Source organism: Neofelis nebulosa, chromosome 10 (genome assembly GCF_028018385.1).
Source record: "Neofelis nebulosa isolate mNeoNeb1 chromosome 10, mNeoNeb1.pri, whole genome shotgun sequence".
Lineage (NCBI taxonomy): Eukaryota > Metazoa > Chordata > Mammalia > Carnivora > Felidae > Neofelis > Neofelis nebulosa.
Window position 1 is genome coordinate 107,475,669 of NC_080791.1, and position 267,508 is coordinate 107,743,176.

Consider the following 267,508-nt stretch of genomic DNA (forward strand, 5'->3'; position numbering starts at 1 on the left):
CTCAAGGGGCTGCTTTCCCCACTGGACATGTGACCCCGGGCACAATCTGAGTAACAGGTCAAGGGCTCCCACATAAATGCTCCTTTCTTTGTGTGTTGGGGGGAGGGTGTTGGTATTTGGAAAAGAGCTGAAGTGCTTCTCCAAGGCTTGGCTGTCCTCTTCTGGAAAGCAGGGGGCGGCGGGAGGGGGGGGTTCCAGAAATCTCTCCCTCCTGTTCTAAAGAAAAGCAGAACAGGCCTAGTCGGGTACATAGCAAAGCACTCAGCTGCTGGCGGACAGAACCACTGAGCCAAGGACAGACTGTGGAGCAAAGGCCAGGCTCCATCCAGGCTCTGCCGCGGCCTGATAGTCTCAATGCAGAGCAGTTAGTTAATAAATATTTACTGAGCACCCACCATGCACCAAGCCCCGCGGGTGGGAGGCAGGGGGAGCTTTGGGGCCTGACCAAGCAGAGGGGAGGCGGGGACAGATTCCTGGAGGAGGTACCTCTGACTCCTCCGGTCTGCCCCAGAGGCTGCAGAATTGCTAGAGAAAATCCCGTGGCGAAACAGAAGGCTCCCTCTAAATTCCTGATCGCCTCCCCTGGAGGCCCAGCTGCTCCCCCTCGCCCTTCTCCCCTTTCCCAAGGACCCTCCCCCCACATCCAGAAGATGCTGCCTCCTCCCGCTGGCTGGGAACTGGGCCACCGCCCCTGCCTGGCCCTCCCTCCCTCAGCCCAGGCTGCCTGCTCACCTCCCAGAGGCTCCTGTGGTTCCTCCTCCCCTGGACTGTCCTGTCTCTGCCCTCAGACACCCCCTCGTGGCCTCTCGTGTCTCAAGGTCATAAACCCTCCCTCAACCGTGCACCCTGCACCCTGCAGCCGAGGCCTCCTTTCTGTCTCCCGCCTCCACTGTCTCCACTTCCTCCCTCTCCTGCTCCCCTGAGCCCTCACCGGTCTCACCAAGGCCAAGGTCAGAGACACCACGCAGGTCACATGGCCCCATGCAGGGGCCCTCTTGTCCTCCCGTATGCACTCAGCATCCCCCCTTCCCCTCAGGATCCCTCCTCTCCTGGCTCCCACCCCACTCACCCCTAAGGTCTCCTTGCTGCCTCCCCTCCTCCTTAATCTACACCCTCTCCCTGGTGTTCACATCCATCCCCGTGCATTCAAAACCCTCCTTCGGCTAATGGTCCCGGGGCTACACCTCCAGCCCCTCATCTCTCCGCCCAGAGTCCTATCCTCCTTCCCCCCAAAAGTGGTTTGTTCTCTCTTTCACTCTTCTCCCTTCTCAATGAACAACCCCCAACTCCGCTAGGACCCCCAAACCAGGGCTCCTTCCTTTCCCCCAGTCCCCTGGTTCCATCAAGCTGAGGGCTGTTAGATCTATCCCCACAATACCCCCCAAAACCAGGCCTTCTGCTCACCCCCAGCAGGGGCCAAGGCGCTCTCATTGCTCCCTAGAACCACCTGGAAGCTGTCTACTGCCCGTGCACTCCCCACGTCCACCCGATTGCCTGTTCCTCACACAGCAGCCCAGGGACCTTGGGAACAGAATTCTCTCCACTTAAAGCTCAGTTCAAACTGCAAGTCCCCACCAAGGCCCACATGACAGCCACGCCTCTCCCCCAACCTCCTCCACGGCCTCCCTCCCCATAACACTCCACTCTCCCTCCTACACCTCTGCAGTCCACGCAGATCAGTCTCCTTTCAGTTCCTCCCACAGTCAGACTGTTTCTTGCCTCAGGGCCTTTGTACCTGCTGTGCCCCCTGCCTGACCTCCCTTTACAGGCCCCTCCCAGCTGCCTCCCCCACCCCCAGAGTAGCCACTCCCCTACTGGCTATGCTTTATTCCTCTCCTGACCTTGGCCGCTTGGGGATCTGTGGTGTTTACTTTGGATTCCCACCATCTGGCACAGGGCATGGCATGTGTGAGCGCCGATGGGCATCTGTGGGATGAACCGATGAATGAACGAGCTGAGGCCTGAATGTTGAGGGCGGGTTTGCTGAGACAACAGAGTCTTCCCGGTGGAGGAGACAACACAGGCAAACGCCCTGAGGTAGGAGACAGCATTCGGGTGGGGAAATGGAGGGAGATCTAGAACAGCTGGACCAGAGAGCAAAGGCAAGGCAAGGCCGCCGTCTCGGCTCATCTCCCATCTGAAGAACAGAGACAGTGGAAGGAACATGCTGGTCCAAGCCGCTCCTTGGGTTTGAGTTCACGACCTCCCGACATCACGTTCACGGGCAGGTCACTCGCCCTCTCTGAGCCTCAGTTTTCTCATCTCTGGGATAGGGAGCGGGCAGGCTGGCCGTGAATGAGAAGGGGCTGTCAGGGCGTCTGGAAGCTGCAAAATGCCAAGACGCAGAGCGGATACACGGCCCTTCCTGCGAGCGGAGACTCGAAGAGCGCAAAGCGAGACAGGACGAAATTGGGGGGGGGGGGGTGAGGGCTTTTCTTTTCCAACGTGGAGGCGAAGAGGAACTTTGTGAATTATTTGGGTGCCCACATTTGTCATCTTGCACGCTTGAGACCAAAGATATCCCTGTTCAGAGGCTTTGGCACGCCCAAGCGTGGGGTTCTCCCAGCCTGCCGAGACACTGGAGGGACTGGCCAGCCAGGACCGGGGCCAACCCTGCAGGACTCCCGTGTGCTGAGTCCCTCTGGCTGGGCAAGCCAGGACGGGACCCAGGCCAAGGCTCTCGCGACACCGTCCTCCCCGGTATCTGGGGCCCGGTCTGAGGGGCCCACAACCCGCGCAGCCCGCACGGCCCCCTCTAGCAAAATCCAAAAGATGGCTCCACCTCCCAGCCTGTCTCTTCCAGTTCACGGTCCCCAGGCACACACCTAGCGTGGGAGGCATGACGTCCTCACCTCCAGAGCGAGGCTGTGGCCTGACGGACCCCTGAGGAACCACACACGGTGCTGGTCTCTGATTTACGGGGAAGGAGAAGCCAATGGTGACTCCCCCCGGGCTCCAAGGGACCAAGGGTCATCCTCACTGCCTTGGCTTCCGCTGTCAGAGAAGCCCCACACATTTATAACATTTTCTTCCTCCTTTTGCCAGAAGGACGGATGCAGACTGAAGGCACAAGCGAGTTTTATTTTCCTTATAAAAGATGTATAACACACGTTTTAATTTTCTTTTTCGGAGAGGCGAGAGTATTTCACAGCTCAGTGAGACAGGTGTTGCAAAAAGATGTTTGCAGTAAATTTTGATGGGGAGGCCTGACCCCGGACGGAGCGCTCAGCGGCTCTCGGGCACGAAAGCCGGGCTGGAGGAAGCAGCCTGTGCCAGAGCCATAAAGTGCAGCCGGCGAACGGGAATTCAATGATGTGTTTTAAGAAGTGTCTTTATGGCACTTTGCTAGACGGTGTTCAGAAAGGTGAGGGCCGGCTGGCGCAGAGGGAGATTCCTCTTCTGGAGAAGGCCGGGTGGATGGGGCTGATAACGGCGGGGCTCGGGGAACACAGCGGCAGGGGCATTAATCACCCGGGCCCAATGTCCCCCAAGAGCAGGGCCTCGTCAAAATCACAGGCAACGGGCAGACGGGGCATGAGGCACCTCGGAGCTTTATTGCCCTCCCTAGGCCCCCGCGCCTTCGCCCGTGCTGGGATATGCCAAGGCCGCTTCCCCAGAAGACAGGTGGGGGAAGACACCCCCCACCCCCCAACCCCCCAGTTCCCAGACGTGCCTGTGGATTTCCCCAGTTCGGTCATCAAATCAGAGAAACCATCCACTCTGCGTGAAAACCCACGGGGGGTTGAAATTAGTCCTTGTCCCCTTCCCAGTGAAAAGCGGGGTCAGAACAGGCGAGCGCTAGCTTGCGGAGAGGAAATGAGGCTCAGGATACACAGGTTGGGGCTCCAATACTTGAGACCACGAGGGAGACAAGTTTACACAGGCCCAGTGTTGCCGTGGCCAAAACAGAGCAGAGAGGGGAGATGGGCCTGAGGGGTGGCAAGAAAGGGGGCCGCTGGGGACCCTTGGGACACCGTGGGGGCCACCATATTCAAAATGGTTTCTGATGCGAGCCCAGCACGACCCACGGAATCAGGTGCTGTTGGCCCCGTTTGGCAGATGGGGAAACCGAGGCACGGGGAGCGTGGAGGCAGGGGTGATGGGGCTTGCCCATGTCTGGTGACACCAATGCCCACCCTCTTTTTAGCAGTTCGCTCTGCCCCCACTGCAGGTCAGAAGGAGGACCTGTGGCCCTTCTCCCAAAGGCTGCACCCCACCCTGTGGGGACACAGCCCCTAGATGCCCCCAGTGCTCAACCTTAAGTCCCCTCGTGCCCAACTCCCTTCACAGTACAACAATCTTCTGATAAAAAGGCACTGTCTGGGGGGGTGATGAGGCCCCCCCATCACTGAGGGAATTAAATTAGGGAAATTATCCTCTGGCCAGTAAAATCAGATACAACGGAGAGCTCCCCCCAAAGACTGTCTCCTAGCCAGGGAGATCCAGCCTGGTGGTTTTTACTTACCCCGAGGGAGAATGGGTCTACAGAAGCGGCCAGTCAGCTTAAGAGGGAGGAAGAGAATACCTAGAGGGAGGCAGAATTCGGCCATGTGTCCAGGGGACTCACGGGGCCAGGAGCTGAGACATCCTCCACCCAGGGCCCGGGGCAGGCGCTCGGCACTACAAAGAGACTGAAACGCTGAGCGAGTGACCGACCACCCAAGGAAGGGGCTCCTCGGTGGGCAGGCCCACCCCTTGCAGGGAAGCCCTGCCCAGCCTGCCCAGGACGGTGGGAGCAGCTTCCGCAATCGTTCACCCAGCTCCGCAGCTAAGAGCACAGGCTCTCAGTGAGTGAACTCAGACTATGCTTTGGCTTCCGCGTGGCTGTTCCACGGGGAGAGGAGGCCCCGCCCAGGCACACGCGAGTTTCCAGACCCAGTGTGATCATATCTCCCTCCGAGAGCGCCGCGTCAACCTTCTGACGCTCCATCAGGCTCCCGTGAGCTTGGTTACTGTGTGCCAGTCTTCGAGAGAGGATCGTCTCAGGCACAGACAGGCCTTTGGGGGCCTATGTCCGTATATCCCCGAGAGAAAGGAGAGCATGTGTCCATCAAAGACACGTACGGGAATGATCAGAGCAGCGTTAGTCCCAACAGCCCCAAACTGGAAAACGAAACGCCCACCCACAGAACGGGCACCCGAAGTGGGGTAGGTCCACGCCATGGCATACTACACAGCAATAAAGAAAAAAGAGCAGAATGAAGGAAAGGTGTGGGGGCCTCCCCAGGAGGACCAAGGCTTGGACCCCAATCAGAGGCAGAGTCCAGCTAAAGCGGCTCCCCGGGGGGGGGGTGGTTTTAAAAAGATACCTCGGATTCTTTGAGCCTCCTCCCTTCCAAAGGTAGAGACTAATTTCCCTCCCCTTGAATCTGGGCCAGACTCCATGACTCCATTCTAAGCCCCAGAATAAAACAGATGGGTCGGCGTGGGACTTTGCAAACTAGGTCACAGAAAGGCACCGTGGCTTCTGGCTTGGTCGCCTCACACTCCCTGTCTTGGGTTACGTGCTCCGGGGGAAGCCAGCTGCCATGTCGTGAGGACACCCAAACAGCCTCGCAGAGAGACCCCCCCTCTCCCCACCCCCACCCCCGGCCCGCGGTGAACTCAGGCCTTCAGCCGACGGCCACTTTATGTGAGTGAGCCGCCTCACTCACTTGGCCGTAACCAAGTCCCAGCGGGCCTCCTGGAAACCCTCACACAGAACCACCCCGCTAAGCGACCCCTAGGTTCCTGACCCTCAGACACTTGAGATAATAACCGTCGTTTGCCGTTTTAAAGCGCCTGAATTTGGGGATAACCTGTGCCTCGAAAATATTTCACTAAAACACACAGATCACCCCGACAAGCCTGCTGGGGGGTCTTTGCACCCGGGGCCGCGGCTCCTGGGGCAAGGCTGCCCCCCTCACACTGTCCCCCTGACTGGACTTCTTCCCAGCAGTGACCTCTGTCTGGCACCGCCCCATTGGCTTGCCCACATTTTCAACTGTTTCCTTCCCCTAGGGAAGAAGCTTCGCGAGGGCAGGGACCTCGCCTATGTCACTCATGACTGAATCCCAGCAGCAGAACAGTGCTGGCCGCATAGAAGGCGCTCAGTAAAAATGGATGAATGAGGGGCGCCTGGCTGGCTCAGTCAGAAGAGCATGAGACTCTTGACCTCGGGGTCGTGAGTTCAAGCCCCACGTCGGGTACACGGGGTACTTAAAAATAACTAACTATACTTAAAAAAAAAAAAAAAAAAAAAAAAAAGGATGAATGAATGGAAATCCCAGCTCCAAGCAGAGACACCACAGTAGTCTGGGAATCCCTGGCCTGTCAGCTTCACAAGGTCTGGAAGTTTTCAAGGGGCACCAGGGAACGGGAGGGGGCGGGGAGCTGGATCCTAGAAATAGTGGCAGATCCAGGAGCAGGTGGCTGGGCCCCTTGCCTCCCTCGCTTTCTTTCCCACCAAGCTGGCTTGCTGCTCTCTGACAGGGAAGGGGAAGCAGGCTCCCCCGTGGGGACAGTCCCTGTGCCAGGAGTCTCTGCCAGTTCCCCCAACCCCCCGCCCTAACCAGTGTTCTAGGGCCAGGGCTGAGGGCACGACGGACACTGTGTGCATGGAGCAAAGTCAAGTGTTCTGCCCGAGCTTTAAGATCCCGGTGAAGGAACACTATTCATGACAGGGGGAAGTCATCTTGAACTCTACCTTAATTCTGAGAGGTGCCTTCCCTTTACCTCCACCCCCCACCCCAGGCCAGCCCCAGGCCTGCCTCGCCAGACCCCGCCAGACCAGGTGGCCGCACCCACTCCACCACAGGGGCCCAGCCAATGAGCCACCTCCCCTGTGCTTTTGAAAGGGGATCCAGCCAGGAATGGTTACAGGAGCTCTCCGAGCAGGCTGTGAAGGGCAGGGGCAGCTGGGCGGCCTATTTGGGGCTCTGCAGGCCGGGTTCCCTCCCTTCGCTGTTCTGTGCGGGGGCCCAGAGTCCAGCCCTGGGACTCATGCCCGACCAGGACTCACGACCCATCCCGGAGCGGTAGGAAATGGCTTGATTCCTGGGGGTGCAGGGCGGGGGGGGGGGGGGGGTCGCTGTTCTCACAGACATAATGCCCCATCCCTGTCCTGCCTCTCCCCAACCCCTCAGCCCTCTGTCCCCCAGGAATGGGGCAGAAACTGTTCACAAGTGGCCAGAGGCCAGGGATGAGGGCAAAAGGGCACTACATCATGTGCCCAGAGAGACAGGCCTGCAGGGTAGGGGCGGGGTGGAGGTTGGACTGGCCTGCCCAGGGAGGCCACTCTGTGGGGGCCATCTGATCCTACCAGGTGGGACCCCAGACCCAGAGCTGTCCCCCTCGGCCCACTTCCTGCCACTCTGCCTACAATGCCACCACTTGAGAAACCATGCTACACAAAGCATGGGGAATTCAGGAGCCCAACGTCAGCTCTGCCACCAACTCCCAGTGACCTTGGGCTTAGCAGCTCAGTTTCCCTCCTGCACAACGGAGTCAGGCGGTAGGTCCTGGATGATCTCTGGGGGTGCCCTGGGACCCATGCGGGCGGGGTAAGGCCGTCCTCCTCACACTACCCCCGATAGGGGGCCCGGACCTCCTACGGAGTGAAGTGGTTTGCAGGGTGGGGGCCGGGCGCACGGGGGGGGGGGGGGGGGGCGTGGCTGTGAGTGGAGGGGTCCATACTGGGGCATACGAGGCCTTAACTTCCCCGGGCCTCCCGGGTGGAAGAGGCGGCGGGCGGGGTGCTGTCCAGCCGGGGAAGGCCCACGTGGGGCCGCCCTCGCCCCTCGCACCCCCCTCCTGCTGACACTTACATTTTGCCTCCTTCCAGTCGGTGGAGGTGCTCAGGTCCACCTTCGCCGCCATGGCCAGGGGGGCCCAGGTGCGCACCCCGGCTCTCCTCTCCGCCCCACCGCCGCCGCCCCCCAAGCCCCAACTCCCGCTGGGGTCCGCGCGCCGGGGCCGCAGGCGCCCAGGGACGCCGGGGGGACCGCACGCGCTGCTGCGGGTCCGCGTGGCACCCGCCGAGGGGCCGGGCCAGGGGCGCGGGACGCAGAGCAGCTGCCCCGCCGCGCGCAGCTGTGCCAGGCGGCCGGACACTTGGCTCCGCAGAGACATGAGCGGGCGGCGCGGGGCGGCTCCCCGCCCACTTGGACTCTATTTACGGTGCTGGGAGAGTCTCTCCCTGAGCCGCTCGGGACCCGGTGGTGTGTGCACGCCCGCGGCGACCGGCTCCGAGCCGGCGGGCCGCGCGGCCAGAAACCCCGAGCGCGCCGCTGGGCACCCTGGAACTTGTAGTCCCGGCCGCCCGACGGGCCCCCGCACTCGTATACACACGTGCGCGCCCCGCCCGGACCCCGCGGGCTCCAGGCGCCCGGGATCGCGCCGCGCGGGAGGCTCCTGCTTCTCAGGGGGTCGCGCGGCGGCCTGGCGCCCCCTCGGGGCTCGCCGCCAACTTCCCGGCCTGTGGGGCCGCCCGCCACCCCCAGCGCGGCCCGGGCCCGCCTCTGCCCTCGGCCCCCGCCCCGGACCCTGGGCGCGGCCGCACCCCATCCCGCCCCCCATTCCGCCGGAGCCGCGGTCCCGGCCCGCCCGGGGGAGGTGACAAGCAGCGCCAACGGGTAGGTCCGGTTCGGCGACTTTCCCCAGGCAGCTGGGCGGGGACGCGGCTGGAGCCAAATCGAGAGCAGCCTGGGAGGCAAGGGGTGGACACAGTGGAATTGGAAGGCAGAAAATTAGATTTCCAGGAGGCGTTCTCGGTGGAAGAATTGGAGGGCCGTTTTCTTTGTATTTTTTTCTCTCGTTTTTTACCAAGACGATGACGATAGATTTTTTAAAATATAAATATGCTTGTTTTTCTGTGCTATTAAGATTATTTGATAAATATAACAGGTATTTTTACAACCTGAGGAAGAGCCAGGGTCCCAGAGAAGGTCCCAGGACCAGCTCGCCACACTGGGGTCCACAGGCCTCTCGAGACTCGCTTCTTGAGCTGTAATTTTTTTTAAGTAGGCTCCCCGCCCAATGTGGGGTTTGAACTCAGGTCCCTGAGATTAAGCGTGGCATGCTTTACTGGCTGAGCCAAAAGCAGGCGCCCCAGGGCTATAAATTAAGGAGAAGACAGGGCTCAGGGCTTAGGTCTGGCTGGTTGCAGACCTGCCCCTGTGCTCCAGGCCTCTCTGGTGCGGGACATGGCAAGAACCCTGGGACAGGGCTGTGGGGAGGATCACACAGTGAGCTGCGTGGTTACAGCTGGCACCACCGGGAGGACCAGCACAGACCTGCCTGCAGGGAGGAGGCGGTGATCAGCCTGGGACGAGGGCGGAGAGGGCAGATCAGAAGCCAGGGGCCAGGAACGAAGGGCCAAGGGTCCCCAACTCTCCAGGACCACTAGTGAGGCCTGCACGCTCTCTGGAAAAGGCCCCCAGAATGGAGGTCACGTCACCACTTATCACTTCTCCTATAAGTCAGCAAAGCAAGAAGGGCCCTGCCAACTACCAACTACAACCCGGACAGCAACCATTTACCGGACGCAAGGTCCCAGCTGGCACTGAACTAAGAGCCCTGCTTCCATTTGCTGTACCTCCATGAACTTGTGATGTGCTCCCAACGGCCAGGTGAGGCAGCCCTGCCCCAGGGCACGGATGAACACTGGCTGGCGGTCCACGTGGCCGATGAGGGTAGGAGCCCAGACTTGGACCTGGTTGGTTGGTTCTCATCTGTGGTCCGGAAAACAATTACGCAGATGTCACCGATTCAAAAAATGAAGCATGTGGATGACTCCGTGTATTTTTATTATTATTATTATTATTTTTAATGTTTATTTCTGAGAGAGAGAGAGACAGAGCATGAGCAGGGGAGGGGCAGAGAGAGAGGGAGACACAGAATCAGAAGCAGGCTCCAGGCTCTCAACTGTCAGCACAGACGCGGGACTCGAACCCACAGGCCACAAGATCATGACTTGAGCCAGTCAGACACTTAACCGACTGAGCCACCCACGCCTGCCCCGATGTATTTTTTTTATCACTGGTGTAACAAGTTTCAGCAACTGTAGTGCCTTAAACTATACACAATGTATTATCTTTTTTTTTTTTTTTTTTTTTTTTATGTTTACTTATTTTTGAGAGAGAGACAGAGTGTGAGCGGGAGAGGAGGAGCAGAGAGGGAAACACAGAATCCAAAGTAGGCTCCAGGCTCTGAGCTGTCAGCACAGAGCCCGACGCAGGGCGCAAACTCATGAACCTCGAGATCATGACCTGAAGTGAAGTGGGCGCTCAACCGACTGAACCACCCAGGTGCCCCACAAATGTATTGTCTTAACATTCTGTAGGACAGCAGTCTGACAGGGGTCTCACTGGGCTAAAAATCAAGGTGTTAGCAAGGCTCTGTTCCCTTCTGGAGGCTTTTTTTTTTTTTTTGGTCTTTTCCAGCTTAGGATGAGGCACCCGCATGCCATGGCTCACAGCACCTTTCTTTCATCTTCAAAGCGCACGATTTTGCCTGTCCCCACCATGCTTCCATAGTGGCCCTTGCCTGTGACTCTCTTCCACTTCCCCATTTTCAAGGACCTTGTGATTATTACCGGCCCCACCAGGATAATCCATGACAAGCTCCCTCCTTAAAGTCTTCTGATTAGTAACATTAATTCCATCTGTAACCTTGATTCCTCTTTGCCATGTAAAAGGCTCCAGGGAGGAGGATGTGGACGTCTTTGGGGAGCCATTAGTCTGCCTACTGTACCCTTCCTGGCGTGGTCTGGGGAAGAGGATACAGGGAGAGACAGGGGCCTCAGCCATAGAAAATCTTGGTGCCCAATCACGAGGCTGCCTTTCTGCACGGAGCATGAAATCTACATCCCCCACAGCTAGGCCTCTGAAGTGCCCAGCACACCCTGGGCATCTGTACCAGTCCTTCTGTTTCTTTTGCTGGGATTCAGCTCTGTTCTCACATGGCAGCCAGGATAGAGAAGGTTTCAGCTCACAGCCCCCCAAGTCTGGTCTAAGAGAGGCCTGGGCCCCACACCCCTGGGTGGATGTGGCCAGGGAAGCATGGTTCTGCCCCGGCAAGGCAGGACCTCCTTGTGGAGTTTGAGCTGGATCTTTTGAAAAAGGTAAAATGATGCCAGCTATCAAAGATGTGTATGTGTCCGAGGTATTCCAGGCAGAGGGATGCACAGGAGGAAAGGCATGGAAGTCCACGGAATGCCGAATCTTCCAGCAGGGCTTTAGTGTCGGATTTCATCAGCTGAGGATCTCTAATGTTGGAGAGGGGCTCTCGTGCAGAGAAAAGCTAGCAACTGCTGCTTGTGTTTAAATTAATACTGTATTTATTAAACTTATAAATTAAAAAAAGAACTCGTTTTTCTTAAACAGCCAAGTGCAACTTGCAAATCTAGTTTTCTATTTATAAATCTACTAATTTTTGTATAAAAATAAGAACAATTACTTTCACTTATTCTTTGATGAATATTTAATTAACTCATAGGTTCAACAGATTAATTTCTAAAAATGCACACCAATTACAAACTTAGGTAATTAAATTCCCTAATAGATTTTCAACTACATTTTACAGAGATAAAACAGCTGATCTTCTCAAACTCAACAGAGGAGACCTACCCATCTAACAGGGATATATATAAGTATTTCAAACAAGGATGCTTTCTTTCTTTTTTGTTCTTTTTTCTTTAATGTTTATGTGTCTATTTTGAGAGAGAGAGAGACAGAGAGAGAATCCCAAGCAGGCTCTGTGTTGTCAGCAAAGAGCTGGTCTCGGGGCTCAATCTCAGGAACCCTGGGATCATGAGCTGAGCTGAAATCAAGTGTCAGACACTTAACCAACTGAGCCACCCAGGCGCCCCTTTTGTTCTTTTTTCTTGGCACTCTGTCCCTCCCCGCACCTTACTCTGCCCTCCCCAGCCAAACATATTTTTTTCTAATCAGTTACACAGTTCCTATATACTAATAGATTACGCTTGTAAATATCATAAATCAATTATCTTAAATGTTCAAATGCTGTTTATAAACTTAGATCCTTTTGTACGGTGTCAGTTATCCATTGCTGCATAATAAACTACTGAAAACTTACTGGCTTAAAATGATCGCCAGGGCGGGGTGCCTGGGTAGCTCAGTGGGTTGAGCGTCCGACTTCAGCTCAGGTCATGATCTCACAGTCCCGTGAGTTCAAACCCCGTGTGAAGCTCTGTGCTGACAGCTCAGAGCCTGGAGCCTGCTTCGGATTCTGTGTCTCCCTCTGTCTCTGCCCCTCCCCCACTTGTGCTCCCTCTCAAAAATAAATAAGCATTAAAAAAATAAATAAATGTAAGCCGATTTGACAACAAATTATATTCATAAAAAAATAAAACGAATAAATAACCTTAAAAAAATATGGAAATCCCCCCCACCAAATACATAAATTAATTAATAATAATAATAATAATAATAATAACAACAACAACCAGGGCATAGAGTCAGCAGTTTGGTCTGGGATAAGCTGGAGGGTTCATCTGCTGGACTTGCCTGGGTCACTCTTGTGGCTTCAGGCCTGTGACAACCTAACTGGGGCGGGGGGTCCCAGGATGGCCTCACTCCCATGCTGGCAGTTGGTGCTGGCTATCAGCCAGGCCCTTTGGTTCTGCCCCACAGGCCTCTTATCCTCCAATAGGCTAGACAGGGGCAGCTTCACGGCATGCTGGTCTCAAGGACATGCTCCAAGAGGGTGACCACAGACGCTGCAATGCCTCTTAAGGCCTGACCGGGAAATCACACTACATCACTTCCACCACGTTCTCTTGTTTGATGTGGGTCACAAGGCCAGCCGAGATTTGAAGACATGAAAAAAGAGACAAAATCTCTCTTTTTTTCATATTTATTTATTTTCGAGAGAGAGAGAGACAGACAGAGCACAAATGGGGGAGGGGCAGAGAGAGAGGGAGACCCAGAATCCAAAGCAGGCTCCAGGCTCTGAGCTGTCAGCACAGCACCCGATGCAGGGCTCGAACCCACAGGCCACAAGATCATGACCTGAGCCAAAGTCAGATGCTTAACCGACCGAGCCACCCAGGAGCCCCGAGGCATGACAGCTTAATTGGGAGGAACAGCTGAATCTCCTTGCAAAAGCAGGCGTATACGGGGATGGGAGGAATTATTACAGCCATTTGATCTAATTAAAACCACAAATCAGGGGCACCTGGCTGGCTCAGTCGGTAGAGTATTCGACGCTCCATCTTGGGGTCATGAGTTCGAGCCCCACGTTGGGTGCAGAGAGTACTTAAAAAAAAAAAAAACACCTCACAAATCAAATGGGACCGATTGACTTAAGTGTCTCAAAACCTTAAATAAACACTCCGATATTGGCACGATGTAACCAAACGTATTCCTAAACTTATCCCTTGGTATTCCTGAATACCAAGATTCTGGGTTTGCTTTGCCGGCTTCCAGCATCTCAGGGTTTGCTGAGCCACCAGAAGAACAGATTCCCCATGACAGCAGGGCTGAAGGCACAGGGGAATCCGGGACCGCAATATAGTGAGGGTTTCCTGCTACCAGTCTGAAATTTACGAGCGGAGCAGGACCCGAGTCTAAAGGGATCCCTAAGCCCATTCCTCTCTCCAGGAGCTTACCTGGACAGCCCAGTGCATCCCTCTTTCCTGACAGTCCCTCAGGTTTCAACTTGACCCCACTTTTACCAGGTTGCCTTCCTTCTTTTTACCGCTTCAACGCAGGTGGGGGAGCCCCTGTGCCTCCCAGGTCCCCCTAATATCTTCACTGTGTGATCCCAGTTTTGTGCCTCCCTCCATCCAGGTTGTAATGCTGTCTTCGTATTTTACTTTATCACCTATGTTCCATTTTACTGCCTGTGTCATTGGCCAGTATTGCACAGTCATTATAAGGGGAGGCGTCAAAGGGAAGACTGGATTATGAGGTTCCAAGTGTCCAGCTTGGGTAACGATAAATCACGGGCCTGGACGGCAGAGGGCGCCCCTCCCCGATTCCTCTGGGGCGGGTCTGTCATCTGGAGAGGGTTGCAGGCTTTAGCTGTCCCCCACCCCCTCAGACTTCAGAGAAGGCCTGGGAAGAATGTGGATGCCGAGGGGACCCTTAGCTTGAAGTGTACAAAAACCTCGACTAGTAATGTGGGGCTCAAACCCACAACCTGGAGAGTCGCAGGCTCCACCATGGACTGAGTCGGCCAGGCGCCCCAACTGTAACAAATTTAAACAACACAATGGAAAGCAAAGGCCCCATGGGGCGCCTGGGTGGCTCAGTCGGTTAAGTGGCTGACTTCGGCTCAGGGGTTCACAAGTTTGAGCCCAGCATCAGGCTCTGTGCTGACAGCTCAGAGTCTGGAGCCTGCTTCAGATTCTGTGTCTCTCACTCTCTCTCAAAAATAAATTTAAAAATGTTAAAACATTTTTATTTAAATTTTTTTAATGTTTATTTTTGAGAGAGAGAGAGGAGAGAGAGAGAGAGAGAGAGAGAGAGAGAGAGAATGAGCGGGGGAGGGGCAGAGAGCGAGGGAGACCCAGAATCAGAAGCGGGTTCCAGGCTCCGAGCTGTCAGCACAGAGCCCGACGCGGGGCTCGAACTCACAGACCGTGAGATCGTGACCTGAGCCGAAGCCGGACGCTCAACCGTCTGAGCCACCCAGGCGCCCCAAAACGTTTTTAGAAACAAAAATGAGGCTGTTAGGGTGAGCCGTAACCCAATCTGAGTAGTGTCCTTGTAAGAAGGGGGAAGTTGGACACATGGAGACACACGGAGGAAAGACCATGTGAGGTCACAGTGAGAAGGCAGCCATCTGCAAGCCAAGGAGAGAGGCCTCAAAGGAAACCAGATCTGCCAACACCTTGATCTCAGACTTCCAGAACTGTGAGAAAATAAATTTCTGTTGTTGAAGCCCCCAAAAGCTGTGGTATTTATTTACGACAGCCCTGGCCGACTAAATACAGCCCCCTCTCCCCATCCCAATCCACAGAGGTATGTATCAATTTTGGTAGCTAGGTAACCTTCTAGCCTCTTTCCACACATTTATAATCGCATGGGAAGATATATACGTACAAATTTCTTTCTTTCCTACTTCTTTTCTTTCTTTCTTTTTTTTACAAAAATAGGATTTGGCCATACACACTGTTCCACAACTAACTTTCTTCATTCCACAGTACACCATGGGCATGTTTCCATATCAGTAGCTCCGCAAGCATTCTCTTTTAAAATGTTTATTTATGTTTTGAGAGAGAGAGAGAGACACAGAGCACAAGTGGGGTAGGTGCAGAGGGAGAGGGGGACACAGAATCCGAAGCAGGCTCCAGGCTCTGAGCTGTCAGCACAGAGGCCGACGCGGGGCTCAAACTCACAGACTGCAAGATCAGGCCCTGAGCTGAAGTCACATGCTTAACGGACTGAGCCATCTAGGCGCCCCCGAGCATTCTTTTTAATGCTCACAAATATTCCATTCTCTGGGGCAGCATCTTGTTTTCTTTCTTTTTCTTTCTTCTTTCTTTCTCTTTCTCTCTTTCTTCCTTTTCTTTCTCTTCCTTCTTTCCTTCCTTTCCTTTCCTTTTCTTTCCTTCTCCCTCTCCCTCTCCCTCTCCCGTTCCTTCTCCTTCTCTTTCTCCTTAGCTCAAACAACAGAGGTTTCTTTTCTCACGGTCGTGGAGGCTGAGAATCCTCGAGTAGGGTGCCAGCATGGCTCAGGTTCTGGTGAGGACACTCCACATGGCTTACAGATGGCGGCCTTCTTGCTTGGCCTGCTGGCTTGTCCTTACATGGCAGAGAGACAGAAAAGAAGCCCTCCAGGGTTTCGTGTTATGAAGGCACGAATCCCATCACGAGGGCCACCTTCCAAAGCCTCTGCCTCCAGGATCATGACAGTGAGGGGTGAGGGTTTCCGCATAGGAATCTGGGGCACACGATTCCGTCCCGAGCAAGAGGCAGCATCCCAGCATCCTCCACGGATGCACATGGGTTTCCATCCCTTTGGCTGTCACAAACGGGGCTGTGATATACACCCTTGTGCCACCAGGCTGGGCTTACCTGTGGGATAAATTCCTAAGGGTGGAATTGCCTTTTTATTTTGAACTGATGTTGCCAAGTGTACCTTCCCACCGGCCGGATACGAGCGGGCCCGTTTCCCCACACTGGCTATCTCCACCACTTGGTAGCTCTCGAGAAACTGGTGGTGGAAAGGAGACAGTGAGCTTGTGACATCTGGTTCTGCGGGGAACCAACCATTTGGTCCAGAGGATAAGCGGAATCGGGAGTGAAGAAGTCCAGGGGAAAAAAAAAAAACCAAAACATCAGAGAGCCCCTCTCGGAAAGGCCAAGGGACCCACAGTGGGAGCCAAAGGGTGACAGGTTTCGTTCGCTCATTTGCCACATGCTTACCAGTGTGCACAACGTCCCAGGCCCCAGCTTCGCCCAGCAGCGAACAGATCACCTCACCGGCCCTGCCCTCCTGGAAGCAACGTCTAGTGCAGGAGACACAAAGTAACCGAGTCAGCTGGTACAAGTCATTTCAGGCAGCGCTTGGAGCTGCCGAGAGAGAAACAGAGAGAGAGAGAGAGAGAGAGAGAGAGAGAGAGAGAGAGAGAGAGAGTTCAAAGAGCGGAAAAGGGCCAGAGAGGCCGGAGCCTGTGGAGGTGAGGGGAAAGGGGGAGGACCGAGTGCCACGTGGGGTGTAGATTCCACACACTGGGACACCTCTGGAGGGTGTATTGGTCAAGGTTGAGGACCAGCTGACTTTTTTTTAATTAAAAACATTTTTTTTAATGTTTATTTTTGAGAGACAGAGAGACAGAGCATGAGCTGGGGAGGAGGAGAGAGGGAGAGGGAGACACAGAATCCGAGGCAGGCTCCAGGCTCTGAGCTGTCAGCACACAGCCCGATGCGGGGCTCGAACTCACTGACCGTGAGATCATGACCTGAGCCGAAGTCGGACGCCCAACCGACTGAGCCACTCAGCGTCCCCAGGACCAGCTGCTTTTTAAGGGTGCCCCTCGGCAGCCTGAGAGACAATGGCACTGGGACAAGGAGTTGGGACAGAGCTGGAGAGAAGTGCACGGAACAGGCACAGCTCTGTATCAGCAGGATTTCTAGCATCAGCAGAAAAGAAGGAAGCAGAGAAACAGCCCTTGGGGGGCGGGGGGGACCCTTCTGGTTATGTATTGTTGTGTGACAAACTACCTTAAGCTACTCTGGTTTGACGGCGGGAAACAACAGCCATTTGATTGAATCTCGTGATCTGTGGGTTAGGGCTCAGCTAGGGGATTCTTCTGTTCCAAGCGGCCTCGCTGGGGACACTGTGTGGTACTCAGCAGGAGATGCCGCCGGGCTGGAGGGTCCCATATGGCTTCCCTCTCATACCTGGGCTGGGATGGCTGAACAGCTGGGGCCTTCCGTGTGGCTAGCTTGGGGTCCCTTAGCCAATCAACCATGGCAGCCTTGGGGCAGTCAGACTTCTGACATGGGCAGCACAGGGGCTCCAAGAGGGAGTGTCCCAAAAGACAGGAGGAGGAAGCTGGCAGTTTTATAAGGCTTGGAACCTGGTGCAGTGACACTTCCGGTGTATTCTATCGGTCAAAGTGATTGCAGAGGCCACCGAATTCAAGGGACATGGACCCCCTTTCAACGGAGGGAGGTATCCGTGAACTTGCACTGTCCTTATGTCCCAGGATGCTCCTTCACAGCCTTCTCTTAGTGTTGCCTGTCATATTATGTGCCCTGATCAATTTATTATTAATTAATTTTTTGAGAGACAGAGAGCAAACAGAGGAGGGGCAGAGAGGGAGAGAGAGAGACAGACAGAGAGACAGAGAATCCAAAGCAGGCTCTGCACCATCACCACGGAGCCCGACGTGGGGCCTGAACTCATGAACCGCGAGATCATGACCTGAGTTGAAATCAAGAGTCAGATGCTTAACCCCCTGAGCCACCCAGGCGCCCCACACCCTGATCAATTTACATCTGCTTGCCGTGTAGCAGGCTTCACTCTCAAGTTTCAACCAAGCTCGGTCGTGCAAGAAATATGTCTTGTGTTTCCTTGGGTAAGACTTTCTCAGCCTCAGTTCACTCGGGACCACGTAGTTGCAGGGAGCCGGCCTGTGCACGGTAGGATGTTCGGCAGCATCCCTGGCTGCCACGTTGCGACGATCACAAATGTCTCCAGGGATACCTGGGTGGCTCAGTGGGTTAAGCATCTGACTGTTAACTTTGGTTCAGGTCACGATCGCGGGGTTTGTGAGTTCGAGCCCCGTGCTGGGCTCTGTGCTGACAGCATGGAACCTGCTTAGGATTCTCTCTCTCTCCCTCTCTCTCTGCCCCTCCCCTGCTTGCACGCGCTTTCTCTCAAAATAAATAAATAAACTTTAAAAAAAATTTTTTTTTTTTTTTTAAATGTCTCCAGACATTGCCAAATGTCCTCTGGGGGCAAAAATCGGCCAGGTTGAGAACCTGAACCTTGGGACCAACCCATTCTGACTCCAGCTCCCTACCCAGCCCCCTCCCTACCCAGCTTGTGAGGAAACATTACCCCAGTTACGACAAGGATTCTTGTCCGGGGGATCTCGGGTTGCGGGGGGAGAGTGTGTGGCACCTTAACCCTTAGGAAGAGCTCCAGTCCACTACCACGGCTGTTGTCAGTGTCCTCATTGGGCTCACCTCCGTGGTTCCCTGAATCCAAAGAAGCTCTCCTCCCACCCCCCAACCCAACCCTGTACCTCGCAGAGGATACGGCCTGTGAGCACAGGCTCTCTCACATGACGTCCTGCAAAGTTGTCCCCTCTGACTCTGGTCACCCGCCGGCTCAAAGTTCCCCAATCAAAGCTAGAAGATGGCTGGAGAGTCTGTGGGTCTATGCCCAGCTGACGGAGTTTGCTGACAGACCGGACGTGGTTGTGGAAGACAGGGGTGAAGGACACCTCCAGAGTTTTCAGCGTGAACCAGTCCAAGAATAAGGAGGACATTGATGGGAAGGAAGTCAAGGGAGGAACGATCTGGGGGGAGAATATTGGGAGCTCCGATTTGAACACATCGGGAAGTCCATTAGCCACCAAGTGGAGACATTAAGGAGACAGCGGGGTGGACAAGCCTAGAACTTGGGAGCAAGATCTGGGCTGAAGATAGACTTGTGGGAGCCATCTGAGATGGGATTTATAGCTACAAGACTGACTGAGATTACCCTGGGAGGGAACATCAGTGGTGAGGTCCCAGGCTCGGCTCTGGGGCTCTCATACGAATAATTATCAGATAATAATTACCATCATTTTATTCTTTGAAGCATCTGGCACGCTGCCTGGCTCCGTAGACAAGTTCACTGAATGGAACAGAATGCTGTGGCACGTTACTTCCCCCACCACACTTTCCCTGCTCCTCAGGATTTAGATTCTACCTCAGCGGGAGAGCAGGGAGTTAGAATCGCTCGGTTAAGTGCGCATGAAAATATTCTTTAGGCACTTTTCAGAATCCGGAATGGAACTCTGCTCTCGCTTGCTTGCAGAAGGAAAATCAGGCTGTCTTAAATTCCCACTCCAAAGTGGAAGTTCTTACCAAAACAAAATTCCACGTTCCACAGACCCCGAGAGTTCTGAGCTGCAACGATTCCCTAACCCACATGCTCTGGGGTTTGCTGGGCTCCAGCTCGTTTTCCTTCTTCTGATAGAGGGAGAATTTTTAATTTGGGGGGGGGGGTGCTGTTCTGCAGAGAATTTGGTCACGCACGTTTACTCCTTCGGTCTCTCATTCGCTCCAGGATCTACGACCTCAGAATCGACTCCAAAGACAGGCTTCGGCATCTTGCTCCCCACCCTGGAGAGCAGAAAGCACCAAAATAGCAGCATGAATCACTCGGAAACTGTCATGTAATGCACGGGCCAGGACACCTTCTGCGGCACAGCTTCTGCTTGTGTGCCAGGAATCTGGGGAAGGGGACCCTGGCGGGCTGCATCGCCACCTCCCCGTCCCACTCGAGAGCACTCTGAATCTACAAAGAGATTTGAAGAAGCCCAGGTCGGTAAAAAATGTTAAGAGCTGACATTTTTTAACATTCAGGAGTGACTCTACCGTGACCTGGGATCAACTTAAGCTTTAGGGTCCTCTCTTCACAGCCCTTCTGATCTGTATTTTTGTCTTCTCAAAGGCGGCTTTCAAAATTTTGTTTTGGGTCTGACAAGACTTGAGTGTGGATTATTTTGTCCTGTCCTCGGAGTAACCTTGGGAAGTCCTCGGAACTTCATCATCTCCATTTACAGGCAAGGACACTAGAGCATAGAAAAAGCCTTCTTTGGGTCCCTTGAAAATTTCAAACTTGTTTTAACCTCAGGGCCTTTGCACCTGCTGTTGTCCTGTCTGGAACTCTGTTCCTGGCTGGCTTCTCATCACTCCAGGTCCAAGGGGCCTTCACTACTAACCACCTGCCTCTAGGAGCTCCTTCCTTCCCTGCTTCCCTGGTTACTCTCTATCCCTTATCTTTTGCTATTTTTATAGCACTCATCACTCTTCAGTTATCTTCATTTCTACATTTGTTCTTAACAAATGCATATAATGCTTGCTCTTTAGGCAGGCAACGTTCTAAGTGCTTTACAAATATCAAACAATTTGGGCGCCTGGGTAGCTCAGTGGGTTGGGCATCGGGCTCTTGATTTCGGCTGACGTCACGATTCCCTGGTTCGTGGGTTCAAGCCCTGCATCAGGCTCCACCGCTCCCACCGTCAGATTCTCTCTCTGCGCCTACCCCACTTGCACGCGCAGGTTCTCTCTCAAAATAAACATTAAAAAAAAAAATCAAACAACTTGATCTTCACAACTCTGACGTTAAAACTTTTTCGGGGCTTCCAGGCGTGCATTCGACTCTTGATTTTGGCTAAGGTCATGATCCCAGAATCATGGGACCAAGCCCCGTGTCGGGCTCCGCACTGAGCGTGGAGCCTTAAGATTCTCTCTCTCTCCCTCTCTCTCAAAAACAAAACACTTTTTCATCCGTATTTTAAAATAGAAGCAACGGAAACACAGGGAGGCTAAGCAGGATGCTTGAAGTCACGCAGATGAGTTGACTGGCATCTCTCTCTCCGGCTAGAAGACACCACCCACCCCAACAGAAGCCGCGTCTGTGAGCCCCTGCCTCCGGAGTAGCGTGCCGCCCGTAACAGGACCATGGAGACGTCAGTGGTGACGAGACCGGGTTATGCAGAGAGAGGAGGAATGGGAAAGAAGCCTGGAGAACAGCTGTGGGGGGAGACAGCAGTGGGATCAGCAAGAGTGCGGTGGTCTGCAGACATTGCCAAGGACCAATGAAAGATCTTGTGGAAGGGGGTATTTAGCAGATGAGTTAAGAGAGGCCCAAATCCTCGGAATCACCTGCCTCCTTCATGCCCCACGTCCGAGGCACGAACAGATCCTGTTGGCTCCTCCAGAAGTTGGATTCCCAACTTTTCCCACCCCTCCTCCACTCCCACTGTGGCCCACGGCACCGTCGCCGCTCCCCTGGGATACCGCAATGGTTTCCTAAGAGGTCACCTACACTGCAGCCAGAGTCCCGATCCGTCAGATCACGTCACTTTTCTGTTGAAAACGTGCTGGCATGAACACAATGGCCTCTCACCCTGGCAGGACCCGGCCCTTGCTTCCTCTTGCCCCAGCTCTCCCACTTCCTCCCTGCTCCCACCATTCTGGCCACCTCAGTACAGCTTCCACCCCAGGGCCTTTGCATGTGTTGTTGCCTCGGACTGCAAGGTTCTTCTTCAGATTTTCCATTAGACTCACTCCCTTACTTCCTCAGGCCTTTTCTCAAATATGACCTTCTCACTGAGGCTTGTGTCCTGGCCAGGTTATTAAGAATGTAACACCGTCACCCTCACCTAACACTCCTTAACCCATTCCCTGCTCCGTTTTTCTCCACTACACTTAAGCAGATATGCCCTAGAAACTTTTTAGGTGCGTCTCCCTCACCAGAATGAGTGCCACAGGGGGTGCCTGGGTGGCTCAGTGGGCTAAGCGTCTGACCGGCTCCGGGCACGATCTCACAGCTTGTGGGTTTGAGCCCCGCGTCGGGCTCTGTGCTGACAGCTCAGACAGAGCTTGGAGGCTTCTTTGGATTCTGTCTCTCTCTCCACCCCTCTCCTGCTCTCTCTCAAAAAGAAATGAAGACATTAAAAACAATTCTGGAAGGAGTGCCACAAGAACAGCGATTTTTGTCAGCTTTCTTTACCGCATTTTCTCCAGCGGACCATCGCACCTGACACATTCAATGATATTCGATGGGTTGATGAACACCTACTATGTACCAGACTCTGCAAAAACGGACACACGTATGGTCCACAGTGAAAGCCAGTGAGAGTGGGCAGAAATTAGTCTACTTGTTGGAGGCGGACTGTTAAGGAACCTTGACAGCCCATCTCGGCCCTGCAGGGCGCGGGAATCAACCCGGCAGAGTTGGTGGAAGGGGGAACCCAACAGAGGGAACAGTTTGCAGGCAGGCTCGGAGTGAAGGAGCCCACCTAGTCTAACCAACGGAGATGTCAGGGGGCCGGAGTCTGGTGCTGAAAATGGGAGGGCAGGGAAGGAGGCGGCCAAAGCAGGCCTGCCAGATCACACAGGCCCTGAGCCCCAGTCTAACGCCTCCAAGAGTTTCAAGCAAGGGGTGTGGATCTGCAGTGACCTTGGCTGCAAGGTTAAGAAGGGACCAGAGACAGCTGGGATAAAAGAGGAAGCTGTGGAGACAAGCCATTGCCATAGAGGGGACACTTGAAACCCTGGCAGGGACGGCGCTGGAGACGGAAGGGGGGATACAAGGACACAGCAGGCCCCCAAGACCCTCATCCAAGCCTTCTGCAGACCTGTCGTGCGGCTTCTTTGTTCCGTGAAGCACACACCGGCCCAGGAGGAAAAACCAGCTTCTCTCCTCCACGCTCTAAACCCTTTGGCTGCCCCGGGTGCTCTCGCACGCACGTTGCCCTGCCTCTCGGCTGCAAAAGGCCCTCCCGGGCCGCCACTGCCCGCCAGTAGGTGACCGAGCGCGTCACTGACGTCATTGTTCCCTCCCCGCCCCCCTCCCATCCTCAAATAATGGCTCCCTTCACCGAGCGGTAAAGAAATTACTGCATGAACGGGACACCTCCCACGGCCCCGCCACATGTCCGACCCGTTAACACGAGGGGATCCAGCGAGTCCCCCCGGCCTCCCCAGGGTGAGACCCCGGGTCCGTCCCACCCAAGTCCCAGCTCCTTCGGTGTTTTCGACCCTTCGGCTACTAACGGCGGGATCTGGGCACGGCCCGGGAGCTCTCCCGAGGTCGACCCAGACGTCGCCCCCCACCGGCCGGGACCCGGGGGCTCTGCGTCGCCGGGAGCAGCGGGTCGCCTGGGCCGGACTCGCAGTCCACGGAGCCGGGAAGCGGCGCGGAGACCACCCCCCCCCCTCCCCCCAGGCCGCCAGAGCCACCGCGGCAGAGAACCGCGGGGTCCTGAGATTCCCATAAACCCCTGCAGAGGTGAAACCCCGCCTTTTGAAGGGTAGCCGTTTAAGCCTATCACCGCAGGAGTGTCGGCAACTCTCCGCCCAATCGACTTTTTTTTTTTTAACCTGAAGGAGGTTCCCTCACGGAGTCCGTCAGCCCAATGGGAGAGGTGGAAATTTCCAGAAAGAACAGGACCAATGGGCGCGGCCAGCGCGGCCACGATTGGCGGGCCGAGCGACCAATCCCCGTCGCAGAAGGGCGCCCCTCCCTCCAATCGTGGAGCCTGGGGTGGGCGGGGCTTGTCGGGAAGAGTCCAATCCGGAGGCGCGGGGGAGGCAGGGCTGAGGGCTTACTCTCAGGCGTCCAATGATAGAGAAGCAAAGATGATGGGCCAGACTTCAAGCCAATAGTAGGGAAGGATAGAAAGCCCCCTCGGGGAGCGCGACCAGTGAGCAGGCGAGGAAGGGGCGGGATCCGGGGGTCCCGGCAGCTTCTAGTAGGTTCCAGAGGCGGCGCGTGCGGTTGGGAACGCGGAGCGGACGGGAGTCGATTCAACGGGGTTCCGGGCCGGGCTATGGAGCAGGTGAAGGGGGAGGGGCGGGCCGAGGCCCCGGGGCCACTCGGGGACAGACCGAGGCCGGGCCGCGAGTGGAGGAGCGGCGGCGGGGCGGGCGCTAATCGAGGCGGTCGGGGCGGCGGCCTGGGGCCGGGCGAGCAGTTGGGGAGGCGAGGCGTGAGGGCCGCGGCCCACCGGGCGGGAGGTGAGCAGTGTAGCCAGGCCCGGGCGCGGGGGGCGCGGGGTCCACTCAGCGCCCGTCGCCTGCCGGCTCGGCGAGGAGGACCGGGGGACGGCGACAGTCCGGCTCTAAGTCGGGCCCGCGGCGGGAAGAGAGGCCGTGGCTGGGCCCCGGAGGCCTCCCGGGAGGTGGCCCTGGACTGAGCCGGCGGCGGCGGGGGGGTGGGGGGGGGTGGGGGGTAGGGCGGCGCTGGGAGAGATGGAGGTGAGCGGGGGGCTTCGGAACCGGCGGGAGGGACCGGGTCCACGCCAGGGAATGCGCCACCCGGGAGAGCGGGGATTGCCGACGGAGAAGCCACACGGACTTGGTCACAGTTAACTTGGAGGGATGCAGGGAGCGGGACGGAAATACACTGGAAGTAGCCAGATAGCACATCCTACTTTCCTGCATCTGGAAAGGCCGGATGGAAGAGCGTTGATGGAAGGTTTGAGAGTAAGCGGGCCGATTTATCTGCCCGGTGCAGGAAAGGGACGGTGCGGCGAAAGTCCGTAGAACCAGTCCAGGTCTAGCAGCGTCTTGCAGAGAGATGTGAGGCTCCTCCCGTTCTTTTTTTCTGTTTTGGGGTGTGTGTGTGATTCGAGAGTAGCTGAAGGCTGATCTTTCTGGAGAGTTGGTTTCTGGTTACCCAAGGAGGAATTGGTCGCTGTAGAAAATGTCGTGTAGTAGGCTGTGTAGATTAAGCAGCCAGAAGTAAGTCATGTGTCTCGGCTCATTTTTAGGGGACCGAGTTTGCAACCGCTGCTGGTTGCTTTTCGGTGGCTTAATTGTATCCTCCGCAGCCCGCAGGTTGTGAAAAGCCTGGAGAGATTTTATTCAGTCGGAAACTTTGTCAGTGGAAGCGTAACGATGAACCAGATCTGGAGCCTGTTTGGTAAATTAAGAAAGAGTGGAAGTGGAGGGGTTAAAAAAGTTTTTGCTCAGTTGGGATAGTAAAGTTGCATCTGGGATTAAACAGACTGAGGTACGGACAAGAAAATGAGTTCTGGAATGAGAAGCACATCGCTCTTCAATTGAAGGGGTTTGTCCCTCAGTTATCAAAATAGGAAAAAAAAAAAAACTTTTTAAAATCGCACCACCCCTTGTAGATAGAGTAGATAGAGCTAAAACACATACGTGGGGGCAGACAGTGAATGAACGAGTGAAGTCAGGACGGCAACTTTGTGATTGTGGTGCAGGCAGCCTGGCGGTTTACCTCTGTGTGTCAGAGGACCTGCTCTCCTGGGCCGGTTGGACATGCGACGCCTCTGCCTTTGGTTTTCATCTCCAGCTTGGAGATCTGGATTTCAGTTTTAGGAAATAATCCAAGGTGGAGGGATTGGAGTGTCCAGTTTTTCATGTTTTGATGTTTTCAACTTCGCGCTTTTCAGATAAATCCCAGGGTAGTTAATACACCTTTTACCCGAGACCCAGTGTGGACCTGCAACCGTGTAGCGCGTTTATTTAGCATGATGGCATTTGCCATCGTGTGCCTGGTGTGCTGGTATTTTCTATCCTACTTGATCTTTTAAAGTGCTGGTCGCCACCTGCAGGCTTGATTTCCTGACCTACTGCTGGTCAGCACTCCGTGTGGAAACGGGGGTTTTGTGGGAGAGACAAGAAGTCCACGGCGCCGTTCTCAGCTGCCGCTTGATACTAGTTTTTTAAGTTTTTGCTTTCTGGTCTCCTTCCCGGGTTCGAAGGTTTTTATCCCTTGCTAGAGTTGCCCTGTTTGCGGGGCTTTTTCTTTTTCAAGGCCGTCTCTCCCACATCTCTGGTTGATGGAGGGAAGTTCCCAACTGGTTTGCCCCGAGGCTCCAGAAGTGTTTCCCTTAACACTTCTTTCTTGCATCAGCCCGTGCCGGCTCACGGCTGGCTGGATGATCGATCTGGAGAGAGAATGGTGTTAGGAGAAGCCCTATAATCAGGACCACGTTCTGAACGTTGGAGAGGGTAGGGGATTAAACCACAAGTAGGTTGTTATTATCTTGTGTATCTTTTATAGTAATAATTACGCGCGGCAAAGGCTGATCTGGGGAGTTAGCTCTATCACGTTGTGATGGGTGACCCCACCTGGGCACGGAAATAGATTCTTCCTGATTGCGGGTAAGCATCTTTAGGCTCCCAGGAAGCCATCGCGAAGCCTTCAGGTCGCTCGCTGGGGCGCCTGTGTCCCTGCCCACTCCTGCTCCTCCCTTCGCCATGGTCTCTTCCGCGAGGAGTGACCGACTAGGCCACTAGGCCTGTGTTCGGTTTACCGTTTGGGCTCCTTGGCGTTCCCGTGGCCAGTGAATTTCTTTTTCCACGAAAGGAGCTCATGAGTGTGTTCTAGAGAGTGGCTTCGTCAGCCCCAGGTGGAGGCTTGGAGAAAACGGTGGCTGCCGCGCGTTCCTCCGAACTGGAGCCAGCGGAGAGCGAGGCGTCAGCCTGCTTTTCCTGGTTACTTACTTTTCTTGTTGGCCCCACCCGAAGGCGTGGGAGATGGCAAATGAATTCACTCACGCTTTCTTTCTCTCGGTGTGTAAAGTAACTTTTTTGTTGACAACCGAAGTATGAGTGTCGCTTAAAAAATTGGGACCGGGGGGCGCCTGGGTGGCGCAGTCGGTTAAGCGTCCGACTTCAGCCAGGTCACGATCTCACGGTCCGTGAGTTCGAGCCCCGCGTCAGGCTCTGGGCTGATGGCTCGGAGCCTGGAGCCTGTTTCCGATTCTGTGTCTCCCTCTCTCTCTGCCCCTCCCCCGTTCATGCTCTGTCTCTCTCTGTCCCAAAAATAAATTAAAAAAAAAAAAAAAACGTTGAAAAAAAAAATTGGGACCGGATGGGGCGCCTGGGTGGCTCAGTCGGTTGAGCGTCTGACTTCGGCTCAGGTCACGATCTCGCGGTCCGTGAGTTTGAGCCCCGCGTCGGGCTCTGGGCTGATGGCTCGGAGCCTGGAGCCTGCTTCCGGTTCTGTGTCTCCCTCTCTCTCTGCCCCTCCCCCGTTCATGCTGTGTCTGTCTCAAAAATAAACAAACATTAAAAAAATTAAAAAAAAAAAATTGGGACTGGCGCACCTGGGTGGCTCAGTCGGTTGAGGGTCCGACTTGGGCTCAAGTCATGATCTTGCAGTCTGTGAGTTCAAGCCCCACATCGGGCTCACTGCTGTCAGCATGGACCCCGCTTCGGGTCCTCTGCCCCTCTCCCGCTTGCGCACGCACGTTGTCTCAAGAACTAGGAAAAACGTGAAAAAACAGCGTGTTACGGAAGAGACTACATTGGTTCCTTTTTTTCCTCAGGTGAACGAGCTGAAAGAGAAGGGCAATAAGGCCCTGAGTGCCGGCAACATCGATGATGCGTTACAGTGCTACTCTGAGGCCATCAAGTTGGATCCCCAGAACCACGTGCTCTACAGCAATCGCTCAGCGGCCTACGCCAAGAAAGGTGACTACCAGAAGGCTTATGAGGATGGCTGCAGAACCGTGGACCTGAAGCCCGACTGGGGCAAGGTAAGCCGTGGGTGGACTGGGGCTCTTGACGCTTCACAGAAATGCCTCCTTGGTGTGCCGTTTTCGAATACTGGGCCCTCCCGACCCGGCTGGCTGCCCATCCCAGTAGGCTGCATGGCGTATCGCCCCTCCGCTGTCCTCCCGGTCGGAGGATGCTCCTCGGAGTCGTGGCACTTGTCGCGTCCGAGGTGCCGTCGGTTGTGAAGGCAGGTCTGATCTCTGGCGCTGCTGAGAAAGAAAATGCCACCAGAGGAGCGGACGACCCCGGGTCGGAAGATGAATCGAGGTGGGGCGGGTGAGCGTCTTTGAGATGTGGCCGGATCCTTACGGTTTTCAGTCTTGGCGTCACGTGCTTCTCCTCCTGTTTTCCTTTGGCCTTCACGTGAATATCCATTTTGTCCCAGGGAGCGTAAAATAGCTTCTTTGGAGTTCGTCTTCTGGACTTCTAGGTGTTCTTTATTTTGTCATGTTCTTTCTTTTTGGTTTAAGGGCTATTCGCGAAAAGCAGCAGCTCTTGAGTTCTTAAACCGATTTGAAGAAGCCAAGAGAACCTATGAAGAGGGTTTAAAACATGAAGCAAATAATCCTCAGCTCAAAGAGGGCTTACAGAATATGGAGGCCCGGTTGGCAGGTAGGCCCCAGTACACTGTTGGTTTCTTTCTTTCTTTCTTTTTTTAAATGGGACTAACTTCGGGGCACCTGGGCGGCCCAGTTAAACGTCCGACTCTCAGGGGCACCTGGGTGGCCCAGTTGAGTTGTCCGACTTCGGCTCGGGTCATGATCTTGCAGTTTGTGGGTTCAAGCCCCGTGGCGGGCCCTGTGCTGACAGCTCGGAGCCTGGAGCCTGCTTTGGATTCTGTGTCTCCTCCTCTGTCTCTCTCTCTCCCGTGTTCATGCTCTCTCTCTGTCTCAATTATAAGTAAACGCTTAAAAAAAAAAAAAAAGTCCAACTCTTGATCTCCGCTCAGGTCGTGGTCTCACGGTTTGTAGGTTTGAGCCCGGTGTTGGGTTTCTGCATGGCCAGCATGGAGCCTGCTGGGGATTCTCCCTCTCTCCCTCTCTCCCTCTCTCCCTCTCTCTCCCTCTCTCTCCCTCTCTCCCTCTCTCCCTCTCTCTCTCTCTCTCTCTCTCCCTCTCTCCCTCTCTCTCCCTCTCTCCCTCTCTCTCCCTCTCTCCCTCTCTCTCCCTCTCTCCCTCTCTCTCCCTCTCTCCCTCTCTCCCTCTCTCCCTCTCTCCCTCTCTCTCCCTCTCTCCCTCTCTCCCTCTCTCCCTCTCTCCCTCTCTCCCTCTCCCTCCCTCCCTCCCTCCCCCTCCCTCCCTCCCTCCCTCCCTCCCTCCCCCCCTCTCCCTCTCTCCCCCCTCTCTCCCCCTCTCTCTCCCCCCTCTCTCTCCCCCCTCTCTCTCCCCCCTCTCTCCCCCCCTCCCCCTCTCTCCCTCTCTCCCTCTCCCCCTCCCTCCCTTCCTCCCCCTCCCTCTCTCTGCCCCTCCCCCAGCTCGCTCTCTGTCTCAGAAACAAAACACACTTTTTTTTTTTCCCCTTAATGTTTACTTTTTGAGAGAGAGGGAGACACAGAATCCGAAGCAGGCTCCAGGTTCTGAGCTGTCAGCACAGAGCCCAGTGTGGGGCTCAAACCCACGAACCGTGGGATCACAACCTGAACCGAAGTTGGATGCTTAACCGACTGAGCCACCCAGGCGCCCCAAAACACACCTTGAAATTTTTTTAATGGGATTAACTTTGAGGGTCCCTCCAAATGTCTGGTGGGCTAGGGGGCATAAAACTCAAGCGAACTGACTTCTCATCATGTGCTTTCCTTTGTTCGGAACAGAGAGGAAGTTCATGAACCCTTTCAACATGCCCAATCTGTACCAGAAGTTGGAGAGCGACCCCAGAACGAGGACACTGCTCGCTGATCCTACCTACCGGGAACTGATAGAACAACTGAGAAGCAAACCGTCCGACCTGGGCACGTAAGTTGAGGCAGCACCGTTGTCTCTGGAAATGGGTGTGAACGTGGTACTTCTTTTCTGGGATCCTGTGTGTGTGTGTGTGTGTGTGTGTGTGTGTGTAGAGGTGTTCCTCAGACAGCAGGGTTTCTGCCTTTGTTTTTCTCCTGTGAGCGGTAGGTATTTGTTGGTTTGTCTTTCTGGAAAGGGTTAAAGAGGACACGTGTCGGAATAATTTGGAATCTTCATTCCTAACCTTCAAGTGCCTCTCTGCTGCTCTCCCATAATTCTGATCTGGCACCAGGTCTATCCTTTGCATACATATCAGACGCTGTCTCCTGGGATGTTGCAGTGAAGGTCATGGTGGAAGAGAGTGTCAGGTGTACAGACGCGTCTCTTAGTCATATCGGTATTCGTGACTCTGAATCTCTGACTCCTGAGATCCCGTCCCTCTTTGTGTCTCCTGGCCTCGAGAAGTAAATTTGACATCTGTTAGCTCGTCGGGAATGGATTTTTGAAGGGTTGAGTGTTCCCCGGTGGTACCTCATGGCTGGTGCAGAATCTTGCAGTTTTTTCTGTGGGTGAGCAGCTCTCTGACACGGTAATCTGAGGTTTAGTGGCAAATGTGGGTTTAAGCTCCGTTGTGGACAGGGCTGCCTGGGTGACTCAGTCAGGCGTCTGACTTGACTTCAGCTCAGGTACGTGATCCCGGCATTGTGCGTTCGAGCCCCGCCTCGGGCTCTGTGCTGACAGGCACGGAGCCTGCTTGGGTTTTTCTCTCCCTGTGTGTCTCTCCCCTGCACACACCTGTGCGCCTTCTGTCTCTCTCTTTCGAATAAACTTAAAAAGAAAAAAGTCACTTTCCAAAGGAGTGATGAGAGTTAGTCCACCGAATTCTTATTTGAAAACCTAATACTAAAATCAGTTGTGAGGAGAAATAACAAATCATTGTGCTTTTCTTTTCTTTTCTCTTCTCTTTTTTTTTAAACCACTGCTAGGAAACTGCAGGATCCCCGGATCATGACGACGCTCAGCGTCCTGCTGGGGGTCGACCTGGGCAGCATGGATGAGGACGAGGAAGTGGCCGCGCCGCCTCCGCCGCCGCCTCCCAAGAAGGACACCAAGCCAGAGCCGATGGAAGAAGATCTTCCAGAGAATAAGAAGCAGGTCTCGTTTTTCCTCCTTCCTCTCGCACGTTTCGGACAGCGTTGTCCGCAGGACGTCCGGGACGCGGGGGCGGCTGTCGTCGTTGAGCGCTGGGTCACTGTTTTCCATCGGAGCGGTCGGCATGTGAAACGCTTCCCTTTCCGAGCGATTTCACAAGAACGGCGCGCGTGGGACCTGTGGCTGCACGAGCTGCCCTTCCGAGGTCCCTGGAGTTGCGCCCTTGCCACCAGCGTGGGTGTGGGTCAGGGCAAGCCGGGCAGGTTCTGGGTGACCCTTGTCCTTGCTGTGACCCAGAAGGATGTCGTCTGCGCGCGTCCTCAGGCGTCTGCTTTCTGGTTGGACGTGGCGTGTAGTTGAAAGTTGTCCACTTAGCGACACTGGCTTCCAGAGCGGGAGGCGTGTGCTTTGGTGATTTTATTTCCTTTCTTATCAGGAACAACAGATTGTTGCCAAATTAAGCACTTTCACATGAGTAAGCATCGGTTCGGGGTGTCTTGAAGTTGGAAGCTGGCCCTGTGGTGTGGGCGGTGAAGCGCTGTGCTGAGACTCATGCCCTGGGGACAGACCCTTGTCAGCATCCCCGACCCCTCCCTCTGCCGCTCTGGCCACAGAGCCCCCGAGGTGGCCGCCTCACGGAAACCGGACTTGCCACGGCCTCCCGTGGTCAAACCGGGTAGAAAACTGCTGTTCTCTCCCAACTTGCTTCAGGTCGGAGGGATTTTCTCTCCCCTGAGAAAGCCCTTTATTTTCTGACCAAGTCCAGGAGAGTAGATAGAAAAGGGGGAGTTTTTGAGGAGGCAGAGGTGAGACCTTAGCATCCCATTCTTTTTCTTTTTTTTTTTTTTTTTAACGTTTATTATTGAGAGACAGGGAGACACAGAATCCGAAGCAGGCTCCAGGCTCTGAGCTGTCAGCACAGAGCCCCACGCGGGGCTCAAACTCACAAACTGCGAGATCATGACCTGAGCCACCCAAGCACCCCATTAGCGTCCCGTTCTAACAGCCCTCTGCCTTTAATCCTGCAGCTGGCTGAGAAGTGGCCGCAGCGCGGGGACCGTGCTCCCGCACGCAAGGCTAGTCGTGCGCGCTGCTCGGCCCGTGACGGGTCGCAAGCTCTTTGCCGCCTCCGTTCGGTTTGCTCAGTGCTCCTTCCACACCTCATCTAGGCGCTGAAAGAAAAAGAGTTGGGGAACGAGGCCTACAAGAAAAAAGACTTCGACACGGCCTTGAAGCACTACGACAGAGCCAAGGACCTGGACCCCACCAACATGACTTACATGACCAATCAAGCAGGTGAGGCCCAGGCCGAGGGGTGACTTCGTTGTCGTCGGGCGGTCCCGGGGAGGGACACGGGTTGACTCTTCGTTAACCATCCTGCCCGGCAGCCGTGTACTTCGAGAAGGGCGACTACAGTAAATGCCGGGAGCTCTGTGAGAAGGCCATCGAAGTGGGGCGAGAAAACCGAGAAGACTATCGACAGATTGCCAAGTACGCGCGACCTTTGGCGGTACCTCGAGTGGGGTGGAGGGGTCGATGTCCAAGACCTAAGTTTTCCTGCGTGGGGAGGAGGGTGGCTGGCCACACAGCCTGCTCTGTAAGCCGTGGGCTGGACAGGAGGCCACGGGCGTCCAGACAAGAGGTGTTTGGAGGGTGTGGTGTCCGAGCGGGAGGGATGGGGGCGGGGGGCGCTTCTCTCCAGGAGCTGCCCTTGTCTCTGCTTTGCTCTCAGCACATTCCTTTTCTGCTTGTTTCGTTAGAGCTTATGCTCGAATTGGCAACTCGTACTTCAAAGAGGAAAAGTATAAGGACGCCATCCATTTCTACAACAAGTCTTTGGCAGAGCACCGAACCCCAGATGTGCTCAAGAAATGCCAACAGGTGGGTAGGGAAAGAATACGGGTCCTGGTATTTCTTAACTTATCCACTGTAGCATTACGTTTAATAATGAACCGTTAAGATTTTTTTTTAAGTCGCGTCTTTGGTCATTTTATACCTCGTCCTTGTCGCTTGACAACGTGTAAGGAATAACCGCGATTTTTTTGCTGTCCTTTTTGTCGGCCAAGATCGTAACCTTTTACTGAAGGTCAGTGCCGTTAGGGTTATTATTGTGACTTAAGATTTATTTTTTATTTTACACAACCAAAGCGTCGTGTTATCATGCCAGTTGTCCTAAATTATGGAGTGGGGTCGATTTTTATTCACAGAAAGACGGGTCAGAAAGTGAATTGTGCTGTTAACACATGCCTCATATTCACATCCTCGTATTCACGCTTAATCTTGTACCAAGCGTATGTCAGTACTGCTCATCGTTTCACTGTGTGTTTTCATGATGAGGAAGGTGTAATTCTTTTGTTTTTAAGTAAGCTCTTCACCTAACCTGGGCTCGGACTCCCAGCCCCAAGATGATGAAGAGTTGCATGCTCTGAACAAAAACTAAAATGTTGCTGACAGTACTTTCTGAAAATCAAAATCTGAATCAGACCTTTATTTTAGTCCAATGTTTAGGTTTACGACAGTGTAAATGATTACTCCAAGGATTATTTTTTCTTAGGCGGAGAAAATTCTGAAGGAGCAAGAGCGGCTGGCCTATATAAACCCCGACCTGGCCTTGGAGGAAAAGAACAAAGGCAACGAATGTTTTCAGAAAGGTATGTTACAGGGGCGCCTGAGTGACTCAGTCGGTTAAGCGTCCCACTTTGGCTTAGGTCACGATCTCACAGTCCATGAGTTCAAGCCCCGCGTCAGGCTCTCTGCCCCTTCCTACTTGCACTCTGTCACTGTGCAAAAATAAACAATAAAGGTACATTCCAGCTCAGGTGACAGAGCTTCTGGATGAGTGATGAGTGATGCAGACGTGTTCTCTGCGCCTTGGCGGACTGCAAGCTAAATGCCCTCGGTGGGGGGGGGGGGGGGGAGGGTGGCTTTTTGCTTTCTAAAAAAGTTTCTTCTTTCCTTACCCAGGGGATTATCCCCAGGCCATGAAGCATTACACAGAAGCCATCAAACGGAACCCAAAAGATGCCAAATTGTACAGCAATCGAGCCGCCTGCTACACCAAACTCCTGGAGTTTCAGCTGGCGCTCAAGGTGGGCACATCGGGGAGTGTGCAGTGCCTGTTACGGCAGCGAATCTGTGCGTGAGGAACGTTGTTTTTTCTCTTTTCACGTCGTCAACGTCTTTTTGATGTTCTTACTTTGACTTAGAGGGATGGTGCCGTGCGTGTGAGGTTTGTAAAATGCAGGACGTATGCTGGCTCACTCCTGGCCCATCAGTTGTTAGTGTGGTTGGGAATATTTGGAAACGTGGATCCGTTTCCGTCTTCGCCGATGATGGATTCTTTTTCTTCCCCATCGCTTCCCCTCCCCCCTCTCCCTTTTTTTTTTTTTTTTTTTAATTTTTTTTTTAACGTTTTATTTATTTTTGAGACAGAGAGAGACACAGCGTGAACGGGGGAGGGGCAGAGAGAGAGGGAGACACAGAATGGGAAGCAGGCTCCAGGCTCTGAGCCATCACCCAGAGCCCGACGCGGGGCTCGAACTCACGGACCGTGAGATCGTGACCTGAGCCGAAGTCGGATGCCCAACCGACTGAGCCACCCAGGCGCCCCCCCTTTTTTTTTTTTTTTTTTTAACACTTTACATGTTCAGTTCATTGGGGTCAAGTTCAAGTTCATTCCCATTGTTGTGCACCCATCACCGCCTTCCTCATCGAGAACCTTTCCATCTTCCCAAACTGAAAGTGCACCCTTTGAACACTAACTCCCACTCCCCTGACCCCTGGCGGCTACCATTCCACTCTCTGGCTCTCTGAATATGACCCCTCTAGGGACCTCCTGTAAGTAGAACCATCCAGTATTTGTTCTTTCGTGTGTGGCTCATTTCCCTGAGCATCGTGCTGTAGCAGGTGTCCGTGTTTCCTTCCTCCTGAAGGCTGAGTACTGTTACCTCGCATAGGTACCCCGCTTTCTGATCTTCTAGGCATCCTCTCCCAGCGGTGGTGCTGCATCCTGGGGCAGCACAGTGTTTGTCTGCCTGTAATTATGCGTGCGTTTATACTGAAGAACCGTGGCATCGTTTCCCGCAGAAGCTTCGCCATCTTTGGTCCTTTTTTGATTAGCTCCCTTAGCAGCTCTGCTGTTCTCGGGCATATTGAGTATGGTCTCGCGTGATCATGTCGACGCTGGGAAGGAAATCTTCATGGCTCTCTTGAACATGACCTGCTCTGTGCCTCTGTTAGCGATTTCTAAACTGTTCTCTAGGTGACTTTGAATGTTTTATGTTTATTTTTGCAAGAGACGGCGCGCGAGCAGGGGAGGGGCAGAGAGAAAAGAGACACAGAATCCGAAGTGGGCCCCAAGCTCCGAGCTGTGAGCACAGAGCCCGACGTGGGGCTTGAACTCACAGACCGCGAGATCATGACCTCTGAGCCAACTAAGGAGGCCCAACCAACGGAGCCACCCAGGCCCCCTCCTCCTTTTTTTTTAAGTGTCTATTTTTGAGAGAGACGAGTGTGAGTGGGGGAGGGGCAGAGAGAGGGAGGCTAGACGATTTTTAAAGTGTGGTCCATCCCCGGACCATCTTCTGGGAAGGTGACAAAACGTGACCCATCTAGAGACACACACAGGTTTTGTTTTTTGAGGCCACTAACTTCTGGGCCTGTGCCTGGCTTCGAAAGGTCACCCCATATGGGTACAAGGGCAACGTCAAAAACAGGTTGGTTTGCGAAGTGCAGAACCTCGGCGGTTGCCTGTGAGGAAGAGCACGTCCTCCCCCAGCTACACAAAGGGGAACAGTGAACGGAACCATTTCTGATCTAGCTTTTGGCTGGAATAGTTGCAAGCGGGCCGGGGTGTTGAAACTCTACCGCATTGCATTCTTTTCGCTGGGATTTTCCACCTTGTAGGTACTTCAAACAGAAATAGCCAGAACGTCTGTGTGCCCTCCACCTCTTTTGGCAAGCAGTAGGGATGCGTTTTTGTGGAACCATCTGCGAAAAGAAGTAGGCTAGGTTTTGGCACTCTGCGCTCCTGAGTGCTTTTCCTGAAAGGATTCTTCCCTTCCAGTCACAGTGTCAGTCGCACCGCCTGGTCGTGGAATGGAGGCCCGAGGGCCATCTGCTGCGGTCCTCTGCTCAGATTTCCCCCCAAATCCCCTTGAAAGCTGCCCGTGTCCAGGTTGTGTGTTTCCTCTGGTTGTCATGTCCTTTTCAGTTCCTCAAACGAGAACTTTGCCCACTTTTTGCATTTTTTTCCATAACCTCAGCCTTTTGAAGAGTCTAGGCCACTCGCCTTAGGTGGGGTCGGCGGTCCATAGTCTGGAATGGCCGTCCCTCGTGGTTCTGCTTGACTTGCTCTCCCAGCCGCCTCGGCTGGGCCGTCTGTGAGACGGCCCAGATGCCCGGGTTAACAGAAGTGCCGGATGCGAAAGAACACTGTCGTGGGGCCAGGCGAAGAGTTCTGTTGATCGTTCTGCTTTCGAGGAGTTTATCTGAAGGAGTGAGCCTAATTGTCTCCTTTCCTCTCCTGCCCAGGACTGTGAGGAATGCATCCAGCTAGAGCCGACCTTCAGTAAGTGCTTTCCCGCTCCCTCTCCGTCCCTGGACGTGGCCCAGAGAGCGAGAGGGGCCTGCGGCAGGAGCTAGCGGCGCCAACGGGGTGGGGGGAAGGATGTTGGTGTTCGCATGACAGGGTGGGAGTGGTGCCCCTTGGAGCCGCGTTCTGGAAAACGCCTCACCGCTCCCGTCTCTGTCCGCAGTCAAGGGGTACACGCGGAAAGCGGCTGCCCTGGAAGCGATGAAGGACTACACGAAAGCCATGGACGTCTACCAGAAGGCCTTAGATCTGGACTCCAACTGTAAGGTGAGGCTGCTTCTGGCCTCCGGGGCTGGGGGGGAGTCTCTCCCCTGCCTCCGGTCCTCCTCCGGGTCGTCTCGATGTTTCTTCGCCGACTCTTTTCCTCTTGCCCGCTTCGCTCTGACTTCCCACTTCTCCGTTCCCTGTGTTTGGGCCGAAACGGTGACCCGGTTAGTGCTAACGCCCTCCCCTGTTGGCTTTGCTGGGATGCAGGAGGCGGCAGACGGGTACCAGCGCTGTATGATGGCCCAGTACAACCGGCACGACAGCCCCGAGGATGTGAAGCGACGGGCCATGGCCGACCCCGAGGTGCAGCAGATCATGAGTGACCCGGCCATGCGGCTCATCCTGGAACAGATGCAGAAGGATCCCCAGGCGCTCAGCGAGTAAGTAGAGGGGGGCGGAGGTGGCCCCAGGGGACGAGGTGGAGAGAGGTGCGGCCGCGCAAGGTGGGTAGGGATGTGATCGGTCCGGGCGAGCGGCCGCCGTGTGTTCTCTTCCCGGCGAAAAGGCGGCGGGGCCGTTGGCGGGGAGCCCAAAGGGCCTCCTTGCTGCGTCGGCCACGGTAGCTGGAGCCGCCTGGCGGGAAGACGGAGCGGCCTCGGCTGAAAGCTGTGTCCGTGGGCTCCTGCCCGGCAGGGCCCGGGCCTTCACAGAACGGTCCTCTCCGGAGACCCTTCAGCCGCCTCCTGTTGGCGCCTTTTGAGGGGGTCGCATGGGGGTGGCCTCGAGAGCAGAGAGCCCTTTTCAGGTCAAGTCTCATTTCACCTAACTTGGCTTTTTTTTCCCCATCAGACACTTAAAGAATCCTGTAATAGCACAGAAGATCCAGAAGCTGATGGATGTGGGTCTGATCGCAATTCGGTGATGACTTCCTCATCATCCCCTTCCCTCCGCCCTCGTGTGGAAAGAGGAGCCGGGACCGCGGCCAGCCGCGCCGAGCAGAGGGGAGAGCAGGGGAAAGCGAACGACTTCTGTCTCTATATTTATATAGACCCACGTGCAAGACACGGAGACTCGTACTCAAGTTACTCGCACCGCCGCTGCCTCTGGGCCCTCCCAGCACACGCATGGTCTCTCTGCCGCCCTCAGTCGCTGTCTCGGCTGCTCTCCCATAGTTGGTTATTTTTTATTTGGGGCAGTGGGCACGTACGGGGAGGGGAGGGTGTTCTTCCCGACCTCAGCTCCCAACTGTCTTCACGTTGTTAACTCCACGTGCCCTTCTCCAATAAAACAAGCCAGTCGGGCGTGGTTATACGTTGTTATGTCCTTGTAATTTTGTTTTGCTAAATGACCTTGAGGCCGAGGTCCCGCAGGGTTCCCACCTGGAGTGCGGGAGAGGTGGGAGTGTGAGTTGACTGGGAACCAGAGCCTCTTTGTAATGGGGCTGCCCTGGGTGACCTCCGTGCTTCGGTCACTAGGTGGCGCTGTCGCCCCACGCCAGCTGAAAGGGTTGGGGGGTGGGGTGCTTCCCTATCCAGAAGGGCACCAGACTCCAGAGGTTCGGGTAATTTCCTGTGCTGTTTCGCTCTTCACCCTCTAATCTCCGCCAGAAACCAGCTGGATGGAGAGAACACCGGCTCCCGGGCAAGAGCAAAAAATGTTTCCCGGTATGAGAGTCTTTGGACCACCTTCTTGGGAGACCCAGTCTGTCAGCTGCTCTGTGTTTGCGTTTTGAGAGAACTCCCCGCTCTCACTTCTGGCTCTTTGCTCAGAGGAGGCCCCCGTGCACCTTTCTCCAGATCGGGTTTCATCCCGCACCAGCCACTTCCGCCATGCAGCCTCAAGTTCAACCCCAGTGAGATCAAAATCCTCCCGATGTGCCCGCCGGGGATACCACATCCACCCCGGCCTGCTGTCAGTTGGCCCCGCTGTCACGAAAAACAGTGATGACGTTGCTGAGGCAGCCAGTGATTGGAAGGGCCTGAGGAGGACAGTAAAACTGTTGGGGACAGGCCCCTGATCCAGGGCGTACCTTCTGCCGCTGCCCTGATCAGAGCCCCCAGGGAACTGCCAGGAGACCGGGAAGACCTGAAGCATAGTCAGAATACTCACTTTTAATGAGCTTGTCAACAGTGCCCAGCATACGGCACCAGCCTTTACTTAGAGAACTCAGTGGAACCATTGAGATCCTGGAGACTGCCCCGTGGGAGTGGCCATGTCGAGGGCCTCGTGACACCATAGATGACATCAGCAGGGGTGGGATGCCCAGTTAGTTGAGAACTACGAAGGAAGATCCTTCAATAAAGGATCATTTGGCAACCACACACACAAAAAAGACCTCACTGCTCTCAACCAAACTTCGAGTAGGCTTTTCATTCCACTTGAACGTGATTGCAGCAAACTCTAAAACCTTGGACTAGGGTGGGAGTGAAACTTCCTCATTTGCTCCAACGGAGCAGCTTTCTGAGCTAGGAAGCTGCTGAGGCCAGCAGCCGGCTGCACTTCCTGCTGCCTTGACTTTGCATACACTGGCCTTCCCCTGGGAATCTCCGGCAGGCCCCCTCCTCTATCTGGGTGGCAAGTTCAGAAGGGCCTCGTCTCTGCGGGCGCCCTGCTGCACTCCGGCGCTACTGACCAGAGGCTCTGTTCCCTCCGGCCCCAAACCCATTCTCTCTAGAAACGCTCCATTCCTGCCAGGAGCCAGCAGTGAGCACAAGGCCTAAAGCTTACATCCCGTGTCCGACTTTGGCTCAGGTCGTGATCTCGCGGTTCGTGGGTTCGAGCCCCGCGTCGGGCTGTGTGCTGACAGCTCAGCCTGGAGCCTGCTTCGGATTCTGTGTCTCCTCTCTCTCTTCCTCCCCTACTCACGCTCTGTCTCTCAAAAATAAAGATTAAAAAAGAAAAAAAAGCTTACATCCCAGTGCAGATGATGGGACCCTCCAAGGTCACATCTGAGTAGGGGCCTGACAGGAGGGACCCTTGGGGGTTACTGATCAAGCGTGTCACATGTGGAGGGACAGAGTGGAGGTGGGGTGGGGAGGAGGTGGTGCATGACTAGGGACCAGTTTCTCTTCAGCCATTCCCCTGCACAGCTCTGAGGTTTACATGTTTAAAAACAGGCTCTTGTGGGGGGCCCAGAAAAGAAAGTTGTTTCCCCCTCGGGGTCTTCTTCAAGGGTCTGTGGTGATAGGGGACCTCTAGGGCTTGAACTTGCTTGACCTCCCAGGTTCCTAAATAACCCGGATCCGATCCTTTCAATGGCATGACTTTCTCTCTTGACAGCCCGGTGGTGTTTCATGGCCCAAAGGCCGCCACTTTGTGACAGGCTGGAGATGGGAGATGGCTTCCTACAGGGGACGGTTCGTGCAGGAAGCAGGAGTTGGTGGCTTTTCTGGTTTGAACCGAGCTTCCCTCCAGATGAGGGACACTTTGCGGTGGGGGGGGGGGGGGGGGCAGGGGGCACGGGCCCATTCCTTCCTTGCTTCCTGTGCTCACTGGGAACAAAGGTGGGGCCCCAACTGGAACCCTCCGCATGTTGGCAACTCGCTTCCTGCACCCAGCGCCAGCCCGCCCTGGGGAGGGGCTGAGCCCGCCCCACTCCTGATAAGGAGGTGCAAGGGGCTGCCCTCTGAAGGAAGCTCCAGAGAGAGAGAAGAGGGGGAAGGAAGCACTCACTGATCTGCAGGTGTTTAGACTGAGGCCGGGAGTGGGCGGTACTCCAGCCCCCACACCTGCAGCCCCCAAACCCTAACAGGCAAGGTAAGTGGGGCGGCGGCTGAAGGCCCAGGGACCCTTTCCTTCACCCTCCTATGGCCCCTCTGCCCACATGCCTCTCTCCACGGGGCACTCTGGACTTTCCACCACCCTAAAGAGGCCGTGGCTGGTTTGGGTTGTTTGGATCTGAGCTTTGGGCCAGGATTGGACGTATCTCCTGAACTGGGTCCACAACTCTCTCCAGGGTGGGCAGCTGCCACCCCTCCGGGGTGGGCTTGGGGGCAAAATGGGAGCTGGGGAAGCAGAGAGGGGTTGTGCCGGGCGCTGGCTTCAAGCTGAGTGATCTTGGGTGAGCCCCCTTCTTACTTTTACCCGGACTCAGTCTTCCTATCTGGAAGGTGGGAGCGGGTCGGACAACACCAATTCACCTAAACCACCGGTAATGGCGAGGGGGCCTGAGGCTTGCCTGCAACAAATTGGCACCCGTGTCTTGGACCCGTGATGCTGCCATGACATACTGGCCGCCTGTCCAGGTCACCACGGGGCCCCCTGGACTTGAACACGGGCAGCCTAGCAGGCCCCGGCACCCTGCCCACGTTGCCTCCTTCCCACCCTCTGTAGAGTCGCCGCAGCCATGGCGGGAATGAAGACGGCCACCGGCGACTACATCGACTCATCCTGGGAGCTGCGGGTGTTTGTGGGAGAGGAGGACCCGGAGGCCGAGTCAGTCACCCTCCGGGTCACGGGGGAGTCGCACATCGGCGGGGTGCTCCTGAAGATCGTGGAGGAGATTAGTGAGTGAACCGCTGCCCCCGCTGCTGACCTCAGCACCATGGGGCGGCTATAACTGGGTCCCTGGGCACTTCCGGGCCATCTGACTGTGCAGCTCTCGATAACCCTGCCGCAGTGACTCAGGCACCACCTTAATCATCTGGTTCCAAAAAAGACATTTCCCCAACTTCCCCTCCCTCCCGCAGTCTCCCTCCCTTCCTCCCACCCTAGCTGGTTCTGCTAAGTCCCCAGGGAGCAGACCTGGCCCCAGTCCGTTCGCCCACTCCTAGGGGCAAGAGGGGCCTTGCCCGGGCCGAGGCAGAGGTGCCATTCAGGGTCTGAGGGGAGACCAGGCCCGCTCCCATACCCTCTCTGCAGGGCGGAAGCCCTCAGCAGGCTGGTGACAGGCCTGGCCTGGGTGGGAAGGCCCTGCCCCCACAGGAAGTTACAGCACAGCAGCCTGTGGTACCAGGCAGGCGTGGAGAGGAGCGGGGCTAGTGACACGGGGGCTTCTCGTCCCCTTCCCCTGTTGGGGAGAGGGGCTGCCCCTTCCTGGGCGGGCAGCAGGCACACCCCCAAAAGGCAGAGCGGGAAGGCAGGCCCATGATCGTTTCAGCCAGGAGACCTCTGGGGCCTGGGCCACCTGCGGGTAGTAGGGGGGGAGCGGGCAGGCTTCCTCAGACCCAGCCACCCCATCACGTGCAGCCTGGGAGGCAGATTAGTTGGCTTGTGGACGGACGGGCCCCCCGCCCCGGGGACAGCCTGGCCACAAGGCTGAGGTAGCGGGGGGCTTCCAACAGGCAGCGCCCAGGAGGCTGTGAAAGCAGAAGTGGGGGACAGAGGGTCCCTCAGGAGACTGGGTGTCAGACCAAGAGGCCGACGGGCCCAGGCTGAGCCAAAGCAGAGGGGGCGAAGAGACGGGGCCCCAAGGGAAGACCCGGTCGGCTTCCTGGCGGGGCACGCGAGCATTGCAAGAGGCCTAAACGAGTCAGTCAGACAGACGGACAGGCAGACCTGATCCCTCCACCCACTGCTGGGCCCACCGGGGAAAATCCCTTCGGCTCCTGTCCCCCGCAACGGGGACATTGTCCCCAGCCCTCCTAATCCCGCTCATTCCTTAGTGTATCAATGTCTTACTGGGGCTCAGTTCAGCCAAACCCCGTGCCACCTGGAGTGTGGCCCGGCAGGTGAGACTGACCCCACAGCCGCCAGGACAGGGGGAGAGACAGACGGCACAGGGGCTGGAGCCAGGACAGGGAGACTGACTCCCCAGGAGAGTCCCGACAGGGGGCCCATCACCGGGAGGGCAAGGAGTGATGTTGGAGCATGGGGGTGTTCCGAACTGGGGCCTCCAGGCCAGGGAGGACGCCCGGAGCGTGACCAGAAGAGACTGGGGTGGTCGCCGGTAGGAGCTTGGACTACCCCGGAGGTGGAAAGTGGCCACCGAAGGGCCTTTCAGTGGCTAAGGCTCACAGGTGGACAGGCCCCTCAGGTAGGGGGTGGGCTGGAGGCAGGGAGACAAGGCCTCTTACCGTGGGCAGTGAGCCTGGGCAGGAGGGTGAGATTGGCATCGATTAAGTGCGGAGGCTAAAAGTGAAAGAGACAGAGCTGAGGCCTGGCAGGGAGGTCCTGTCACCCGTGCTGAGAAGTCAGCAAGCGGGGAGAAGAGCCTCTGTCCAGCTTCAGGCAGAGTGAGTTTCACCCACCACGAGTGCTTCGGAGTCGCCGCATTTCTGCCCCAGAGGCAGGCGCATGGCCTGGTGAACAAGTTTCTGGAGTGGCCGAAGCCGGTGGGCGTGTGGGTTTCTGGCCTGGGGCACAGGGCAGGGCCTGACCCTGAGGTGCCGTGACTTTGGGGATCGGAGCAGGAAGACGAAGCTGTGGACTAGACGAGCCCCGGGAAGAGGCCGTGGTTAGGGAAGGACGGGGACCTGGAGCAGGGAAGGACGGGGGGCAGGCCGGGATAAAAGGGCCAAGGAGGACAAAACACGAACCAAAGGCAAGAGGAGATGGGGGAGTGGGTGCCACAAAGCCAAGAACAGAGCGAGAGCAGAGGCTCAAGCGTCTTGAGAGGTGGGCCAGATGGAGCCAGAGAATCTCTTGCATTTAAGCAGCTCTGTGACACTAAGGAGGGAACTGGAGGGAGGGCAGGGGCCAGTGCGGGTGGAGAGGGAGACCTGCGCCGCTGGTGAGGAAGGACTGGGCACGTTCTAGAGGGCTGGGCCCATCCCCTGTGCTCACCACACCTCAGCTCGCCGTCCTGGAGGGAGACGCGTCCCCTGTCACCAGCTGCAGCACGAGAGAAGTCTTCACATTTCTGACCGTATCCTCCCTCGTTGGCATTCACGTGCCTGCGTCAAACGTCACAGACGCCGCGCAGGCGTCGTTCGGTGCCCACGGGCTCGGAGTGATGACTGCCCACATCTCACGAACTAGAAAACTGCGGCCCAGAGAGGTTAAGGCCTCGGCCAAGGTCACAGAGCTCGTAACCAAGAAATGTTTCCGGAGTGCCCGCTGCCGCGTGCCGGGCGCGGTCCCAGGCTCCAACAGGGCCTCTGCCTCCTGGGTTCCCAGGAAGGCCGGGGAGGTGCTGGATGGGGGGTGGGGGAGCCCAGTGGGCTGGAGGCACTAAGATCGGGGCACCTGGATCTGGGTTGGGGGGCTTCCCCTGGGAAGTGAGGTCGCGACTGAGCCCAGAGAAATGAGCAGGGTCAGCCAGCAAAGAGCTATTCTGCTGTGACCTCAGTCCTAGGCCCGCCCTTGCCTTGGGCCGGGGAGGGACCGCGCTTGTGCTCAGCGCCGGGCGCCTCCGTGGCTGATGCACGTCCCCTTCCCCCGTGCCCCCACAGAGCGCAAGCAGGACTGGTCAGACCACGCCATTTGGTGGGAACAGAAAAGACAGTGGCTGCTGCAGACCCACTGGACGCTGGACAAGTACGGTATCCTGGCTGATGCCCGCCTCTTCTTCGGACCCCAGCACCGGCCCATCATCCTGCGGCTGCCCAATCGCTGCGCCGTGCGCCTCCGGGCCAGCTTCTCCCAGCCCCTCTTCCAGGCGGTGGCTGCCATCTGTCGCCTCCTCAGTGAGTCCCCTGCTGCTTCCCCACCCCCCACCCCCATCCTCCACCCTGCAAGGTCCTGCGAGGGGCCAGGTCTCCCTGCTTTACAAGGCCCGGTCACTGTCACCTTGTCCTTACGGTCCTGTTCCCTATCCCGCCTGCAGGGCTGTGACCTGCCCCAAAGTACCCAGGAGTGGAGCGGGAGGTCACGGGGCAGGTCCCGGGCCCCTGCTGAGGTCCCAGCTCCCCTCAGGTATCCGGCATCCTGAGGAACTGTCTCTGCTCCGGGCTCCTGAGAAGAAGGAGAAGAAGAAGAAGGAGAAGGAGCCGGAAGAGGAGTTGTATGACCTGACCAAGGTCGTCCTGGCTGGGGGTGAGCACAGACAGGCGGGGCAGGCGGGGGGCTGGGCACCGGCGCCGGGGCCCCTGAGGCCTGTTTGACCCCGACCTGCCCTCCAGGCGTGGCACCTGCGTTGTTCCGGGGGATGCCAGCCCACTTCTCAGACAGTGCGCAGACCGAGGCCTGCTATCACATGCTGAGCCGGCCGCAGCCACCGCCGGACCCCCTCGTGCTGCAGCGCCTGCCTCGGCCCAGCTCCCTGTTGGACAAGACCCAGCTCCACAGCAGGTGCACGGCTGGCCGGGTCTGCGCCCCGGAGCCATGTCCCCTTGTGTCCGGGCTCCCACCTCCAGGTCCATGCCCTCCCCTGTATCCTTACCCCAAATCCATACCTCCTGTCTCCGGGCCTTTCTTATATGCGTGCTTGCCCCCAAGCCCCCTGCCCAGCCCCCACCACGCCCCGGAACCTTTCCTGTCTCAGCCCTGACCTCTGCCCTGTGCTGTGGGCCAGGTGGCTGGACTCGTCGCGGTGCCTCATGCAGCAGGGTGTCAAGGCGGGGGACATGCTCTGGCTTCGCTTTAAGTACTACAGCTTTTTCGACCTGGATCCCAAGGTGAGCTGGGTCTGGGGCGGGGGGGGGGTGGGGGGGGGCTGGGTCGATGAGACATGCGGATTTAGGGTCGGGGGTCTGGGCTCGGGGAACGCGAGAGACTCCGAGGGCGTCTGCCGATCCACACTCCTGTTTATTAGTTCCGCCAACAAGGTGCTGAGCCGGGACCGACGTCAGGCCTGTCTCTCAGGGGGCTGTCAGGCAGGTAGTGACCGCAGAGCAGTGTAGACAGCGGCGAGTGCCCCCAGCAGCCTGCTCCGGTGGCAGATACCTGGCACCTGGACTCAGAGAAGGCTTCCTGGCAGCGGTGACGCTGTAGGTTTGGGTGGGCAGGGGCGAGGCTTGGCGGGCAGGGGCTGCGTGTGTCTCCCCTTCCTTGCCTGCCGTCCCCACTGGCGATCGACGGGCTCCATGCGTCCCTCTCAGAAACTGTCAGGCCCCCACACGTGCTCCCTTACCTGGGACCCCTTCTCTTGCCCCCCCGCCCTTTACTGCAGAAATTCTAAATGCTGTTTTCAGTGTCCTTGCTCCCCGGACTCCTGCCTCCTGGTTCCAAGTCTTTCCTATGGGTGCTCCTGGACTCCCTCTCTCTCCTCAGCCAAATCTGTCCTAGCGTCTTCTGTCCCCATCCACACAGTGGAAGCACACCTGCTGTTTGTCCGCTGCTCACTGGGAGCTGGGGTGAGGCGAGCGGGGGGGAGGGGGGGGGGTGTCTCCAGATGTCCTGTCCGGGTTCCCCCGGTCTCCTCCTGTCCCCGCAGCCTCTGGGGGTCAGCAAGCCCAGAAACTCACTCCTCAGCTATCCTTATCCCCCTTTGCCCATTACAGCTCACAAGTGCGTCATGTCCAGCATAGACATTGTCCCCTGAGCTCTAGACTCAAGTGTCCAGGTGGCCCCACTCTGCTCACAGACCTGCCTGAACAAAGTCCTGATTCCCAGCCTGCCCGGGACATCCTCCCACCTTTCATGGAGTCGTTACGAAAGGCCGCACTTACACCATTCTGGATCCTTCCCTTTCCCTCCCTCCCACCTCATCCATCTTTGCATCCGGTTCATCAGTCCCTTGAATGAAAATCCCAAACCACCTGCTTTTCGTCTGTGTCACGTGGGTTGGCGCACTCCCCACCCTCCACACCGCACCTAGAATGAGCATACCCTAGGGGTCAACTCACTCCTATGGCCGCTTACGCCCCACCCCCTGCCCAGCCCCCAGGCCATTGCCTGATCTGGTCCCTGCGCACCTATCTGTCCCCCTTCCTCCCCTCTACACTCAGCCCCTCCCTCTCCTGGGGATTTGTTGTTTCCTTCTGTTTCTCCTGCCTTCCTTTCCTTGAGCGGTTTCCATAATTCCATCTCCTTTATATTAGTTTATTTAGCTATACTTAAAAACTTTTTTTTTTTGAAGTTTACTTATTTATTTTGAGAGACAGATAGAGAGTGAGCAGGAAAGGGCAGGGAGAGAGAAAGAGAGAGAATCCCAAGGAGGCTCCATGCTGCCAGCGTGGAGCCTGACCCTGGGCTCGAACTCACAAACCGTGAGATCATGACCTGAGCCAAAACCGAGTCGGACGCTTAACTGACTGAGCCACGCAGGCGCTGCCCCACCCCCGCCAAAAATTTTTTGAGTGGTTGCTTTAGGGGTTATAGTACACATACACTATTCCATCCAATAATATTCTACCACTTCTGCACGAGAACCTGACAACAGGACGGTTGTATGTCCCCTCCCAGCCTCTATATTCTCGTTATCACATTCTTGGATTCTGCTTGTGTCAAAGCCTGCAAGACATTGCCATTCTTGTCGTTGCTGTCATTATGACGGCTGTGTCGAGAAATAATCCACATACCATACCATTGGTCCATTCAGAGTGTATAACCCAATGGTTTCTGGTACATTCACAGAGCTGGGCAGCCATCAGCACATTCTGTAACATTTTCATCACCTCCTCCAAAATCATCCCCATCAGCAGTCCCTCCCGTTTATTCCTGACCCTCAAGCCCCAGGCAACTCCTAGTCTCCCTTCTGTGTCTCTAGATTTGCCCTTTGCAGAAGTTTCATATACATAAGATCTCACAGTGTGTGGCTTTTTGTGACTGGCTTCTTTCCGTTGGCATCATGGTTTCATGTTTTAGCGTGTTTCGCTGTTTTATTCCTTTTTATTGCAAAATGGTATTTAAAAAAAAAACAACTGTAATGTTTATTTTAGAGAGAGAGAGAGAGAGCGCACACATGAGCAGGGAGGGGCAGAGAGAGAGGGAGACACAGAATCCGGAGCAGGCTCCAGGCTCCGAGCTGTCAGCACAGAGCCCGACGCGGGGCTCAGACTCACGAGCTGTGAGATCGTGACCTGCGCTGAGGTCAGAGGCTTAAGCGACAGAGCCACCCAGGCGCCCCGCAAAATGGCATTTCGTTGCGTGGGTATGCCACATTTCATTTATCCATTCAGCAATCACAAGATGTTTCATTTCCCCCCGCCCACATGTTGGCTATTAACGAATGATGCTTCCGTGAATATCCACGTACAGGTTTTTTTGAGCGGTCGTATCTTTTCATTTCTCTTGGGTGTACATCTAGGAGTAGAACGGTTGAGTGGCCATCACTATTATTTTTTACTTTAACCAGTCAGTCCTTTTTTGTGAAACTTTGTGTTTTGTGATAGCTGGAGATTCCCCCCAGGCAGGTTGGGAGAAATGATACACAGAGGGGCGCCTGCCTGGCTCAGCTGGTGGGGCGTGTGATTCGTGATCTCGGGGTTGTGAGTTCGCACCCCCCCGGTTGGATGTAGAGGTTACTGAAAAATAAAATATTAGGGGTGCCTGGGTGGCTCAGTTGGTTGGGCATCCAACTCTTGATATCGGCTCTCTCAAAAGAGATACACTTTTGAACATAAATAAATAAAATAAAATCTTAAAAAAAAGAATCCCCGAGATCCTAGATACCTGGGTACCCTTTCCCCAGTGTCTACGGACAGTATCAAAACCAGGATGTTGACATCAGAATAATCAAGATTCAGTTCCATCAGCCAGCCGTCCTGTAAAGACATTTTTAAAAATATAGCAGTCTTTTATTTCTGCCCACACATTCACCGTTCCCTGTCTCTTTATGCCTGTGCATAGATACAGATTTCCAGCTGGTATCATTTTCCGTCCGCCCGAAGGACTTCCTTGAACATTTCTTGTGGTGCTTGATCCAGTGCTGACGATTCTTTCTCAGCTTCTGTATGTCTGAATAACTCGTTATTTTGCCTTTGATTGTGAGAGCTCGGTGTAGAGTCCTTGCTTGACAGTTTTGTTACTTAACGGCACTCTGAAGAAATGTCCCCACACCGTCCTGCGGCTTGCGTGGCTCCCAGCAGGGTCCCCTGTCATTCTTTATTCATGTGTATGTAATGTGTCTTTTTTCCTGACTACTTTTAGGATTTTTGAATCACTGCCTTAAAACAACGGGACTATCATGTGCCTTGGTTCCCTTCAGGTTTCTCATGCGTGGGGCTCAGTGAGCTTCTTGTATCTGTGAGTTGATAGTTTGTGTCAAATTTGAAAAATTTTATATATATATATATATATATATATATATATATATACATATACATATATATATTTTTTAAACATTTATTCATCTTTGAGAGACAGAGAGAGAGCATCAGCAGGGGAGGGGCAGAGAGAGGGAGACATAGAATCGGAAGCAGGCTCCAGGCTCCGAGCTGTCAGCACAGAGCCCGACGCGGGGCTCGAACTCACAAACCGCGAGATCGTGACCTCAGCCGAAGTCGGACACTCAACTGACTGAGCCACCCAGGCGCCCCAAATTTGAAAAATTTCGCAGAGATTTCTTCCTGCCCCCTCTCTTGATGAGATTCTAACTATATAAACTATTGGACTACTTAGGATTGTCCCACAGCCCACTGATGCCCTGTTCGTTTTTTTTTTAGATGTCTCTTCAAGTCTTATTTTAAAAAAAAAAAATTTAATGTTTCTTTATTTTTGAGAGAGAGAGACAGAGAGAGACAGACAGAGCACAAGCAGGGGAGGGGCAGAGAGAGAGGGAGACACAGAATCCGAAGCAGGCTCCAGGCTCCGAGCTGTCAGCACAGAGCCCGATGTGGGGCTCGAACTCATGAACTGTGAGATCATGACCTGAGCAGAAATCAAGAGTTGGCCACTTAACCAACTGAGACACTCAAGCGCCCTCTTGCTATATCTTCAAGTTTACTGATCTTTTCTTCTGCCACATCTAATCTGCCGTGGATTTCATGCCTAGAAGTTTAATTGTGACCTTTTTAATAGTTTCCATGTCTCTCCTTAACATGCTCCTGGTTTTCTCTACCTCCTTCAACACACGTGATATATTTATAATAACTTTTCCTGATTGTTACCTACTCATTCTATCATCTGTCTCATTTCTGGATCTGTTTCTATGGACTCCTCATTATGAGTTGTATTTTTCTGCTTGTTTTCATCCCTGGTCATTTTTTTTTTTTTTTAATGTTTATTTATTTTGGAGAGAGAGAGAGAGTGAGGAGAGGAGGGGCAGAGAGAGAGAGAGAGAGAGACCCAGAATCCTTAGCAGGCTCCAGGCTCTGAACTGTCAGCACAGAGCCCCGATGCAGGGCTTGAACTCACAACCCCGAGATCAAGAGTCATATGCTTTGCCAATGAGCCAGCCAGGCGCCCCTGTTCTCGTTTGTTTTTAAAACAAAAGTTTAAAAACAACGTTTTCTTATAGTGCACAATTGTTATATTTTATTTTCTTATTTTTCTATTAATTGTGCACAGTTAGAAGAGAGACCCCCTCCCCACATGGCTCTCTGGATATTCTCTACGTGGCTGTGGCTTCTCCTTTGGGGTGGATCACGTTAGGTAATCAGTCAGCGTCATTGTTCCCTTGGAACCGTAGAGTGGGATCCCTGCACAGCTGCTGTCCTTGGACTGCCCTTGTCTATTTCCTGGGAATTCCTCTACTGGACTTCTTGGTTCCTGAATCTTCTGTGTTCCTCTGTTGACTCGTTCCTTCATTTTTTTTTTAATGTTTTATTTATTTTTGAGAGAGACAGAGACACAGAATCCAAAGCAGGCTCCAGGCTCTGAACTGTCAGCACAGAGCCCGACGTGGGGCTCGAACTTATGAACCACGAGATCACGACCTGAGCTGAGGTCGGATGCTTAACTGACGGAGCCACCCAGGCGCCCCTCACTCATCATTCTGAATGAAACATATATTTCGGCAGCTTCCCCTAACCTGATAAAGGCGTTGAAATCCTGCATGTCTGAAAAGTTCACTACTCTGCCCTCACGTGTGTGATAGTTTGGCCAGGTGTAGAATTCTAGGTTTGGAAACATTCTTCTGCCACATCTGAAGCCACCTTCCCCTCATCCTTCTGGTTCTCGGTGTTACTATTGCGGAGTCTAGTGCCATTTTTATTTTAGTCCTTTCGTATGAGACCTTTTTATTTTTTCTTGGACGGGGAGGGGAGGTACCAGAAGCTTTTAGATCTTCTCTTTATCTCATGATGCTTTGACATCTCTTAATACTATGTCCTAGTAAGGATCTATCTTTGTTGACTGACGTGCACACTTGCGGAGCCCTTTCAAGTCAGAAACCTGAGTCTTTCAGTTCTGGAGAAATACCCTAAATAATCTCAATCATTTCCTCCCCGCGAGTTTTCTGTTCCTTTCTGCTGGAACTCAGTCGATATTAGACCCCCTGGATTGATAATTCAAAGAAAACAACGTAGACATTTATCGTGTCTTTCTCATTTTTTAAGGTTCTTTCTTTCTTTCTTTCTTTCTTTCTTTCTTTCTTTCTTTCTTTCTTTCTTTCTTAAATGTTTATTTTTGAGAGAGAAAGAGACAAAGCATGAGCGGGGGAGAGACAGAGAGAGAGAGAGAGAGGGAGTCATAGAATCTGAAGCAGGTTCCAGGCTCTGAGCTGTCAGCACAGAGCCCAACACGGGGCTCGAACCCACGAACCGTGAGATCCTGACCCAAGCCAAAGTCAAATGCTTAACCGACCGAGCCACCCAGGTGCCCCTAAGATTTTTTATTTTTAAGTAATCTCTACACCCACTGTGGGGCTCAAGCTCACAATCCCGAGATCAAGAGTCGCACACTCTACCAACTGAGCCAGTCAGGCGCCCCTTGTTCTTTTTTTTTTTTTTTTTTTTCAACGTTTATTTATTTTTGGGACAGAGAGAGACAGAGCATGAACGGGGGAGGGGCAGAGAGAGAGGGAGACACAGAATCGGAAACAGGCTCCAGGCTCTGAGCCATCAGCCCAGAGCCCGACGCGGGGCTCGAACTCACGGACCGCGAGATCGTGACCTGAGCCGAAGTCGGACGCTTAACCGACTGCGCCACCCAGGCGCCCCAGTTGTTCTTTGTCATTTCTAAGTTTGTTGCCTTTTTGTTTTACTTTCTGGACAGTGCTTTGACTTATCTTTCAAATGATGTGTTGAATTTTTAATTTCTGCAACTACCCTTTTACGTTCTAAGAGCTCTTGTCTTCTGAGTGTTCCTTTGTAAAGTTTTTTGGTTTTTGTTTTAGTATAACATACTTTTAGAGCAATGTACAAATGTATCCAACACATCAAGCAACAGGACTTTACCAGCCCCCAGAAGCCTCCTTCCTACCACTTCCAGGCAGTATCTCCCATGGTTGGGGCGGCACTAAGATTAATCCTAACACGATAGATGGTTTTGACTGTGTTGAAATCTACATCAATGAAATCACGCAGTTGTCTGGCTGTTGCCACTCAGCATTATGTTTGTATGATTCACATGCTTGTATGTTACACATAGTTGTAGCCTATTCTCTCTCATTGGTGTGCGACGTTCCTTTATGTCAATATACCCCAATTCACTGTCCGTTCTACTGCTGATGGGCATTGCACAATCTCCAGATTGAGACGATTATGAATAAGGATGCTATGAACATTCCTGTAATGTCTTCCGGTGAACATGGGCACACATGTCTGCACACATTTCTCAGCAGGTGCATGAGAATGTCCCTTGTTCCACAACTTTACTGGCACTTGGTATTTCCTCTCTTTTTTTTGTGGTAACCATTCTGGTAGGTGTGTAATGGTCCCTCGTATGGTTTTTTTGCTTCTCTGTTGTTGTTTTTTTAACAGCTTTACTTAGCTGTAACTTACATGCCAACAAAATCACTCAGTGTAAGCATGCAGTTCGATTATCTTTAGCAAATTTACACAGTTGTGCAGCCATCACCACAATCAAGTTTTGAGGGAGGTATTTCATCACCCCAGAAATTTCTCTAGTGCTATTTGTAGTAACTGCCCCTCCCACACCCAACCCCAGACAACCACTATGTGCTTCCTATGTGACTTTAATTCACATTTCCCTGATGACTAATCAGGTGGAGCCCTTTTTCATATGGCTACTAGCCATTTGGATATCCTCTTTTGTCAAGTTTCTGTTCAACTTTTCTTTTTTTTTTTTTTTTTTGACAACTTAAGAAAAATTTTTTTTTATGTTTATTTATTTTTGAGACAGAGAGAAACAGAGCATGAATGGGGGAGGGTCAGAGAGAGAGGGAGACACAGAATCGGAAGCAGGCTCCAGGCTCCGAGCTGTCAGCACAGAGCCCGACATGGGGCTTGAACTCACAAACCGTGAGATCATAACCTGAGCCGAGGTCGGATGCTTAACAGACTGAGCCACCCAGGCGCCCTTTTTTTGACAACTTTTAATGTTGAATTGCTTATCTTTCCTATTGCTTTATAGGAGGTCTTTATATATTCTGTACATGAGTAATACTTTGTCAGATAAGTATATTGTGACTGTGTCTTCCCACCCCGTGCTTTGCCTTTTCATTCTCTTGATGGTTTATTTTGATAAAAAGACCTTCCTAATTTTAATATAATCTGCCTTCTATTTTCAAATATTTTTTTTTTCTTTTATGATTGATATCTTTTGTGTCCTGTTTAAGAAATCTTTTTTTTGGGGGGGGGGGTGCGCCTGGGTGGCTCAGTCGGTTGAGCGACCGACTTCAGCTCAGGTCATGATCTCACAGTTTGTGAGATCTCTCTCTCTGCCCCTCCCCTACTCATGCTCTGTCTCTTTCTGTCTCAAAAATAAATAAACATTAAAAAAAAAGAATATATATATTTTTAATTCCAAGATCACAAAGATGTAGTCCTATTTTTCTCTAAAAGCTTTATTGTTTTTTTTTTTTAATGTTTATTTATTTTTGAGACAGAGAGAGACAGAGCATGAACGGGGGAGGGGCAGAGAGAGAGGGAAACACAGAATCGGAAGCAGGCTCCAGGCTCTGAGCCATCAGCCCAGAGCCCGACGCGGGGCTCGAACCCACGGACCGCGAGATCGTGACCTGAGCTGAAGTCGGACGCTCAACTGACTGAGCCACCCAGGCGCCCCAAAGCTTTATTGTTTTAACTTTTAGTATTTAGATATGCAGTCCAGCTGGAGAGACAAGTTGACCAATGGAACCACAGAGAGTCAGAGAGAGACCCATACGTTTATATTCCCCTGACTTAGAACAAAGGGGACCCCAGGGTCACTGGGAACGGATAAATGAATCAATAAATGATACTGGGTCCATTGGATACCTATATATGTATTTTTAATGTTTATTTATTTTAAGAGGGAGTGAGGGAGTGAGCATGAGCAGGGATGGGGCAGAGAGAGAGAGAAAGAGAATCTCAAGCAGGCTCCACATCCAATGCTGAGCCCAACACAGGTCTCGATCTCATGACCACTAGATCACGACCTGAGCTGAAATCAAGAGTCAGATGCTTAACCGACTGAGTCACCCAGGCGCCCCAGGGTACCCATGTTAAAACAAACAAACAAACAAACAAATATCCACATACAAATACCAATTCCAGCTGGATTGCAGTCTTAATTACTAAACCTTTATAATTATGCTCCTTTTAAACACAGCATTCTGTCCTTGTTTTAGGAGCGCAGCATTTTGTCTTTCTAAGGATTTTGACCGTTGAAGTTTTCTTCTGCTCCCTACTGATTTCATTTCCTCTAAGCTCTTTCTCTGCTGTTCATCTTGGTCCCTGTGGTTGACGTCAGCAGCTTCCCTTACACGCGGGTGATCCCTGCCTGCCCTTTCGTGGTGAGAGGCAAGGCTCCGGGAAGCCCCTGAAAACCCTGAACCGGTGAATAGAGCTTGGCACTCGGGGGGCTTCCTGGGGGCGCTGGGGTAAGGATGCCGTTTTTTGTAAGGGGTTTCTCTTTGGCTCGTCAGTTTCTCAGCTGTGAACCCTCTGATCTCCCGACTGGGAACAGAAGGCTCACTGCCAATGTCTTAGGCGACCGTGGGACTTGGGGGAGTCTCACCTTTCAGAACGTCAACTTTCTTCATCTGTTTCGAGCACAGTGCCGTCCCTCGCCCAGCTGTGCCTAGACTGTCTCTGGCTCACCATCGCCAGAGCGTAAATCTCTCCTCTGCCAGGTGCCTGGCTGTCACTGGGCTGCAGGGAGTGGGGGCACCGGCTCCTTTCAGACCCCTTCTGCCGTCCTCACGGCAGCCCACCCTCACCTCTCGGCCGGAGGATCCCGGTGGGGAGCCTGCCAGGGGCCGCCACGTGCCCTGGATGCCTCTGTCCGGATCTGTGTTCTTTTTGCTGTTTGTTTTCTGCCTATTTTCAGAACTCATTAGTGCCTCTACCGCAGAACAGGAGAGGGGAGACGGGTAAGCAATCCCGGCTCTCTCTCTCCCCGTAACTCAGTTCCCGTTCCCATTTCTGCTTTCCATCTTCCAAAACGTCGTCCGCGTGCCTCACCTGCAAGGATTCCCGCTCCCTTCGTCCCTTTGGGTTGACCCTTTTTACGCCTTTGCTGTCAGTTGTGGCGGGTTGCAGGGGGACCATGGGCTTGGTCTTCTGACCCGTGAGTTTTGCAGTCCCTGTTCCTTCTTTCTGGAAGGTTCTTCCTATCACTCTTCCCGTCAGTGGCCCGTGGCCATCCTTCAGGCCGCAGGGCAGTCCGACATCTCCTCAAGGACAACTCCCCTGAATGCTTCCTCACGAGGAGCTCCATGCATCCCAGTTCCATCCTCTGTCATCGCCATCGTCCTCGTGGTGCCCTTGTCCAAGGGCACGAGTGAAAGGCCCCACGGAAGCTACTTCCTTGATTGCTTTTATCGAAGTCTTGAATCACCTTACTCATTCATTGATTGGTTTACTCGGTCCCCCTTCTGCCCCCACAGGCACGCAGTAGACACGCAGTCGACGTTGGTCCGGGAAGCTTTTTTTTTTTTTTTTTTAATTTTTTTTAATGTTTATTTATTTTTGAGACAGAGAGAGACAGAGCATGAATGGGGGAGGGTCAGAGAGAGAGGGAGACACAGAATCTGAAGCAGGCCCCAGGCTCCGAGCTGTCAGCACAGAGCCCGACGCGAGGCTCGAACTCACGGACCGTGAGATCATGACCTGAGCCGAAGTCGGACGCTTAACCGACTGAGCCACCCAGGCGCCCCTGGTCCAGGAAGCTTTACAGAGAGATCGGTGCCACTTGCCCGGGCAGGCCATACGGCTGGAGTTGGGGGTCTGCTGCCCGTGTGGGGCCGCTAGGCGAACTTGGCACTGTGCAGGGGGCAGGGCTGGAGGCTGAGGCTCAAGGGGTCGGGGCGCACAGGATGCCGGGGGCACTTGGCACCTGACCAACCCAGCCTCCCCCACCCCTGCCGCAGACGGACCCGGTGCGGCTGACCCAGCTGTACGAGCAGGCGCGGTGGGACCTGCTGTTGGAGGAGACCGACTGCACCGAGGAGGAGATGATGGTGTTTGCAGCCCTGCAGGTGCCCGGCGGGCCAGGGGACCTGGGGGGCCGGGGCGCGGGCCAGACCCAGGGCAGGGAGGGTCTTCCGGGGTGGGGCCCCGTCTTCGGGACGCCCCGCTTAGGGCCCTGTGGGCTCCTGGGCTGCCCACCCAGCCCTCCCTGGCCATGTGCCCCACCCAGTACCACATCAACAAGCTGTCCCAGAGTGGGGAGGCAGGCGAACCCGCCGCCGCAGACCCCGGGCTGGACGACCTGGACGCGGCCCTGAACAACCTGGAGGTGAAGCTGGAGGGGTCGGCGCCCACAGACGTGCTGGTGAGGAGGAGCCCGGGTCGGGCTGGCGTCGGGGTCAGGGTCGCGTGCGGAGACCTGGCCCTCCTCTGACTCCTCTTCCCCCCCAGGACAACCTCACCACCATCCCAGAGCTCAAGGACCATCTCCGGATCTTCCGGTGAGTTCGGGCCCAGGGTCGGCAGCGCCGCTGGAGGGGGCCCAGTGTGGAGACGGAGCACACAGCCTGTCACACACCTGCCTCACCCTCAGGCCCCGGAAGCTGACCCTAAAAGGGTACCGCCAGCACTGGGTGGTGTTCAAGGAGACCACGCTGTCCTACTACAAGAGCCAGGAGGAGGCCCCGGGGGACCCCATTCAGCAGCTCAACCTCAAGGGTGAGTGAGGGCCGCCGGGCCAGGACGGGGACAAGGGCAGGAGCTGGCTGGGGGCCCACCTGGCCCACCTCAGTTTCCCCCTCGGGGTAGAGGGAAGATACCTCTGTCCTGAGGCACTGTGCTGGGCCGGCATTCTCCCAGGGACCTCTCAGGCAGGCCCCCCCTCCCCCAGCCTCCTACCCACCCTTTCGTCTCCCTCTAGGCTGTGAGGTAGTCCCCGATGTCAATGTCTCCGGCCAGAAGTTCTGCATCAAACTCCTAGTACCCTCCCCCGAGGGCATGAGTGAGATCCACGTGAGGTGCCAGGATGTAAGTGAGGGCCGGGCAGGGGTCAGCGCCGGGCCGAAGCCGGAGTGGGGCTGGGGACAGGGCCGGGGGGGGGGGGGGGGCCGAACCAGAGCCCGGCGAGCCCCTCACCACCCTCCCCTGTTCCTCGCACCCCAGGAGAAGCAGTACGCCCACTGGATGGCCGGCTGCCGACTGGCCTCTAAGGGTCGCACCATGGCAGACAGCAGCTACGCCAGCGAGGTGCAGGCCATTCTGGCCTTCCTCAGCCTGCAGCGGACGGGTGGCGGGGGCTCAGGCAACCACCCCCAGGGCCCTGACGCCTCTGCCGAGGGCCTCAACCCCTACGGCCTTGTTGCCCCACGCTTCCAGCGGAAGTTCAAGGCCAAGCAGGTGCCAAAGGAAGTGGGTGGGGGGAATGACCACGGCTTTTACCTGGCTACCCTTGGCCCCTGGATCTCCACACAGCCTTCCTCTAGAAAGCCACGTGCTCACTCGTTCCTTCTCCTACCCTTGTCCTTGAGACGGAGCATGCTGGTCCCCACCCCCTGGGAGGGGTCACGGCCCGGCTGCCCGAGTCCACCTCAGGGCCTCAGCAACTGTCTGCTGAGTGGTGCGAGGGCGCCCAGTGGAGGCCCCGCACTGGGCCCCGCCCCCGCTCCAGGCTCAGCATCCGGTCTCCCTGATGGGGACAGGTGGGGGGTCTCAGGGACTTCGGGGCCGCCCCTCACCAATGTGGTCCCGCAGCTCACCCCACGGATCCTGGAAGCCCACCAGAACGTGGCCCAACTTTCGCTGTCCGAGGCCCAGCTGCGTTTCATCCAGGCCTGGCAGTCCCTGCCTGACTTTGGCATCTCCTATGTCGTGGTCAGGTACGGGCCCCGCCCCAGCCCCCCTCTGCCCTCCCCTCCTGCCTGGAGAGGGGCACCCCCAAAGCCTCCCTTCCTGCTCTGTGCGGGCGCCCCCGCAGCAGACACCAGAGCAAGAGACCAGGCCAGGAGGGCAGGAGTCCCAGCTCCTGTCCCAGCTCTGCCGCAGCCCGGTCCCTCTTGAGGCCGCGGTCCGCTGCTATGACACGGAGTGCCCTCTGCCCGCTTTCCCAGCCTGCAGAGACAGCCAGGCAACAGATGACGACGGTACCCACAAAAGTCGTTACCGAAAGGCCTGGACACTTTGCCTGAGGCCGCCAAGAATGCTAGTATAACGATTAGATCAGTTAACCCTCGTCTTCCAGAAGAGGAACTCGAGGCTCAGAGAACCTAAATGACAGGAGCACAGCGTGCTCCGGAGCACAGCACCGGGCTATCTGGGGGGGCTCTGGGGCCCGTGCAGGGCAGGGCTCTTGCTCACACTCTGTCCTCCCCGGGGAACTAGGTTCAAGGGCAGCAGGAAGGATGAGATCCTGGGCATCGCCAACAACAGACTGATCCGCATTGACTTGGCCGTGGGCGACGTGGTCAAGACCTGGCGCTTCAGCAACATGCGCCAGTGGAACGTCAACTGGGACATCCGGCAGGTGGGCCAGGAGTGAGGACCGGGCGGAGGCAGGGCGTGGCCAGGGGTGGGGCCAGACCGCAGCGGCCAGGCCAGACCAGACCCAGCCAGGGCAGGACCGGGGCTGCTCTCTTATCCCACCCCCACCAGCCCCTCTGACCGCTCACTCTGCAGGTCGCCATCGAGTTTGATGAGCACATCAACGTGGCTTTCAGCTGCGTGTCTGCCAGCTGCCGCATTGTGCACGAGTACATCGGGGGCTACATTTTCCTGTCGACAAGGGAGCGGGCCCGCGGGGAAGAACTGGACGAGGACCTCTTCCTGCAGCTCACAGGAGGCCACGAGGCCTTCTGAGGCGTGTCTTATTGTCCCCACTTTGCTCACTACCTGCTCTGGCCACTCCTAAGCCCACACCCTCTCCAGACAGGCACTGAGCTGGGCACGCTCCCCTGCTGTCAGCTGGCTTCGTGCAGACCGGGGACCTAACTGGACCAGACTCTGCCATCCCCCGGGGGGCTAGAGAGGGTGGGCTATGAGCTCGTACGATGCCCACCCTCTCCTTGTCCGAGTGGCCGAGACCGACACCCCCGACCTAGCTGTAGTCCTGAGCACATCAAGAAGCCCGGCTGTAGCTACAGGATAATTCATGGTTTCCAACTGGAATTTCTGTTTTGTCATCTTTCTACATTCCTTTTTTTTTTTTTTTTTTTTTTTAAATAAATATTTTATTGTTGGGTCATCCTTTTTCCTCTGGCGCTGTGCTTGGGGCCACGCTGACGCTCGGTCTCTTCATCACCAGCCAAGGACAGGGACTTTCCTGAGACAGACAAGAGTTGGTGAGGGAAAGGGAGACCTCAGTCAGCCTGGGGCTGGAAGCTGGCAAAGAGGAGAGGGCAGAGGGCACAGGAGGGCGTAGGGTGGTGGTTCTCACGGGTAGGGCGTAGCTGCAGGGCCTCCTTGAAGTACTTGGGAAGCAGGAAGCCATCGGCGTTCCCCGGAGTCAGGATCACTCCGTTGGCAGAGCGGAAGAAGGGGACCCCGTCTGCAGACAAGGCCGGAGATGTGACTCATGCCTTCTCTGAAGCCCTAGGGCAGTCCCTGCTGTGTCAAGACTCACCTGCCAGGGCCAGGGGCCCATCGATGAACACGGCCACTTCGCAATTTGGCCGAATGCCTGTGGAGACAACTGGAGCTGGGACCTGGGGCGCTCGGGGTGGCAGTCTCCAAACTTGGGCAGGCTCAGTGGGAGGTCCCGGGCTCGGTACGGGGAAGGGGTTACTGCCCCATGCAGAGTACATAGTGGCCTCGGACAAGAGGAGCTATGCCTGGAGGTAGCTTGATCCTTGGGAGAGGGACCTGATGGGAGAAAGTGGGTGGGAGTAGCTGGGGAGGGGCACTGACCACTGATGACACCGGGGTCCCCAGGCAGTCCTGGGGCCAGGTGGATATGTGTCCTTCCCCGGCAGGACAGGCCCTTGAGCAGGATGGAAGGCCAGTGCCGCCAGAATGTGCCATGGACGAGCGTCAGGGGCAGGGCCTGGGGGGTCTCCAGGGGCATCAGCTCCAACTCAGGTACCTGGGACGAGTGGGGGAATAGACAGCAGTGAGACCCCCTCACAGGCAGGGGTCCCACCTGGCTCTCCCACGTGTCCCCTTAGCCCCCACCTGCAGGGAGTGACCCTGATTGGCCCGGATGAGAGGGCCAGTGCTGGGGTCCCCTGGCTGCAGGGCGAACCGCTGCTTCTGGTTGGTGTCCACCACGCGCCGAACATCCTCAGCTGAGAAGCCGCAGAACTGGGGCAGCTGGAGGAGGGCATCCAGGGGCACGAAGCCATCTGCAGACAGGCAGGGTGCTCAGGCCTGGGTCAAAGTTAAGAGGGGGAACTCCAGGCAACCAGAACAGAGCCTGGGCCTGGGGGAGGGGGGTCCACAGGGGCTCATCCGTGTGACCTTCTGGCGCAGATAGGGAAACTGAGGCCCGGCAAGCAAGATTTGCCCAAGGTCACAGCGTGTCCGCCACGGCTCCCGGGGGGAAAAGGAGTCGCCGCGCTCCAGGCTCGCGGGTCTGCCCCGCAAAGCGGGCCTGAGGAGGGGGCCGGGCGGGCGTTCAGGCTAACGGGGCAGAAGCTTCTGAGCAGGCCAAGACAGAGCTGGGAGGAGGAAGACAGAGACTGGCAGGCTCACCAACTCCGGTGGTGGCCCAGCAGCCGACCCTGAGGGCCCCGGAGCAGGGAGCGGCCAATGAGAAGCCGAGGAAGAAGGGGGCAGGCGCTTCTGCTTCAGGCGAAGGGGCGGCCCTTTCTGGGCCTCAGTTTCCTCCACTTACATGGGAATGGGATCTGCCTCATGGAGGGTCACAAAGATAAAGTGACCCTTTTTAGCACAGTACCCTTCCCAGAGTGGGTACTCAATAAACACCAGTTACTTCAATACCCCCTAGTGCCCACTCCTGGGGTAAGTGTTTATTGGGCCACTGCACCACAGGTATCACCAGGCATGGCCTGGACAGAGGGTCCTCTCCCAGTTTGCTCCAGACATGATATTGGGCTCTGGGCCTCGGGGTTCCCTGAAAATGGAGAGGATGTGCCCTCTGTACTGTCCCCATAGGGCCATGGGGTAGGACAGCCACAGATAGGCTCATACTGCTCCCTCCCTCCAACCACTCCTCACCCCAGTCTTTAAGACTCTCACTTACCAGCCCTCATGGGAAGCCCCAGCTTCAGGGCCCCGTGACGCAGAGCATAGGACAAAGCCTTGGACAGTTGCACATCTCGGTCCTGTAAGAGCCCAGAGGTGGCCCCTGGTCCCTGTAGTGCTCCTGCCCTGCTGCCCACCCTGAACTCTGAGTGACCCGCTGCAGAGGGAGACCAGAGGGAGAGGAATCCCTGTGCTCTCTGGGAAGAGTATGACCCATCAGCGCTCACTCCCATCCCCCCAGCATATTCCAAGGAGCCAGGGCTGAGTCCTCCTCCTTTACCCTCCCACCAAGAAAGGGGGCGGGGTGGGGTGGTGAGGGTGGAGGGGGCGCACCTGTTCCCGGGGTCTGTGAGCCCTTCTACCCCTGGGTCCTGCAGCTTCCTGCCTCCTTCCTCCAGGGGAGTTCATGGCTAAGACCTGCTGGGTACAGTGATAATGTGGGGACTGTGTTAAGGACCCTTTCATGTCCCCACCCTGCCCAGCAAGTCACAAAGCCTCAGGATGTGAGAGCTGGGACGGGGCCATTCAGCTCATTAAATTCACTTCCCACCCCCAACTCCCTCCTGCAAGTAGGGAAACTGAGGCCCGGCAAGCAAGATTTGCCCAAGGTCACACTGTGTCCGCCACGGATCCCGGGGGAAAAGGAGCCGCCGCGCTCCAGGCTCGCGGGTCTGCCCCGCAAAGCGGGCCTGAGGAGGGGGCCGGGCGTTTAGGCTAACGGGGCGGAAGCTTCTGAGCAGGCCAAGACAGAGCTGGGAGGAGGAAGACAGAAGAGACTAGCAGGCTCACCAACTCCGGTGGTGGCCGAGCTCCCGACCCCGAGGGCCCCGGGCGCAGGGAGCGGCCAATGAGAAGCCGAGGAAGAAGGGGGCGGGCACTTCCGCTTCAGGCGAAGGGGAGGAGCCTGCGGGCCGCGTCGGCCGGTGAGTGCCGGCTGGACGTTTGAGCTTCCGGACCCCGGAAGGGGTCCCGGCGCATCAGAGGTTGAAGGCAGGATCCTGGGTTTGGGAGAAATGGGCATAAAGGGGTGGCTGGACCCAGGACCTCGGGGTGGTTGTGATGCGCGTGAGTCCCAGGGATGTCTGGCTGCAGGGACCTCCGGGCTCTTAGGATAAGACACTTTACTGCCCAGGGAGTGGTCAAGGGGGTACAGAAGGGCTGGGGGTACACCTCGGGAGGACTGTGGCAGAGGGGGCCAGCTGCCGGGGCCAAGGGTCTCTGTGGGGCTCTCAGGGTGACAAGCCCGGCTGTGTCCTCCCCCCAGAGCTGCCCCGTCCAGACTATGGACCCTGAAGTGTCCCTGCTGCTGCAGTGCCCCCCAGGCGGGCTGCCGGAGAAGCAGGTGCAGGCTGAGCTGAGCCCAGACTATGACCGTCGCCCACTACCAGGAGGGGACAAGGCCATCGCTGCCATCTGGGAGAGCCGGCTGCAGGCTCAGCCCTGGCTCTTTGACGCCCCCAAGTTCCGCCTGCACTCAGCCATCCTGGCACCCACTGGCTCACAGGGACCACAGCTGCTCCTGCGCCTGGGCCTTACTTCCTACCGAGACTTCCTGGGCACCAACTGGGCCAGCTCAGCTGCCTGGCTGCGACAGCAGGGGGCCACTGACTGGGGCGACAAGCAGGCCTACCTGGCAGACCCGCTGGGGGTTGGCGCCACACTGGCCACTGCAGATAACTTCCTGGTCTTCCTGCGTCGCTCTCGGCAGGTGGCCGAGGCACCTGGACTGGTGGACGTGCCCGGTGGGCACGCTGAGCCTCAGGTGAGATGCCAGCCTGGGAGCAAAGGCACAAAGACTCAGTTCAGCTTTGTTTTCTTCATCCCTCAAAGGGGGGATTGGCCTAGTGCTTCTCTGAAAGTCTGCTCAGGGCAGCACCTCAGCCTCCCCACTGACCCTTATCCCAGGCCTGTGGGAAGCTAGGGAATGATGGGGAGGGGTGGGGGCTGGGGGGCAGAGGACCTAGCTGGATTTCTGGTTTTCCATCTGCAAAAGGTGGGCCCGAGTCGGGGGGTCACCAAGACTCAACTCTGTGCCCAACCAGGCCCTCAGGGCCAGCAAATATGTGGGGAGGCAGGCTGGGAAGAGACGGGGATAGGGGCTGAGCCTGACCTCTCCCAGGCCCTGTGCCCTGGTGACAGCCCCCTGCACAAAGACCTCCCGGGGGAGCTGGTGGTGCACGAACTCTTCTCCAGTGTTCTCCAGGAGATCTGTGACGAGGTGAGTGAGGAGGGGTGGCCCCGGCAGGTGGGCAAGAAGGGAGGGGGTAGAACATACCAGAATTCCACAGGTGTGGGCTGGCGGGAGGGTCTGCAGGCATCTGGCATTGAGGAAAGAGCTTGGCTTTGCAGCTAGACACAAGTGGAGTGGAATTCTAGCCCTCGTTTCTGCGTGCCTCGAGCTCTTCCCCTTTACAAGGAGAACAACGATAAATGTCTTGCCTATTTCCACCCACCACCCCGTTTGTTGAAGAGAGGAGTAAACGAGAGTCCCGGTCACAATGAACTTGCCTTGGGTGGCCTTGAGCGGTTGGTTGTTCGATATCTCAGGTTCTGCTTTCCCATCTGTAACATGAACATGCCCGGCCTCTGACATTCTGTGATTCTGGGCACTTGAACTGCAAGCTGTAAAATGCTGTGCAAGGGTAACGTTCTCCCTTGAGAGGGGCAGGGATGGGGACACTGGGCACTGACTGGTGGACCCCCTGCCCCAGGTGAATGTGCCGCTGCACACCCTGAGCCAGCCACGGCTATTGGGCATTGCCCGCAATGAGACCAGTGCCGGCCGTGCCAGTGCCGAGTTCTACGTCCAGTGAGTGAGCTCTGGGGTGCAGGGTCCTGGGTCCTGGGGTAGGTGGGTGGCTGAGGGGAATGGCTGAGGCAGCTGGGGTTCCACAAGGACCCGCCAGGGTCTGGGCACTCCCCAAGCCACTCTCATGTCCTTGTGCAGGTGCAGCCTGACTTCTGAGCAGGTGAGGAAACACTACGTAAGTGGGGGAGCTGAGGCCCACGAATCTACAGGAATCATCTTTGTGGAAACACAGGTGTGAAGGAGCAAGATGTATCTTGCTTGGACGAGCTGCTGGTGTTGGGGCTTGTGTAGGCCTGGTGATCCATGGCTGTCTCCCCCGGGGGCTGGGTCAGATGAAGCCGCCAAATCTTAGAGCTTTCCTCCAGGGCCACAAGACTTCACTGGGGATGCCCTCAGCGCAAGAGAGGTCCAGGAACGTCTTCAGCCTCCTTAACGTGTCTCCCTAGGGACGGTGAAGTGCAGAGGGTTCTGAGGCTCAGGAACACTGGGCACGGCCCCTGCAAGAGACCCGAGGGCTGGAAGTAAGGGGGTTTACTTTCTCCCCACAGAGCGTGCGGAGGTTGCAGGAGACCGAAATGTGGGCTGAGCTCTGCCCCTCGGCCAAAGGCGCTATTTTCCTCTACAACCAGGTCCAGGAAGTCCCACCTGAGTCGCCCTAGTCCCCAGCCCTATCACAACTTGAAAGACAATAAAGGACTTTATTCTTGGATCCCATCGGCATCTGCTGTTTTCATGAGACAGAGAAGGGGCGCTGGGAGAGATCTGGGTGTGCGAGAGAGACGGGGCGAGTGTCCTGGGGAGGAAAACAAAAACAAAGAAACCCAGCCTCAGTTTTTGCCGTCTGCAAACTGCGATGAGGGCCGTGCCTCCTTGCCCAGGCTGTGGTGAGGGTCCGGGTCTCCTATAGCTGCTTTATAAAGGACACCTCGGTGCAGAGCAGAGTAACAGGTATGTTCCCGGGACGAAGCCACAAAAGCGGGGCGGACAGCCTCACTGAGGACGGCAACGCCGGGGTCTTTCCGCGGGTCCGCGGGCCTCGACCTCGTTGGGTGGGCCCGAGGCGCCAAAGGCCAATGGGCGTGCGGGGGTGGGGCCTTCCGAAGCAGTCCCGGCCTTCCGGCTTGGTGGGCGTGGCCCGGGTGTCTAGGCCAATGAGAACGTGGGGGTGGAGCCTGACTAGGCGCAGAGACGGCCGTGGCCGCGAAATCCGTGAGCGTAGCGGAGGCGGGGCTTGGCGTGGCCCCTCCTTCACCTCCTCCCGCCAGGGTGGTGGGGAGAGGGTCTCCGCGTCCGGGACTGCTTGTCCCGGACGCCGAGACCAGTGTGGGGGAGGGCCCAGGACGCGCGGGTCAGAAGCAGGGACAGATTCAGGACACTGGGGTCTGGTCCTGAGTAAAGGAGGCCCCACTGCCCCTGGGTCTCCCAAGCCTGCTTCAGTTTGCCTTCGCAAGTAAACGGGGCTGGACCCTCCACTTTGGCCCCGGAGTACTTGACGTCTGGTTCCCATCCTGGTCTCAATGCACTGCTCTTTGTGGTCTCGTTTCACCAGCCGTCTGCCTGTCGCCATGCTGTCCCTGTGCCTGTGCCGGTTATGGCCCCGCAGCCCTCCCACCCGGCTCTTCTCAGCGGCCACCGGGCAGCGGTGAGTCGGGGGCCGGGGGGCATGGCCCCCGTCACCCAGTGGGTTGAGGAAGGCCTGCCCAGTTCTAGGCTTGGACCTGGGTACTACGATAGTTGTGATTTCTCTACTTGCTGTCAGGTGCTGTACGGGCTTGTTTCAGGTAACTTTCACCTTCACTACTGAGGACACAAGATCAAAGATTAAGGGACAATCCCTCAGATCATACAGCGAGTTAAGTGGCAAAAAGTGGAATTTGAGTACAAGCCAGGCTCAGTGCTCTTTTCACAACTCTAGTGGTCAAGCATCACTGGGCATAACTCACTTGGGGGCTTGGGGGCGGGGATGGGGGGGTGTACAAAAATACAGGTTTCTGGGCCCTGTTCTGGGGATTCTGATCTGCAGGAATTAAGTGGAGGCTGAGGGATCTGTTTTTGTTTTTGTTTTTTTTAATATATTGTTTTTAACAGTTTATTCCCCTTTTGAGAGTCAGAGTGCAAGCAGAGCAGGGGCAGAGAGAGAGGGAGACACAGAATCCGAAACAGGCTCCAGGCTCTGAGCTGTCAGCACAGACCCCGACGCGGGGCTCGAACTCACGAACCATGAGATCATGACCTGAGCCGAAGTCGGACGCTCAACTGACGAAGCCATCCAGGCGCCCCTGGACTCTGTTTTTTTTAAACAGGCTTTCTGGGTGGTTCTGAGCCAAGGGATCTGAGGGCTGCCCTATGAGATGTTCTGATCTGCACCATGCCTGAAGTGTTCAAAAAGGGAGGGATGATTTGGAGATAGATCTCCCTTGGCAGCAGCCTCAGCCTTCTCACCTCCTGGTTACTGACTTGAAGAGTGTGGCCCAGAAGGGCTGAGAGGCGGAGGAGAGGAATATTCTCTGTGTTTCCATAGCCCCTGCAGTTTTTGGCCTATCTCCACAGGTCTGGCCCCAGGAACTACTATGAACTGTTAGGGGTGCATCCTAGTGCCAGCACTGAAGAAGTTAAACGAGCTTTCTTCTCCAAGTCCAAAGAGGTACCAGTGGCCCTAGGTGGGGAGGAGGGGGTGTAAGTCTGAGCCAGATAGGGTACACTTCACATTCCCAGGAATGGTGCTGAGCGGCTCACTCTGGATGGTGCCACATTCCCTTGGCATGTATAGAGAGCGAGAGATGCCCCAAGGGCAGAGGTTAGGCCCGTTGGGAGGAAAGGTTGGGGGTAGGAGCCAGGGGTTGTGTGTGATGGGCTGGGCTTGTTTCTTTTGACCTGCCTGCTCTAGAGAAAGCTTGGACCAGGGCATATTGCTAGAGCCAGGCAGCTGGGGGGGGTGGGGAGGGCTTGAACAAGGGGAGGGGGCAGGAGTCTGTGCTTCCTGACTCTCTGGCCTTCTGGACGGGTGGGCAGCCCTGAGAGTGAGGGTTACTGTCCAGGCAGGGCCTCTGGGAATGATCTGAGCCTTTGTGAGTGGACATGGTGGGGACGGGTTCTGTGAACGGACGTGGAAAAAGACCTGAAGGGAGTCCTGCCCCACCCCAGCTGCACCCTGACCGGGACCCCGGGAACCCGGCCCTGCATAGCCGCTTTGTGGAGCTGAGCGAAGCATACCGAGTGCTCAGCCGGGAGGAGAGCCGCCTCAGCTATGATCGCCAGCTCTGCTCAGCCACTTCTCCAAAGTCTCCAGGAAGAACAGCCCGTCCTGGGTCTGCTCAAGCACACAGGTACAGTCGTCCTGCCCCTGGCCTCGTCCCCCCCTCCCCCTGCCCCCCCCCCAGCCTCCCAGGGAGCCTCATCCCCACCTTGTCCTTTCTTCTCCCTCCCAGCAGCTCCTGGGAATCCCCCAATGCCCAATACTGGGCCCAGTTTCACAGTGTGAGGCCTCAGCGACCGGAGTCGAGGCAGCAGCAGCACAAACACAACCAGCGGGTGCTGGGGTACTGCCTCCTGATCATGTTGGCGGGCATGGGCCTGCACTATGCTGCTTTCAGGTGCATCCCTGCCTTCTCCCTGGGGTGATGGGCAGAGGGCGGAGGGCCGGGGAAGCCCAGTGTGGTCAGCCACGCAAGCCCCCCACCCCCGTGGCCTGCACTTCTGTGCCTCTCCAGCTAAGAATTGCCCGAGACAGGTCTCCGGGGCCTCTCCTTACTTGGCAAAGGCAGCTCTACGCTCGCTGAAGGCGAACGTTGTCATTTTCAGAGTTTTGTGATTTGAATGTAAATCTTTGATGCCGGCTGCCAGGGTGTGCTGGGGCCAACCAAAATCGTGCACCCGAAGGAAATGCATTGGAACTGGGCCTCACCAGCCACTGTCCTCCCTTGTGTGGCAATCGGCTGTCTCCCTGCCACTTTTATGCATGGCACAGACACTGAGGTTCTACGACCAACATACCTAAAGGCTGGTGCCCACTGCCTAGTTCAGTGATGGGAGTTAAGTGTAACGCTCTTTCTAGTCTCCTGTGAGGAACACCCTGGTGTTTGGAGCTGCTGTCACCACCTTCAACAGGACAGCCAGGGACCTGGGTCACCAGTGGTCCCTGGATTAGCCCCGGCCCTTCGGTGCCCCTCTCCCCGCCTAGCACAGGCAGTTAGGCAGAGGTCCTCACAGATGGAAAACTTTGAGACCCTAGAGTGGCGTGGCGGGTGTGGGGGTGGGGTGGATCTCGGGGACAGCAGGGATTGGGAAACCCAGGGTTAACTGCAACCCCCTTGCAGGAAGCTGGAGCAGATCCACCGCAGCTTCATGGATGAAAAGGATCGGATCATCACAGCCATCTACAATGACACACGGGCCCGGGCCAGGTCCGTCCCTGCTCTGTCCTGCCTTCTCTTTACTGTCCTGACCTCACCCTCCGGGATCCTCTGTCCTGACCACCCAGGTGCTCTCTCCCGCAGGGCCAACAGAGCCAAGCTCCAGGAGCGAGTGCAGAGGCAGCAGCTGCAGCCCCGACCTGGAGGCCCAGAGATCCCAGAGATCGTGCCTCCGGGCACAGGCCCCGGCCCCGAAGCGGCCCGCTAGGACGGGGCCTGCTCTGTGTTGTTACCTCCTTGCTATCCCGGGGGACTCCCACTCCCCAAAACGCGTGCAATAAAATGATTCTCAAAGCTCATGTCCAGCTCCTTGCTTCAGGCCCAGCGCCCCCATCCCGGGCCTCGCCGGGTGGGAGGGGGGGAAAGGAGGGGTGGACAGCACCCCGCCCTCCGGGTCCTGGCGGCTGCGACCCGGGAGCCCGGCCCCCTGGGCGGCGCGTCCCCTTTCCCCTGCTGTGGCGGGAGGGGTGTGTGTGTGTGTGTGTGTGTGTGTGTGTGTGTGTGTGGAGGGGGCGGGCCCCGGCGACGGCCTCGCCCCCCCCGCCCCCGCCCCGCCCCCGCCCCGCGGCCCGGTGGGGAGCGCGTGTCTGGGTCACATGAGCCGCCCGCCCGCCAGCCCGGGCCCGGCCCCCCGCCGCCCCCGCCGTCCCCGCCGCCGCCCGCCACCACCGGCCGCCCGCCCGCCCGGCTCCTCCGGCCTCCGCTGCTGCGCTGCGCTGCGCTGCCTGCGCTCAGGGCTCGGGAGGGGGCCGCGGAGGAGCCGCCCCCCGCGCCCGGCCCCCGCCCGCCGCGCCCGGGCCCGCGCCATGGGGCTCTGGCTGCCGCCGCCCCCTGCGCCGCCGGGCTAGGGCGATGCGGGCGCCCCCGGCGCGCGGCCCCCGCGGGCACCATGAGCCCCCTGCTCCGCCGCCTGCTGCTCGCCGCGCTCCTGCAGCTGGCCCCCGCCCAGGTACGTGCGTCCCCGACATCCCGCCCGCCCGCCGTGCCCTCTCTCAAGGTTGGCGGAAGTGGGGAGACGCGGAGCGGCCTCGGCCTCGGGGATCCGCGGGGTCGGGCTGAGGACCGGGGCGTGGCGGGAATCTGGCCAGGGCATCCCCCGGGAGGAGTCCCTGCCCGCCAGCCCGCCAGCCCGCCAGCCCGCCAGCCCAGCCCCGGGCCACTCCCCTGCCCCACCCCGTCCCCGGGCTCGACCGGGGGCGGAGCCGCTTGGTCCCCGCAGGACTCGGTTGGGCGCCCACTGTGCCCCCTCCTGACCTGAGGCCTCCGAATCCGTCGGGCCCCAGGCTTGGAGATTCGCACCGGCAGAGTGCGCCTGGCGGGTCGTGGCCAGGGCAGGTCCCAGGTGGCCAGGAGAGGACAGGTAAAGCGAGAGTGACCCCAGGAGCAGAGCAGTCGGGGAAAAATGTCCTAGAGGAGTTGAAGCCTTTAGACTGCAAGGGCAGACCCCTGGGAACAGCGACAGGGCTAGCCCTTCCTAGAGAGCACTTTTGAGTTCAGTTCTCTTCTCTCCTACAGGGCCCTGTGTCCCAGCCTGATACCCCCGGCCACCAGAAGAAAGGTAATAGTAACGATAACCGCGCTAGCCATCATCAAGAGGGTTTGCTCATCATCTTGTGTAATCACGGCCACGCTCTAAGATGCAAACTTTTTTATTCTGCCCCTTTTACAGAAGAGAAAATTGAGGCAGTGGGGTTCCTGGGTTCCTGGTCAGGGGAAGACAGGTTTTGAGGGCAGAGAGGGAGCTAGTGGAGGGTGGCTGGGACGAAGGAATCAGGGAGAACAGCTGCAGGGTACAGGAGATAGGGGAACCAGGGAGCGGCTACAGGAAACCCAGTGGGGGCTTAACACTTACGCTTCTGCCCCCAGTGGTGTCATGGATAGACGTGTATGCCCGTGCCACCTGCCAGCCCCGGGAGGTGGTGGTGCCCCTGACCGTGGAGCTCATGGGCACCGTGGCCAAGCAGCTGGTGCCCAGCTGTGTGACCGTGCAGCGCTGTGGTGGCTGCTGCCCTGACGACGGCCTGGAGTGCGTGCCCACAGGGCAGCACCAAGTCCGAATGCAGGTACTGGGGCCGGTGGGGCGTGCCCAGCTGGGGTGGATGCTGGGGCTCCGGGGGTGGTGGTGGGAGGAATGGCCAGAGCCTTGGCTGGGCAAGCTGTTCCTCCAGCCCACGGAGCATTCCCTTTCTATGTATCTCTCATGATCTCTCACACTGTGTGTCCCCTATCTCTGGAGTACAGATACTCATGATCCGTTACCCGAGCAGTCAGCTGGGTGAGATGTCCCTGGAAGAACACAGCCAGTGTGAATGCAGGTGCCAGCCGGGCCCCACTTCTGAGCTCCCAGAGACCAGGCTTGGGGGGTGCTGGGCATGGTGGTACACCACAGTGGAGGCCAGGTTTCCAAGACTGGAACTGGGTTAGGCCTGGGATCTGGGGTAAGAGCAGGATGCTCGGCTCTTCTGATTCTCTTCCTCTTCCTTGTCTCTCTGTCCCTCTGACTTTTCAGACCAAAAAAGAGAGAGAGTGCTGTGAAGCCAGACAGGTGAGTCTCATGGGCTCTTGCCGAGGTGGGGTTGGAGCCCAGACCCCACACCCAGGATGTAACGTGTGGATGGGGCAGAGGGTGTATGAGTGTGCCGGGAGGCTGCAGTCCCGCCCCCTCTTTCTCCCCGCACTGTGTCCCCCTCTCCCCTTTTCCTCTGCTCCCCGAGTCTGTGTGCTCCGATCCAACCCCAGCTCCCGGGAAGACTTTTCCTTCCCGCCCCAGACATGTTGCTTCTCCTCCTAGGGCTTCCACTCCCCACCACCGTCCCCAGCCCCGCTCTGTTCCGGGCTGGGACTCTGCCCCCGGAGCACCCTCCCCAGCTGACATCACCCATCCCACTCCAGCCCCAGGCCCCTCTGCCCACGCTGCACCCAGCGCCGCCAGCGCCCTGACCCCCGGACCTGCCGCTGCCGCTGCCGACGCCGCAGCTTCCTCCGTTGCCAAGGGCGGGGCTTAGAGCTCAACCCAGACACCTGCAGGTGAGGACTGGTGGGGTCGTGTTTGTTTGGGGAGGCATCAAGGCCCTTGGAGCAGGTCCAAGGTGAGCCTGCCAGTGGGAGAAGAGCCAGGGGAGAGGAAACTATTGAGTGTGTTGAACAAATATTGACCAAGGCTCACGTTTTAAATGTGGGAGTCAGACGTCAGGATTTGTGACGCCAGCAGAGGAGGTCAAGGGCTGAGGTAAGGGGTACCTGACGCGGATTTTGAGCGGTCAGAGATGCCCTGGAGGAGGTCACATCTGCAGTCAAAGCGGGAGAGATCGCTTTCCAATTTGCAAAGCTCTGGGCCTTGCTCAAAGCCCCGGGCCTTGCTCAAAGCCCCCGTGGTAGACATGTGTGCCCTCCTCGTGGGCTCTGAGAGGCCAGGGGACAGAGTGGAACCCTTGTCCACCCTTGTCTGAGACGCTGCTCACCACTCCTTCCTTCCGCAGCTAGGCCACGGGGTGACCTCGTGTGGGCTCGCCAGGAGTGTTAGGAGAGAATGGGGTTCACAGAAGGTAACAGGAGGGTGGACCTAGGGAGCAGGGGCTGAGCTGTGCCCGCATGAACAGAACCCTTCCTCCCTTCCTCAGGTGCCGGAAGCTGCGAAGGTGACACGTTGCCTTTCAGACTCAGCAGGGCCACTTGCCTCACAGGCCACGTCCCAGAGGAGGACAACAGGGCAACGTGTTGAGAAGTGCCCAGTCCCCAGACCTCAGTGTGGGCAGAAAGCGCTCCCGGACCTGGGCCTCTCAGAGGACTTTCCAGCCGTCCCTGGTCTCTCCCAAGGCCACCCTCCAACAGGGTGGGCAGCCGCACGAGGAGACGTGTCGGCAGCACCAGGGGTCATGGACTGACTCGGGAGAGAAGGGGTCCCGTCTCGATTTTCAACCACCACGTGCAAGCGAGCGTCTTCACAGCTGGCCCCACTGTCCCCTCCCCGAGGCGCCAATCCTCTGCAGATACTGGGGACTTGGGCTGCGGTGTTAAGAACTGTGACCCCCAACCCTGATAAAAGAGATGGAAGGATCTGTCTGTCCCTGCCTGTGTCCTTGTTTGCCACTGTCCAGGCTGGGCGATTCAGGCACTCTGTATCGCGCTACGTCCTAGACCCCGAGCCTGTCTTACTCCCTCGTTGTGTAGATGGAGGCCGTGAGGCCCCAGGTCCCCCATCAGGTAGAGCCAGAACTGTGCAGTCTTCCCAATCCGGTTACATCCAGGCCCTGCCCCTCCCCTGCTCATCACAAAAGCTCCTTTCTGGAAGGAGACGGTCTGTTATGGCCAGTGACCTTGAGGTGGGACCCAGACCCGCTGAATGATCTTGGCTGTCGCTGCCCCCCTCTTTCTGAGCCTCAGCTTCCACAGGCGCCTATGGAGGGAACGGACGACTGCTATGGTCCCAGCCCTTGGGCTCCAGGAATGTGTCTTCACTTGATAGAAAGACCCGTCTTCTCTGCCAGGCGGCTCTGTTTTTGTTGCTCTGTATTTAAGCTGCTTCCTTCAGCTTCACTCTAAAGCCACGCACCTGCCCTGTCCCCACCTCCTTGAAAGGGAACTACCAAAGGGCTGGGGCTGGTGGGCTTGGTGTGGGAGACACGTTCCCTCACCCCAACCAGTTTCCCCCCACCCTCAGCAGCCCCTGCTTGGGATTCTCCTGACCTTTGTCTGACCCAGCCTAAGCTCAGTGCCCAGCCTTCTCCCCGCAGCCTCCAGGGCCCCTGGGGTGGACCACAGGCCATCTTTGGGTATCCGTGCTTTGCCTTGCTGAGGCAGGACATTCGAGGACAGAGGTTCACCCGAGGCAGAACGCAGCTACCCAAACGGAGGCCTTCTCGGAGGTGTTAGATTGGAGGGCATGGTAGTGATCTTGCTGGGCCCTGGGCAGGGGTGGGGTTAAACCAGAAGAGACCATTCCTGACGGTGATTACCAATTTCCAATCATTCTTCTCAGCTGTGCTGTCGCTGACCATGCCATTGCTCCATTCAAGTGAGACAGGTGAGGGTCAGGGGACACCAGAACTCCCACCCCTCCCCCGGCCCACTTAAGTGCTGGGCACACACAAGGCTTCACACGCACCCCTCGCTTGGTCCTCCATTCTAAGGTCAGCGCTGCTAATGATCTTTCTCTTTCAATTAAGGAAATAGGCTCAGAAAGGCTGATTGACCTGGAGATCTGCCCCCCCCAAGTCTATCTCGAACCCTCAAGTTTACCTCCCAACTACAAGTTCGTTACTTCCACTGACAGATGTTTTTGGCGTGCTGCTGAGTGCCGGGGCACCTGAAAATACCAGTGTGGGTGGGGAATGGGCCCAGCCGGACCACTGCCGGTCAGGACTCGGGGGTCAACGTGCGGCAGGCAGAGGCAGGCCCGGATGCTGGCGCGGAGAAAAGGGCGCGCATCGGCTGTGGGCCAGGGCCCGGTGGAGCACGTCACGGCGCACTCCTACAGTGGCCCTGCCACGTGGGTGTTGACAAGCCCACCTTACAGGGCCTTCCAGATCCTACCAGGCCACAGCATTCGCTCAAGGTCACACTGCCAACGAAGCGCACAGCCCAAACTCAAACTCAAGTCTGAGGCCCAGGCTCTTCCCACTGGAGCCCGTGGAACCTGAAGAGGCCCAGGGTCAAGCGAGAGCCTGGGGGCGAGATAAAATGCGTCTCGAGACCCCCCTCCGGGAACCCGCGTTGGCCTGACCTTAATTTCACCTCGGCCGGAAGTGCCGAAAGCACTTTAGGAAGTCACTTTCACCTAACCTTACCGGCTACAGAGCCACCGGAAGTAGCGCGTGGTCACGTGTCGGCGCGGGGGCGGAGCAGGGGGAAAGGCCGCTCCGCCCGGCGTGCGGCAGCGGGCTTCGTACAGTCCAATGAGGGCGGGCGGCGTGGCCCGGCCTGGTGGCGACGATGACGCGCCTGCGCACAGGCGGCAGCACGACTGGGGTGGACTCCGGGGGCGCGGCGAGGAGGTGAGCGGGGGCCACAGCCCGGGCTGGGGGGAGCCGGGGTGCACGGGGGCAGGCTGGATCAGGCCGGGCAGGAGCGGGCCGGGGCTGCGAGTGTCAACGAGGGATAGGTCAGGGGGAAATTGGGGGGTGGGGTCGGAGCTGTCTGGGGATGCCGCAGGGGGAGGGTTTTCACGCCGCACGGGGCGGAGCCCCGGGAGTCGGGGCGGGACGTGGGACGGAGACGGGTGGAACCTCTGAGCTGGTGCCAGTAGAAGGCAGGGCTCCGGGACTGGGGACGGAGCTAGGACAGGTGGGGGGCGGAGCCTGGTCCCTGGAGGAGGAGCTGGAACAGGCGGAAGGCGGAGCCTCGGGTTTGGAGACCGAAGGGGACGGAGCCCAGGCACTGGGGGCGGGCCTTCAGTCGGTGAGTGGCGTGGCTACAGTTCAGGAAAGAGGGTCTAGTTCTATCGAGGGCGGGGCTCCAGGGCAAGGGGCGGAACTACGTCCGCTAAAGGGTGGGGTCAAGGAGCAAAGCGAAGGCGTAGGCCCAGGTAATGGCCCGGGGCGTCCACGCGGGGGCGGTCTCCGCGGGGGCCGGGCCTGGGGACGCAGTAGGCCGAGAACTCCCCCGGGAGAGGTGGTGTGGGTGGAGCGGGCTCGGCGGCCACCAGACACGGGGCCGGTCTGGGTACCCCGCAGGCCCCCGAGGGCTCAGAGCTGGGGCGGCGCCCCGGGCGGAGGCACAGGCCCGGCCTGGGGGGTGCCTCCGGAGGATCGGGGCTCCCCGGAGCCACCCAGCGGCGATGTGTGGGTGCCTCGGGGCAGGCCCCCTGCAGCGGCCTCAGAGGTGTGGGTGTGCTGGGCGGGGGGCAACTGGGTGTGGCGTGAATGGGATCGCTCCGTCGAGGCAACTGCTGGGCAGCCAGATAAGGTCTGGACTTTGCGTAAAGGGACGGGCGGGAATTGAAGAGTGGAGCTGGGGACCGGGAGGGAAGGAAGGGCTGGGGGTGAGCAAAGGGGCGGGGCCCCGGCTGCTGTGGCCTCCCCTGACCCCCTCCCCCCGCTGCTGGGGTCCTCGGGCAAGCCCCCTTCTCACTGGACTGGTAAGTGTGTCTGCGGAGCCCGGGGGAGGGGGTGGTGACCCGGGACAAGGGGATCCCCGTGGGCAGGCAAGGTACGGTGGGGGTGGAATCCTCCTGGTACCTGCCCATATTCCATGCCCTCCCTGCCCTCCCCCCCCGGTCGGTTGGTCGGGGTCTGTCCCCGCAGAGACATGAGGCTGAGCTGGGTCCTGACAGTATTGTCCATCTGCCTGAGTGCCCTGGCCACTGCTGCGGGGGCCGAGGGCAAACGGAAGCTGCAGATCGGGGTCAAGAAGCGGGTAGACCACTGTCCCATCAAGTCGCGCAAGGGGGACGTCCTGCACATGCACTACACGGTGGGTGAGGGAGTGGAACATTGGGGTGGGTGGGGCTTCTGGGAACCTGAAAGGACTTGGAAGCCAGATTGCTCAGCCAAGGAGGTGGGTGACCGTGGGCAAGTCCTGTCTCCCTTTTACATTAGTTTCTATAGCTCTTGTCTGCTGTTGACTGTCTGATCCCCAGCTTGGCACCAGCAAGCAGTGACGATGTACTGCGAGCTGCCCAAGGTTCTGTCCCCTTCTAGGATTATGGCTGCCAATGGGGAGCCAGCTTGGGGATAGCTGCTGGGTGGGGAGGTGTGTCCGAGTGGAGCCTCCTCTTCACTGGCCTTCCCATGGTCCCACAGGGGAAGCTGGAAGATGGGACGGAATTTGACAGCAGCCTGCCCCAGAACCAGCCCTTTGTCTTCTCTCTGGGCACAGGCCAGGTCATCAAGGGCTGGGACCAGGGGCTGCTGGGGTGAGTCAGGGGGCCATGGCTGTGGTTGAGGAGGTTGATTGTGGGAGGCAAGCCCCAGGGATGGGGTGGGGGGCAGGGGGCCTGGGTGCTTGCCATGCGCTAAACAGGTGTTGTCCTGCAGGATGTGTGAGGGAGAAAAACGGAAGCTGGTGATCCCATCAGAGTTGGGTAAGAGGCCTTTTCCTGAGCCTGGATAGGGGAGTTGGGGGGGTGTGTCTGGGGAAGGGTGAAGACTGGTTTGCCGCTGCATTGGTCTCTGTCCCGTCCGTTCATTATGTGTCTTCCAAGTCTAGCTGTATCCAGTAGTGAGAACAGGGCAAGACCCTTAGGGCACTTGGTTCTGGCACCCGCCCTCTGCCCTCTACTGGGCCTTTTGTAGCCCCTTGCTGTCTCCATTTCTGGCTTTCTTGTTGCGATGGGCAGAGGCCTGGCTTCAGCCTGAATGTCTGCAGAACACCTCTCTCTCTCTCTCTCTCTCTGCCCGGTCACAGCTCAGTTTTTCTTTCTGCATCTTTGACAGGGTATGGAGAGCGGGGAGCTCCCCCAAAGATTCCAGGTAAGATGCTTTCCTGCCCCCATCTCCTGCCCACCATCTCTTCTTCCTGTGGCCCTGGTTCTCACTCTGTCCTCATTTCTCCCCTGCAGGTGGTGCAACCCTCGTGTTTGAGGTGGAGCTGCTCAAAATCGAGCGACGTTCAGAACTGTAGCCAAACTGGGGAGGGGCAGTGGAGAGGCCCCCATCAGGGACCAGACTGTTGAAAGAAAGAAAGAAAGAAAGAAAGAAAAAAAAAATCCCTTAAAGCCCATGAAGTGAGCCTGTGTGTGTTTGTGGGCCCTGAGAGACTTGGAAGCCACATCTTCAACTTCAGCCTACCCTCTCCCTTGGTACCCCCCACACCTCTTCTTTATTGGCTGCAGGACCTGGGTGTAGACTCAGTGGCGGGGGGATCGTAAGGGCCAGGCCCTAGGTGGGACGGTGGTCCTTGGCCAGAGGGAAAAGGAGTGTTCCTAACTGCCAGCAGCGACACCGCTCCCCCCACTCCAGCTCCCCAGCCACTTGGAGCTCATGGTGTGGGAGCCGGCACTGGGCTATCGTCATGGCTACGTGGCCCTCAGGAAGGCCTGCAGTCACCTGGGGAGAAGCTGCACCGACAGCAGTTGTAGAGGAGTGTGTCCCCCCTGAAAGAGACCAGCTGAGCCCGTTAGCTGCACCAAAGGCATATCCTAGCTTTATTAAAGGGCCGTGCCGCAGAATCAATATAAAAACACAAAAAGTCCCATCAGTTTAATAACAATAAAAAACCCCAAAATGGAAAACTGAGGGGGCAGGGAAGAGGCCCCTGGGCCAGGGGCACGGGGGGCCCTGCTCATGGCGCCAGGCCTGGCCGCAGGGCCCCCCGGTATTGCTGTTGCTACGAGGTCGGGGGGCAGCGATTGTCCTGTGGGAGCCACCATTCATGTGGGTCGAGGACCCTTACTTCTTCTGGGGTGTGCTCAGCTTCTGCATGCCCCGGATCTTGTCCAGCAGGCCAGAGATGAAGGCCTGGACAGGAGGGAAGACATCAGGGAGGCCAGACCCCAAGATGACAGAAGCCCAGGCTCCTCTCACCCCAGCCTCTGGGACAGCCACATACTTACCTCAGTGGGTTTGTAACAGTCAACCAGCAGCTCCTGGGAGGGCATGGGGGGACAAGTATAGCTGTGAGTTCTAAGGAACAGGGGCCTAGAGCTCACCTGTACCTATTTCCAAGGGACTGGGGCCACCCCCGAGGCACAGGCGATACCACAGCTACTCAACAGCTAGACAAGCACCATTAGCCCCATTTGACGGAAGCAGAAGCTGAGGCCCAACATCCCAAGGGCTGGCTGACTAAAACCAAAGAAGGCCTAAATTTAGAGCCTTGCTTACCCAAGGGGCCATGCGTCCAGGCAGCTCTCTATTCCCTGATCTCCCTACCCGGCCCGGATGCCTCCCGGCCCCTCTCTCACCTTGACCCTGGCAGCCCGGGTATCATCACTTTCCATGTCCAGGAGTTCATCCACATCAATCTCCAACTCTGGTATTTCCTCTTCCTGGGGTGGGGGTGGGGGAGGAGGGAGAGACAAGGGCCTGAGTCGGGAGAGAGGGTGTGAGAGGGGCTCCGGCTGAGGCCCCTGCCTTACCGCAGAATGAGCCAGGCTTCTTTGCCCAGCAGACAGCAGCAGCTGTCTGAGGAAGAAAACAGATCAGGCCTGTGCCAAGGCAAAATGCCCGATGGCGGGGGGGGGGGGGGGGGGGGGGGAGCTTCCTGTCCCTGCCAGTTGGGCACCCTGGGTGCCAAACAGGGCCAGACAGCAAAGGCTTGGGGACCCTGGGCTGAGAACCCTGCAGCTGTGTTGTCCCAACTTCCGGGCTCCATCTCAATCAGTGCACAGGTGGGGCCATCTGTCCCAACTCATCACAGCCCCTTCCCCTCCCCCAAACACCTGTCACAGCTTCCCAGGAGTGGGGAGGAAGTAAAGGGTGAGGGGTCATGGGGAAGGACCCAGGGCTGGTAATGGGGAAACAAAGAGCCCATACTTTGCTGAGGGAGGGGGTGCCTGCCACCCCTCCCCCCACCCAGGAAGCGTCTACCCAGTCTGGAGCCAGCTGCATTCCAGGGCTGGTCTAGGGTAGGCAGCACAGGGCAAGCCCACTCCTCCACCCTGCCCCCCAGGGGCCTGAGTCACCATTTGAGCAAGGAAGGAGTCATGGGGTGGAGAACCAAAACCCAGAGGACAGGCTAGCCTGCCCCTACACCAAAATGGAGCTGCAGGCTAGCCCATTAGAACAGCCCAGACCCTTTACAACCCCACCAGGCTTGCGCCTTTTAACCAGTTTAGGCTACGAAGCACTAGGTAGATCACCTTACCACCACCGCCAGCCCAGACTAGCCTCTTGCCTCCTGCCCATGGCCCAGGCTATCCCTTGAGGCTTCTTGAGGACCCCAAGCTTGACCAGAGTAGTGACATGAGGGAGTCATGAGGGAAAAGATAGGAGTGACCTAAGGTCAGACAAGAAAGAGCATACACTGGGGGCGGGGAGTATAGAAAGGGAGGGGAGCGCGCGGAAGCGGAGCGCCCATTGACTCCGGGTGACAGGCAGGCGCAAGGCGGGGTTCCCAAGCAGTCCGACTAGGGAACGATTTTAGGGTGTCGGCGCAGAGTAAGGGACACACCTGGCAGTCGTAGAGGCGAGTGAGCTGCTCCAAGATCCACTCCTCCAGGTTGAGGCGCTTCCGTAGCTCCTTGCGGTCGTACTTGACCGTGACCTTCCCTTGGCGCCTCACTGGGCCCTCGTCGTCCGCGCCGCCTGGGCCCTCGCCTGCAGCCCCAGGGGGGCTCTGAAAGTAGACGCGGGGCCCTGGGCCACCACTGCCCGGCCCAGGGGCCGGGGCTGCCAACGCCGCGCCCCCCGCGGGGCCGCTGTCCGCCATGGCGGCCGCCGGGGCCACGTGCGCGCGTCGGGCCCCTCCCTGCGCCGCCGCCTCCGGGACGCCCGCCGGCTGGCTCCGGGCCGCTGGCTCGGGTTAACTCGCGGGCTGGGCTCCGCGCTGCTCCGCGGCTAGGGCGGCGGCGGGGGCGCCCGGGGGCAGCTGCAGCATGCGGAGCCCCCGGGCCTGGCCTGGCCGCGCCCCGCCCCCTCCCCGCCGATCCGCCCGCCCTTTGTCCCCCGCGGCCGCCGCCCGAGCCGCCGCCGCCGCCGCCGCCGCCGCCGCCGAAGCCGCTTTCTCTGTCTCACTCGCTTCCCCGCCCCCCGACCACACCCCCTTAAAGGGCCAGTCCCGCTGCAGGCCCCTCACTCCCACCCCGCCCCCGGGCAGGGGCTAGGGGAGGGTCTAGTCGTCAGGGGTTTGGGCCTGGCTGTCCGCTATCCCTTTTAACCTTTCTGCCTCAAACCCAGGCGTTCTAAGTGCCCGGTACCAGGATTTGCGCTCCCGCCGGGACCCTAGTGTCCTGTCCTCACTGACGCAAAAACAGGGGCCATCTGGGAATGGAGGGGAGTGGGCACAATGCGCAGGGCGGGGGTCTGGAGAGGAGACGTGGGAGCCCCCGACGTCTAGGTCCTCAGGTCCTTGGCCAGCGGAAGGCAAGCAACCTTCTCCGCGTAGACCGACACGTGGCCCAGGCTCGCAGGAGTGGAGGGGTGGAGAAGGCGGACAGGAGCTGCCCAGGTCCCCGGACACCCTACTCGGCGAAGTCCCGCACCACCCATGGTGGAGGCCCAGATTAGGGGTGGACGGAGCCGGCTCAACTGCCTGAAGGGCTAGACCCTAGGCTGCCACCGCCCACCGGCCAAGATGGCGGTGGGGAACGGGATTATGGGAAATGTAGTTCTCAGGGCCTGGCCGTGCCTGACCGCCCCTCCCCCTCGGCGGAGCCAGGGAGGGGAAGCGCAGAACTTGTTTGGGGCGCCCTCGTTCGGCGGCTCCGACAGGGCGCGGCCCTTCGCACCCCGCAACCTCCATGTGTACAAAGAGGAAACGCAGGAGTAAAGGGCTGGGAAATAGGGGAGCCGGCACTCCCGATAATAAAGATAAGAATGACGACCCATAAAAAGCATTCCTCACAGTCGGTTCCACACAGTCGGTTCCAGCCAGAGTCGGTTCCGCCTCATTCTCCCTCCCACAGATCCTCCGCCCTGCCGCTCTTCTGTCCTTCAGATCTCACAGGCGCCTTAGCTGGCCCACCTCTCTCAAACAGATGGTGTATCTCATGCCGGCACCCTTTGAGTTCTGTATCTTTGAATAGTCTTTCTCTTATGTGATCACTGTCTCCCATGGGGCCAAGCTCTGTGTGGCCCTTGTTTACTGTTGATGCCCAAAGCACAGGGACCGACTGGGCTTCAGAATCACGCAGATGGGGCAAATGACCCGATTCTTGCTGAGCTCCCAGTGACAGAGCCAGACTTGTAACTATTGGCTGAATAAATGACCGAGTGAAAGAATGAATGGCTTCCTCTGTATCTAGCATTTCCTCAGAAGGTTAAGCTTATTTATTTTGAGAGAGAGCGCGTGAGCAGGGGAGGGGCAGAGACACACACACACACACACACACACACACACACACACACGGAGAGAGGGAGAGAGAGAATCTCAAGCAGGCTCCATGTCGTTAGTGTGGAGCCCGAGGTGGGGTTTGATCCCAAGACTGTGAGATCACGACCTGAGCCGATATCAAGATGCTTAACTGGCTGAGCCACCCAGGTGCTCCGTCAGAAGGTTAACTAAGAAAATATGTGGAAGTTTCAATGACTGTATCACAGAGGTTGACCAACACAGCTAGAGAGGGAGCTCAGGCCCCCTGTCACAAGGTCTCTACTTATCCCCCTACCCCCAGATACCACTCAACAAGGTTGTACAGCTCCTCTGAGATGCTTCCATTGATAGCAGGCTCGCCCTTCGCAGTCCCAGACTGAGTCTCAGGATCTGGGGGGCAGTCAGTGTTTCTGTCCCAGCCTCTCACAGACACTTTCTCTCTGGATGCCACAGAAGCCCTCTGTAGCAGGCAGGGTTCAGAGAGGCTGAGAGTGGCCCGGGGTCACACAGCCGGTGCTGCAGCCAAACTCAAATCCAGAACGTTGTTAGGCTTACCGTGTAGTTGAGAAAAAGAGACAATGAACCCAGAGGCTGGGGATGGTGTGTGTGTGTGCGTGTGTGTGTGTGTGTGTGTGTGTGTGTGCTGGGGGGAATAGCAAGGTGGGCTTCTCCTTGAGGGCCCTGGGTTTGAGGGCAGGCTCACAGGGCTCATTCCAGGGCAGGTAGAATGGGCTCACCTCCCTCCCCAGCCCTTGTCCTGGCCTTATCCTCCCTTCATCCAGCCTGGAGAGCTGGCGGAGGGCTAACCCTTACCCTTGCAGATTAGGCAGGACCCAGCCTTTCCACCAGGAGCCCCATCCCTGGCCCGGCCTCTGGCTCTGAGCCAATTTACCCAAGTCCAAGTTCCCCACCACACCCCACCTCACCCTACCAGGGCCGGTCTGCTCTTTCTGAACTAGAGCATTGATTCAGGCCTTAGGGGTGCTCAGAGTTACGAGTGGGGATATGCGTACCATAACTTGCTGTGGCAATGCAGCCTACAGTCCATAAAGATCTGGGTACCAGCCCCAGCTCTGCCTCCTAGAGGCTGTGACCCTGAGTGATGACTCTCCTATCCCTCCTCCCCTGAGGGAGGCCTCCTGTCATGTCCAAATTTCACGGTACCCCTGGGGGTTCTCTGGGTAGGGTGGGGAGGAGCTGACGATGCTCTTCCCAACTCTCCCTCTCTCTACTTTCTTTTTCTTTTTCTTTTTTTTTTTTTTTCCCCTCTCTCTACTTTCTATGACATATCTACCATGTTCAGTCCTTCCCCAAGGCCACCTATCCTGAGAACGGCCAGCCCAGAGGTGGAAGCTGGGCTGCCCTGCACAGAACCTGGGAGTGGAAGAAGCGGGTTCACATCTGAGCTCTGCCCAGCACGCTGAGAGGCCACGGGCAAGTAAGTCACTTACCGGCTCTGAGCCTCTTCAAGGGGGCTGATTCTACCAACCTCCCGTGGTTGGGGGCTGAGAGCTCAGCGCTGAAGGCCCACATCTCAGCCCTTGCTCTCCTGCCTGAATCCTCCCGGGACTGGAGTATGCTGCTCCTCCTTATCCTGCCAGCCTCAGACTGTGGCCTCCCCAGCCGCCCCCCCCCCCCCCCCCACTCCGGCCACCAGAGTGCAGCTAAGGCTCCTTCAGTGCCTCCTTGGACCAGAAGCCCTGGAGAGGGTCCCGTGGGCCACAACCGCTCCCTTAATCGAGGGTAGAGGCGGAAAGACTGCCTTCCTTCCGCCATTACTGCTTGCCGAGAAACCCTATTACCATCACCAGGACTGGAAGAAAGTGTCCAGGAGGAAGGAGTCCTTTAATGGGGCTGCCCTAGCCTCGGGAGACATGACGGTGGTGGGGGGAGAGAGGAGAGGCTCAGGCTTGGGAAACAGGCTCCCATCCTGTTTTCCAAGGAGCCGCTGCCCAGCATTTCTCCGAAGCATCCCTGCCCAAGGCCTAGGACCCACAGCTCGGGCCCTTACGCTCAGGGCCTGCCTCTAGGCCCTGCTAGCCCTGCCATTGGCCGGCAGGCCCCCTGCCCCAGGGCTGATCTGTGCCCTCTCCTCTTCCTCCCTGATGCCCCCACGGTCTGCTAGCCACTCCTCAGATGTCCGGTGGCCTGTGGCTCGGGGTCATTTTGTACCCATTTGCTTCTGACAACCTCCAGCTTCTGGGCAAGGTGACCGAGGCACAGAAGGACTGAGTTTTGTTGGTAGACTTGAACCTAAGCCTGTGGGAGCAAAGGCCACTCTCCACCCTGCAGGGCTCTGTCCAACGAGAGCCAGTGGTCTCCGGATCTCTGAAGGGTATGACCCTGCTGCTCTTGTGAGAGAGGACAAGAGGATCACAAGTCCTGTCCTCCTTTCTTGGTCTCCTGAAGGGCAAGGAGTGGAAGCAGGCTGAGCCAGCCTTCAAGTCAGAGGGCTCAAATCCTCCTACAAAGCTGTGTGACCTTGGGCAAGTCTCTTCCCCTCTCTGGGCCTCAAATGGAGATAATAATCACACCCCACAGGGCCTCTACCAAAGGCAGGGAGATTCGTTAGGTTAGAGTTGGTGTCCAACAAGGTGGGGATTTGGGGAATGGCCGGTGCCAGGCAGGGCTCCCCTTGGAGGCCTGAGAGCCTGGGGCGAAGGGGCCTGCAGGGCCCGCTCCTCCTTGACTGCCCCCTCCTCCCCTAGAACCAGCTCCAGTCTCTTTCTGGGTTTCTAGGTGACTTGGCTGGCCCCTCTGGATGAGTTCTACTTTAAACCTACTGCTGCTACTGCCTCTGTATTGGGGGGGCTCCCACAGGGGCCCCCAGGCAGGAGCCCCCCCAGCCAAGCCCTGCGGGAGGGGCTGCAGCCCCCACCTATCCTGGTGCCCATGCGCCTTCCCCCCTCCCATCTCTGGAGCGCAGATTTCAGGGCACCTGCTGTAGGCCAGGCACTGCGGAGCCCCTCCTCAACCCCCCTTGTTCGTGGACACCCACGAGGCTTCTGAACCCTTTGGGCAAGCGACCAGTTGTCTCCTTCACAGTGTTCCGTAGGAAGTCCAACGGGCTCCAGGTTCCGTCATGAGGGTCTGCAGAACGAGGGGGCTATTCTAGGGCTCACTCTGGAAGGCCGGGATGCTTAGGTCCTTAAAGGAGGCGGCAGGCGCCCGGCCTCCCCGGGCTAGGGACGGGGGAGGGGCGCCAGCCAGCAGGAGGCCCATTAGCTGGCTAAGTGCTCCCAGGGAGGGGGAGACCAAGCTGCAGCAGGGGTGGGGAGGGGGGGGGTGAGGCGAAGTGAGGGCAGAGGGGGTGGGGTGGGAGTGGCTTTTCCTGCATTCAGCTAAGTGCTGCTGGAGTGTGGTGGGGGCAAGGCGCCCCAGGCCCAAGTCTGGGCCTCCAGTAGTACCCTCGTCCCCGCCCCTCCGAAACCTTAGCGGGCTGAACCCTCTCGGTCTTCAGTACCGCCCTCTACACCCAGTCTCTCTGGCTGTACCCCTAACAATCGCCGCGGCGCCAAGCGCTCTCCTCCAACCCCAAGCAAGTCCAGAAGAGCACCCCCGGCGAAGTGCCGGGGTCCAGGTATGTCCCCGCCCCATCCCCCCTGGCTGCAGTCGCCGCCCCGACCGCCAGGGGGAGCCGCGGACGCGGGGCGGGCGGGCCCGACGCGACAGGGAGGGGCGGGGCCAAAGCGGCCCCGCCCCCGCCCCGCCCCACCCGGGCCCCGCCGATTCTCTGGTCTGTCCGGGACAGACTGGCGGGCGGGCGGGCGCTGACGCCGCGGGGCCGGAGCGGGCCGTGCGGGAGCGCGCGGACGGAGCAGCGGCGCCGTCGGTCCCCGTCGGGGCTCCGTGGGTCCCCGACTCGTCCCCGGCCGGGCCATGGCGGGCGCCAGGCCCGGCGTCCACGCGCTGCAGCTGGAGCCGCCCACCGTGGTAGAGACCCTGCGGCGCGGGAGTAAGTTCATCAAATGGGACGAGGTAAGCGCGGGGGCCCCCTGTTCCACCCAGATCCTGGGACTCCCTCGCTGAAACTCAGTCAGATGCCGGGGACCCCCACCCGAGCCTGGGCTGGCCACGGTGACCCCCCCCCCCCCCAAGCCAGTCTCGCTTGTGCTCCGGAAACTTGAGTCCCCAGTCGTGCCCGTAATGAAGACTTTGGCCCCCAACCCCACCCCCAATCCCTTCAGCTGTGGAAAATTTGGATTTCCACTCCTTGGTCCGGAGACCTTGAACCCCAATGAATCCCGGACCCCCCCCTTTTCACTCGCTCTTTCCACCCCTCCCTCCCGGTCTAATTCTGGTTCCCCCAACCCCGGCCTGGTCCCCAGATCATTGCCCAGCACTAGACTCTGGCTGGAGGACCCTGGCCCCCAATCTGGCTCAGCGCACCCCCATTCTTCCTAGTACCCTAGCCTGAACATTGTTCTCCATTCATCACTTTTTCACCCTATTCTTGCTGCACCCTTTTGCCCTGCTTCAGGAGCCCATCCCAGCTCAAGGCTCAGGAGAGAGCACCGAGTCACCCGCTAGTGGAGTCTTTGCCCCCCCCCCCAAGTTCCTCCACTCCTGGGGAACTTTGCTCTCCACTTCTTAGCATCAGGGACTTTGAAACCCAATAAATCCTGGCCCCCTTTCTACCGCCCCTGCCCCTGGTGCTTCCTAGATGCCCCGGCCCCCACCTGCAGCTCCCCGCCCCTTCCTGCGCCCCACCCTCGTTTTTACACCGCCCCCTCCTCTGCCCCCTGGGCCCCTCCTTCCCCAGGGCCTCCACCCCGCCTGTCTGAGCCTCCCCGCTGCTCCTTCCCAGTCAGGCCAGAGGCCTGGAAGACTCTGAGCTCCTTTCCGGCTGGGTGGGGCGGGTAGGCGTGGGAGCTGGGGGGAGGGGCTGGGGGCGTGGCCTGAGGCAGCAGGTGTGCCTTAGAGGGGTGCCTGGGAACTCCAGGGACCAGAGGAGACCCCTCCCCCCAGTCTCGCGCAAGGGAAAAGTTTCTCCTTTTCCTTCCAGTGTGATAAACCCAAATAAGGAAGTGGGAACTGGGAGAGGGCCCTGGGGGTGGGGTGGGGGTTGCTGACTGGGACTTGGGGCTGAAGAGCAGGGGGCCTGGGCTGTTTTTGAAGGCCAGACACCAGGGAAGGGGCAGGGGAAGGCCCTGGGGTCGGTACCCACAGAACTCCCCTCTCCTCACACTACTGGGGGACCTGAGCCCCAGGGCAGGGTTGGGAACCCCAGAGAGGGGCTGAGGATGGGCGTCACCACAGTGAGGCGGGGAGGTCCCCACATCCCTAAAGTTCCAAGGCCTCCTGCCCTTTGTAAGAAAAGAGATGGGCGGGGCTGGTTGCAGATCCATTCTCTAGGAAAGGAAACTGAGTCTGGAAAGTAGAGACTAACTCCAGTCCCCATAATGGGGTGGCAGCTAAGGCCACGAGCTGAGAGCCTAGCAGGAGTCCTGCTTCCTTGCTGCCCAGGCCATGGGACTCTGGAGCCATACTGCCTGCGAGCAGGTCCTAGCACCTCCTTTTGACCTTAAGCCAGCACCTAGCCTCCCTGTGCCTCGGAATCCTCATCTGTTAAATGGGAAGTAGGATAGCACGGACTTCATAAGGTTGTTAGGAGGACTGAGTGAGCTCATAGAGGGCCACTTGGTCTGGATGACCCTCCCCCCAGCTCTGGCGGCTCGTCCTAAGTCGCACAAGGGTGGCCCTGGGAGTGTGCCAGGGACCAGATCCTCCTCAGAAAATGGAGCTGGCATACCCTTCCTTGTCCTTCTGCCAGCCGCAGGGCTGTTTGAGGGAAGGGAAAGACAGAATTCACCGTCTAGTCCCAAGGGCAGGGTGAGTCCCCTTCTGGGGGGACTCAGTCTGTGTTCTGTAAGGTTGGGGATAGCCACAAGACTGTGAGACTCCAGTTGGGTGCAGGGTGGGGGGGGATGTCATGGGCTTTGAGGCAGATGTAAGGGCTGACTGGTTGTCATGAGGCCCCGGGGGACACAAAAGCTGTGGAAGTCAGACTTCCAAACCCTCTGCTTTCATTCCGTAAATATTCTGCAGGGGGCTCCAGGGACCTCCGACCACTAGGGAGCTGTCAGACCCTCTGAGGAAATTGAGCCCAGGGTTGGGGTCTGGGGAGGGGGGGTCAGATTTCATGGGTAGAGAAGGAAGGAGAGGATATCCTAGCAGAGGAGCAACAGTGGAAAAGCTGGAGGAGGGGAAAGGGAGTCAGTGGTCCCTGTGACTGAGTCTTAGAGTAGGATACAGGTGAGGGCGGGAGGGGCATTGGGACCCCAAATGTCACGCCGGGGACAATCGCGTGAGCTTTATCTAAGAACCGTAGGGAACCACAAAGGACCTGTGGGCTGGATGAGGCTTCGTTTTCACTCAGTGGCAGGAGCACTGGGGTGGATGGCCGGGGGGAGTCCAGGGATCAAGCCTCGGCCACAGCCCTCACTCACTGACCCCTGCCTTCCCGTCCCGTCCCCAGGAGGCTTCCAGTCGGAACCTGGTGACCCTGCGTGTGGACCCCAGTGGCTTCTTCCTGTACTGGACAGGACCCAACATGGTGAGGGTGGGCACTGGTACAACTTGCTCAGGTCTAGGACCCCTGGCCCCGACCCTTGAATCCCTCCTACCCACCCAGGAGGGTGGGGCCCAGCTGCTGGCTGACCTCTCCCACGGCTCCCTGAACAGGAAGTGCTAAGGGCGGGGGCTGAGGCTGGGGCTACAGCAGGGGGTAGCCACTCCCTGGCCCAGGGGACAGATCTTGGGGGCCCCTGGCTCCCGCCCCATAGCCTCTCAGACCTACTCTGGCATCTGGTTTCCCCAGGAGGTGGACACCCTGGACATCAGTTCCATCAGGGACACGCGGACGGGACGTTATGCCCGCCTGCCCAAGGTGAGTGATGGGGTCCCGGACCGAGGGTGGGAGCGAGGCCTTGGGGGGACCCCTCTTTACCCTTGGCTTTCAACTACTCAGGACCCCAAGATCCGAGAGGTGCTGGGCTTTGGAGGCCCTGACACCCGGCTGGAGGAGAAGTTGATGACAGTGGTGGCCGGGCCAGACCCGGTGAATACAACATTCCTGAACTTCATGGCCGTGCAGGATGACACAGCCAAGGTGGGCTGGGGCCAAAGGGTCGGCCCTGGGGAGCCTCACTGCTGAGTCAGCCATCACTTAGTGAGCATCCATTGTGTCCTAGGCTGTCCTCTACCCCTATTTCTAATCAGCCTCTGACAAGGCAGTATCTAAGCACTTAACTATGGACGTACCTGGTTCTGGGTGTGGGCTGGGGCTGGGCCAACCCCTCTGTTCCCCGTTCACTCACCCCCCCCCCCCCCCCCCTGTCTCCTGACCCCTCAGGTCTGGACCGAGGAGCTGTTCAAGCTGGCTATGAACATCCTGGCTCAGAACGCCTCCCGGAACACCTTTCTGAGAAAAGCGTGAGTCCCGGGCCTGCCTGGGGGGTGTCGGGGGTTCAGGTGGCCACGCCCAAGGCGTGACCCTTCTGCCTGCCTCCCCAGATACACCAAGCTGAAGCTTCAGGTGAACCAGGATGGACGGATCCCAGTGAAGAAGTGAGTACCCCTTGCCTCAGCACCTTCTCTCCTGCCCCCACCTTAGTGACCTTTGCCCCCACTGACCCTGACCCCTCTCACCTGCTCAGCATCCTGAAGATGTTCTCAGCAGATAAGAAGCGCGTCGAGACTGCGCTGGAATCCTGTGGCCTCAATTTCAACCGGGTGAGGAGGCCGGGACAGGAGCAACGGAGGGTGTCACGGAGGGTGTCACGGAGGGTGTCTGGTCTCTTGGGGCTCGCTGCCTCTTGGGTTCTCACCCCACGCTTCTGGTCCCCAGAGTGAGTCCATCCGGCCCGACGAGTTTTCCTTGGAAATCTTCGAGCGGTTTCTGAATAAGCTGTGTCTGCGGCCAGACATTGACAAGATCCTGCTGGAGATGTGAGCAGGGCTGGGCCCACCTCTCAGCCCCCAGAGCGCTGTGTCTGGCCTCTGCCGGCATTCCTTCTTTCCGGCACAGCCAGGGGAAGCGGCACGGCCGGGGGTCCCCCGCGCGCCAGGGCTGGGGCCGAGGCTGTGCCGTGAACTGCTCTGTGCTGATCCTTGGCTGGGGTTACTTTCATCAGCCTGTGCCCGAGGCTGGGGATTGAGGGGCTTCGATGTGCTGTGGGACTTTGCCTGAGCTCACACAGCGAGTGAAGACTGGGGCTGAAGGTGGGAAGCAGGCATAGCAGGCCAAACACTCTGTGGCCTCCAAAGCCCTCGCTAATGTCAATGCCGGCACCTGGTGGTTAGGAGGGTGGATGGGAAAACTGAGGCCCAGGGGGCACAGCCGTTTGCCCAAGTCCCAATCAGCAGGTCCTAGAGCCAGGCCCAGAACTTTCCTCTTCTCCCGGGGCGAGGGCCTGGAGCAGGGGCTGGGGAGGCTCTAGCCTGACTCAGCTTCCTACCCCCTTTAGAGGCGCCAAGGGCAAGCCATACCTGACGCTGGAGCAGCTCATGGACTTCATCAACCAGAAGCAACGGGACCCGAGGCTCAACGAAGTGCTGTACCCACCCCTGCGGCCCTCCCAGGCCCGGCTGCTCATTGAGAAGTATGAGCCCAACCAGCAGTTCCTGGAACGAGGTGAGCCGGAGGGGAGCCAGTCGGAGTTGGGGGCTGGCAGCAGGAGGCACCCCAACTGACCCGGCTGAGCCCACCCATCCCCCAGACCAGATGTCCATGGAGGGCTTCAGCCGCTACCTGGGGGGAGAGGAGAATGGAATCCTGCCCTTGGAGGCCCTGGATCTGAGCGCAGACATGACCCAGCCGCTAAGCTCCTACTTCATCAACTCCTCACACAACACCTATCTCACAGGTGAGTGAGCCACCCTCGGGCAGCTGGAGCGGTGGCATCCATGACCTCTGCCCTCTGCCCCTCACATCACCTCCCTCGTTTGGGGGTGACCCGTCCTAGGGATGCAGGCAGGGAACAGGCAGCCTACCCCAGGGCAGCGGGGCTTCCCTGCATGGGCACATTTCCCAGATGGCCCAGAAGCCTTTGCTGGGGGAGGGCTGGCCTGCGAAGGGACACTGAGGCTGGGCGCAGGTCACCGTGTGGTGGGCTTCGGCAGGAAGGAGGCCGGAGGCGGGATGGCTGCTGGGGCAGGTAGAGGTGAGAGGGAGTGAGAGAAGGAGGCAGGGCTAGACCAGGGCACCGGAGGCATTTGGATTTATCCTAAGTGGGCGGGAAGGGCTTTTCGGAGGGTGTTATTCAGGGGAGGCGATGAGGCCCAATAAAGGGAGCAGATGCTCTGCAGAGATTGCATGGGAGGCAGCGAGGGGCCTCCCCGGGCAGGAGGTGATGGAGGCTATTTCAGGGCGGCGGCAGGCAGTGAAAGGAGGAAAGGGAAATGAAGGGCCGTGGGGGTGTCGGGGACAACTCTCCACTTGAGGCCAGTAGATAGGAGGGGGATGTTTATCTGAGAGAGGATGAGCCCCGGCGAAGGAACCCGCCATCAGCCAGCTCTGCTCGATGCTGACTCTGCCCGGTTTGGATGGATGCCAGGGGCTGGGTGGCAGGACGTGGGCCCCGCCCTGGGGGATTTTAGGAGAGATGATGCTGGTTCCACAGTGAATTAAGGAGTGATGGAGGGCTGGCCAGACAGCGTGCCAGGGCCGGGCCGGGCCGGGCCGCCGCGGGGGCCTCTGCGTCTCCAGCATGGCTGGTGGAGGAGCCGTGGCGGGCCTGGGGAGGAGGGTGAGGACCCCGGCTGGCCGGGCGGCTGTGGTGATGGAGCCTGGCCACCAGCGGGGCAGCTGGCTGGGACGTCGTCGGTGGAGATGTACCGGCAGGCACTGCTCTGGGGCTGCCGCTGCGTGGAGCTGGACGTGTGGAAAGGGCGGCCCCCGGAGGAGGAGCCCTTTATCACCCACGGCTTCACCATGACCACCGAGGTGCCGCTGCGAGACGTGCTCGAGGCCATTGCGGAAACCGCCTTCAAGACCTCGCCCTACCCTGTCATCCTCTCCTTCGAGAACCACGTGGACTCGTGAGTGGGCCCCTGACCCGGGGACCCCCCGATCGGCCCAAGACAGCCATCCCACCAGGGCACTCTTTGTTCCTGTGACCCTCTGACCCCGAGGGCCTTTGGTCTCCCCTGGGGACTGAAGTCAGCTTCACCCCACCCCGTCCAGGATCTTCTGACCTTTGACCTTGGCCCCACAGGGCAAAGCAGCAGGCCAAGATGGCCGAGTACTGTCGTTCGATTTTCGGGGACGCGCTGCTCATCGACCCACTGGACAAGTACCCGGTATGAGGGCTTGGCACTGGGGCAGGGCGTGGGGGGTGAGGGCGCCCCTGCAGGCCCTGACTTGTCTGTGCCCGCCAGCTGGCCCCAGGCGTCCCCCTGCCCAGCCCCCAGGACCTGATGGGCCGCATCCTGGTGAAGAACAAGAAGCGACACCAGCCCAGCACTGGTGTCCCCAACAGCTCCATTCGCAAGCGGCCGCTGGAGCAGAGCAACTCGGCCCTGAGCGAGAGCTCTGCCGCCACCGAGCCCTCCTCACCTCAGCTCGGTATGGCCCCTGCCCGGCCTTCACCCCCGATCCTGACCCTGAACTCTTAACCTCACTGAGTTCCACCTCCCCAGTGACGCTCCTGCGGCTCCCGGCCTGACCTCCCTCCCCGCGGGGTCTCTTACTGCCACGCAGCTGACGATGGGACCTCTGACCCCTGTCCCCGGGCACTGACTTCACTGAACTATAGCCCAGCTGGATGTGGTTCCATCCGATTTCTGACCCCTCAACCTCAGTTTCCCACCTCGCAGAGCCCTCCTGTTAACCAGATTATGACCCTGAATTCTGACCTCTGGCCTCTGACCTCCATGAACTACCTCCTCATGGTTCGGGTGTGGCCCTCAGACCTCCAACCCCTCTTCTGTGACCCCCACTGAGTCTGTCTACCCCTTGGTTATGATTTTAGCTAACCCTTGACCTCTCACTTTATCGAAGTCCCCTGGGCATGTGACCCCGACCGCTCACCTCACTGAGCCACCTCGTTGGGTATGGCTCTGATTGACGCCTGACTTGGGAATCCCACTGTGTCATCCTTTACCCCCACTGCCAAGGCACCTGTATCTCAGTTCCTGGCTTCTCACCCTTCTGAGCCACGCTACCTACCTCTCTGATGGATAGGACTCTGGACCCTGACCTTTGACCCGTGACCCCTATGCACTATTGGCTTCTGCTCCTACCCCCAGCCACGCTGCCCTGAGATCACCCCCTGAGTCGCCTCCACACACAGCCCCTCGTGGCTCCTGAGTGTCTATGTTTGAGGACCCCTGTGGCCCTGTTTTCTGCAGGGTCCCCCAGCTCTGACAGCTGCCTGGGCCTGAGCAATGGGGAAGAGCTGGGCCTTGAGAAGCCCAGCCTGGAGCCTCGGAAGTCTCTGGGCGAGGAGGGGCTACAGCGGGGCCCTGATGCTCTTGGATCTGCCGACCGTGAGGATGAGGAGGAAGACGAGGAAGAGGAGGAACAGGCAGATCCCAAAAAGCCGACCTCAGATGAGGTCAGTCCCGTGGGCGGGAAGAGGCAGACGCAGTGTGTTCTAATTCCCCAAGCGTTTGCTGAACACCTACTGTGTGCCAGACACAGCACTGTGTACTGGGTCTGACCATGATCAGATGTTATTCCTGTTCTCTTGGAGTTCCCAGGGTGTGTGGGGGGATGGGGGGAGGAGGGGGTCATAGGTACATAGGCACGGAAGCAAGTGTGAAGTTATGCTCATGACTGGGCCGGGGGAGGGTGAGTTAGGGGGCAGAACAGGGGGGAAGAAGGAGAGACTGACCTGGGCGGGGAGGTTAGGCGATTAGACCTGAGGAAGAGGAACATCACGTACGTACGCGTGTGTACAAAGGCCCTGTGGCAGGACTGGAGAGTGCAGGAAGGGGCAGTGTAAGACAAGGGAGTGTTGAGTTGAGGAGCGGCGGTGACAGGAAAGGTGGATCCTGAGGTCAGATTTGGGAGGGGACCAGACTGGGGAAGGGTGTGTGCGGGTGTGTGCAGGCGTGGCCAAGCTCAGCATTGAGGGTGTCAAGTTCAAGGCTCTTGGTGGGTCACCCGAGAGGAGCCGGCAAGATGGTAATTGGAAATAATGGCTCGTCTGCACGTGAATAACCGAGTCCCTGGGGTTGGGTGACGGAGTGCCAGCTTCCAAGGATCAGGGAGGCAGGAGGCAGAGGAGGAAGGTGGGGCCCAGGGCACGTCGCCAAGGCTCCAGAGAGAAGCCTGTGGGGCAGATGGGACCAGGACTGACGGTCCACGGAGCGGCTGGGGCCCTTGCTGAGAGCCACTGGGCAGTGCAATTGCAGAGGCGGGCAGAGGGTCAGGACCTCCCTCCTGGCAGGGGGCAGATGAGGCAACTTCCAGCTGATGGCTGGGGGGCATGGCCCTGCCGACCCTGTCTTTGGCGGCCACAGGGCACTGCCAGCAGTGAAGTCAATGCCACTGAGGAGATGTCAACACTCGTCAACTACATCGAGCCTGTCAAGTTCAAGTCCTTTGAGGCTGCTCGAAGTGAGTGGGGTGGGAGATGGTGGGAGTAGGAGCCAGCCCAGCCTCTCCAGACCTGACCCCCTCCCCCGCCCGCCGCCCCCCCCCCCTCCCCCAGAGAGGAACAAATGCTTCGAGATGTCATCCTTCGTGGAAACCAAGGCCATGGAGCAACTGACCAAGAGCCCCATGGAGTTTGTGGAGTATCCTTCCGCATTGCCGGGGCTGGCAGACCAGGGTGGGGGTGCTCACAGGCGGGCTCGGATGTTCTGATCCCACTTATGCCACCTGCGCAGGGTCCCCACCCTCGAGCACCTTGGCCTGGGCTTGGGGCTAGCCTGGGAGGCTGCGTGGGGGCTAGGCCGGGAGGCAGGGGGGCCGGAGGGGCAGAGGCCGGGAAGGGGGTTCACAGGAGCGCAGGGTGGGCCTGGGGCGGGGCCCGGTAAAGAGCATGGCCCCTGACTGCCCACCTCAGATACAATAAACAACAGCTCAGCCGCATCTACCCCAAGGGCACCCGCGTGGACTCCTCCAACTACATGCCCCAGCTCTTCTGGAACGTGGGCTGCCAGCTTGTGGCCCTCAACTTTCAGACCCTGGGTGAGCACCAGCCTGCCTCGACCCCCCGGCTTCCAACCTCGCCGGTTTCTGCTCTGCGACCCTGCTGACCTTGTCCGAAAGGACTTCTGACTGCCTGATCCCAGATCTCCAGACCAAACCAAGACCTTGGCTCACCTCAACTCCTGACCTTGGCTGACCTTTCCCCCTGATCTCACTTGATCTGACCCTCCCGGTCCCTGGTCCTCCCTCTGCATTGAACTGTCCTTCCCGACTCCTGACCCCAGGGGGCTGGCTGACCCTTGCCGTCCCCACGTCACCCCCAGATGTGGCGATGCAGCTCAACGCGGGTGTGTTTGAGTACAACGGGCGCAGCGGCTACCTGCTCAAGCCCGAGTTCATGCGGCGGCCGGACAAGTCCTTCGACCCCTTCACCGAAGTCATCGTGGACGGCATCGTGGCCAATGCCTTGCGGGTCAAGGTGGGGCCAGGGGAGGGCCCTGGCAGGGTGTCCTGGGGGTGGGACTCTTCGCAGCCACCTCACCCTCCTGGCCCCCTCAGGTGATCTCGGGGCAGTTCCTGTCCGACAGGAAGGTGGGCATCTACGTGGAGGTGGACATGTTTGGCCTCCCCGTTGACACACGGCGCAAGTACCGCACTCGGACGTCTCAGGGGAACTCGTTCAATCCTGTGTGGGATGAGGAACCCTTTGACTTCCCCAAGGTGAGCCCAGGGCCTGCACCTGCCCTGCCGGGCCCTCGGGGCAGCAGGAAGCAGGTGCATGGGTTGGTGGTCAGGAGTCGGAAGGCGGGTGCGCCTGTCACCTCTAGGCCCCGCGTGTGACAGGGTCAGGCCTGGGCTCCTTGCCCTCTGCAGCCTTTGAGAAGAGCACGGGAAGGTGAGACAGCAGGAGGGCCTGCAGCGCCCCCCATGAGGAGCGGGGGCAGCCCACCCCCTCGCTCAGGCAGGAAGGACCTGTCTGAGATCACAGCCGCAGGCTCACGCCAGCCCTGCCCCGCCTCCCGGATGGACTGGACCTCGGTGCGCCGCTGGGGTGGGTGTGGCTCCGTCCCGGACTCAAGGCTCACTGTACGGTTTCTAACCTGGCAGTGACCGGGACCGTCCCATGAGAGCGGTGCCTGGAGGGGTCTGCCTGTTCTCTCTGCTACTTGCCATCTGTTTGGCCAGGCCACGGAGGCCGCCACTGGTTCAGTGGCGACGGTGACCGATGGTCAGTAATTGGGTCAGCTCGTCTGAGGGTCCACTCGGAGCGCTGGCCTTGGTGGCTGTGGTCAGCTGTGGCTCTGTGGACGCGGGGGCCGTGGGTCAGCTCCCTGGTTCAGCACCGGTCTGGGCCCTCAGGTGGTGCTCCCCACGCTGGCTTCGCTGCGCATCGCGGCCTTTGAGGAAGGCGGCAAGTTTGTGGGGCATCGGATTCTGCCCGTCTCTGCCATCCGTTCAGGTGAGGCCAGCTGGGCTCTGGGAAGCACAGGGGCGGTGTGTGCGGGTACCCAGTGGGGCCCAGCCACCTTGCCGTCCCCCCCTCCCAGGGTACCACTACATTTGCCTGCGGAATGAGGCCAACCAGCCGCTCTGCCTGCCAGCCCTGCTTATATACACCGAAGCCTCCGACTATATTCCTGATGACCACCAGGGTGAGCAGGGGCGGGGGGTGGGGGGCTGGCCAGGCAGGGTGGGGGACAGGCGTGCCGGCAGGGTCTGGCAGTGGCTGAGCCAGGTGGCCCCAGCTGAGGGTGGTGAACAGCCCTGAGGGCGGGTTTGGGTTCCGTGGTCCTTCCGTGAAACCAGAGCGGTGGGGAAGGTGTGGCCCCGGGGGTTCTGTCTCTGAGACCCTTGCCCTCTGCTCCCCACCCAGACTATGCAGAGGCCCTGATCAACCCCATCAAGCATGTCAGCCTGATGGACCAGAGGGCCAAGCAGTTGGCTGCCCTCATTGGGGAGAGCGAGGTGAGCCAGGGCAGGTCAGGGGCGAGCGGGAGACAGCAGGCTCCGGGTGACTTGGACCCTTGGGGCTGCTGGGGGTGTGGGTGGGGTGGGGCGGTGAGGGCTGATCTCTGGACCCCGTCTTCTCCACGCTCCCCTGCCCGCACTGCCCTATCCCAGTACCAGCTGGTGGTCTGGCTCCTCTCCCCGAGTGGAGCTGTTCACTGCCTTACTTGTCGACGCCAGCCCGGTGGCATTCACCCACACCCTCTGCCTGCGGGGCCGGTTCCCCTTTTGGCTCCTCTCGTCCAGACTAGACAACAGAGCCAAGGGTATGCTGAGCGTCAGATCTGTGCCTGGCACGGTGTGAGCTCTTTTCACCAACTCGACTCCTAGAATCCTCTCCCCTGCCCCCTGTCACCTGAGTCGGGTCCTGCCACCCCAGTGTAGAGGTGGGGACACCGAGGCTCTCCAACCGGGCCTCCAACGCCGGCCATTCTGCCATGCCGCCTGGTGTGGGGCCTCTGGCCTTTCAGACTCAGTAGGCTCAGCTGCCTCGGGTGACTGTCCACGTCGGAAGGAGGTGGAAACTACCCCTTTTGCGTGCGGGAGGCTTTCAGGACAGACCTGGGCTGGAATCTCTCCAGCTGAAGGGCAGGGTTCGGCTGCCTCACCAAAGCGGTTGGAAGCCACAGAAGCTTTTAAACCCTGGGGTCCTGGGGGCCAGGAGATGGGCAGTGGCTTCTGTGGGGAGGGGTCAGGAGCAGAGGCTTGCCCGCACAGCGAGAGCCGGTCCCCTGGGGCCTGTGGCAGGCAGAGAAATGAGGCTGCCTGGAGCTGTCAGCGGGAGAGGCTGGTGCCCACTCTGCGGTCACTTCCTTCATTGATTTAATCAGGAGCTAAGCAACGAGGAAGATGAGCAGCTGTGGGTGAGGGTGGAGGGGGACTGGGAAAGGGGGAGGAAGCTTGGGGTGGGGCCAAGGTTTTCCTGAACAATCTGGGAGTTCCTGAGCACATGCACGGGGGCCCGGCATCCTAGGGACGCGACCTCACGTTATCTGCCCCACACCCTGCGTGGAACAGGGGTTCTAGAAATGCTTACCTTATTACCTCTTACTTCTCTTGTGGGTGTTCGACAGCCCCATATTCTAGATGGGGAGTCCAGGCCAGACGGGCCGAGGGAAGCGGACCAGGGGCATCGGGGAGCCCCGGGAGGTGGCGAAGGACAGAAGAGCCTGGAGAGAACGGCATTTCTGGAAAGAGCATTCTGCTTTCTCCCCCTCAGGCTCAGGTTGGCCCAGAAACCTGCCAGGAGACTCCATCTCAGCAGCCGGTGACCCCGAACCCCACACCCAGCACACTGGACATCTCCCCGCGCCGGCCCCCGGGCCCCGCCACGTCCCCTACCAGCCCCTCCCTCAGCAGCCCAGGTAAGGGGCAGCCTGGGCCCAGGGTGGGCTGAGGGGGCAGCTCCGCTCTGCCGTCCGCCAGCCTCTCACGGCCCTGCCTCCGCTCTCCAGGGCAGCGCGACGACCTCATCGCCAGCCTCCTCTCAGGTGCGGGGCAGGGGCTGTTCTGGAGGGGGTGAGGCGCCCCTGCGGGGTTGGCCTGCCCCGGCCCGGCCCCGCCCACCTTTGCCCCCCCTGTCGCTCGCAGAGGTGGCCCCGGCCCCGCTGGACGAGCTCCGAGGCCACAAGGCTCTGGTGAAACTCCGGAGCCGGCAAGAGCGAGAGCTTCGGGAGCTGCGCAAGAAGCATCAGCGGAAGGCGGTTGCCCTCACTCGCCGATTGCTCGACGGCTTGGCCCAGGCCCGGGCTGAGCGCAGGTGCCGGCAGCGGCCGGGTGTCCTGTGAGTGTCCAGACCACGTGCACGCGAGTGTGTGCCGTGCGCGGTGACGGGAACGTGCGGGGGTGTGCGCGCGTGGGGTTCTTCACGACGTGAGCTCCTTGACGCCCAGGGAGGAGGGTCCGGTGCCAGGGAGATAGAGTCTTCCCACGTTGGGTCCCGCCCTCCCTGCCGGGGAACTAGATCGCTCTAGAAGCCCCCCCCGCCCCCCCCACCCCCCCCACGAGGAGCACGTATTTCCAGCAACCGGTGCCCACACAGGCTCCCGTCATTCGGATGGAACTGATGGGCCTCGTTGTCGGCATAACAGACACCGCCCTCCCAGCCCGAGTCCCTGTGACAACCTGAGTGTCACCCAGAGGGGTTCTTCCTGCAGAGGCGGGGAGGACGAGAAGGCGGAGGAGGAAGAGGTGAAGCGGTATCGAGAGTTCCAGAAGAGACAGGTGCAGAGTCTGCTGGAGCTGCGGGAGGCCCAGGCGGATACAGAGGCCGAGCGGAGGCTGGAGCATCTGCGACAGGTGAGGTGGGCGTGGGGCAGCCAGCGGGGTGGGGGCCCGTCTCTCGGGCAGACCCGGCCTCAGCCTGTGTCACCTGGTGGCCGCCCGTGTCCGCAGGCTCAGCAGCGGCTCAGGGAGATCGTCCTGGATGCTCACGCGACCCAGTTCAAGCGGCTGAAGGAGACGAACGAGAGGTGAAGGCCAAGGATCCTGTGTGGGTGGGGCAGGGGGCTCCCTGGTGTTGTTAGGAGGAGGGGAGAGCCCCCCAGACCTGCCCTCCACCCTTCCTCCTCCCCGCCACCGGCTCGTCCAGGGAGAAGAAGGAGCTGCAGAAGATTCTGGACAGGAAGCGCCACAACAGTATCTCAGAAGCCAAGACAAGGGAGAAACATAAGAAGGAGGCGTAAGGGCACCGGGGCCAGGGGGGCTGGGGGCTGGGAGCCTGGGGGGGCTGGGCACCGAGCCCACTCTGTCTTGCCCCCTGCAGGGAACTGACAGAGATTAACCGTCGGCACATCACCGAGTCCGTCAACTCCATCCGTCGGGTGAGTGAGGCTCGGGTCCCGCCGCAGCCCCCTCCTGTTCCTTCCTTCATTAGAAACCCATCTCAGTGCCTGGCCTATTGCTATATTATCCTAGAGGGACTTCTAGAACCTTTCCCCTCTGGGCCCCACAGCCCTCTCTTGCCCCCTGACATCCTATCTGGAGCCAACTGCCTGTAGCAGCGTCCCATGGCTTTGGAGTCTCTGTCTGGAATGTTTGCTGGGTCACGTCAGAATCCTGGCCCCGCAGCTCTGGGGGGCTTGCGCCTGCCTGACTTGTTCCGTAGCCAGAGCCCTAGGGCCCTGACCCCTCCCATAGGGACCCGTGGCTGAGCCTCCCCCCTGCCAACTGCCCCCCCCCCCCCCCCCCCCCCACCGCAGCTGGAGGAGGCCCAGAAGCAGCGGCACGAACGCCTTGTGGCCGGGCAGCAGCAGGTGCTAAAGCAGCTGGCCGAAGAAGAGCCCAAGGTGAGGCCTTGGATGAGGCGGGCGGGAGGCAGGCAGGGCGCTGGGCGGCCCGGCCTCGCCTGTGATACTCCCCCTTCTCCCCCCACAGCTGCTGGCCCAACTGGCCCAGGAGCGTCAGGAACAGCGGGCAAGGCTGCCCCAGGAGGCCTGCCGGAGCCTGCTGGGCGAGACGCCGGAGGGGCTGGGGGACGGGCATCTGGTGGCCTGTGCCAGCAATGGTCACGCGCCTGGGAGCGGCGGGCACCTGTCTGGCGCCGACTCAGAGAGCCAAGAGGAGAATACGAAGCTCTGAACTGGCTAGGCGAGAGGTGGCCACAGGATGGGTGCTGGGAGGGCAGGAAGCTAAGACACTAAGGCTCTTTTTTTTTGTTTGTGTTTTTGTTTTTTAACTTTTTATCTTTAGAAATTTTATTTTTTTAAACCGGGGCAAGCAACCCCACACTAACCCCCTTACTTCACCCTCCTGGGGCCCCATTAGTCCCCAGCCCCTCCTTCCTGCCTTCAGTCCTAAGGAAGGTGCTGGGTCACTGTGGGCCGGGAGGTTTTTGCTCTCCCTTGGTGCCCACACCCCAGAGTGGGGGTTGTCTCCCTCACTTCCCCCGGGAACACTGGCGGAGACTTTGAGCTCTGGGAAGTAGGGTCACCTTCTTGCTCTCTTCTTTGGGAATTTTTTTTTTTTTTTTTTTTTTTTATATGAATAAAAGTGGATTTCAGGGACCCTGTGTGCAGTGTGGTCTGGGGTGGGGCAGTTCTGGAGAGGGCCCTGGGCCCTGGGTCTGGCTCTACGGGCTTCAGTTTCCTCATCTATAAAAAGGGTTTGTGGGGTTGAGGTCAGGCCCTCGGTGAAGGGTTGCTGGGTTTTAACCTTGAGACCTCCTTGCTGGGGGCCTGCAGATCTCCCCGATGACCTGACATTAGAGGTCCTGTGGCCTCCCCCCACACTTTCCCGCCTTTATGTCCTCTGTCTCGGGCCTATCACTTCCCCCCGCCGACCTCTCATTACTTTTCTCCCTCCTGGGCCCTTCTTGTCCTCCCTTCACAAAGGCTTAGGCCTCTGCTTCAGGAAGCCTTCCCTGCCCCCCCTTCCTGTTGCCTGATATGACCCAAGCACCCAGCATCTTCCGACGAGGCGGTTCTGGGCCCCTCGCAGGCGGTTGACTCTAACTGGGGATGGACCTTGTCAGCTCAGAACCTGCCCGACATCAGGGGACCGGACCTGGGCTCTCGATGATACGCTAGGTGGGGAATGGGTGGACCTAGTAGTGACCCTTCTCCCAAGGGACTCTTGGGAGAAGGAAAGCTGACCGTCACAGATGCATACAGGGACTGGGAGCCCCAGCATCCCCCTCATCCCTGTGAGGGAGATGTTATGCCTGTTTTACAGATGAGGAAACTGAGGCCCAGAGCAGAAGTCCCGTGTGCCAGGCCACAGCTAAGTCAAGATGTCCTGACCTGGAGGCAGGGCGGGCCTGGACCTTCTATGGCAGACTGTCTTCCGGCCAGGTTGGAGGACCTGCTCCATGCTGCTCTCTCCTGCCTCTGGACAGCGTGGAGTGGCAGAGACCCCGCAGCGAGGGTGCGGCTAGGTTCTGCTGCAGGGTCAGGCTGGCACTTCTTCAAGGCCTCTCCCGGCTTCCTGGCTTCCTGGGCCGACTGCCTCCCTCCTCCAGAGGAAGGCAGCCTCTTATCTGGGCTTATCTCCTGCCAATTGAGTGTTTTCTTTCTTTGTTTTTGCTGCAGCCTCAGGCAAACAGGGTGGGGAGGCCAGAGAGAAAAGGCTGCCAGAGCAAGGCCCTTCCCAGGGCTGGGGGCCTCTCCCCTTTGCCCTGCTCCCTCAGGGTTAATACCGTTATTGTCCAGGCCTTCCCGGCTTCTGGGGTCAGGCCTTGTCCTGTCCCCAGACTGGCCTACCGTATTCCATGACCAAGTCCTATCTTCCCGATTTGGCTCACCACTACCTTACAGAAGAAACACTCCATGTTAGTCCCCGGATCCTCAAAGGCCAGGCTAAACTCCAAACTCCTGGGTATGACATTCCAGACCTCCAGAATCCTGGCCTCTGCTGCTCCCCCATATCCTTTCATGGGTCCACTCTTTTCTCTGCTGGGAATGACAGCTTCCTTCCCCATCTCTCTTTTTAAGTAAGTCCCATCTCTAACTCACCTCTGCCCTGGCCCTCACCCCGGTACCAGTCCCTGTTAGCAGCACTCAGCTGGCGGTAACTCCACTCTGAGAGGCTGGCTCACCTCTGCCAGGAAGCTTCTGACGGCGGGGCGGTTGTGGCCTAATTCATCTTTGTATACTCATTACAAAGCGCTGGCTGGTCTATAGGGGGCGCCAATAAATCTTTCTGGAATTGAGCTCGGAGCCCTGCTCCCAGGTCCTGGTGAAGCTTTGCGGTTCCCTAGTGATCAGTCCATTCACAGCTCTGGGACCAGCCTTCTTCCATCGTCCCCTCCCCCGCTTTGTGCGTCCGGCCAGTTCCCTGAACAGAGCTGGCCCCAGGCCGACCACACAGTAGCTGTTTGAAAGGACTGGCCCAAATAGGAACAACTGACCCTCCCCGGGGGACGGCGACACGGTTTGCAGGGTGCGGAATTCCGGCGGCCGGCCGGCTTGCAGTTCCCAATGACCATATTAGAGATAAGGACCTGGAGGTCCCCGAGGCCAGGCAGCCCTGGCTCTGGTCGCAGCACGGACCCCTTCCTGGTCTCGGTTCCAGGATGTTACTCAAAAAGAGCCTCCTTTTCTCTTATGTGTAAGACGGCGGCATCTTTCGAAACTGTCCGTGCTAGCGTTTCCCCTGCCTGCGAAGCCCCAAGCGACGGAGAGGGGAGACTCGGCGGCACAAACACGGGCTTTATTAGCACGCTTCGTTGCGAGCGATGGCCCGCACCGATACCGCGGGGGAGAGGGTTCTGGTGAAGTTGGGGTTTCCCGGACTTGCAACTTGGCGCTGGCGCGCGCCGGGGGCGGGGTCACAGGGCCACTTCCGGCGGCTAAGGGCGGCTAAACTTCAAAACTTCCGACGGAGCCCAAACCCTCCATGCTCCTCGCACACACCGGAAGAGAATCAGGTTTGGGTCAGATCGCCTCCTTCGAAAAGGAAAGGACCGATCTTTTTTGCAGAAGTCTTGCCAAAACGACTTCCGCCCACACCCAAGATGGCCGCCGCCGGCGCCGGGAGCGGGGAGTTTCGGGCCGTGGGACGGGTCACTGGGAGGGGGCGGAGCCTCCTCTCCCCAAGTTCCGATCCCACCAGGACTGGATGAAGCGCGTCCAGCTGGGGCTTTGCCGCATCTGCGTCGCTGTGCCCGCGCTCTTCGGGCGTGGAAGTCCCTTCGGGTGGGAAGAGGAAAGGGTTACATGAGTTAGCTTCTCCTGGCATCCCGAGTCGGAGCCCTCCACCTCCGGAATCCCACCGCTGAGAAGCGGCGGACCTAAAGACCGTAGATTCCAGCATGCCGTGTACCGAGGGGGCCTCCTGACCACTTTAGGAAGCTCGAAGGATCGCTTGGGCTCTTAGGAATGAGACTGGTTAGATCCCAGACATTATGCCAGGGGTGCGGGGAGAGGACGCCTAGGACCCTGTAAGCGCCAGAGTCGGAGACTTAGCATCTAGAAGACTGGAGGGCAGTTCAAAAAAAAGTAATTCTTTAGTTGGGGCCTAAGAACCCCCGAAAGGGGGTTCCGAAAGGGGCCGACCGGGAGCACAAATACCAGCATGCCTCGTGCCCCAAGGATTTGGGGAACCCAGGAGCTTTAGCTTTCTGAAGCACGACCTGGACTACAGATACCGGCATGCCACGGGACTCAGGAAGGGTCCGACTAGAGGGGGGAAGAGGCGTTCCGGAACTACAGATCCCGACATGCTTCCGGGCCGGCGCTCACCTTGAAGGAGCCCTGGAACTCGTCGCTCATCCTCCGGAGCTCGCGGCCGTAGCGCAGGGCGGCCCAGAGGTTGGGGGGCGCTGAGCGCGAGCGACCCCGGAAAGGGCTGGGCTCTTCCTCCTCCGTCCCTTCATCCTCCTCTGTCCCGGCGGGGTACGAGCTGTGGCGACTCCGGGTCTCCACAGCCCCAGCGCCTGCACAGGGGGCGGGGGCGATGTGAATCTCAACTCCTCTGCGCCCCCAGCCTTGCCGAAGCCCTCAGCACCAGCTCCCCGCCCGCGGATGTCACAGTACGCGTCGTCGGAGCCCCCGTTGAGTTCCTTCGTATGTAAATCAAGGGAAGCTCATGGGGCTTTTGTGAAGATTCAAATTAACTTCTCGTGAATCCCACAAATCTTAATTGAGCCCCAATAATGGGCCCAGGCCCTTAGTGTATTAAATGGCCTTCCTCTGTGTCTAGCACAAAATAAGGAAATCAGTAGTATAGTTTTCAGCGCAAGACCATGGGGCCTCTCAGCCCTTCTGGGGACCAGTCCCCCGGATGAGGAGTCAGGGCTGAACTCCCAGTTCTGCAAGTGATCGGCAGGTGCCCATTTGTCTCACTGTCTTGGCCTAGGGAGACCTAGAGTATGAAAGTGTAAGCCGAAGTCATTCGCAGCTACCTCCCCGTGTTGAGTTTGTCCGGCCTGTGTTCTGTGTACCGTCCCCCCACTCCTGCCAACCCCACCCCCATATCCAGACCAACAGAGACCTAGAACCACTCCCAGGAGCAAAACCCCAGAGCTACGTTAATAGAGTGCCAGACAGCACGGAGCAAATGCAGGGGGACATGCTTGGCGTCCACAGCAAGGCACATCTGTCAGGGAAGGCATTTTGGAGGAAATAAAGTTTAGGCCAGGCTTTGAGGCCAGGGGATAACCGTGTCTCATCCTCTCGCCAAGAACCTAACACAAAGCCCTGTGGGTCACTTTCAGGGGCTGCAGGGCCCCCATGGGGCCCAGCTCCAGATACATGGCTAAGAAAGCCAAGAAGGGAAGAAAATGCCGGATCCAGAACGGCCTAGGCTAAGAGGAGGGGTCAGAGCTCCTGGCTGTTCTGAGCTTCACCACGGTCCAGGCCTGGAGGGCAGGTGGGAACTCCAAGGTAGACGTGGGGAACAGGAAGCTAAATCGGAAATCGGCATCGGGGATAGAGTCTGGACGAGTCAGGAATAGAAAGACCCCTGATGAGAACAGGCCCATCGGAGGGGCACTGTCCGGTTCTGTGGGGAGCAGGCAGAGGCAAGGGTCCGTAGCTAGATGGGCCCCGGTTCCGCCAGATTCCTGCTTTGTGAGCTTGGGCCCTGTCCTAACCTGTTGGGGCCTCACTGCCCTTCCTCCGTGACATGGGGGCAGTCCCCGTCTCCGAGGACCACCCCGACAACGGATGAGACCAGCAGAGCACCACATTCTGCCCCTTGTATATCCCGAAGCCTCCCAGCTTCCCAGTGAGGCAGACATTAATTCCTCCCTATATGACAGACGGAGAAACGGAGTCACCTAGAGGTGAGGAACTGGCCGGAGGTCACACAGCCAGCCGGCCGCTTAAGCGCTCAAGGAACACCGGCTGTTCTTTGCTGGCTTTTAAAAAACGCCCGGGACCATCACGTGACAGATACAAGGTCCAAGACTCAGAAAGCGAATGGCTTGCAGGGGGGCACTTGGTCTGGGCACTGCCCCCTCGCCCAGGAACCAGAACAAGCGGAAGTGTTCCCTGTGTGTCAATTCATTACATCCCCAGCACACTCTGTGAGGAAGGTTCCTCGCTGTCCCCATTTTACAGGGGAGAAAACCAAGGCACAGAGAGGGTAGGTAACTTCCCCAATGTCACACAGCTAGTAGGTGGCAGAGCTGGGATCCAAACCCAACCAGTCTGGCTCCAGGGCGTAGAGCCCCCACGTTTAATGCTCGTGCCCCAGGTTCCCAACAGCGCACCATGGGCCACCCTGGGGGTCCGGTGTGGGGAGGACACCTCTGGGCCTTCTGTGAGTGCCAGCTCTACCGGGAGCCCATCCTAGGGGTAGGTTTTTTTTTTTTTTTTTTTTTTTTTTTTTTTTTTTTTTACCAGAGCCATGGGTTTAGTAGTGCCAATCCAACCATTGTCAAATGGTGATCATTTGTATAAACAGCTTTTTTTTTTTTTTTAACTAAGCTTTTAAAAGTCTCTCTACTGGGAAAAAACCCAAAAAAACAACAACTGAAGAATTTTCTGTGAATTCCCTGGGGTCACTCTGAACCATCCCACCCTCCAATCAGTTCTCAGCCACACGCGATCCCTGGGCAGGGCAGAGGTGGCCTCTTCCCACTCTGGGGAAGTGAAGTGGGTGGGAGAGGGCGTGGCTTCTGCCTGGGGGTCTGGGGGTGAGCTCGGGTGGCTGCTGGGGCTCGTCCACTCACACCGTTTTCTCAGAGAGCCCGCCTGAGGGGGGGGTGAGGGAGCGGGAGAGGCCTCTGGCTGGAGGTGCCCCAAGCCCCAGCAAAGCTTCAAGTTCTTTACCACGGGGCTCCAGGGTCAGCGCGTGGGGCTGGACACATCCACGTTCAGGCTTCTGAGAGCATCCTGACCCACTTAATTAAATTAAAATCGTGGTGTTCCCTGGGGCACCTGGGTGGCTCAGTCGGTTAAGGGTCCGGCTCTTGATTTCGGTTTCGATCATGATCTCACGGTTCATCAGTTCAAGGAGCCTGCTTGGGATTCTCTTTCTCTTTCTCTTTCTTTCTGCCCTTCCCCTGCTCACATGCACTCTCACACATGCGCTCTCTCTCTCTCTCTCTCTCTCTCTCTCTGACTCAAAATAAATAAAAACCGAAAAAACAGAAACCGTGGTTTCCAGGCAACGTGAGGCAGTGAAGCTTTCCCATTAGGCAGCGCTGGTTTGGATCCTGCCCCCTACTACGGGCTGGGGCTCACATACTGCTCACCCCGCCAGCAGGTAGCACGCCCGGCACCTGCAGGCCTCAGCCCAGACTCCCTGTCTACCCTAAAGTCATTTGGGGTACAAAAATCCCTTACTGGCCTGCAAAGAACACAACCCGTCTTGCTCAGAGCTGATGAGATCAGAAAACACTCTAAAGTAGGCGCTGGCAAATGTTTTTTTATAAAGGACCAGAAAGTAAGCATTCGGGGCACCGCAGGCCACACGGTCTCTGTTACAGCCATCCAGCTTTGGGGTCATTGCTCGGAAGAAGCTGTAAACAATATATAATTGGCGATGTTCGTGTATTCTACTAAAATTTCAAAAATATCAAAGCCATTCTTAGCTCATGGGCTGACCAAAAAAAAAAAAAAAAAAAAAGGGACTTAGCCTGTGGCTGTGGTTTGCCAACCCCTGCTCTAAACTCACCTGTATCTGTCCTCTGCCTGGAGCCTTCAATGGCTCCCCACTGCCCAGGAGGTATAGTCCAAACTCCTCGGTGTGGCTTTCAAGGCCTATACATACATTCTCGTTCTAACTTCTACTCTTCTTGTCCACATATTGACTCAGCAGATCCCCGCTACAACCCGATGAGGGAGGACTAGTTCTCTTCTCATTTTACAGATGGGAAAACTGAGGCAGACAGACAGTTAACTAGCCTGCTCAAGCTCAACCTGCTAACAGAAGGCGGACTGACGTCTGAACCCTGCGGTCTGACCACTGGGCGTCCTTCCTTCCCTCTCTGCCATCCACACACCCACGGCTCGCCACCCACCTGCCTGTCCCGGGCACTGGGCTATGCGCTGAGGCTGTCACAGCCCCAGACGTGGCTGCATCCCTGCCCCGGAGACATTTCCAGTCCAGTCCCGCAGGGGCCAAGGGTCAGGGAATATGAAGAGTGACAGGACTCTGCCCGTCTGGAGGGTCCAGTGGCTGTGGCTCGGGCAGGCCATTCTTGCGGATCTTTTATGGGGAAATCACTTGCTTTTTATTTTTTATTTTATTTATTTACTTTTGAGAGAGAGAGAGAAGAAACAAGTGAGCAAGGAGCAGAGAGAGGAGGAAAGAGCGAGAGAGAGGGACAGAAAGAGAAGAGAAAATCCACGAGGGACAGAGAGAGAGAGAGAGAGAGAGAGAGAGAGAGAGAGAAGCAGGGCTCACCCGAAGCAGAGCTCAAACTCACCCAGTGCGGGGCTCGAACTTCCAACCCGAGAGATCATGACCTGAGCTGAAATCAGGTGCTTAACCGACTGAGCCACCCAGGTGCCCCATATTTCATTTTATTTTGTAAAGTTTATTTATTTTGAGAGAGAAAGAGAGAGCATGCTCGCGATTGGGGGAGGGGCAGAGAGAGAGAGAGGGAAAGAGAGAGAGAATCCCAAGCAGGCTCTGCACTGACAGTGCAGAGCCTGACGCGGGGCTCGAACTCCCGAACTTGAGCTCATGACCCGAGCCGAAGTCGGAGGCTTAACCGACTCAGCCACCCAGGCACCCCCATTTGCTTTTTAGATGTTGAAAACTAAGTCAAAAGTTTAAGAACTCCTGTGCAGCCCTCTCGTCCCATGGCTCCCTTCTCCCCTGCTGCCCTCCTCACACGTCCCTCCGCTCCTTATTGCTGCTTCAGACTATTCCCACTCCCCGTTTCCCCATCTAGTTTCTCAGGTTGTGCCCCCTCTGCCACCCCCACCCCCTGTCCTCATTCATCCGCGGGATCCAAGGCGTCCTTCCCCCTCACAGCCACCTGCTCCTTGCCCCTCCTTCTCCAGCCCTGCCCTCACTCTCAGCCCCATGGACAGGACCTTCAATAACTCCACCCCCAGCCTCCCACCTCCTTCCTGGCTGGCCCCCCACCTCGGTCGCCCACTCTTGCCCTCGTAGACACCCTCAAGCACCCCTCCCTAGCCGGGCTGAGGCAGACACAGCTCCCTGCCTGCCCCCACGGACACCCACCAGCCGCCAGCGCGCCTGGAGGAGAGCACAGGCAGGCCACCTCCGCCGAAATTCGCGGCCGCAAAACCCAGTGGCGCCCCTGACGTTGCCCAGCACGCTTTCCATACTTCGCGCTTGGGGAGAGTCGATCACTTTAAACCTGATCCTCTCTTCTTCAACCCCCATCCTTACTCCTGGCTCAGGACTTGGCTTCCTTTCCTGGAGAAACCGGAAGCACCCACAAGAGAGACTTCTACTTGTTTTCACGAAGCATCTACCCACCACGACGCACGCACCCATGTCCGCTGCCCCGTGTTTGGTTGAGCCACCCCTCCCCGGGCACCGGACACCCTCTCTCCTACTCAAGGACATCACTCCAGCTAGCCTGCCTTCTCTCCTGCAGCACCCAGTAGTCCCCTGGCTCCTGGATTACTCCCATCAGCTCCTAAACGTGCTGTTTTCTTTTCCCTTTCTAGAAAACAAAAAAAAAAAGTAAACAAACCCTTCCTTGACCTTCGTTGGGCCTTCGGCTGCTGCCCACCTCTCTGCTCCCTTTCCTGGAGCACAGCTGCCCAAAGCGGGTTCTCCTTTCTGTCTCCACCGCTTCCTCCCGTTATCCCTCGCCGCTGAACTGAGGTCAGCCCTCCAGCCACCTCGCCACCCTAACTGCAAAGGCCCCACGTTGGCAACTCCAGCACGCTACTCCCAGGCCTCCTCCGGACAGAAGCACCCGCTTGCCGCGCAGGCCTTGTTTGCCCCCGGCTTCCCTCCCAGACGGCCGCCCGTTCCCGCTGCTCCTCGGCTGCTGCCCTCCGAAGACCCAAGCTCCGGGCCCGGCCCAGGCCCTTGCCTGTCTACACTCGCTCCCTGGGCCTCCCAGAACGCTACATCAGTGACGGACAACTCCCGCGCCTATAAATCCCGCCTTGGCCATACCCCTGCTGGAAACCTCCAGCTGGGTGCCCAAAAGGCACCTCTAACCTGACCTGGCCCAAACGAGGCTCCTGATTTTGGCACAGCTCCGCCAGAGTTGGGAGCCACCCCGTCCTTCCGGGTGCCCGAGCCAGACTCCTGGCAGCCATCCCTGACTCCTCTCTTTCCCTCACGCCCCGCGTCCAGTTGGTCGGCAAACCTGCCAGTTCTACCTTCAGAATAAACCCAGAGTCCCGCTATTTCCAGGCCACCATCCTCCCTCGAAGGGGCTCTAGCGGCAGCCTCCCCTGGTGGCCCCACCGCTGCTTTACCCCACCGCGGATTAGTCTCAACACAGGGGCCCTGGTGGTGCTCTGGGTCCCCAATCAGATCGCCCTGCCTCGGATCCAGGTGAAAGCCGAGGTCATTACACTGGCCTTTGAGGCCCGGCCCCGCTGCCCCTCCCCGCCATCAATCCCTCACTGCCTCTCCAACTCCCCTCCCCTTCGGAGCCTAGGCGGTGTCCTGCCCTCAGGGCCTCCGCATTTGCCCCTCCTTCCGCCAGATCTGTCTTTCCACAAATAGGGGCAGGGCGCACCCCTCACCACTTCCAACCTCTGCTCCACTGTGGCTGACCCTGACCACCGCAGTCAGAGTCACTCCCCCAGCCCCTGGAACCCTGGGTTCCAAAGAGAAAGGAATGACTGTTTCTTGCGCTGCCTCGCGGCCTCTGTCGTCTTCGACACATCATATCATGTGTTTGTTTGTTTGTTTGTTTGTTTGTTTGTTTGTTTATGGCTTGTCTCTCCCCGGCTCAGCTAGAAGAAACTGAGCACTTGATCTAGGGGATGAGGAGGGACAGCGAGGTGGGGGCTGGGAAGCTGCAGCGAGCAGAGCAAACAGTGAGTGCAAAGATCTGGATGTTAAAGAAGTTAAAGAAAGTCTATGGAGTTCAGCGTGACAAAGTGTGCGTGTGCAGGCTGGGCAGGAGGACTCAGGAAGCCTTCTTGCTCCTGGAAATGGGGATGGGGTCTTTTAGACCCCAGCAGGTCAGGGATATGAGTTTTGTTTTCGGGTCTCTATGGTCCTCCCAGGCGCAAAACCTATGTTGGGCGCAGGGGAGGTGGGCACTACTGAGAAACGGCCACTGCTCTCCATCCTTCCATCTCAGCACTGGGTCCCCTTGGCCAGTGTGGGCAGACCTGCTAGTCCTGGAAGGGCTGTCTGTCTCTTGGGGTCACTTGCTCCTGGCAACTGGCAAGGATAGCCCCAGTGTGGGTGTGAGCCACAGGGCAGGAAAGAACATACCCCGGGGGGTCAGGCGCGATTTCAGGGAAGATGCAAAGCCAAGGGCAGGGCACCTTGGCGTCTTCCAGCCCTGCTTCCCACCAACAGCCAAATAAGTGTGACCTTAGGCAAGTCACTTCCCCTTTCTGGCTCACTGCCTGCCTCTAGGTGATTTCTGTCCTGGTCCTACGCTAACGGCTACACTCTTTGACCGTGGACTATGCACTGGCACTATAATTAAGTGCTTCCTATATATTTCTGCTAATCGAGCCAACAGCCCTACAATGGTGGTGATCATTTGCTCTGTTTCACAGAAGAGGAAACTGAGGTGCAGAGGAGGTCAGGGACTTACTCACAGCCACCCAGTGAGTGTGGATATGGCTGGCATGCAGAGAGTTATTGGGCTGAGGGCAAGGCCAAGGCGGACAGGCAGGTGGCTGGGGGGTGAATACCTACCTCCATGGTGGTTGCTGCTGGCGGGCTGCCCCTGCTGGTGACCAGCTTCCCCGAGGAGGCCTGGGGCCGTCCGCTGGTGCTTGCCAGGGCCGCGGGGCCGGTCCCCTGTGGGGCTGGGGCCCAGGCCCCTATCCGTAGGGTTGGAGTCTTCCTGCTCACTGGGCTCAAACTCTGGGATCTGGAACATGCTCTGGGCTGTGGGGGCAAGATGGGAGGTAGTCAGGACACAGGGGGCATATGGTGTTCGGTGAAGGGAAGGGACAGCAGACACCTCTGGTTCTGTCTCCCACCTTAGAGCCCCAGGTCCACCCTGCCTCCCGGGCTCCAGTCTCTAGCTGGGCAGCTCGCTCGGCCTGTCCACCCACGACCTAAATCTCCTCCTTTGGAGCCTTGGTGCTGTGAAGTAGTCCCAGGCCCCTACCTAGGCCCCGGCCCAACCTGCCCTAGGTGACGGCCCACAAGTCTTACCCCAAGCCCGATCTCGAGGCCCCTGACCCGGGCCTGCCGCCTCCTTCCAGTACTGAGGGAGCCCGGCCCTAGTTGCCTGGGCAACGGGAACTGTCACCGACCCGGCCCAATCAGCTTTTGAAATGTCACTAGGGCTGGCCAGGGGGCGTGGCCGCTTCCGACCCAGTCTCCGCCCCCGCCGCGGGACTTGCTCCCAGCCTACCGCCTTCGTGCTGGGTCCCTTCCTCGCCTCCCGCTGCTCAGTTCCCGACATCCCTGTGCCTGGGACGTGTGTGGGAGCAGATAAGGGATTCTCTGGGGTCCCCATCTGAAACCCGGAGACCAGCTTCTGCTGACAAGCCCTTCAGCCCCCTGGACTTTAGTCTCCACTCCTGTAAAATGGGGATAATGACACCTCCCTCAGGAGCCAGTGAACTTTGTAAACCGAGTGGTGACTACTGTGGGTGAAAACACTTTGCAAAGCTTTAGCCGAAGCTCAGCCGTCGGATGCATTCGTTGTTGCTGTGGTCACTGCTCTACCTGGATGCGATTGTTGTTGCTGTTGTCCCTGCTCCGAGCGGACTGGGTAGCCGGGTCGGGAAGTCCCGCTCCCTCTTCCCCCACAGTGGAAACCTCGCACCGCCCGCCTCGGGGGCACCACTCCCCGCGCCAGCTCTGGAGAGCTCGAGATAAGCGAGGGAGCCTCCTCCCCGGCAGGATGACTGCCCCGGCGCAGGAGAGGGGGCCCCGTTGTGGGTGACCGTAGGACCCGCGGGGGCTTCGCGCCGGGAGGGCAGCCGGCCAGGTGAGCGGGAACCGCGGCCGGCCAGGGCGTGGGGCGGGCGCGCCTCCGGGGGACTGCGGGGCCCTGCGGGTTAAGCCCGGGGGGGGGGGGGGGGGGGCGGGGCCCGGGGGCCATCTTGGCTGTGGGCGGAAGTTTCCTACCGAGAGCCGGTGAGGGGAAGTCGTTACCGCCCCCCCCCCCCCCGCCCCAGCCGGCTGGCGCGATCTCGATTTGAGGATGGGCAAGAGAAGCATGGGAACTGGCGGCCCCCCAAACAAACAAGGCCCGCCGTCCCTGGGCACGGCCCACCCGCGCGCCCGCCGGTTGCGCTTTCGCCCCAGCGTCTCGGCCTCCCGCTGCCTCTAGGAACCCCGGGCGCCCGCCGGCGGCGCAGCTCGCGCCAATTCTCGAACGGCTCCGCGCCGGGCGCGGCGCGACTCGGCGCGCAGCTGCGGAGCTGGCGGGGCCAGACCCTGCGCGATTAGCGTAGCCAACGGCGCCCGCGCAGGCGCAGGCGCAGGAGGGGGCGGAGCAGCGGGAGCCGGGGAGCTGGGGAGCCGGAGCCCCGGGTCCCAGCGACCAGAGCCGGCTCCCCCGGCGGCGTCCCGAGGACCCGGCGTCGGCCTCCTCCCGCCCCCCGAGGCTGGAGAGTGGATGCAGCGGGGGGTGGGGTGGGGGCAGCGTCGGAATTCCGAGGACAGAAGGCAGAGGCCGTCCCCAATCCGGATTATTGGAGGGGAGAGAGACCCCCCAGTTTGGGGAGGGGGAGAGCCGGGGGTTGAGCGCCCCACCCGCAGCGGCCGCTGCCCTCAGCCGAAGGGTATCTCTCGGCTCTCCCCCTCCTGCCGAGACGACTCGAACGACCAAGGCCAGGGACCCCTGTCCTTCAGCCTCTGCACCCCCTCACCCCGCTCTGGGGCTGGCCCAGGGAGGAGACCCTGCCCACCTCCCGCCTCTGCCCTCGCGAGGGACTGTCCTTCCACGCCCCAGAGTGAGGGGCCCAGGCCCCAGGCTGCCTGTGCCCCGCTGCAAGGGCAGGGTCCCTCTGTTGAGGAGGAAGGGCCTGGCCAGTCGCGGCTTCTTTCCTCCTGAGCTCCCCGTCTCTGTCGCTGCACCCTGCAACTCCCACCCCTCCATATTTATTTCCCTGGCCCCCTGCCAGCCCCTCCATCTCGTTCTCTGGGATTCAGGCCTCCCTTCCGGACATGGAGAGTAACCTGTCTGGCCTGGTGCCTGCCGCCGGGCTGGTGCCTGCGCTGCCTCCCGCCGTGACCCTGGGGCTGACTGCGGCCTACACCACCCTGTACGCCCTACTCTTCTTTTCCGTCTATGCCCAACTCTGGCTGGTGCTTCTATATGGGCACAAGCGTCTCAGCTATCAGACGGTGTTCCTGGCACTCTGTTTGCTCTGGGCTGCCTTGCGCACCACCCTCTTCTCCTTCTACTTCCGAGATACCCCCCGAGCCAACCGCCTGGGACCCCTGCCCTTTTGGCTTCTTTACTGCTGCCCTGTCTGCCTACAGTTCTTCACGCTGACGCTTATGAACCTCTACTTTGCCCAGGTAACCATGATAACGGGTGGGGAGGGGAGGGGGGCCGTGGGGTGGCCAGCCCCAAGGGCCCGAAGGAATGATGGGCATCTCTGCTCCCAGGTTGTGTTCAAGGCCAAGGCCAAGCGCCGGCCGGAGATGAGCCGAGGCTTGTAAGTACATGGGACACGTGGGCACACCCGCCAGGCCAGGGGTTAGGGACCAGGCTGGTGTCCATTTCTCGCCCCCCTCCTGTGCAGTGCTGAGGCGAGGACAAGTTAGGAGGTGTTTGTGGAAGGGCTTGGAAAAGTCAGGCACCTGCGGCAGACGGCCCCGGCAAAGGCATCGCACCCGTGAAGGGCAACCATCATGGAAATGGTGATGGCAGCGTGAGGGGAGAGGGGGTCCCAGTGTCTTCCGTGATGGAAGAAGGGCTGGAGGCTCCAGCCCTTGCAAGCCCCGGACTGCCACTTCTGGGTGACCTTGGCTGGCGGTGATAAGCCTGTCATTTGTATAACGTCTTACGGTTTAGGGAGAGCTTTCACAAACATTTTTTACGACCTACCCGCGAGGCTGTTATTATCCCCATCTGAGAGATGAGGGAACTGAGGCCCAGCAACGTAAAGCCACACGTTCAAGGTCATAGGTGCAGCGGAAGGCAGAGTCAGGGCTTACATTCGACTCTCAGTCCCATGCTCAGTCCACTGTGTCATAGCTGTCAGTCATACCTGACCTCACTGGGCCTCGGTTTCCCCTTCTGTAAAACCGGAGAGCCGGGGTGCAGACCGCGTCGGCCTGGATTGGTTCTGACCCTAGCGTCAACTAGGGTCTCCTGGGGCAGTTTGGGTGGTCGGTGAGCGCTAGGGACGGTTGCCTGGGGCTGACTGTGCTGTGGGCCGCAGGCTGGCCGTCCGGGGGGCCTTCGTGGGGGCCTCGCTGCTCTTTCTGCTGGTGAATGTGCTGTGTGCTGTGCTGTCCCGCCGGCGCCGGGCACAGCCCTGGGCCCTCCTGCTGGTGCGAGTCCTGGTGAGCGACTCCCTCTTTGTCATCTGCGCGCTGTCTCTTGCCGCCTGCCTCTGCCTCGTCGCCCGGCGGGCGCCCTCCACCAGCATCTACCTGGAGGCCAAGGTAGGGCCCCAAGCCCCGATACCCGGGTGCCCTTCGGGGTCTTCGTGCAGTGGTCTTCGGGTGGGGAGGAGACTGGAGCCTCCCTTCCCTGAGGATCCCCTCTTGTCATCTGTGCCAGGGGACCAGCGTGTGCCAGGCGGCTGCGATGGGTGGCGCCATGGTCCTGCTCTACGCCAGCCGGGCCTGCTACAACCTGGCAGCCCTGGCCCTGGCCCCCCGGAGCCGGCTGGATGCCTTCGATTATGACTGGTACAACGTCTCTGACCAGGTGGGCGTTCGGCTTGTCTGCTGCCTCCTTAGTAGCCATGGCTCTCGGCCCCCCACTGGCCTCGGCTCTGTCCGGGTGCCCCCCCCCCCCCCCCCCCCCCCGCCAGCACGACCGCGGATTGACACAACCCCCTGCCTGCCTTCCTAGGCGGACCTGGTGAACGACCTGGGGAACAAAGGCTACCTGGTGTTTGGCCTCATCCTCTTCGTGTGGGAGTTGCTGCCCACCACCCTGCTGGTGGGCTTCTTCCGGGTGCACCGGCCCCCGCAGGACCTGGTGAGGGCCAGTGGCGAGGGGCAGACACTGGGCATCCCTGGGCTGGGGTCTGGCGGGAAGCCAGCGGTGGGGCGGGAGAAAGCATGATGGCGGCTTCCTCCCCCAGAGTACCAGCCACATCCTCAATGGGCAGGTCTTTGGCTCCCGTTCCTACTTCTTCGACCGGGCTGGGCACTGTGAGGACGAGGGCTGCTCCTGGGAGCGTGGCCGGAGCGAGAGCACCAGGTAGGAGCCCCGGCCTCCCTCAGGTCCTCCGGCCTGCCCGCCTGCCCTGCTGAACCGTGGGGACCTAGAGCCTGGTCTTGCCGCTTTCCCCTTGACCCCACCCCCGCCATGGCCCCCATTTCCTGTCTGTACTAGGTAAGGTCCCCCTCTGGCTTCCGCCTCCCACCCCGAGATGCAGCTTGCCGCAGTCCAGAGGGTTCGGGCCCTGGGCGCTGGAGAGCTCGGGCACCGGGCCCTGTTCTGAGCCTCTCTCCCTCCCCCAGCTGCTGTGAGTGTGGCCCCGGTCACTGCCTTGGGACTGACCCTTGTTTTTCTGCCTGCAGCATGTCAGGCAGCCTAGGCTCCGGCAGCTGGTATGGCGCCATCGGGCGGGAGCCAGCCTGGTGCGGGGGCAGCCAGACACGGACCACTCCTCTGCTCTTCTCCCAGGTGCTGGGACCAGGTGGCCACCACCACAGTCTCTACTCCACCCCGCAGACGTGATCCCCTTCTGTCCTCCCCCCCCCCCCCCAGAACACCCAGACCCCGGTCCTCCCATCCCAGGCCCCACCACCCCCCTGTGCCAAGTTCACCTGCCGCTTCTCGCCCAGGATCGTGGGAGGCTGTGGCCGCCTCTTCCCCTGGCCAGCTCCTTGCTACTCTTGTCGTAGTGAGCTTGTGCTGTCCCCTAGGATGGGGGGCATGGCCCTGGCTGCCAGATGCCCTACAGCACCTTGGCCTGACCTGCCGCCTCTGCTTCTGCACTGGAGCCAGCTACCTCTCCTGCACCTGCCGCTCAATAAACAGAGTCTGTGCCCCTCATCCGTTCACGGTCTGTCAGTTGTCTGCTTTGTGTTCCTTGCACCATCGCGTCTTCGGTCGAAGGCTGATCGGACCCCGGCCCCCCGAGGGAGCGGCTGGGCTGGGCAGGGGTCACTTAACCACCTCGGCTGGTGGGCAGGGAGAGGCAGGAGCCTGCAGTCCAAGGGGAAAGGAGGCCCGGAGAGCGTGTTCCCTCTCCAGTCTCTTCCTCACTTGAACGATTTCTACCCTTTCCTCAAAACCTGCTTCAAATGTCATCTCCTTTATGAAGTCTTTCGTCTCCAGGTCAGGGAGCCATGTCCCCCCTCCTGGGTCCTGCGGCACGATGATCGTGTGTCTCTTATGCCGGTTACCCTTGCTGCATTAGGATTTCGGGAAACCCCGTTTCCCTGTCATCCTGCCCAATCTGCCATTCAGGGCCAGGGAAGGACCTGGCCTGGGACTGAGGAGCCCCCACCTCCCTATCAGGTGTGGAAGTGGCCAGATAGTTGGGCCGCCCCCACATAGTCTGCCCAGTGGCCCTGGGGGCTCCTTCTCTGGCTGCCCCTAATACCGCAGTCACTGCTTTCTGCTGCCACAGTCTTGGCCTATCTGTCATCTGCCCTATGGCTGGGACTCCTTTATCAGAGGGTCTCTCTCCCGTCCACGTACCTGGTCATCACACCTCCTCGTAGTTCCTGGGGGCCTAGTACTGCTCCTGTCTGGAAATTTCACTTGGGATTATCCTGGGCATCCGATCTTCAGGGCCTCCAGAGAGGGCATCTGAAACTCCCAGTCAGCTCGAAGCTGAACAGTCCCTTTTTGTTGAAAGGAAACTAACATTCGTAGGGCACTTTATTGTGTGTGCCAGCCTCCGTTTTGAGCATTTACAAATACCTCTTTAATGCTCAGAACAGCACTCCGAGGTGGTAATTAATCATCCCTTTTCGGTAAGTAGGGACTGGGAGGCTCTTGAGAACGTAGTAACCCGCTGCGCCCTCTCCTGGTAGGGGGTGGTCAGCCTTAGAGCCCAGGCTCAAAACCACCCACTGTGAGGGCTGAGGACCCCAGGCTAGAGGATTTGGGGAGAGATCGGGGTTTGCAAAGAAGTGGGTGAGAACCGAGAGGGGAGCAGTTCCAAGACCTGCCTGAACCCTGGCTGTTCAGGCTGCGAGGGGCGGGGGAGGAAGGGGGGAGTCCTGGCACTAGCCACGGAGGTGAGGACCAAGGGATGAGGAGGGACAGGAGGTGCCCCGGCATGACTTTCCAGAACCGGGTCCCAGTCCTCCCTCAGCCAATTCCAGGTTGTTTCAGTGGATCGCCCACCCCTTTGTCCCGCGGGGCCGCCTCCCTCAGGAGCGCTGAGCCCAAGGGCCAGGCTGTCCCCAGGGGGCGGGGAGTTGAGGACCATAATGGGGCTGGGAGACGCTGGGAGGTTTGCGTGGTGCCTGTCCGGAGAGGTGAGCCGGCAGATGTCCAGGCTGGGGCCGTGCCGCTGGCCACACTGGATGGCCGGCGGGGCAGTACCAGGACTCCGGTCTGAGACTCCAGGTCGGACCCAGCGGCGGCCCCTCTCGGTCTCCTCGGCCCGTCACCTGCCGAGATCCGCCGGAATTGGGGGGCTGGGCGGCCGCAGGTAAGGTGCTGCAGGGCCCGGCGCCGGCGGCAAGGGCGCGGCACGGAGGGAGGCGCGGCGCCGGAGGGGTTAAACTTGGAAGGAGGGGGGCTTCTGGCGGCGGGGGGGGGGGTCCCAGCCCCGGCGGCCGCCCGCTCCGCCCCTGCCGCCGCCGCCGCCTCCGCGGCCCAGCCGGCACCGGCGAGGCCGCGCGGGAGCCCGGGCCGCAGCCGCAGCCGCAGCCGCAGCCGCAGCGGGGCCGACAGTGAGTGCGGGGCTGGCGCGGGAGGGGGTGCGGGACGGGAGCGGGGGCGCGGACGGGACTCCCCGGCAGGGGTGCGCAGGGTGGGGGGAGGGCCGGGCCGGGCCGGGCGGGGCGCGCACCTCCCGCGCGTGGGCGCCTCCGGGAGTCGTGCGGCCGCGCGTCCTGCCGCCCGCACGCTCCCAGGCGTCAGCGTGGAAGACTCGGGAGGCGGTGGGAGCGAACCGCGGGGGTGCAGCGTGTCTGGGTGGCGAGCGCTGCGCGGTGGCCCGACGGCCCGGGTGTGTGCACGGGAGTGTGTGCACACGTGCGCGTGGACCTCTGGGGTGCCTCGGCCTGGCGCGCACGCCCCTGGGGGGTCCGGGTGTGCCCGTGAGTCTGGGGAGCGTGCCGGTGGAGCGTGTGCGTGCGGCCCGCGCAGCCGGGCGGGCGGGAGCCGCAGGGAGGAGCGTGGGCGCGCGGGTCTTTGTGCCCGCGTGTGTGCGCGTGGGCGCCGCCGCCCGCTGTCCCGGGGGCTGACAGCTGTCCCGGAGGAGGCTGCCCGGGTTCGGCCCTTATCGCTCCCGCCCTGTTCCTTCCCGGAACCGAGCACCCTCCCCCCGCCCCCCCCACCCCCCTCCGCCCTGCCTCTCCTCTGCGCGGCGACCGGGACCCGCCCCTGGGTTCCTCGAAAGCCCGGCGGGGCGCTGGGAGACCCTGGAGGCTACCCGTCCGGCCCAGCGGGTCGCCGCGGAGCGGGGAGAGGCGGGAGGGGGGAGAGAAGCGCGAAGATGCTGCCGCAGCCGCAGCGGAGGAGCCGGGACCAGCCATCCCCGTCCCCGCCCTGCGCGGTCCGGCCTCCCCAGCCTTCTCTTCGCGCGCCTCCGCGCCCCCTCAGCCTCCTGCGCTGAAGCCGCTGCCTCACGCCCCCTCCAGGCCCCCGGTGTTTTCTCGCTCGTCCAGCCTCTCGCTCAGGAGGCTCAGTCTCTTTCCCCCTTCCGCTCTCCTTCCTTTCCCTTCCCGGTGCCCTCTTCTCTTCCCATGTCCTGGAGTCCCTGGACAGGGGCTGAGGGCCGGGCAATGGAGGTAAGGGGGAGGACAGCGGTGGGGGGACTGGGTGTGCCCTGGTCCCAAGTGTCCCGGCAGAGGGATGTGAAGATAGGACACCTATGGGCAGTAGGACTGGGGACTCCGAGGACCTTTGGGTGTGTGGGGGTTGGAAGAGGAGGGTGTGGGGGTGGCAGCCCAGTTTATTGATCCCGGCCTCCCTGGTTCTACCCACAGTGACCACAGCTCCCCAGGAGCCCCCTGCCCGGCCTCCCCAGGCGGGCAGTGGAGTCAACCGGGCCCCTGGGCGGGCCATGCGCAGCACCACCCTACTGGCGTTGCTGGCCCTGGTCCTACTCTACTTGGTATCCGGTGCCCTGGTGTTCCAGGCCCTGGAGCAGCCCCACGAGCAGCAGGCCCAGAGGGAGCTGGGGGAGGTCCGAGAGAAGTTCCTGAGGGCCCATCCATGTGTGAGCGACCAGGACCTGGGGCTCTTCATCAAGGTGCGTGGGTGGGCAGGAACCCCTTCAGCAGTCACCTGTGACCCCCCCCCCGCCCCCCGAAACTAGCTGCATGCCAGTGGGGCCCCGTGCTGGGTTGCTGCTTCCAGACTGGCACCCCCTGACGGCAGGGTGCCGCTGAGGGGCGCAGGCCAGAGGTTGGGATCCGGCTCTCTGGGTTTTCAGTATCGCGGCCATGGGGGCATTGATTTGCCTGGCCGTGCCTGGCATTGCACTGAGCCCCTGGACTGTCTTCTTCGGTGTGACTGACGGTGGTTGAGTGAAGGAACGAGTGAAGGAAGAAATGAATAAATGGCTGGAGCCCGTGAGCTATGTCACATTTTCACAGGCCTACCTCACCGGCTCAGGGGTTGCCAGATGAAACCCAGGGCGCCTGGATACTTGTGAATTTTAGCCACTAAGCAGCGAATAGTTTTTAAAAATAAATACACCCTGCGCAGTATTTTTGTCTCCTAAACCTGGCCACGCCGCACTGGTTTCGCTTTGGAGTCACCGATGCCTTGGAGACACCCAAGAACACTGAACACGCCCCCAACCCCTGGAAAAATGCACGCGTAAACACGTCCGGGTGATTTCAGAGGGTTCTGGGATCCCCTAAGCTTGCCGCCAGGGATGCCAGGTTAGGCCCCCTTCACCGCCAGCGCACGGGCTTATGATGAGAAGGCTGGAGGAAGGGGCAAGGCAGGGGTGGGGTCAGCTTTGGGTTCAGTGACTAACAGTGCAGGGCTTCGGCCTGCTGGGGGTACCGTCAGGCAAGCACCTTGGTCGCTTCCTCTGATTTCTGAGCGACGTCCTGTAAAACCTCCAAGGTTTCACGTTAATAAATTAATGTTTATTACTTTGCTGAAGAGTCCCCCTCTTTCTCCGCCTGTTCTTTCGGAGGGAGGAGCCATCCGCACGGAGGCCTCCGTGTTCCAGCTGATTCCCAAGGTGGCAGGACCAGGAGCCCAGATGAGGGGCGGGGTGGGGCCGGGACACAGGCGGCCTGACGTCCTCTCTGACACTTCCAGAATGCAGAGGAAGGCTCAGAGAGGCCCGGGCAGGAGAATGTGTCTGGCCAGACCACAGGGCAGAGGAAGGGAGGGAGGGAATCTGACCTATTTTTTCTCCACAGTGGAAATGCTTTTTCCCTGGATAAAAAAAGAAGAAAGGGAAGGGCAGAAATTAGAAGTGTGGGCGACAGCTGCTTTCTCTTCCACAATTAGGGAGGCAGCAATTATGCACCTACCGGCTGCTAGGTGCTGTGCTCTACACCATAGGGTGACCAGGGAAATGCATAGGGGGCGGAACAGGTGGAGGTACAGGCTATACCGAGAGGATGTCACTTCGGGATGAGGGGACGGATCCAGGGACAGGTTACTGTAGGATTCAATGGAAAGGGAACTTTCCTTGCTCCCTTCTCTGTGAAACACCTGTTGTGTGCCGGGCCCTGGGCTAGGTGCTGGGGGCTTTGAGGGGGAAGCCAGGGGCCTTGGGGAGGAGCTGGTAATTGATGGGAGGCAGGTGAGAGGCGTAGGATTCAGAGATGTGCGATTGGGTTGCCAGAGACCTACCGGCAGAGGAACAGCATGGGCAAAGGCGGGGAAGCTGGAAAGCTCAGAGTGTTTTGCAGAGCTTGGGTTTAGCAGATGCCTCGTCACTGGAAGCAAAAATTAGAACACACAGGATGACAAAGGATTTTTTTCCCCCTAAGTAGTGAATTTATTGGAAAAGTCTTGCAAAATAAAAATCAAATCACTTTAATCATACATTTCACTTCTTGGCTTCATTTAACAATTATTATGACAGGAAATGGGATCATCTCAAAATCTGGGGGTAAAGTCACCGCAGCTTGGGTTCCCAATGGGAGCCCCAGGAGAGAAGCCTGGAAAAAAAGGAGGTTGGGAACAGGGACTTGAATGCTGGGCTGGGAGTTTGGATGCTATGCTAAGACAGCAGGGAGCTACGGAGGATTTGGGGCAGTCGCCTTAAGCAGATGAATTTGGAATGGGTCTTGCTAATGAGGATTGCAGTCAGAGAGAAAGAATGTGCTTTATGGTCTCCTCCATGGCCCTGTGCGGTGGCTCTGTGCTCCTTCGGTAAGAGCTCCTCCGTCACTTACGGCAGATACTCTCAAAACACGGACTCTGCCTTGGAGGGACGCACAAGGTGGCAGGAGGGACAGACACATGGCCACTTCATTAATCTAATCATATCGATGGAGGACCAACTAGGTAGCACAGGGTTTGGCTTGGACTTCAGCAGGGTGGGCGGGGGCTTGTGTGTCCACGAACCTTCAAATATTGGATGCAAAATCTGATGGCATCCGAACCCTCCTGGGGGAAGGGCCCCTGACTTCCATCAGATTTTCTAAGGCAAGGAACTCAAACTCAGCTTCCATAGCGGAGATGGGAATGGGGGGCTATGTGGAAAGCTGGACATCACTGGGCATGATCACCACCGGGGACTGAGTTAACAAAGACACAGGGCTTAATTTGTTGCGAGTGCCTTAACTCTTCACAACCCTCTGAGGTAGGTGCTATTACCACCATCCCCACTTGACAGGGGCAGAAACAGGCACAGAGTGTTAACTTGCCTGAGGTCAAGATTTAAACCCAGGCTGACTGCGCCCGCCCGGGTCTGTGCTCCTGACCGCTGTAAATTTGCAATCGTTTGCGTGAAATTAAGGGACAGAAGACTAAAATGCTTCTAAAACAAGGTGGAGGCCAAACAAAATTGGGCCGCCCAATCTGCAGTGTCTCCTCTGAGGGACTGGCCTCAGGAAGACCAGGGGGAAGGGGAGAGCTGGGAGGGGTAGGGAGGAAACCACTCTGGAGACTGGAGGGCCAGGGGGTTGGCCAGGACAGTAGGGAAGGACTGAGGTTCCTCCTTCTGCGCCTTGTCCTGCAGGAGGTGGCTGATGCCCTGGGAGGGGGTGCGGACCCTGACACCAACTCAACCAGTAACAGCAACCACTCAGCCTGGGACCTGGGCAGCGCCTTCTTTTTCTCAGGCACCATCATCACCACCATCGGTGGGGGAGGGGACTGAGCATGTGGAGTGGGGGGGTGGGGGGGGTGGGGGTGGGGGGCAAGGGGGCCGCTGGGCTTTCTCAAGGGGGAAAATGCAGAGGGAGGAAGGTGGGTGCCAGGCAGCCCCTCGACCTCCTGCACGCTCCCTCTGCCCAGGCTATGGCAACGCGGCCCTGCGCACAGATGCCGGGCGCCTCTTCTGCATCTTTTACGCGCTGGTGGGGATCCCGTTGTTCGGGATCCTGCTGGCAGGGGTCGGGGACCGGCTGGGCTCCTCTCTGCGCCGCGGCATCGGTCACATCGAAGCCGTCTTCCTGGTGAGCTGCTCCTCGCCCTGCGCGCCCTTGCGTTACGCTGGGGTTACCCTGCCCTACGTCCCCAGCCGGGCACCGGGAGCGCGCGGGCCTCTGAGATCGCGAGAGCCTCGCGCACAGGCTCGAGGAGGAGCCGGTGTGGGGCGCGACAGCGGAGGTTTTGGCGACTTCTTGGCTCTGGGCCGTTGCTCCTCCCTGCAGAAGTGGCACGTGCCACCGGAGCTGGTGCGAATACTATCCGCGGTGCTCTTCCTGTTGATTGGCTGCCTGCTCTTTGTCCTCACGCCCACGTTCGTGTTCTGCTACGTGGAGGGCTGGAGCAAGCTGGAGGCCATCTACTTCGTCGTAGTGACGCTCACCACGGTGGGCTTCGGGGACTATGTGGCCGGTGAGGCCACCTTTCTTGCGCTGCACTTCCCTAGCCACTTAATTGATGCCCGGGGGGGGGGGGGGGACTGCAGTCTCGCTTCTCCCTCCAAATTCCACGTGGTGTACGTGAGCTCACAGGCGCTCGCTCCAATCCCTACCCGCGCTCACGGAATGTACCTTCACATTTGTGCACGTATGCAACCCCTCATATGCCCTTACATTCTTGCATGCCCGCACCCCACGCATGCTCACACATAGGTTAAGCGCACCCCTCACACGCGTCACATTTATATGATATATGTGCACTCCTCACACACGTTTACACTCCTGCACGCGAGCACACTCCCTTGCATAATCTTACCTGGCACACCTCCAAGCCACGTGCACTCAACGTGCCTGCATTCACACGCTCTAGCACATACCCATGGCCCTGGGGAGGGCGGATCCTCTCCCTGAGCTGGGAAGAGGGGCAGTGAGCCAGCAGCTCACAGGCTTAACGCTTGCCCCACAATCAACATCTTTCTGGCCTCCCCGGTGGTATCCCAGGCGCCAGCCCCAACCAGAACTCTGCAGCCTACCAGCCGCTCGTGTGGTTCTGGATCCTGCTCGGCCTGGCCTACTTCGCGTCAGTACTCACCACCATCGGGAACTGGCTTCGAGTAGTGTCCCGGCGCACTCGGGCAGAGGTAGGCGCGCCCCTGGGTCTGCGCTGCGCTTGCGCCGTGGCGCTGAAGCGCTGTACCTAGCAGCGGGCTGACCCGTTGGCCTCCCTTCCAGAGCGTGGGCTCCTCAAGGCAGGGACGGAGTGCGCCCGGCCCAGGGACAGAGGGTTACATTTGGGCCGGTTTGCTGGTGACTCCATCTCTGCTCTCTTGGATAGGGTTGCCTGATTTAGAAACAAACCAAAACAAAACAAAAAGCAGGAAGCCCAGTGAAATGTAAATTTCACATACATAACAAATACTAGTTCAGTGTAGGCGTGTCCCAAATATTGCATGGGAGGGATATACACATATCAACATTTAATTTGTCGTTTGTCCAAGTTCACATTTAACTGGGCGACCGGTATTGTGTCACCTTACTGGCTGAGCCGGCGGAGGAGCCGGATAAGAGACGCAAAGGTCTCTGGGGGGCACCGGAAGGATGGCTGAAATAAAGCTGGGGCTTTCTAGAAAAGCTCCTGGAGAAGAGGGCTCTTAGGTTCCGATGGAGGAGAGGAGAGTGTGTAGCTGGGTTGATGAGCCTTTTCTCTCGCTCGGGAGGGCTGAGGCAGGAGGACCAGGAGGAAAAGAGGGGCAGTGCCTGATTGACGACGGGTCAGGTTCCCGGGGTTGCGGAGGCGGTAGAGGACCCGTGGTCGAGGACTCCCTTTACTCCTCGCGCAGATGGGCGGCCTCACGGCGCAGGCCGCCAGCTGGACCGGCACCGTGACGGCGCGGGTGACCCAGAGAGTCGGGCCCACGGCACCACCACCGCTGGAGAAGGAGCGGCCACTCCTGCCTCCACCGCCGTGCCCAGCGCAGCCCGCCGGCGGGCCCCTGTCCCCTGCGCTCCCAGCGAAGGCCGAGCCGCCAACCCCGCCATCCCCGCCCACCCCGCCCACCGCCTCCGCGCTGGATTACCCCAGCGAGAACCTGGCCTTCATCGACGAGTCCTCTGATACCCAGAGCGAGCGTGGCTGCGCGCTGCCCCGCGCGCCACGGGGTCGCCGTCGCCCCCCTAACCCTCCCCGGAAGCCCGTGCGGCCGCGGGGCCCAGGGCGTCCCCGGGAAAAAGGCGTGCCGGTGTAGGGGCAGGACCCCCGGCCTGGGCCTCTCAAAGGGCTTCGTTCTAGCTCTCCCTGGCATGCTCTGCTTGTTTGACCAAAGAGGCCTCTTTCGACCGGACTGAGGCCTGGGGAGGAAGCTACGGGTTGCTTGTCTGCCACCCTCCCCCCCCCCCCCCCCCCCCCCGCCCGGCTCCTGGCCCTCTCCTCACTTCATTCATTTGCAGACCCCCCAAGGCTTTCTGTCTCGCTGTCCCGGCTGGGCCCGTCCCTCACAACACCTCACGACTGTGCCTCAAAGCCTGCATCAATAAACGAAAACAGTTTGCACCGCTGCGGGCGTGCGCGCTCCGGGAACGCGAGTGGGTGTGGGAGAGCTTGCGTCGGGCCGCCTCCGGGGCAAGCCAGGCCTCCTGCGACCCCCAGGCCGGGCCTCCTCCCCCCCCCACCCCCCCCACCCCCACCACGCGTGCACCCGAAAGGGCCACCCTTGGGCCCGTGTCTCTGCCGGGAGGCTACCGAGGAGGGTCCGGATTAGGAATGTGCCAAGGCGGGCTGTGCGTCTCCAAGCTCAGTACAGACGTGGGGGGCGCGGGGGTGTGGGTGGGTGGGGAGGAGATAATGGCATCTAGTGTGGGGGTTGTAGATTGAACTCTCCCTCGCGAGACCCGCAGCGCCATTCCATTCGGGAACGCGACCCTGCCCCTCCCCGCTCCTGGAGCGTGACGCCCTCCTCCTTGCCCCGAGGCCTGTGGCGACTGGGTCCGTTGGGGGCAGAACCATGGAGGAGGAAAAGCCTTTCAGAGTAAGAACGCTTCCCGGGCCCCCACACCCTGCGAGCCCCCAGACTGAGTCCAGCTTGGGTCCCCGGCTCTCCTCTCCCTCAGCCTTGGCCCGGGGGCAACTCCCAAAGAGCCCAAAGCGGAGCCTTGAGCCGACTCCACGGAGTCATGGCCCTGGTAGGGCTCAGGATCCCCGTCCCCCAGCCTGCTCTTCCTCTCCTTCCCCACTCCCCGCTGCCCTTGGCTTCCCTCGTTGTATGTGGCCCACAGGCGTCTTTGGGCAGCGGTGGCTCAGACACGTCCAGACCAGACAACGACATCCGGAATCTGTGGACCAGGGCCACGCTGTCGCAGTCGAAGCTGAATGTGCCTCTGCCCAATGTCTGCGAGGACTCCGACCTGGAGGACAGCAGCGCACACAGCAAGACTCGCCGGTGGTACAACGAGAAGGCCCGCCGTGACTCGGACGGTGGTTGGGATCACGGAGAGTACAAGGACAGTTTCAAGCAGGAGGAGCTGGAGGATCACTCCTTGTTGGAGCTGCAGCTCCGTCAGGAAAGCTCCCTGGGAAGCCATTTAGAGGAGGGGGACGTCGATTCCAAGACCGAGATTGGTCAGTGTGGCCTCACCAGGCTGTGGGTATCCACAGGGCAGGGGGCTGGCCAGGACCTCAGTATCTGTTGGTGTAAAGTGGAGGGGAGGCGGGTGGGAAGCTATGGGACCCAAGTTTCCAGGATTCCCTTCCTGGGCGGGGCGCCCTCTCTCATCTTTCACGCTTTAAATCAATCATGCTTGGAGCGCCCTCTACTGGGAAGGCGTCATACAAGGTCCTGTGGCCCAGGCGCGCCCGGCCCGAGACAACCACCCCCCCCCACCCCCCACCCCCGCCAAAAGGCGCAGAGGCAGCGCGGTAGGACTCCTGCTTTTAATGGAATCATTGGGATAGTTGAGAGGAGGAAGTTACTTTCTTGTGTATGGATTTGCTCTCGTTGAGGACGTGCCTATCTTTCATTCACTCAGTCATTGGTTACAATTTCTAAGTACCTCCTTCTTCTTGGGCACTGTTTGGGGGTTGCCCGTCCCCCGCGCTGCCCCCCGCCGCCCCCCCTTCTCCCCCCCCCCCCCCCGCCGCCTCCGGGCCCCTTCATCAGGGGATTGGAACTGATAACAATATAGTAACTGCCATTTATTGAGTGCCAGGCACTGGACTTCCTTTGCACGATCGCCTTAAACTTCACAACCTCTGTAGAGGGGCCATTCTTATTACCCCATTTTACAGACGAAGAACTTGAGAGTCAGAAAGTTTCAGTCACTGCTCCTAAGCCTCACACAATGGAGTAGTCAGAACTGGAACCTTGGTGAGGGGGCCAATAAAGCCCAGGGTGGCAAATTACTGTCCCATACTGTTTTCCAATAAGGTGGCACCTGGGGCTGGTCTCTGAAGGCCACTCCCCGCCGCCCCCCCCCCCCCCCCCCATCACATGCCTGCCCATACATTTCCTCTGCTCCGGGGCAGACCCAGCAGTCCGGAGATGACTGATCTCTCTTTTCTCTTCCAGAAATGTCTTCCTCAGAGTCATCGCTCAATATCTTGAAGCACACACCCCATCGAGCCTACTGGGCGGAGCAGCAGAACAGGGTTAGCAGCACCCAGGGAGATGAGGGGTTTTAGTGGAGTGGGGGATGGGCGAGTGGGGGTGGCAGAGGTGAAGGGGGGAGGGTGTTTCGTAGAGTGGTGGGGCAGGCACGTTAGTTGGGGGTCTTGGGGCTAGAGGGAGCAAGCAGGTGGGGCACTTCAGCTCTGGGCAGGGCCGGGGTCCCTTGGACATCTGAACCTCTTGCTGCCTCTCCAGCTGCCACTGCCTCTGATGGAACTCATGGAGAATGAAGCTCTGGAAATCCTCACCAAAGCCCTCCGGAGTAAGCCCCTCCCTCAGACCCCACAAGAGACCCTGGGGGATTTTGCAGGGCTCAGGCCTCTGGGAGTGGGAGTTCAGGATGTGTCTACCCTGTCAGATTCCCTTACCACCCACCGATGTTCCAGGAGCCCCACCATAAGTAAAAAGTCGGGGGACTGGCCACAGGGACACCCAGTGGGGAGAGCATGAGGCCTGGGCTCCAGCCTTGGGGCAGCTCCCTTTTAGCTGATGTGGCTTTTCTAAAGCTGTTTCCATCCCCCTGCCGAATGGGGATGACAATCTTTGTGGGGTCTTGGCCGCCTCCCTTGGTGCTGTGAGGAACCTCTGAACAATGGATTCCTCGGGTGAAAGTTCCCTTGTTTGCCCTGCTTACGAAATAACGGAGGGGTTGCTGGCTAATCACTTAGAGTGGGTGGCCCAGCAGGGGTTCACAAAGCTGCAGGCTACCACTGTCCTAGTTCAGGCCTGCAACATCGCTAACTTTGCCCTCATCCACCCTCCACCTCAACACTCTGATCCTCCTCCACACCCCCCATCTGTTTGGAGTGCAGGTGTATGACTTGACCTTTTGAAAGAAAACCGTCAGGGCCCAGCACCTTGGAGATTCAAAGTTTCCCAGATTAACACACACCCGAGCGCCAAGCGCTCCTGCCACCCCAAATCACCCGCGGTTGCTCAATTCTCACATGCGGCACGCACTGCTGGGGAGGCCATGCCCCCTGCTCACTGCCCTAAGCGGAGCTCTGCCCTCCAGGCTACCGGTCAGCCATAGGCCGGGACCACTTCCTGACCAAGCAGCTGCAGCGATCTATCGAAGGGCTCAAGAGGCGCCGGAGCAAGAGGCTGAACCTCTTGGCGTACTGAGAGCACCGCCTCGGGCTCGAGGGACAGCCGGACTCCGGCCCCGGGCCCTTGTCCTGTCCCCAGACCCAAGCCTGACCCCGTCCACGTGGAATTTGAGTCCTAGAGAAATAAAAGACTCTAGTGCACAATCGGTGAGTCAGTGCGTGGCTGCCCGCGTGAGGCGGACGCACGTGGCCCCGCCTTTCCCCGTGACCTTCACTCGGTCACCGCAGTGACCTTGAGCGTTCTTCTGTCCAGGCCCTATTGGCTCCGCCTTCCCGGGACTTGAAATCCAGGAGTTCTTGCATGTTTTATGTCTGCTTCTCCCACCCCGGGTCCAGCGGCTTTGTGGGGATATTGGATCTGCGGTCCAAGTGCCCCGATGGAGTAATCTTGGGGGAAGGGGGAGAAGGGAAAGGGGCAGCGCCTCTCTAGTATGGGCACGCTAGGCTCCGCCCTTCATGCATATGCAGTTCACTAACCTCTCTGTTCCTCCCGCCTCATTTACATATGTAAGTCTCCCTGCCCCGCCACTGCGGCCCCTGAGCCACCTCGCCCACTCCTCTCGCGCACAGCGCGCTCCGCCTCCTTCGTTACGTAAGAGCGCTCATGGTTCCAACCCCCTCGCCGAGTCTCCTCTGGCCCCTCCCCCTTGGCGGCCGCCTCCCCGAGTGCGCCAATCTGGCTCGGCGGCGGTGGGCGGGACCTTCATGAAGGCCCGCCCGCTGGCTTCGCCGGCTCCGCCTCGACCGGTCCGGGCACGCAGGCGCTGCCTGCCCCACTTGTCTGATTAGCATAGGGCGCCGAGCCCCGCCCCCTGCTTTGCATGCGCACGGCCGGCCCCACCCCCGCTGTCAGCTGGAGGAAGCAGAGTAGGAAGCGGCCGCGATGTCCTTTTGTGTCCTACAAGCCGCCGGCGGCGCCGCCGAGTGAGGGGACGCGGCGCGGCGGGGCGGTGCGGCCCGAGGAGGCGGCGGAGGAGGGGCCGCTCGCGGCCCCAGGCTCACCCCGGCGCTCCGGGCCGCTCGGCCCCCATGCCTGCCCGCCCGCCCTGCCGGAGCCCCAGGTCCGGGGGCGGAGGGGAGCGCCGCTGGGGGGGGGTGGACGGGCGGGGCGCGGGGGCCATGTGCGAGCGCGGTTGGGAGGCGGGCGGGGGGGCGGGCTCCGGGCGGGTCCGGCTCCAGGACCAGCCCGGGTCACGGTTGGGACCGGGTCGAGAGCCAGACGGGGTTAGGGTCCGGGCGGGATCCGGCGTTCAGGTCTTAGTGCGTCGGCCCGGGACAGGGGCCGGTTCTGGCTCGGGCTGCAGGTCCTGGCCAGGGTCAGGCTTGGGCCTCGGGTCCAGTCCCAGGGCAGGGTTCAATCCGGCACCTGGAGCAAGTCGAAGTCCCAGGGGCGGGCCGGGGTGGAAGATAGGGAGGGTTCCCTGTTGGAGAAGGGGCTTTGAAGACCACGTGGGGGCGCTCAAAGGGGCCTTGGGCCACCCTCCTCTCTGGGTCAAAGGTCATCGCACCGGCGGGGGAGAACTTCCTCCTCCTTGGCGCTCCCCATTTACTTCCTGATAACCTGATAGAGGTCCCCCGCGGGCGGAGGGGGAGGGGAGGCGAAGCAACTTTAGGCAACTTCCCGTAGGTGTGCGCAGGTTGGGGGGGGGGCGGGGCGCCCCAGAGGTGGAGGATTCTGCGGCAGCGGGAATGGAAGAGTGAATGTGCTTCCCGGGGGTTGGGGGTGGGGTGGGGTGTAAGGAGGTGGAGCCGCGTCCGCGGGTGGGCAGGGGATTGGCATGCTTGGGCAGGAGGGGCGGTGTGTCAGGTGTGGAAAGGCTCTGAGTGTGTTCCCAGAAGTCTATGCCAGTGTGTGTCAGTGTGGGGGGCATGGTGAGTGGGAGTGAGTTTGTGTGTGTGGGGTGATTGTGAGCCTTGAGTGTGACTTTGTTTATGGGGTGTGAACTTTGGGGGGAGTGTGTGAAGATTAATGGGAGCACGAGTGAGAGGTGGGGTTTGGGGAAGGCCATGGGTGAGGCGTGGGAAGTGCCCCGCAGAGAGTGAGCATGTGTGAGCATGTGAAGACACCTAGAACCCAGGTGAGTGGGAGTGTGTGAACCCACACTTGTGAGCACATCAACTGCCCTTGTGTGCCTGGTTTGCGCTTCTGAATGGAGGACACCCAGGTGAGGGGGAGATCATCGAGGTCCCCAACATCTGGTGAAAATTGAGAGGTACTGCTACTGGCTGGGGATTCCAGAAGGGGTTGAAGATTGCCTGGGGACTAAGATTACCCCGCTTGCGGGCTCTGAGTGGGAGTAAGGAGTTTCCAGGCCTCCTCTGGGATCCCAAGTAGGAGACCTTGCCATCAGTTACAGGCCCTGGAGGCTTTGGAGACTCTGTTCCCATAGCAACAGCTGGGGGGGGGGCGTCTTCATGGGCAGCCCTTCCTTGGACTCTGCCCCCCTTCCCTCCCCCTCAGTGAGTCTGGAAGCCTGGCTCTAGGCCTGGGGTTGGGCAACCCGGGTGGCACGGTGTCTCCACCCCCCATCCCAGTGTCTCCCTGTGACCTGACAGGTCTCTCCCTGCAGGTGACCAGCGCCATGTCCAGCCAGGTGGTGGGCATTGAGCCTCTCTACATCAAGGCAGAGCCAGCCAGCCCCGACAGCCCAAAGGGTTCCTCGGAGACCGAGACCGAGCCCCCAGTGGCCCTGGCCCCTGGCCCAGCTCCCACCCGCTGCCTCCCAGGCCACAAGGAAGAGGAGGATGGGGAGGGGGCTGGGCCTGGCGAGCAGGGTGGTGGGAAGCTGGTGCTCAGCTCCCTGCCCAAACGCCTCTGCCTGGTCTGTGGGGATGTGGCCTCCGGCTACCACTATGGTGTGGCGTCCTGTGAGGCCTGCAAAGCCTTCTTCAAGAGGACCATCCAGGGTGAGCCCCCACCACACTCCTATGCCCTTTGCCCTCTGGGCCTAGAGTCCCCCAACGGGTGGCAGTAAGCCCCCAGACAGCTGCGGTACAACTTGGGGTTCCCGGGTTCCTCCTACCTCCTGGGAATGCCATTTTGCTAAAAAGTGAAAGCCACCAGGATGTGTTGATGGATTGGAGGTGGAACGTGAGAGAGGCCTCGGGAAGCCTTCTTAGGTTTCTGGGTACTGTAGGCCTAGCACCTTCCACAGTGGCTCTGAAGAATTTGAGGCAGACTCTGCCCGCTCCAAAATGTTCTTCTAGCTTCTGGCAGCTGCTCGCCTCTCAGCAGCATAGAGCATTCCCCTTTGGTGGATTTCCCCAAAGCAGCAGCAGCAGCAGCACAAGGCAGGTTTTTATGGGTAACTGAGAGCAGCTACGTCATATTTCAGCACCTAACTTTAAAAAGACTTTTTAGGTAAAACAGGCCTGCTGCCAGTTCTTGCTGAATTCTTCTCACTCAGGGAAAACCTAGCAAAACATGAGTGAGCAAGACAGAGACATAATAAGCATTACTTGAGATGTGCTCGTTACTTCTATTCTTATGGAAATCACTGGTTACTTCAGGGCTTAGATACCGTGTACTTTTGGGGAGCATTTCTTGAGGGCTTACCACTAAGCCAGGCGCTGTGCCCTCTATACGTCTGATCTGTTACTCCCCCGGCAACCCATAAGGTGCCAGCACTGGGACCATGGCGGAGGCCCAGGAAGCTTTTTAAAACCTTGTTCGAGTCCCACAGGTAGAAAATGGCAGAACCGGGACTTGAACTTGGGTCGATTTAGGTCCGCTGCTGACTGCTGCCTCTGCTTATGACTTATAACTGAACTTCGGACTGATGGCTCCCAGTGGGTTGTGACGTTCCAGTGGGTTTTGATCTGGCCAAGACCCACTGCTCTAAAACCACTTGTGCTCTCTTCTGGTTCTGAAGGTCAGTGAACTAACAGGTTCTACCCACCCTGGAACCTTTCACTCTCTGTTGACTCAGTTGACAAATCTTTACTGAGCGCTAGCCGTAAATAGCAAGTTTTTTTGGTTTTTTTTTTTTTTTTTTTTTTGATTTTTAATGTTTTTATGTTTGCGAGACAGACAGAAAGAGCGTGCGCGTGAGACGGGGAGGGGCAGAGAGGGAGGGAGACACAGAATTCGAAGCAGGCTCCGCGCTCTCAGCTGTCAGCACAGAGCCCGACGCGGGGCTCGAACTCACGGACCTGAGCCGAAGTCAGATGCTTGACTGACTGAGCTACCCAGGCGCCCCAGTGGCAATCACTTGTTGAGCATTTGGGCGCTGTGAACCATGCTGCCTGTGTTAACTGCGATATTCCCTTGAGTTCTCACCGGCCATCTTTGTAGAAAGTCCTGTTTTTTTTGTTTTTTTTTTTGTTTTTTTTTTTTAATTTTTTTCAACGTTTTTTATTTATTTTTGGGACAGAGAGACAGAGCATGAACGGGGGAGGGGCAGAGAGAGAGGGAGACACAGAATCGGAAACAGGCTCCAGGCTCCGAGCCATCAGCCCAGAGCCTGACGCGGGGCTCGAACTCACGGACCGTGAGATCGTGACCTGGCTGAAGTCGGACGCTTAACCGACTGCGCCACCCAGGCGCCCCTAGAAAGTCCTGTTTTTATCCTAGTTTTATCGCTGGGAAGACTGAGGGGTTGAGGGCTTAGGTACGGGACTTGCCCGAGGTCACACGGTCGGTCAGTGGTAGGGTCGGGATGGGCCTCCAGAGCCCTTGTTCCTCACAGACCTGCGCTTGGCTGTCCCGGCCACTGTTTCAGGCGTGGGGACCTAGCTGGGACGGTGGCAGAACTGCTCCCGTCCTGAAGCCACTTTCATTGTAGCAGAGGGGAGCGAGAAAATGGTGAGCTGCACAGAAGTGTCGTAGTACAGCCGTTGCACGTGCCGGAGGGGGACGAGCAGGATGTGTGCCAAGGAACCTGGCCGGGCTGGGGGCTCTCCTGGAGGTCTTCCCTGAGGAGGTGTCTTGAGCTGTGCACGCAGCCCTGGATATGGGGCATAGGAGAAGGCACACCGTGGGAAGGAATGCACGGGCCAAGGGCGCGTTGGCTGGCTGCGTCACTCAGGCCTCATGGTAGCCCCGTGGGGCCGGGAGGGCCACCACGCGTTCATTCAGCCAGTTGTTAGGACCTGCACTACAGCCAGGCCCTGTTCTCGCGCTCGGCGGTCTTGGCCATCATGAAGCAGACGCCGGAGCGGAAAGACAGAGAACGAAGATGTGTACGTGCGTAGCTGGTGCGGAGAGCTGCTGAGAAGCCGTCGGGCAGGGACAAGCAGCCGAAGCCCACAGAAGGGCACCTGACACTCTCACAGCAAGGGTGGGGGGGGCGGGGGGGGGTGCTGTAGGCCTCATCGGCCTCGCTCGGGCTTTAACCCGGAAGGGAAATCACTGGAGGGTTTTGAGCAAGGTTGGGGCGGGATCTGACTTGAGTTTAAGGGGTTGCCTCTGGCACCCGTGTCCACACTCGCTGAAGGAGAAAAGGACAGAGGAGGCGACCAGCACGAGGTGCGGTGAGGTGATGGTAAACTGGGGTCGAGGATAAGAAGCGGGTGCCCGGGCAGAACGGGTCAGCGTCTGGACCTACGAGGAGGTCAAGCTGGTCCCGGCTTTGTTGACCGGTTCGGTTTGGGTGTGAGAGGAGATGTTCTTCTGGATTTCTGCCCGAGGACCTGGACAGATGGAGCTGCGGGTGTTGGGACTGGTGGGTCCGGGGCTCCTTTTAGGACAGGTTAAGTTTGCAACGCCTTCTAGACATACAAGATGCCGAGGAGAGAGTAGAATAGAAGTCTAGCATTCACGCGGGTCTGGAGATAGAAATTGGAAGGCCCACGACTGGTGAGCTCACTATGGGATCTGAGTCGGGGGGGACAGGGTCCAAGGGCAGCCCTGGGGTTCTCCAACGGAAGAGAAACCAGGAATGTGGCGTTCTAAATTTTTTTTTTTTACGTTTATTCATTTTTGAGAGACAGAGCACAAGTGGGGAGGGGCAGAGAGAGAAGGAGACAGAATCCGAAGCAGGCTCCGGGCTCTGAGCTGTCAGCACAGAGCCCCGACGCGGGGCTCGAACTCACAAACCGTGAGATCATGACCTGAGCCGAAGTCGGACGCTCAACCGACTGAGCCACCCAGGCGCCCCAGGAATGTGGCGTTCTAGAGGCAGAAGACAAAAAGCGTTCATGTTTGTAGGAGCAGGACACGATCTGCAGCATTAGATGCTCCTCTAGGCCGAGTAAGATGAGGAGAGCAGCTGAGGGCAGGAGGGCCCAGAGATGCAGCTTGACAAGAGGCTCGGGGTGGAGATCAGCCTCCTGGCTCCCCCGGTCCCAGGCTTCCCTTGCCCAGGGAAGGGGCCCAGGGGGGGCCGTTCGCCTCACTGCCCCGCTCCCGGCACCCCTGCTCTCTCTAGACCTGCGCTTGCCCGGGGCGGGGGGAGGGGGCGGGAGTCGGGGCTCTCCTGTCTTCTGGGCCCTGGGAGGCCGCCACTGGAGCTCTGCCTCTTTCTGGCAGGGAGCATCGAGTACAGCTGTCCGGCCTCCAACGAGTGCGAGATCACCAAGCGGAGACGCAAGGCTTGCCAGGCCTGTCGCTTCACCAAGTGCCTGCGGGTGGGCATGCTCAAGGAGGGTGAGCGCTGGGCAGGGGCCTGGGTGCCTGGGGCTGGGGTGGGCAAGGCCTGGGAAGTTCTGGTGGACTCAACTGGGCAGGGGGGCTATGTAGAGCAAGTACCCCCCCCCCAGTCCCGTGGACACAGCGCTGTCCTGCAATTCAAGGAGTGCGTCTGGACCGTGTGCGGGGAGGGCGCCAGAAGTACAAGCGGCGGCCAGAGGTGGACCCACTGCCCTTCCCGGGCTCCTTCCCTGCAGGACCCCTGGCGGGAGCTGGAGGCCCTCGGAAAACCGGTGAGAGCTGGAGGTCCTTGGAGCTCTAGGGTTGGGGTGGGGCCAGGACACGAGAGGCCCGTTAGGTGTCAGTGCCCCCAGAGCAGTAGTTATCTTGGGCACCAGGACCCCAATTTTCCCTTCGTCTGTTCCCATTTCCCTGAAGACGTGTGCTTGAAAATACCTTTTTGTCACCAGTCCCTGAGTCGCACGGCTGGGCACAGGGACCGGTTTTTCTCACACTCCGAACTTGGCCGTGGACTTGGCTTTCCCCTGGGAAGTAGTGAGAGCCCTTCCTGGAGACAGGTGTCCCAAGAGTGGCTGGCCAGCGGCTCCTCAGAAGGCCATCGGGGAAGGAATTCTGGGAAGATGCTGGACCCCGAAGGGGCCTGCAAGGTGATGCATTCGAGTGCCTCTTCCAACTGTCACTGCAGCCCCAGTAAATGCACTGGTGTCCCATCTGCTGGTGGTTGAGCCTGAGAAGCTGTATGCCATGCCTGACCCAGCGGGCCCTGACGGACACCTCCCGGCCGTGGCTACCCTCTGTGACCTCTTTGACCGAGAGATCGTGGTCACCATCAGCTGGGCCAAGAGCATCCCAGGTAAAGGGGCCAGGTGATGTGGGGCTTCCCTGTGTAGGCCAGGCCACGCCTGGCTCTGACGAACTTGCTCAGCCAGGTCTGCTTCCCACTGTCCTCCAGGCTTCTCGTCACTGTCCCTGTCTGACCAGATGTCAGTGCTGCAGAGCGTATGGATGGAGGTCTTGGTGTTGGGCGTGGCCCAGCGCTCGCTGCCACTGCAGGATGAGCTGGCCTTCGCCGAGGACCTGGTCCTGGATGAAGAGGGAGCGCGAGCAGCCGGCTTGGGGGAACTAGGGGCTGCCCTGCTGCAGCTGGTGAGGCGACTACAGGCCCTGAGGCTGGAGCGTGAGGAGTATGTCCTGCTGAAAGCCCTGGCCCTTGCCAATTCAGGTGAGTCCGGGGCAGGCAGGGACAGATGTCTCCCTAAGGCCTTCCAGCTTGCAGCTCTGATGGTGGCCCGGTCTCATCTTGCCGACCAGGAACACTGGGGCTTAGGGAAGAAGGGTGATTTGTTCAAAGTCACGAAGAAGGCGAGGGCAGGCCCAGGAACCGCATGTAGGGTTTTGAGCTCTAGTGTCGTCCTCACATGGAAAGGTGAACGATTTAGTGGAGTGGAAGGCGGGGAGGACAAGAGGTGGCCATAGTTGGGGGTGGGGGTGGGGGAGGAGCGTGGGCCCTGGCTCATGGGCAGGGGCAGGGAGTTGGTGCCCCAGCCAGCCCCTCGAACCTGTGCCTGGCTTCTCAGGCCCCATCCAAGGGTGCCCAAGCAGGTGTTGGCTGTGCCCTTTCTGGAGCTGGCCCACGTCAGCCTCGTTCTCCTCTCTCCTTGCAGACTCTGTGCACATCGAGGATGCCGAGGCCGTGGAGCAGCTGCGAGAAGCTCTACACGAGGCCCTGCTGGAGTACGAAGCAGGCCGGGCAGGCCCCGGAGGGGGTGCCGAGCGGCGGCGGGCAGGCAGGCTGCTGCTCACATTACCACTCCTTCGCCAGACAGCGGGCAAAGTGCTGGCCCATTTCTATGGGGTGAAGCTGGAGGGCAAGGTGCCCATGCACAAGCTCTTCTTGGAGATGCTCGAGGCCATGATGGACTGAGGCAAGGGGTGGGCATGGGTGGGGGTGCTGGCAGGACCCGCCCAGTATGGGGTCAGCCCCAAGGGGGCAGAGCTGGGGTCTGGGCAGAGCCACAGCCTGCTGGCAGGGCCAGGGCAATACCATCAGCCCCTGGGAGCAGGCCCTACGCCCTCCCCTCCCCCCCTCCCAGGGGGTCTTAGAAGCTGGGAACGTGTGTGTCCAGGCTCTGGGCACAGTGCTGTCCCTTGCAAGCCATAACGTGCCCCCAGAGTGTTAAGGGGGCCTTGCGGAAGCCATAGGGGGCTGCAGGGGACGTATGTGGGGAGGGGGGGGGCAGAAGCCTGATCTCAGGGAGGGAAGGGAGTGGAGGCCACAGTCTCCCAGTGGGTGATGCTTTTGCTGCTGCTTAATCCAACCCCCTCTCCAGAGCAGAGGGGTTTTTGGAGAGCAAAGGCCCCTGCCCCCTTCGCTCCTCTCCTCATCATTTGCATTGGGCATTACTGCCCCCCCTTGAAGCAATAACTCCAAGCAGGCTCCAGCCCCTGGACCCCTGGGGTGGCCAGGGTTCCCCCCCCCCCCCATCAGCTCCCACCCGGCCTCCTCAGGGGGTAGGGGGAGCACTGCCTCTATGCCCTGCAGAGCAATAACACTATATTTATTTTTGGGTTTGGCCAGGGAGGTGCAGGGACATAGGGCAAGCCAGGGCCCAGAGCCCTTGGCTGTACAGAGACTCTATTTTAATGTATATTTGCTGCAAAGAGAAACCGCTTTTGGTTTTGAACCTTTAATGAGAAAAAAAAAAATATATCGAGCTCAAGAACACTGTTTTGCGTATCACTGGCTCAAGGGTTGGGGATACACATGATCTTGAACTAAGATACACACAATTACAGAATGAAAAACTAGCGACTCGCACGATTAAGTCTCAGTTTCCTCATCGCTCAGCAGCATGTTGGGGATCCCACGACTGATGGGAAACAGACGTCCAGACTCTGGGCACTGCAGGGTGCCCTCCAACACATCCACCTGCGGGAAAGCGGGACACAGAGCTGAGCACTTGAAGCATCGGCCTGACTGGCCGGGGAAACGGGCGATGGGCAGGTTCTCACCTCCAGCAGCACGTGGTGCATCTTCCTCAGAAACTTCTCGTCATGCTCATACCCTTCAATCGGCTCTTTGGGTACCTCGACCAGGTGCAACTGTGGACAAAGGCCTAAATCACCTCTGGGCATGCCGACCCTTGCCAGGCTACCTGGCCTGCGGTGAGACCAACCCCGTCCACCCCTCCACTCAGGGCGAGCACGGGCGTGGGGAAGGGTCCTCACGGTATCCGCCGCCTCCAGAAGCGCCGCCCACTCCACCTTGGGTATCATACGCGCCACGAAGTCGGGGTTGAACTCCACGGGGTTGATGCGGACCTCGGTGGCCTGCGGGGCGGAGGGGTTTTGTGAGGCCGGGGCCGGATCCTGGTCCCCCGGGACCAGGGCGCGAGACTGCCCCCGGCCGATACCTGGAGGCGCAGAGGGAAGCCACGGGGCCCCACCCCCCGCACATGCGAGCTCAGCAGGTTGTGGGTGAGCAGCTTCATGTCGCCAGAACGGAATCTCCCCAGGCCGGAACCGGAAAAAGCTAGAAACTCCGTGGCATCACTTCCGGGGCCGCTCCAGTCTCTGTCCTATTGGACGGCTTAGAGGAGCGGAAGTGACGGAATGCTGGAGCTTCTCGTGCTAGCCGGAGAGGTATTTGAAAAAGCTTGGTCGAATCACGCGCTGCTACCGGAAGCGTCTCGGCAGGTGATGGCTACGGCGCAGGCCCAGTGGTTTCCTTTCGCTACAAATCATGCATAGTGTAAATCACATGTAAAGCCGCCGCAATGCAGGGGTCTTCGTTGAATGCAAAATAAGCCATGTTTTTCTCCCACGCGGGCGCCTGACACCATCGTCTCCCGCCCCTCAATTCCGGTTAAGGAAAAGAAACACTGCAGGAATCCGTAAATGAGGCACATCAAAACAGCGACACCCCCACCCTTGTATGCAAATAAGTTGCACGGCCGCCGGAAACTCCGCCCCTTGGCTGCCGCCCCCGTGGTCCAGCCCCAAATGTAAATAAGCCAAGCGTAGCGTCCCGGGAGCGCCGCCCCTGCACGGGCCCCTACGCCTGCGCGGTGGAGGAGGCTCGCCGGGGGCGGGCGAAGCCGAGGCTCCGCCTTTCGCGGGGTCCCGCGGGGGCGCTTAGGGCCAGGCCCCGCCTCCTGCCGAGGCTCGGGCCTGGGGGCGGAGCGATCGTGGCCTCTGGTATGGGCATGCAGTTGGCTGGGCTGCGTCTTCTAGGTGGCAGGGCGGGCTCAGCTCTCGTCCGGGCGACTGCCATCGGGTCGGCTGCATCGGCGGCGGCGAGAGCAGGAGGGTATCGGCGACGAGGAGGGGAGTGGACGCTCGGAGGGGCCTGCGGTTTCAGAAGCGCCGCCCCAGCTATGGCCCCAATCAAGGTGACCGCTGGCCGGGCTCTGCCTGACCTCCCCTCCCGCCCGTCTTCCCAGTGTTCTCCGTCCCGGTGATCGGGAGGAGAATCACCCTCTTTCCTGCCCTCCGGACCGCTGCCCGCCGCGCTGGACTCTTCCGTAGTTCTTCCTCATCCCCCTCAGCGAGACCCCGTGCATGCCCCATATCCACCCGTCCCCCTTTCACTTCCACCCTGCGACACCCTGTGACGGGTCTCCACCATTTTCAGGCGATTGAATACCATGGCCTCCTGCGCCTTCTGGAACCATCTCCTTTGTCCAGGACCCCCTTTCAACCCCCATACATGTCCCTCCCCCCCCCAACCCCGTACCCTCTTGTACGTTTTTGTTCTATTGCAGGGCATCGTTCTTCACCCATCGTTTGAAACAAGTATTTTTTTGTGAAAGCCAATATTGTGCCTCCTCCCATTCCACTTCTCCCGTGGCTAATTCCCACTCTTCTCCGAGTCTTTCACCCCTCATCTGGAACCATCCCCTGCTCCTTGCAACCACCCCCTTCCCCTTCCACACTCTTCTGAGACCTCCTCCTCCTCCTGCTTACTCTTCCTCCCAATCCCTGACACGCCCTTCTTTTGCTTGCCTCCTCTGGCTCCACGAAGCCCTCACACACTCCCAGGCAGACCGATCCATCCCTTTTGAGAGATTCCTTTTTAAAAAACGTTCATTTATTTGTTTTTGAGAAAGAGAGAGTGGGGGAGAGACAGAGAGAGAGAGAGGGAGAGAGCGAATCCCTAAGCAGGCTGCACGCTTTTAGCACGGTGCCCGAATCGGGGCTCAAACCCACAAACCGTGAGATCGTGACCTGAACAGAAATCATCAGTCCCACGCTTAACCAACTGAGCCACCCAGGTGCCCCGAGAGATTCCTTTTATTTTATACTTCCCTCCCAACCCCGTCTCCTCCCCTCCCCCCTCCCCCCTCCCTACAGGCAACTTTCTCACCTTCCTTTGCCCTCCGTTTTCTCTTCCTGGGGGCTGGATGCTCAGACCTGGCCGGGGCCCTCTCCCTCCTGTTGCCACGGTCTCCTCCTCACCCCCAAATGGAGCCCTTGCCCTTCCTCCCCTGCCCATTTATCCCACTTCATATGGTCAGAAAAGTGGGTTGTTGACTCAATCCCTTGCAACACCCAGAGAGGCCTTCTCTCCCTTTTTCTGTTGTCACCAACAGGCTGGTAAAAGGAATAGGGCCACCTTGAAACCTGGGAGTAACTGGCGGGTGGGGGTGGGGAGGGGAGGGTCACAGGGAGGGACCTGTGGAAGCTTGGACAGGTTGGGACGTTCCAACTCTATCAACTCCAATCCACCAGGAGCAATTGCCAGGTCTGGTTTCTTGCCCTACCCTTGGCCTCCCTTATGCACCCCCTCATTTCCCTCCCCATCTAGTCAATGTCCCCCGGTAACTTACCAGGTAACCAACTAACTCCTTACCAAACCCTTCCCTCTAGGTAGGAGAGGCCATCCCTTCGGTGGAGGTTTTCGAAGGGGAACCTGGGAACAAGGTGAACCTGGCAGAGGTGTTCAAGGGCAAGAAGGGAGTGCTGTTTGGAGTCCCTGGGGCCTTTACCCCTGGCTGTTCCAAGGTGAGAGCTGCCTTCTGGGACTCCGCAGTTGGAGTCTTGTGCCCACGTCTGTGCCGTTCGGCTGTGTTGTTCGTAGGTCTTCCGCGTAGTCCTAGGGCAGTTTGCAACAAGAGTGTGCAGGTGAGGGGCCCCTGGCTGGCTCAGCCGGTTAAGCGTCCGACTTGGGCTCAGGTCATGATCTCACAGTTTGTGAGTTCGAGCCCCGTGTCGGGCTCTGGGCTGACAGCTTGGTCCGAGCGTGGAGCCTGCTTCAGATTCTGTCTCCCTTTCTCTCTGCCCCTCTCCCATTCTCTCTCTCTCTCTCTCTCTCTCTCTCAAAAATAAACATTAAAAAAATTTTTTTTTAAAAAGTAGGCAGGGGAAGGACACCAGAGCCTTCAGAAAATCTGGGGAGGCTGTGAAACAGTAGCGGTGCCAGGAACGTGGGAGAAAAGGGTTTTGTAATCAAATCCAACATCTCTTATTGATTTTGCCGGCGAGGGGCTCTACGGAAGACCTTTGGGACTGGGGTAAATAAACTATAGTCCTGTCCACAGGAAGTTCCTGGTGGCCACAGACCACTTAAGTTTGGATCCGAGCTTCCTTGTGGCCAAGGCAAGAAGGAAGTGTGGCTTACACGCTTCTCATTGTTGGATCAGAGGTGTCAGAGAGGGAAGTGAGAGTGGCCTGGAGATCAAGGGGAGGTTGAAGAGCCGAGGCAAGTATCCCCGGGCTGACCCTTCGTTTCCCCCTCCTAGACCCACCTGCCAGGATTTGTGGAGCAGGCTGAGGCTCTGAAGGCCAAAGGGGTCCAGGTGATAGCCTGCCTGAGCGTTAATGATGTCTTTGTCACCGAAGAGTGGGGACGAGCTCACAACTCTGGAGGCAAGGTGAGGTGTGGGTGCTGTGGGGGGGGTGGGGGAGGGGTTCAGGGGCCAGGTATGGGATTTTTCTTTTGACCTTTACTTCCTCCTTAGGTTAGGCTCTTGGCTGACCCCACAGGGGCCTTTGGGAAGGTGAGTGTACCCCTGCAACCCCCACCCTAGAGGGTGATCCCTCTGCCAGGCTTTGGATACAGGAACTTGGAGGCTAATACGGGGAGCAGCTGGGTGTGTGTGGGGTGGGGTGGGGGTGCTTGGTCTGTTCTGGAAGTTTCTAGGTCTTGTCTCTGCCTTTCCTTTTAGGAGACAGGTTTGTTACTAGATGATTCACTGGTGTCTCTCTTTGGAAACCGACGGCTCAAGAGGTAAAAGTGGGAGGGTCCCCCTGTGGGGTTCCCCTGCCGCCCCTCCAAGCTCCATTCCCAGCCTCCAGGCCCAGGCCGCTGCAGTTGGCCCGGTCTCTCCTTCTGGCAGGTTCTCCATGGTGGTAGAGGATGGCGTAGTGAAGTCCTTGAATGTGGAACCGGATGGTACAGGCCTCACCTGCAGCCTGGCCTCCAACATCATCTCGCAGCTCTGAGACCCTGGGCCCAGACATACTCTTTCTCCGCTTCCCAGTCTCACCTGCGCAGCCCCGGACAGAGGGCTCCGGTCCAAACCCAAGAGGGGCCAGTTCCCGGATGGGAACTTGGACCAAAGTTCTGCAATAAACATTTCTGGTTCACCTTTACTCCTTGGTTGTGTATTGCTGGTTGGTGAGGGCCAGGCCTGACGACAGTCACGGCTGTGAGACTATGGGCAGGGGCTGAAGGGGTGTTAATGGGGGACCCTGATGTAATTGAGGAGACAGTCGGGGAGAGCCTTTGAGTGAAGTGTTAGGAAGCAGAGAAAGGGCCAGTGGTCTGAAAAACAAGGGAAAGAACGGTCTGTGCAGAGGGAGTATATCTGGAAGGGCTCTAGGCGGACAGAGCTTGGCTCGCAGCCACGGTTTGATCTCTGGGTGTTGGCTGATCTCACTTAAAATGCTTATCTATTTACTTTTGAGAGAGGAGAGAAAGAATCCGAAGCAGGCTCCAGGCTCCGAGCTGTCAGCACAGAGCCTGATGCGGGGCTCGAACGCACAAACTGCGAGATCGCAACCTGAGCCAAGTCGGGCGCCTAACCGACTGAGCCGCCCAGGCGACCCTTGGCTGATCTCATTCAGACCCTAAACCTCCGGGTGGGAGCTTTGGCTCGAGGCACCCATACCACCTGGGCCAAGCTTTAGCCCCACCGTTCTCGTAGGTTCTGTTGAACCCCTCCCAGGAGCACCCTCAGCCCAAAAGGGCTCTTGGCGCCTTGAAACCACCTGACGGGGGTACAAAGGGCACCGTCTCTGGGGGCAGTACTGATTGAGTCCAGGAAAGCTTCCCGGGAGGGGAGTCTAGGTGAGCTGTGTGGGGAAGAAGATGCCGGTGAGGCCTGACCAGTGCTGGGTGTCCTGTGAGGGGCTGGGGGTCAGGGAGGCCATTGCTATCTCCGGGCCCTGCCTTCGGGGCTTCTGCCTTTTGTCCCTGGGCAGCCTTGCACTTGGCAGCGGGCGGGATTACTAGGCCCCTGCTGTGTTTAGGAGCATAGTCCTAAGGAGGGCAGATACTTAGAACTGCGTCTTCAGAGGTAGTCATCCAGTGGGGTGTAAGCTGTTACTGCCCTGTTCCGGCTCAGAGACTTGAAGCAAATGGGCCCAGCTCTTTCAGCCACTTCAGAGCAGCTCGGATTTGAGCCAGTCACTTGGCCGCAGGGCAGGCATGGGTGTGGGCCTTACTCACCAAGCGGGGCTGCCTTGCCCTGTGCCTTCCCTGCCGCGGCGGCGCAACCCCCAGAGCTGGTCAGGGCAGGCCACCCTTCCTGAGAGGTTGGGGAGAAGGTCGGGGAGTGGGAGGAGGGTACGACCTGGAGGCAGTGGCATCGAGGCCTTCTGGCAGAGGGAAGGAACAGTGTGGCCACAGGTATGGAGGGTAGAACAGTCCAGCCACCAGCAGCGCAGAGAGCAGCTCAGCGAGACGGGGGCAGGGAGGGCAGGGGAACCTTCTAGACCTTGGGCAGTAAGCTGCTTACCTTTCACCCTGTGGCCACCTCAGGCCAGTGAAGGATTTCTGTGCAGCAGCGACAGGTGAGTGTCATACCTGGGCTCCCACGGCGGGGGGGGGGGGGGGGGGGGGGGAGGGGCAGAGCTGGATTGGGGCCGGTGAGGGGGCGGGGCAAGGTGGCGAGTGGTAGGTAATACAGGGAGGGATGCCAATGATGGATGGTGGCGGCAGGGAGGTGGGGGCTGGGACGTGGAAACCTGTTGGACGATGGGAGGGAGGGCGAGTCCGGGGGGCCACCGGCTGGAGGTCTGAGGGGGCCGCCGGAGGTCTGAGGGGGCCGGGTAGTAGAGGTGATGTTGTGTGAAGGGGGCACTCGGCAGGGGGACCACCTCCCTACCAGAGATGGCCCACCCACTGACCTTTGTCCCTTCAAATCCCACAACTTGCCGCCCCTTGGGGGTCGTGGGCTGGGGCAGGGCAAGGGACCTCCCTCCCTCCGGTTTCCCAATCCCTCATAATCTCCCTCTACCAAGCTCCCGCTCACAGCCCTGTCCTCGATGACACGACAGCAGAAAGGGCCTTGCTTGTCTGGACACCGTCTCCCTGAGTCTTTTCGTTATACAGGTGAGAGTTTCCCCCAGGGTCACCTGTGTGCACCCCAGTGAGTGGTCTCGAGCCTCCTGAGAGCCGCAGGTGGAGACAGCACCCAAGTCAGCGGCTGGGCTCTTGGAGCCTCTTGCAAATGGCTGGCCAACGGCTCCCCCACGGGCTGCGGACCCTATTTCTCTTCCCCGCAGCCTCTCGCCATCAGGGCAAGCTGAGTCTCTGTCGCTACCCCTCAGTGGCCTCTGAGGGGGCTTCCAGGGCCTTGGTGGCCCCTTCGGTCCGCAGGGATGAGAGTCAGGTGTGAGTGGAGGTGGCCATACATCTCAGCTTGCTCGGGTGGCTGGTGTCCTGGGAGAGGCCCTGGATACCGGAGGGCCTGAGATTAACGACCACATTGTAAGAGAATCTGGTAGAGAGCCCCATCTCCAGGGCAGACCGACTGTGTTTCAGGCCTGTAGACAAGGGCAGGGCAGGCCAGGGCCAGCAGGTTCTGGAGGCCCAGGGCTGGACCTGGCAGGGCAGTGGGCATGAGCCGCCTGGGCTGTTGGTGGCCATAGGGCCCATGTTAAAACAAACCCTGAGACACTCGCCCAGCACATCTCCGGATAAAGCTCACCCACCTGTCCTGACCTTCCCAAGGGCACAGCAACTCCGACCCGGAAGGCCAAGGGTTTTGCTCGAGTTCTTTTTTATTTTTTTATTTTTAATGTTTATTTATTTATTTGGGGGCATAGGGGCAGAGAGAGAGGGAGGGAGAGATTCCTAAGCAGGCTCCGCGTGGTCAGTGCAGAGCCCAACGTGGAGCTCGATCCCACAAACCGTGAGATCACGGCCTGAGCCAAACTGACTGAGCCACCCAGGCAGCCCCAGGCGTTCCTTTGATGAGCTGCTGAGAGCTTTGCCCTTTTGCTTAGAAAATGCATGTTTGCACATATGGACACCTGCATGTTTTTTAAGCGTTTTGAGGACGTCCCCTGAAGTCCTTCCAGAAATTTCAGGTGAGCCCCCACCTCCACCTGAGAGGCATTATACAGAGTAGGGTCAGACCTCCTCAGGCAGGCTATTTAGTTTCCCTGACCCCACTTCCCTTATCTTTAAAGTAGGACTAATCATAGGGGTGCCTGGGGGGCTCAGTCAATTAAGTGTCTGACTTCAGCTCGGGTCATGATCTCGTGGTCCATGGGTTCGAGCCCCAGCTCAGAGCCTGGAGCCTCCTAAGGATTCTGGGTCTCCCTCTGTCTCTCTCTGCCCCTCCCCCACTCACATACTGTCTCTCTCTCTCTCTCTCTCTCTCTCTCTCTCTCTCTCAGAAATAAATAAACCTCAAAAAAAAAAAAAAGTAGGAATAATCCAACCCACCTCATAGAGTTGTTGTGGGGAACAGATGAGAGTTATGTAAAGCACTGGGCACAGTGCCTGGCATGCAGTCAGAACCCAAAACATGGTTAAAAGAGAAAAAGAACACAAAAAGAATTCTTTCTCTCCACCATGCAAGCCTGCATGTGGGTAGAGAAAGGGCTGGGAGTCAGGAGAGAGGTCAAACCTCAGTCCTGTCATTTGTGATTCCCGTGACTATGCCTCTCCGGGCCTCAGTTTTCTCATCAGTATAATGGGCTAGTGACCCTCTTATTATCCATATTATGTAGGTCCTCAGGATTCTCCATACATTGTCTGACGCCTGAAGCCTCACAGGTAAAGGAGGTAAGGGGTTGGGAAAGCATCCCCAGCGGTTGTCTTGGCCAGGCCCTAGAGTCAGGCGTGAGCTTCTGAGAGAAAGAGAGGGTTGGAGGGGTGCGGCATTCCTGGCCCAGACCAGGTTTGGGCTGTAGTTACGCAGGTACCATGATCGGGAGGGTGTTGACCCCAAGGGGGAACCCACCTTACTGGTCATGGTTGAGTTTTGGCCACATGGATGTTGAGACAGTAGAGACAGAAAATTGTGTGTGTGTGTGTGTGTGTTTATACAGCTGCAAAAGTTTGGATAACATCTGCGTGAATGCACAGATTTTTGGTGTTAATCAACATGCATATCAATCTGCCATCTTTGAAAACATTTTTTTAAACATTTATTTATTTTTGAGAGACAGACAGAGACAGAGCATGATCAGGGGAGGGGCAGAGAGAGAGAGAGACACAGAACCCGAAGCAGGCTCCAGGCTCTGAGCCGTCAGCACAGAACCCGACGCGGGGCTCCAACTCATGGACCGTGAGATCATCATCTGACCTGAAATCAAGAGTTGGACGCTTAACTGACCGAGCCACCCAGGCGCCCTGTAAAACCCACTCTTTAAAAGGGCACAGTTGAGGGGCGCCTGGGTGGCTCGGTCAGTTAAGCGGCCGACTTCGGCTCAGGTCATGATCTCGCGGTCCGTGAGTTCCAGCCCTGCGTCGGGCTCTGTGCTGACGGCTCAGAGCCTGGAGCCTGTTTCGGATTCTGTGTCTCCCTCTCTCTGACCCTCCCCTGTTCATGCTCTGTCTCTCCCTGTCTCAAAAATAAATAAAACGTTAAAAAAAATTTTTTAAAGGGCACAGTTGAGTGGTTGGTTAGTCTATTGACCAAGTTGTATAACCATCACCACTAGAGTGACAGATCTTGAATCTCGGTGCCTTCTGAGTGATGCCCGTGTGCACACCCTTATTTGGTTATGACAGGCATGTTCGGCCTTCTGGAGGTGCTGCTCGCCCCCACGTGGCCCTACGGTCACATCGGGTGTCTTGCTTGACCCCCACCCTCCGGCCCAGGGTCATCTCGGGGCCAGGTGCTGGGCTGGGTTCCAGGGACAGGGCGCCGAGGGCTCTGGGCACAGGCCCTGCCGGCACCACGTCGAGATGGGATTCCAGGCACTGAGCTCCTGTCCTAATGGAGCTGGCCCTGCCACCACAGCTCCATGCTCGCCTCGATGCGTTTGGGGTGTGACAGAAGGACTCTGCCCACTGGCCCGCCCTGCCACAGGGTAAGGGAGGGGAAAACGGCTTCTAGCTGTGGCTAAAAGATGGATAGACAATGCGAACAGAGGCAGGAAGGCTCTTCTAGGTGGTGGGAACAGCCTCGTTAAAGCCCAAAGGTGCGGGAGAGGAACGAGGTCTGGGCTGAGCAGACCAGGTGAGGGCAGGGATGAGATTTCATCCAGAGGCCACAGCTTAGCTGGCTTCCCTCGGTGGACACGGGGGTGTCTCCGGTATTTGGCGAGGGGAGGCTTCCGACACTTTCTATTTTCGTTTCTTCTTGGGCTCCTTCCTCGGGGAGCGTTCCCAAATGCTAGAGTGTTGGGTCCAAGGGCTCTGGAAACTCTGAGGCCGTTTTGACAGCCATCAGTGACGTGGGCTTCTCTCCTCACCATGTGCCAACCCGAGCTTTACCTCCTGGGTTTATTTTTGCCAGCTTGATGGATGGCTCATGGTATCTTGGAGCTGCCTTTAATGTGCGTGTCTTTGATTACGAGTGAGGCTGGCACCCGTGGGGCTTGGTGCTGCTACCCCTGTGCCTGCTAACTGGGTGCCGGCCTCCCGCCTTGCTCCCCCAGCATCCCCAAGGCAGTGGGGGAGCGAGGGGAGGGGATGCAGCTTTTGGAGTCCTCCAAGAAATGCTGGCTTTACCCTTAACTGTACCGGCTCCTATCCCCTCCCGCTGATCTCTGAATCAGCTGATCTCTCCTACCCCCTTCCTGATCTCTGAAATAGGAATTCGTTTGTTCAGAAGCATTAATGCGGCCGCCTTCTGCAGTTTGGCTCCTCCTCTTCCTGGCTCTGTGCCCTTAGGCAAGTGACTTAACCTCTCTGTGTGTCAGTTTCTTCCTCACAAAAGGGGGGTGATAATAACAGCCCCGGTATTTTACACACCTACGGAGGAGGGGACTGAGCGGTGAATCCACGTGAAGGACAGAGCACGGGGGAGGTGGTCGGTGCCCGTCGGGGCGCTCACGCGGGCACTGTGCACAAACAGAGAGGATGTAGAGTGAGATAAGCTATTAGGGAAAAGGACCAGGGTCTTTAGAAAAGGAAAATCTCTTCCGAGAAACAGGCCATCAAAGCAAGACCAGCAGGGTGAGAAGGAGCCAGACAGGGGGAGAGGGAGGGAGGGTGTGTGTGTGTGTGTGTGTTGGTGGGGGGGGGGGGGTTCGGGTTGGAGAAACAGCACATTCGAAGGTGTCCAGGGTGGGAGACTGAGGAAGCGGAGAGGGCCCTGCGCCAGAGGAGGTGGGGAGAAACAAGGGATCAGGCTGTGGACGGCTGGGGCCACTCAGCAGGGCCTCGGAGGTCCTGGTGAGAGGGTGGAACTCAATTCACGGCACAGGGAGAAGCCATGGGAGGGTTTTAAGCAGGAAAAGGTCATGAGGCAGTAGTTCCAAGAGACTCCTTGGGCGCTGGGTGGAGACGGGCTGGAGGAGGACTGGAGAGCTCGCGTCTGCCTGGGTAAGAGTCTCAGGATGAGGCCGAGTGAGTGCTCCCCCCCCCCCCCAGGAGTGTGGGGGCACCCTGGGGAGAGCAAGCCAAGTGTCAGGTGGTCGCGGCTGGACTGTGGCATGCTCTCTTTGGCTGCTGGGGCCCAGGTCCTGCAGGTGGCTCCCCGAGTCCCCAGGGACCTGGCCCAGCACTTGGGTGCATGGCCCTGGGTCCCGCCCTCCCTGGCTCTGGCTTCCCGCTGCCTCCTCCCTCCTTGGCGGCTGGTTCCGGCCGCCCCGCTGGGCATTTCTGCAATTGCCCAACTCTGGCTCAGCTTCTTCCACCCCCAAGCGGCAGAGAGGAAAACCATCCCTTCTTAGAGACTTGGGGGAGGGGGAGGGAGTCCCTCAGACCCAACACCAGAGGGCCAGGTGCCCAGAAGGCCCTGGAGGCTGTGTTTTGTCTTTAATTCTTGAGCCCTGAGTCTTCTGCTGAGGGAACTGGGCTCCTGGAGGGCCTCGGAGGCACCAGGTGGGGCTCTGGGCCTGCTGCAGGCAGGGGGCGAAAGTGGCTCTCTGACTCAGCCCTGGTGGGTCCCAGGCTCCGGCTGGACCTGGCCACCACTTGCCTGGCCTCCCTGGACTCTGCTTCCTCGAGCACCAGAGCCCTCCTGCCTCTGGCCTTTGGGGTTGGACCAGGGCTATCCAGAGAATTCAAAACCAGAAGGGAACTGGGAGATGGGAGATGCGATCCCTCCCACTCCTATCCTGTGCCGAGCCCCGGCGTGGGGGGGTGGGGTGGGGGGGCGGGATTGCAGGTGACTACGTTGTCCATTTGTCTGTCTGTCATTCTCCGCTTCTCGGGCTGACTCCCATGGATCCCCATGCCGGCAGTCGTGGGTATTGGACTTGCTTAAAAACTTCCAGAAAAAGATATCTGAGAAGGGGAGCCGTTGTAGCACTGCAGATGTTTAGAATATTTGTCAACAAGACAGAGTCTAAATGATGATGGAATAGCAACGCAGCAGAATACCGCGTCGCCATTAAAAAGGCCAAGGCCAGTGGCTCTGAAGAGAAATGAAGCAGATTGTAAAATATTTTGCGAAGCACGGAGGTGCACAGCCCTGCGTGTGTGGTTGTATCCACCTGTTACAGACGGACGTGAGCAGCCGCATCTCAGAAATGACATAGAACATGCTAACGGGGGGGGGGGGGGTGTCAGAGGGTAGGGGTTGGCAGTGATGAGGGCGAGACTTGGTTTCTTTTCTGTACCTTTACGCAGTCTTGGCGTTTTTGATCACGGGTCTGAAAAAACTTTATTTTATTATTTTTATTTATTTATTTTTTTTCCATCTATTTATTTTTAAAGTTTTCTGTGTGGACACATTTTCTTTCCCTTTTTTTTTTTTAATTTTTGTTTTTTAAATTTATTTATATTTTAATCTATGTCCAGTTAGCATATAGGGCAACGATGATTTCAGGAGTAGATTCCTTAATGCCCCTGACCCATTTAGCCCCTCCCCCGCCTCCCACAACCCCTCCAGAACCCTCCGTTTGGTCTCCATATTTAAGAGTCTCCTATGTTTTGTCCCCCTCCCTGTTTTTATACTATTTTTGCTTCCCTCCCCTCATGTTCATCTGCTTTGTCTCTTAAAGTCATCATATGAGTGAAGTCATATATTTGTTTTTCTCTGACTAATTTCACTTAGCGTAATACCCTCCAGTTCCATCCACGTAGTTGCAAATGGCAAGATATTCTTTTTGATTGCCGAGTAATACTCCATTGTATCTATATCCCATATCTTCTTTACCCATGCATCCATCGGTGGACATGTGGGCTCTTTCCATACTTTGGCTATTGTCTATTAGTGCTGCCATAAACATGGGGTGCATGTGTCCCTTTGAAACAGCACACCCAGTATCCCTTGGATAAATGCCTAGTCGTGCAATTGCTGGGTCGTAGGGTAGTTCTATTTTTAATTTTTTGAGGAACCTCCATACTGTTTTCCAGAGTGGCTGCACCAGTTTACATTCCTTATTATTTTTATTTTTTAATGTTTATCTATTTTTGAGAGAGAGAGAGAGACAGAGACAGAGCACGAGTGGGGGAGGGGCAGAGAGAGAGAGGGAGACACAGAATCCGAGGCAGGCTCCAGGCTCTGAGTTGTCAGCACAGAGCCCGACGCGGGGCTCGAACTCGTGAACCTCGAGATCACGACCTGAGCCGAAGTTGGACGCTTAATCGACACACCCACCCAAGTGCCCCTGAAAAAAATTTTACAGGAGAAATGCAGCCGAAGGGAAGGGACCCCTGCTGGACTCTGGTGAACGTCCCTCAACAGCTAGCTGAGCCTTGAGGTCCCAGGATCTCTTTGTCATCTGATGAGGAGGCCCGTCCCCGGCTCCCACTCTCCCCAAAGCCCCCCTCTGCCTGACTCAGCCGAACCAAGTCAGAGAAACAGATTGAGATGCAGCCAGGCGTGTGTGGAGTGACAGATGTGAAAGCAATCGTTGACACGGTCCCTGCCTCCGAGGCTTGAGGAAGGGTGTGACTGGGAGATGTTGAGCAAGCCAGGGGCCCTCCGCCGCCAGGGGATGAGGCCTAGTCACCCTAGTCTGGGTGCTTGGCTCACCCAGAGCAGGTGCTCCCAGAGGACTTCCCAGGCTGGAATCTTTAGGGAATGCAAACAGACGTAAGATTCGCAGGGGGTCAAATCTGGACGAACCCTTGATATTATTAATACTAAACATAACAACCCACACCAGGGACCATTTAATGAACGCTCCGGCTGGGCACCAGTTCATGGAATCCTCGTAACAACTCTCAGGGAGGATTATCTGCATTTCCCAATGCGTCTCAGGAGTGTCAAGCAAAGGGATGTGCTCCTCTGTTAACAACCCTGCACGGCTTCCCGTTGCCTGATGAGACCTGGCTTGCCTTGACCGTGAGCCCCTTGCTCCTTACACGCTGGCCCCACGGCCTTCTTTTGGTTGGTCCTACCACTCGATAGCTGTGTGGCTTTGGGCAAGTTATTAACCTCTCTGAATCTCAGTTTCCTCCTCTGTACATTGGAGATAACCCTTGGTCCTCATTTTTTTTTTTTAATGTTTATTTATTTTTGACAGAGAGAGAGAGAGAGACAGAGCATGAGCGGGCGAGGGGCAGAGAGAGAGGGAGACACAGAATCCGAAGCAGGCTCCGGGCTCCGAGCTGTCAGCACAGAGTCCGACACGGGGCTCGAACCCACAGACCGCGAGATCATGACCCGAGCCGAAGTTGGACGCTCAACTGACTGAGCCACCCAGGCGCCCCGCCTTGGTCCTCATTTTTTTTTTTTTTAATTTTTTTTTTTAACATTTATTTATTTTTGAGACACAGAGAGACAGAGCATGAACGGGGGAGGGTCAGAGAGAGAGGGAGACACAGAATCTGAAACAGGCTCCAGGCTCTGAGCTGTCAGCACAGAGCCCGATGCGGGGCTCGAACTCACATACCGCGAGATCGTGACCTGAGCCGAAGTCGGATGCTTAACCGACTGAGCCACCCAGGCGCCCCAAGTCCTCATTTTACATACGAGTTCAATACAGAGTAGTCAACGAGCGTAAAGTACTTGTACCCATGACTGGCTCGTGGCAAACCTGTGTTTGTCAAGGTTGTTTTTATCGCCCCATCTTTCATCAACTCTAAGATGTCATCAATTGTGAAAGATGCCACCGAGGGAAAAAAGAATGCTGCCAGTTTACTACGTCCCGAGTCTCTTTCATCACAAGAGCCTTTATTTTATGCTTCCCGAAGGAGCTCTTTTTGACTTAGACATAGGCTCTCATCATAAGTCTGAGGCACACACGTAAAACGGAAAATAGAAACAAGATAAATTGTTTATGGTTTGGAAAACTCCTTCACATTTAGAGTCCAATCAATAGAGGCGTGATGCCTGTATGTTTCGCTGCCACCTCCTCCAGGGAGCCATCGAGAGTGCTGGTGAGAGAGCGGCAGCCCCCTCCACGATCCGTGCGACAACCAGAAAACCAACAGCCGTAGGAGGCGGCTCTCAGCCCAGCTCTGCAATGACTTCTGCTTTGGGAGTGTTAGTGACAAGCCTAATTCTCCTCCCTGGGGGCTCCCACCGTTTGAATCCTGGGGTTCCAGGAGTGCTCAGCTCTTGCCTCCGGGGATTTCTTCCAAGCTGCTGACTCCCTTTCTGCAGGGTGTGATGCTTCTGAAGTGTGGGCACAGGCAGGCAGTGACAGCTACGTGAGGACTGCCGCCAGCCAGAAAGCCACTCTACGAGGTAACCTGACTTCCGAGACTTAAACGTGAGCAATCAAGTGTCTTGGAATCAATGACACATGAATAATTCCTGAACTTGGCGCTGGCCGGGCTTCTAGCTGCCGCAGAGCCCTTGCACATTCTGTCTCTGCTCTCTCCCCGCCTCCCCACTTTGTCTACTTAACCCAGCCCCCCACCCCCACCCCATCTCAGCTTCCTCGAGGAGCCCCCTCTGGGATGCCTTCCCTGGCCCTCCCAGGAAATCCGTCTCTTCGCTGTCTACGCACATAGGATGGCTGCAATGCTACATTTTGAGCACGTGTGTGATTTTGGGGGGGCGGCCGCCTCCCCAGTGTCCTGGGAGGCCCACGGGTGCGGGGACCATGTGGCTTTTGCACCATGGCAGCACCGGGCACTGTCCGGCTCCGAGCCGGTGAATGACAGAATGAATCTGGAGGCTCCGTAGTGAGCAGTGAGGGAGCTGGGGTGTCCTCCCGGGCAAATGTCTGTCTGAGACGTTTGCTGCTGGCCTCGGCTGTACGTGTCTTCCCCCAGTCCCCCAGAGGCCGGAGTCCAAGCCATTTCTTTTACAGCCGGGAAACTGAGGCCCGTCGGGTCGCAGAGCCACGGCCCAGGGTCCTGGCTCAGTGCAGGGTGCACAGAGAATGGGGGAGGGTGGGGTCAGAGGAGGGGTTCTCACTTCTGGCTGGGGTGCAGAGGAGACTTACTGGGGCGGTAGCATCTGCCACCGGCTTCCCAGAGGCCCTGGGAGATGCAAGGCGGAGGTCCCCTTCTCTGGTTTCAAGTTTCCAGAGAGGCGGAGGGCTCACCGGCCATTGTTCCTTGGGCCGGGAGAGCTGGCGGCCTTACCCCTGCGCGGCCCTGACCCCACCTTCCCCTGCTAACCCCTGGGCTGGCCCTGCGGAGATGCTGGGAGGATGTGGGGTGGTGAGGTGGGGGCCGAGGCAGGACAGTGGGGGCGCACAGGCCCGCGTGCACCCGGAAGGAGGAAGCTGCACAGGGTGTCTGTGGCCGGGCCGGGATCCCCGACCGGGGGACTTCCTCTTCCTCTTGGGGCAGGTGTAGCTGCCACAGCGGGACCAACACCCTGACCCTGTCATGGATGGGGGCAAGGGGCCCAGACTCAGAGACTTCCTGAGTGGGAGCCTGGCCACCTGGGTGAGGGGGCAGGTGGGAGGGGTGTGGGGAGGGGAAGTGAGAGCGGGGGAGGGGCCAGTGCCGGGTTTGGGGGAGGGTCCGGTAGAGTCGGGGCCGGAGGGCAGAGGTGGGCTCAAATGTGGGGCTGGAGAAGTCCAGGTAGGCTTCGGGAAGGAAAAGGGGTCCGGAGGCCTTTAGGGCAAAGGAGAGGAGGAGGCTGCACGGGCTCAGGGGGCAGGTCAGAGGGGCTGGGGAGTCACTCTGCTGGTAGGGGAGTTCCTAACCGGGCCGGCCGACCCGTCTCCACTCCCCCACAGGCGCTGGGACTGGCCGGCCTAGTGGGAGAGGCGGAGGAGCCGGAGGAGGAAGAGGAGGAGGAAGGAGAGGGGCCCCTTGGCCCGGAGAAGAGGTTCCTGCATCTCATCGATGGGGCCCTGCTGCTCCGCGTGCTGGGCATCGTGTAAGAAGCAGCCCGCCAGCCCGGGGGTCTGAGGTGGCCCCTCCCTCCACAGGCTGCTGGGAGGAGCTTGAGGGCTGGTGGGTGGAGCTTGCTTGGGGCAGGTCGGTCCCTGATTGCCCCTCCCACCCGGCTCCCTGTGCCCAGAATTCCCAGTTCCCGAGGAGGACTTCAGAGGGTCAGGGCCCCTGATGGTCCCGCAGCCTGGCGAGTGCGGAACCTGAACCACCTGTGGGGCCGCCTGAGGGACTTCTACCAGGTGAGGGGCTGGGGAGGGGAGGCTGAGCCTCAGACCCGTGGGAAGGCCCGTCTCCCACCTCCTGTCCCCTCTGCCCCCAGGAGGAGCTGCAGCTGCTGGTCCTGTCGCCACCCCCAGACCTCCAGACGTTGGCTTTTGACCCCTTCTCAGGTGCTGTCTCCCACCACCCCTTCCTGCCTCTACCCCCTCCCTCCACCCCTAACTTTTTGTGGCTTGTGCCCGGCAGAGGAGGCAGTGGAGGAGTTGGAAGGCATCCTTCGGCTGTTGCTGGGGGCGTCAGTGCAGGTGAGCGGGGGAGGGGAGGGGAGGGGAGGGGAGGGTTCAGCTTTGGCGGCAGAGCTGGGAGAGACACCTGGTGCCAGCATTTCCACTCTGTCTGCCTGCAGTGCGAGCACCGGGAACTCTTCATCCGACACATCCAGGGCCTCAGCCTCGAGGTCCAGAGTGACTTGGCTGCTGCTATCCAGGAGGTACTAGGGCTGATCCACAGCCTGGGACTGGCCCTGCCACCGGGGGGCACTCTGCCCTTCCACTTCCTCTGCTGAACTGCTCTCTCTACCTGGTCCAGGTGACCCAGCCTGGGGCAGGCGTGGTGCTGGCACTGGCTGGGCGAGAGCCTGGGGAGCTGGAGCCTCAGGAGCTGGAGATGCTGTTCCGGAGCCTGATGGGGACCTTGTTAAGGCTGGCGCGGGAGCGCGACGTGGGGGCCCAGGTAGGGGGCATGGCACCGCCCAGGTGGAGGGCTGGGAGGACCCTGGGGACCCAGATGTGGGAGGAACTGGGGGTTGGGGCCAGATGCGGGGTTCGCATGGGGGGTCTTGGACCAGCAGAGCTGCAAGAGCCAGACTGGGGGGCGGGGGGGGGGGGTGGGGGTGGGGAGGGCGCATGGGGTGGGTTATTTCTGGCTCCCGACCCTTGACTTTGCACAGCGCCTGGCCCAACTGTTGCTGGAGAGACAGCCGGCCCCCTTGCTGCCAGAGGCTCCTGCTAGGACTCCTCCAGAGGGTCCCTCACACCACCTGGCCCTGCAGCTGGCCAACACCAAGGCCCAGCTGCGGCGCCTGCGGCAGGAGCTGTGAGTGCCCCAGGCTGGGAGGCGGACCTGGAGGGAGAGGGGCAGGTTAGGCGCGGATGCAGATGGGTGGGATCAGGCCTGGGGGTTCCGGGTTCCCCCGCCCCTCCAGCGTCCCTTCTCTTCTCTCCAGGGAGGAGAAGGCCGAGCTGCTGCTAGACTCCCAGGCGGAGGTGCAGGGCTTGGAGGCCGAAATCCGAAGGCTCCGCCAGGAGGTGCGCTCAGATGCTCCCCGCCGCTGCCGCATTCCCCAGCCCTCTCCCCACACCCCCTCTGCCCCGCTGCCTGCCGCCAGCCGGGGTCCTCCCCCTCCCTGATCCCTCTGGCCCGCGGCTGGCCGTCCCCAGCTCCGCACCGTCTGGCTCAGGCCCAGGCGCTGTCGGGACAGGCCAAGCGGGCCGAGCTGTACCGCGAGGAGGTAGAGGCGCTGCGGGAGCGCGCCGGCCGCCTGCCCCGCCTGCAGGAGGAGCTGCGACGCTGCCGCGAGCGGCTGCAGGCGGCCGAGGCCTGCAAAAGCCAGCTGGAGGTGAGGCGGGAGGCGGGGCCCGCAGGGGACGGGGTGGGCCGGGGCGGGGGGGGGCGGGGAGCGGGGAGCGAATTGGGGGCTGGCCTGGAGAAGGGAGGGCTTGGTCTTGGGGACCGAGCAGTCACCGCCAGGAGAAATGGGTGAGGTGGTGTCTGGGGCAAAGCCCTCTGGAGGATGGGACAGAGGGAAGGGAGAGGTGGGGACGGTAGGTAGGGGTAGGTCCTGGAGAGGATGAGTGTAGGGGAGGAGCTGCCTGGAGTGAGCCCCTCGCTGTGGATCCTAGAAGGACGCCACCTTGGGAGGAGGGTCTGGGAGGGAAGGGGCGGGGCCAGGCGCTTGGGAAGTGGTCCCCGGAAAGACCTTGGAGAGGGAGGGGCAGATGGAAGGGAGAGGTGGGGCCTGAAGTGCTTGGGGCCAGCATCACACCACAGGTCGTCTCTGCTCCCCCACCAGGAGGAACGGGTGCTCTCGGGGGCTCTGGAAGCCTCGAAGGCGCTCCTGGAGGAGCGGCTGGAGGCCGCTCAAGAGCGTTGCGCTCGGCTGCATGAGACCCAGCGTGAGAACCTGCTGCTGCGGACTCGTTTGGGCGAGGCCCGCGCGGTGAGACTGCCCCGGGGACCCCCAGTCACTCTGTCATCTGTGAGCCCTGGTAACCCCAATGGCCCCCCAGGGTTCTCCAGTGCTCCCTGTGACCCCCTACTCCTTTTTTCCCCTGGTGGTCTAGCCCACACTCTTGGCCCGGCCATGCTGAGGAGGGCTTGTCTGACCCCGTCCTTCCCCCAGGAGCTGGCCTCTGTGCGGCGTCAGGTGGACCAGCTGACAGAGGAGAATGTGGGGCTGGAGCTGGAGCTTCAGCGGAGCCTGGAGCCACCCCCGGGCTCTCCTGGGGAGGGTGAGGAGGGCCCCAGAAGAGGGGCTGGGGACCGCGGGGGTAGGGGGGCTGCCTGTGGTTTCCTGCAACCCTGCTGGGGCTGGCTGCTGACTTCATCCTTTCCCCAAGGTGTTGGGGGAGGGGGTGTAGGGGTGGATGTGAAGAGCCGGGGATCCCAGCAGAGGGTACAGAGGGGCCCTGACCGCATCGCCCGTGTCCCAGCACCCCCGCCCGGAGCAACTCCTTCACTTCATGAGGAAGTGAGAGAGGCAGAGGCCCGGCGGCTGCGGACCCTGGAGAGGGAGAACCAGGAGCTTCGGGGCTTGCTACAGGTGCTACAGGGGCAGCCTGGAGGCCAGGTGAGTCCCCTCCCCCAACCGGCCAACAGGTCCTTCCTTGCCTCCTCCTCTGGGCTCGACGGGTCCTCTCATGTGCCCTCAGCACCCCCTGCTGGAGGAGCAGAGCGAGGACTCCTTGGTTCCAGAGCCGGATGTGGCCCCCCAGACTTGCCTGACCTCAGACCGTGGCGCCCAGGGTTTGGCTGGCCAGGTGGGGGATGGAGGCACCCGGGCCTTGGACCTGGCTTCCCCCGTGTCAGACTCGGCCCTTGCGAGATTACCCGTGCGTCCCCAGGCATCTGACTCAGGCCCACAGGTGATAGAGAGGCCCCTCCAGACGGCTGCCATGACCCCTCAGACCTCAGACTTGACCCTCCAGGAATCAGGTTCTGCAGTAGCAGCACAGGAGTCCCTGGAGAAGGCTGGCCATGGAGCCCTTCTCCAGACTCCCACCTCCGCGGTCCCATCTCAAGATCCAGAGACTGAAATTCAGGCTGAGCTGTCGGGAGGAGACACTGGAGAGTCAGGGCCCGAAGCCCAGGTGCAGAGACAGGAGGGCCCTGCGAGCAAGCCTGCAGCCTCGGAGCTTAGCCTCTGTGCTCCAGTGGAGGAGCAGGAGACCCCAGGCCAAGGGCTGGACCTACTCAAGGGGCAGACAGAGGGCAGGGAACATGCACAGAAGCTGGAGGGGTTGGTTGGGGACCCAGCGCAGCAAAATCCACAGCAGAAGTCGGAAGGGGCTTCGGAGGCCCAGACCTGGGAGGGGCCGATCCCAGGGGAGATCCCGGCTGGTGGTGTCCCGGAGCAGGAGGCCCTGAGGGAGGAGGTGGCCCAGCTGAAGAGGGAGGCCGAGGCACTGGGAGCGGAGCTAGAGGCCCAGGCCCGACGGCTGGAGGCCCGAGGCACGGAGGCCGCCCGGCTCTCCGAGGAGCTGGCTCAGGCGCGGAAGGCAGAGGCCGAGGCCCAGCGGGAAGTGGAGGCCCGGGCCGGGGAGCAGGCTCGGCTGCGGGAGGCAGTGGAGGCAGCCGGCCGGGAGCTGGAGGCTGCGGCGCGTGAACGGGAGGCGCTGGCAGAGGCCCTGGCGACATCGGGCCGAGAGCGGAGGCAGTGGGAGCGCGAGGGGCCCAGACTGAGGGCCCGGGCCGAGGCCGCCGAGGAGCGGCTTCAAGTGCTGGAGAGCGAGGGCCGTCAGCGCCTGCAGGAGGCCGAGAGGGAGAGGCAGGCCCTCAAGGAGGTATGTTGGGGCTCGCGGCCTGGAATGGGAAACGGGGGCCTGAGTCACTTGCTGGGGTTTGGGTGATCAATCCCATCGGTAGCCACCGAGTGCCCCAGCACCTGGCCGGGGCTGGAGCCCGAAAGGTAAAAGTCCACCTCTGCCTTCCAAAGGTGCCCTTGACCTGGGTCACAGGACGGATGTCCCCTCCCTCTGGAGGGGTGGGCTGTAGCAGGGGATGAGAGTATGGGTACGGAGCCCGACCGCCTGGGGGCAAATCCCGGCTCTCTGACTGTGGCAGCTGACTCCCCTCTGCCCTATTCCTCCTCCATGAAAGGCGGGGGGGGGGGGGGGGGCGGCTCTGCATAGCCGTCTCAGTGGATCTTTTGAAGATCAAGGGAGATCACGGTGTGCCGAGCCTAGTTCCTGCTTGACAGAGGCTCAAGACATGGTCATTATTAAGAGCAAAGTGGGCAGGAGTCCTTGGGAGAGGGTGCCGGGGTGGGGGCAGGGAGGCTTTGGAGAAGGTTCTGAGGAGTGGTCAAGGTTCCACCAGGTGGGAAGGACATTTCATGTAGAGGGAACAGCATGTGCAGAGACCTGAAGGCATTAATGATGCTGAGGGGCCTGGGAGGTGGGGGAGCAGGGCCAGAGAGGCGTGCTGGGCCAGCCTTGTGGGCGTCAGTACTCTGGCCCCGGGCAGGGAAAGCCACCCAAGCGTGTGGACAAGCCTTTGTGAGGTTGGGTTTGGGGAGGGTCCCCTTGGTGTGTCCCTTTGGTGTTCCCTCGGGCCCTCAGGAGGTGGTGCCGGTGGTCCTGGTGGCAGGTGAGGCCGGCTGGGGCTGGGACGGGGCATGGAGGAGAGAGAAAACCTGGAAACGCCTTCCTTTGTGTGCTCAAGCGTGTTGACAGGACCTTGCCACCAGGTGCTGTACCAGGCAGCCAGTGTGCCCGTACTGGTTGGGGGGGAGGGGCTCTCATAGTCTAGGGTGGCGATGGGACTGTGCAGGGAGCTGTGGGAGTCCAGGAAGCACACTGGACTTAGGCCGCGGCATGTCCCGGAAGGCTTCCTGGAGGAGAGAGAATGGCAGTGAGCCAGGAGGAGGCGCAGGCGTGACCGTGTAGGGGTGGGGTGTGAGGTGGGAAGTGGAAGGAACCTAGGCAGAGAATTCACTAAGCCGGGTTCCTGCTGGGCAGGGCCTCTGTCTTCCTTTCAAGCTAAGGAAGGAGTTGCGAGTTGCGGCTGTGCTTGTGAAGGAGATGACCTCCATGACCTTTACAGGAGGCCCATGACCTTGAAACCCGGTGGAGGGTTGAGGGCGAGCCGAGTAGTCGGGTACTCGTGTTGAGAGGCCCCTCGGGGGAAGCGGGGGAGGCTAGGAGGCAATTGAGAAGGGTGTTCGGGCCAGCAGGGGGGCCCGTGCCACGGGGGAGGGTGGGCTGCGGACGAGGAATCGAATCTTCCAGCTGAGCACAGTGTCCGGGTTCATCCCTGTTGTACAGAGGATGCTGGGATTCAGAGAGAAGGAGTGATTTGCTGGGAGACGCCTCTGAAGGAGAAGAGTGGGGAACACACTGTGGGGTGTGCCCAGGGCTAGGCGTTGCGCAGGGCAGGCCCGGGGGAATGTGAGAACGGGGGGCGTGGGTGAGAAGGCAAGGCCGAGAAGCTGTCTGCGGGGTCCACTCTGTAGGACGTGACTGAGAGATGCTCTCAGGCCGACCTGGCTTAGAGCCCAGATCCCCCGCCTACCGGCTGTGTGGTTAGGGGCGAATTACTTGCCCCGACTCTCTCGGCTTCCTCACCTATAAGACGGAGTAAAAATGTCACGCCTTACAGGATCCTGTTAGATAATGAACGTAGAGGGCTGGGGGCAGCTCTGGAGTGAATGTAGGCAGGTGGGCAGTGCAGGGGAGGGGAGGGCTGGCGGGGCTAGAAGGGCCTGAGGACACAGGGGAATTTTGTGAGATTTCCTGGGCAGAGAGGTTCCTGGTGCTAACTGGGTGTGGTGTAGGAGGAGGTGGCTAGCCAGGGAACCAGGGGCCAAAGAAAGGGCTTGTCCAGGTGGCTGGGTAGAGAGGTCGGGGCACTGAGGGCTGTGGCCGGGGGCCTGGGAGGGGCCAGAGGTTCAAGCCTCTTTTAATCTGTGTCACTGTTATTCTTACCCTTAGCCCTTGGGCTGTAATGGTGGTGTTGGGGTGGGGGAGGGGTGAGGCAACAGGCAGCAGGGCCTCATGGGACTTGTAGTTTTCCAGCCAACCCCGGGGGTGGGCGGGGGTGGGGGGGTGGGGGGGAGACTGGGTGGGGCTGCAAAGCCTAGAAGATCAGAGCAAAGGCCGCAGACTTGGTTTCCAGAGCAAGGATATGGTAGGCTGCTGGTCGGAGTTGGTTCTTCCTTGTGGTTTCCTCCTGACAGCCCCTCCCCCACCTCCCAGAATGGTTTGGCCCATCGCCCTCCGAGGCCCACAGGCCAGAGTGGGCCTCCTGCCCCCTTCCACAATGGTGCGGCCCAACCGCCACAGGATGCCTGGCCTGGCCGGGCCTGCAGCGGCTCTCCCCACCCCCCACCCCCAGCCCCCACTGTGGTTGGGCCTGACGTTGGCCACATCCCTATCCTTGCAGCCATCTCCGTGTGGCTGAGGGCGCTCTTCAGATCTGCCTCTTTCAAGCCCCTCTTGCCCTCACATGGCCAGCCTGGCCTCATCACGGAGGGCACATCTAGCTGCTCCTGGGCGCGTGAGGAGCCAGGGGCTCAGGGAGGTAAAGACGCTTGCCCGGCGAGTATCTCTAACTCCCGGATCAGAGGCCTCCCTCACCCACTGCCAGGCTTACAGTCCCCAGCTCTTCCGTAGTCCCTCTGCAAGGCAGCCAGGCCTATGCTCCCATTTTACAGATGGGGGGGCGGGGGTAGAGGCCCAAAGGGTTAAAGATGTTTGCCCGGGGCGGGGCGCCTGGCCGGCTTCGTCGGTAGAGCAGGGACTCTTGATCTCGGGGCCTAGAGAGCCTAAAAACCAAAACCGACATTTGCGCAGGGTGACAGAGGAAGGTAGAAAGCTAGGTCTCCAGACCCTGAGGCCTTGGGATCGAGGCCTCCTCTGCACCCCCACCCTCCATCCGGGGCGGGGATGGTGGCCTGACCTTGGCTCTGCCGCACCCGCCCTCAGGAGCTAGAGAAGGCCTGGTTGAGGGGCCAGGAGCTGGGGGCCCGGCTGGAACACCTGCAGAGTGAGCTCGAACAGGCGGGTCTGGAGCGACAGGCGTTTCTGCGGGAACAGGAGATCCAGCAACAGAGGTGGGGTCATCGCCCCGGGGGCAGAGAGGGGCGGGCAGGGCTCGGGGAAGGGTGGGTGCCAAGGCTTCTCCCGGCAGGTACCAGGGCCTGGAGCAGCGGCTGGAGGCTGAGCTGCAGGCGGCGGCCGCCAGCAAGGAGGAGGCGCTGAGGGAACTCAAGATGAGGGCGGAACAGCTGGAAAAGGAGCTGGTCCAGGTGAGGCTCCGCCCCGGGCTCCCGTCCCTGCCGCCCCTCTGGTCTCGCCCCTTGAGTCTTGGCCACTCCCTTGCCTTGAGGCCCAACTTGGGCCTACTGGGGAGAGCGCTGTGCTGGGAGTCAGGCTGACGCTGCCCAGGCCACGTGGTCTTCTGGGGGGGGGGGCCTCGATTCCCCCATTCCTCAAATGGACGGCACCCAGCAGCGGCTCTGCTCTGAGTCTCTCCCACTTCCCAGTGAGCTCAGTCCCTGTCGTCGCTCTAGGTCGGCCGTTGTTTCTGAGGTCCCTGCTTGCATAGGCTTACAGCTCAGGGCCCAGCTCAGGGGTGTGGTGGGGTCCCCACACCGGGCGAGGAAACAGGCCACCCTGACACCGGGTGCCGAGGGACGGTGGGCACCCGACAGGCCACCTGGTGGGCACACAGAGGGTTGGTTGGGGCAAAGTGGCATTGACCCCGGGGCCCAGAGGAAGAGCAGGGGTGGGAAGGGTGTTCTGGGCAGGAGAAGCGGCCGGGCAGAGGCTGGGCTCTGCTGCAGAACGGAGCGACAAGGAGAGGGACCCATGCACCTGTGGGAGCCGGAAGCGTGGGACTGCGGGGCCTGGTGGCGGCGGGCCGGGGGCCATGTCAAATGCTGCCGAGGGCGTGAGGGTCCCCTCCACGCCCCCCCGCCCCCCCGCATGACCTCCCAGGGCCTGTCCTTCCAGCTGCGCCAGGGCTCCGTGGGACGGGGGCCGGAGGGGCACGATGAGCTGAGGATCCCGGGGGCCCAGAGTGGGCGGCTCATCGAGATGGAACGCAACGTGAGTGTTGACTGCTGTGCGGTGGGCATGCAGAGGGGCGGCCCCCGTGGCCTGGCCCCCGCTGACCCCTCCACCCCCTTCCCGGCAGAATGCAACGCTGGTGGCCGAGAAGGTGGCTTTGCAGGGGCAGCTCCAGCACCTGGAGGGGCAGCTGGGCAACCTGCAGGGCCGGGCCCAGGAGCTCCTCCTGCAGAGTCAGCGGGCCCAGGAGCACAGCAGCCGCCTGCAGGTGGGTGACAGCCCCAGGGGCCTGTCCCCTGCCCTGCCTCGTGCCCACTTAACCACGGCCGCCTGCCCCCTTCCTATTCTTTCCTGCCCTTTTCCCTGCCTGAGCTCCCTGCCGGCTCCTCCTGCCTGCTCTCTCGTCACAGCTATCTCTACCCTCCGACCCCAGCCGCCCCAGTCTGCACCCCTCTTCCCCCGTCCTTCTCCTTCCCTTTGACGCTTCTTCCCTGGCTCCTACCCCCTCCCGCCTGCCTCCGGCCCTCACATCCATGCCATTTGGCTCGGCTGCGTTCCTCTCAACAGCCAGCCATTAGTCCCTACTGCCCTCCCTGCCCCTGCCCCTGCCCCTGCCCCATGGGTCGCATCCCTGCCTTGTGCCTCTTGCCCCGCCCTCCACGGCCTGACGCCAGCACCCTCCCCTCTCCTTGCCCATTCACCTCTGCCTCTGCTCTCTGCTCCCTGCTCCCTGCTGCCCCCACTCCAGCCCTCTGCCTTGTCCACAGTTCTCGCGTATCCTCTGCCCTGCCCCTTGCCTTTTGGTCCCCGCCCCCACCCCCGTCTCTTACCCCCCTTTCTGGCCTGGGACCGCACCCCTGCGGTCCCTGCTGCCTCCTCTGCCCTAGGCTGAAAAGTCTATACTGGAGAGGCAGGGCCAGGAGCTGCACAGGAAGCTGGGGGTGCTGGAGGAGGAGGTGCGGGCAGCGCGGCAGTCCCACGAGGAGACCCGGGGGCAGCAGCAGGCTTTGCTTCGGGACCACGAGGCCCTGGCTCAGCTGCAGCGGCGACAGGAGGCCGAGCTAGAGGGACTGCTGGCCCGGCACCGCGACCTCAAGGCTAACATGCGGGCGCTGGAGCTGGCCCACCGGGAGCTGCAGGGCCGGTGAGCCTCCCCCAGACACCCAGCTTCTCTCCCCAGCACCCCCTGCCCGCCCGGAGCAGACTCCCTCCGCCAGTCTGACCCCAGCGGGGAAGCACCGCCCGCCCCCCCCCCAACGCTTTCACCTCTGCTGCCGTGCCCTGGCGCGTGGCTGAGCTCCGGGGCGAGCTCTCGCCCTGAGGCTCATTCATCGTCGGGAGTGGGGGGCACCTCGCTGCGGAGGTGGCATTCTGCCCCAGGGCTTTGTTTAGAGGCCCGTGCTTAGGAGACGGCAGACCCGGCGGGTCCAGATAGTCCAGCCGCCCCCTCGCCCCGGCCCCAGGCCCCTGCAGCCCTCTTAGTCCCTGTGCATCCCAGGCACGAGCAGCTGCAGGCCCAGAGGGCCAACGTGGAGGCGCAGGAGGTGGCCCTGCTGGCAGAGCGAGAACGCCTGATGCAGGACGGGCATCGGCAGCGGGGCCTGGAGGAGGAGCTGCGGAGGCTGCAGAGTGAGCACGACAGGTACCAGCGCCCGCCCAGCCAGGCCGGTCCTCTCGGCGCGCCCCTCTGGGAAGCGGGCCGGTGGCAAGTTCGTCACCGTCCGCGTGGGGGCCTGCGTTGCCTCCTGTCCCCAGCATGGCTTCTCTGGCCCTTGGGCGGGGCCTGGCCGGGGGGGGGGGGGGGGGTCGAGGGCCCCCTTGGAGAGCATCTCCTCCTGACTCGGCAGGGCTCAGATGCTGCTGGCAGAGGTGTCCCGGGAGCGAGGCGAGCTGCAGGGTGAACGTGGGGAGCTGCGGAGCCGGCTGGCGCGGCTGGAACTGGAGCGAGCGCAGCTGGAGGTGCAGAGTCAGCGACTGCGGGAGTCCAACCAGCAGCTGGACCTGAGCGCCTGCCGGCTGACCACACAGTGCGAGGTGCGGGGAGGGATGGGCCCGGGGGTGGGGGTGGGGGGGGCGAGTGGAAGGGGCGGGAGGTAGCCACCCCGAGCCCCGTTAAATCCCCCCCCCACCCCCCCCCCGCCTGCCCCGCCGCCCCAGCTGTTGACCGAGCTTCGGAGCGCCCAGGAAGAGGAGAACCGGCAGCTGCTGGCCGAGGTGCAGGCGCTGAGCCGGGAGAACCGGGAGCTCCTGGAGCGCAGCCTGGAGAGCCGGGACCACCTACACCGAGAGCAGCGGGAGTACCTGTGAGCGGGGCCCCGGGGCGGTGGCAGGAGCTGGAGCGGGGCCCCGGAGACCCCTTTGGCTGCTCGTGGGGGAGGTGGTGGGGAAGGGGCTGGAGGCTGACCGCCTCGGGCTTGGCAACGCAGCAGCTTAGGAGCCCTGGAGCGTGTCCGCGCGCGTGTGAACAAGCAGCAGGGGGGGTGGCGGTGTGTAACCTGCCAGAGCGCGAGCCCTCCTCCCGCCGGGCCTCCCGCCCACCTCCTCCCCGCCTCATCCTCCCAGGGACCAGCTCAACGCCTTGCGCCGTGAGAAACAGAAGCTGGTGGAGAAGATCATGGACCAGTACCGGGTGCTGGAGCCTGGGCCCCTGCCCCGGATCAAGTGAGGGGCCCCTCCCCCCGCCGCGGAGCCGGGGATCCTCCTAACCCCTGCCCCTGCCCCTGCCCCTGCCCTGCTCTCTCCGGGCCTTTGCCATCCCCAACGTGGCCTTCTTGTCCCTCCTCGCTCCCTGGCCTTACCCCCTCTTGTGCCCTCTTGCCCCCAGGAAGGGCAGCTGGTTGGCAGACAAGGTGAAGAGGCTGATGCGGCCCCGGCGGGAGGGGGGCCTCCACGGGGGGCCACGCCTGGGGGCCGATGGGGCCGGCAGCACCGAGAGCCTGGGGGGCCCCCCAGAGACGGAGCTCCCCAAGGGCAGGGAGGCAGATGGGACAGGTGGGTCTGGGGGCCGGGTGACCGTGATGGTCCCTACCCCGTGTCTCCTATCCCCACCCTGGTGCCTGCCAACGCCTCAGCATCTCCCTTCATCTTGTGTGCGCACCCACCCCCGCTGGTCTTCCCTGATGCAACCCGGCCCCGCCTAGATGTGGCTCTTTGCCCCCTGGCCCTGCCACAACCCTCTCAGCTGGCACCTCCTTCCTGCCTGCACTGCCACCCACCCGGTCCCCACCCATCCACAGCGGTGCCTAGAACCTCGGAGCAGCAGGGGACTTTAGTGAGAGGTCATTTATCCCAGTCAGCAGACGAGGAAGCTGAGGCCCAGGGAGGGGACGTGCCTTGCCCAAGGTCACACAGTGAGTCAGTGTCAGAGCCAGCACAGGGGCCGGCCTCCCGTCCCCACCCTCATTCACCCAGACCTAACCCCGCCACCCCCCCCCCACTCCCACCTCTGCAGCCTCCTCTCCCTGCGCCTCGGCAGCTTCACCCCGCCAGCCCCTCCGCTCTGCCCAGCCCCTTCCCTCCCGGCTGGACACCCTCCCTGCCTCTCGCAGGGTCCCTTTCACCGGCGCCCATGCGCAGAGCCCAGAGCTCCCTCTGCCTGCGGGACGAGACCCTGGCAGGGGGGCAGCGGCGGAAACTCAGCTCACGGTTCCCCGTGGGGCGAAGCTCTGAATCATTCAGCCCCGGGGACACGCCCAGGCAGCGTTTCCGACAGCGACAGCGCAGGCCAGGCCCCCTGGGGGCACCCAGCGCCCATGGCAAAGGTGACAGCCGAGGGTCCCTGCTCTTATTAGCTCCCCAGCTCCGTGGCTGAGGGGGCTTCCCTCCTGTCCCTTGGGTCTCCCCACAAGCCCTGCCCGCCTCTGCTCTGGTCCCCGTGGCCCACTGGCTTCCTTGTGCACCCCCAGGACCTGGCGTGGGATGGGATGGCTCCATTGAGACCCTGTCAGAACACGAAGCAGATGTCAACCGAGAGGGTGAGTGGGGGTATTTGCCCTGCCTGGGGCCCCTGGCAGACCCCGTTCATGCATTCGTCTACTTGACAGTGAGCCTTCGCTAAGTGCCGGGTGATGTGCTAGGGATACAGCAGGGGTACAGCTGGGGATAGAGCAGGGAACATTCTGGGATGGGAGACAGACAGACGTAAACAGGTTGCATAAAAATAATAATTATCGGGGCGCCTGGGTGGCTCAGTCGGTTAAGCGTCCGACTTCAGCTCAGGTCACGATTTCGCGCTCTGTGAGTTCGAGCCCCGTCTCGGGCTCTGGGCTGATGGCTCGGAGCCTGGAGCCTGCTTCCGATTCTGTGTCTCCCTCTCTCTCTGCCCCTCCCCTGTTCATGCTCTGTCTCTCTCTGTCTCAAAAATAAATAAACGTTAAAAAAAATTTTTTTTTAAATAATAATTATCTACAACAACCCTGTCCAGTAGAAATAGGATGCGAACTACATGTGTAATTTAGAATCTTCTAGAGCCCTCATCAGAAAAGGAGAAAGAAACAGGTAAAAGTAATTTTAATAGCATATTTTCGTCATCTCAGTACACCTGAACTGTGACCATTTCACCATGTGGTCAGTGCGGAAAGTCATTAATAAGCTGTTTTATTTAAAAAAATGTATCGTCATTTATTTAAAAATTTTTTTGTAACGTTTAGTTTTGGGGGAGAGAGAGAGAGAGAAAGAGAGGGAGCGTGAATGGGGGAGGGGCAGAGAGAGAGGGAGACACAGAGTCTGAAGGAGGCTCCAGGCTCTGAGCTGTCAGCACGGAGCCCGACGTGGGGCTCGAACCCACGAACTGTGAGACCGTGACCTGAGCCGAAGTCAGACGCTCAACCGACTGAGCCACCCCGGCGCTCCCTTAATGAGATGTTTTATATGATTTTTTCCTGCCACGTCTTTGAGCCCAGTGGATATTTTATACCCAAGCACATAGAAGTTCCGACCCGCCACATCTCAGGTGCTCGGTCCTGTACTGGGCAGCTCGGTCCCAGAATATTTAGGAGGTGATCATGCTCTGGGGAGAACGGAGAGCCGGGTGAGGGAGCTCAGGAATGCTGGGTGGGCTGCAGTTCCAGCTAGGTGCTCGGTGTAGCCCGAGGAGAGGAGGTGAGGTTGGAGCAAAGACCCGGAGGTGAGAGTTTGTCCTGTGGACCTACCTGGGGAACAGCATTCCAGGCAGGAGTAACAGCTGAAACAAAGGCCTGGCGAGTTCAAGGACGGGCTACAGCCACAGTGAGGAGGGGGAGAGCGGAGAGGAGCCCAAGGGGCAGCGGGAGGGCACAAGGCGTGGGGCCCTGTGGGCCACTGTGGGTGCTGGGAGCTCCCGAGGGGTCTGGCCTGAGCTGAACCTTCCTTTTTAGGCCTCAAGGTGCCGGAGCCGGAGAAACGCCCTCTCACACCCTCCCTCAGCCAGTGACACCGCAGGGACCGGGGGCCTGAGAGTGCAGCCTTCTTACCGCTGGAGTCCCCGTGGGGGCCCCAGGCAGCCCCAGAATTCAGGGATCCGGGCTACCTGGAGCCAGTCCTTAGGGGCCCCTGGGTCCTCCGAGGCCCGCACCGGGGCCCCGAGATGGGGCTGGGATAAGCCTGTGGACAGAGGGGACGGCTGGTCCCCACGAGCCGCTCCTTCCCGGGGCCGCGGCTCTGCCACGCGGCCCTCGCTGAGGAGGCCATCGCCGGGTGACCTCCCAGATGAAGGAGACAGGCAGGAGTGGCCGAGAGAGCCCCCTGCCAGGTCCAGGCGGGGAGCCAAGGACCATTCGCCGAGGACGGTGGCCTGGGCCGATCTCTGAGCTGTAGCTGGGCCATGGACATGACAATAAAGCTGGGATACGACCACCTGAGTTTGGGCTGTGTCCAGTCCCAAGGCCCCAGCGCCACCGGGCCCAAGTCCTTCTGTGTGGCTGGGGATCTGTGTCCATTGGCTTCCTCACATGGCACAGGGCGGCTATGGCTTTCTTCAGGGGATGGGCCAGTCGGGCTTGCTTGGATGTCCCGGGGGGGTGGGGGGTAGGGCGGGGGTTCTGAGTAGCCGGCGGTGCATGGGGCCTGAGTCCGAGCTAAGCCTTTGTCTAGGAGATGGGCTCTGGGCTCCCATGAAGCCCCAGAGGCTCCTTCCCTTCCTTCCCAAACTCCTGTCCTTTTCATCTCTTCCTCTCCTTCCTCTCCTCATCCTCTCCCCACCCCGTAGAATTGCTCTCCTCCCTAGTGAGTTCTCAGCCCAGCGGGATGTCACCTAGTGCCACCGGCTTTCACGGAGGGACACAAGGCGGGGGAAGGACGTGGGGTCTCTGACCAGCGCTTCCAGAATGACGCCCAGGAAAGGGGCAATTAGGCTAGATGGCAGGACGTGAGTCAAGGCACCTGGGGCCGCCCAGGGCAGGGTGGGGCTGCGGGCCCAAGGTGAGGCAGCCTGAATGTGGGGGTGGGCAAAGCCGGGAGGGGTGGCCAGTCTGGCTTCCCCGGGATGGTCTGCAGCAGTCTGACTCCTGGGGTTTCCACAGCCCCCTCTGGGGTAAGTTACCCCAAAGGGGTAACTGATGGCCATGCCCTCCACTCGGCCCAAGCTTCAGAGTCCGGTGGGGTGGGTGTGGACACCCTGGTCTCCAGCTGGGCAGAGGAGCTGAAAGCCCCCTCCCACAGGCCTCAGGATGGGAACTCTGATGGCCATCCGTCCCACCCTGTTGGTGGCTCCTATCGGCTGTCAGGGGGGCTCTGGAGGACAGGCCAGCCAGGGGCCCTGGCTGGGCTGCGAAGGGTGGCTGGGGACTGAGGTGCTTTCACAGGTCGGCTCTGAACGGATGGGGTCAAAATCAGTCACCCCGCTCCACTCCCCGCCCCCCTCCGGGGTCGGGCTTGACCCCAGCGGCCTTTCAGCGCCCCCTGCAGGCGCTCCCTGGGTAGCCGCTGCCCGGGGACAGGGCCCTCAGGGTGTCTGAGCCCCAGGCCCTCCCGTTGCAAAGGCAAGTCCACACTGTGTGAGAGGTGCTGGGCCGAGGCTGTGCGGGCAGCACCCGCGCGAGGGTAGCCAAGGAGTGAGCGGATGATGGTTTTTCGGCGACCCCTCCCTTTCGCTGGTGGCTAGGAAGCGGGCAGATGCCCGGTTGCCCTGGGGGGGCTGGCTCCCTGGAGGGGAGGGCTCAAAAGCACCTGTGTGCCCCCCTCCTTGGGGCACGGGGCTCCGGTGCCTCATCACCACCGGCTCCAGCAGGCACCCGGGCGGAGTGTCCACCCGGTAGAGGCTCCGGGTTCTCCCCAGGCCCCCGGTGCTCCCGGGTCCCCAGAGGGTCGCCCGGGGTCCCAGAGCGCACGGCACCGCCGCCCGCCCCGCGCGCCCGAGGGAGCCGGGCCGCCCCCGTCCGCCCGCCCTCCCGCAGCCCGGCGCTGTCACGTTCCAGCCGCCTGACTCAGGCCGCGCGGGGCGGGGAGCGGGAGGCGGCGCCGGCGCCCGCCTCGGCCCCGGAGGCGGCACCAGGAAGCGCCCGCCCCGGCCGGAGCCGCCATGTAACCGGCGCCGCCCGGAGCAGAGCCGCGCGCGGGCCCCGGCCACCCGCACGCCATGGGGGACGAGGACGAGGACGAGGGCTGCGCCGTGGAGCTGCGGATCACCGAAGGTGGGGCAGGGGTGGCCGCGGAGGGGCCGGTGGTGCGGGGCCCCGGGGGAGGGCCGCCGGGGCTGCGCCGGGGAGGGGTCATGCACCGGCCGCGCTCATTCGCCTGCTGCGCCCGCAGCCAACCTGACCGGGCACGAGGAGAAGGTGAGCGTCGAGAACTTCGAGCTGCTCAAGGTGCTGGGCACGGGAGGTGAGGACCCCCACGGGGCAGGTGTCCCGGGCCTGGCGCCCTGAGCCTCGCGCGCGCGCACCCGCCCGGGCCTGGGCCCGGGCCAGGCCTCCGGCAGTGCCCCCCACCCTTTCCCGGCACAGCCCGCCTTGCCTGCCCCGCCCCGCCCTGCCAGGGTTTGCATGCCCACTCCCAGGGACGTGCCTGCTCCTGGGGCGCTCCACATCGACACTGCCCCTCCCTGCAAGGTCCTCCCGGGGTTCGCCGGCACCCTCCAGGACTTGCAGCCCTCCCAAGTGATCTGCACACCTCCTCCCCGCCCCAGGCGATGTGGCAGCCCGGTCTCCTGCTTTGCTCACTCCCAGCTTTGCACGCGCCCCAGCCTGGGTTTGCACATCCCCTCCCCTGTCCACTCTGCCTTGCACCCCCTGGCGTCTCTGTCTGATCTACGGGTTTGCACATGTCCTGCCCCCACTTTGCCCCGCAGGCCTCCTGGAGCTGCCTGCCTTCCGGCCTGGTTTGCACCTCTCCCTGGTTTTGTGGAGCACCCTCCCGGGCCGCGTACACCCTTTCCTCAGAAGGCTCTGTCAGCTTTTTGCACGCTGGCCTCTCACTCCGGCTCCTTCCCCCAGTTTGCACACCCTCCTGGGTTGGCGTCACCACCCCCCCCCCCCGCCCCCACCAGTCCGCACCACCCTTCTGCTCACAGTCTACCCTCCGCTCGCTCACTGCTCCCACAGCCTACGGGAAGGTGTTCCTGGTGCGCAAAGCCGTCGGGCACGACGCAGGCAAGCTGTATGCTATGAAGGTGCTGCGCAAGGCGGCGCTGGTGCAGCGCGCCAAGACCCAGGAGCACACGCGCACCGAGCGCTCGGTGCTGGAACTGGTGCGCCAGGCGCCCTTCCTGGTTACGCTGCACTACGCCTTCCAGACGGACGCCAAGCTGCACCTCATCCTGGGTAAGGGCGGGCGCCTGCCCGCCTTGGAGGCCACCACCGAGGCGGGTTGGGCCGCGCGATCAGGGTTGCTTCCCGACGTCCATTCCACACCCCCCCTTGCCCCCAGACTACGTGAACGGAGGCGAGATGTTCACCCACCTGTACCAGCGCCAGCACTTTAAAGAGGCCGAGGTGCGCGTGTACGGGGGCGAGATCGTGCTGGCCCTAGAGCACCTGCACAAGGTGGGTGAGGGCCTGGCTGCCCGGCTGCTGCCGCACGTGGCACCCCCGTGGCAGCCTTGAATCGCTGTGTCTGGGGCTTCCTGGGGGGGGGGGGGGACTGGAGCGCCTTTCGCACAGGCCTCCTGGAAGGAAGGCCGTAGCGCTGCCTGGGGAGGGGGTCCCTTCCTCCGGCACCTCCTGGAAGGGGCTTTCCTCTGACGGGGAACTCGGGGCCACCTCCCGGGGCCACGCTTGCAGAACTTCCTCAAATGGGGACCTCAGGCCTTGGCTCCCAAGGCCTTCTTCTCGTAGGCTTTCCTCCCTCTGGGACCTGTTTCCGTGGGGCATCCCTGCGCCGTCCCCGTTCCTTGCTTTTGCGTCTTAAGTGGCCTTTCCCATCCCACGGCCCGGTCCCTGGGCTCACTCCTGCACCGGACACCCCTTCTCTAGGGGGTTGCCCTGATCCCCGAGCTGGGTCTTGGTGCTCGGCCCCGGACACGAGCCGTAGAAGCAGGGTGGGGGTGGGGGGGCGCGTCGGGGAGGAAGCCTCAGTGTGCCTCTTGTTCCCACCAGCTGGGTATCATCTACCGAGACCTGAAGCTGGAGAACGTGCTGCTTGACTCCGAGGGCCACATCGTCCTCACAGACTTTGGGCTCAGCAAGGAGTTCCTGACGGAGGAGGTGAGCGCAGGGCCGCGTCTCTGCCTACCGCACCCCCACTCGAGCCTTCTCCTTCCTGTCTCCTCCTGCTCCGCACCCGGCTCTGCGTTTCTCGCGGCGCAGAGGCGAACAGATCCAGGTCCTGCCTTCAGGAGGCTCCCTCTGTTCCGACCCTCACAAGCCCAGCAAGTCCTACTCTGAGCCTTGGGGACTGCTGGGTGTCCAAACGGGTCCTCTTGCCCTCCCAGAAAGAACGAACCTTCTCCTTCTGTGGCACCATCGAGTACATGGCCCCCGAAATTATCCGCAGCAAGTCGGGGCACGGCAAGGTGGGTTGGCAGGGGAGCGGGTGGGGAGCGGGGGGCGGGGCGAGGCGGGGGTGGCCCTGACCCCGGCTCTGCCCTGGCAGGCTGTGGACTGGTGGAGCCTGGGTATCCTGCTCTTCGAGCTGCTGACGGGGGCCTCGCCCTTCACCCTGGAGGGCGACAGGAACACGCAGGCGGAGGTGTCCCGGTGAGCGGGGCTGGGCCAGGAGGGTGGCTGAGGGGCCTGGGCAGGGTTGGGGAGGGGGCTCGCTGCCCCTGACGCCCCCCCAATCCTCCCAGACGGATCCTGAAGTGCTCCCCTCCCTTCCCCCCCCGGATCGGGCCCGTGGCACAGGACCTGCTGCAGCGGCTACTTTGCAAAGACCCCAAGAAGCGGCTGGGCGCGGGGCCCCAGGGGGCGCAGGAAGTCAAGAACCACCCCTTCTTCCAGGTGAGGCTCCTGACCCTCCCGCACACCTCCCTGCACACCCCCAGACCAGGCTGCTGCCCTGTGTTGGGGGATGGTCGGAGACTAGCTGATTTCACTTGATTTAGAAAAACCTCCGGGGGCCCCTGGGTGGCTCCGTCGGTTGAGCGTCTGACTTGATTTTGGCCTTGGTCATGACCCCAGGGTCGTGGGATGGAGCCCCACGTCGGGCTCGGTGCTGAGCGTGGAGCCTGCTTAAGATCGTCTCTCTCTCTCTCTCTCTCTCTCTCTCTTTCTCTCTCTGCCCCTCTCCCCCACTCGTATGCTCTCTCTCTCTCTAAAACAAAGAAGAAAAACCTCCAGAAAAAGAAAGTGGGTTTGTCGTCTCCGTCTCTAGTGAAACTTGGAGGATGGGTCGGGTTCCTGGGGGAAGGAATGTTGGGCTCATTGACGGGCAGGGCTGGCAGGGGCTTGAGCATGGATTCGTCATCAGCCAGGTTCAGAGAAGGGAGGTGACCCGCTCCAGACCGCACGGGAAATGGGGTCGCGCTGGGAACAGGTCGCGGGTCTCCTGTCGGCCCGAAGCAGAACTAAGAGTCACTCTTTGGGCTCTTAGCATCCTCCCAGGCATTCTGTTCTTTGCTCCTGTACAATCTGTGTGCCTGTAATTCAGAGGGACGGTCGGTCAGTCGCTTGGGTTTTGTTCACTTGGTAAGAGCACACACAGGTTAGAGTGCAGTGCAGAGTGAACCGTGTTTCCTTGCGAGACCTTGCTGGCTCGGGCGCGGTGCGTGGCCGGCATCGTTGCCCAGCGGGACCCTGAAGCGGCGATCACCGGCCGTGTGTTGGCTCTTTGCGTTATGTCATGGAACCTTCAGAACCATTCTGATCATCCCCATCTTCACAGATGAGGAAACCGAGGCTCAGAGAGGTTAAGTAACTTGCCCGAGATCACCCAGCCGGGGGGTGATGGAGCTCAGATCCAAACCCAGGTCTGGGTGATTGGAAGCCCATGCTCTTAACTGCTGTGTTCTGTTTACGGGCGGGGAATCAGATTAGCTACTTGTCTGACATTGCAACAGAAGTACCCATTTATGGGCACTTACCGTGGGCCAGGCACTCAGTTATCCTTGCTGTGAGTGCGATCCTCTTAAATCTTCTCACCAATTACCTGCCTGGAAGGTTCCTTGGAGACGCTTTCTTAGACAGGAATCCAAGTCTCCGTGGTGAAGATGTCCCTTCGCGGGGGAAGTGGCTGACGAGCGTCAGTTTCCTTAAGTCAATTCCCCAAGCCCGCCCTGAGTACGTGCCCCGGGTGCTGGGAGTGGGTTGACCAGTAATCATACTGGAGAGGCGCTAAGGTCTTCGAGGCCTGGGGCTCAGAAGGGGTGGTGGTCCCCTCAGACCCCCTTCTCTCAAGACAGCCTCTTTGGTGGGGCGCCTGGGTGGCTCGGTCGGTTGGGCGTCTTGACTTCGGCTCAGATCATGATCTCACGGTTCATGGGTTCGAGCCCCGTGTCGGGCTGTGTGCTGACAGCCCAGAGCCTGGAGCCTGCTTCCGATGCTGTGTCTCCCTCTCTCTCTGCCGGTCCCCCGCTCGTGCTCTGTCTCTCAAAAATGAATAAACGTTAAAAAAAAAAAAAAAAAAAGATTCTTTGATAGCAATGCTGAGATCCTGGTGCCAGCCCCGGGGCCTTCAAGCCCAAATCAGGCCTCTTGGCTGTGAGTGACAAAAAAGTCGAACCCAAAATGGGGATATCCCTGGAGTAGAGTTTGGCTGCTAACAACAAAGATTGGAGTGAACAATCTAGATGAGATAGACGTTAATTAATTAATTTATTTATAAAGGTTGGCTTTACCACAGGGCTGCTGTGGTGTTTTGTGAATACAAGCTCCTTTCTTTTTGTAATGCTCCTTCATTCTTAGCCTCCATCCCCAGGGCTGCCTCGTGGGCCAAAATGGCTGCCAGAGCTCTTGCCACCTAGCCTGTTATCTAGGCAGGAATCAGGAGGACAAAGGAGGAGAAGGGCAAAATGGCACGTGCCAACTAGTCACCCTCCTCTTGAGGTTCTTTCTCTGGATTCCTACCTCGCAATTACTGCTTACAAGTTATGGGTCACCCCTAAGTGCCCCAAGGTTTTCTGCAATACGTTAGTTGTGCCCATTGCTTCCTGGAGTAAAGTTGGGGCTGTGGTACTAAGGAAGACCGGGACGATGGATGGTTGGGCAGGCAATGAGCGGGCTCTGCCACCCTAGCTTAAACATAAAAAGGTATGTTTTAGCTCCCGTAAGTGAAAAGTCCCAAGGAAAAGTGGTCTGACTTCAGGCAAGGCTGCATCCAGGTGCTGGATTTGTGTCATTAAGAATTTCTTTCTTTGTGTCTTGGCTTTTCTGTTCATCATTAGACCCTGAAGGGGTCCCCGGCAGTTCCAGGCCCACAAGCTCCCCATTCAAGCCCAGTTGGAGAAAGAGATTTGTTTTGCATGTCAATGCCATTGAAAGTCCCAGAATTGACTATGTGTGGTGGAGGGGCGATTCTGTGAGGGATTCTGTTATCAGAGGGAGAGAAACACAAAAGCCAGGGAGGCAGGAAGAACAACTTTCCACCCAAATGCCAGATAGACCCTTGTCTCACTGAGGAGCTGCCCAGGGAAGGCGGCCTGGAGGGGACAGGGGTTTTCACTTCCTACCCTTGACCCCCCCGATCTCTTACTCCTTTTCTCCAGGGTCTGGATTGGGCTGCTTTGGCTGCCAGGAAAATCGCAGCCCCATTCCGGCCCCAGATCCGCTCGGAGCTGGATGTGGGCAACTTTGCAGAGGAATTTACGCGGCTGGAGCCTGTTTACTCACCCCCTGGCAGCCCCCCGCCTGGGGATCCTCGAATCTTCCAGGTGAGAGCTCACAGAACCACAGGTGCCATGGAGACAGGACCTCGCTGCCAGCCTTGGCCCTGGCTGACTCCTGGCCCTGCATAGGCCCTGTGTTCTGATCAGGACTCAGCGTCTCCCCCAGACCCTCTCCACTGGTGGGGCACCCGGGGTCGTCAGTCCTACAGACTGCCGTGGCGGGACACGTCTTTGAATCTCGTGGTGTATCTTGAAATTTCATGTTAACTTCCCTTCTACTCCACACATCTCTTTACTGTTCTCTAAAAGCAGCGTTTTAACTATTCGGTTGCTTAAGTGGACAACTAGAAAGAGATTCCATGTTTATACTGTGGCTTTGCATGTTCCTTTGGCAAACCGTATCACATTTGTGGAAGCACAGGCCCCCTCCACTCAAGTTTAGAAGCTGAGGCCTGTTGGACAAGTCCAGACTTCCTTGCTCGGCATTCCAGGCCCCGTATGATGTCATTCTTGCTCAGCGCTCTGGCCTCAGTGCTCACTGTGGTCCCACTCGGTGCTCCAGCACCTATGACGAACACACCTCTGTGCCTTTGCACATGCAGTTCCCTCCACCTGGAGTACCTTCCCCACCGTTGCCCACCTGGCAGGCTCCTAGTCATCTTCCAAGCCTCCCACTCCTGTTTCAAGCCGTGCTGCTCCTGTGTGAATTCTTCCCCACTCCCCTAGTCCTGGGCTGCCCTTTCCTTGTGCATCGGTTCTCTGTAGCTGGCACCTCCTCTGAGCAGTGCGTCAGGTTGTATCCTAACTGCCTTCCTGAGATGGCTTCCCCTGGTCCGGAAACTCCCAGAAGGCAGGGACTGACTGTGTTTAATTTCTGTGTCCCTTTGCCCAGTGTGGGGGCCTGGCCTATAGGACACAGTCCGTAAATATGAAGGAAGAATAGGCCAATGTGAACCGTAGGTGGATCAGTCCCCTCTGTGAGCCCTCTGCCAAGTGATGGCTTTGCTAGAACCATCCATCCATTGTCTCACGGTTCTCATGAGACAGTTCTTTCTGGTGAATCAGCGGTTACTTTCATTCATCCATTTCACGATTCAAAAATATGTATTGAGTGCCTACAATGTGCCAGGCACTGATCCGGGCACCCAGGGACTGATCAATGAACCAAACAGAAAAGCCTAGAGCCTGCATTCTTGTGCACAGTGGGGCTGTGTGTTTAGCAGAAAACAATACATCATCAAAATGACCCTTAAGAAACCCTTGAATTGCCTCTTTGTATTTCCTCAGTGGCCCCTCCCCTTGCAGGCGGGGGGGGGGCAATGTTTGGTTTGAGATGAAGGAATAATGACTTTTTTGTATTCAGTGGGTAGGTTTGAATTCTCATAAGCTAAGTGTGTGTGATGCCAGGCCATGCCCCTTTTATGCATTGGGTCCGTCCTTGTCTGGGTCACTACATTGTGCCAGATGATGGCCTTGGAAGGGCGGAGTCTCAGATTCCTGCGGGATGCGGACCCACGTGATCATAGAACAAGCTAGAATAACATGTCAACACATCCTGTGTGCACCAGGGATGCCTCTGCCTGCCCTGCCCCTCACCCAGGCTGGGTCTTCCTAGGACTCCATTTGTACCTCCAGCCCCTATTCATCTATCAGCCTCTGACACAAACCCCACCCCTGCAGGGATACTCCTTCGTGGCGCCCTCCATCCTGTTTGACCATAACAACGCGGTGATGACAGATGTGCTGGAAGCATCTGGCGCTGGAGACCGGCCCGGCCGGGCAGCGGTGGCCAGGAGCGCCATGATGCAGGTGGGTTGGGCCGGGGGTGGCGGGGCGGGGGTGGGGTGGGGTGTTGATTCTGGGGAGTCTGGGCTCAGGGACTCCAGACCTGGCTTCACCAGGTGTGCCCACGGTGAGGTTTGGAGCCTCTCCGAGGTGGCATGTGAACGTGGCCGCAAGGCTCCCGGGTGCGACCTCTGACGCGCCTCCTTCGCCGCCAGGACTCGCCCTTCTTCCAGCAGTACGAGCTGGACCTGCGGGAGCCCGCACTGGGCCAAGGCAGCTTCTCCGTGTGTCGCCGCTGCCGCCAGCGCCAGAGCGGCCAGGAGTTCGCGGTCAAGATCCTCAGCCGCAGGTGGGCGGGCCTGGGGTGGGCGGGGCCTGCAAAGCCGGGGGGGGGGGGGGGCCGGGAGGGCGGGGCCGGAGGTCGGCCGAACTGACCCCGCCTGCCTCGCCCCCAGGCTGGAGGCGAACACGCAACGAGAAGTGGCGGCCCTGCGGCTTTGCCAGTCGCACCCCAATGTGGTGAAATTGCATGATGTGCATCACGACCAGGTGACGCTTTCTTGGGCTGGGGCGCAACGCAGGGACTCAGGAGACTGCCCTTGGAGGGCGGAAGACGGGGTGGGGGGGGGGTGGCGGGCGGGGAGGGCAGGAGGAGGAGCCTGAGGCCTGGGTGCGGGGGGCCTTGAGGGGTACGGCAGGCCAGGGAGGGTAGTAGGGCCGGAGGATCGGAGGGTCGGAAGGCGGAGCTGAGGATGGCCAAGGGAACTGAATTTGAGGCCGACGTGGAGGGGGCTAGGATTTAAGGTGGCAAAGGGGCGGAGGCCCGGGAGGCTGACTTGGGGCCTACGGGTTGTTTTGGGGGTGCTGGTAGTTCCTCCCTCGAATAGGGGCGGGGCCTGAGGCTAGGGGCGGGGCCCGGCCAGTGAGTGGGGCCTGGCCGGAGACCGAAGGTTCCCAGCGGGACCCGGATGGTGACCTAGGCCCGCTCCGCTCCGCCCCGCAGCTGCACACGTACCTGGTTCTGGAGCTGCTGCGGGGCGGGGAGCTGCTGGAGCACATTCGCAAGAAGAGGCACTTCAGCGAGTCCGAAGCGAGCCAGATCCTGCGCAGCCTCGTGTCGGCCGTGAGCTTCATGCACGAGGAGGCCGGCGTGGTGCACCGCGACCTCAAGCCGGAGGTGGGCGCGGGGCTGGGGGAGCCGGGGAGGGCCGAGGCGCGGAGGGCTAGTCCCTAACAGGCCGCCCCTACGCCCTCACAGAACATCCTGTACGCCGACGACACGCCCGGAGCCCCGGTGAAGATCATCGACTTTGGGTTCGCGCGGCTGCGTCCGCAGAGCCCCGCGGGGCCCATGCAGACGCCCTGCTTCACGCTGCAGTACGCAGCCCCCGAGCTGTTGGCGCAGCAGGGTTACGATGAGTCCTGCGACCTCTGGAGCCTCGGCGTCATTCTGGTATGAGACGGCGTCCCCAGGAGGGTTCAGGGTGCCCCGAGCCTGGGGTCCGAGGGCTTCTCGAGGCGGGCGAACAGGGACGCCCCCGAGGCGGAGGACAGGGGTCGTCATGGTGGGGGTGGCAGCGTTTGCTCGGAGGCTGGGTTTAGAGGGCCTCCTCATACAGAGGCAGGGTTGCTCCGGTGCTGAGGTCAGGGCATCCCAAGTATTAGGGGTTGGAGGTCAGGGTTCATCCTCAGGCGTTACCCTCATGGAGAGGGTGAATTGATTCTGTGGGTGGGTGGGCTGAGTCGGCCTCCTGGCCTGTCTCGGCCCTGCAGCCCGGACCCGGCTCACTTTTCCCTCCACCTCCCCAGTACATGATGCTGTCGGGGCAGGTCCCCTTCCAGGGGGCTTCAGGCCAGGGCGGGCAGAGCCAGGCGGCAGAGATCATGTGCAAGATCCGCGAGGGGCGCTTCTCCCTTGACGGGGAGGCCTGGCAGGGCGTGTCTGAAGAAGCTAAGGAGCTGGTCCGAGGTGCGGAGCCGGTGGGGGTGGGGGCAGGGTCACAGATCATGGCTGGGGAGGCGGCGGCCGTGGGGTCTCGATGGGTTAAGTGTTTGGTCTGGGGAACTGGGCCGGGAGGAGAGTGGGGCTCTTGGGAGGTCTCTGGGGCGCAGCCTCCACACACACACACACACACACACACACTCGGCCCCTCCTCAACACTGCCCTGCCTCCAGGGCTCCTGACGGTGGACCCCGCCAAGCGGTTGAAGCTCGAGGGGCTGCGGGGTAGCACGTGGCTGCAGGACGGCAGCGCGCGCTCCTCGCCCCCACTCCGGACGCCCGACGTGCTGGAATCCTCGGGTCCGGCTGTGCGCTCCGGGCTCAACGCCACCTTCATGGTGAGGGGCGGGGCCTGTGGGCGGTGGGCGGGCGGGGCCTGGAGAGGCGGGGCCTCCGAGCCCGGAGAGGTGAGGCGCACCGAGTACTGACCTCCCTCCCCCGGTGGTCGGCGCCTTGACCTTTGGGAGAGGCTGCGGGCCGGCCACCTGATGGCCTTGATCCGGTGGGATGGGAGGGAGGGGCTGGGTTGGGGGCCGAGGGGCCCGGCAGGTGGTGGGGGATGGGGGACTCACCCCCCTTTCTGCCAGGCCTTCAACCGGGGCAAACGCGAGGGCTTCTTCCTGAAGAGCGTGGAGAACGCGCCCCTGGCCAAGCGGCGGAAACAGAAGCTGCGGAGCGCCGCCACCTCCCGCCGCGTCTCCCCCGCGCCCGCCGCCCCGGGCAGGGCCCCCGCCGCCAAAGGAGCCCCCAGACGAGCCAACGGCCCCCTGCCCCCCTCCTAGCCCCACCCCACACCCCGTAACCTCCCTTCCCCCATAGGGGCTGTGACCTGGGAGCCTCCGGTATCATCGGCTCCGCCCCATCCCCAGGGATTGCCTTTCCCTCCCCTTCCCCCCCCCCCACCCCACTCCCAGACAGAGCAGAAGTATTTTTATAAGCAGAGAATTTTTTATGTCTTACCAGATAGAGTTCGAGATGCAGGGAGGGAGGGGCCTCTGCCAAGACAGCGCCTCATCTGGCTGAAGTCACTTCTCCCCCAGGGGGCTGTTCCTGCAGGGAAGGGCTCCTCCCGCATTTCTACGCACTGAGTTGCCTGCCGCAGGGAGAAACTGGGACCTCTCCCCTGCCCTCCCCTGAGGCCCTGCTCTTGGGAGGGGGCGCCCCTCTCGCTGCCACTTTATGGACTGTCTGTGCAATCATGTCCACCAAAGACCTGTGTTGGGGAGGGGGGTTCAAGGAGAGGTCCTGGGGGACCCCTGAAGCATTTCTGCCTCACTTTATGTCACCCGCTTCTCCCCTATTGGGGCTAAGTTAGGAGGTAGGCAACCCCTAGAAGGGGAGGCCCCTTCTCACCCCCCCCCCACCCCCCTTGGCACAGCTGCCCCTGGCTGGGGGCAGGGCCTTGAGGGTCTGGGCTGGGCATCTGCAGTCACTGCCTCAGCCCATCCAGGCTGTGCCTTTGACTTTAAAATAAAAGTCCATCCAGTGCTGTTGGGAGGTCTGTGTGTGCGGGGAGGGTGTGTGGGGCAAACATTTCCAGCCAGTGGGGCCTGGGGCCCCAGAGAGGAGGGACAGGGCAGACCCTTTGTGCATACCCTCTGTCCTTGACTTTGGACCCAGCAGCAGGAGGGCCAAACAATCCTCTTGGCTGCATATTTGGACAGCTCTGCCATGGATCACTTAGGATTCTCTTGGGTGCCGTAGTAGAAAATCCAACTTGAACTTAACTTCAGAGTGGGATTTTTTTAGGCCCTTGTAACCACACGGTGCAGCAGCAGCTTCAGGCAAGGTCTGATCTGGACACAAACTCATGGCCAGGACCCAGTTTCCCAGACTCAGTTTTTTTATTCCGATTTCTTGGTGTTGCAGCCTGGAGCATTTTCCTTTTGGCCCCAGGATGGGTGCCGGGTGCTCCAGGGGCAACAGACTGAAATGTGATAAAGAGAGTGTTTTAGCTTTCCCTGTGGAAATCCCAAGAACTCCGATCGGATCCACTTAGGTCACGTGTCCACCGTGGACCAGTCACTGTGGCCAGGGATACAGGGTGCTGCTTGCCTTAGATTTGGATCTTGGACTCCCCTCTGGAAGCTTATTGGGTGGAGAGCCAGAGAAGGGGTGGGTCCCTAGAGGTCCCACCTGAGCTTGGTCCCTGTCAGAGAGGGAGTCCTCGAGGCCATCAGTGTGGCACCTCCCTCCAGCAGAGCGGGAGACCCCCCCCCCCCCCAGCTGTGTGATCCCTGCTAGGTGGTTGTGGCCATAGGGCAGTCGTGGCCCCAGCATCTTTGTGGGGGGCACAGGGCAGGTCTGCACAGTGCAGAGAGCCCTGCCCCAGGGTTGCCTGGACGTTACCACTCTAGATGCCTCCAGGCCATCTCCCCATATTACCCTGTGGTGTCATCTCATGGTGGACCGTCCCTTCCCATTCTGAGGTTTGCCTCTTACAGGGGGAGGTACCCAGGAGATAGGAACCCGGAGATGCTGAAGTCGGGGCAAAGCCAGGTGGTCCCGGGGGCAGGTGGGGTCCCGTGAGTGTGGATCGAGGGCAGTTGGGTGGCGTGGGGACATCCGACTGTCCCATCCTGTAGGTCTGAGAGGAGGGAAGGGCCCAGGAGAAGGTCCCTAGGACCTGACCTAGTCACATGACTGTTAAGAGCAGCAAAGGAACAGATGTGACCTTGTGGTCACTTACGAACAGTTCACTGAGTTTTACGGACGTGTTCAATGTGCAGGGATGGTCCTGAACACTCTTCACGGATTCTCTTCATTATGTCCTAGATTCCTCACAACTGGTTTGTGAGAAAGGCATCACCTTCATTTAAGAGGTGACAAAAGCGAGCCTCAGTGAAGGTCAGCTCAAGGTCACTCAAGTAGATGTGCATTCCGTCCCGGTGGTCTGATTCCAGGATTCCTTCGACCCCAGGAGTTCCACTGTGAACGCGGGCTTTAATTTTACCCCGGTGCTGGATGTTTCCGTTGTTGAAAGCTTTTTTTGTGATGTTTTATTATTTTTTGAGAGAGAGTATGAGTGGGGGAGGTGGAGAGAGAAAGGGGACAGAGGATCCGAAGCAGAGCCTCCGTGACGTCAGCACAGGGCCTTACGTGGGGCTCGAACCCGTGAACCATGAGGATCCTGACCCGAGCAGAAGTTGGGAGCTCGACCCAGCTGGAGCCACCCAGGCTCCTCGAAAACTTTGTTTCCATCACAAATGATGTAGAGACGAACACGTCTGTACACAAATCTGTGCATTTAAAAATAGCTTTATTGAGGTATAATTCAGATCGCGTATTATTCACCCATTGACGAGTACAAGTCAGTGATTTTTAGCATACTCAGAGTTGTGCAGCCGTGACAGGAGTCTGATTTGAGAACACTTTTCACCCATAGGAAACTCTACCCATTGGCAGTCACGCCCCATTTTCCCTCAACCCTCCAGCCCAAGACAGCCCCGCGTCTAAGCCCTGTCTCTATAGGTTTGTGACATATTTTGATACACATTTTGAAACATACTTTCAAATAACCATAAATATTGTACTGGCACGTAGTCCCAGCAGCGGGACGTGGAAATGTCCCAGTTCGTTCTACGCACTGAGCATTATTTAGAAACCTTTGCTAATTTGATGGCTGAGAATCATCTTCAGTGTCCTTCCCCTTTTATCCTCTGTAACTCACCCTAAGAAAGAGGTCTTCTTGGCCTCATTTCTTGGGTGAAGGAACCAGGGTTCAGAGGATGGGGGTAACCCCAAAGGGGGAAGCCTGGTGGGGGCTGGAAAGGGCCGGGGTTCAGAGGAATGAGCCGGCTTTGATCTGAATTCTGCCTCTGCCCCGTGTGGTCGGGCGGTCTGCAGGGGAGACAGATGTGACTTGAGTTGTCGCCTGGGCAGGGGGTGAACCAGCAGAGTGGGCTGGGGGTGGGGGTGGCGACCATAAGCAGGGAGGTCGGGAGGCCAGAGGCAGGTTATCAGAACCTGCGGTCTGGCAGCCTGCTTTGACACCTTGACTGGCGTCTGACCAGAGCAGCCTTAACGTGGATGCTGAATCAGAAGAGCAGAGGGGTTCATCCTTCTGGGCCTCTATTCTCTTTTCTTCTTCTTCTTCTTCTTCTTCTTCTTCTTCTTTTTTGGTGAAGATTTTATTTATTTCTTAAGTCATGTCTATACCCAACATGGGGCTCGAACCCACAACCCCGAGATCAAGAGTTGCACGTTCCACGGACTGAGCCAGCCAGGCACCCCCTCTATTCCACTCTTAAAATGGCCTCCAGAACAGACTCGGGCTCCTGGCTCTATTAATGTGCTCATATCTCTGAGAGCCCCATAAGCATTCATTTCCCTTCACGTCGCTATTAACGAACTGCTGTTTGAAAAAAATATTTTTAATGTTTTATTTATATCTGAGAGAGAGAGAGAGAGAGAGCGAGAGATCGCAAGCTGGGGAGGGGCAGAGAGACAGGGAGACACAGAATCCGAAGCAGGCTCCAGGCTCGGAGCCGTCAGCACAGAGCCCGACGCGGGGCTCAAACCCACAAGCAGCGAGATCATGATCTGAGACGAAGTTGGACAGTTGGACGCTCAAACGAGTCACCCAAGCGCCCTTCACGAACTACCGTCGAAACTGAAGTCAGGGTTCCAGTGTCTCATCAGTGCCCCGTGTTTGACTCTGGGCAAGTTGGCCCTCCTTAACGTTCCCCGGGGCTCTCAACAAGAATATTCCACAGTAATGGGAGGAGGGATTGCAAACGGACTGCCTGTGCCTGTGCCTAGAGACTTGTTTTTTTTTAGGGGGCCAGCACATGTTTTAAAATGAGAAAATGCAGGGGCGCCTGGGTGGCTCAGTCGGTTAAGCATCCGACACTTGGTTTCGGCTCAGGTCATAATCTCACGGTTGGTGGGATCGAGCCCCGCATCCGGCTCTGTGCTGGCAGCATGGAGCCTGCTTGGGATTCTGTCTCTCTGCCCTTCCTCCTCCCGCCCCACTCCCCGCGCGCTTGTACGTGTGCTCTCTCTGTCTCAAAATAAACAAACAGTAAAAAAGAACCTAAAGAAATAAAATGAGCAAATGCACACGCAAGTCTGGATGTTTGACTTTTATTGATAAACGTTGGAAGGGCCGGCAGCCCAGGGGAGGTTTTCCCGCATGGTCCCGTGGGCCGTGCAGAGTCACGTGGTGCCCACAGAGACCGGCTCCCCAGTGCTCACACCAGCTCTGTCCCTCATTTCTCCCCCCGCTGGCTCCTGATCTCAGCTCAGGTCTTGATCTGAGGGTCGTGAGTTCGAGCCTCATGTTGGGCTCTGTGCTGGGCGCGTAGCCTCCTTTGAAAAAAAAAAATTCACCTTCATTGAATGTTAACTTTAGAAACAAAATCAGAAAATACTAAAAGGAAAACATGAAACACCATTGGTGGCATTAGTCACCAGATTGTCCTCAGATTTTCTTTCTTTTGTTATATTACTTTTTTTAAGATTTTATTTTATTTTATTTTGTAATGTTTATTCATTTTTGGGGGCAGAGAGAGAGATAGAGAGAGAGAAAGAGCGAGGGAGGGGCAAAGAGAGAGGGAGACACAGAATCCAAAGCAGGCTCTAGGCTCTGAGCTCTCAGCACAGAGCCGGGTGCGGGGCTCGAACGCCCAAATCGTGAGATCATGACCCGAGCTGACGTTGGATGCTTAAGCGACTGGTCCACCCAGGCGTCCCTAAAGATTTTATTTTTAAATAATCTTTATACCCAGTATGGGGCTCTAACCCACAACCCTGAGATTAAGACTCTCAGGTTCCCCTGACTGAGCCAGCTAAACACCAGTAGATTTTTCCTTATCGATAGAGATTTTTCAATGGATAGAGCGTCAAAGGGGAAATCAGTTATTATAACCTGTTTCAAACTCAGAAATAGATTTGAATGTCTACACCAATAATTATATTAAACATTTTGGGGAGGTGTCTGGCTGGCTTCGTCGGTGGAGGCTGCAACTCTTAATCTCAAGGTTGCCAGTTCGAGCCCCACATTGGGTGTGGAGATTTAAAAAAAAAGATTTTATTTTATTTATTTATTTTCTTTATTTTTATTTTTTTAAATTTTTTTAACGTTTTATTTATTTTTGAGACAGTGAGAGACAGAGCATGAACAGGGGAGGGTCAGAGAGAGGGAGACACAGAATCTGAAACAGGCTCCAGGCTCTGAGCCGTCAGCACAGAGCCCGACGCGGGGCTCGAACTCACGGACCGAGAGATCACGACCTGAGCCGAAGTCGGCCGCCCAACCGACTGAGCCACCCAGGTGCCCCAGAGATTTTATTTTTAAGTAAAGTTCATGTATTTATTTCGAGGGAGAGAGAAAGAGAGAGAATGCATGCTTGCGCAGATGGGAGGGGCAGAGAGAGAGGGAGAGAGAGAACCCCAAGCAGGCTCTGAGCCCTCAGCGCAGGGCCCAGCTTGGGGCTCGACCTCACGAACTTTGAGATCATGACCTGAGCCGAAATCAAGAGTTGGGCACTTAACCAACTGAGCCACCCAGATACCCGCCAAATAAAGTACAAAAAAAATTCGGGGAGTATATTATGATTTATTTAGACCGTTCTCTGTTTTTGGCTACTTGGGGTGTTTTTAATTTCTTGCTTTTTAATTTAATTTTTATTATTTTTTTAAATGTTTATTTAGTTTTTGAGAGAGAGACAGACAGACAGAATGCAAGCAGGGGAGGGGCAGAGAGAGAGGGAGACACAGAATCGGAAGCAGCTCCAGACTCTGAGCTTTCAGCACCTAGCCCGATGCGGGACTAGAACTCACAAACTGTGAGATCATGACCTGAGCCGAAGTCGAACCCTTAACCGACTGAGCCACCCGGGCGCCCCTTTTCCAATTATTATTTTTAAAAATGTGTTTATTTTATTTTAGGTTTTTTTTTTTTTTGAGAGAGAGAGAGAGAGAGAGTGTGCTTGTGCGCACGTGCCAGCGGGGGAGGGGCAGAGAGCAAGGAAGAGAGAGAACCTCAAGCAGGCTCCATGCCCGGTGTCGAGGCTGACGCGGGGCTCGATCTTCTGGCCCTGAGATCATGACCTGAGCCGAATCAAGACTTGGGTACGCTTCACCGCCTGAGCCACCCAGGGGCCCCTAATTTCTTGCCATTTTAAAAAGTGTTGCCGCGAACATCCCCTTGCCTCTATCTTTGCTCACTGGTCCAACTCTTTCCTTAGGGTACATTTCTCCTGGGTGAGTTCTCTGGCTAAAGGACGTGCTCACGCATGCACATTTTAAAGGCGTTCGGTGTCTATGATCATGCTGCCCTCCCAAAAGGTCCCATCATTTTATATGACTTACAGCAGCGTGGGGCCGGGGCGGGGGGGGGGGGGGGGAGGGGGATCCAAGACACGCTGTCCCCTTCAAAACACAACGATGCATCTCAGCGGCCCAGTGTGTCCTTGCCTGGGCAGCCACGTTTCTCTTGGCAGAGGTCCTGGAGGTGGCGAGGGGGCCCCTCTTTCTCCTGCCCCGGGGTCTGGCTGGGCTATGATGCGGGGGTGGGGTGGGGTCTCGGAGCTCAGCCTCTGGGAGCCTTCCTCCCCCACGTCTCGGCTGGGTCACCACCGGCAAATCACTGAGCCTCTCCGTGCCTCAGTAACCTTATCCACGAAACGGGGAGAATACTACTTGCGACCTGGCGGGGTCGGCTGAGGGCAGGATGGAGTGACGCATACGGGGCACTAGGCACGCCTGCCAGGCGTCACTAAGTGCCGGTGACAGTGCAGAGTGGCGGTTGAGGGAGGGGGGCAGAGGGTGGCGGGGCCTCTGAGGGGGAGGCAGGAGGCCGCTGCCGTCTAGATGGGCAGACCCTGGCTGGCTCCCTCGTGATGGCGCGTGCCCGCCCGCGGGCACCGGTCTTGTACCACATCTTTGGGGAAAGGGGACCCTGGCTTCTTCCTTGCTTCGAGGGTGCACGGAGCCCAGACGACTCTTCCTTCCAGATTTCCGCGGAGCTCACAGGCACGGACTTTTCCGCAGGCAGAGCGAGGAGACCGACCTCCGGAAGGCACGCCTACCCACGGTCACAGGGCCGCAGGATGGCAGGGCCGGGTCTCCCCACGCTCCCAGCTTGAGTTTTCCTCCCCGTGGGGCCACGCTTTCTGTAATCGGAATTTTCCACAGGGACCCAGATCCAATTGTTATGGTAGGAGCTTTCGGGAGCCAGAGATTCGGAGCCAGAGATTCGGGCCAGCGCCCCGTCTACAGGCGGGGGGGGGGGGGGGGGAAGGGGGAGGGTATTTGTTGGAGGGAGGGGTGTCTACTGTGCTTCCTCCCCCCATACCTAGATCCCCCGCATGGTCCCTTCCGGCCCAGCAGGGGCCAACAGGTGCCTGGCAGGGCCTGCTTGCGGACAGGCGTCTCCGTAAACCCGCGACAAGGCAGACTGCCGGGAGAACGCCGGACAGGACAGGACAGGACAGGAGCGGGGAGATCCCAAGGGGGCACTGACGGGTCAGCAGGGGGCAGACCTTTCTCCCTGGAGGGGCACTCCCAGGCAGGGCCTCCCCTGCCTGCCTCTCCCCTGGCTGAGGCTGGGAGGCTCACGACGGAGGATTCTTGTCTGAGGGAGCCAGATCCGGAGGAAGTGTCTTTAGTGGCCTGTGGAAAGAGGAAGCCCTTTCTGGAGATTTCCCTCAACAGCAGCAAGAATGATAATGATGTTGGGGCGCCTGGGTGGCTCAGTCGGTGAAGCGTCCCACGTCGGCTGGGGTCGTGATCGCGCGGTCCGTGAGTTCAAGCCCCGCGTCGGGCTGTGTGCTGACAGCTCAGAGCCCGGAGCCTGCTGCCGATTCTGCGTCTCCCTCTCTCTCCGCCCCTCCCCTGCTCACACTCCGTCTCTCTTTTTCTCTATCAAAAATAAACGTGAAAAAAAAAATGATAAGGATGTTGAACCCGTTTATTTAGAAGCCATTTGTCACGCACCAGGCAGACCCATGTCAATGCTGTTATCGGAGCTGCTGTTGCTGGATAAAATCAGGGGTTGCTTAATGTTATTGGGCACTTGCCCTGCCTGGGCCAGGAGCCAGGCGCTGGGCCAAGCCCTGTCTAGGGATGATTTCACTTCATGAATAGCTTCTGCATTATTATTGTCCGTTGTCGTTCCATTTTATGGATGAGGAAAATGAGGGTCAGCGATGTAAATTGTCCAGGGTCACACAGCGGCATCCAGGAATGCCAGCCTTAGGACCCAGGTCTCTGGGGTCTAGACCCCGGGCTCTCCATCACCACCACCTTATCTCCTACCTTTAAGACACCTCCCCCCAACGGAGGCGTGTTTTTGTTTTCTTCTTCTGTTAAGTGTTAGCTTTCTTGGCCTCGACCTACGGAGGAGCCCGAAGCACCAGAAATGCCACCGCTGGGCTTCCTTTACGGGAGGCGGACAGACGTGCCAGCGGCCTTTTTATGAAATCGAGCCTGTCAGTCATCACGTGGTCTTGGGGTGTCGTCCCGCCTCTTAGCTCGGCTCTCCATTCGGACCCCCGGCGGGAAGATTCTGATCCCGAAAGACAAACCACAGGGTTACAGAGTGAATTGTCCCAAGGAGAAAAGCAAACCGAAAGATGGATGAGGAGGAATAAGCCCTGAAACTCGGGAGACAAAGACCCGGAGGTCCCAGGAGCCCACCAGCTGAGCATTAGTCAACGGGCTGCTGTTTTAAATACCACTTGCCAGTGGAATCTGATAGCGGGCTCGTTACGGTGAATAGAATATCGCATCTCAGATGGAGAAAGGGCTGAAAACACCTGACACTCTGCCTCTCCCCCACCGGCCCGCCATGATCATTGTTTATATGCTTGTGTCATTTGTGTCCCCTCCCTCCCCCGCCAAGAAACATTCCTTAGCTTTCAGAAAGGGCTCAAAACGATGCAAGCAAAAGCTATGCGGGGAGGAGGCGGGGTGGGGGGGGGATGGTTTCTGGGAAAGCTCTTCAAAGGAGGCTGACTCCGCGGGGAGGCATGTCCTTTTACCCCTGCCCCCTTTGCACGCTCTGCTGCCTGGAATGCGGATGCGATGTCTGGAGCTAAAGTAACCGTTTTGGCATCATGAGGTGACTTCAAGGACGGAAGCCTCATGTTAATGGTGGCGGAGAGCAGGCTAGAGGAGCCTGGGTCGTCGGTGGCGGTGGAGCTGCCGTGTTCACCCTGGACTGGACTTCTTTGTACGTGAGAGGAAAATTTAACCTCGATCTTACTCTAGCCACTGTTCTTTTGGTTCTCTGGGACTCGTAATCGGGCGCAGTTCTTAACTGACGCCCAAGGCGTTGAGCACGGCTGGCGCAGCCTTCCCGCCTCTGTTCCCGAGTAAAGAAGAGCTTGATGTGGATGTCGGAGGGTGTCCCTAGGTGTCCGTGAAGGGAGGCAGAGTCTGCTGTTTGCAGGCTGAGGGCCTCGTGTTGGCCTGGTCCTTTTTGCAGGGCTGGACACACACGGTGGTTTCCTGTCTTAGGACTGGAGGCCGAGGGTAAAGATGCTTGGCGCAGAGGTGCCGGGGAGAGGAAGGGCGGAGGGGAGAGAGCGCCGTGAGGCTGAGGCTTGTGACCTGCTTCCGTGAGAGGTAGTGAGCCTCCCGGGTGACACAGGACAGCACAGTCACGGGGTGGGCACAACACCTTGCATTTCTGCCCCAACCCCAACCTGATCCTGATTGGGTAGGACTGGCAGGCGGGGAGCACCAGGGGTGGCCCTGATGGCTAGGGCGGGCGGGTGGGGGGTGCGCTCTGGGGTCGGGGGGCGGGGGGGAGATGGGGTGTAGGATAAGGGGTGGGAGTGGGGGGCTGCTTTCCTGGAGGGCCGGCCGGCTGAGGCAGGGGACACAGATGAGACAAGACCGGGGCGGAAGACAGGTCTGGGCTTGTACCGGAGCGCGCGTGAAACACCCAGGGGTGCTGCGGTGGCCCCCGAGGCCCTGTGGGTGCGCAGCTGGGCTCTAAGAAGCCTGGCAATTTAAACATGAATGTGGAGAGACCTCATCTGTAGCGCCAGGCAGCTGAGCGACCTTTTTTGAAAGAACAGAAACTTATGGGGCGCCTGGGTGGCGCAGTCGGTTGAGCGTCCGACTTCAGCCAGGTCACGATCTCGCGGTCCGTGAGTTCGAGCCCCGCGTCAGGCTCTGGGCTGATGGCTCGGAGCCTGGAGCCTGTTTCCGATTCTGTGTCTCCCTCTCTCTCTGCCCCTCCCCCGTTCATGCTCTGTCTCTCTCTCTGTCCCAAAAATAAATAAAAAACGTTGAGAAAAAAAAAAAAGAAAGAACAGAAACTTCTACCTCTGTCTAAACACCTCTTTCTGCAGCTATCCACCCCAAGACTTCGTTCTCAGAAACATCCCTTTGCCAATCGATGCCTGTAATAAAGATCAGAAACGTGAAACAAGGATTGGAAGCGTTACAACGGCCAGCATCTCTGCAGTTTGTTATTTTATTTTATTAAAAAATGTTTTTTCAACGTTTATTTATTATTGAAGGACAGAGAGGACAGAGTGTGAGCAGGGGAGGGGCAGAGAGAGAGAGGGAGACACAGAACCCGAAGCAGGCTCCAGGCTCCGAGCTGTCCGCACAGAGCCCCATGCGGGGCTCGAACTCATGGGCCGCGAGATCGTGACCTGAGCCAAAGTCGGATGCTCAACCGGCAGAGCCACCCAGGCACCCCTACAACTCATGTTGGGATGTTGGAGGGGGCTGGTGCTTTTCATTTTCCAGCCTTCAGTGGGTGCTGCTGGAGGGTCTTTCCCAGGGGGCAGGGCTCAGATGGGAAGGTGGGCTTCTCTGGAGAAGGAGAAGGAATATTGGTGGGTGGCCATGAAGCCTGGGGCTCTGTGCCTCACGGGCCTTGCTGGAGCAAGGGGGTGAAGGAAAGGGGTCGGGGGGAGGAGACGGAGGCTTGGCTACTTCACAAAGCAGGTCTGGGTTTTGGCTCAGAGGCCTCAGAAATTCCATGCCACTGCCGAGAGCCCAGGTTTGCGGAACAGGCTAGCTCCCTGTGGCTCCCAGCAGGAGGTGGGAACCAGTGTCCCTAAATGAGCATTTTGTAAATTGCATTCCTTGGAGCTCAAGGTATTTACAAGTCATAATAGCTCAAGGTATTTACAAGGCATAATAGATGCTTTGTAGCTTCTCTGCTGCCGCTCGGAAGGTCAGAAGGCCCATTTGTATGTTAAAGGCTCTGAGAAGTCCTGCAGCACAATGCCTGTTTGGCTCAGCGTTCCCCACTGCACGCCCTCGAGCACCTGTGGGGGTAACCAGGATTCCCTGGAACGTGGTCTGGGAAACGCTACTGGATGCTGCGTACTCTTAGCCAGGCCATTCTCTGGGAGACGGGCCAGACTTGTTACAGGAGATGATTTATGAGCTGGAGAGCCAATTCATTAATCTGCAGGGAAGCCATATCTGCCTGCCTAATCGATCCATGATCCATCGGTGGCAGGAATTTGCCAGAGGCGGTCCCTCCCAGCGGGGAATTAAATGTGGAGGCCAGCAGTGGCTTAGAAGTTGACTGAGGAAGCCCAAGGAGGAGAAAGGGACGGATATTCTCTAGAAAGTCTGTTTTTTCCCAGCCAGGCAGTAGCTACACAGATGCCTCGTGGCAAGGTTTTCTTACAACTCTTTCTTCATGTGGCCATGTGTCACCGGGGACCTCGATGACGACCTGCTGACGAAAAGCAGTGAGCGCACCTCCTGCGTGTTAAGTACCTCACAGGTGTCATCCCCAAGCCTGTGATGGGCCTCCCGAGACCACATTCACAGAGGAGAAAACTGAGGCCGGGAGGTTTCTTCTCTTGCCGCAGGGGGCGGGGCTGGGGCTCAAAGCCAGGTCTGTTGGACCCCAGCACCCGTGGGCACCACCATCCGGGGCCACTCAGGCCCCGGCTAGCCCCCCTGCTAAAGCCTGGGAGACCCATCTTTCCTTTTAATGTTTATTGATTTTTGAGAGAGAGAGAGACAGAGTGTGAGCGGGGGAAGGGGCAGAGAGAGGGAGACACAGAATCCAAAGCCAGCTCCAGGCTCTGAGCTGTCAGCACAGAGACCGACACTTAGTTTTCTTTCTTTCTTTCCTCCTTTCCTTCTTTCGTTCTTTCAATTATTTTAAAAGTTTATTTACTTTGAGAGACAGAACGTGTGCACACAAGCAGGGGAGGGGCAGAGAGAAAAGGAGAGACAGAGTCCCAAGCCGGCTCTGTACCCCCGCAGCGCGGAGCCCGATAGGGGGCCCGAACTCACCAACTGGGAGATCATGACCTGGGCCGAGGTCAAGAGTGGGACGCTTACCCGAACTGCGCCACCCAGGCGCCCCCGAGGTTGCCTTTTTTAAATCTGGAGGCCACGGACTCTACATTTGAGTGGGTTGAGCCACGGTCCACTTACCGAGTAGCCTGGAAGGTGCCCGTTTTGAGTCGGGGCCAGGTCGGGTCCAGCAAGCCCAGGCCTTAAGACTCAGCCGACCAGTGACGCCCAGGGGTGTGTGTGTGTGTGTGTGTGCGCGCGCGCGCGTGGATCGGATGGGCGTGGAGCAACCCCGGGCTGGTTGTGGGCCCCGTGGAGACCGAAGCTGGGCACCCAGGGTCGGGTGGCCCTGAAACAAGGCTCTGGGCTGGGGATGTGTGGGCAGGAGGTTTCTGGGGGGAGTGCCATGGGACATCGCTCCAGTGAGGGAGTGCAGGGGACAGAACCTGGCAGAGGGAGCCGAAGAAATGCAGCCTCAGCCCCTCCCCAGGCAGCTCCGGATCTGGGCTAGGCCCTTGGCGAGCTCCCAGGTGGAGACAGGGGATCTGGGCTGCTGTAGCCCCACAGCTCCCTGCCATTGTGTGAGATCACGACCTGGGACAATGTCGGACGCTTAACCGACCGAGCCACTCAGGTGCCCCAACGTCGCTTCTGATGGAGGAATTCACTTCACAGCCAAAGAAGTGTGACCGTGGCTTTTGCTCATGGGATTCTCTGGTCTTACTAATAAATACACTCTCCAGGAGCAGCTGGTCCAATAGAAGGTAGAACGGTCCACAGAAGACTTACTTAGGATTCCAGTTGGGAGGCAACACGTTGAAAAGGTGGAGTTCTCTCTTACAGGATGCAGCGTAGGCTTCGAACCCACGACCCATTTACGGCGTCGCTTCTCCGTGGCCGGAACGCACAGGTCCAGGAGTCACGGAACAAGAGAAGAGTGGCTTCTCTCATTACACCTGATATTCCACTCACAGGTTTTTCTGCTTCTCTTCCCGGCAGCTTTGAACTCCACTGATTCGGAGGTTTCGGTTCCCAAGGAGGGAACGCTTCCCCAGGGGACACGATTATTTTACCGAATGGAGCTCGCCACCCGGCCAGGTTGGACTCCTTAGCCGCTGAGCCAACAGGCAAAGAAAGGAGGGGGTTACTCACCGCTGGAGTTACGATCCCAGTACCAAGGGAGACAGAATTCCTGCTCTGTAATGCGTATTTTCTTCTTTCTTCTCTCCCTCTTTCCATGATTTTAGCATCATATTATGTTACGCAAGCTGCGTAGGCGAGGGCTGGACCGTTCTCAAATTATTGTCTTTCGGGGCGCCTGGGTGGCTCAGTCGGTTGAGCGTCCAGCTTCGGCTCAGATCGTGATCTCACGGTTTGTGGGTTCGAGCCCCGCATCGGGCCCTGTGCTGCCAGCTCGGAGCCCGAAGCCTGCTTCCCATTCTGTGTGTGTCTCCCTCTCTTCCCCTCCCCGACTCGCGCTCTGACTCTCTCTCTCTCTCTCTCTCTCAAAAATAAGTAAACCTTGAAAAAAAAAAAAAAGGAAAAAAATGATTGTCTTTGGGCTTCCGATCCCTTCCTGGACAGTTTACCTTGTGACATTGGCGCTGGCTGGCGTATTTCTGCTTTAACCGCGGTCTTCCTGCTGGGATCTGACAACAGGGGATGTGGGAGGGAGCCACTCCGAGGCTGGAGGAGCAGGAGGGGTCTCGCCCCTTCCTGTCCCTGTAAGCATCGTGCCCACGAAATCCCACCGGCCCGGAGGGGGCCACTGGGTGCGGTGTGCGAAGTGGGGGGTCGGGGTTCTGGCGGCAGAACCAGCGCCGTCGTGCCCCTGGGAGGTCTGCTTTCCAGGCCCCCAGGCCCCTCCGCCAAGCTTCTGGGTTTGATCCAGCCAGCCTAGGGCTCACTTCCGGACCCCCTGACGCCTTGACCCCTTAGAGTTCTTTCTACCTTTTCAGTTCTTCCATGCCTAGTTAACAATTCTTTTTCTTTTTTTTTTTTTAAGTGTTTATTTATTTTTGAGAGAGCGAGAGAGCCCGATGCTGGGCTGGAACTCACGAATCTGCAGATTGTGACCTGAACCGAAAACAGAGGGACACTCAACCGACTGAGCCACCCAGCAGATGCCCCCTTTTGTCTTTTATTTTTTTTTTTAATTTTTACTTTTTAAAAGATGTTTATTGGGGCGCCTGGGTGGCGCAGTCGGTTAAGCGTCCGACTTCAGCCAGGTCACGATCTCGCGGTCCGTGAGTTCGAGCCCCGCGTCAGGCTCTGGGCTGACGGCTCGGAGCCTGGAGCCTGTTTCCGATTCTGTGTCTCCCTCTCTCTCTCTGCCCCTCCCCCGTTCATGCTCTGTCTCTCTCTGTCCCAAAAATAAATAAAAAAATGTTGAAAAAAAAAAAAATAAATAAAAGATGTTTATTTATGTACTTTTAATTTTTTCAAGACTTATTTTTTTGAGACAGAGAGAGAGAGAGAAAACGTGAGTGGGGGAGGGGTAGAGAGAGGGGGAGACACAGACCCCGAAGCGGGCTCCAGGCTCCGAGCTGTCAGCGCAGAGCCCGACGCGGGGCTCGAACTCACGAACCGTGAGATCACGACCTGAGCCGAAGTCAGATGCTTCACCGATTGAGCCACCCAGGCGCCCCTGGTTTTTTATTTTTTCTTTTTAAATGTTTTGATTATATATTTATTTTTTTTGAGAGAGAGAGAGAGAGAGCATGAGCAGGGAGGCACAGAGGATTGCGGACAGCAAGGAGCCCGATGCGGGGCTCGAACCCACCAACCCCGAGACCAGGACCCGAGCCAAAGTCAGATGCTCGACCGACTGAGCCACCCAGGCGCCCCTCCTTCTTCCCCTTTTGCACGGGCCTTCCACTTTCCTCCTGAGGACACCCCTTCTTCCTCGGGCTCAGCTGGGACACCTTTCTTTGTCCTCCCGTCCCTTTCTTCCAGCCCTGTTCTGGCTGGAAGACTTGTTTCTGAGCCCTTACCCTTCCTCCTTGAGCGTCTACGCACAGCTCGTAGCCAGCCACACAATTGTGGGGCCTTCTTAGCTTTCGGGTGTCCAGTGATTCCCTTAATTTTTCTCGTGAGAGGCGGCGGGAGGCAGATGTGGACAGATGTGGCAGATGTGGACGGGACAGCCCGAGGTGACAGCCACTCCCCTTCCGACCTTGGGCACATTATGGAGGTTTCTGGGTCTCCGTGTCCCCCTCTGTAAATGCAGGCGATCTCTTACTCAGGCTCCGAGGTGCAGTGTCAGAATCAAACAGGCTGATGCGAGGAAAGCAAAGAACCGTGCCAGGCCCAAAGTAGTGCCCGTCAAGCGTCAACTGTTATCGATGGGCACGAGCCCTGGGTGGGCATGAGACACCCCCCCCCCCCTCCCCAGGGGATGCAGCTTCCCAGGGCTGGGGACACGCCAGCTGAGGGCCAGTCTAGGGCGGCAGACCCGAATTTCCACACGGTGTAGCCTCAGTGTAAGCCGGCCACAGCCCTGGAGGGAAGCCTGGCTGTGCTGAGCTCCCCGAGATCAGGGCTCCCAAATAGCATCTTCCAGAAGGATTTCCAAGGGTAACCAACTGCACGTGGTTTTGATTCACACTTTGGAACGTGGCTGCGTGTAACCACAGGGGCCCCGTGCCGTAGGGGTTAACTCAGCAGCAGAGGGGTAACTGGGCTGCTCCAATCCTGTGCAGGCCTTGAACCGGCTCCCAGGAGCTAACCTCTGGGCCCTCGGGCCATCCTGCCTGACAGAGAGTTCTAGGTACATCCGGGTCAGGGGCCACACCAGCTAGCCCCGCGTGCTGTTGTGAACATATAGGTACAAGTCTTTGGACATCGGTTTTCAGTTCCTTTTTTTTTTTTTTTTTTTTTTTTTCCTTAAACGTTTATTTATTTTTGACAGGGAGAGAGTGCGTGCGAGTGAGCGCAGAACAGGGGAGGGACAGAGACAGAGGGAGACAGAGGATCCGAAGCAGGCTCTGCCCTGAGAGTGGGGAGCCCGATGTGAGCTCTGAACTCGTGCACTGTGAGATCATAACCTGAACCGAAGTCAGACGCTTGGCAGGCTGAGCCACCCAGGCGCCCCTGTTGTCAGTTCCTTTGGGTACACAGGCAGGAGTGGAATCGCGGTCATGTGCTCGTGCTGTGTTCAACTTTTTGAGGACTCGCCAGGAAGTTTTTCCACAGCAGCTGCCCCGTTTCACATCCCCACCAGCGACGCGGGAGGGTTCCACTGTCTCCACATCCTCGTCAGCGCTCGTTAGGTCTGTTTTGTTTTTTTTTTATTTTTTATCGATTTAATTTTTAAGGTTTATTTTTGAGAGAGAGAGCGTTGAGTGGGGGAGGCAGGGCGGGGGGCAGAGCGAGAGGGAGAGACAGAGAGAGCCTAAGCAGTCTCCATGCTGCCCAATGCTGGGCTCGATCTCACAAACCGTGAGATCATGACTTGAGCGGAAATCGAGAGCCCGACACTTAACCGACCGAGCCTCCCAGGCGCCTCAGACACATTTGTCTTACGCAAGCATAATCTGCAGACACGCATCTCTGCTCACTGTAAAGTCGATTGTTTACGCTTGCAAACGGAACCCTCTAATTCCTTAGAAAAACCCCTGTTAACCCGTCTATTCTAGGCTTTTGTGCTACATCCACCAAACTCAGGGTTTCTTTTTTTTTTTCTTTAAGTTTTAACTTATTTATTTTGAGACACAGAGAGAGAGAGAGAGAGAGAGAGAGAACACTAGTGCAAGTGGGAGAGGGGGAGAAAAAGAGAGAATCACAATCTGTGCACTGTCAGCATAGAGCCTGACTAGGGGCTCGAACTCATGAACCGTGAGATCATGACCTGAGCCAAGATCGAGCGTTGGATGCTTAACTCACGGAGCCTCCCAGGCGCCCCCCCCCCCTTTTTTTAAATGTTTATTTATTTATTTTGAAAGAGTGAGTGTGCATAGGGGCAAGTGGGGGCAGGGCAGAGGGAAAAAGATAATCCCGAGAAGCCTCCTGCAGGGGCTCGATATCGGGGACCCTGAGACCATGACCCGAGCCGAAATCAAGAGTCAGACACTCAACCAACCGAGTCACCCAGGCGCCCCAAGAGTCTGTTTCTTGACTTGTCTTTCTCTTTTTTTCCCTTTGCTTGTTTGTTTTGTTTCTTAAATTCCGCGCAGGCGTGAAATCGTACGGTATTTGTCTTTTTCTGACTTATTTCACTTAGCATTATACTCTCTGGCTCCATCCACGTTGTTGCAAAACTCAGGGTTTCTGACTCGGCGTCCGTGATTCCCTGGAGTCCTCAGACATATTTTCAAGATGCACGAGTTCTTTACAAGAATTCTTAAATTTGGGGTCTTCATGTTGGTAATGACCTAAACACAGTCCATCCTGGCCCACCTGGATGACCACACGTGAATGCGCATTGCCGTGTGGTTTCACACTCACCGTGTGTGTGTGTGTGTGTGTGTGTGACCGCAACGGAGTATTAAATGTCTCAGCCGATGGGAACAGAACAGAGGCAGACTAATAAGGGGCAGACGTATCCAGGCAGTGGTTCCAACATAGAACAGCATCGACACAACCCCATGGAAACGGATTTGAAATCGCTGGGCAGCCCGTGGTTTAGTTTTAACAAAATAACATCATCTTGTATGTTAATTTAGTGCCGTTTGACTTTTACTGGTCGTTTATTTGGTTCGTGTTTGATTTATAGAATTCATTTTGGCTTACAGTTCTGTAAGAACTGGGAACATAGCTTTTGCGTTTGTCCATGCAAAAAATAATTTGTTCAACAAGTAGTGTTGGGAAAACTGGATCTCCACATGCCAAAGAATGAAGTTTGACCCTTACCTCACGCCGTACACCAGATTAACTCCGAATGGATCCAAGACCTAAAGGTACAAACTGAAACTATGTAATCCTTAGGATGAAACATAGGGGGAAATGTTCACATCATGGAATTTGGCAATGATTTCTCGGATGCGACACGAAAAGCACAGACAATAAGAGAAAAAATAGATTAGATCTTCATCAAAATTAAACACTTTTGTGGTCAAAGGACGCTCTCTACGGAGTGAAAAGGGAACTCGTTGGATGGGAGAAAACATTTGCAAACCATACATCTGATAAGGGGTTAACACTCAGAATGTATAAACAATCCCTACATCTCAGCAACAAGAAAACCAAACAACTCAATTTAAAAAAAATGGGCAAAGGACTCGGCCAGACGTTTCTCTGAAGAAGATATACAAACAGCTAATAAGCACATGAACAGATGCTCAGTATCACTGATCATGAGGAAAACGCAAATCAAAACCACAATTAGTGGGGGCGCCTGGGGGCGGGGGGGCTCAGTCTGTTAAGCCTCTGACTTCAGCTCAGGTCATGATCTCACAGTTCGTGGGTTCGAGCCCCGCATTGGGCTCTGTGCTGACAGCTCGGAATCTGGAGCCTGCTTCGGATTCTGGGTCTCCCTCTGTCTCTGCCCCTCCCCTGCTCACGTTCTGTGTCTTCCTCTCTCTCAAAAATAAATAATAAAAACACAAAAAAACATTGAATGGGTATGGGGTTTCAATCTGGGAAGATGAAAAAGGTCTGGAGAAGAGTGATGGTGACGTGTGGGTGTACTTAACGCGAGGGAGTTCATCAAGGCTGCTAAAACTCTGGTTCTGGTCTCAGCCCGCGTCCCCTGACCGAGCCTGCTGTGTGACCCCAGCCTCCTCCTCTGGGCTCTGTTGGTGCCCACCCGCTGGTCCACGCGTCACTTCTCCCGAGGGGGGAGATGTGAATCCCACTGCGCCTCCCAGGCGGGGACGGGGGTGAGGGAACGCTTGGGGCGCTTCTCCGCCCCTCCTCAGGTCAAGATCAGCACCAGGAGCTACTGTTCATGCAGACCCGCTGTGTGCCTGCTCGAATCCTTACCGACGAGCTTGCGGCTTGGCAATTTCCTATCCTATCTGAGCCTCGGTTCCCTCTCCTATAAAATGGGCACCTCAGTACCGACCCTGCAGAGTGCTTGTGAGTTGGGGCGGGCATCCAGCCTTCCATCCTTTCTTTCCTTGATTCTGCCTCATTACCTAGCATGTCGATTTACCTCTAATTTGCCCCTTCGACTCTGCTGGGGGATTTGTCAATCGTATCACAAGCTTGTCAGGCTGTAACGGGCCCCGAGGAGGTTGGAAGGCTGTCTGTCATAGGGGTCAAGTTCTCAAGCCTCAGCATGTGGACTCGTGACGTCTTTTTGGTCCCCGGAGACATTCTTCTGGGGCTAGGTGGGAGGTCTCTGTGCTCCAGACTGTGAGGTTGCCAGGCAGCTGTGGAGTGATCGGTGACCCTGTTCTGGCGGGGGGTGGGGGGGTGGGGGGGACAGGGCCACCAGGCCCTGGGCTGCTCAGACTCCGTTGTGTTGAGCCCTGGGAGGAGTCGTGGTGAGCCAGGAAGGATTCCGAGGAGGAGACCCAAGGATAAGAGGTCTCGGAAAACAGCGTCGCGCAAGGTGTTGACGACTTGTATCAGTCAGCTTTTGCTGGGCTGTGCTGAGTAACAACCACCGAAACTTGGTGGCCGTCGTAACAAAGGTTTGTCTCAGGTTAAGGGTACCGGCTGCCCGCGATGCTCGGCCCCACACCCTCTTCATTCCAGGATCCAGGCCGAAGGATCCGTGAGGGAAGCGCTGTGTTTGAGGCAGGGGAGAAATGTGTGGCGGCAGGTGGCAGCACGAAACGGCTCTGGCGCCTCGGCTTAGAGGGGACACATCGTCACTTGTGTTCCAGCTTCATTGGCCAACGCGAGTCACGTGACCGCGCCCCGCACTAGTGAGGGTGAGGGTGGGGAGATACGGGTGCATTAATTATCTCCCACTGCATAATAAGTTGCTCACATGCTCAGCAGCTCAATGCAACGATAAATATTTATTATCTCGCGTAGTTTCTGTGGGTCGAGAATTCGGGCGTGACTTGGCTGAGTGAGGTTTCTTACTATGTTGTAGCCAAGATGTTGGTGGGGGTTGCGGTCGTCTCTACGTTGGACTGGCCAGAGGCTCTTCTTCCAAGATGGGTGACTAATGTCGCTGGTGGACTGGGGCTGGCTGTTGGCAGGAGGCCTCCGTGCCTGGCCGAATGGACTTCCCCAGAGGGGCCCTTGCATGTCCTTACGTGGTGGCTGGATTCCTCCAGGGTGAGCAATCCAAGAGAGAGGTGGGCAGAAGCTGCGACGTCTCCGATGACCTGGTCTCAGAAGTCAGACACTGTCACCTCTACGATATTCTACTGGTTACACAGGACTCCCTATTCAGCGTGGGAGGAAGTGTGGACACCGGGGGAGGGGATCGTATGGGGCCATCCACTGTAATCTGTCCCCTGGTCCCCAGTCGGTCCTGTCCCTCTTACATGTGAATATTCTTACCTCCTCCCAGGGTCTCCCAAAGTCTCGTATTACAGCTCATAATTTAGAATTTCATCATCCAAATCGGGAACAGATGAGTCTCCTTGGGTGAGATTCCTCAAGTATTGCTCTTTGAGTACAGTTCCCCTTGGTCTGAAGGCTCGTCAACTGAAGAGACAGTGATGTGTCCCCCACCCACCCGCCCATACAACCTGCAATTGTGTGAGAGATGTAACCAGAGGAGACACTCCCCATTCAAAAAAGGAGGCAGACAGGAATCACTGGCCAATAGCGATGGGGGCATGTATCAGAACCCTCAGTGTTGGGAGTTCTCTCATCGGAACTCAATGGCTAGGAATGATTCTCCATGGCTCTTGGCTCTGCCCTATGGGATCTTGGTTTTGCCTTCAGAGTCATCTTTCCTTTTCCATGAAAGGCAGCTTATGTTGACCACTGATTGATTTTCCCAGCCTTCTTCCTGCCTGTAGAAGTTTGGAAGTCAGGGGCGCCTGGGTGGCTCAGTCGGTTAAGCGTCCCCGACTCTTGGTTTCAGCCCAGGTCACGATCTCACGGTTCATGGGGTTGAGCTCTGTGTCGGGCTCTGTGCTGTCAGCACAGCTTGGGATATTCTCTCTCTTCTCTGTCCCTCTCCCGCTAGTGTGTGAGCACATGCTCTCTCCCTCTCTCTCTCTCAAAATAGATAAATAAACATTAAAAAAAAGTTTGGAAGTCCAAAGACTTCCTTTCCCTTTGAACTTCTCTGTCTCTATCCATTCGAGGGGGAGGGGGGAGGGTTTCTGCCAATACTGTTCTCCTAAACCCTTTTTGGATGGCCTATGAATCTTACTGGGGTTTGCTCCGTCAGACAAATCTCTTCGCGATAAACCCTTCTCCACCTTGGGACCCTGCCGAGGCTGCTAAGGAGTGACCCCTTCAAACTCATTTAGAAGCCTTATTAAGTGAGCGGTCTTCCCAAGCACCCCCTTGCGTTTTCTGATATCAGTGACAGATTTGACAGTCCTGCCCTCAACTTCGTCTTTAGATCACATTTTCCTGATGTATCTCCGGACTGGCTCTTTCCCCGGAAACCAGGTCTTCCTTTCACCCATCCTTTGCCCTCTAGAGAGAAGTCAGGAATTTTCAGAACCAGAAAGAGAGGGAGACACAGAATCGGAAGCAGGCTCCGGGCTCCGAGCTGTCAGCACAGAGCACGACGCGGGGCGTGAACTCACGAACCTCGAGATCACGACCTGAGCCGAAGTCGGACGCTCAACTGACAGAGCCACCCAGGCGCCCCCTCAGTCACCTTCTCACTTTCCTCTAACTACTTCCTCGCAGCATCCTCCAAGGCCATCAGGCTTCAACCAACTGCTGACACTCCTCACTAAGTACCAGGATTGCTAGGGGTCGTGACTCCTTTGTGCCCCAATTTCCCCACCTTGCTTCATGCCAGCCCATCTCCTACTCAGGGCATTTGCATTTGTTTTTCTCCTGTCTCCACTGCTCTCCTTCAGATACCCTCATGGCGCCCTCTCTTGCTTAATTCAGATCGCCACTCAAGTGTCCTCCCCCTTTAGAGAGGCTGTCTGTGCTGCTGTCTCTAGAATAGCATCCTGATTCTCTCTTGAGACCCTTGCCCTGCTTTATGTTTCTTCACAGCCCCTTCTCACCACCTGGTGTTATCTTATACGTCTATTTGTTTATTATCTATCACCCTCATTAGCATACAAGCTCCAGTGGAAAGGGACCTTGTCTGTGTTTAAATTTTTTTTTAGTGTTTATTTATTTTTGAGAGAGAGAGAGATTGGACCTTGTCTGTTTTATTCACTATTAAAACCCTGGTGCCTGAGAATGCAAGCTGGTGCAGCCATTCTGGAAAACAGTATGGAGGTTCCTCAAAAAACTAAGAAAAGAACTACCCTACGACCCAGCAATGGCACTGCTAGGTATTTATCCAAGGGCTACAGGTGTGCTGTTTCGAAGGGACACACGCACCCCCATGTTCATAGCAGGACTATCGACAACAGCCAAAGTGTGGAAAGAGCCCACATGTCCACCGATGGATGCATGGGTAAAGAAGATATGGGATATAGATGCAATGGAGTATTACTCGGCCGTCAAAAAGAATGAAATCTTGCCATTTGCAACGACGTGGATGGAACTGGAGGGTATTGTGCTAAGCGAAATGAGTCAGAGAAAGACAAAAATCCTATGACTTCACTCCTATGAGGACTTTAAGAGACAAAACAGTTGAACATCAAGGAAGGGAAACAAAAAGAATATAAAAACAGGGAGGGGGACAAGACAGAAAAGACTCATAAATATGGAGAACAAACTGAGGGTCGCTGGAGGGGTGGTGGGAGGGGGGAGGGGCTAAACGGGTCAGGGGCACTAAGGGATCGACTCCTGAAATCATTGTTGCCCTAGATGCTAATTAATTTGGATGTAAATTTAAAACAATAAAATTTTTAAAAAAGTTAAAACAACCCGGACTGCTTGGCGCAATGCCTGGCAGTGTTTGTTGAATGAATGAATGAATGACACAGTAGGTTCTGGAACAAGGATGTTGATGGCAGGTCTCAGACTCAAAACAGGGCCTACTCTGCCAAATCTGAGGCCTTGGTTTTCCCAGAAGAGGTGAGACCTGGCGCGGGACTGGGCGTCTGAGACTCTTTCCGGAAGTCGGGGGCAAGAGGGTGTTTCCTTTTTCAGCGGGTGACACTGGCGCCCACCTGGTCCGCGACTCAGCCTATGAAGGGTTTGTCTGGGGCAGCGGTTTGTCAGAGGTCTAGAATGGACCCCCAAGCACCGAACTAGGGCTGGGCACGTAGGTTGGGGGCCACAGACCACGGCGAGAACAGGCTTTCGTGCGGAAAGAGGGAAGAGGAAAATCAACGCGGGCGAAGTTTCCAGAGCAGGTGTAGTCGAAGGCACGAGGATTCAGAGCAGATGGAGCCACTGAGAGACTCCACTCCGCAAACCGTCCCGAGCTGATGAAAAGCTATTTATAGTTAGTATTTGCTTCACTCAGTGTGAATATTCATAGGCCTCACCGTGGAAATATTAGCGTTTGATTACAGGGTGCTGTCCTAGGCCTAAGTGGGGGTGTCACACAATACACGGTTGGATGCATCAGACTGCCGTTCTCAAATCTGAGGAGGTCTCATCTCTGCATTACATCTGGCCTCAGGGCTTTTGGAGGAAGCTCTGAGGATCCATGAAAGCGCTAACCTCCCAGGGTTCGTGTAGGAGCACAGGAAGCGCGATCAGACGCTCAGGGACAGTCCGTCAGGTGACTGGCTCAGAAGCAAATTCTAGCTCCAAGAACGGACGTTCTCCTGAGACCCTTCCCCATCTTTCAATTGGGTTACTTGTCTTTTTATTATAGGTTTAAGTTTCTGCAGTCTGGATACCAGCCCTTTATCAGATATGTGATCTGCAGACGTTTCCTCCCGTTAGGTGGATTGTCTTTTTACTTGCTTGTCCGTGCCCTTTGAAGCCCGAACGTTTTTAATTTAATGGTGTCTAATGTAACTCTTTTTTTTTTCTTTTATTGCTTGTACTTTTGTGGCGGATCTAAGAAATCCTTGCCTGATCCAAGATCGTGGGGATTTATGCGTCTGTTTTCTTCTAAGCGTTTAAAAACTAGCTCTTATGTGTAGGTCTTTGATCCTCTTTGAGTAAAATTGGGTATATGGTGTGAGGTAGGAGTCCAACCTAATTCTTTTGCCTGTGGACATTCAGTTGTCCCAGCACCCTTTGCTGAAAAGGCTATTTTTCTCCCACCGAATGATATTGGCACCCTTGTTGAAAATCACTCAACCGGAGCGCCTGGGTGGCTCAGTCGGTTAAGCGTCCGACTTCAGCTCAGGTCACGATCTCACAGTCCGTGAGTTCGAGCCCCGCATTGGGCTCTGGGCTGACGGCTCAGAGCCTGGAGCCTGCTTCCGATTCTGTGTCTCCCTCTCTCTCTGCCTCTCCCCCGTTCATGCTCTGTCTCTTCTGTCTTAAAAATAAATAAACGTTAAAAAAAAATTTAAAAAAAAAAGAAAATCACTCGACCATAATTGTGGGAATTTATTTCTGGACTGTCAATTCTATTCCATTGCTCTATATGTCTATCCTTATGCCAGCATCACACCGTTGCTTTGTAGCAAGTTTTGAAATTGTGAAGTGCAAATCCAGCTTTTTTCTTCTCTGTAAAGGTCATTTTGGCTATTCTGGGTCCCTTGATTTTCCATAGGAATTTTAGAATCATCTTATCAATTTTTTTGCAAATATGCCAGCTGGGATTTTGGTAGCGATGGCATTAAATCTATGGGTCAGTTTGGGAAGTACTACGGTCTTAACAACGTTGAGTCTTCCGATTCACAAACGTGGATGTCTCTCCGTTCATTTGCTTCTTCTTGTAATTTCTTTCAACAATATTTTGTAGTTTTCCGAGTATATGTTTTACACTTCCATTGCTAAATTTATGATGAAGTATTTTATTCTTTTAGATGCTATTGGAAAGGGAATTGTTTTTAAATTCCTTTTTTGGGGGGGTATTCATTGCAAATATACAGAAACACTATTGATGTTTATATATGATCATATATCCCACAACCCTGCTGAACTCATTTATTAGTTCTAATAGTTATTGGTGGATTTCATAGGATTCTTTATATACAAGATTATGTCATCCTCAAATAGAAATAGTTTTCTTTTGGGGCGCCTGGGTGGCTCAGTCGGTTAAGCGCCGACTTCGGCTCAGGTCGTGATCTCGCGGTTCTTGGGTTCCAGCCCCACGTCGGCCTCCGTGCGGACAGCTCGGAGCCTGGAATCTGCTTCGGATTCTGCGTCTCCCTCTCTCTCTCTCTGCCCCTCCCCTGCTCATGCTCGGTCTCTCTCTCTCTCCAGAATAAATAAACATTAAAAAAAAAAAAAAAGAAATAGTTCTCTTTTTAATATAGGTGCCTTTTATTTCATTGTCTTGCCTAATCACGTTGGCTAGAACTCCAGTGCAATGTTCAACAGAAGTGGCAGGAGCAAACATCCTTGTCTTGTTCCTGAAATGTCTGTTCTTTCTCCACTGAGTATGATGTTAGCTGGGGGATTTTCAGAGATACCTTTGTTAAGTTGAGGGAACTCCCCTTTCTTTCTTGTTTGTTGAATGTTTTCATCACGAGGGGGTGAATTTTTTTCATTAATTATTTATTTATTTTTAAAATTTACATCCAAGTTAGTGAGCATATAGTGCAACGATGGTTTCAGGAGTAGATTCCTTAATGCCCCTTTACCCGTTTAGCTCCTCCCCCTTCCCACACCCCGTCCAGTAACCCTCTGGTTGTTCTCTATATTTAAGAGTCTCTTCTGTTTTGTCCCCCTCCCTGTTTTTATATTATTTTTGTTTCCCTTCCCTTATGTTCACCTGTTTTGTATCCTAAAGTCCTCATGTGAGTGAAGTCATAGGATATTTGTCTTTCTGACTGACTGACTAATTTCCCTTAGCATAATACCCTCCAGTTCCATCCACGTAGTTGCAAATGGCAAGAGTTCATTCTTTTTGACTGCCGAGTAATACTCCATTGTATTTAGATACCCATCACGAGGGGGTGAATTTTGTCAGTGGCTCTTTCTGCATGTAAAAACCCCAGGTAAATGATCATGTCTGTGTTACCATTATTTTACTGATAAGGTGCATTGCGTTACCGGATTTTCAAGGTTGTTTAAACAACCTTGCATTCCTGGGCTGAATCTCACGTGGTCATGGTGTATGATCCCTTCCATATGTTGCTGGATTCAGTTCGCTAGCATTTTGTCAAGGATTTTTGCATTTGTATTTACAGGAGACATTGGTACGTAGTTTTCTTGTGATGGTTTTGCAGTTTTATTTTATTTTATTTTATTTTTTTAATTTTTTTTTTCAACGTTTTTTTTTTATTTATTTATTTTTGGGACAGAGAGAGACAGAGCATGAACGGGGGAGGGGCAGAGAGAGAGGGAGACACAGAATCGGAAACAGGCTCCAGGCTCCGAGCCATCAGCCCAGAGCCTGACGCGGGGCTCGAACCCACGGACCGCGAGATCGTGACCTGGCTGAAGTCGGACGCTTAACCGACTGCGCCACCCAGGCGCCCCATATTTTATTTTATTTTATCTATTCTATTCTATTTTATTTTTTATTAAGTAAGCTCCTACACCCAACATGGGGCTTGAACCCACAACCCTGAGATCAAGAGTCACATGTTCCACAACTGAGCCAACCAGGTGCCCCCACTAATACGTCTTCTCCTTATTCTTTCCTGGTCTTCCTTCAATTTTTTGACCACCCGCTCTCAGTCTTAGCAGGTATAATTTAGAACAATAAGTCTCAGCGGGGGGTGATTTTGCCCACCAGGGGACACTTGGCAATGTCAAGGGACATTTTTGATTGTCGTAACTGGGGGGATGTTTGTGGCAGCTACTAGGGAGAGAGCAGCAAAGAGCTATCTGGCCTCAAGTAATGCCAATGGTGTTGAGGTTTCTACGGAAACAGCTCTACAGGATTGTTGTGAAAAGAGTTGAAAATACAGATAAACCAAAAACCAAAACCCAAACCCAAACAAACAAACAAAAACCCCAACCCACCAAAACTCAAAAGGAACGATTCCCTGTAATTCTGTCACATTGAAAGAACTTCAGTTCGGAAAGACTATATATACATATTTTTTAATGTTCATTTATTTTTGAGAGAAAGAGAGCGAGCGAGCACGCACCTGTGAATGGGGGAGGGGCAGAGAGAGAGGGAGACACAGAATCTGAAACAGCTCCAGGCTCCGAGCTAACAGCACCGAGCCCAACGCGAGGCTCGAACCCACGAACCAACCGTGAGATCATGACCTGAGCAGAAGCTGGACGCCTAACCGACTGAGCCACCCAGACGCTGCATGGAAAGAATAGTTTTTAAAACATAGGAAGGTGTGTAGAGTAAACGTATCCTGATTCTTTTGAATTTTCCCCGGTTATACTGCCGACTCGCTTATGTGACATAATGTGTTTAGGGCCATTTCGGTGCCCAGCAGTTCTTGGCCAGCCCATGGATGTGCCTTTCCTTCTTCCTGAGGAGAGGGACAGGGAGATGCCCAGTGTCCACGGGACGGTCCTTGGCAGGTGAGGACAGCCAGGGCAGGGCACCTGGTTTGTCTGCAGGTGGGACCTATGAAAACTTCTCTGGGTGGCTTGATGCCTTTCAGTTGAACTCCCTGTTGCTTGAGTGCGTGTCCCAGTGTGTTCCCACCCGCGTGCTGGCACGTCGTCATCCAGCTAGAAGGTAGACAGGTAGACGAAAGACCCCCTTGCGGTTGCTACGCGTTACTGCACGTCAAACAAGCCATCAGCCTTGGCCCGGTGCACAGGTGGACAAGTGCTCTGTAATTTATTCCTCCCCCTTTTGCACTTGGCAGAATCTCAGAGGTCGGCGTCCAGCATCGGGCCCCCACTCCGGCTTACAAATGCGGCCCAGAGAAGCAGAGACGTCCAGCGGTGCCTGTCTGGGGCTGAGCCTTCTGACCTTCAGGCCAGCAAGCTTCTCTCCACACTAGGTTCCCTCCTGGGAGGGCTGAGTCACCCTATCTAAGCCCCACGGGGCCATACATTCAGGCCCTGGAGCTCCCAAATGATGATCTGAGGACCATGACCTTGAAATTAGCAGGGAATTTCAAAAACAGGCAGGTTCCAAACCTACGTCTCTTGTCGGGGGTGGGAGGGGTGGGATTCCTGATTTAGCCCCTCTTTGTACAGAGACGCATCATATCATCCAGCCTGAAAAAGGACTGGCTATGGCCAGTGAGTCCCCATTAAGTCTCTCTCTCTCTCTCTGTCTCTCTCTTACGTGCTGCGGGAGATGTGCACACGTGGGCTTGTCCATGCCATGTGTTTGACCTTCTCTTTGTCTGCTTCAAACCTTCTCTGACGCAGTGAGTGGTCTGCCGGAGTCACCCCCTACCAAAGGGGCCAGGATGCTGGGGACAGGCGATCCTGAGGTGGGGAGGGAACCTGCCGTCTCGCTGAGCAGAGCCCCCACTTGACGACAGGAGGGGTGGGAGGCAGCGGCATAGAAATGCAGCCCCTGGCTCCGTGAAAGGTGACTTTGAACGGCCGCATTTGTTCTTGATGAGGTGTGGGCAGCGACGCTCTGCTGTGTCGGATGATTCTGGAGGGAGGCTGCCAGGAGCAATGGGGGGGAGGGAGGCTCCTTTTCAACGCCTCTCCCCCCACATTTTTCTTTTTATTATGACCTCTTTCCAATGTACGCACGAGAGGAAAGAAGAGTATATTAAGGCCCCAAATGCCCATCACCCTCCTAGATTTGATAATTAGCAAGATTTCTGTCACATTTTTCTTTATCTCCTCCCTTCGCTGTCTTTCCTTCTTTCTGTTCAAGTATTTAAAATCAAATAAAATGTCAATCATAAGGCGACTTCGCTTCTATGGGTTTCTCTGAACACACACACACACACACACACTCACACATAAGCACGGAGCCATGGTCACACCTAACAAAATAAATAATAACCCCTTAGGATCACCTAACATCCAGTCCATGATCACATTTCCCTGTTTGCCTCAGAGGTATCTTATTTATTTATTTAAGTTTATTTTATTTATTATTTATTTTGAGAGAGAGAGAGAGAGAGAGAATCCCAAGCAGGCTGCCAGCGCAGAGCCCGACACGGGACTCGAACTCACGAACCGTGAGATCGTGACCTGAAATCAAGAGTCGGCCGCTCAACCGGCTGAGCCACCCAAGCGCCCCCTTCTCTTTTTTTAATTCAACGCCATTGATTTATTGTAGAAACCGAGTCATTTCTCCTGAGGCTTGCTCCACATTCTGGACGCTTCCATTGGTTTCCTCATACTATTGCTTACCTCCTTCCCGTATGTTTCCCAGAAAGGGAGGTTCACGTTAGAGGCTCAGTTAGAGTGAGGTTCCATTTTTTAATTTTTTTAAACAAGAACACTCCGTGGGTGGCGTTGGGCCTGCGATTGCACCAGATCAGCTTGCCGATCTTTTAGTGGTATTAAAAAGGATCTGCGGGTTCCGGTGGTGACGGACTGCCCCCTCCCTGGTAGGATTCCTCATTTGGTAGGTCGTCTCCGTAGATGTCCTTCCAAGCAACAATGCTTCCTGATATTTGCACCCTCATGCCGTCAAGGACCCTTGAACTTCGCTGGCTCTAAGACTCACTCTCCGCCCTACAATATGGCGACAGGGAGTCCGAGTTCCGAGGCTGAGTCACGGGAAGCCCGTAGCTTCCCCCTTAGTCTTTCAGGACACTCACTCTGGGGGAAGCCAGCTGCCATGCTGTGAGGAACCCCACGGCAGCCGTGTGGAGAGGCCACATAGCCAGAGCGATGCCCTCCCAGTCCCCACTCTTCTGGTCATCTCCACTGAGGCATGGGACCCAAGAATGAGGGAGGAGGTAAGGATTGGTGTCTCCAGCCCCGGCCTCCACCCAAACCCAGCTGTCTGATAGGCCCTCGTGGGATCGGCCCACTGACTAAGGGACATCCTACGAAATTGTTGGCCACTACGCTTTGGCGTGGCTTGCGGTTGACCGAACAGCCATCGGCTTTCCCTCTAAACGTTTCAAGCGACGGTGATCGCTGCCTGGACCACTTAACCTGATTAGAAGCTAGAGTGGTGCTGATCTAACCCTATCGCTCTTCCCACGTTTATCTGCCAGAATTCTTTTCATCGGCAGCTAGGCATCCCTGGTGATCCTGAAGTATGGACCCTACACGAAAGACAGGGAGACGGTGGGGTTCTCTCCTGTTCATTGGTGGCCGCCTTCGGCAGCGGTGACCTGGCCCTTCTTGGATTTGTGGCCCAGATCAAGGCAGGAGAGAGAAGAAGCCTGAGGAAGGTGAGCTGGGGACTTGGTTTCCAAGGAAACCACAAGGTAATCATCAGAGCCTCTGAAGATCATTATTCCTTTGTCCTGCTAAAAGCCAGATGCTGTCGCCTTCTAAGCCAGCTCAGATGCTTGAGCAGGCACTGAAATGGGTCCCCAGGGGAGGAGATGAGCGGCTTGGAGAGCTTATGGGGGTGGCTGCTCCCGTCCCCGGGGCCCGGGGAGGCCTCAGGAGGCCTTCCCCTCCTCTCAGACATGTACCCCTACCCTCAGATCTCCACAGGCAGTGAGTAGAGCCTAGTTGTGGGTGAGGGACCCACAGAAAGTGGCCTTTCCTGGAGCCCTGAGGGGCAGGATGTCTTTGCTCAGAGACCACCCTGGGCTTTATCTGTGCGGATTTGAGACTGAGAACTCTGCCTGGCCCTGGGGAGGGAGGCAGGCCTGAGCTCTGAACCCTCCAGAGAGAAAACGAGCAATGAGCCTGCGTCCAGTGCTCAGACGCAGTGATCGGAGGTGGCCGCGGTGTAAGAGTTGCCCCGGCGTCTTCCCTCGGGCCGTCTATGCTGCCTTCTTGGGGAGCCTGCTGTGTCCACAGCCTTGCCAGCCCCTGCCCCCATTACAAATAGGAGACGGATGTCTTCTGGGGTCCAGAAATCTGCCCCTTCATCGATTTTCCTCTTCTGGGGAAGCGTGGCCCCGAGAGTGGCCTGGCGGTGTGGGCAGGGGGCGCTTTGGAGCCGGTTCGATGTGTCTTCACGTCTCTGCAAATGAGCCCTCCTCGGGAGGGGTTGGGGGCCTGGCAGCTCCCTGGGCAGCCCTGGCGGGCGAGGGTCTTCCGAGGCGTGAAGCAGCCTTCTTGAGGCCTTCTTGAGGCTGGAAACAGCACGGCCTGGGGGCTATGCGCTCGGTGCATGACCTTGGGCGACCGGCCTCTGTGAGTCTCACTTTGTCACCTGTGAAATGGGCACAGTGATTCCTCCCCCAGAGGATGGGGTGCGCGCGGTAATGGGGGAGAATCGTGTACCACAAACTGAAGTTGGTGGCAATCTGGACAGCGTTTTACCCACATTTAGTCGAGGCTGACTCCAGGATGAGTAGTGGACGCGGCCCCAGCTGAAATGGGTCCCCAGGGTCCCTTCTCCAAACCCGCCACAGAGACTTTGTACAGTTCACAGCTTTGGGGACCAGTCTCCGGTCTGCACGGTTACCGTGGTGATGTCCTCTGCCATGCCCTGTGGTCTCCTGGAGTCCTGTGGTTTCTGTGGCCCCTTGGGACCCGGGTCCACCCTCGCGAGGACACCATGGGCATCTTCTTCTTTGGGTTCTATGAGTCAGCGGCTCTGGGAGCTCACTCCCCAGAAGACGTGGGGGCCCTGCCCTTCCCTGGCTTCCCTCTCCCCGCCCCTCCCGGACTTCCGGCATAATCTGCCCCCCTCGTTTGGGTTTTTACAGAAAGAGACCATTTGGGGGGCACTTCGGCTTTTCACTCTGTCCCAGCGGCCTCCCAAGAAGAGCTTCTGCCTGGCTTCCCTCCAGGACTTGGGAGCAGACACAGAGGGGAACAAACCCCAGCTGACCTCCATCCAGCAGCCCTGCCCTCGTGGGGTGGGGTGGCAGCTGCCTTCTTCTTCCTGGGCTCTTCCTGTCCCCAGCCACCTGCTATTCACACCACCCCCGGGGGCAGGGAGCTTGCTGATCCCCTCCCGCGAACCGGAACAGCTCTGGGGGCTTCTGTCTGGGATATTTCAACTCATGCCCTCAATAAACTTGAGAGAGGGGGACCATTCTCACACCCATTTCCCAGGCGAGGAAGCTGAAGCTCAGGGAACCTTGCCCGTTCAAGGTCACACAGGTTATTTGTTAAACTGAGCCAGGATCTACATTCCGGAGGGGATGCAGGGGAGAAAAAAAACAACATGAAGTCACTGTCCCCCAAATCCAGTCATAAAATAAGTACAGTTGACCTTTGAACAATCCAGGGGTTGGGGGAACCCCCCCCCCCATGCAGTCAAAAATCCGCGTATTCGGGACGCCTGGGTGGCTCAGTCGGTTGAGCGTCCGACTTGATGATCTCATGGTTCGTGAGTTCGAGTCCCGCGTCAGGCTCTGTGCTGACAGCCCGGAGCCCGGAACCTGCTTCGGATTCTGTGTCTCCCTCTCTCTCTGCCTCCTCCCCCCCACTCGCACACAGTCTCTCTCAAATACAAATAAACATTAAAAAAAAAATTTTTTTTTAAATCCGCATATAACTTCCAGCTCCCCCCAAACCGAGCTACTAACCGTCTGCTGTTGACGGGTAGCCTTCCTGACAACATAGACAGCCGATCAGCGCGTATTTTAGGTAAGTACTGTATATTGTATTTTTACAATAAAGTAAGCTGGAGAAGAGAAAATGTGATTCAGAAAATCACAAGCAAGAGAAAACGCATCTTCAGTATCGTGCTGTATTTATCAAAAAAAAAAGTCAGCGTAAGTGGACCCGCGCTGCTCAAGTCCGTGTTGTTCGAGGACACACACACACATACACACCCTATTTCCTTGTCCTCAAGAATAAATACTATAAATTTAAAACTATAAAAACTATACACTCACTGGCCGCAAGGAGAAGCAGGTTTCTGCGCACATGATTCGGGAAGCGTCGCTCTGAGCCCACCCCCCGTGGCTCTGGGCCGGGTGGTGGAGGGAGGGCTTCCAGATCCTCGGTCTCAGCCTGGAGCAGGTGCGGAAACTTTCAACTCTGGGGACCGTGCCAACGTCTTTACAAAGCTGTCTCTCTGGCCTCCCGAAGCCCCCGGGCATAGCTTGTAAGAAAAACGAGCCACCTGACCACACGGTCGTGAGCCACAACAGAGAGGGTCGGGGCTGTCGGCCTTGTGCCTTCTGCCACCCCCAGTGGGTTTCAGAGATGGAGTATGAGGCCCAGAGCTTGCAGGCTGGGAGTGAGGGATCCCGGCTGCCCCCTTTGGCCTGGAAGTGTCCCGCATCAGGCCACGGCTGCTGCTACTGTCCCACGGGCAGTCTGGCTGCTTGGCGTGATGAAGTCCCACGAAGTGGTCCCTGGGACCCTGTAGGGGATGTTGGCTTTTGCTGCTTCTAGTTCTCCCTGAGGTCCTCCTCTCTGCCGGTCTCACAGCTTCATTGTCTCCAAATCAGCCACTGCCCATCCCCCCTCTCCTTCCCAACCCTCCCCCCCTCCCCCCCCCCCCCCCCCCCCACCGTGGGGCCTGCAGCTCCCAGCGGGGCAGGAATGTTGGGGGAGAGAACACTGGCAGGATGGGCAGGACGGGAGCTGTCTACTATGGCTGTCTCTCCCAGCTCCCCGGGTTTGGGTAGAGGTGACCTGGGCAGGGGGAGGCAGCGGGGAGGGAGCGGGGGAGCCCTGACAGGTCTAAACCAATCCATGTAATCCCATCCTCCGTTCCATGGAGATTTCACTTGCTCAGGAGAAGGGTGTTTCTCTATCCCCAGTAGCGTGCTGGAGCTGGTTAGAACTGGTCTCCGAGAATTTTTCATGTTCATTTCTTTCCAACTGTGTCGTCAAGTTGCTCAGTTGAAATCAGCCCCGTGGGAGCAACTTACCAGCACAGAAATTGGCCAAGGCTATAAATAAGGGTCCTCCCTCCCGACCCCCCCCCCCGGCCCCAAGCTAGCTTACCAGCCCACCAGCCATTGCCGCTGCTGGCGGCCACCGTATGGTGGCATTTCGCTCATGACACCCGATGTTTATTACACCTCAAGGTTTTAATCCAGTCATTCGATGATAAAGAAGATGCACCTAAAACGAAGCGCGAAGAAATGCTGAAAACAAACGAAATGGCTCGAGGGGAAAAAAGGAATTCTAAAGAAATACACTTCAAGGGGCGCCTGGGTGGCTCAGGCTGTTCAGTGTCCGACTCTTGGTTTCCGCTCAGGGCATGATCTCGCAGTTCGAGAGTTCGAGCCCCGTGTCGGGCTCTGTGCTGACAGCGTGGAGCCTGCTTGAGATGCTCTCTCTCTCTCTCTCTCTCTGCCCCTCCCCTGATTGCACCCTCTCTTTCTCTCTCTCTCTCAAAATAAATACATAAACGTGAAAAAAATATATATAAAACAAAAGAAATACATTTCAAGACCAAATATAGACTCGCTTTGTTGCCCATCCCTTTGGACAGCGCTTCTGCACCCTGGAGGGGAATCCGCAAGTCCTCAAGAAGGGATGTCAAAGCCCCCTAGGTCCCCTGCCATCCGTTCTGGTTTCCTTCCTGCCTCCACCCAAGGAAAATCTAATTCCTCCCTCCTGGACAGAAGACAGACACCTAAGCCCCCTCACTAATCACCAAAGAAGCCACCTGCTGCTTGCCCTGTGCCCCCCAGGAGTGTCCTCCTCTCCCCTGCCCTCTCCTCTGCACAGAAAAGCTGGACCTAAGCATTTGCTGATACGTTTCACTTGGGCTCCTTGGACCCCCTCCTTCAGCGATGGCTCCCAGGGGGGTCCAGGGGCCACTCAGGAAACGTCCTGCCCCAATGAGTCAGCCACGTGAAAGCACTGACCAGAAACAGACGGTGCCCCCTCCATGTGGTAGACTGAAATGTTGGCCCCGTTTCTACCTCCTGAGTGTCCCCACCCTTGCTAAGTCCTGGCCACGAGTGGGGGACACTTTCCTGCTCTCTGACTTTGAGATTGTTCGTGTGGTTTGCTTCGGCCAATGGCCTAGGAGCAGAAGGGACAGTTGGCCAGGTCCCAAGTGGCCTAGTACGTTCTGCTCACCCTTTTGTGCTTCTGTCACGAGACACGTGTCCCAGCTGGTCCACTAGCCTCGGGGGGGTAAGGGACACGTGAGCTGAGCTGCCTGAGCGGCCACAGCCCAGCCAGATCAGCTAAGCGCCAACCAATCCGAGAAGTCACGTGAACAAATCATTGTCATTTTAAGCTACCTGCTTTGGGGATGATGTGTTACACGACACTGTGGTGGCAGTAGCTAGCATCCTGTCACTCAGGAACTATGCGACCAGGATCACACGAGGGGTAGGGCAGCTCTTCAACCATTAAGAGGGGGGCGAGATCCTCAAAAATAAATAAATAAAAAAAATTTGAAAAAAGGGTGGGGGGCACCTGGGTGGCTCAGTTGGTTGGGCTTCCGACTTTCATGGTTCAGCTCCGGTCATGATCTCGCAGTTTGTGAGTTCGAGCCCCGCGTCGGGCTCTGTGCTGACAGCTCGGAGCCTGAAGCCCGCTTCGGATTCTGTCTCCCTCTCTCTCAGCCCCTCCCTGGCTTGTGCTCTGTCTCATACTCTCTCAAAAATAAGTAAATTAAAAAAAAAAAAACACATTAAAGAAAAGAGGAGGGGGAGATCGATGCGGAAGAAGAATCAAGAAGCTTCCCAGAGAGGGCAGCTCCACATACCGTCAGTCTGTTGCATCTCACGTCCTGTGTATACCTCTTCATTCGCCGGTGACAAGTGTCGGCCAGGGCTGAGCTGTCCCATGCCCTCCCCACGGGGCACCCAGTTCACCACACGCCCCGCCCACTCTCTGCGGCCTCAGACCTGGCCCAGGCCACTCATCGACATCACCTGCCTGGCTTCTTTCGGACGCTGGAGTTTGAGACCCCCAGGAGAGAGACAGAAATGTCCTCGAGGTCAGGAGAAGCCTCGTCTCCTGAGGGAGGGACACCAACAGAGGCTGCCGGCGAAAGAGGGGAGCCAAAAAAAAGCTGCAAAGGTGTTTTGGTTTTTGGTTTTTTTGTTTTTAAAAGCCCAGAAAGGGCTCCTGAGGGCTCAGACCCAGGGGCCTGAAGGCTGTCTGGATGAACTTCCAGCTTTGCCCAGCGCGCTGACTCGTGCCATACGGTACCCAACACGGTTCTCCATTCCTTCCATAAATGTCTCTAACCTGGGTTGTTTCCACCGTTTTTCTCCAGGCTACTACATCCCGCTTCGCTCCACACTTTTTGGTACAAAAAGGTAACTGAAGTACATGAATAGGGTTGGGAGATTTCCCAGAAAGAAAGAAGAAGAAGGAAAACAAACTACTTTGGTTTCCATAGCTGTGGAATCATTGTTCCCTACAGACCTGGTCCGTCATGTCTTTTCTGGGCACATCCCAGGAGAATAAGCCAGAATGCTGCCCAGATGCGTCCAATCCCACCTCCGCCTCGGATATCTCAGCTCCTTGGGAAGCAGGGATGTCAGTGGAGGTTAGACAAGACGTACCCTCCGGTCCAGCCTCTGTGCGGGGCCAGACTCGCGTTCCAGAAGGTGTTAAAATATCTTCCACCAGTAGTTCCCAGAAACGACAAAGGAACCCCGATCGTACCGTGTGAAATCTCTCCTCCTATTTTCTCATGGTCTGTCGGATCCCAGGCACCCCCCACCCCCGCCCCGGCTCTCTCTCCCCTCCCTGGACTCTCCAGTCCAGCTCACTCAGAAGTCCCCCAAACCCGCTCTCTCCTTGGCCCTCGTTCCCATGCTCCCAACTTCGCATCGGGGAACCCCGGGACCGACCTGGCAAAAACAAAGCTCATCTCTAAGGCCGGGGCGGGGAAGGTGGCCCAGCCAGGACAGAAGTCCCCTCAGAAGGAAGGAGGAGGGGGGGAATGACCAGTCAACAGTATCCACCCTGGGAGGGAGGCTTTAGCCCTTGACAATGAGCCTCAGCTGCTCCACAGAGGCCTGGGGGGCTGAGGGTCCTGACCTGGGAATGGCCCACCCCAGCTACCAAGCGGTATCATTTGGGATGCTCTCAAGAAAACGGGAAAATGTCAGCCAAGAGTCTGGAGACGATGCAGGGTCAGACGACGTCATCGAGAACTATGTTCTTCCTGTGTGGCCACCCCGTCGGCCGAAGCATAGCTTCGTCCTGCCATCAGTCCTGCTTCGTGCACAGTTTAGGCGGATGTATCCCCATGCAGGCAGCAACCGGATCGGATGGAGGCAGGACATTTCTTGTCCCCACCCCCCGCGCCCCCAGGCTCTCTCGTTCCCCTCCCAGAGGTAACCACTATTCTGACTTCTATTGCTGCGTGTGTTCTATTGCCTGTTCCTGAACCTCACACACATCGAATTCTACAGTATGTGCTCTTTTCTGTCTGGCCTTTTTCCTCCTAATGTTACGTTTGAGAGATTCAGCCATATTATTGGGGGGGGGGCAACGCACCCAATGCTCCTTTGCTTTGGGGCAGCCCACTGCATGAATATACCATTCTTTACGCACTCTGTTGTTGATGGACATCTGGGTTATTGCTAGTTTGGGGACCGTTATGAGTAACCCTGTGATATACACTTTTGTACACGCCTTTTGGCGGAAATATGCATTCATTTCCCTTGGGAATTTACCTAGGAGAGGAATTGCTGGACCACAGGGTAGACAGCCATAGGTTTAGCTTTATAAAGGGGGCCAAATGGTTTTCCAAAGGGGTTGTGTGTGTGTGTGTGTGTGTGTATGTGTTTTTAATATTTATTTATTTTCGAGAGAGCGTGCAAGCAGGGGAGGTGCAGAGAGAGGGGGGATAGACGATCCGAAGCGGGTTCTGTGCTGACTGCCAAGAGCCCCACGTAGGGCTTGAACTCACAAACCGTGAGATCATGACCTGAGCTGATGCTTGATGCTTAACCGAATGAACCACTCAGGCGCCCCCCAAAGTGGTTGTGTTTAATGGGATTTTCTCTCTTCCTTTCTTCTGGCCTCCCTCCCCCTTCCTCCTTCCTTCCCTCTCCCTTCCCCCTTTCCACCCTCTTCCTCCCCCTCCCTTCCTCCCTCCTTCTCCTCCTCCCCCTCCCTCCTCCTCCTCCCCCTTCCCTCCTTCTCTCCCTCCTCCTCTCCCTTCCTCCCTTCTCCTCCTCCCTCTCCCTCTCCCTCGCTTCCCCCTTCCACCCTTCTTACCCTCCCTGTCTCCTCCATCCATCCTCCTCCTCCTTCCTCTTTCTCTCTCTTTCCTTCTTTCTTCCCCAGTCCAAACCTCAAATAGGAGGATTTAGCCCATTCACATTTATTGTGACAATTGATGTATTTCTTTTTTGTCCTTTCCATCTTATTTCATGCTTCTCTTCGTATCAGTCACAGTTCATTTGCAAGTAACAGAAATCATCAGGCTTAAGCGGAGAGGGGTTTATACAAGGAATCAGGTGCTTACAAAATGGTTAGAAATCACGGGAGGAGCAGGTTTGGGGCTGAGCTTTCAGGAGTGACTGCCTGAGAGGTGCCACAGAACTGGCCAGAAAGGGAGCCGCTGTTTCCAGCACAACCCAGAAACTGGGGACCGAGCTCGAGGCTGGCCCAGGGCCACACTGCCTCTGCTGGACACAGGGGTCGGGACATGGCTGCCACGACTCTGGGCTCCAAGCATGACCTGGCCATGATTCGCCCTAGCAGAGGCTGCTCTATGCTGCCTCTGCCCTGGGCAGCCCAGCAGCCCCCCCACACACACCCCGTTTGCCTGAAAGCAGAAGCCCGGCCTGGCCCCGCCTTTGTCCTCAGATGTCCCTCAGGTGCGGCTGCTGGGGGGAGGCAAGGTCAGAGGCAGAACGGGGCTGCGTCTGGGAAACATGTTTTGTGTTTTCCACCTTCCAGAAAACAGCAAGGCGCTCTGCGGCGGGGGGGGGGGGGGGGGGGGGGGGGCGGGTGGAATGCTACGGCTTTTCCAATGACTTCACTTTGTTGTTGTGTTTTTTCCTTTCTTCACTTTCACTGGCTTGAACAACTTCATTTTTATTTCCGGCCTCCCCCACCCTGTTTGCTCCAGGTTTAGAAGTTCCACTGGGCTCCTGGATTCCACTCGTGGTTAACTTTTAGCCCTAAATAACCTTATTTAAATCTCTAATTCCAGGGTCGCCTGGGTGGCTCAGTCCGTTAAGTGTCCGACTTCAGCCAGGTCACGATCTCGCGGTCCGTGAGTTCGAGCCCCGCGTCAGGCTCTGTGCTGACGGCTCGGAGCCTGGAGCCTGCTTTGGATTCTGTGTCTCCCCTGCTCGTGCTCTCCCTCTCTCTCTCTCTCAAAGAATAAACATTAAGATTAAAAAAAATCTCTAATACCCTCTTACCATATTCAAGTTAAAGGTTACAAATACCCAACCCCCTGACGTCTTACTTGCCCACTTGGCCCCCACCCCCCTCAGAAAGAGAACTCTGGAACACTTCACTTCCCCTCTCCTGCTGCCCTTGCTGCTGCCTCTAACTCAATTCCTGGGTTTTGTTGATGTCATTTAGAAATTTTAGTTCCATTTTTAGGCTGTTTATTATTATTATTTATTAAACGTTTATTCATTTTTTAAAAGTTTATTTTCATTTATTTATTGATGTTTATTTATTTTTGAGAGAGAGAGAGAAACAGAGCACAAGCAGGGGAGGGGCAGAGAGAGAAGGAGACACAGAATCCGAAACAGGCTCCAGGCTCTGAGCTGTCAGCACAGAGCCCGATGCGGGGCTCGACCTCCCCAAACGTGAGATCATGACCTGAGCCGAAGTCAGAGGCCTAGCCAACTGAGCCACCCAGGCGCTCCTAAAATGCTTGTTCATTTTTGAGAGAGAGAGAACGCGAGGGTGAGCGGGAGAGGGGCAGGGCAGCGGCAGCACAGAGCCCGATGTGGGGCTCGAACCTACGAATCATGAGATCATGACCTGAGCTGAAATCCGACACTCAACCAACGGAACACCCTGGGTGCCCCATTAGGCTATTTATTATTAACTTGTCTCTTACAGTCTGTTTCCTGGCTTTCGAGAATCCCTTCCAAATGATCCCACCCTATCCTCAGTCACCTTATCATCTGCCGAAATGTAACTAACCAGGCCGGCAGGCTCACCCCTGTTTCTCGCACTCTGTCTTCTCCTCTGGTAAGACTTCCATCTGATTTGATTTTCAGGGCTCCGGTCTGTTTTCTCTGTTTTCCTGGTTACTCTGAAGGAGCCTTCCTTTTCCGCGGGCTGCCTTCCCTCATGGGTTTGTAAATGGGTTCCCTCCGCTCTCACTTGCAGGGATGCAGAATGGAAGAGGGGCCTGTCAAGGGCCCTTTCGATCTGGAAGATTCCAAAGAACGTGTCTCTAATCTGAGGAGCTCAGACGTCTCACTGGGCTGCATCGTGGTGTGTAATTCTTTATCACTTCTGCCCACGTCCCTTTCAGATCTCAAGGTTCTTCTCTCCCTTCTACACTCCTTCAGTTACAACATCTCCTTTTGTTCATTTTCCTCCTTTAGAAACCCTGTGACCCAACGATCTGGGGTCCTGAATCCGATTTTGTGGCCAATTGTCTTTAGTCGTGCTCTCATCTTTCTGCATTTTGGCTTTACGTGGTGCGTGAGCCCCTCCATCGATCTTCTGGAATGCTGCTTTTGTTCTCAGAGGACCCTTCCCGTTTTCACTTCCTCTCTTAAATTTTCATTGTGGAAGTCCCGCGCACGTCTGTGTTTTTGACTTCGCAGAAGCCTTCCTTCTGTGTGCTGTGTGCACCCCATCGGCCCTTCTCATCAAATGGCTGAGGCCTCGTCCCTTCGTGCTGAGAGCAGACGAAGCCCCTGCTCCCGCTGGGTTGGGGGTTGGCGCTTTTCTTTGCTGGCCCGAAAGAGCAGCTCGCTAGATCTGTGCAGCCAAAGTAGCGGATCGTGTGGGTTGAAACAGGGCCAAACTGGGGCCGTCACTGCGACGTGCCGCGGGAGGGCACTGTGCACACCCAGGTCTTATGGGGGGGATTGGAGAGCCAGGGGTAAAAGCCCTACAGACCCTAAGGAGGTCTGGACCCGCAGTACCCTCTTCAGAGGTCGGCAAGGAGGTTAATGCAAAAGGACCCTCAGGACATAGACAGCAAGCGAAAGGGGGCTTTGCTAAGAGAGGCAGATGAGAGCCAGATGGACGTGCGGTGACCCGGGGGGGCAATTGTGGCCGAGGACAGCGCTTGGTGTTGGCTCCTCTTGGCCCATTGTCTCCCGGGCACGTAGCTAAACTACAGTTCCCAGCTTTCCCTGCATATGACCACGTGATCTACTCTGGCCAATGGAATGTGAGCAGAAGGCACCCAGCGTGGTGAATGGGGGCGGGGGTCCTATCCTGAGACCCAACAACACAGTGGGTTGTCCAAGGCCCTTGGGTGTCTGAGTCATTGCCTGGAGAATTGGGAGGGGTTCCCGGTCAGGAATGCCCGTGAGAGACCTTGCTTGAGCAAGAGAGACATTTTTGTTGTGTTAGCTGTGGAGATGTGGAGCATGTTTCTTACACAGCTAGCAGCTGATGACTGATACAGTAAGCTTTCCTGGAAGCTCCGGCAGACCTGTCTGCACAGCCCCTTGACCAGAGCTGGACTGCATGCTGTCCCCTCTGTCCCCTGCCTTGTCTGCAGGTGGACTTGATACCCAAACAGTATCAGGGTTTTGCCAGCAAGGAAGAAGTTGGGAATTGATTCCCGGCGGCTGCCATATTGATGAGGCCAAACAGCCTTTTTATTTTTTATTTATCTTTGAGAAAGAGAGAGAACGCGAGCCAGGGACGGGGAGAGAGAGAGAGAGAGGGAGACAGAGAATCTGAAGAAGGCTCCGCCACTGTCAGCGTCAAGCCCGACGTGGGGCTCGAACCCACGAACTGTGAGATCATGACCTGAGCCAAAGTCAGACGCTCAACGGACTGAGCCTCCCTGGAACCCCCGCCCCCGCCCTCCTTTTTTAAACGGAAACAGCTTTTTATATATTTGTTGGCTGATTTCACTTGTCTTGTCAATTGCCCCTTGATGTCCTATCAAGTTTTTTTTTTTTAATCTTCTATTAATGAATGATAAGGTGTTTTGATGGATTAGGGATTGTAATGCACATCTGTCATTATTTTTGTCCACCCAGAATCTGCATTCCCTTCCTCCCTTTGAGGTGTCCCCTGATCTCTGCTACAGAAGCCTTTAAGACTCCTTCTCCAGCCCTCCTGCAGCCTGTGCAGAGCTCAGTGTCCATCCTTTTGTGGCTGAAATCAACTAAGGTCAGTTTCTGTTGCTTGGAACAACAACAAAACTATAATAGTAACCTTTTGTCTATATTGTCTGTTTCAGATCACTTGCCCAGGTGTTATTTGTCTTGTAATTTTTTTTTCTTGAGAGGCAGAGAGGGGGTGGGGGAGAGGCAAAGGGAGAGAGAGAATCTTTATTTTGGAGGTGGGCAGGGGCAGAGAGAGAGGGAGACACAGAATCCGAAGCAGGCTCCAGGCTCCCAGCCGTCAGCACAGAGCCTGACGCGGGGCTCGAACTCACGGCCGTGAGATCATGACCTGAGCTGAAATCAAGAGTCAGGTAGATGCTTAACCGACTGGGCCACTCAGGCTCCCTGTCTTGCAATCTTACGTGCACAGTAGCTTTTCCTGTAAACAAATTTCGCGTTCTTATGCTGCCGGATAGATCAGCCATGTCTTTAGTTGTTTCTGATTTTCAGGTCATGTTATAAAGGCCTTCCATAATCCGAGATTATAAAAAGATTCACCCACATATTAAATTTTTAAAATTTTCACTTATTTCGCTCAAATATTTGTATTTAAATATTTTATGTTTAAACACATACAGGGTTTAAAAAGCCAAACGCGGGGCGCCTGGGTGGCGCAGTCGGTTAAGCGTCCGACTTCAGCTCAGGTCACGATCTCGCGGTCCGTGAGTTCGAGCCCCGCGTCAGGCTCTGGGCTGATGGCTCGGAGCCTGGAGCCTGTTTCCGATTCTGTGTCTCCCTCTCTCTCTGCCCCTCCCCCGTTCATGCTCTGTCTCTCTCTGTCCCCAAAATAAATAAAAACGTGGAAAAAAAAAAAAGCCAAACGCTACCACTAGGTTTAAAAAAATTAGTATACTCTCTACTCCATTTCCTTGATTCTTGAAACCCCCTATCCAGATGCAACCACATTCAGCTTTTAATAGATGTTTCCTCTTTTTAAAGATTTCCATGTCTAAATGAAACTGTTTATACCCTAATTCTCGGTTTTCAGTTTTAGATATATCTCTTGCTACCATGGAAAATGAGCTTATTTAAAAAATATCTTTTGCTTCCAAGTTTTTATTTTGAGGTATTCTTTTCTTACCATCCACATTTTTTTTTTTAATGTTTACTTATTTTTGAGAGAGAGAGAAGGGGACAGAGGATCCGAAGTGGGCTCCACACTGACAGCAGAGAGCCCCATCCAGGGCTCGAACTCACGAACCGTGAGATCATGACCTGATTTGAAGTCACTCACTTAACCAACTGAGCCACCCAGGCGCCCCCACCATCCACACTTCTAGTATCTAGAATCTAGCCCAGCCCTTTAAAAATCTTTAGGTTCCTTCCTTTGTTGTTGTTGTTTGTAAATGTCCTGCAGTCTAGACTTCGCTGGTCGTGTGGCCTTGGTGTCGTGGGACATGTTCCTCTGTTCCGTGTATTTCTTGTCATTTGGTGGTTGGATCTAGGGCAGGTGTTGGCAATGTTTTTCTGTCAAAAGCCAGATAGTAAACTCTGCTGTTGTAAAAAGTAGCGTGGAAGCAGTTGTAGGAAACACGTGAACAAACGGAGCCCAGATGCCTTTCGGTGAAACTTGATTTGGGGTCATGGTTTGCAGACCACCTGCCCCCCGCCCCCACCAGCCCCAGATCTAAGGCTTTGTCAGATTCAGCTTTGATTTCGAGCCGCACTGGCGGTGCTGAGTTCTTGGGGGCAACTCCTGTCCCATCGTTGCCAATTTCCTGTGTGTGTGTGTGTGTGTGTGTGTGTGTGTGTGGTGGTAGTAAAATACACATAACAAAATTTGCCATTTTAACCCCCTTTCTGTGTCCAGTTCAGTGTATTAAATCCATTCACATGCTGTGCCACCGGCCCCACCGCGCATCGCTATGACTCTTTTCAGCTTGTAAAACGGAAACTCTGTCCCCGTTAAACACCAGGCCCCCATCCTGCCCCCGCCCCCAGCCCCTGGCAGTCAGCACTCTTTCCGTCTTTGTGATACGCACGCTATTTAACTTGAAAACTACAAAACGAGGTCAAAACTGGAAGTGAAATCCACCCATGATTCCCACCACATTTTTGGGGAAGCATATAAATTCAGAAGCGAAAGCTCTGTCTTCTGCCCCCTCAACACCACTCCCCTCCCCCTGAGAGTTTCTACCAACAATTGGGTATAGTTTTTTTTTCCAGACCCTTTAACGTACTTCTAAAGGCCTATATCTATACACAGCCAGATGCATATAACCCTTGTGGAGACGCCTCCTTTCTGCCCCACAGCGGGTGGCTGGAGAGGGAAAGGTTGGAGTGTGGACCTTCCACGTCCACTTCTGGCTTACCCTTTTTGCTACATGAGAGACCACGCTGAGGGAGTGAGTGGGTCCCCACACCCCCCCTCCCCCCGGCCACTACGGAAAAAGGATACCCTCGCCCCTTTCTAAATTTTTTCTTACCCCTTCTCTCGGGATAAAGCGAACCCCAGACCCATATGCATTTTTAAGTGACCCTTTCTGGAATGTTCAGGAATTTCTCCCAAGAGTCAGGGGAGGGGCGGAGACTGGACATTGTGTCCTGGTTGGGCCAACGTGCTCCCTTATGGTGGGCTCGTGGCACCCCCACTTTAACGTCTCCTCCCTTTGTGTCCTTGCCCCCCCCCCAGCCCCTTGGCCCCACCCCTCCCCTGGAGCGCAGTCCTGGACGCTTTCAACCACTTCCCTCGGTGTCCACTAGGTGGCGCTGTGTTCTTGCCTTGGCTTTGGGTGGTGTTGGGGCGAAGGATGGAGTTTCGGCTTGTTTCTCCTGATTTTGGTGGGGGGTGAAGGTGGCTCTTCCGCTCTTCCGCTGTGTTCTTGCCTTGGCTTTGGGTGGTGTTGGGGCGAAGGATGGAGTTTCGGCTTGTTTCTCCTGATTTTGGTGGGGGGTGAAGGTGGCTCGGCCCTGGGGCAGAGGCCTACGCAGTGGGGAAGGCAAAGCCGGAATCAGAGGCAGCGCACACCCTGAGACAATAGGGTGTTACTGTCGGACTTTCTGGCCGGCTTTGATGGAAGCTTTAAGAAAACAGGGACACGCAAGTCCCCCATCCTTGAGAAGCTGGTCATGGAGAACTGATTTTGGAATTCCTTGATGACCCCCTCCAGCCTATCCAAGAGGTCAGAGAGGCCACGAGTGGAGTGGGAATTTGGAGCTTGATGTGTGTTCCCTGCAGCTTCGGGGACACGTTGGACAGGTGACCGGCTCTCACCGGAGACGACCAAATGGTGATTGGTGATTCAGCCCGAGGTAGCAGAAGGGAAGGCTGCAGTCCCAGTAGCTGCTGCTGGTGTCCCCACCGGATCCCCTCTCCCAGACTGGAGTGCCTTCTCTGGAGAAGTGCTCTTGGCTGACAGGACCACAAGGCTTGGAAGGTTCAGGGGTTAGCCCATAGCCCATGGCGAACTGATTCAGGGGCTGCCCCCTCACCTCAGACAGGGATAAGTCCGCGGGACAATTTGTGCATCCGGTCAAGGCCGGGCTTAGCCTCAGATGGCATCCTGACCCTTCCCTGTCCTGCTTCCCTCACTCCCTGAGGAGCTGCCCGCTGGCAAATCCCTGCTCCCGAAACCCTGTCTCAGTCTCTGCTTCTAGACAACCGAAGGCAGGTAGTACCGAAAGGGGTCCTAGGAAGCAGATTCCAAGGATGCGATTTTGCCGCTGGATGACTTACTATGGAGCTGTGATGAGGCGCCCCCTCCCCCGTGCCCCGCCACTCGTGGGGAGTGGAGCCCCCACGGTCCCAGCTGCTCAGCCTTCCCCTTGGTCACCTGGGACAAGACTCAGGCGGACGGGGATGTCCTGGCTTGTGCAATGTCCTTGGTGCTTGAGAGACATCGGGGAAAATAATAATCCTAAGGACCGTGGACAGGGAGGCTGTTGCTGGGGACCCCTGATGATGTGAAAGGACAAGCACAGGACGCTGATCACCAGTTTCCAGCAAAGTCGGGAGGACTCCTTGGCAGCATTTAAGGAAACTTTCCTACCGCACCGCTGGAGACAGGCTCAGGAGGTCACCATAACAGAATTTCAGAGAAGGCTTAATTCCCCTCCTGGGAGTGTCTCTCTTCCAAAGCCAGGGCCCCAAGGGGGGAAGGGTGGGGAGCCTGAGTCCCGAGACGGAGCCATCGGGGAGATGCGCTTGAGAGCCTTGAACCCCAGACCCTCCTGTGCTCTCTGGCCTGCAGAAATGACCCCCTTCCCCTGCTGAAAGATAGAGGGCCTAAAGATTGTACAGAAACCTCACATGAGGGGTAGCGCCCTTTAAGACTTGGAAAGGCTCTTGAGAGATGGTTCTCAGAACAGTGTAAGTAGGGACAGTGCCCATTCAGTGGAGGAGGGGCTGGAACAGCTGGGGCAGAGCATGGAAGAGGGTATACAAAGGCTCGGGGACGCGGGCAGCTACAATGGGCCTTCTGGTGTGGACTGGAAACCCACTGGCTGGCTAAGTTCCTCGGGCAGGCCCATGTCTTTATGAAGGAATGGCCAGGGGAGGAGACGCCGGCATCACCGAGAAGCCCAGGGGTGGCCTCTGTCCTCTGTAGCCTGCACCTGACAGTGGAGACGCTGCTGTGGAACTGAGCTTCCTAGTAGCAAGGGGGATGATAGGATCCGGTAATAGCAGAGACCGGAAGCCAACACGTAACCGTCACAAGCGAGGTGATGGGCAGGGATGACAGCCAGGGGCCCTGACCTGCAAGGACCTATGAGGATGCCTAGTGGTACGTGACATTTCCAGGGGCAAGATACATGGGCAGCCAGCGAAGGCGTTGCTTCGTGCGTATAATCAAAAGTGAGGGGCGCCTGGGTGGCGCAGTCGGTTAAGCGTCCGACTTCAGCCAGGTCACGATCTCGCGGTCCGTGAGTTCGAGCCCCGCGTCAGGCTCTGGGCTGATGGCTCGGAGCCTGGAGCCTGTTTCCGATTCTGTGTCTCCCTCTCTCTCTGCCCCTCCCCCGTTCATGCTCTGTCTCTCTCTGTCCCAAAAATAAATAAAAAATGTTAAAAAAAACAAAAAAACAAAAAAACAAAAGTGAGCAAGAGTGGGGCGCCTGGCGGGCTCAGTCGGTAGCGTGTGACTCTTGATCTTCGATCTTAAAAAAAAAAAAGAAGTGATGGAGAATACATTAGCAGGTGGTAGAGATCAGAGGCCTTCATGGAAAGTAGTGATCCTTTATCTAAACTGGAACAGGTTCTCAAGCTCAGATTCCATCAGCTGAAGGAGGGGGAGGTCCCGTAAGGAAGGACCCTGAAATGTCCTGGCGGGCATATAGAGAGTCGTTTTTTTCCAGTCTTTTCCCAAAGGCGCTGTATGAGTGTGCTCGGGCGGCTTAAACGACAGAAATCTGTGGTCTTGTAGTTCTGGAGGCCAGAAGTCAGAAATCAAGGGGGTGGGCAGGGTCGGTTTCTTTCGAAGGATGTGAAGGAGAATCTGGTCCGGGCCTGTCCCCCAGCTGCTGGTGGTTTGGGGCAACCTGTGGCCATCCTTGGCTTGTACATGCATCACCCCGATCTCTGCTTGCCATCATCACATGACCGTCTCCGTGTGTGTGTGTGTGTGTGTGTGTGTGTGTGTCTACCCTAATGCTCACCGTAATGGCTTGATACGTTGCTGTGAGACGTCAGGGTGGGGCGACGAGACAGCGGGCAGGGCTTCAGGCGGTGGGCCGGCCATTGGCCATCGACGGGGTGTGAATGAAGAGAGAGGCGGCCCGGGGTCAGGATGTGCACCGGCTCGGGGGGCTGGACTGCTCGGTTAAGTCTACAAGGAGCCAGACGGGAAGACCGGGAATAAGGGGGTCCGGGGAAAGGCCTCTGTGGACCGTGGACACAAAGCCTGAGGCTCTTTGTCTGTCACATTAGCGCAGCCAACCAAGTAGACGAGACGGCCCAGCCAACCATTGTCCTCGGCACCATGGTGCTTGGGCAACAGGCCTGCCAAGAGGAGCAGTTATGGTGGCAGAGCCAGAGGCCAGGCGGGGGGCCCAGGAGAGCGTACCCCTATTCATCGAGGCTGTGGCAGTTACTGCCAGCTCTGAGTGTGTGACCTGTCAGCGAGTGAGCTGACTCTGGGCTCCCAGGATGGAGCCATCCCCTCCAGGTGACGAGCTGGCCATGGGGTGGCAAGTTGATTTCACTGGATCCCCTTCCATCCTGGAAAGGCGATTTACCCAGGTCCATGAACGTGCATTCCTTACTTTTTTTTTTTTTTTTTTAACATTTATTTATTAGTGAGAGACAGAGAGAGACAGAGCGTGAGCAGGGGAGGGGTAGAGAGAGGGGGAGACACAGAATCTGAAGCAGCCTCCGGGCTCTGAGCTGTCAGCACAGAGCCCGACACGGGGCTCGAACCCACAAACTGCGAGATCGTGACCTGAGCCGAAGTCTGACGTTCAACCGACTGAGCCACGCAGGCGCCCCAAGGGGTTCACTTTATGGGAGGGAAGGTGTGACAGTGGGCACGGGACCATGGATGTGCTGCTCCTACTCAGCCCGCCTCGTGAAGAACCGGCAGCTGAGTAGAGCAGGGGATCTGCCCTGCAGTGACCTTCCAAGGTGAGATGGCTCTGTGCCTTAAGCCGCCCTGTGGCGCTGTGCCCCCGCTAGACGGTGTGCGGGGCGGAAGCGGGAGTGGCTCCATTCACGCCGCCCACCCTAGTGACCCAAGTGAAACACCCAGCCCAGCAGATGGGGAAGGGAGGAGGGCGACAGTGAGTGTCCTTTAAGGCCTCTGGATCAAGGGCAGGAGCAGAGCCTCTAATTCCCCCCCTCACCCACCTCTTGGAGTTTCCACAGGAGTTGTGACAACTGCAGGGGAGAGGCTGTGCCCGGGTGGAGACGACCTGATGTGAGAAGGAAGAGCCTCTGAGCGACGCAAGGGGGTGGCCTGTGGTGGAGGCCGGTGATGGCCGTCCAGGTCCCCTTCCCGGCCAGTAGTACACGGACCTCCCCAGCGGCCAGAGTGGCTGAGAGCGTCCCTTCCTCCCTGCACAGCTGACCTCAGCTAACGGGGCTGCCTCTCCCGGGAAGTCACACCCCTCCGCTCCCTGGTGGCGGTCCCCAGCCAACGGCTGGTTGATAAAGGGGTCCAAACGCCGCCTCGGGTTGGGGATAACTCCGAAGGGCAAGAATTCTCCAGAGCCTTTCCTCCTGGATCAGAGCAAGGCTGCACGTGCCCGAGCCCATACCCCTGCTCTGCCTTTTCCCCTCCCTCACTCCCTTCCAGCTCTGGCTACAGCGTGCTCCCTGAGGGATTCCGCGGCTTCCAATCCCCGCCTCAGTCTTAAGGGGCCCAGGCGTTTTCTTGGGGGCGATGAGAACATTTAGAACCAGATGAGGCGGTGGTTGCCCAACATTGTGAATGTACCGAACGCCACCGCAACGTACACGTTAAGAACAGTTCGTTTCATGTGATGTGAATTTCACCTTAATTTTTAAAAAAACGACATGTGAAGAGAAGCCCCTCCCCCCTCCCCCTCCCCCCTCCCCTGCCATCGAATGCAGGTACACAGACACACACACACACACAGACATCCACAGCCAGCCAGAGCCACACATGCACACGCACCCCGGCCGCCAGAAGCTTCCTGATTGCAGGGCGCCGAGCCTCAGCCTTAAAAGGAATGGGGAGTTGGATTATTACCTGGTCTCGGGCACAGTCATGACTGAAGCAAGACAGGCTGTGGGTCTACAAGCGGGGGAGGTGATGCTCTTATCTAAGAGTCATGGCCCGCCCGAGATTTTTGTCTAAGGGACAGGGAGAAAGGAGCAGGCAGAGGCCGCCTTCCCGCGGCCTGGTTTCAGCACAGGCCACGCGGGGTATCGATTTCCTTCCCGAAATCCTCTGTGCGGTTTCTGTGACAGCCTCTCTGTCCCCCAACTCCATTAACATCATGCTTACTTTCTGTCTTGTGGACGCCAACCCCGGCTTAACGAGTCACAACGCCTTGAAACCCCGGGTTTCTTTACAAAGCTTTCCGAGAGGGCTCCCCTCCCTGCAATCCAGGGGATTTTCTGAGCCCACGGAGAAAGAGGCAATGGGATGGAGAGTGCTGGATGGTGAGAAGCAGGGTGGAAATTTCAGGAAATGTCAGCCCAGCCCGGGGCTGAGTCAGATGCCACCTTCTCAAACAGGGCCCCCGCCCTCCAGCTCACGGGGCTGCCCTTTCTCCCTCACCCTTCTGTTCCGTTCTGTGTATTTCCTCTGTAGTCCTCATAACTTGAAATGACCTCACGTCATTTCGCTGTTCTGCCTGTTGGCTTATTGTCTGTTTCTTCCACTGGAATTCGGCCCCGGTAATTACTGAGCAAAGAACAACTCTTTCTAGGTCAATATGTGTTATCTCCCTTGCCTTAAAAAAAAGGTGGGAAAATATATAGAACATACCCTGTACTGTCTTAACTATTTTAAGTGCGCAGTTCAGTGGCATTAAATGCATTCACGTTGTTATGCAACCATCATCACCATCCGTCTCCAGAACATTCTCAGTATCGCGTACTGAAACTCTGTCCCCATTAAACACTAACTCCCCATCCCTCCTCCCCCCTCAGACCCTGGCAGTCACCACCCGACATCTCTAGGAACCTGGCGACCCTAGGTCCTCCTGTAAGGGGACGCAGACGCTGTTTGTCCTTTTGTGACTGGCTTATTTCATTTGGCATAATGTCTTTCAGTTCATCAGTGTGTCAGAATGTCCCTTTTGTGGGCGCCTGGGTGGTTCGGGCGGTTGAGCGTCCGACTTCAGCTCAGGTCATGATCTCACAGCTCATGAGTTCAAGCCCCACATCGGGCTCTGTGCTGACAGCTCAGAGCCTGGAGCCTGCTTCGGATGCTGTGTCTCCCTCTTTCTCTGCCCCTAACTCACTCGCATTCTGTCTCTATAAATAAATAAACATTAAAAAAAAAAAAGAATGTCCCTTTTGTTTTTTAAGGCTAAATAATATTCCTTTCTTTGGAGAGAGCACATTTCACGCCTTACTTTTGTTTTTTTTTTAAAGTTTATTTCTTTGAGAGAGAATGTGTACTTGGGAGGGGCAGAGAGAGAGAGAGAGAGAGAGAATCCCAAGCAGGCTCCACACTATCAGTGTGAGGAAACTGATGCCAGGCTCGAACCCACAAACCCATGAGATCATGACCTGAGCCAAAATCAAGGCGTAGATGCTTAACCGACTGAGCCATCCAGGCGCCCCATTCACTCCTTACTTTTAATGACTGGGTTGTATAGATTCTTTTATTTTAAAATTCCTTGTTGAGAGACATTTAGGTTTCCTTTGTGATTTTTCTATTTACTAACAGTGCAGAAAAGCATACCCTTTAACATATTTCTGATATACTCATGCTATAACGACTGCAGGATACCTTTCTAAAAGTGGGGTGGCTAGGTCCTAGGGTATAAGCACTTCACATGTTTTTAGATGTCACCAAAGTGTTCTCCCAAAAGATTATCCTGGTTCCCATTTGCTGCAAAAGTGTCCGGGCACGCCCCTTTCCCGATGCTGTTCCCAGTCTTCTGAATCTGGTCGGTTAGATATGATTATCTCGTTGCTTTAGCTTGTATTTCCTCAAGCGTTCTCAAGGTCAAACATATTTCTATGCTTCTTGGTCATTTGTATTTTTTCTTTTGTGCATTTCCGACTTCTATCCTTAGTTCATTTTCCCATTTTGTCTTATTTTTATTCTTTCTAGAGTGTTCCTACATATTCTGGTCCTGATCCTGCAGTGCGATTCAAATACCTTTTCCTAATCTACAGTTCGTTTTTCACTCGCGGAGTCTTTTGTTGGGCAGAAACGCCACATTCGGTTGCCGTCCCATTTATCAATCTTTCTTTTAGGATGTGCTTTTCATATCTTGTTCAAGAAATGCTTTCCCCTATGCAGAGATGGCAAACAGGTTCTCCTATATTTTCTTCTTATAAACGTTTTACAACTTTGCTTTTCACCTTTTCGTATTTGAGCCTCCTGTGGACCTTGTCTCGTGTTTGGGGACAGTGTTATCTTAGTGGTTCCTCCAGGAGCTGACGGGAGACCACGATTTGGGTGCCAGCAGTGAGAAGGGTAGGGAAGGGAGCCGAGGAAGTGCGTGCTGATGAACAGGTACCACTGAGGGCAACTGAGACTCAGTCCCGCTGGGGACCTCGGGGAGACAGCGTAGAATACATTTCACAGTTATCTTGCTTCAGGGGCAAGGAGGCGGTGGTGTTCATCCTGCGGCTCTGCTAATCAGCGCCTGAGCGCCGCTCGTGGGGCATTCACTCAGCCTGTCCTTCCAGCCCTCTGTTCTTGCAGGGGTGAGCAGAAGCCCGTGGGTCTGCGGTGTTTGCGGGTGGACACCCGTGTGTGTCTCCATCAGGGGTGTGGACGGGGAGGGGCCGGGCCCCCGTGTCCACTACCGTGTGAAGCTGGAACTTACATTTATTTCGTGGCCAACCAGTTGGCCTAGTACAATTTATTAAATAGTCCGTCCATTTCCGTATCGATTTTCTGATATCAAATTTCCGGGTTCACCTTCTGGGTGTATTTGTATGACTCTCACAGCATTTTTTTTTTTTTTTAAATTTTTTTTCAACGTTTTTTATTTATTTTTGGGACAGAGAGACAGAGCATGAACGGGGGAGGGTCAGAGAGAGAGGGAGACACAGAATCGGAAGCAGGCTCCAGGCTCCGAGCCATCAGCCCAGAGCCTGACGCGGGGCTCGAACCCACGGACCGCGAGATCGTGACCTGGCTGAAGTCGGACGCTTAACCGACTGCGCCACCCAGGCGCCCCGACTCTCACAGCATTTTAATGATCATAGTTGTATACGTCTTGCTACCTGGTAGGGACACATCCCTCCCCTGCCCTCCCTTCGTTGTCCTCCCTCAAAATTATTTTGGTTTTCCTTGAGCCTTTACCAGCCCCTTTGTGTCTTAGGGTTATATGGTCAAGTTCCCGGAAAAGGCCCGTTCAAAATTTTGTTGCAATTGTATTAACTTTATAGATTGATTTGGGGAGACTTATTACGTTCACGATTTTGAGTCTTTCTATTCATGAGCTTGCTATATGTCTTTATGTGTTTACGTCTTTCGTGTCGGGCAGTAATATTTGGTAATTTCCTCCATAAAGGTCTTTTACATCACTCTCTGTCTTGTCATCTCAATTTCTAATTGTTTTGCTGCTGTTGTAAGCAATGCCTTCTGATATCGTATTTTCTTAAAAATTTTTAGTGTTTATTTATTTTTGGGAGAGAGACACATACACACACAGAGTGTGAACAGGGGAGGGGCAGAGAGAGAGAGAGCGGGAGAGAGAGAATACCAAGCAGGCTCTTCGCTTGTCAGCATAGAGCCCGACGAGGGGCTCAGTCCCACAAATTGTGAGATCATGTCCTGAGCCAAAATGCAAAGTCGGAGGCTTCATCTACTGAGCAGTCCAGGTGCCTCTTCTTTACTTTGTTAATGTGGCAAATTCTATCTAAATATTTTTCAGAAATTGACCATTACATGCCTAGGGTAATCCCAACTCGGTCATGATGTATACATGTAAAAAACACATTATGAATCGTTTTGTTCGTATTTTACTTAGGATTCCTGCATGTATGTTAGAAAAGTGAAGTCTGTTTCTAAACTTCTTTTCTTGTGGGATCTTTGTCCAACCGGTATATCAACTATGCTCTCTTCCTACAATAAGTGCGGTCCGTCTTTTATATTATTTTAAAACACCCCTACATAACAATTGTTATGATCTCTGTTTTGTTCCCGATGCCGAGGACTTCACCCTCTGAGCTGATTGAACTTGCTAGAAGTTTGTTTATTTTATTGGTCTTTTCAAGGAATCAGCTTTCGGCGCCATTGATTCATGAACTCCAATAACTATCTGTCTTTCTTATAGAATGTTTAGATCACTTGAGAAAGAAGACAAAAATGGGAGGCACCAACCCTAGGGCAAAAGCCCTACCAGGACCGAACCCCAAAGTGAGACAGACTCATGGGGCTACTTATGCACAGGGTTGAGAAACAGAAACCCGTGCTTCGTCCCTTGGAGACAGGCTTTTATGCTCAACTTTGTGGTCAAGAAGAGTAGTGAACACATTCTTGGCTGGAGTGAGGACAGAGGGAAAAGAGAGAGAAGAGGAGAAGGGAAGAGGCAGGTTCATACGAGCTTAGCTCCTGTGTCCAACTGGGGCGGCGGCTTCTGTCCCCCAGGAGGTATAAGGTGGGGGAGTGAGAGCAGAGAGGCCTGATCGGTTCCTCCTAACGCGTGGGAGGGAACCTCGGAGGTAGGTAGGGAATAAACATCTCCCCGGCCACTAATTATCTCCAGTATTTAAGGGTTCATTTGTTGGTAGGTTCCTTTAGAGTTATCCCAGGCTAATGGCTTATTTCTAAATGAGCGGGGTTAAAAAAGGTTGTGTTTTTTTTTTTTCAATAGCGAGTCTCCAGTTCAAGTGCATTGTACTCAGAGATTGTGAGCTGTCAGATGTAAACCTTTTGGTATTTCTTAAGACCTTGTGTCCTCATGAATGGTCAACTTTTATGTATGTTCAGTGTGTGCTTGAAAATAATGAATATTGTCTATTTGTTGAGTCCAAACACATAAAGTAGATGCAGCTTCTGAACTACGTTGTTCAGACGTTACAAATTATTATCACTTTTTTTTAATCTGTCTGATCTATTAGCTTCTGATAGATGAGTATCAAAGTCTTCCTCTATTCCTGTGGTTTCTTCAATTTCTCATTATATGCGTCAGGTTTTGTTTTGTGCATGTTGAAATTATATTGCTAGGTGCATGCAAATTCGTGATTTGGATGATATTCCTTGTCATCCTTTGCCATTATGTTGTATAGTTATTTATGCATGCTTAATAATGCTTTCTGCCATAAATTCGTATTTTAATATTGTCAGGCCAGCTTTTGCTGTTTGTATTTGTCTAGTGTGGCAGAAGCGTCGAGGTGTTATCCAGTACTGATTTCCCCATTCTTTCTTAGTAGCAGAGCCAAACTCTATCTATGGTGAAAATGCACCTGGCTGAGACCAACAGCTTCTCTTGCAGCAGGGTGTGGCCCGGGAGATGCCGGAAGGACAGAAGGGCCGCTTGAAGGGAGTCAGTCCAGCAGGGAGGACACCCTTTAGTTCTGTCCCTCTTTCCCCTTTCTGTTGCCTGGAATGCTGATTGGATGGCTGGAACTCTGGCAGCCATCTTGGAATGTGAGGTTGCCTCGAGGATGGCACCAAGTACTAGTGGAACAGACAGAAAGAAAAACACTGGGTCCCTGTTGATAATGGAACCATGGTGCCATTTCTGGCTGGCCTTCCTCTGCGCCTGTTTATGTGAGCGAGAAATGTCCTTTTAGTGTGGTGAAACCGCCGCTGTTTTGACTTTTTGTATGCAGTCAAAACTAATCCTAACAGGGGCGCCTGGGTGGCGCAGTCAGTTAAGCGGCCGACTTCAGCCAGGTCACGATCTCGCGGTCCGTGAGTTCGAGCCCCGCGTCAGGCTCTGGGCTGATGGCTCGGAGCCTGGAGCCTGTTTCCGATTCTGTGTCTCCCTCTCTCTCTGCCCCTCCCCCGTTCATGCTCTGTCTCTCTCTGTCCCAAAAATAAATAAAAAACGTTGAAAAAAAAAATTAAAAAAAAAAAAAAAAAAAAAACTAATCCTAACGTACATTAAATATATCTTTTACTTTCTTTTTTTTTTTTAATTTTTTTTTTTAACGTTTATTTATTTTTGAGACAGAGAGAGACAGAGCATGAACAGGGGAGGAGCAGACAGAGAGGGAGACACAGAATCTGAAACAGGCTCCAGGCTCTGAGCCGTCAGCACAGAGCCCGACGCGGGGCTCGAACTCACGGACCGTGAGATCATGACCTGAGCCAAAGTCAGACGCTTAACCGACCAAGCCACCCAGGCGCCCCTATATCTTTTACTTTCAATTTTTGTTGTTTCATTTTTATTTTTATTTTGTTGTGTATATTTGTAGTTTGTTTTCAGTGTTTTCTTTTAGGTGTATCACTTCACGTATTTTGGATATAAACTCTTTGTTTAGTCACGTATATATTAACAATTTTAATAAACGTGAAGATTTGTGTATATTTTAAAAATTATAATAATAGGGGCGCCTGGGTGGCTCAGTCGGTTAAGCGTCTGACTTCAGCTCAGGTCACGATCTCGCGGTCCGTGAGTTCAAGCCCCGCGTCGGGCTCTGGGCTGACAGCTCAGAACCTGGAGCCTGCTTCCGATTCTGTGTCTCCCTCTCTCTCTGCCCCTCCCCCGTTCATGCTCTGTCTCTCTCTATCTCAAAAATAAATAAAACGTTAAAAAAATTTAAAAATTATAATAATATAATATAATTACATATAATATACAATTATATAAGCATCTACCATTGTGCTGGGGACATAGTAGGTACTCACTAAGTATTTGTTGAAGGATGAATGAATAAATATGCTACAAATATTTTCTCCCATCTGTCATTTAACTGTGATTGTGTTTTTTGCAGTCCTGAAATTAAAATTTTGACATCATCAAATACCCGAGCCTTTGCCTTTTTGGGTTCTGAATTTGTGTATTAGGCCTAGAGAGGCCCTACTCACCCCAACCTTATAAATACACCCTCCTATGTTTTACGTCACTGTTATAAATGTGAACATACATGTGTAAATACTGAATTGATTAGGATTTTTGTGTGTCTATGGTGTGAGGTAGGCATGCAACTTTGTTTCCTTCTAAATGGATAGCTAATTATACCAACATTTTCAGGGAGAAAACATCCTGTTACCAGTGAATTGAAATTTTATTGTAAATTAAACCAGCTGGCTTCTTTGGTGTTGCTTGGGAGAATTGGTAACCATATTTACCCAGATTCCTTGCTTTTGGCTCAGGTGGTTGAGCGTCTGACTTCGGCTCAGGTCATGATCTCATGGTCAGTGGGTTCGAGCCCCGCGTCGGGCTCTGTGCTGACAGCTCAGAGCCTGGAGCCTGCTTCGGATTCTGTCTCTTTCCCTCTCTGCCCCTCCCCTGCTCACACTGTGTTCTGCCTCTCAAACATGAATAAACATGAAAAAAATTTTAAAACAAATTTACCCATGTGAGATACAATTTACTTGGCTGCAAATTTAGGTCCTCAGTTTGGTGCACTTACTACCCGATTCCTGAGAGCCTGGACTGCAGTGACTGCCTTTGGTGAACATTTACAAGGGTCACAGCATCCATGTGCCTCTTTCCTGGACGTCCTTGAGACCAGAGTTCCACTCTTGTTCTTTCTTATCCCCTGACTGTGGCATAAAAAAAATATATATGTTCAATCTCTATCTCTGGTTCCATTCCTGACAAAGAGCTGCTAAATCCCTTGGGATTTGCAGAATGATAGGAACATCTTTTGTTCCAACTCTTGCTGGGTCCCTAGATGGCTTCAGAATGGGGGCAGGTCACCAAAATGACCAAACTTTGATTAGAAGGTTGGAACTTTTGGGGTGCCGGGTGGCTCAGTGGGTTAGGTGTCCGACTCTTGGTCTTGGCTCAGGTCATGATCTCATAGTTTGTGAGTCCGAGCCCTGTGTCCGGTTCTGCACTGGCAGTGTGGAACCTGCTTGGGATTCTTGCTGTCTGAAACTTCCCCCTGCCCAAGATAATTTAAAAAAAAAAAAAAAAAAAGAAGGTTGGAACTTAACTTCCATCCCTGCCCCCCACCCCTGCCACCTGTGGGAAGGGGAGGTGAGTGGGAGATTGAGTTAATAATTGATCACACCTAGGGGCGCCTGGGTGGCGCAGTCGGTTAAGCGTCCGACTTCAGCCAGGTCACGATCTCGCGGTCTGTGAGTTCGAGCCCCGCGTCAGGCTCTGGGCTGATGGCTCGGAGCCTGGAGCCTGTTTCCGATTCTGTGTCTCCCTCTCTCTCTGCCCCTCCCCTGTTCATGCTCTGTCTCTCTCTGTCCCAAAAATAAAAAAAAATAAAAAAAAAATAATTGATCACACCTATAGGATGGCACCTCCATGAAACCCCCTAAAAGATGGGGTTTTGGAAGCCTCTGGGTTGGTGCGTACACGGAGGTGCTGGGAGGGTGGCTCACCTGGAGACGGCCTGCAAGCTCTGCACCCCCCACCCCCGCCCCCTACCTTGCCCTGTGCGTCTCTTCCAGTTGGCTCTCCCTGAGCTTTATTTTTTGCCATAAACTGGTGATGGTAAGTAAAGTGTCTTCCTGACCTCTGTGAGCTGTTCTAGCAAATCTCAAACCGGCAGAAGGAGCTGTGGGAACCTTCCATTTATAGCCGATCGGTCAGAAGTATGGGAGGCTCAGACTCGTGACTGGGGTCTGAAGGGGCGGCAGCCTTGTGGGACCGAGCCCTTTAGCTTTGGAATCGGAGGCTAACTTCAGGTAGATAGTGTCCAGGATTGAATGGAATCGTAGGACACCCACTGGTGTCGGTGGGTGGATGTCTGAGTTCGGGCTGCTATAACAAAATGCCATAGGCTGGGTGGTTTTTAAATACTGGAAGTCTATTTCTGTTCTGGAGGCTGAACATTTGCGGCCAGGGTGCCAGCGTGGTCGGGTTCTGGTGAGAGACCTCTCCTGGTCGAAGACTGCTGACCTCTCGTTGTATGTCGTCTTCTTCTTCTTTATTAAAAAATATATTTTTAATATTTATTCATTTTTGAGAATGAGAGAGACAGAGCATGAGTGGGGGAGGGGCAGAGAGAGAGGGAGACCCAGAATCCGAAGCAGGCTCCAGGCTCTGAGCTGTCAGCACAGAGCCCACCGTGGGGCTCGAACCCGCGGACCGCGAGATCATGGCCTGAGCTGAAGTCAGACGCTCAACCGACTGAGCCACCCAGGCGCCCCAATCTGGCATTTTCTTATAAGGTCACATGAAGGTTCTCCCTCATGGCCTAATTACCTCCCAAAGGCCCCACCTCCAAATCCCATCACATTGGGATTAGGGTTTCAACATACGAATCTGGGGGAGACACAGACATTCAGTCCAAAATCTCACACATCCAGCCAAATGGTGAGCTTCCCGCCTGAGAGTCAGAGCAGAGCGCAGTGGCCAATAGGATATCCTTCCCCCCAGGGGAAGAATTTCCCTTCTCCGCTCCCCTCAGAGCCTGAGTGGGGCCACACCGCCCTAGCAGCTCATGCAGCAGGCTCGGGGTTGTCCTTTCTCAGCGGCTGGGCAAGATGCCACCACATGTTTCCAAACACCCCCAGCGGGGGGCGGGCCGTGTCCCATCCCATCCCTGGATGAGATCACAACTAGGGTTTGTCCTCAGCAGCACCCACAATTCACTTTGTCAGTATGGTGCCGAGCACATAGTAGGTGCCCACATAATTGACTGATACCAGTATCAGCAGAAAGCTTTCTTCGCAGGGAACAAGTGTGCACAGGAGGGGGGCAAATTCTTCATCTTTAGGATTGATCCGTGCCTCCTCTATGTTATTACATATAAACGTCATTCCTTTAACCATAAGACTTTAACTTTCTGGACTCCGGGTGCCATTTACTTGTATCTTTTAAAATAGTGGTTATCGGGGCGCCTGGGTGGCGCAGTCGGTTAAGCGTCCGACTTCAGCCAGGTCACGATCTCGCGGTCCGTGAGTTCGAGCCCCGCGTCAGGCTCTGGGCTGATGGCTCGGAGCCTGGAGCCTGTTTCCGATTCTGTGTCTCCCTCTCTCTCTGCCCCTCCCCCGTTCATGCTCTGTCTCTCTCTGTCCCAAAAATAAATTAAAAAATGTTGAAAAAAAAAAATTTAAAAACTAAAATAGTGGTTATTACTTTCTTTTAAAAGACCCCACAAAGTAATGCTTGTCCAATGCAGAAAAATGGAAGAACATAGAAATGCCCAAGAAAAGTGCACCCCCAGCCCATAAGCACCTGTCCAGTGTTACTATTTTGATGTATCCCCTATTTCTCTTTATGTACATATTCCGATCGATATTATGAACATCTTTCCATGCTGAGAAATTTCTTTTCTACTGCATGGTTTTTCATAGATGCATATTAATCTATGATTTCATTGTTCCTTGACCAATTCCCTGTTAGATTTTTCTTTAATTATTTTTTGGGCCACCACAAACAACTCTGGGATGAACATCTTCTTCCGTGAGGCTCGTTCATTTGTCTGCTTGTCTCCTAGAGGTGGCATTGTTGAGCCCGAGACAGAGGACGTTTTTAGGGTTTTTGTAAGAATTAGTTCCTGAAACACCAGCACTGGATCTAGAGGCTCATTTCAAGCCAGAGGCAGATGTTCGGTGAGAGTCTGACCTCAGCTGTTCCCCAGCCCCAGCCTTGGACATGATGCCCTCCGGTCTCCTGGGTGTTTGGTGCTCTGTGTCTTACAAAAGGCTTTTTTGTCCATGACCCCTGTGGATCCTCAACATTGACCCAGTGAGGTCAAGAGGGCAGGAAGCATCCCAGTGGCAGATCGGAAGCCTGAGGCCGTGATGCTTAAACGACTTGATGAGTGTATTAGTGTGCGGGGACCTTCATAACCAAATACCATCGACTGGGCAGCTTAAACCACAGACATTTATTTCCTCACAGCTCTGGAGGCTAGAAGTGCAAGATCAAGGCGTTGGAAGGTCGGATTTCTTCCGAGGCCTCTCTTCTTGGCTTGCCTTCTCACTGTGACCCCTCACGATCTTTCCTCTGAGCTCATGCATCGCTGGTGTCTCTCTGGGTGTCCAACTCTTGTCTTCTTAGAAGGACACCGCTCAGATTGGATTGGGGCCCCTCTGACGGTCTCATTTTAACTTCATTTCCTCTTCAAAGCTGTCCAAATATAGTCATATTCTGAGGTATGGGGGTGAGGGCTTCAACATGTGACTTTGGCGGGGGCGGGTGGGGTGGCGCCTGGGTGGCTCAGTCGGTGAAGCGTCCGACTTTGGCTCAGGTCGTGATCTCCAGTTTGTGAGTTTGAGCCCCAAGTCCGGGATGGCAGCTCAGAGCCTGGAGCCTGCTTTGGATTCTGTGTCTTCAGCTCTCTCTGCCCCTCCCCTGCTTGCGCTCTGTCTCTCTCTCTCTCTCTCTCTCAAAAATAAGTGAACATTAAAAAAAATGTGACTTTGAGGGTCACAATTCAACCCATGACAGTGAGTGAACAGTGGAACGGGGGGTCTCCGGTCTTCTCCAGTCTCTCCAAGAGCCAGGACTCCGGCAGGGAGTGGGGAACAGAACGTCCACACAGGGAACCCTCTGAGAGCGGGTGAGTCACACACACACAGGCTGTGCTTCTGTTAATTCGGTTTGGGAGAAGGGACAGACGTCACCTGGGGAGACTCTCCCAGAGGTGGAGGAATTCTCCTTGGATCCTTCAAGGCGAGGAATCTCCTGATTCACAGACACTGACCAGTTTCCCAAAGTGATCTCATTAAACGGACCCTTGAGTCTTGAGTTTCTTTCACTACAAATTTTCATTTATCAGCTTCAAGAGGAGGCAACGACATGGGGGCCGGAGGGTGGGGCGGGGGGGAAGCGTTGAATTAAAGATGGGAGCCCAGGGGTTTTGGGAAATGTCCCAGCCAGTAGCCGCAGGGACCTTGTCTATGAAACAAACACAGCACTGCTCTCTTGGAGAGCTCTTTGTAGATTAATAATAAAAATAAAATAAATGAGAAAGCAACAGACACAGAATCTGAGTCACTGATATCTGTAAGGGGAATAGAGTTAGCACATTTTGAAATCGAAACAAAGGATGACCTTCTGGCTTAGCTGTGATATTCAGACTCATTTTCATCATCTGGGGGCACTAATTTGTCTGGAAGACACGCACACTTCCGACTTGGAGGGGACTGGTACACAATCCGGCCAAGAGGCCGCCGCCTGGACCCCTAATGAGCCGGGCTGCCGGTGAGGCTTCCCTACTACTGACATTATCTGGCGACAGCTGGCGTTGGAGAGCCGCGTGAAATGTCGCTTGGGGGAAATCTGGGCCCAAATGGGCATTTGCAAGAGTCTCCCAGTGGGCTGATTACCTCAAGCAAACTAGGTCCGGGGTTTAAAGCACACGGGAGCCCAGCACACATGAACAGGGGACAGAGAAGCCAGAGACATACTCACCACTGAATTGAGAAGGGGAGTGTGGTTTTAGGGACGCCGAGGAAGACACTTCCCGGGAGTGGCACCAGCATTGTGGCTGGCGGGATTTGAATTAGATTCAAGGGCTCTTGTTTAAGCCTCGGCACCTTAGAGTTATACCGATCAGGGCACTGAGTCAGAATGTGGAGATGTCACGGAACATTTGGGGCCAGCCTCTAGGAGGGGGAGAGGGGCTGGGGATATTGTCTCTGAATCCTTGATGACACGGGCCAGGGGAGGACAGCCCGGGAGGGACGGGGTTGTACAGAAGACCCGACACTGCAGATCCTGGCTTTGCCCTTGGCATGCCTGGTTCAGTAACTCTGTGTGGGCAGAGGCTACAAGACCATGGGCAGGGAGGCGCCGGACCCGGGGCTCTCCTCTGCTGAGTGGGCCCAGCAAGGCCCTCAGAGGTGCCGAGATGACACGAGAGTCTGCAGGTGGCTGGGCCGAGGAACAAGCCAGGGGGACGGGCAGGAGAGACATCTTTCTTTTTGTCCCTTACTGCCTCATTAACTGTAGTTGGAGGGTGTGCTAATGTCCTGGGGCTGCTGGAGTAGTACCACAAACCGGGGGCCCCAAATGACAGCAATTTATGCTCTCACGGGTCCAGAGCCTGGAAGTCTGAGACTGAGGTCCTGGCAGGGCCTCACTCCCTCCAAGGGCTCCCGGGGAGGCGTCTCCCCAGCTCCTTCCAGTTTCCAACCGCTGCAGGCGATCTTGGCGTTAGTTGGCTTGTAGACGCATCTCTCCCACCCCTGCTTCTGTCACCACGCGGTCGTCTTCTCTGTTTTCTGTGTCTTCACCTGCTTTCCCTCTGTGCCCGATGTCCCCTCCCCACCCCCTTATCAGGGCACCAGTCAGTGCATGTAGGGCCCCGGCTTTTTTTTTTTTTTTTTTTTAACTCGTCTGAACTTGATTTCAGCTGCATAGACCCTATTTCCAAATAAAGTCACATTCTGAGGTTCTGGGTGCACTTGGATTCTGGGGGGGGAGGGGGGGGGCGAGACACTGTTCGGCCCAGTGCAGTGGGACATGAAAATTTGGGTGGGGCCATGACTTTTCCATTCACTCTCAGGGGAGGAATCTCCTGCGGTCGCTATAAGCCTAAAGCAAGGTCTCGATTCAGAAATTCAAGGTTTCCGGCCCCGTGTACTGGTCCTTTTTTTTTTTCCCCCAGCCGAGGCATGTCACGACTGCAGGCTGACCCCAGGCAGCAGCGTGGAAATCCAGTGTCCTCAACCTTTCCCTCTGCAGCTGGGGCCGGGGGTGCAGGGTGGGGGACCAGGGAGTAGCCGCGGGGCAGGGAAGGTCCGGCCTGGCTGTCCTGTCCTAAGGGTTCTGTGTGTGCCATGAGTGACTCTGGGATTGGTAAATCGTGAAACCCCTTCTAGGCCACCCTGCCCTCCTGGCCTGACTCGGGGTGTGGCTGTGACGGAGGGGAGGAGGCAACATGAGCCGTCAAGGGTCACGAGGGAGGGCCCAGGGAACGCTGGGAGACTGAACCAGCCTCGAGGGTCCCATGGGTTTGAGCAACGGAGGTGACGGTGACATTCAGGCACGTGGGGATCAGGCGGCCTGTGTAGAGGGAGGAGTGACGAGGAGCCTGGAAGGCCAAGCCGAGGACAGCAGGCTTTATCTTGCTGGAATAAGGGGCAAGGCAGGTCTGAGAGTCAAGGAGGGATGTGGTGGGGTCAGGGCTTGTCCAGAGGAGCCACCGCAGCCCCGGAGACGAGGAGCAGCCCCGTAACCTTGACCCGCTTTCTCCTAGATGCCTGCTTTCTCTTGGATCTTTCCCCTGCTCTTCTAAGTGCGATTTGCTGGCATCTCAGGTCCGATCCCCCAGAAGTGGAGCCTGAACTGGGGCTTCCGGAGCAAGCGGTCACGGAGGGAGGGCTCTCAGGAGGAGGCGGCTCGGAGAGGGGAGGGTGTGGTTGCCCTCAGGCTCCCAGCCTCGCCTGATCCCAGGACCCCCGGGCGTGGGTGGCAGCACAGAGCTGTCCCACAGTTGGGCAAGGAGGCCAGGGCGCCACAGGGGCAGGCAGCCTGGCAGGTGGCGGTGACCTCCCAGGCTCTTGCAGGGGAGGTGGCTCCCGTTGGTCAAGTTCATCTCTCCGGGATCTGATGGCGTGACCAGCTTCCACGCCCAGCTTCCTCGGGGCTCCTCTTGCCCGGCCAGCGAGGGGCACAGGTCTTCCTCCCACCTGGTCCTCCCCTCGCCCTGCTCAGCCACCCTGCCCCTCCACCGTCTCCAGACTTGCTGACTCTCTAGTATGGCCTTTTCCAGAAGGTTCGTTCACCAGGCCAGCTCCCCCTTTTAACGTGTCATAGACAATTCACTCACCGTAACTTCCAGAGAACGGTATTCCTGATGACGGGTTATACTCTTTTTCATGATTTCTCATTTATAAAAAGGAATTGTAGGGGCGCCTGGGTGACTCAGTCGGTTAAGCGTCAGACTTCGGCTCAGGTCATGATCTCGCGGGTCGTGAGTTCGAGCCCCGCGTCGGGCTCTGTGCTGACAGCTCAGAGCCTGGAGCCTGTTTCAGATTCTGTGTCTCCCTCTCTCTGACCCTCCCCCATTCATGCTCTGTCTCTATCTCAAAAATAAATAAATGTTAAAAAAAATTATAAAAAGGAATTGTAGGGGCGCCTTGGTTGGTCAGTCAGTAAAGCATCCAACTCTCGATTCTGGCTCAGGTCATGATTCTAGGGTCATGGGATCGAGCCCCACATTAGCGGGTTCGTGTCGCCTTCATATTGGGTTGTAAGAGTTCCTTATGTATTGTGGATACAAGCCTTTTGACGGATATACGTATTGTGAGTTTTTTTAATCGCCCCAGCCTGTGGCTTGCCTTTTTATTTTCCAAACGACGTCCTCAGAAAAGCAGAAATTGGGGCGCCTGGGTGGCGCAGTCGGTTAAGCGTCCGACTTCAGCCAGGTCACGATCTCGCGGTCCGTGAGTTCGAGCCCCGCGTCAGGCTCTGGGCTGATGGCTCGGAGCCTGGAGCCTGTTTCCGATTCTGTGTCTCCCTCTCTCTCTGCCCCTCCCCCGTTCATGCTCTGTCTCTCTCTGTCCCAAAAATAAAAATAAAAAACGTTGAAAAAAAAAATTTTTAAAAAAAAAAAGAAAAGCAGAAATTGAACATTTCCTTGAAGTTCGATTTGTCAATTTTTTATTGGCTCATGGGCTGGGTTCCCTAGGAAGCCTTCGCGGCGCAAAGGCTGTGACGATTTTTTCCTGTTTCCCTCTTGAAGCTTTATCGTGTTAGCTTTTATGTGGCCATCTCGGACTCATTTCAAATTCAGTTTCGTGTGCCGTGTGCCGAAGTCATTTCCATATAGATATGCGATCATTCTAGTACTTTACCAGATAGATTGTCTTTTCCCTATTGAAGTGTTTTCTGGATTCCCCATTCTGCCCCTCTGAGACTTGTCTACTTTTACACGGATATCACCCTGTCTTGATGACTGTAGCTTTATGATAAGTCCTGTTTTCCGGTAGTGGACATTTTCCCAATTTGTTCTTTGGTTTTTTTTTTTTTTTTTTAATTTTTTTTTTCAACGTTTTTTATTTATTTTTGGGACAGAGAGAGACATAGCATGAACGGGGAAGGGTCAGAGAGAGAGGGAGACACAGAATCGGAAACGGGCTCCAGGCTCTGGGCCATCAGCCCACCCCAGAGCCTGACGCGGGGCTCGAACTCACGGACCGCGAGATCGTGACCTGGCTGAAGTCGGACGCTTAACCGACTGTGCCACCCAGGCGCCCCTGTTCTTTGTTTTCAAAATAGTTTTTGCTATCCTAGGGCTTTTGTATTTCCGTGTAAGTTTCAGAATCACCTTATACATTTTTACAGAAAGCCTGTGGGGCTTTTGATTGGGATTGCATTAACCCCAAGCTCCATTTGACTCAAATTGGCGTCTTAACGATCTCAAGTCTTGCGATCCATGAGCCGAGGTGATCGCTCCGTGTGTTTTCAGCTCGCTGCAGTGTTGTGCAGTTTTTAGTGTGCGGGTCTTACGCATATTTTGGTAATCTTTATCCTTAAGTACGTCATATACTTAAACAAATTTTTTTTTTTAATATTTATTTTGGAGAGGCAGAGCGTGAGCGGGGGAGGGGCAGAGAGAGCGAGGAAGACAGAATGGGAAGCAAGTTCCAGGCTCTGAGCTGACAGCAGAGAGCCCGACCCGGGGCTCGAACTCACGGACTGTGAGATCATGAGCTGAGCTGAAGGCGGACGCTTCACTGACCGAGCCCCCCAGGCGCCCCACGAAAACTCTTTTTTCCATACACTTATTGAGAAGATTGAAATAAAGTTGCGGAGGGCAAACAAACAGACCTCTTCAGGAAAAGTAGTTATTTAATTTGTCAGTCACCCACGGGGGGAGGTGGCGCATCGACACCGGCGTTCGTGGAGGCGCCGGGTCCTCGTGGTGTCGCCTGGCGCTTGTTGCCCGGGCTGCCAGCGGCCTGGGTGGCGGTCCCACCCCTGGGCTCAGCGGAGGGACACGGGCTTTTCTGACCTGCTGCTCAACCCCGCCCCCATTCCTCCACTTTCTCCTGGAGGCGTCTGGGGCGCTGAACTCCTCGTCTTGGATCCATCTACACTGTTTTGGGGCCAAGAAAATAGTCCCCCGGCTCCTTCTGAACCGCGGAGGGCTTTTTACAGGAACCCCAGGGGAGATGGGTGGGGCTGGGGTGTCATAGCTACCTTGTGTCCAGCTCGAAGCTGGACCCCTTCATTCATTCCTCAAGATGACTCTGATGCAGGTACCCATTCATTCATTCGGTATTTGTTTATGGCTCTGGGCACTGGGGAATCGGCAGTGAACGGCTCAGAGGGAACTCCCTGCCCGCTTGGAGCTTACGCTCTGGGAGGTGGGGCAGGACAGATACTGAGCAAGGCGAGGCAGGGCCATGAGGAGTTCTCCAGCTGAAGGTAGTGCCTGTCAGGAGGAGCAGGGGGCACTGAAGGGGCGGCCAGGTGCAGGGCTGGCCCTGGGGTCAGGGAAGGAAGTGACAGTATGAAGTGCGAGGATATCTGGGGGAGGAGGAAGTAACAGATGGTGCAAAGGCCCTGGGGCAGGAGTGTGCCTGGCACGTTGAAGGAGCAGAATAAGCAGAGAGAACGAAGCGAACCTAACCAGCAGAGAAGAAGAGCACAGAGAACCTAACCAGCGCCATTAGGTAGAGGGAGTCGTTACCTTGGGAGCCGCTGCAAGGTCTCTGAACGGAAGAGATGTGGCCTGGCACTTTCCATAACAGAGGTCCTCAACAGTCTTAGACCCGGAGGCCCCAGATGCCAACAGATGTTCTAGGACACCCTCTATGAAATGAAATTTAGAGGTAACATACTCTACCTGCACGAAGAGTTGTTAACAATTCACAAGAAAGAAGACAGAAACGCGAATGCCGATAAAACCACGATTACGGTTGTTTACAGAGTAACTGCTCCACGCAGCCACCCTCCAAGTCGAGGGTTCGGGGCAACCCTGAGTGGTGCCATGCGGGTAGACAGGCTCGCCCCTACTTACAGTGAATAAGCGTGAACTTCAGACCAGAAGAGCTTGGGAGCCACCCACACGCGCACCGTGGGGGGAGGCAGGAGAGAGATCTGGGGTAGAGTGGACACCAGAACAAGAGTAGTTCGGGAGGGAAATCGCCTAGTGTCCACGGGGATAAAATGCGGTGACGATTACAGATTCTCAGAGGGGAGAAAATGAGGAAACGTGTCATTCTTGCAAATGAGCCGGACCTTGTACCCACTACAGGGATGGGGCAGTGAAGGAACATCCCACAAATATAACCTGCACCCCCCACCCCCTCCACGCCCCGGAACACCACTCCTGGTACTTAAAGAGGTCATGGAGGGGCACCTGGGTGGCTCAGTTGGTTGAGCGTCCAGCTTCGGCTCAGGTCAAGGTCTCACGGTTCGTGGGTTCGAGCCCCGCGTCGGGCTCTGGGCTGACAGCTCGGAGCCTGGAGCCTGCTTCGGATTCGGTGTCTCTGTCCCTCTCTGCCCCTCCCCTGCTCACACACTGTCTCTCTCTCTCCCTCTCTTTTTCTCAAATATAAAAAAACATTTTAAAAAAGTTAAAAAAATAAATAAAAGGGCCATGGAGGCCAGGGACCATGCCTTAGCTGGTGACCCCACAGAGTGGGTGGCTGGGGAGAAAACGGGAGCCCCCAGAGCTTCTGAGAGGCTGGGAGAGACCGTCACCTGGCGATGGGGAAACACCAGGCCAACCGAAGCTGGTAAATAACCTCATTATGTTACTTTCCACAACATGGATTTGTTTTCACTGTGCTATGAGACACCAAAGAACTAAACGGAACTTTTGTGATGAAATGTTTGGAGTGAAGTCCTTGTGTTTCACTGGGCTGTGAATCTGATGACGCTTGTTCCCAGATCTGCTGCCGGCCTGCGGCACGTGTCTGATGGGGCACCAGAGAAGCAGGCTGTCGCCGGCGGTGTTGACCCCGGTCTCTGGGGTTCTCAGAGAAGCCCCCACCCAGCAGAGCACGGTCTCTACTCGCTTTGTGTGGTAGCCGCGTTCCTGGAAAAGCCGGCGTATATTAAGCGTGAGCAGGAGAAACTTGGCTTTTTAAAAAATTATTATTATTTTTTTAATGTTTATTTATTTTTGAGAGAGAGAGAGAGAGACACACAGTGCGAGCAGGGGAGGGGCAGACGAAACCGAGAGTCGACGCTTAACTGAATGAGCCGCTCAGCCGCCCTTATTTATTTATTTATATGTTTATTTATGTTTTGAGAGAGAGCACATGGGAGGGGCAGAGAGAGGGAGAGAATCCCAAGCAGGTTCCGCACTATCAGTGCAGGACTCCACTCGGGGCTTGAACTCACGAACCGTAAGATCTTGACCTGAGCTGAAATCGAGAGTCGGAGGCTTAACCGACTGAGCCACTCGGGCGCCCCCAGAAACACTATTTTAAAAGCGTCACTGGGCTTCTGGGTGGAGACAGGTAAGCGGGGGGATCGCACTAGGCAATGGGGGCCTGGCCCGGGCGGGGGGAGCGGGGGCGGCTGGGGAGGGAGAGCGGGACATGAGGCTGGGGTCTGGATTCATCTGAAGGTGGAGCTGACAGGATCTGCTGGTGGGTTGGACCAGAAATGTGAGCGAAAGGGAAGAACCGAGGCTGAGTCCAAGGGGTTTTGGCCTGAGCCACTGGCCAGAGGCAGGGGGAGGCCTGAGGGAAACAAGATAGGAGCCATTTTGGGTGTGTTGGGTTGACTTGCCTTCTAGACGGTTCAAGTGGAAAGCTGAGGGCAGGGCTGGACTGTGAATCCGGGAACACCCGGAGACTGGCTGAGACCCCTGCCCCCGCCCCCCGTGTGGGTGTGGAAAGAGCAGAGTCTCAGTGGCCCCCAGCGGTGAGGGGGTGGGGTGTGGGCAGGAGCCCCCACCAGCGCAAGTTGGGGGGAGCCAAGTGGACAGAACGAGAAGACATTGCAGGAAGGAATGGTCCCCTGTGCCAGGAGCTACAGGAAAGTCAGGTAATTGGGATGGGAGGGTTGACCTCTGGATGTAGCCACAGGGTCCTGACGGGAGAGGGAAACGCTGGTAATTCAAGAAAGGAAGAGAAGGGTTGCTGGACTGTCGTCCTTGAGCAGGTGGGAAAGGAGACGCTGGCCTGGGCTGGGAGAGATCGGGGACCAGCGTCCCCTGTCTTTCTCTTGAACGTGGATGCCGCAGGCCCCGGAGGTGACCTCTGGTTTCTTTTATTTCTTTTCTTATTAGCGAGAAGATCGAAGAGTGCAGACCTGGGATTGATGGCCGTCCACATGTAGAAACATCCTTTCAGAGAAAGGGAAGGTCAAGTTCTCGGTGTCCGGTGTGGCCTTGGCGAGGTTGATGAACCCGGGAGGAGCGCCCACCCCATATGCAACAGCTCCAAAGGGCTCGCAGGCTCCGAGAACCCAGGCTGGTCCTCGCCGCTCGAGGCTCCGTATTTGCAAATGCGCCGGCCTGCTGAAATGTATTTGTGACCAAACTGATACACGCGGCAAGTTCACGGTCATCTGTGGACAGGCGCAGAGCAGCAAACCCATCGAGTTGCCCAAAGTGCCTGTTTCCAGGCGAGGCCGAGCGAGACAACGCTCTGTCAGCCAGGGTCCTCCTCAAAGTCCATTTGGTGCCATGGTTTTTTGCACGTTTATGCTTTTTCTCGACGATTCTACTGTTGAGCGGTCCCCAAAGATAGTGCCGAGGTGCTGTCTCGCGTTCCTGAGCACAAGAAGGCCGCGATGTGCCTTACGGAGGAAATATTTGTGTCAGATAAGCTTCGGGCATGAGCTGTTGGCCGTGAGAGCGATAGTTAACGAAGCAGCAACGTATGTGAAATCAGGGGTTTTTGATCAGACACGCACACAAAACAAGGTTAGGCTTTGACGTGTCGACAAAATGTTGTGACCGAAGGCTGGCAGGACCCTGACGCTGTATTTCCCCTAAAAGCAATGGTTCTGTGGTCAAGGTGACTTTGTAGAACCTGTTACCTCGAATAGTGAGAATCCGTTGTAATGTGAAATTTCCGAAGAGGTGTAGGAATGTGTTTAAGGTTCCTTTGCCTTGTGGGAAATAGTCTTCATGTCATAGATCAGGAAAGAGGCTCAGAGAGATTAAGCAACTCATCGTAACTGTTCCATCTCTGATTATAGGCTGGGCTGAGACTTGAACCCAGATTTTTCTGACTCCATAGCCCTTGCCTTACTGGCCACATGTTGCCACAGAAGCATCCTCCGCACAGAAGAGTCACGGGTGTCCCCAGGAATAAAGAGAAGGTGCTGGAAATGCACCCACCCAAGTGTAAAATTTCTCCAGTCTCCTGTTTTACCTTAAAAATTCTTGTGGGTTGTTCGTGCTACTCCGTAAACTCTCTACTTTGGTGTTGCTATAAAAATAGTATCTTAAGTCATTCGTTGCGTGGTTGCGCCCCAGCGAAGGAGACACTTGTGTGTCACACACATCTGTCAAGGGAAGGGGCTTGGCGAGTGTTGCTTGTCCCGGTGGGTCCAGAGAGCGGAGGGACCCGGCGCGAACACGGATGCACAGACAGACGCATAGCGTGGCTCGCGCCGGGAAGCCAAGGTGGGTGGGAGAGAGGCCTGCAGCCTGGCGGGCTCATTACCCCAGGCCGCATGCCCAGGAAAAGTCCAGCGGGGGCCACTTTTCTAGAATCCCTCAGTCTTGATCTCTGGGACACCCACGCGCCTCTGCCGTGATCGACCACTTGGGGGCGCCCCACACAAGCTGGACCCACGTTGCCTCGGAGTTCCTCAGGCGTGGCCTTGGTGCCAGGGCGGTCCGTGTCCGGCTCTGTGGTCAGCCACGGTTGCCATGGACGCTCGTGGCTACCAGCCAGAGCGGGGTCTCAGGGCTGAGGGGCTTTGCCGGTTTTAGGCCATCAGCTCGGCTTCAGCCGTTTAGGGAGGAGACGTCTCTGAGCCAGAGCCACGCGATGGAGCCCTGCCAAGGAGGGAGGAACGGCTGGAGCTGTTTCGGGACACAATCTCAGGGGGACAAACCCAGGGGGGCTTCCCTCAGGCGAGCCACCCTCACTCGGGGGTCTCTTGGGTGCACCCACGCTCCCCCACGCAGGTGGCCTGGATACTTTGATCATCTTCTGGAAACTACACCCGCACGTTCCCACACGCTCTCTCCAACACACCCACGCACACACACTGTCACCTGCACACACACTCAAACAAACCCACAGGCCTCGTTCAAGAGACCCATGTGGGCGGTTTTGTTGACAGCTGCAAACTGGGGATCCTTCCCCAGGCCCTACGGGATCCGATTCCCCGGGGACGGACCTCGAGGACGGCTGCTGCGCCCATCAGCCGTCCACGGGCACCGCCTCTCTGCCGCCAGCCACGTGATCGGGGGGGGGGGGGGCCCTCAGCGGCCTTGTGTACCCCCATCCATCCCCCACCCCTGCAACCCTGTCTTCACCCAGCAGCGAGAGCCATTTTTCAAGGAAATACCCTCCGACCGCATTGCCTTGCGCAGTGGCTTCTCGACGCCCTAGAAATGGAGGCGACTCTCTGTAATGTGGCCTCACGACTGCCACCCACGGGCCCGTGCCGAGTCGCCCCTCCCATCACGTCTACCTAAGCTACGTTCCGCTTCTTGGTTTCTTTGGAGGAATTTTGTTTTCCTTTCCTAATTTCTTATGATGAATATAAAATACCGATTCTCTTACTCCTTTTCTACTCTATCAGCAAGAGCGTTTAAAGCAGCAAAATTTCCTCCCAAGTCCTTTTTTCCAGGATCCAACATAGATTTGGGGATGAAGTGTCCCCTTTGTTTTTGTTTTTGATAGAGTATGTCATTGATTTTTTTTTTTTTTCTTTAATCTCCTCCTTAGGCGAGGTGTTAGCTAGGAATGTGCCTCTTAATTTCAAAGTGATAAAGTCTTTGGACATCTCTGCATTCATCATTCCGAATCGTTTGGGATTATGTTTATTAGAGGATGTGGTCTGAAAAGCCTCTACTCTCAGGGGGGTTTCTTTCTGGCCAAGAACGGGGGCAGTTTCCACAGATGTGAAAGAGCGAATTTCTTTATTCAGGTGATATAGAGTTCTAGAATGGATTGCTATCAAATGAAGAGCTTTATTGTGTTTTATTGTATATATTGGAGCTTCCCCCAGACTTGCACGTATATGTGTATGTGTGTACAGATGTGTGTTAATACGCGTGTGCGTGTGAACATACACACCTATGTATGTGATCTCCCCATCTCTAGATCGGTACAGGGTCCTCCACCATTTCTAATCAGTTGTTTTTTTTTAATTTTTTTAAACATGTATTTATTATTATTGTTTTAATGTGTATTTATTTTTGAGACAGAGAGAGACGGAGCACCAGCGGGGAAGGGGCAGAGAGAGAGAGGGAGACACAGAATCCCAAGCAGGCTCCAGGCTCCGAGCCATCAGCACAAAGCCCCACGCGGGGCTCGAACTCATCAACGGCGAGATCATGACCTGAGCCGAAGTCGGACGCTTAACCGACTGAGCCACCCAGGCGCCCTGCTTGTTTTTTTTCCTTCTGGTGGTAACCTGTATTTTGAATCCTCCTGTATTCTGAAATCAGTAGGGTCTACACTTAATAAATATGCTGTTCTCCTTGTTAATCCAGGGCCTTGGAATGCTTTTGTTCCTACATAACTCATGCAACTCACAGGCTGGCCTTTTAGCTTACCCTTTTTCATTGCCCAAGGTAGACATTATTATTGTTGTTCCCTAGTATTTGGATTTGCCCACATATTTCCCAGTTTCTTTGCTCATCAGTCCTTCTTTTATTTGTTCAAGATCTTATCTGTAAGCAATCTCTGCCCCCAACGTGGAGCTCGAGCTCACAACCCGGAGATCAAGAGTCGCGTGCTCCCCGAACTGAGCCAGCCAGGCGTCCCTCATTTCTCCTTAGCTTATCATCCTGAAGACGATTTCAAAAAGGTTTTTTTTTAAGTCGGCTCCACGCCCAACATGGGGCTTGAACTCACAACCCTGAGATCAAGAGTCGCGTGCTCTACCGACTCAGCCAGCCAGGCGCCCCAGTAATATTAGATTTGAAATGATCTCATACTTCTAGAAAACTGTAAGAACAGTACACAGGGTTTCTTCCCCCCTCTGAACCATTTGAGAATACATTGCCAGTCTGACGCCTCATTATCTCAAGTGCCTCAGTGTGTGTTTCCTGCACAGAAGGCAGTCCTTCTGCACAACCACAACACAACATCAAAATCGGGGCATTAACACTCGTGCGTTATCACCACCTCATCGACAGCCATAGGATCCAATCCAGGGTCACAAATTGCATTAGGCTGTCATGTCTCTAGTCTCCTTCAGTCTGTGACTGGTTTTCAGTCTCCTCTTGATGGACCTTGACACTTTGCAAGAGTACGGGTCAGCTATTTTGTAGAATGTCCCTTGGTAAGGTTTGTCTGAGCTTTCTTCTTTTTTCTTAGAGACAGAGAGAGAGAGAGGTCAGCAGGGGAGGGGCAGAGGGAGAGAGAGAATCTTTCTTAAAAATTTTTAAAAAAATGTTTATTTATTTTTGAGAGAGAGAAAGGGAGACACAGAATCCGAAGCAGGCTCCAGGCTCCAAGCTGTCAGCACAGAGCCCGATGTGGGGCTCGAACCTACGAACCGCGAGATCACGACTTGAGCTGAAGTTGGACGCTTAACCGAGTGAGCTATCCAGGCGCCTCTGTCTCTTTAATGTTTTAAAACTACAATAGTTTTATATTTAAAAGTATTTTATTGGGGCGCCTGGGTGGCTCAGTCGGTTGAGCGTCCGACTTCGGCTTAGGTCATGATCTCGCGGTCCCTGAGTTCGAGCCCCGCGTCAGGCTCTGTGCTGACCGCTCAGAGCCTGGACCCTGTTTCAGATTCTGTGTCTCCCTCTCTCTCTGACCCTCCCCTGTTCATGCTCTGTCTCTCTCTGTCTCAAAAATAAATAAACGTTAAAAATATTTAAAAAAAAATAATAAAAAAATAAAAGTATTTTATTTATTTATTTTTAAATGTTTATTTATTTTGAGAGAGACAGAGACAGCGTGAGTGGGGGAGGGACAGAGAGAAAGGAAGGGAGGGAGAGAATCCCAAGCAGGCTCCGCACTGCCAGCTCAGAGCCGGATGCGGGGCTCAACTCACGAACTGTGAGATCATGACTTGAGCTGAAATCAAGAGTCGGATGCTCAACCCACTGAGCCACCCAGGCGGCGCCCCAAAGATTTAAAAGTATTTCAAATCCGGTCCAATGGACATTTGAAAGTCCCTTGGGGTGTCGGATGATTCTTAGTTGTGTGGGAACACGTTGCCCATCGTGGGACATTGGACATCCCCCCTCTCCGCCCCCCGACCCTCTGCGACGCCGCACCCAGTCACGTGACACACGCAGAGCCTCCTGCATTCCTGGCTCCGCCCCCATCTCCCACGACCCGGATGAAAATCCTGGCTCAGCACATAAGCTGGGCTGGCACTGTGCGTGCGCCTGTCCTTCCGACTGCCTGCTGGCCTTTGCCACCTCGGTCGGATGTCTATACAGCTGTACAGAGTGGGTCACGGCTTTGGAAAGAACGGTCCTCATTGGGTTTTGGACCTCCCGTAGGGCCTTCCCTTTGGTGACCTACCATCGTGAAGACAAACCAGAGAAGAGAACAATTTAAAGAGCTTCCCAACTTTTAAGTTAGACCCAGATGCAGTGACCCCATTGTACCCGATCCCACCAAACCGTGACCCCTAACCCCTGCCTTGCATCAGTTAAGGCATGAGTCAGTAGCTCAGAAAGGCACCCAGCGGCCAGTTCCCTGATGGATGGACTTGGGTCGACTGTCCCCAACCCGGTCCTTAATGACGGATCCTGTAGATTGTGAGGTTCCAGAATGACCCCCGGGGGTGGCTGGGCCTGCTTGTGGATGGGGGAGGGAGAACAGGAGCCCGTCACGTGAGGAGGCCACACCACACTGTCACATGCCCCAAGCTCTCAAGTAGATTCTTCACAGGGCCAAGACGAGATGTTTGAGGACCGTGTGAGGTTTGTGCCTTCCTTCCTCACGACCTTAGAGCTTTCTTTACTGTAAAAAGATTTCCTTTTCCAAGCTTTAATGAGCTTTGCAATGTAGGGTTTAAAACACCAGTTAGAGGGGCACCTGGGTGGCTCGGTCGGTTGAGCCTCCGATTTCGTCTCAGGTCACGATCTCGCGGTTTGTGTGTTCGAGCCCCACACCAGGCTCGCTGCTATCAGCCTGTCAGCTCAGAGCCCACTTCGGATCCTCTGTCCCCATCTCTCTGCCCCTTCCCTGTTTGCGCTCTCCCGAAAATAAAAAAAAAAAAAAATACATTAACAAATAAAAAAATTAAAAATAAAACACCAAAAGGAAAAAGCTCATTCTGTATTTGTTTCCATTTCATCATGTTTCTTGAACTGGAGCCTAGACTCCATCGTCTTATCTCCTACCACCCCCCACGACTTCACCATGTTCCCCCCCACCCCCGTCTCCTTGCTCTTCAGCCACCGCATCTCCTACCTCAGGACCTTTGCACTGGCTCTGCCCTCTGCTTGGAATCCATTTTCCCAGACATCTGCATGACTTCCTCCCTCACTTCCAAGTCTTTGCCCATTCGCCACCTTCTTGATGATGCCAGCCTTTGAGCACCTTAATTAAATTGCGTGACCGACCATCCCCACCCCCCCTTGCTCCGCTCTGCTGTCTTTTTCTTCTGCGGTGCCTTCCTCCCAAGCATCTAAAACAGAGCCAATCACTTAGCAGGCATTCAATGCAGTTTTGCTTGATGGGTTAAGTGAATGAAGAGTGGCCGATATTTATTGAGCAGGCCCTGTTGTAAGTACTTTACATTCTTCCAACGCCTCTTGAAGGATGGCTCAATAAACCCATTTTGCAAATAAATGGACGGCCCTCGGCACAGAGAGGCTAAGAAACTGGTGTAAGATCACACAGCTGGTAAATGTCAGTGCCAGGGCAATTCATCCTTGCCAGGCACTGGCCGGTGACCAAGACAGGCCAGGCCCTGCCCTGGCAGAGATGGGGACCGGACAGGCCAGGCCCTGCCAGGCAGGTGCTCCTGGCTGACCCAGACGTCTTTCCGGGGGACAGTGGTAGGGTTTGGGTGGAGAGTGTGGATGGGGAAGGGCAGCTAGGGGGCCACTGCACTTATTCCCTTGAGAGCTGATGGTTCCCTGTATCACGGGGTGGTCCTGGAGATGCGGAAAAGCGTTAGATGGGGTTCTCGCAGACGCAGACCGTGACATGGGGACTCGAGGGCAAAGGAGTCGTCGAGGAAGTGTCCCCGTGAGAAGCAAGAAGCAAGGAGGAGGGTAGCGAAGCAGGATCAGGGGAGATGAGGCCAACCACAGATGCGGTCTCCGGGGCGTTCAGTTAAAGGGGCTCCGGGGGCTGGAGAAAGCGGCAGGGGCCAGCGTGGGAAGGAAGAGTGCGGTGTCTGGGGGGAGGTGTGCAACCAGTTGAGAGGATCTGAGGGCATCCGAAGGGAGCGCTACGGAAGGGACAGGAAAAGCAGGAGGCAAAGAAAGCACCCGGGTCACCTGCCGCCGGGTGGCTGATGCCGCCATTGTTGAGAAGGAGGAAGACCGGGGGAGGATCAGGGGTGGACTTGGCTGGGTGAGAGAGGCCTGTCAGACATCACAGGGGGACGTAAGGTGGACAGGTGGTTGTGAGTCCGGGGCCTGGCCTGGAGGTTCGTGGCCGGTGTCTGAAGCCATGGGACCATCCAGAGGTGACCGGTCAGATAGATGATGGTGCGTCTTTCCTTTAAAGGCTTGGCTTCCCTCTCCAGCCCGTTCCTCATGCTACTCCAGCCACGCACTTTCTCGGACTCCCAGAATGCCCCGTGTTCTGTCCTGCCACAGGGCCTTCGCGTATGCCGCTCCTCCCGCTGGGAACCTCTGGCTTCTCCTCCTCACTTTGTTGGTGTCTCTTTATGTCGAAGGCCTTGACTCTCCCATGGCTCCCTTGGGGAGGTGTCGCTGAGCTTCGTGGCCACGCGGAAACCCCCCGTGTCCCCCTGCCTGCGAACTTGCACTTCTCCTTGGGAACAGCGGCCACCGTTGCCAGTTTACGTCTGTTTGTGTGTGTGATTTTGTGGGGTTTGTGGGTCTTGTCCACCCCTGGGCCCTCAGCCCCTGTCCTCCTTGCCTGGTGGGGCTCCCGGAGGCACTGCTCTGGTTGATCCTTTCCTGGAACAACTTGATCATTGGCTCCCAGTGGCTCCCCTAGTGAAGCCCAGGTGCCCTAGCTAGGGATTGGGTCCACTGCCCAGAACTTGCTTATTTGTCCAGCTGTATCCCTGGCTGAGACATCCTCTGCCTTATGCAGATCTAACGGTTCACCCTCCCTCTCTGCCGGATGCTGGGTGACCCAGTTAGCCGGCCTCCCTGTCCCACTGCTAACCACCGGGGGCGGCATTCATACCTCCGGAGTCCTTCCAAATGTCTCCCTCTGTGGGTCTCCGGAGTCCTTCCAAATGTCTCCCTCTGTGGGTCTCCCCAGCCCTCCTTGCCCGGAAGGACCGTGTCTCCTTCTCTTGTTCTGTGTGCCTGCCCTCAACACATTCAGCCCTTCTGAAATACTTGGCAAATCTACCTTTGTGTCTTTTGTTCTCTGAGAGCGGCAGCCGGGCTTGGGTCCGCCTTCGCTGTTCCCTGGAACAGAGCCCAGCCCTGACGTGCACTGGTCCGCATGGGCAGAACGGACTCGGGCCGATGCTGTGTGCTTCCGAGCCTGTGTGTTCGTTCCCCAGACCCTGAGAAGTGACAGCACATCATCGCCTGGTGTCCAGAAGTCCCCCCCCCCCCCCAGGTAGAAAAAAGCATAAAAATCCCAGGCCCTGCTCCCAGGATCCTGGATCACAGGGATCACCCCAATCTTAGCGATAAGTCCCACGAATCACTGTGCTTTTCTGTTCTGTTTTGTTCCATCAGTGTGCTGTCCCTAATAGGTTTTGAAAAATTTAGTGATCTCAGAAAATATCCCAGTTACATGTCGAAGAGTCAGCTGAGAATAACCAAGAAGAATCACATACGTTATGCGAAAGAAGTCTTCTAACATTCAGTGGTTCTGCTTATCGTGGTAAAATAGACCTAACCTGAAAGTCGCCGTTTTAACCATTCAGTCGCATGAAATACATTCACGTTATTATGCAGCCATCACCACCATCCATCTCCAGAACATTCTTTTCAACGTTTTTTATTTATTTTGGGGACAGAGAGAGACAGAGCATGAATGGGGGAGGGGCAGAGAGAGAGAGGGAGACACAGAATCGGAAACAGGCTCCAGGCTCCGAGCCATCAGCCCAGAGCCTGACGCGGGGCTCGAACTCACGGACCGCAAGATCGTGACCTGGCTGAAGTCGGACGCTTAACCGACTGCGCCACCCAGGCGCCCCATCTTCAGAACATTCTTATCACCTCCAACAGAAACTCTGTCTCCTTATTAAACACTGTCTCCCAACTCTCTCCTCCCCCCAGCCCCTGGCAACCATCATTCATTCTACCTTCTGTATCTGTGAACTTGACTGTTCTTGGACTTTTGTGAGTGGAATCATACAGTCTGTGTCCTTTAGCGACTGGCCTGTTTCACTTGGCATGATGCCTCCAAGGTTTATTCCCATAGTAACGTATGTCAGAATCTCCTTCCTTTTTAAGGCTGAGTAATGTTCCATTGCATGTATAATTCACTGCATTGACTATATTTTCTTGTGGTTTTTTTTTTTTGTGTTTTTTAAGTTTATTTACTTATTTTGAGAGAGAAAGAGAGAGAGTGAGTGGGGTAGAGGCGGCGAGAGAAGGGGAGAGAATTCCAAGCAGGCTGTGCCCCGTCAGCGCAGAGGCTGACGCAGGGCTCGAACTCACGGACTGTGAGATTATGACCTGAGCCAAGATCAAGGGTCAGACCCTTCACCGAAGGAGCCACCCAGGTGCCCCTATTTTTTTTTTGTATTTTTGATACTCTGGCATTTAGGACCTTGGTCCTGGAGAGACTGTCTCTCCCAGGGTTAGCTAATTCACAGAGATAGACAACATCTCCCCTCTAAGTCCACCTTTGATATACAAAGCACCCACCCAGAGCCTACGCCCCAACCGCCTCCTTTATCAAACTCACAAACTAAGCCAATATCCCCCCTCCCCTAAATCACCCCAAGGCCGGGTTCTGGATAACGAGGGGCCACCATTATAGCCCAGGGCCCACCAGAATTAATCAAACCATACAATCCTAACCTTACCTGGGGACTTTCCCTCTTGTCCCATTCCTTGCCACAAAAACCCCAGTAAAGGCGCTGGGCCATGCTCTCGCTTCTCTGCCTGCTGACCAACTCTGGGCTTCCCCACACGGCCCCGCCTCCTCTTTCCAGGGATCTGTGAGTGTAAGTTTCCTTCTTCATGACAATCGGTTTTGAACCCACTCGTCTTACCATAACCTCATCGAAATGAATCCCCAATACATTTAAACACGATCACATTGTATTTATCCATCCATGAACGGACCCTTTGGGGATATTTGGATGGTTTCCATCTTTTAGCTGTTGTTTTTTTTTTTAATTGTTTGCTTATTTATTTTGACAGAGAAAGAGGCAGAGAGAGAGGGAGACAGAGAATCCCAAGCAGGCTCCGTGCTCAGGGCAGAGACCAACTCAGGGCTCAATCCCATGACCGTGAAATCACATCCTGAGCTGCTATCAAGAGCATGATCTCGTGGTTCATGAGTTCGAACCCCGCGTAGGGCTCTGTGCTGACAGCTCAGAGCCTGGAGCCTGCTTCAGATTCTGTGTCTCCCTCTCTCTCTGACCCTCCCCCGTTCATGCCCTGTCTCTCTCTGTCCCAAAAATAAATAAACGTTGAAAAAAAAAACAAAAACAAAAACAAAAAAAACCCTAAAATTATTAAAGAAAAGAAAGGGGACGCCTGAGTGGCTCAGTCGTTAAGAATCTGACTTTGTGGCACAAGAACAGACACTCAGATCCATGGAACAGAATAGAGAACCCAGAAATGGACGCACAAACATACGGCCAACTGATCTTTGACAAAGCAGGAAAGAAGATCCAATGGAACACAGTCTCTTCGGCAGGTGGCGCTGGGAAAACTGGACAGCGACATGCAGAAGAGGGAACCTGGACCCCTTTCTTACACCAGACACAAAATAAACTCAAAATGCATGAAAGACCTAAACATAAGACAGGAAGCCATCAAAATCCTCGAGGAGAAAGCAGGCAAAAACCTCTTCGATCTTGGCCGCAGCAACTTCTTACTCAACACGTCTCTGGAGGCAAGGGAAACAAAAGCAAAAATGAACTACTGGGACCTCATCAAGATAAAAAGCTTCCAAAGCAAAGCGAAGGAAACAATCAGCAAAACTAAAAGGCAACTGACGGAATGGGAGAAGATATTTGCAAATGGCAGATAAAGGGTTAGTATCCAAAATCTATAAGGAAGTTACCAAACTCAACACCCCAAAAATGAATAATCCAGTGAGGAGATGGGCAAAAGACATGAAGAGACACTTTTCCAAAGAGGACATCTGATGGCGGGGCACCTGGGTGGCTCAGTCGGTTAAGCATCTGACTTCAGTTCAGGTTGTGATCTCACAGCTCGTGGGTTCGAGCCCCACGTTGGGCTCTGTGCTGACGGCTCAGAGCCCGGAGCCTGCTTCTGATTCTGTGTCCTCCCCCTCTCTCTGCTCCTCCCCTGCTCGTGCTCTGTCTCTCTCTCTCAAAAATAAATAAACATTTTTTTTTTTAAAAAGAAGACATCAGATGGCTAACAGACACATGAAAAGATGCTCCACGTCACTCATCATCAGGGAAATACAAATCAAAACCACAATGAGATATCATCTTACGCCTGTCAGAATGGCTCACGTTAACAACTCAGGCAACAACAGATGTTGGCGAGGATGCGGAGAAGGAGGATCTCTTTTGCGTTGTTGGAGGGAATGCAGGCTGGTGCAGCCACGCTGGAAAACAGGATGGAGGTGCCTCAAAGAACTAAAAATCGAACTACCCTGTGACCCAGCAATTGCACCACTAGGCATTTATCCAAAGGATACAGGAGTGCTGATTTGAAGGGGCACAGCACCCCCATGTTTACAGCAGCACTATCGACAATAACCAAAGTATGGAAATGTCCATGTGGCCCAAATGTCCATTGACCGAGGAATGAATAAAGAAGATGTGTGTATACACACACACACACACACACACACACACAAATGGAATATTACTCGGCGATAAAAAGAAATGAAATCTTGCCATTTGCAACAAGGTGGATGGACCTAGAGGGGTATTATGCTAAGCGAAGTATGTCAGCCAGAGAAAGACAACTATCACGATTTCACTCATATGTGGAGTTGAAGAAACAAAACACATGAGCATAAGGGAAGGGAGGCAAAAAGAAGATAAAAACGGAGAGGGAGACAAACCATACGAGACTCTTAAATACAGAGAACAAACTGAGGGGTGCTGGCAGGGTGTTGGGTGGGGGGGATGGGCTAGATGGGTGATGGGCATTAAGGAGGGCACTTATTGGGCTGGGCACTGGGTGTTCTATGTAGGGGATGAATCGCTAAATTCTATTCCTGAAATCATTATTACACTATATGTTAACTAACTTGGATTTAAGTTAAAAAAGAAAAAAAAGAGTTGGACACTTAACCAACTGAGCCACCCAGGCACCCCTGTTGTTGTCTTTTTAAGGAGATATTTCAAGCACGCAAAAAGAAGTAACAAGAATAATATAATGAATGTGCACATACGGCGTCCCACAGCCTCTGTGCGCCCTCACCTGGCATCCTTCTTTTCCCAGGGTGATTCTCTCTGCCCCATTCGCGTTTTCCACCCCAAGTAGGGGCACGACTTCTATTCCATATGAATGAATAGTATCGCCTTGTATCTTTTTTAAATTTCATATGGAATTTCATATGGAATTATTCATAGGAATAATTTCTATTCCATATGAATGACTAGTATCATCTTGTATTTTTTTTTAAATTTTTTTTAACGTTTATTTATTTTTGAGACAGAGAGAGACAGAGCATGAACGGGGGAGGGTCAGAGAGAGGGAGACACAGAATCCGAAACAGGCTCCAGGCTCTGAGCTGTCAGCACAGAGCCCGACGCGGGGCTCGAACTCACGGACCGTGAGATCGTGACCTGAGCCGAAGTCGGCCGCTCAACCGACTGAGCCACCCAGGCGCCCCTTGTATCTTTTTTTTAATTTCACAGAAAGGCACGATATGGTACATTCAGCAATATGTTTTTCTCACACAGCGAGGTGTTTGAGATGTGTCCATGTTATTCTGGATGTTTCCAGTTTCCCCACTAAAACATGAACGTGTGTGTGTGTGTGTGTGGCCATCTCTAGGGGACAGACTCAGGTGGGAACCTGAGTGTCTGTCCCTCTCCATTTATCGGGTGTGGCCAAACTATTCTCCAAACTGAGATACCACCTTGCACCCTGAGCAGCAGGTGTAAGAATTCCTGTAGAGGCTGACTGCGGCCCTTGAATTCACCCCTAAAACCAGACACAAGGTCACGGGCCTTCTCTCAGGAGCCCGAGTTGTGCGTAAAGGCCGCAGAGGGAGCCTGGCTGGCCAGCCGATGGTAACTGCTTCTTGAACAGTGGTCAAGGACCCCGAGGGCCCTGAGGGCCCCGTGGCGGTCCGTGGATATGCCTGCTCACACCGACCTGCCCCTGGGAGGGAGACCCAGCCGAGCCTGGCCCCAGCCCTGCCCGGATTTGGACTCGTGGGACCCTGCTGATCCCAGGCCAGAAGGGCTCTGGCAATTTGCTGGCGGTTGGCTTGGTAGACGTATGGGCCTCGGAGCAAAGAAAATATTTGCTTAATAACGTGTTTGTTGTGAAGTGTCTTCGCGCTCTTGTACTCTCGCAACGCAAAGTGTTTTCAGCCAAGAGGAGGCAAATTTCTCTGAAATTAGGATATTCAAAGTAACTACTCGACTCAAGCCATTTGATATTGCTTTAAGAAATCTGTTTTGCCCATAAAATCACGGTTCTGCTGTTTGCGCCATTCGGCTGACATTTATTCCAATTTGCAAATAGCAGCTTCTTCCATTTTACCTTCTGTAATTCAAAATCGGAATCTTTAAGTCCTCGGGAAATTGTGTTTGTAATATTCTAAAGTGAAAACACTTGCAAATGCGTACGTTGTAGCACCGGCGTAAATTTTAAATTCAGTATGAAAGTAACCCTTCATGTGCGCTCTTGTCTGGCCTGTAAATCACAAAGTGTTTTATTCTCTATTCGCCGAGGTCTCAATTGCCCTGTGTTTTGGAGAGACTGGAATTGCTGTGTATGCGGCTTGAGACGGGCTCCGAGCTGTTCCCTGGGCTTCAGAAGCTTTGAGCGTTTGCTGTGGGTGCTATCCGAGGCCTCCCCAGCTGTGGGCACGAATGCTGCCTCGGGCTGGCGGGGGCCACAGGTCCGGTAAAAGCTGTGGTGAGTTCTTGCCCCATCCCTTGTTTGGGGTCTCAGCTCCCTTGCAAAGCTCCAGGTGGGAGATGGGGAAGAAGGCCCCTCTCCCCGGTTCTGCGGACGGGATTAGCGATTGAGCCCTCGGTGCCCAGATTTCAAGAACAGCTCTTTCGGATTTCCTGTCTAGGAGCCAGATGCGCCCAGGCTGGGCAGGGAACTGGGCTGGGCCTTAGGCCCCCCCGCCGCCGGCTGGGATCTCGGGCTCCTGCGATGCCCCCTTTTGTGGATGGATCATTCTCTCCTACCTGCTCCTACTCCCTGGTCCTCCAGAAGACAGACTTCTGGGGCTGCCTCACCGTTTGCCAGAAATATCTCCATCTTAGCTTGGGTTCACTGTACTTGGAATACAGTTTCCTTGAGGCTGGCCATGCATGTCACCTGGTCAGCTGTATTTCTAAATGCTGATCATCATTCTGACTTTACTTCCTCTTTGGGGCAGTGGAGCGCAGGCTACGCTGGGGGGAGGGGGCCCCTTGGGAGGCCCACGGCAGGGGTCAGGAGAAGGCAGGGCTGTGAGCATGAGCCCCCGACAGTCTCTGAACTTCTCCCGGCCTCCAGGCTCCAACCAGGAGATGAGTGGTTTGTATGCGTTGCATTCCTTAAGCTCTTCAAAGTACTTGGGGATGGAAGCAAAAGTTGATTTGTTTGTTTGTTTATTATTTAACACAGTGGTTAACGTACAGATTCGGCAAACATCCGAGATACTTTTTTTTTGGTGACCTCATTGGAAATGTTCATCCATTTTCTGCCTTAGTTCTGTGCTCACGTATGTATTTACGGTTATGAATTTCCCTGTAAATACTGCTTTATCCGTCTTCTATATATTCGGATAGTATCTCCACCACCATTCAGTTCTATTTATTTTTAAATGGTTTCTTAGGGGCGCCTGGGTGGCTCAGTCGGTTAAGCGTCCGACTTCAGCTCAGGTCACGATCTCGCGGTCTGTGAGTTCGAACCCCGCGTCGGGCTCTGGGCTGATGGCTCGGAGCCTGGAGCCTGTTTCCGATTCTGTGTCTCCCTCTCTCTCTGCCCCTCCCCCGTTCATGCTCTGTCTCTCTCTGTCCCAAAAATAAATAAACGTTAAAAAAAAAAAAAAAAAAGAATGGTTTCTTAAACAGGCATCAGGCTACAACAATTTCATTTTTGGTTGGGGGATACATTTACAAAGCCTCAAGGGGGTTGCCTAGGTGGCTCAGTCGGTTAAGCGTCCACTTTGGCTCAGGTCATGATCTCAGGGTTCGTGAGTTCAAGCCCCACATCGGGCTGTCTGCTGT

At 56.9% G+C, this 267,508-nt stretch overlaps 19 protein-coding genes and 1 long non-coding RNA gene across 62 annotated transcripts in view; 15 read left to right on the forward strand and 5 right to left on the reverse strand.

Annotated features, from left to right (window-relative positions):
• MACROD1 (mono-ADP ribosylhydrolase 1) overlaps window positions 1-8,257 on the reverse strand; it is an 81,816-nt gene extending 73,559 nt beyond the window's left edge. For 3 of the 6 annotated variants that reach the window (XM_058689405.1, XM_058689404.1, XM_058689406.1), the window contains exon 1: window positions 7,806-8,253. In XM_058689405.1, coding sequence (XP_058545388.1) covers window positions 7,806-8,109 — 304 coding nt within the window. In that variant the 5' untranslated portion in view covers window positions 8,110-8,253. Of the gene's footprint in view, window positions 1-7,805 lie in introns of all 6 variants that reach the window. The other 3 variants (XM_058689402.1, XM_058689403.1, XM_058689408.1) reach the window with 3 other exon arrangements.
• Window positions 8,258-23,894: 15,637 nt separating this feature from the next.
• On the forward strand, window positions 23,895-37,916 carry STIP1 (stress induced phosphoprotein 1). Its single transcript, XM_058689409.1, has 14 exons — window positions 23,895-24,019; window positions 27,485-27,694; window positions 28,184-28,325; window positions 29,524-29,665; window positions 30,640-30,808; window positions 31,975-32,101; window positions 32,194-32,296; window positions 32,566-32,686; window positions 33,360-33,456; window positions 33,770-33,894; window positions 36,338-36,374; window positions 36,562-36,665; window positions 36,873-37,045; window positions 37,455-37,916. Exons 1-14 carry the CDS (start codon window positions 24,011-24,013, stop codon window positions 37,525-37,527), a joined length of 1,632 nt encoding a protein of 543 aa, XP_058545392.1. The 5' UTR covers window positions 23,895-24,010; the 3' UTR covers window positions 37,528-37,916.
• A 2,300-nt stretch (window positions 37,917-40,216) lies between these two features.
• On the forward strand, window positions 40,217-59,029 carry FERMT3 (FERM domain containing kindlin 3). Its single transcript, XM_058689410.1, has 15 exons — window positions 40,217-40,361; window positions 40,938-41,110; window positions 43,937-44,170; window positions 44,400-44,519; window positions 44,606-44,774; window positions 44,998-45,100; window positions 55,783-55,890; window positions 56,052-56,186; window positions 56,273-56,322; window positions 56,415-56,539; window positions 56,742-56,848; window positions 56,984-57,217; window positions 57,572-57,696; window positions 58,199-58,340; window positions 58,493-59,029. The coding sequence occupies exons 2-15, from the start codon at window positions 40,951-40,953 to the stop codon at window positions 58,670-58,672; spliced, it is 1,992 nt and encodes a 663-aa protein (XP_058545393.1). The 5' UTR covers window positions 40,217-40,361; window positions 40,938-40,950; the 3' UTR covers window positions 58,673-59,029.
• Window positions 45,139-48,019, forward strand: LOC131488076 (uncharacterized). Its single transcript, XR_009250071.1, has 2 exons — window positions 45,139-45,412; window positions 45,926-48,019. It is a non-coding gene; the product is annotated as an uncharacterized LOC131488076 (long non-coding RNA).
• TRPT1 (tRNA phosphotransferase 1) lies at window positions 59,017-61,897 on the reverse strand. Of its 4 annotated transcripts, none has more exons than XM_058689424.1 (8): window positions 61,805-61,897; window positions 61,349-61,432; window positions 61,014-61,095; window positions 59,984-60,153; window positions 59,720-59,894; window positions 59,436-59,492; window positions 59,250-59,360; window positions 59,017-59,135 (listed from the first exon to the last, which is right to left on the reverse strand). In XM_058689424.1, exons 2-8 carry the CDS (start codon window positions 61,421-61,423, stop codon window positions 59,044-59,046), a joined length of 762 nt encoding a protein of 253 aa, XP_058545407.1. In that variant the 5' UTR covers window positions 61,424-61,432; window positions 61,805-61,897; the 3' UTR covers window positions 59,017-59,043. The 4 variants fall into 4 exon arrangements, with proteins under 4 accessions (XP_058545407.1, XP_058545409.1, XP_058545406.1 ...); XM_058689426.1 differs by having other exon boundaries at window positions 61,349-61,435; window positions 61,805-61,896; XM_058689423.1 differs by lacking the exon at window positions 61,805-61,897 and having other exon boundaries at window positions 61,349-61,781.
• Window positions 61,867-64,533, forward strand: NUDT22 (nudix hydrolase 22). Of its 11 annotated transcripts, none has more exons than XM_058689422.1 (6): window positions 61,867-61,938; window positions 62,280-62,777; window positions 63,155-63,233; window positions 63,727-63,824; window positions 63,963-64,056; window positions 64,373-64,533. In XM_058689422.1, exons 2-6 carry the CDS (start codon window positions 62,383-62,385, stop codon window positions 64,481-64,483), a joined length of 777 nt encoding a protein of 258 aa, XP_058545405.1. In that variant the 5' UTR covers window positions 61,867-61,938; window positions 62,280-62,382; the 3' UTR covers window positions 64,484-64,533. The 11 variants fall into 11 exon arrangements, with proteins under 11 accessions (XP_058545405.1, XP_058545401.1, XP_058545397.1 ...); XM_058689418.1 differs by having other exon boundaries at window positions 61,873-61,938; window positions 63,135-63,233; XM_058689414.1 differs by having other exon boundaries at window positions 61,908-62,005; window positions 63,135-63,233.
• Window positions 64,534-65,021: 488 nt separating this feature from the next.
• DNAJC4 (DnaJ heat shock protein family (Hsp40) member C4) lies at window positions 65,022-68,535 on the forward strand. 4 transcript variants are annotated; one of them, XM_058689429.1, is made up of 6 exons: window positions 65,022-65,466; window positions 66,375-66,468; window positions 66,969-67,150; window positions 67,253-67,363; window positions 68,141-68,227; window positions 68,321-68,535. In XM_058689429.1, the coding sequence occupies exons 1-6, from the start codon at window positions 65,342-65,344 to the stop codon at window positions 68,442-68,444; spliced, it is 723 nt and encodes a 240-aa protein (XP_058545412.1). In that variant the 5' UTR covers window positions 65,022-65,341; the 3' UTR covers window positions 68,445-68,535. The 4 variants fall into 4 exon arrangements, with proteins under 4 accessions (XP_058545412.1, XP_058545410.1, XP_058545414.1 ...); XM_058689427.1 differs by having other exon boundaries at window positions 65,026-65,466; window positions 67,253-67,417; XM_058689431.1 differs by having other exon boundaries at window positions 65,027-65,466; window positions 67,256-67,363.
• A 340-nt stretch (window positions 68,536-68,875) lies between these two features.
• On the forward strand, window positions 68,876-72,294 carry VEGFB (vascular endothelial growth factor B). 2 transcript variants are annotated; one of them, XM_058689438.1, is made up of 7 exons: window positions 68,876-69,185; window positions 69,752-69,794; window positions 70,103-70,299; window positions 70,478-70,551; window positions 70,746-70,781; window positions 71,129-71,263; window positions 71,857-72,294. In XM_058689438.1, exons 1-7 carry the CDS (start codon window positions 69,126-69,128, stop codon window positions 71,876-71,878), a joined length of 567 nt encoding a protein of 188 aa, XP_058545421.1. In that variant the 5' UTR covers window positions 68,876-69,125; the 3' UTR covers window positions 71,879-72,294. The 2 variants fall into 2 exon arrangements, with proteins under 2 accessions (XP_058545421.1, XP_058545420.1); XM_058689437.1 differs by having other exon boundaries at window positions 68,879-69,185; window positions 71,028-71,263.
• Window positions 72,295-74,095: 1,801 nt separating this feature from the next.
• Window positions 74,096-76,894, forward strand: FKBP2 (FKBP prolyl isomerase 2). 5 transcript variants are annotated; one of them, XM_058689433.1, is made up of 6 exons: window positions 74,096-74,229; window positions 75,478-75,646; window positions 75,976-76,088; window positions 76,210-76,256; window positions 76,609-76,644; window positions 76,734-76,894. In XM_058689433.1, exons 1-6 carry the CDS (start codon window positions 74,168-74,170, stop codon window positions 76,793-76,795), a joined length of 489 nt encoding a protein of 162 aa, XP_058545416.1. In that variant the 5' UTR covers window positions 74,096-74,167; the 3' UTR covers window positions 76,796-76,894. The 5 variants fall into 5 exon arrangements, with proteins under 5 accessions (XP_058545416.1, XP_058545419.1, XP_058545418.1 ...); XM_058689436.1 differs by lacking the exon at window positions 74,096-74,229 and adding an exon at window positions 74,499-74,632; XM_058689435.1 differs by lacking the exon at window positions 74,096-74,229 and adding an exon at window positions 74,645-74,759.
• A 401-nt stretch (window positions 76,895-77,295) lies between these two features.
• On the reverse strand, window positions 77,296-79,928 carry PPP1R14B (protein phosphatase 1 regulatory inhibitor subunit 14B). The gene is given in 6 exon segments (XM_058689440.1): window positions 77,296-77,631; window positions 77,727-77,759; window positions 78,078-78,161; window positions 79,286-79,567; window positions 79,569-79,672; window positions 79,675-79,928. Coding segments are annotated over 6 exon segments (609 nt in total). The 5' UTR covers window positions 79,712-79,928; the 3' UTR covers window positions 77,296-77,562.
• Window positions 79,929-84,868: 4,940 nt separating this feature from the next.
• PLCB3 (phospholipase C beta 3) lies at window positions 84,869-101,901 on the forward strand. 3 transcript variants are annotated; one of them, XM_058689442.1, is made up of 32 exons: window positions 84,869-85,123; window positions 87,624-87,701; window positions 87,966-88,034; window positions 88,116-88,256; window positions 88,500-88,579; window positions 88,661-88,714; window positions 88,804-88,879; window positions 88,995-89,095; window positions 89,614-89,780; window positions 89,866-90,012; window positions 90,946-91,186; window positions 91,363-91,447; window positions 91,526-91,712; window positions 92,498-92,703; window positions 93,614-93,710; window positions 93,805-93,889; window positions 94,162-94,286; window positions 94,571-94,725; window positions 94,806-94,967; window positions 95,607-95,706; window positions 95,795-95,899; window positions 96,121-96,212; window positions 97,474-97,618; window positions 97,709-97,744; window positions 97,845-98,037; window positions 98,345-98,552; window positions 98,649-98,725; window positions 98,845-98,934; window positions 99,019-99,076; window positions 99,455-99,541; window positions 99,630-99,849; window positions 100,926-101,901. In XM_058689442.1, exons 1-31 carry the CDS (start codon window positions 85,025-85,027, stop codon window positions 99,831-99,833), a joined length of 3,750 nt encoding a protein of 1,249 aa, XP_058545425.1. In that variant the 5' UTR covers window positions 84,869-85,024; the 3' UTR covers window positions 99,834-99,849; window positions 100,926-101,901. The 3 variants fall into 3 exon arrangements, with proteins under 3 accessions (XP_058545425.1, XP_058545424.1, XP_058545426.1); XM_058689441.1 differs by lacking the exon at window positions 100,926-101,901 and having other exon boundaries at window positions 84,870-85,123; window positions 99,630-100,229; XM_058689443.1 differs by lacking the exon at window positions 100,926-101,901 and having other exon boundaries at window positions 84,870-85,123; window positions 98,411-98,552; window positions 99,630-100,229.
• Window positions 101,902-102,385: 484 nt separating this feature from the next.
• BAD (BCL2 associated agonist of cell death) lies at window positions 102,386-112,083 on the reverse strand. Of its 2 annotated transcripts, none has more exons than XM_058689449.1 (4): window positions 111,957-112,083; window positions 110,970-111,164; window positions 103,433-103,626; window positions 102,386-102,880 (listed from the first exon to the last, which is right to left on the reverse strand). In XM_058689449.1, exons 2-4 carry the CDS (start codon window positions 111,154-111,156, stop codon window positions 102,755-102,757), a joined length of 507 nt encoding a protein of 168 aa, XP_058545432.1. In that variant the 5' UTR covers window positions 111,157-111,164; window positions 111,957-112,083; the 3' UTR covers window positions 102,386-102,754. The 2 variants fall into 2 exon arrangements, with proteins under 2 accessions (XP_058545432.1, XP_058545430.1); XM_058689447.1 differs by lacking the exon at window positions 111,957-112,083 and adding an exon at window positions 111,438-111,556.
• Window positions 112,084-112,088: 5 nt separating this feature from the next.
• GPR137 (G protein-coupled receptor 137) lies at window positions 112,089-116,427 on the forward strand. Of its 3 annotated transcripts, none has more exons than XM_058689445.1 (8): window positions 112,089-112,221; window positions 113,391-113,762; window positions 113,853-113,902; window positions 114,632-114,857; window positions 114,976-115,125; window positions 115,273-115,401; window positions 115,508-115,626; window positions 115,950-116,427. In XM_058689445.1, exons 2-8 carry the CDS (start codon window positions 113,406-113,408, stop codon window positions 116,107-116,109), a joined length of 1,191 nt encoding a protein of 396 aa, XP_058545428.1. In that variant the 5' UTR covers window positions 112,089-112,221; window positions 113,391-113,405; the 3' UTR covers window positions 116,110-116,427. The 3 variants fall into 3 exon arrangements, with proteins under 3 accessions (XP_058545428.1, XP_058545427.1, XP_058545429.1); XM_058689444.1 differs by having other exon boundaries at window positions 112,101-112,221; window positions 113,363-113,762; XM_058689446.1 differs by lacking the exon at window positions 112,089-112,221 and having other exon boundaries at window positions 112,382-113,762; window positions 115,535-115,626.
• A 1,226-nt stretch (window positions 116,428-117,653) lies between these two features.
• Window positions 117,654-125,624, forward strand: KCNK4 (potassium two pore domain channel subfamily K member 4). Of its 3 annotated transcripts, none has more exons than XM_058689455.1 (7): window positions 117,654-118,042; window positions 119,547-119,812; window positions 122,720-122,843; window positions 122,998-123,158; window positions 123,357-123,543; window positions 124,071-124,210; window positions 124,910-125,624. In XM_058689455.1, the coding sequence occupies exons 2-7, from the start codon at window positions 119,624-119,626 to the stop codon at window positions 125,312-125,314; spliced, it is 1,206 nt and encodes a 401-aa protein (XP_058545438.1). In that variant the 5' UTR covers window positions 117,654-118,042; window positions 119,547-119,623; the 3' UTR covers window positions 125,315-125,624. The 3 variants fall into 3 exon arrangements, with proteins under 3 accessions (XP_058545438.1, XP_058545437.1, XP_058545436.1); XM_058689454.1 differs by lacking the exon at window positions 117,654-118,042 and adding an exon at window positions 118,088-118,286; XM_058689453.1 differs by lacking the exon at window positions 117,654-118,042 and having other exon boundaries at window positions 118,402-119,812.
• Window positions 125,625-125,913: 289 nt separating this feature from the next.
• On the forward strand, window positions 125,914-128,982 carry CATSPERZ (catsper channel auxiliary subunit zeta). Its single transcript, XM_058689458.1, has 5 exons — window positions 125,914-126,094; window positions 126,342-126,684; window positions 127,631-127,710; window positions 127,925-127,991; window positions 128,745-128,982. Exons 1-5 carry the CDS (start codon window positions 126,071-126,073, stop codon window positions 128,852-128,854), a joined length of 624 nt encoding a protein of 207 aa, XP_058545441.1. The 5' UTR covers window positions 125,914-126,070; the 3' UTR covers window positions 128,855-128,982.
• A 694-nt stretch (window positions 128,983-129,676) lies between these two features.
• On the forward strand, window positions 129,677-138,152 carry ESRRA (estrogen related receptor alpha). Of its 3 annotated transcripts, none has more exons than XM_058689450.1 (7): window positions 129,677-129,899; window positions 131,409-131,745; window positions 135,308-135,424; window positions 135,571-135,699; window positions 136,113-136,280; window positions 136,380-136,649; window positions 137,092-138,152. In XM_058689450.1, exons 2-7 carry the CDS (start codon window positions 131,421-131,423, stop codon window positions 137,349-137,351), a joined length of 1,269 nt encoding a protein of 422 aa, XP_058545433.1. In that variant the 5' UTR covers window positions 129,677-129,899; window positions 131,409-131,420; the 3' UTR covers window positions 137,352-138,152. The 3 variants fall into 3 exon arrangements, with proteins under 3 accessions (XP_058545433.1, XP_058545434.1, XP_058545435.1); XM_058689451.1 differs by lacking the exon at window positions 129,677-129,899 and adding an exon at window positions 130,574-130,916; XM_058689452.1 differs by lacking the exon at window positions 129,677-129,899 and adding an exon at window positions 130,925-131,051.
• Window positions 138,099-139,302, reverse strand: TRMT112 (tRNA methyltransferase activator subunit 11-2). Its single transcript, XM_058689459.1, has 4 exons — window positions 138,841-139,302; window positions 138,656-138,757; window positions 138,440-138,529; window positions 138,099-138,356 (listed from the first exon to the last, which is right to left on the reverse strand). Exons 1-4 carry the CDS (start codon window positions 138,916-138,918, stop codon window positions 138,249-138,251), a joined length of 378 nt encoding a protein of 125 aa, XP_058545442.1. The 5' UTR covers window positions 138,919-139,302; the 3' UTR covers window positions 138,099-138,248.
• A 221-nt stretch (window positions 139,303-139,523) lies between these two features.
• PRDX5 (peroxiredoxin 5) lies at window positions 139,524-143,020 on the forward strand. The gene is made up of 6 exons (XM_058689456.1): window positions 139,524-139,818; window positions 141,296-141,430; window positions 142,168-142,299; window positions 142,387-142,425; window positions 142,594-142,655; window positions 142,765-143,020. The coding sequence occupies exons 1-6, from the start codon at window positions 139,627-139,629 to the stop codon at window positions 142,868-142,870; spliced, it is 666 nt and encodes a 221-aa protein (XP_058545439.1). The 5' UTR covers window positions 139,524-139,626; the 3' UTR covers window positions 142,871-143,020.
• Window positions 143,021-152,950: 9,930 nt separating this feature from the next.
• Window positions 152,951-169,596, forward strand: CCDC88B (coiled-coil domain containing 88B). 6 transcript variants are annotated; one of them, XM_058689462.1, is made up of 30 exons: window positions 152,952-153,435; window positions 153,556-153,639; window positions 154,698-154,796; window positions 155,093-155,235; window positions 155,380-155,491; window positions 155,572-155,641; window positions 155,718-155,776; window positions 155,878-155,961; window positions 156,060-156,203; window positions 156,421-156,566; window positions 156,697-156,778; window positions 156,931-157,089; window positions 157,543-157,689; window positions 157,873-157,981; window positions 158,183-158,319; window positions 158,402-159,532; window positions 162,674-162,801; window positions 162,879-162,996; window positions 163,703-163,798; window positions 163,887-164,027; window positions 164,647-164,903; window positions 165,258-165,401; window positions 165,607-165,793; window positions 165,917-166,062; window positions 166,322-166,420; window positions 166,584-166,750; window positions 166,996-167,109; window positions 167,308-167,520; window positions 167,665-167,733; window positions 169,114-169,306. In XM_058689462.1, exons 3-30 carry the CDS (start codon window positions 154,737-154,739, stop codon window positions 169,167-169,169), a joined length of 4,518 nt encoding a protein of 1,505 aa, XP_058545445.1. In that variant the 5' UTR covers window positions 152,952-153,435; window positions 153,556-153,639; window positions 154,698-154,736; the 3' UTR covers window positions 169,170-169,306. The 6 variants fall into 6 exon arrangements, 4 of the variants coding, with proteins under 4 accessions (XP_058545445.1, XP_058545443.1, XP_058545446.1 ...); XR_009250072.1 differs by lacking the exon at window positions 169,114-169,306 and having other exon boundaries at window positions 152,951-153,435; window positions 166,996-167,113; XM_058689460.1 differs by lacking the exon at window positions 166,996-167,109 and having other exon boundaries at window positions 152,953-153,435; window positions 166,584-166,608; window positions 169,114-169,596.
• A 1,613-nt stretch (window positions 169,597-171,209) lies between these two features.
• Window positions 171,210-182,211, forward strand: RPS6KA4 (ribosomal protein S6 kinase A4). 3 transcript variants are annotated; one of them, XM_058689464.1, is made up of 17 exons: window positions 171,210-171,366; window positions 171,485-171,510; window positions 172,276-172,494; window positions 172,601-172,716; window positions 173,269-173,376; window positions 173,604-173,684; window positions 173,765-173,868; window positions 173,961-174,111; window positions 176,814-176,978; window positions 178,614-178,742; window positions 178,934-179,067; window positions 179,174-179,267; window positions 179,722-179,895; window positions 179,977-180,171; window positions 180,528-180,687; window positions 180,894-181,057; window positions 181,307-182,211. In XM_058689464.1, the coding sequence occupies exons 3-17, from the start codon at window positions 172,338-172,340 to the stop codon at window positions 181,499-181,501; spliced, it is 2,127 nt and encodes a 708-aa protein (XP_058545447.1). In that variant the 5' UTR covers window positions 171,210-171,366; window positions 171,485-171,510; window positions 172,276-172,337; the 3' UTR covers window positions 181,502-182,211. The 3 variants fall into 3 exon arrangements, with proteins under 3 accessions (XP_058545447.1, XP_058545449.1, XP_058545450.1); XM_058689466.1 differs by having other exon boundaries at window positions 171,212-171,366; window positions 171,485-171,556; XM_058689467.1 differs by lacking the exon at window positions 171,485-171,510 and having other exon boundaries at window positions 171,214-171,366.
• Window positions 182,212-267,508: the final 85,297 nt, after the last annotated feature.

Bases quoted from the DNA above. Each gene is read 5' to 3' on its own strand.
- NUDT22 (XM_058689411.1), top strand. From the start codon at position 62,094: ATGTCTGGCTGCAGGGACCTCCGGGCTCTTAGGATAAGACACTTTACT. The intron at 62,778-63,134 runs GTGAGATGCCAG...GACCTCTCCCAG, and splicing joins GTGGGCACGCTGAGCCTCAG to GCCCTGTGCCCTGGTGACAG. The intron at 63,234-63,726 runs GTGAGTGAGGAG...CCCCTGCCCCAG, and splicing joins TCCAGGAGATCTGTGACGAG to GTGAATGTGCCGCTGCACAC.
- GPR137 (XM_058689445.1), top strand. From the start codon at position 113,406: ATGGAGAGTAACCTGTCTGGCCTGGTGCCTGCCGCCGGGCTGGTGCCT. The intron at 113,763-113,852 runs GTAACCATGATA...CTCTGCTCCCAG, and splicing joins TGAACCTCTACTTTGCCCAG to GTTGTGTTCAAGGCCAAGGC. The intron at 115,402-115,507 runs GTGAGGGCCAGT...TTCCTCCCCCAG, and splicing joins ACCGGCCCCCGCAGGACCTG to AGTACCAGCCACATCCTCAA.
- ESRRA (XM_058689451.1), top strand. From the start codon at position 130,884: ATGTGTGAGCATGTGAAGACACCTAGAACCCAG. The intron at 135,425-135,570 runs GTGAGCGCTGGG...CTGCAATTCAAG, and splicing joins GGTGGGCATGCTCAAGGAGG to GAGTGCGTCTGGACCGTGTG. The intron at 136,650-137,091 runs GTGAGTCCGGGG...CTCTCCTTGCAG, and splicing joins CCTGGCCCTTGCCAATTCAG to ACTCTGTGCACATCGAGGAT.
- FERMT3 (XM_058689410.1), top strand. From the start codon at position 40,951: ATGGCGGGAATGAAGACGGCCACCGGCGACTACATCGACTCATCCTGG. The intron at 44,520-44,605 runs GTGAGCACAGAC...CCTGCCCTCCAG, and splicing joins CAAGGTCGTCCTGGCTGGGG to GCGTGGCACCTGCGTTGTTC. The intron at 55,891-56,051 runs GTGCCCGGCGGG...TGCCCCACCCAG, and splicing joins TGGTGTTTGCAGCCCTGCAG to TACCACATCAACAAGCTGTC.
- CCDC88B (XM_058689460.1), top strand. From the start codon at position 154,737: ATGGATGGGGGCAAGGGGCCCAGACTCAGAGACTTCCTGAGTGGGAGC. The intron at 163,799-163,886 runs GTGAGTGTTGAC...CCTTCCCGGCAG, and splicing joins TCATCGAGATGGAACGCAAC to AATGCAACGCTGGTGGCCGA. The intron at 166,063-166,321 runs GTGAGCGGGGCC...TCATCCTCCCAG, and splicing joins CGAGAGCAGCGGGAGTACCT to GGACCAGCTCAACGCCTTGC.
- STIP1 (XM_058689409.1), top strand. The intron at 29,666-30,639 runs GTAAGTTGAGGC...AACCACTGCTAG, and splicing joins AAACCGTCCGACCTGGGCAC to GAAACTGCAGGATCCCCGGA. The intron at 30,809-31,974 runs GTCTCGTTTTTC...CACCTCATCTAG, and splicing joins TTCCAGAGAATAAGAAGCAG to GCGCTGAAAGAAAAAGAGTT.
- PLCB3 (XM_058689442.1), top strand. From the start codon at position 85,025: ATGGCGGGCGCCAGGCCCGGCGTCCACGCGCTGCAGCTGGAGCCGCCC. The intron at 92,704-93,613 runs GTCAGTCCCGTG...TGGCGGCCACAG, and splicing joins AAAAGCCGACCTCAGATGAG to GGCACTGCCAGCAGTGAAGT. The intron at 99,077-99,454 runs GTGAGTGAGGCT...CCCCCACCGCAG, and splicing joins CCGTCAACTCCATCCGTCGG to CTGGAGGAGGCCCAGAAGCA.
- FKBP2 (XM_058689432.1), top strand. From the start codon at position 74,763: ATGGCCCGGGGCGTCCACGCGGGGGCGGTCTCCGCGGGGGCCGGGCCT. The intron at 76,089-76,209 runs GTGAGTCAGGGG...GTTGTCCTGCAG, and splicing joins TGGGACCAGGGGCTGCTGGG to GATGTGTGAGGGAGAAAAAC. The intron at 76,257-76,608 runs GTAAGAGGCCTT...CATCTTTGACAG, and splicing joins GGTGATCCCATCAGAGTTGG to GGTATGGAGAGCGGGGAGCT.
- BAD (XM_058689449.1), bottom strand. From the start codon at position 111,156: ATGTTCCAGATCCCAGAGTTTGAGCCCAGTGAGCAGGAAGACTCCAAC. The intron at 103,627-110,969 runs GTAGGTATTCAC...CCCCCTGTGCAG, and splicing joins CAGCAGCAACCACCATGGAG to GCGCTGGGGCTGTGGAGACC. The intron at 102,881-103,432 runs GTGAGCGCCGGC...TCCCACCCGAAG, and splicing joins AGTTCCAGGGCTCCTTCAAG to GGACTTCCACGCCCGAAGAG.
- TRMT112 (XM_058689459.1), bottom strand. From the start codon at position 138,918: ATGAAGCTGCTCACCCACAACCTGCTGAGCTCGCATGTGCGGGGGGTG. The intron at 138,530-138,655 runs GTGAGGACCCTT...CTTTGTCCACAG, and splicing joins TTCTGGAGGCGGCGGATACC to TTGCACCTGGTCGAGGTACC. The intron at 138,357-138,439 runs GTGAGAACCTGC...GCTTTCCCGCAG, and splicing joins TGCACCACGTGCTGCTGGAG to GTGGATGTGTTGGAGGGCAC.
- KCNK4 (XM_058689453.1), top strand. From the start codon at position 119,432: ATGGGCAGTAGGACTGGGGACTCCGAGGACCTTTGGGTGTGTGGGGGT. The intron at 123,159-123,356 runs GTGAGCTGCTCC...TCCTCCCTGCAG, and splicing joins ACATCGAAGCCGTCTTCCTG to AAGTGGCACGTGCCACCGGA. The intron at 123,544-124,070 runs GTGAGGCCACCT...GTGGTATCCCAG, and splicing joins CTTCGGGGACTATGTGGCCG to GCGCCAGCCCCAACCAGAAC.
- DNAJC4 (XM_058689427.1), top strand. From the start codon at position 65,342: ATGCACTGCTCTTTGTGGTCTCGTTTCACCAGCCGTCTGCCTGTCGCC. The intron at 66,469-66,968 runs GTACCAGTGGCC...GCCCCACCCCAG, and splicing joins TCTTCTCCAAGTCCAAAGAG to CTGCACCCTGACCGGGACCC. The intron at 68,228-68,320 runs GTCCGTCCCTGC...TCTCTCCCGCAG, and splicing joins GACACACGGGCCCGGGCCAG to GGCCAACAGAGCCAAGCTCC.
- RPS6KA4 (XM_058689466.1), top strand. From the start codon at position 171,312: ATGGGGGACGAGGACGAGGACGAGGGCTGCGCCGTGGAGCTGCGGATC. The intron at 173,869-173,960 runs GTGAGCGGGGCT...CAATCCTCCCAG, and splicing joins ACGCAGGCGGAGGTGTCCCG to ACGGATCCTGAAGTGCTCCC. The intron at 179,268-179,721 runs GTGACGCTTTCT...TCCGCCCCGCAG, and splicing joins ATGATGTGCATCACGACCAG to CTGCACACGTACCTGGTTCT.
- PRDX5 (XM_058689456.1), top strand. From the start codon at position 139,627: ATGGGCATGCAGTTGGCTGGGCTGCGTCTTCTAGGTGGCAGGGCGGGC. The intron at 142,300-142,386 runs GTGAGGTGTGGG...CTTCCTCCTTAG, and splicing joins CTCACAACTCTGGAGGCAAG to GTTAGGCTCTTGGCTGACCC. The intron at 142,656-142,764 runs GTAAAAGTGGGA...TCCTTCTGGCAG, and splicing joins GGAAACCGACGGCTCAAGAG to GTTCTCCATGGTGGTAGAGG.
- TRPT1 (XM_058689423.1), bottom strand. From the start codon at position 61,480: ATGAAAGGGTCCTTAACACAGTCCCCACATTATCACTGTACCCAGCAG. The intron at 60,154-61,013 runs GTAAGTGAGAGT...GCCTGTCTGCAG, and splicing joins GGGGCTTCCCATGAGGGCTG to ATGGCTTCGTGCCCCTGGAT. The intron at 59,895-59,983 runs GTGGGGGCTAAG...CACTCGTCCCAG, and splicing joins ATCAGGGTCACTCCCTGCAG to GTACCTGAGTTGGAGCTGAT.
- CATSPERZ (XM_058689458.1), top strand. From the start codon at position 126,071: ATGGAGGAGGAAAAGCCTTTCAGA. The intron at 126,095-126,341 runs GTAAGAACGCTT...TGTGGCCCACAG, and splicing joins AGGAGGAAAAGCCTTTCAGA to GCGTCTTTGGGCAGCGGTGG. The intron at 127,992-128,744 runs GTAAGCCCCTCC...TCTGCCCTCCAG, and splicing joins CCTCACCAAAGCCCTCCGGA to GCTACCGGTCAGCCATAGGC.
- VEGFB (XM_058689437.1), top strand. From the start codon at position 69,126: ATGAGCCCCCTGCTCCGCCGCCTGCTGCTCGCCGCGCTCCTGCAGCTG. The intron at 69,795-70,102 runs GTAATAGTAACG...TTCTGCCCCCAG, and splicing joins CCCCGGCCACCAGAAGAAAG to TGGTGTCATGGATAGACGTG. The intron at 70,300-70,477 runs GTACTGGGGCCG...TCTGGAGTACAG, and splicing joins AGCACCAAGTCCGAATGCAG to ATACTCATGATCCGTTACCC.